The sequence below is a fragment of the Anabrus simplex genome, chromosome 1 (assembly GCF_040414725.1).
Source record: "Anabrus simplex isolate iqAnaSimp1 chromosome 1, ASM4041472v1, whole genome shotgun sequence".
In the NCBI taxonomy this organism is placed as follows: domain Eukaryota; kingdom Metazoa; phylum Arthropoda; class Insecta; order Orthoptera; family Tettigoniidae; genus Anabrus; species Anabrus simplex.
In genome coordinates, this window is record NC_090265.1 from 324088216 (window position 1) to 324359643 (window position 271428).

A 271428-nucleotide genomic window follows, 5' to 3' on the forward strand; every position below is an offset into this window, starting at 1 on the left:
TATGTATGTATGTATGTATGTACACGCATCACGAGAAAACGGCTGAAGAGAATTTAATAAAAATTGGTATGTAAAGTCCGAGAATAGGCTGCTACAATCTAGGTCATAAATAATCTTATTCACGCTGAGAGAAATGGTAGTTTAGTTGAAGGCCTAAAATGTAATTATCACATATTTATGTTATTAGTGATTCTATATTAATGAAAATTAGTATGTAAAGTCCGGGAATAAGTCGCTACAATCTACGCCATAAATAATCTTATTCACGCTGAGAAAAAGGGTAGTTTAGGGGAAGGCCTAAAATGTAATTCTAAAATATCTATGTTATTAGTGATCCTATCTTAATTAAAATTGGTATGTAAAGTCCGGGAATAAGTCGCTACAATTTAAGCTATAAACAATCGTATTCACGCTGAGAGAAATGGTAGTTGAGGGAAGGCCTAAAATTTAATTCTCAAATATTTTTATGAGAGGTCCTATTTTAATGAAAATCGGTATGAAAAGTCGGAGAATAAGTCGCTACAATCTAGGTTATAACTAATTTTATTAACGCTGAGTGAAATGGTAGTTTAGAGGAAGGCCTAAAATGTAAGTCTCAAATATTTGTGTTATTAGTGGTTCTATCAACAAATACTACATAACTAAAGTTATATAGCATTAAATTTCCGATCATTTATGTCTTATGCACTTTTTTTTTGCTAGGGGCTTTACGTCGCACCGACACAGATAGGTCTTATGGCGACGATGGGATAGGAAAGGCTTAGGAGTTGGAAGGAAGCGGCCGTGGCCTTAATTAAGGCACAGCCCCAGCATTTGCCTGGTGTGAAAATGGGAAACCACGGAAAACCATCTTCAGGGCTGCCGATAGTGGGATTCGAACCTACTATCTCCCGGATGCAAGCTCACAGACGCGCGCCTCTACGCGCACGGCCAACTCGCCCGGTTTATGCACTTTTACTGTACCGGCTATGATAACAGAGATATTCATGAATACGGATTTTTGTTGTTAAGTCCATACCAGCGCCGAGTCACGAGAAAATGGGTAAACAGAATTTAATGAAAATCGGTATATAATACAAGACAACAACTTTCAGAAGATTAATACACAGTTTCAATGGTTTCCAGGAGAAGGAAAGGAGGAAAGGTAATAATAACATCTGGACACAAGAGAGGAGGGAACAGCAAAGTGAAAGGATGAAGAACTATTGGAAGTCAAGAAAAGAAGGATTAAGATGAATGCACAGGGTTACTTTTCGTGGTCCTCAGATGGCCAAAATCGAAGAAAGAAGAAGAAAATCGGTATGTAAAGTCGGGGAATAAGGAAATACAATCTACGCTATAAATCATTTTGTAAGACGTCCTAATATCACAGAGTCGAAAGAAAACTAAATGTGAAGGCATACAATACAGTAAGCTTACGACATTGATCAACAATAACGTTACATTGACCATTGTTTGTTGTGATGTGCTTTATGTCTCTGTTGCCACTCATCTCCGATAGATACGTCCGACTCATTGGCTGAACGGTCAGCGTATGACCTTCGGTTCAGAGGGTCCCGGGTTCGATTCCCGACCGGGTCGGGGATTTTAACCTTAATTGGTTAATTCCAATGGCACGGGGGCTGGCTGTATGTGTTTTCTTCATCATCATTTCATCCTCATCATGACGCGCAGGTTGCCTACGGGAGTCAAATAGAAAGACCTGCACCTGGCGAGCCGAACCCGTCCTGGGATATCCCGGCACTAAAAGCCATACAACATTTATTTCCGATAGATACGATTACTGCTGTATACAGAGTACTTTTTTCTTAATTTGCTTTACGTCGCATTTACACAGATAGGCCTTATGGCGACGATGGGATAGGAAAGAGCTAGGAGTGGGAAGGAAGCGGCCCTGGCCTTAATTACGGTACAACCCCATCATTTGCCTGCTGTGAAAGTGGGAGATTACGGAAAACAATCTTCAGGGCTGTCGACAATGGTGTTCTAACCCACTACCTCCCGGATGCAAGCTCACAGGTGCGCGCCCCTATTGGCACGGCCAACTCGATCAGTCGACCGAGTATAACAGCCTGTCTCAATATTGGCGGGAAATAGCTGGGGAGTTAGTTAACTTTCTTCTTAAGCATGCCATTCCTTGGTTCATAAAGTTTCTGATACTACTGGTACGTAACAAACTGGTTCATCATAGCATGCGAACTATTCAATCCCTACTCTGAGGCATTGATTGGAATGAGCAGTGTGCATATTTAACGGAATAATGGTAGAGGAGTGTTCACGGCTGTTTGCGGCCTGGTCGTTCCAGCACTGGAACTTTGGACTGTTAGATCGGCATCGTTAAAAGTGAGAAAATGTGCGTTTTTCATTTGATCGAGTATTTTATATTATAACATTGCTTTTAATCGCTACATTCCTACTGACGTTGTTGTAATGGCCTAAGTTGACTTCAGTTAGGAAAACCACAAAGACATTCTTTCTGAGAATCCCGTAGCGAAGCACGGGTACATCAGGTATTTATTAATAAAAAACATCAGGTTGATGACCAGTGAAGACTTTTACCAACTTCAGTAATTTACAAGGAAAGTGAATCCATTATTGACACGATGAGAAAGAGGATCGCATTTTTTGGACAGACATACCGTTTGCCAAATTTTAGACTCCTAAAACAGCTTTTTGATTTATTTTGGAACAGTAAAACAAAAAACACTGGGTTTAAAGAAATACGAAATGAATTTGGATGAATTGAAAATTACTACAGAACAAATTGAAAATAGAGAAGGGAAGAAGATTCTAAACAACAAATATACAAAACTATCACTTAAAACATCAAAACGTAAGCAATATGTTATATCAGCAGAAGAACGGGCTGCAAGATTGTCTAGAATGAAGTAGTTTTGGTAAAAGAAGAAATTATCAAGTTTTTAAAAACGAACTTATTTTTTATGTACTTATTTTTTGAAGATTTGATTATTTATGTGGTTGATTTTGGGGCTCTAACGTGGGCGTAAACAGTGTATATAAATAATAATTATTATTATTAACCCCATGGCACTACAGCCCTGAAGGGCCTTGGCCTACCAAGCGACCGCTGCTCATCCCGAAGGCCTGCAGATTACGAGGTGTCGTGTGGTCAGCATGACGAATCCTCTCGGCCGTTATTTTTGGCTTTCTAGACCGGATTATTATTATTATTATTATTATTATTATTATTATTATTATTATTATTATTATTATTATTATTATTATTATTATTATTATTATTCGTTGTGCCCAACTGTGGAGCGCGTTTGAACTTATCTTGCACAATGTTTCTTCCTGTTTTCTTCCCAATATCTCTTTATTTTTTCACTGTGTTCCTTTCTGCGTGTTTCTGTCCAGCCTGTATTTTTTCTTGTTGGTTTCTCTGCAAATTTATGTTTGTTTACTAAACTTCTAAATTTCATTCTATCTTGAATGGTTTCGTCCTCAATACCCACTTCTTGTAGATCTTCATGACTTTCTGCTAACCAATTGTTGCGGATTTTCAGGGTTAGAGCTAGATTTAGAATTTTCTTTGTCAGCCTGTTGTTATCCATTCTGTGTAGGTGTCCGTAAAATTTTTGTCGTCTCTTTCTGATGGTATCTGTGATTTTTTCTGTGAATTGAAAAATTTAGTGTGGTTTCTTTTTCATCCAAATTCCATTTTCGAACTTTGGTCCTAGGATTTTTCTATATTATTATTATTATTATTATTATTATTATTATTATTATTATTATTATTATTATTATTATTATTATCTCAACTTGGAAGAGGCGAATAATTTCAAGAACTCAGGTCGTGCATCCTTTCGGAATTATGGCCCGTAAAGTGAAATAGAATTACGCTGGAGCAAAGCTACTGGAATGAGTTCGCAGTTGCACTCAGTAGTAGGTACAAATAATGCAAGAAGGAAGCGAGTTCCTTTTTTTCTTGTTAGTAGTTTAACGTCGCACTAAAAACACGTCGTTTGTTTTAGGCGACGCAGGGATGGGAAAGGACTGGGATCGGGAGGATAAGGGCTGTGGCCTTAATTATAGCTCTACCAGAATTTGCCTGGTATGAAAATGGGAAGCCACGGAAAACCATATTCAGGGCTGCCAACGGTGGGATTCGAACCGACCATTTCCCGAATCTAAGCTCACAGCTTTGCACGCGAACCGCGTAGCCAACTCCCTCGGTGGAAGAGAGTTCGCAGACAGAAATGTCGTAGGGAGTGATAGACAAGTGGCATCATCTTTGGCTTCTCATCAAGGTGGTCGCCGGTCGAATCATGGCCAAAGTAGGTGTGATATTTTGAAATGAGTAGTCACTTCACTACGATTCGAATTCTACGAGAAACTGGAGGACCTGTTGCTATGATCACGAAATCGACAGTCATGTAAAACTACAAGCATGCTTTTAGACAAACTTATATCATTCTGTATTCAGGTTGGCTTAATGTACGATAGCAGGAGGGATGTCGGCATGAATAGGATCCTAGGCTATAGGGACTAAGGAATCGACCATTTAGCGTTTAAACAAATTCTTATATCAAAATACTGTATTGAGTGTGTAAGTGTCCAACCCTTGTCCTATTTCTCTAAGCGGACGGGTATGAAGTGAGATGAATCTTTGTAGCGAGTTTTTACGCCCGGATGTCCTTCCTGACGTCAACCTCATCAGAGGAGTTAATGGGATGAAATGAATGGCGTGATATATGATAATAGGGAGAGGATGAAACCAGTGCCGACATATACCCTCCCCTCCAGTCTGCTCAAGGCTTAATGGCGCCATCCGACGGACGAATCACCACCAACAGCGTCATATGCCCTCACTTCATATGAATAGACTACAGTAGTGAGGTTTGGAATTTAATTCAGGCTTTTGACACACAATCTAGAAAATATTGTTTCAAATGCCCCATGCTATTGAATCCTTGAACTTACCATTCCAGCGTTGGTCGTCTGCCTCGGCTGCTTCGGATGAGCAATATCGTACTCTTGGATCGTAGTATCGTTACGGGTTCTTTTTCTGTCACTTCATCGACCAAACGATTGGGTTCAGAGGAGAGCATAACCACTTCAAATGAGGAGCAAAAATGTGCTTACTAAAATATTTATTCAATGTAAATCACGATAATTTATTTATTAAATAGGCAAGAAAAGTCACTTACATTTTCCACATATTTTAAAGCAGTCACAATGCATAACGTGAATGGTAAATGTTATATTTTGATATTGTTTTAATTGTCTTCCAAAGAATGAAAAGGCAGTGTAACATTTGTGAACAGCAAAAACCAGAAAAAAATAATTTTTAAAACCTGAAAATCGGGCAACATTGATCCAAAGGATAACTGAGAGTTAATCCACACGATCCGTGGAAAGTCTGACCTTCAACAAGTAGAATTTCAGATTTACGTTTAATTAAGTTTATCCACCAGTCGACTATCCTATCGGATATTGGAACATCCCCCGAATTGGACAGTTCTGCGGCCTCCTCCCGCGGGAAATTTGAATTCTGGCGGGAAATTTGAATTTTGGCGGGAGATTTGAATTTTGGCGCGAGATTTGAATTTGTAAACAAAGCCACGTACTTTTTGACAGCTGTCATCGACAACAACGCATCGCTAACCTCACTGCTGCCATCTTGACGGACCTAAACCTCAGTGGTACCAACTTAGCCTAACTAGCGCGAGGTAAACAAAGCCACGTGTTTTTTGACAGCCACGTGCTTTTTGACAGACAACAACGCATCGCTAACCTCACTGCTGCCATCTTGACGGGTCTAAACCTCAGTGGTACCAACTTAACCTAACTAGCGCGAGATTTGAATTGGTAAACAAAGCCACGTGTTTTTTGACAGCTACGTGCTTTTTGACAGACAACAACGCATCGCTAACCTCAGTACTGCCATCTTGACGGGCCTAAACCTCAGTGGTACCAACTTAACCTAACTAGCGCGAGATTTGAATAGGTAAACAAAGCCACGTGTTTTTTGACAGCCACGTGCTTTTTGACAGACAACAACGTATCGCAAACCTCAGTGCAGCCATCTTGACGGGCCTAAACCTCAGTGCTACCAACTTAACCTCACTAGCGCGATTACGTGACCGTGACGTCACTGCCACGTGCTCTTGTTTAGTAAACCAGGCCACGTGCTTTTTAGACAGCTGTCTTCTTGACGGACCCTAACCTCACACTGAAGGACAATAGAGCGTCGCTAACCTCACTGCTGCCATCTTTACGGCGGTAAACCTCTAGGGTGCCACCTTATGCATGTTATAGCGCGGAATTTAAAATCCAACAACAGAACGTCGCTAACCTCACTCTTGCCATCTTGATGTATGCCTCGACTATCGTACTAAACTTCTTCCACGCTATCGAAACAAGTTAAGTTTGTACCTAGAAACGCTACTGCTGAAGCACGTATTACATAAAAACAAGTCCCTACACATCAACTGTCTGATATAGACTCAAAGTTCACAACGAGCCTCTGTTACCCTATGTAGATATAAGCTACTGTAAAGACCCCAACGTACTGGTAAAACATTTACAACTGCTAAGAGCCTATCATGATGCTGGTTACACACAGTACAAAGAAGATATTTTTGAAATAGAGCATGAATTACGTCGTGTAGGTATTATTAAGTAAGCGCTTACCCTCACCTAAGTCATCCATCTGTAGTATATGGTCGATCGAGTAGCTATATTCGTATAGATTATTTCCCAACATTCTCCCTTCCTTAGGGTGTTAACTCCGCCTTTAGTTGTAGAGCCGGTCTCAAGCCCGGATAAAGAAAGGAGAGGCACCCTAGCCATTTAGCCCTTTAGACCATTAGCCCTTTAGCCGATTAGCCCTACAAGGAATCTGCGGTAATCTAATCTTCTTAGAACAAAGGTATCCCCTGACATGTTCTAAACACATGTTGTATCGAGTACAGTGTTCTGTTTTAGTCTTGATCACTTATTTAGTGTTCTAAACACTTCAATCAATGTTCCGATCACATGATAAAGTTAACGGCATAGAGTTCAGTGTTCGATTCTAGTCTTGTTATGTTTCTTTAGTGATTTGCAAGTCTAAACATGCATAATGACGTCATCACTGCAGCACGTGCTTACTCTAGCTATCCCGATGCAGGTTTAAACTTGTTCGATAGAGCTATGCCTTGACATAAGAGGAGGCCTTAACAGCTTATGTATAGCCGCTATTGTTTAAAGATAGCTGCTGTTAAGAAAAAGCACGTAGAATTTTCCAAATTTCCCGCCACCACATTTCAAAGGTATGAGGTTTAGTGCTGTAAAGATACCTGCACGATGCAAAGCTAGCTTTCTTCATCAGAGCAGCCACCATCTTGTGTGAACACCTCTAGGCCGTATCATAAGGAGCTGTGTATAGTCGCCGTCTTGTCGCTGCTAACTTGCGCAAGCACCCCTAGGGCGTCTCATAAGAGCAGCAGCCATATTGTGCAAGCGCTCTTAAGCTGCCTCATAAGAAGCTATGTATAGCCGCCATCTTGTAGAATTAGATAGCTGCCAATGCCAAAGGGCCTAAGTAGGGATCGAACCGTCGATCTCATCATAAGACTATGTTTTTCTTATGCTATCATGTTCCTGATACTGCAAACCTAGGTATCAGGTGGAAACATTTTATCCGTTTTGCTCTACGATGCACCGTTTTCGAGATATTTAACATTTTGCATTTAAGCCCCAAATTTAATGAATCGAACCTGCACGGCACGTTATACTCTCTACCATAGCTAGACCTGATCATGCTACGAAGACTTGCTTCAATACAAACTAAAACAGAGCGAATGCCAAAGGGCCTAAGTAGGAACCGAACCGTTGATCTCATCATTAGACTATGTTTTTCTTATGTTATCATGTTCCTCGTACTGCGAACCGAGGTACTGGGAAGAAAAATTTTTGTCCGTTTTGCTCTACGATGCACCGTTCTCGAGATATTTAACATTTTGCATTTAAGCCCCAAATTTAATGAATCGAACTAGCATGACACGTTAGCCTCTAAGCTAGCTTTCTTCATAAGAGCAGCAGCCATCTTGCGCAAGCACCCTTAAGGCGTCTCATAAGGAGTCGTGTATAGCCGCCATCTTGCGCAAGGGCGTCTCTAGTCATCTTGTGCAAGGACCCTTAAGCCACCTCATAAGAGCAACCGCCATCTTGCGCAAGCATCCCTAGGGAGTCTCATAAGGAGCCTTGTATAACCGCCATCTTGCGCAAGCATCCCAAGGGAGTCCCATAAGAACCTATATATAGCGGCCATCTTGCATAAGCACCTTTAAGGGGTCATGTATAGCCACCATCTTGTGCAATTAGCGTCGAGAGATGGCTGCTGCAGAATTTTTCTTTTTAAATTATCCGCCACCATATTTCAAAGGTATGTACCTAAAGAGTGTAGCACTGAGGTTTGCGATGTAAGATGGCGGATGACAGCTGACAAAAAGCGCGTGAGTTTGTTTACTAAGCAAGAGCACGTGGAACTTTTCAATTTGCCGCCACCACATTTCAAAGGTATCTAGCTAAAGATGGCAGCACGGTGCTCTCTTGATTAAAGATGGCGGATGACAGCTAACAGAACTTTTCAAATTGCCCGCTACTACAGAGGGCAGCACGGTGCTCTGTGGATTAAAGATGGCGGATGACAGCTGACGAAATTGCCCGCATGATAGCAGCACAGTGCTCTATTGATTAAAGATGGCGGATGACAGCTGTCAAAAAAGCACGTGGCTTTGTTTCCAAACAAGAGCACATAGAATTTTTCAAATTGCCGCCACCACATTTCAAAGGTATCTAGCTAAAGAGTGCAGCACTGAGGTTTGTGATACAAGATGGAGGATGACAACTGTCAGAAAAAAGCACGTGAGTTTGTTTCCAAACAAGAGTACGTGGAATTTGCCACCGCCACAAAGAGGGCAGCACGGTGCTCTCTTGACTAAAGATGGCTGGTGTCACGTGGAAAGGTATGTAGCTAAAGAGGGCAGCACGGTGCTCAAAGATGGCTGCTGTCAATAAGCATTTTTCAAATTATCCGCCACCACATTTCAAAGGTAAGTAGCCAAAGAGGGCACCACTGTGCTCTATGGATTAAAGATGGTGGATGACAGCTGTTAAAAAAGCACGTGGATTTGTTTACCGATTCAAATCTCGCACTAGTAAGGTTAAGTTGGTAGCACTAAGGTTTAGGCCCGTTAAGATGGCAGCACTGCGGATGACAGGTGACGAATTTGCAGCTACTGCGATAAAGATAGCAGCACGGTGCTCTGTGGTTTAAAGATGGCGGATGACAGCTGTCAAAAAGCACGTGGATTTGTTTACCGATTCAAATCTCGCGCTAGTGAGGTTAAGTTGGTACCACTAAGGTTTAGCCCCGTCAAGATGGTAGTACTGAGGTTAGCGATACGTTGTTGTCTGTCAAAAAACACGTGGCTGTCAAAAAGCACGTGGATTTGTTTACAAATTCATATCTCGCGCTAGTGAGGTTAAGTTGGTAGCACTGAGGTTTAGGCCCGTCAAGATGGCTGCACTGAGGTTTGCGATACGTTGTTGTCTGTCAAAAAGCACTTGGCTGGCAAAAAACACGTGGCTTTGTTTACCTATTCAAATCTCGCGCTAGTTAGGTTAAGTTAGTACCACTGAGGTTTAGGCCCGTCAAGATGGCAGTACTGAGGTTAGCGATGCGTTGTTGTCTGTCAAAAAGCACGTAGCTGTCAAAAACACGTGGCTTTGTTTACCAATTCAAATCTCACGCTAGTTAGGTTATGTTGGTACCACTGAGGTTTAGACCCGTCAAGATGGCAGCAGTGAGGTTAGCGATACGTTGTTGTCTGTCAAAAAGCACGTGGCTGTCAAAAAACACGTGGCTTTGTTTACCTATTCAAATCTCGCGCTAGTTAGGTTAAGTTGGTACCACTGAGGTTTAGGCCCGTCAAGATGGCAGCAGTGAGGTTAGCGATGCGTTGTTGTCGATGACAGCTGTCAAATAGCACGTGGCTTTGTTTACAAATTCAAATCTCGCGCCAAAATTCAAATCTCCCGCCAAAATTCAATTTTCCGCCAGAATTCAAATTTCCCGCGGGAGGAGGCCGTAGAATTGTCCACTTATACTACTCTTAATCAAACCAAATCGTCCAAGCTCGATAGCTGCAGTCGCTCAAGTGCGGCCAGTATACATTATTCGGGAGATAGTGGGTTCAAACCCCACTGTCGGCAGCCCTGAAGGTGGTTTTCGTGGTTTTCCATTTTCACACCATGCAAGTGTTGGGGGCTGCACCTTATCTAAGGCCACGGTCGCTTCCTTCCAACTCCTAACCGCTTCCTGTCCCATCGTCGCCATAAGACATATCTGTGTCGGTGCGACGTTAAGCAACTTGTAAGAACCAAATCGACTATCAGTTGCTTTGGATAGGTTGCGAAATATTACTTGAAAGCATGGTGTTCATTACAAGTTAACAGCAATTGTCACAATCAAAAGTACAGTAAAATTCCACCATGTATTGTGATCTCGTGACCCTTAAGTTGCAGAGGAATCCCGATGCTGAAACATGTATCATCCAGAACAGATGTTTTGAAAGAACCAACAACACTTGATCCAATGGGATCTTACGTTACATAGTTCTCAAGGAACAAAACTGCGAAACGCAGGAAAACGTTAGTTCGTTATGCATTTAGAAGAAATGTCAAACACTGAAGTTAAAGAGAAATGATAAATCACTTGAAAATGTTCTTATTAAACCGACTTCCAGGTTATGAAACAGTTCCGTCATTAAATTCGTTAAAATACAAGTTCACAATATAAAACAAACAAAAAGAAACCTTTCCAATTTTCTGTAATTACGACTACAATTACAAATCTGTCTACCTACACTTGTCCCATTAAACCAAACTACAAGTGACCGATAGATCAACGTCTCACATAAATAATCTGAATAACGAAAATGAAAATAAAATATATTAACAGCTAACGAATCGAAACCGCATTCGTAGTGTAAATCCTACATAAATGAACTATATATCAACACACGGCACTATCATAATATACCGGACACCCGAACAATAAATCTTAAAGTAAAGGCAAGAGAATAGAAAACGGAAGTTCATCGAACTTGAACACGCGCGGCTAAGTAGTAGTGATCAATCACCATTAGGCAGCTTTCCACGCCACGTGGGACAACCCTTACATTCACGCCCCTGATGCAATGCTATTACGGAAGCACCTTACGGCTAGTAAAAATTATGCCGAAACATGGCCTAAATATCACCTGCTAATATATTTCACACTCGTATCCACTACTGCAAACAGCCAAACACTAACATTTTTTCAAGTCGATTCGCAAAAATACCTAACTTATGACATGACTATGTACAGACGACGCCGTAATCCTGTCGTTGAGCCAATCTCACAGTGTCTACTCATCCTTAAGTTATGTAATACACGCGGCATCCTAAATCTATCATTGAGCCAACGTTATGGTATCTATACATCATTCATACTGCCTGGCGAAATCGAGACTTGAACACAATGTCCGGATATTTAAATCTGATCCTCGTTGAAATTCTAACACATGAAGTGCCATTCGCTACAAAAATGAACTCGAATCTGGAAATATGATTGTATCTATTTCCTACACTTAGGCGTGAAATCGAAATTAAACAACGTGTCCGAATTGCTCAATCTATTCCTCAATACAATCTCAACACATTCAGCGAAGTTCGCTAAATAAACTCAGCTCTCGTTTGAAATTACGTAATATCACTGAAAACAATAATCACTACCATCACGATATTCACGGCATAACTCAAGTGTGAAGCTTCAACTGACCTTCCATGTCAACACTCCAAACAGGTATCACCGTGAACTGTCCAGTGAAGTAACTTCCCATCGATCTACGCAAGCTAAACTCTCATTCTAATACATTCATTTTTCACACCCGCAATGTTTCCAGTCAGCGAGATTTTCGTCTCGTACAGAAACAGAATACAATACAATGCAACTCTTTATTGCCCACCCTAGTTTACACCTTCGGCTACAGGCAATAAAGACCGTGAAATACACCTAAACCCCAAAACAAAACAAAACAAAATAGACTAACATACTATTATATATCTTGTAAAACTACTTACTATCTACACTAAAACTATTTACTATCTACTCTACTCATTTAGTGGTGACAGCACCGGCGGAATCCGTACCTTGTACTGCACCACCTTGCCTAAAACTATTGAGATGTCTCTGGCATGCGAGGAACACCTACCGCATGTTAGGACATCCCCTACTTCAATTCTAATGTACTAACACATATTCTACTATCTACAGCTAACTAAACCAAGAGAAAAAGAAACACTGGTTGCACGCGGAATTCCCTGGTAAGGAGAGAACCATCCCACCCGGCACCGCTATCAGCCACTCCTCTCGGGTCAGATGTTACCCCTACCTATAGCTCGTGCTTCCCTCCTCTTTTGCGTGACGAATCGTATTGGCGGTTGACCAGTCCATCATACGATCCGTCACATTTTTATCTACTGCTCCGCCTATAATCGAGTCGTCTTACTTCATACCTTCCCCCATCTTGATTCACTTGATCTTCTATGAGCGGACATGCTTCATCTTTCACCATGGGATGGGACTGTACCATCCCACCCGTCTACATCTTATACCCCTCCCCCCTTCCATCCCAATCTTCCACTCTCACTTCTTCCTTGCCTCTGTTCATCTCTCTTATAATACTTATACGTTGACTTTTACACTGCTTGGTTATGTTCAACCACTACACCCTATAGTTAATATTTAAACACTATTTACAAACGTATTTGTTGACAATTCTCCATATCCTTATTCCTTACATTTCTTTCATCTTTCTTACGTCTCTTATACTAAACTAGAAACTACTCTTTTTTTCCCTATAGTTGAACTTACATATTAAACCACCGAATTGCCAACAATCAAATCTGCCTTTTCCTTATTCCTCACCTTTCTTACCACTTATTTACATTTCTAAACAGTCCAACATTTCCAAACAGTCCAACAGTTCCTCTTCCTCACAGCCACTCATTACTTATTAGAATCTTAAAATTTAAACACTATTTACAAACGTACTTGTTTACAATTCTCTAGTTCCTTCTTCCTCACATTTCTTTCATCTTTCTTACGTCTCTTGGACTAAAACTAGAAACTACTCTCTAATTCCTTTTTTTATAGTTGAACTTACATATTAAACCACCGACTTGCCAATAAATCAAACCTGTCTTTTCCTTATTCCTCCTATTTCTTACCACTTATTTATGTTTCTAAACAGTCCAACAGTTCCTCCTCCTCCTCACAGCCACTCATTGAAACAGAATAGAATTCAATTTACAATAATTAAGCATTTCTTTGCCCGTGTGTCAGAATGCAGTTTGTTCGTGAGGACGGCTATTACAAAAATGCACTTCGCTGGTATCAAACTGAACCGTCACATAGACTTAACTGCCGTCACCTACGGTCTTACATAAAAAAGTAATCATGGGAGAACGTGGACTTGTACTTAAAATAGGCGTTACAACGCGCTCACTTGGATTTGACAATCCTTCCATTCATCAATCGTTCTGAATTGCTACAGTACATCGTTCCTTTCATACAGCCTGTGTCAGAAATACTACACCTCAACCTATACACCATGTCACAAAAATGTCTCTCCGTCGAAATACAGGGCCTCTTACTCTCGGCCTCCCGTTTATTCTACATAAATCATAAAATACAGGCTTACTCTGCCTTTAACATCTTCCTAATTATTCTCATTATATTTCATTTCCATTACAATCCATTTTCTTCTTGCTTGAAACTTTTTAAATATACAAGCCATCCCGCGACCAAACAACTTTATAATGATCTCACAATTTACTTCTCCAAATTTTTCCGGACCTCAGGAGCAAAATAGCATACTGTGTTTTTCTGTATCACAAATACACGGTGTCACAAAATTTAAATGTCCCAAAAATGCCAACTTTATCATACTTCACTGGATTTCGATATAAACCACAAAATAATCTCGTTTGGCATTACTGCTGAACGCATAATTATCATCATCTCAAATTTGATCCTTACCTGAATGTTATTGGATACGTTGATATTTGACTTTATTACACTCATAACGGTTATTGTATCGTTAACATTATTGTAACTTTTACCGGCCCGAACATTATTTCATTGATTTTCATATCAATATTTAACTTCACTTTTAGTTTTTAAATAAATTTAAACACATTTTAAAGTCTCGCGCGCTGACATAAATAACAGACAATTCGCCTCCACACTAGAATAACGACAACACATATCCTCATCGTCGCAACACTTACATTTTACACACGCCACATATACAACAGGATGTTATGATTCATTAGTTAAGTGACTTAAAGGGACAAACATTTACATGTTTAACTACAAAACATTATATTTAAATTGGACAGAACTGTAATTGCGCCGTTGGCGTGGCGTTATCTCAGCTTCATTTTACGCCAGCCACCACGGGACTTAGCCTCTCATAATTGCAGGACACATTCTTCGCTTAAATATTACCTTATAAATACACTGATTCTGCACTCGTTTTGAATCAACACACATTAATTTGTTTATATAACACTTTACAATAAATGTTATTCTATACACGTCTGCAACAATTAAACCACCGCGCTTCGTGTTGAGAACTCAACTAATGTAGTTTTTGGAAATCTCCAATTTCTTCCTCCCCAGGTGTTTTATATGTGTGACTGACCGTGAGACACAAGCTTATCTCCGCCAGACTACAACATTCCTCCCTTACCAAATAGCAAAATAACATCGTCCGCAATAATTCACAAGACATATCTATGAGTCTGCTGTCTCCCTACGCAGAAGTTCAGGAATCCTACAATTGTTTAACTTATGGTTTTCTTCCCCGACCAGGATGAATATCGTGGATAGAATGTTTCAGTATCTAATTTGTCTCTGTTCACCTTTTACCACTTGGTAAAACAATCATCCCTCAAGCCAACTGGCTTTAAAGATTCTACAAGTATACTTCGCACTCTTTAAGCCTTCTTCTTAATGTCGCCTGACGAAGACTCAGCCCCTCGGACAATTGAATGATGACTGACGGTCTTGGTTGAGGAGGGGGTATTTATGCATTCTCTAGGGACCCTCTGTTTGGCGTTATGCACTGTTGTGCAGTCATTCCATTTGATGACCGCTGGACCGATTTCTTCGAGACTCGCCCCAGAGATTCCACCTGTTTTTCCAGTTATGATGGTGGTTGCTGATTTTTCCTGTTTCGTTAACGGGGGTAATTAATTAATTTCGTGCACGAGGGTTCCCGCGCATTTTGACTGTGTGTCCTTGACATGTGTTTGTACTCTGCCAGTATGGATGCCAACTTCTCTCCCAGCCTAATTAAATACATTTCCAACCTGTGGACTTCAGCTTCATCAAATATTTTCCCAAAATTCTTAATTACTTATTTCTTTGTTAATGACAGTGCCGAAATCTCTCGCAATGAGGGTTATGATCCAAAATTTCATTATTAACTACCTGACGTCATCCGAAATGTTCCGACCTCGTTCGATGTTTGGTGGGCCGCCCCCGTTGTGAGTTGTCATGCCACGGAACGCGAGATGAGCTTGCAATAATAATATGGATGCACTCCATCTTGTAGTTGAAATTTCAGCAAGGTAGAATTATGGCCTCACTATATTTCAACGGGATTATACTGTATGTCTGTACGACAGACTGCGAAGGACGCACATATTCCAAATTGCAATTAAGTTCGAAGGGCTCATAGATAGAAAACTAGTCAATGATACGGTACCTTTCCTGTTGTCCGCAGTTTTAAAAGAAGGTACCAGCTTAAAAGGGTCTTGTTACTGTAGGTGGCCGATCGTCTGATATTCTGCAAGCGCCTTCAAGCTCACAGTATTACCTTCAGGTGGAAGCAGTTATTTAAAATATGATAATGTTCATTACTAAAGTCTCCGTGGCTCAGGTGGCAGCGCGCCAGGTTATCACCGCTGGGTTCCGTGGTTCAAATCCCACTCACGCCATCTGAGATTTGTGCTGGACAAAGCGGAGGTGGGACGAGTTTTATTCGGGACTCCGGTTTTCCCTGTCATCAATCATTCCAGGAACACACTCCAATACAATTTCATTTCATCTGTCGGTCATTAATCACTGTCCCAGAGGAGTGCGATAGGCTTCGACAGCCGGCAAAATTCCTATCCTCGCCGTTACTTGGGGGCTTCATCCGTTACATTCTACAGTGACTCTATATGTACAGTGCGGCCAAGTGCAGTCCAGCCGCCATGTATTAGCCAAGTGCTCAATCAGTTGATAGATAAAGGAGAGTGATATTATAGGGTCGATGCATAAGTTCGTGCGGTTCTTATATTTTATATTTTATTTTATTTTACTGTCACTGTCACGCACTGTAACTCACAATTACAAACACTCAGTGATGTATTCATCTACACTCTCTACGACCTTCTGCCAACGTTCAGGTAGCAGTAGAATGCCTCGCCTGTAGAACTGTTTTGGTTTTGGCTGGAAGAAAACTCTTAGCCATTGGTTAAGAGAAGCTTCGTCAGGAAACACTTGGTCCTGAATGTGGTTAGAAAGAGAGCGGAAAAGATGGAAAACTGAGGGGGCAAGATTACGCTATTACGGGGAATGAGGAAAAGGTTCCCAGCCAAGTTGAGCAATCACACCTTTGGTCAATGCAACTATTAAGAATCGAGCGACAAATTCAGTGATGTGCTTATTTTGCAAATCGATGAGTACTCTTGGAGATATTAAAGGGTTTCAAATGTGTGGGTATTAGAAAGTGATGTGCCACTCGCCTTGACGTCGGGCGTGTAGTTCTCGTGCTTGACTCACGTCGTGTTGATACACACACATACTTCGCCATTATCTCGAGGATGCCGGAGAAAAAACGTACAGTATGATGTAGGCTTACAGCATTTGGGAGTTACAAAGCTTTTATTTCAATGCCGTAGAATCAGAGAAAAAGACCAGATAACACAGTGAAACTGTAATTATTTACGTGCTTTGTTGTCCTTCTCATGAGTACATACCGGTAGTACATGAGATGGAATCAACAGCTTCAAAATCCAATGAATGACATGGCCATTGGAAAGAATGGATGCAAACTTAACCGACAACATTAATGTTGGGCTCTTTGGTCCTCTTTAAAGCCAATATGTAAGATCGATGTACGTTAGCAGCAAGCAGTGGTCGAGTTGAAATAACAAATACTGTACTCTTTCAGTACTGGCGAACCTAAGAATATTAAATTAATAAACACATTAAAATTTAAAATGAAACAAAACTCGTCCATTTAGTTTCTTTTGAATGTCTCCTCTAATCTTATGTGTGGCTGACCATCATTTTGACTGCACAATACTATCGCCATATGCCATGTATGGAATGCGTTCGGTGTGTGCGTTTATCAACAAAGCGTGAGTCACGCAGGAGGACAATGCACTAGACATCACAGCGAGTGGAGCATCGCTTTCTAATACCCAAACATTTGAAACCCTTCAATATCAACGAAAGTACTCGTCTGATTTGCAAAATAAGTACATAACTGAATTCGTCGCTCTATTCTTAATTGTTCTATTGAGTGAAATTAGTATAGTCCTATTTAAAAAAACAAATTTGCTACCTGTTTCTCGGTAATTGTGTTTGTGATCGAGAGGAACAGGACGGTATTTTATGAGCCCCTTAATACAATTTAAGAAGTTGAAAACAAAATGCCTATATCTTTAACGGATCAGAAGATATTTGAGGTAGACAACTTAGCTGAATCACCATGTATATCATTTTAGTGGAATGTAAATGTAAGTATTGTATAGTAATAGCGTAATTTTTAACTCAATCCTTTTTACTTACTTAACTACAATATGTCGCAACCAGTTCAAAGCGCCACTAAACGATGTGAGCGACCAGGAATTCACTCACCTCGAACACACGCAAGCGTAAAGGGGAGATAGAGTTTCATTATTCGTGGTTAAGCTTGCTATATTATACTGTGTGCCTTACGGGAACATTTTGAAGCTGAAAGGAAAAATGGACGCCCACTGGTAGATGTTAATAAAGTTTTAGCAAGAACAGCAGCAGTTTTAAAGGTATCTCATGCTACATTAATTAATTCGAATTGATTTATTTGGTGAACATTACAGGCTTCCACCCAAATACATGTTCCCATACAAACCAAATAATAAAATAAAATGAAAGTAAAAATCTAAATCTACTATGTGGGTACTCACATGGGCGGGAGACAGAGCCACATGTAAGCACCACCCCTACATTATGTGGAAACTCACATGGGCGGATAACTGGACTTCAAGTGATAGAAATCATTATTGTCCGCATTGAAGATGCTGAATGTAGGATGCTAAATGGTTTATTTTGTCACCTATTCAATACATATAAATTTTACATTTAGGAATTTATTCTTAATTCCGCTTGAGACATGTTTCGCCCTTCATTGAGGGCATCATCAGTCAAAAATTATCACCTCAAGGTAAAAATCAGGTACCTGATTAGTATTTAACATGCACAAATTAGTATACATTACAAGGGCAAAATTAAGTACGAGAAACTCTTGTACACGGTGATGGCTAAACAATATAAGTTCAAAGAATAGGAAGCCGGCACCAATGCTTAAAATTACTGGGTAATTATAGCAGAGCTCCGCAGTGGTGCTCTGAAGAATAATGGATGCACTCTTAGGAAATTATAAATTTTAAAATTATTTACTGTATAACCGTCGGGGGGAAGGGTATAGTGCTCGGCGTCAATGTTTTAACAAAACTTACTGCCAATGGTTGGTAACTATGCAGTAAATATACATTATCTAAATGAGCAGTTGAGAAATTTACAGTTTATATACATGTTTACAATAGAGCAGCTTGGTGAGCTAGGATATAAAAAGTAAATTACTTGCTTTAATCGTTGGAAGATGATTGTAGCATTGTCATATCAGAATATGCAGAGTGGTTTAATCTTAGTTAATAATCACAGGGGGCAGGGAAAATATTCCATAGTCAAATGAGGTTCTATATGCATCAAACGGAAGGTTGTCTGGTTGAAGCACTGGGTTCGGTACGGTGAAGTTGTCAGCGTGGACGGAGACTCAATGGGAGTCATTGAGTAAACAGAGCATTTGAATGGCAACAATGACGGCAGTTATTTGTAGGTAAACGTATTGCTGGGAATGTGTTGCAGGTTGAATCCTTTGCTTTTTCTTCGTAGATTTCTTGTAGCTTGGAATGATCTGTGGAAACATCGGTGTGAGATGCCGGTGAGACGTAAATTGATATTGTTTCGTGAATGAATGTATGAAGGACCTCGGGACGAAGTTACAGTTTTTTGTTGCTGGTCTAGTGAAAAAGAATGGAGTTGTTTATGCTGTGAACTGCAGTGGAGAGTAGAAAATATACGGTAACTATAGTCAGAGCGATGTAGCTGGGACGAGGCATCATTTCATTTGGTGTGCGAAGAGGAGCCAACATTAGTAAACAGATCATCACAGGAAAACAAAATGACGTCAAACACGAAATAAAAAAAGAAACTGCCCTCCCTAGTTAATGAGTTAAAAACCAGCAAAAACACTACCCTTTCAAAACAAATCCATGCTTTAAAGACCAAACGAAACAACAATAACATCATAGTAACAAAAGCCGACAAAGGTAACACAACTTTACTTATGAACAAACAGGACTACGTCAATAAAACTGAAGAATTCTTTTCCGACACCACCTACACCATCATCAACAAGGATCCTATACCAAAAGTACAACGCAATTTGAAAACCCTTCTCAAAAATTCAACTTTCCTCCTAAATGACCAAGAAGTCTTTAAACTAGTCAATATGAATCCAACCTTACACACAGCCAAGTCCTTACCCAAAACCCACAAAAAAGACATCACCATCCGACCAATTATCAACAGTAGAGGCAGTCCAACATACAAAACTTCAAGATTTCTACACTACTTTCTCAAAAAACATTACAAATTCAACAACAAAACCCCCAATAAGAACTCAATTGACCTATGTCAAACCTTAAATAAATTTACACTGCTACCAAGCCACATTCTATGTTCCTTTGACATCACTAACATGTATCCGAACATCCCAGTTCTCGAAACCATCAGCACTATAAGAAACAACCTCTCCAAACACAGTGGACTAAGCAAAATAGAGATTGAAGAGTTTATTAAAGTACTAACCTTTGTATTAAATAATAATTACTTCACATTCAACAACAAGATATACCACCAAAAGGGCTTAGCTATGGGAGACCCTATTTCTGGAATTCTAGCGAACATCTACATGGACAACTTAGAACACAGTAAAATAATAAATTCCATCAATGGTATTCATCTTTGGCTCCGCTATGTCGACGACACATTAGTCATCATCGATAAACAGTGCAATAGCAGCGACAACATCCTCACATTCCTAAACACTTTAGACAACAATATAAAGTTCACAAAGGAGGATGAGACCAACGGCTCTCTCAATTTCTTAGACATCAACATCACACGAATGGACAATGCTTTTGAATTTCGGATACATAGAAAACCCTCCTTCACCCCGCTAAGAATAAACAATATTTCTTTACACCCCAACTCTCATAAACAAGCCTCGTACTACAGTTTAATATATAGAGCTTTAAAAATTCCCCTTACACCTACCAATCTAAAAAAGAACTTGATTACATAAAAGAAATTGCCAAGTTCAACGGCTTCAACACCAACATGATCAACAAGATCATCAACAAAGTAAAACTAAAATTAACAACACAACTTTCCCCAACAAAACCCAATAAACCCAAATACGCAACTTTCACATACACTAATCCAGTCATCCACCAGATAGCCAACCCCCTAAAAATGCACGAAGTCAACATTGCTTTCATAACGCAGAACACGAACCAGAACATATTTTGCAACCAGAACTCTGTCAACCCAAGGAAAAACCACTACACGGGCTCAGGTATTTACACACTCACCTGTTCACAATGCAATGCCTCATACATCGGACAAACTGGCCGAAGCTTCCCAACCCGTTATTTAGAACACTACAATGCCCAAAAACATAATAAATTTTCTGCAATGAGCACCTACATGAGGGACAATGGCCACCACTTCTCCACAATAGAACAAGACCTAAAAATCCTAAAAAGAGTAGAGAAAGGTAAACTAATGACTGAATTTGAGAACCTATACATCTTTCTAGATCAACACTTCAATAAAGACAAAACCTCAATGAGATAATAGATATTAAAAACCCCCTTATGAACAAATTCCCATCTTACTACAAAAAATGAATTTTCAAGGCAACAACTTGTCTAAAATCTTTAATACCACATTAACTAACCCAGCACGTCGATAGTTACACCCCTCCACCCTACCTCCCCCATTCCCACCAATCCCCCACACGCAATGACAGCAATCCCATACCTCCTCCCACCCAAGCAATTCCCCCTCCACTACGACCCCATCGATACAACACGAGAAATAAAAGCCACTCGACCAACAGAAACACTACAACACCCAACACAAACGAATAACATTCAGCCGCATTAATAAAAAGCCATCAATAATATCCATGTAATTTTTCGAGTCCGTACATTCCCCCCCCCCATTTTTCCAATCCAACACTTTATCAACCAGCACTCCCAACACACAACAAGCTCACTCCTCCACTCTACCTTCCTCCATTCCCACAGCTCACCACTGCGCATGATCTCCGCCCATGCTCCTCCCTCCCAAAGCTCCCCACCTCCTCCCGCCGCCATTGCCAACCACATGTGCGTATTACCGACTGTGCCTCCTTCATAGTCAACCAACATCCGTCAGCAAATTGCCTCTCAACGACACATTAGGTATGTAACATAACACTTACTCTTCATTACTTACCATGATATTTTCTTACACACCACTAATACTATTAACATCTCGTTTACAGATAACTTCCACTTCATACAAAACAACTGCCAACAACACGCTAGAATTCCAGCGCACATCGACACAAAATGGCGTGCCACTACGGCTTCTCTTCGCACACCAAATGAAGTGATGCCTCGTCCCAGCTACATCGCTCTGACTCTATAGTTACCGTATATTTTCTACTCTCCACTGCAGTTCACAGCATAAACAACTCCATTCTTTTTCACTAGACCAGCAACAAAAAACTGTAACTTCGTCCCGAGGTCCTTCATACATTCATTCACGAAACAATATCAATTTACGTCTCACCGGCATCTCACACCGATGTTTCCACAGATCATTCCAAGCTACAAGAAATCTACGAAGAAAAAGCGAAGGATTCAACCTGCAACACATTCCCAGCAATACGTTTACCTACAAATAACTGCCGTCATTGTTGCCATTCAAATGCACTGTTTACTCAATGACTCCCATTGAGTCTCCGTCCACGCTGACAACTTCACCGTACCGAACCCAGTGCTTCAACCAGACAACCTTCCGTTTGATGCATATAGAACCTCATTTGACTATGGAATATTTTCCCTGCCCCCTGTGATTATTAACTAAGATTAAACCACTCTGCATATTCTGATATGACAATGCTACAATCATCTTCCAACGATTAAAGCAAGTAATTTACTTTTTTATATCCTAGCTCACCAAGCTGCTCTATTGTAAACATGTATATAAACTGTAAATTTCTCAACTGCTCATTTAGATAATGTATATTTACTGCATAGTTACCAACCATTGGCAGTAAGTTTTGTTAAAACATTGACGCCGAGCACTATACCCTTCCCCCCGACGGTTATACAGTAAATAATTTTAAAATTTATAATTTCCTAAGAGTGCATCCATTATTCTTCAGAGCACCACTGCGGAGCTCTGCTATAATTACCCAGTAATTTTAAGCATTGATGCCGGCTTCCTATTCTTTGAACTTATATTGTTTAGCCATCACCGTGTACAAGAGTTTCTCGTACTTAATTTTGCCCTTGTAATGTATACTAATTTGTGCATGTTAAATACTAATCAGGTACCTGATTTTTACCTTGAGGTGATAATTTTTGACTGATGATGCCCTCAATGAAGGGCGAAACATGTCTCAAGCGGAATTAAGAATAAATTCCTAAATGTAAAATTTATATGTATTGAATAAGTGACAAAATAAACCATTTAGCATCCTAACTGGGCTTCATGTAAGCTCCACCCCTATAACTCTAAATATCTTAACTTAATCTTGTGACCCCTCACACAGGCGGTAACCAATCCACATGTGAGACGCCACACCTATAACTACTGACCGGACGTGCTGTCCCACCCTGGTGAGGAAAAAAGGAACCACCCTCCCTGGAACAACACGTCCGGCCCTCTATACAGTTGACAAAGAATGATCCTCACCATTCCATTATGGCGGCAGGCCACACGAGTGTTGAAGCCCCGCTCCCCATGTAGCCTGCCTCTATGTCCTTTCTCGACCTCTATTAGCATTTGTCAACCTCATCAGGGATAGGACCGCCCTATCCCTCCCTCTTATGACGTTCCTTCGCCCCTCACCTTCTTACAAAATAATGATAAAAATCAATAAAATGAAATATAATAAATAAAAAGAGAAATAATATATACTGCGTCTACTGTGTTGTCACTCCCATGGGCGGAAAAACCAAGACTCATGTGAGCGTTACTCCTATAACTAACTTACTCTAAACTCCTAGCGTATTTAGTGACACCTCACACCGGCGGAGACCAGACCACATGTGAGGTGCGAACCCTAAAACTACTGGCCGTCCGTGCCGTCCACTCTTGGTGAGGCACAACACGTCCGTCCCTTCATTATCTCTCATATCCATCTACCTTAACTCTTACACACACTTATTTCAACAGAGCACTGCTTTCCATATCCTCTGACTTGACATTTCGTCATCCTCAGCGCATGTGCCTACCTGATCACCTACTGATTTAGCAGTTCCTAATGTTGTGTATTCACTGACCTACTTCCAGATAAATTCAAATTCTCTTGTGCGTCAACAGTTACATCAAGAATTCCATTATCTAACTTTCTTACCACTACTAATTCAATTTTATGTCCATGTTTTGCCATATCAATAGTAACATGCCCCATCACTATCACTTAATCCTTCCAAAAATTACAATATTTTACCATTTCCGCATCTTAATTACACTTCACACACCTTCCACATTTTCCATGTATCTCCAGATTTAACACTCAGATAAAACAAACCTGCACTTATATTTCACACATTTTTAACCATACTTATCTTACTTAACCGCCCTTAACAAACCTACCACCTACACAAAATTGCATCTAATTTTTACTCATCACTCTTACACACGCCTCTAATTCATTCACATTTTACACTCTTAACTCTTTACACTTCCTTACACATCCACTTTCAAGCCTTATACCTCCATGACTCGCCAACAACACCTCATTCCATTCACTTATTTCAGACCCAAATAACATTATGAATTTTATTCTTAGAACTTTATTTCACAAACTCTCCTTACCGCACATAAATACTTATTTAATTCGCCCCCGTTCTCCCATTCTTTTATAATCCACCCTACGATTTTTGCCCATCCCCTTTTTCTAATAATTCCCGTTTATTGGCACTCAAAAGTTTATTTCTTACATTTTCCGTATCTGTACAATTCCCTGTTAAGTGTAGATCATTTCCTGATGCCCCACATAATACGCATAGTGACGTTTCTTTCCCCTTTGATATCCCTTTTTCTTGTATAACCCCATCAGCCACCATAGTAGGTAAGGGGTGTTCTGCCCGAAGGCAGGTCCGAACCTCCGCAGAGTGTTCCTGAGCCGGAGTTTACGTGCGGTAGGGTGGCCAGTTCCTTTCCGCTCCTCCATTCCCTTACCCCCACCAACAGCGCATGGCAACCCATCCAACTCCTGACCACGCCCAATGTTGCTTAACTTCAGAGATCTCACGGGATCCGGTGTTTCAACACGGCTACGGCCGTAGCCACCATAGTAATCCTCCTCTATTCAACCTATCTACATTCCTAATATTTAACACTGACACTTCCATTACTTTCTTAAAAACACTAAGCGATTCTCTGTTCCTACTCTCTTCTATCAGTTTATGTCTTTGAATAGCTCTGGTCCTCCTTAAAAGCACCCTCTGTCCCCTAACTTCCTTCTTCTTCCAAACTTCTTCCCACATGTACCCCATTCCCACCCTCTCCAGGTATAGTTTAATTTTTTCTAGCCAGCACCCTTTATACATGCTTTCCTTTTGTTGCTCGTACGCAGCCTGAAGCACCCTCCCTCCTTCCCCTATTTCCAACTTCATCCAATATTTGACTATTCTTTTCACATACTCCACCTGTATTACTTCCCCCCCATATTAATTCAACCCCAGCATTTGCTGTGCACTGAGGGAGCCCCATAACTGCCTTACCAAATCTACTCATAATTTGTCTTAAGTTAACCCACTTTTCCTCCAGTCCCCATACTTTTGCCCCATACATTACCCTGCCAAATACTACTGATCTTAAGACTAACCTCACTGTTTTGTAGCTTATACCCAGAAATTTAACCACTAACATTTTGACTAAGGCTAAGGCTGCCATCCCCTTCCCTTTTGCTCTCTTAATTTGATTCTCCCGTGTCCCACCTTTATTTAAAATCACTCCTAAATATTCTAACTTGTTTACTTCCTCTATCCTCTCTCTCTGGACCCTCCACGTCATTTCCTTTTTCCTCCCTTTATGTTACTGCATTATTAACACTTTAGATTTATTCCCGTTAATTTTCATGTCCCATTTCTTTGCATATTCAAATACTGCATTTAAACTTTGCTGTATCCCACCAGCAGTTAAAGTCATCAATACCACATCGTCCGCAAAAATCAGTCCCGGTATCTCCATCCCCTAAAGAACCGGTGCCGCCCATTTATTGCCACCATGTCCATCCAAAATTTCGTTAATAAATAATATAAATAATATTGGGGATAATTTGCGGCCTTGTTTTAAACCCACCTTATACTCTATTGGCCTCCTTAACCTGTTTTCCTCCAACTTAACACAGCACCTGACCTCCTTATATATCGCCTCCAATGCACGTATCATCTTCCCAGAAATTCCAAACCGAGCTCGATAGCTGCAGTCGCTTAAGTGCGGCCAGTATCCAGTAATCGGGAGATCGTGGATTCTGTAACGGGGCCCATGGGAGTAATATACATATATTATGTATAATAGTGCTAAGGGAAAATCTAAGAATAGTTTCCCTGAAGTAGTAAGATTTATGCAATGAAGTAACTATCAAATTAAGAATGGAGGCCGTGGTCTTAGAAATCTCCAACAAGCATTGCTGAGTAACAAGATATTGGGCAAAGGAACGGATGCTACATAACCTGGAAAGTTAAAGAAAAATGTAAGGAGGAATAAGGGACATGATAAGTGAAAATAGATCAGAAACCAATATAAAATTTATATATATATATTGAAATAATAAATCAAACCTCTGACAATTTACATGAAAGGAGGACTATACAAATATAAAATTTTCCCAACCACTTACACGGATTACAAATTCATTATATAAAAAAAGAGATAAGATATCCAAGAGAAAGAAAGGAAAAAGAGAAAATGCCGCAGGAAAGGAAAGGGACAAACAAGGAAAGGATGAATACTGCAATAAAAAGAGAAACCCAGAACGACAAGAAAGGGAAGATGTTCAGTTAGCAAATCCGAGTATACCAGCAGAAAAATTATCTGAGCAAAATGCAAATACTATATGCAGGTCACCACCACTTCCGTTATCACACAGATTAACACTAGGTAACGTAGTTCTACAGCCGAATAATCACAATGTAGTTCCATTAAACCAGTTTCAAAATATCCCGAAGCACTGAACGAATAGAAGTGTGTGTACAGTAGAAGTCGCACAGTTGCCAATACACCACACGCACACTTCAAAAGAAAGTTGTTACGAAGGTCGTCAATGAAAAGTTTTAAATACAAAAGGGGCAAGTGAAATTTCGGCCTGGAAATGCCATGCTCCCAGTTTAATTTTGCAGGGAAAGTCTGTCCCAATGCAATTAAAAATATTTACAGTAAAGAAATCAGTTTGTCATACCTCATCTTGAAGCAAATTGAACTGCCCGCAAATGAAGACTTCTGGGCACATGTAATTAAGGACGAAGTTGACGTAGGATGTTGCTCCCTCCACACAGGCCTAAGTCCATCTCAATATTTCCAGAGGAGGCCAGATATTTATAGTGTGGAGTAGAATGAGAAATATATCTGGAAGATTCCAGAGATTAGTGAAGCATGCGCGAATAAACCAGGCGGTCAAGTGACGTCAGCCGGCAAAAAGGAAGTTAGTTTATCGAAGATGGTGAAGATGAATAGAGTAGAGTTCATGCAAAGTATGAAGTAAGCAAGTTCACAGAAGTATGCAAGTTCCAGTTGGAGAAAAAATGCAGTTTATATCATGATGAGGGTAAGTCCATACTAATCGTAGAAAAGCGGTTATGTGCGTGGCGAATTTCATAACAGTAGTTGCCGATGAAGTGAAGAGTCCGTTACAATTCGAGCCCCACTCTCGGCAGCCCTGAAGATGGTTTTCCGTGGTTTCCCATTTTCACACCAGGCAAATGTCGGGGCTGTACCTTAATTAAGGCCACGGCCGCTTCCTTCCAATCCCTAGACCTTTCCTATCCCATCGTCGCCGTAAGACATATCTGTGTCGGTGCGACATAAAGCAAATAGCAAAAAAAGAAAGAAATCCCAAACCTACCCAATTTTTCCACTAACGCACTTCTGTTTACCGTATCAAACGCTTTTTCAAAATCAATTGCCGCTACATACACTTTACCTCTTTCCACACACTTGTATTTGTCTGATATCATCTTCACTATCATTATATCGTCTACCGTTCTTTCTCCTCTTCTAAATCCCCCTTGGAACTCTGACAAAACCGAATTCTCTTCGGACCAGTTTCTTAATCTGTTTGCCAAAACTCCTGTATAAATTTTACTTACAGAATTTAACAGCGTTATACCCCTATAATTGTTCGTGTTCTTTTTATTACCTTTTTTCTTTTATATTGACATACAATTCCTGTTTCCCATTCTTTTGGATACTTTCCCCCTCAAAAATTTTATTAAATAACAACACTATGCCCTCTATCATCAGCCTTATTTTGCTTAATTCTTTCCAAAACCTATTGGTAATACCATTGCATCCTCCCGCCAACCTATCCTTGATTTTACCTATCACTTCCATAACTTCTTCTTTTGAGATTTATTTGTCCAGTTCATATATCGTTCCCCCCTATCTCTCCAAACAACTTCTTCTCCCTTGTCTCTATACCATTCCTTTCCCCTTCCGCCAAGTAGTTCGCTTGCTTGTGCAAGCGGCGGGAGAAGACGTGTTGGTTAGTGCGTGCGTGCCGTGAAGTAGGGTGGGAGTGGAACAGTACCGGGCCGCCATCGGGAGGTGACAGTGGAAGCAGGGGAATAATTCTAAGAATGGTGTAGAGAGAAAAGAAATGTTGGGAAAGATGGGTGGAGCGGTACTGGTGGCAGCAGTGATAGCTGTGCTTCTGGTCATTGGGGGGTGGTTGGAAATAAACCCCGGCCAGAATACCAGCGGTAATTTCATCTGGCAAGACTTGGCAGCAATCAAGGAGATAGTGAGGGAAGTTATGCAAGAAACCTGCCCCTGGGAACAGATGAAGGAAATGATGAAAGAGCAGTCAAAGGAGATAGGCAATATGAAGAAATGGCTGGAAGCAAAGACAGAAAAGACGATGAACAAAACGTGTAGCAATGAGAAAGAAGTATAGAGCTGTTAAGGGGGAAGTAAAAAGTCTAGAAGAGGAGGTGCTGAAGTTGAAGAAAGAAGCAGGAGTATGCAAGCAGGAGAGGATGAAGAAATCCATACTTGTCTATGGTGTCCAGGAAGATGATAAGGAAGGCAAGGTGGAAGTAATTTGTAAAGTGGCGAAGGTTATTCAGAATAAGATGAAAACAAATTTTAGTGAAGTGGATATAGACGATGTGGAAAGAGTGGGCAAAGCTAAAGGTCACAGACCAATTAGAGTAAAGCTACTATCTTCTTTAATGGCAGAGTTAGTGTTAAGGAATGCCAGAAATTTACAAGGACACAAAATCTGGGTATAGAGAGATATGGGTAAAGAAGGAAGTGAAAATATGATAACTCTGAAGCGACATTTATGGAGAGCGAGACAGCAAGGGCTGAAGGCACACATAAGGGGGCAGCGGCTGGTGGTGTAAAATGGAAAATGGTTCCGAGAGTGGCCAGTGTCAAAACTGAAAACGATGGACAATTATGACAGAACGGAAGAGGAACTGATGGCAAGGCAAGATGGAAGGAAGGACGCAGAGCGAGTTATGGAACGTGTGGAGGCAAGTGAATAGAGTAACCCAGGAGGAAGTGGGCAGTGCAGGGCGGATATGGAAAAGGGAGTCGGGAAGTGGTGAGCGAGGGAGAGTCTCAAGAATCGGTAGGAGCAGAGTGCAGTGGACAAGTGAACAATAAAGGTGGTGACAGGCGTGACGAACAGAAAGGAAAAGGAGCTATGAGCAAAGGAAGAAGTATGAGTCTAAAAGACTTGTGGGGTAAAAGGTATAAAAGTTTGGAGGATAAAGACGGAAGAGAGCGACAAAATGTTAAGGAAGGGAGAAATGGAGCAAGAAAGTGAGAGGGCTATAGTAACAAAAAGCAATATTAGGGTAGGAAACTTGCTTGGAGGGGAGGGTAAGTTATAACAAAATTGGAAAATAGGATTTGTGAATATTGAGGGACTGTTAGGCAAATTAGGTAAAAAAGGTTAACGAAGTAGTGGAAATTGATATTGTGGCACTCTTGGAGACATGGCTTAAAATAGGAAAAGAGATAACATGGGAAGTGTTTGTGGTTAAGTGTAAATACAAAAGAAAGGAGCGGAATAAGGGAAGAGCTCCAGGATGAATAGTGGTTCTAGTAAAGGAAGAAATGAGTGGATTTGTTGAGGATATTGAGACAGAGATGCAAGAAGTGATCTGGATCAGATTTAATATGGGGAGGGAAGAAGGGAGGGCTAAAGTAAACTCGTGTCCTCATCCTGAGGTGGTGCAGCTCTTTCCACGCACACCCCTATTGGAGGTGAGCTGCATGTGCCATTTTAACCATATACCAGCCCTCCTGCCATTCATAAATTTCTAGCAGTACCGGGAATCGAACCCGAACACTAACCGTTACGCTACGGAGGCGGATGAAAGGAGGACTAAGAAGGTAAGTTTAGCATTTGCATTTTATCACCCTAGTAGTTCGTTATACACAAATAAAAACTTTTTTGAAGAGTTATTGCTGGAACTTATTATGATAAGAGGAAAGTTTGAAGAAGAAGATGGTATGTTGTTATTTGGGGACTGGAATGCGAGAATATGGGAATAGAGTCCAGTGTATAGTAAAGAAGACGGAAGGAAAATGAGGGAAAGTAGAAGAAGTGAAGATACAGTCATAAACAGTTATGGAGAAAAACTTTTAGTAATGCGTGCAGCGGGAAATTTATATATTCTAAATGGTTGGAAAGAGGGTGACAAGAAGGGGAAACTGACGTATTTTTACAGAATAGGGAGGAAGCGTGATTGACATAGTAATAAACTCAGAAGATATGTTAGAAAAAATCATAATGATGGAGGTAGGAAATTGGGTTGAAGCACATCACTTTCCAGTGTGGGTGTTGATATAAAAGAGGGTAGGGAGGGACAAGAAGAGAGAGTTAAAGAAGAGGGATGTACTGGGGAGAGGGTATGGACAGAGAAAGTAAAATGGTATTTGAATACGATAATAAAAGAGGAGTTACAATTAGTAAGGTATGGGTGGGAGGTTGCGTTGGAGGAAAACAGATAGAGCTTTGGAACTAATGTTATACCCAATCAGAAGGGTGGCGCTGAGAGACTGAGGCAGGAGGAGTAAGAGGAGAGAGGGGGAAGCCTTGTACAGTAAGGAGTGTGAGGATTTGCTGAATAGGGTTATGGATGCGTTAAGAGAGTATAGAAAAAAGGTGGGAGTACAGAAAGAGAAGTTTTCTGTAATTTAAGGAAAGACTACAAAAGATAAATCAGTGAGAGAAAAACGTTATGGATGAAAGAACAAATGGAAGCGATAAATAAAGAGTGTAGGACAAATAAAGTGGAAAAAAATTGGGAGAGAATAAACAGAATTAACAAGGTTGGAAGGAGATTTGAGAAACCAAGTATTGAGGATGAACAGTGGGTGAATTATTTTAGTGCTACAGTAATTAGAACGGGGAAAGAATAATTAAAGAAATAAAAGGACCCTTGAGAAGAAGGAGTATAGAGAGAGGGGGGATAAGTTACCTGGTTTATCACATGACTGGTTATTAACACCAGGGTATACTCGGCACTATGCTTCGGAATTCAGTAAAAAGAGGTCCCGCGATTTAGTCTATGATCGGAAGATGCCATGCAATACGACAGGTGAAGGACGGACTTTTACCGATCACAACTCTAATTCCAATTATAGCTGGCATCTTAAATTGTGCTGATACCTATGGCAGGGTCCGACTGATTTCACTTCTTTAACCAATGAAAAACATGCTCTTATGTGTAGAAATTTCTCCCATCCTCAACCAGATTTAAAAGCGGAATATTGTGTAGGCCAGTCTAATTATTATTGGCGATGGTGTCAACGGACATTTCCACGATAATATAAATTAAATTTAAAGACAGGTCGTGCTTTTTTTGCTAGTGGGTTAACGCCGCAATAACACACCGACGGTTTTCGGCGACGCAAGGATGGGAAAGGACCGTGCCCTTAATTAAGGTACAGCCCCAAAATTTGCCTGGTGTGAAAATGGGAAAACACGGAAAACCATCTTCAGGACTGCCGACGGAGGGATTCGAACTCACCACCTCCCGAAAACAACCTTAACGGCACGGCCAACTCACCCGGTGGTCATGTTTTTAAATGTGCCATTCTTCTGCTGAAATCTACCTAAAAGAAACCAGTCGTCCGGAGATAAACTTATAAAAGCCTCGGAAGTGGGGGGGGGGGGATGAGGCGTATGTCTTACGATATCTGAGCCGATAAAATTAGTGTTGAGCCACCTTGGAATAATATTTAATATAATGCCAACGCGGATATTATTTTCCACAGCGCTTAGCACAGAGCATGAGGGGTTGAAGTGTGACGGTAGTAACACCAGCCGGAACATGTGGCAACACAGCGCTCCCGCACTTTAGCTCGGCGCCACGTGCTGACAACTGTGAGAACACGCAGGTTGCTTTATAGAACTGTAGTAGAGCAGTGTTGCGACAATGAATCAATGAATTATAATTATTCAGGATTACAAGCTAGAATTTAGTCTCACAGACATTGTTCGTGCTATGTTCAGCACACTTCAGGCAACAAAATTTTTAATGCTTCTTCAACAAGTGTACTGTATGTAGTCTATTTCTTAGTGGGTCTCCGTCTAGCAGTGGCGGCTCGTGGCTGTAAAGTATGGTGAAGAGCTATTACCCGTTCGGTTTCGAGCGACAGATTTAGGAACTTCTTTCTTTCTTTCTTGGTTTTCCCCTCGAATTCAGCGAGGGATTCCACCTCTACCGCCTCAAGGACAGTGTCCTGGAGCTTCAGACTCTGGGTCTGGGGATACAACTGCTATGCTGAACAGGGGCCTTGGTGGGGGATGAGAAGATTGGAAGGGATAGACAAGGAAGAGGGAAGGAAGCGCCCGTGGCCTTAAGTTACTGTAGGTACCATCCCGGCATTTGCCTGGAGGAGAAGTGGGAAACCACTTCCAGGATGGCTGAGGTGGGAATCGAGCCCACCTCTACTCAGTTGATTTCCCGAGGCTGAGTGGACCCCGTTCCAGCCCTCGTGCCACTTTTCAAATTTCGTGGCAGAGCCGGGAATCGAACCCGGGCCTCCGGGGTGGCAGCTAATCACACTAACCACTACACCACAGAGCAGGACAAGATTTAGGAACTACATGTTGTTTTTGGTTGTTTTGTACTCGTACCTGTAACTGGTCTAGCACGCGACCACGATTTATTGAATTTAATGTTTCGTCATGACTACGAAAAGCTAGTTCTTGCTTAAATAGAGCACTGCATCAATTACCAACTGAAGGAAAAGCCTATTTAAATGTACATTTTCACTGAACTGTACAATTACAATATACAGTCTGGCAATTTCCTTCAGGACATCAGAGATCGTATTTCGGTTTGTTTCTAATGTCTTGAAATCTAGCTGCCGTATTTTATGTTCTGCAGAGGCTGAGTGCTTATGTAAAGAACGTGTTATGTTCAAAAAGGCTCAAAATCCTTCTTTATTCCAAACGTTATTTTTATTGATAAAAGGCAAGCAGGCCCAACAAAACAACTTCTGTAGAGCTGGAGAGGAGCACAACCATGGAAATTCCTTAAACCACGATCGTTTGAAATTAAGATTGTAAGATTTACCGGAATGTTTCACTTCTTTTGTAGCACAAATTTGCTGTGATTCAGTAGGGCGATCAAAACGTAGAACTTAATTCTGATCTTCGTTTCTCCAACGTGAACATGGTGTTTATAATAAAATGCACACTATGTCATAAATAGGATACATATTTAAATAAAACAGCACAACACTACGAATGAACCACGAAGCGGAAGTACTCGTACTTCACACAGGATGACGCAGGGAAGACGAAACATTCCGCTCTTCTGACAACTTCACTAGCACATTCCGCTATGTGGAAAGTACGCGGGTGACGTCACGGTTGTCATGGCAACCGCCAAGGCCAAGCGCTAGGAGGGAGCACTTGGGAGGTAGAGGCAGCTGCGGAATCTCTCGTCTTCACTCAGTCTCACGTCCGACTCGTTGGCTGAATGATCAGCGTACTGGCCTTCGGTTCAGAGGATTCCGGGTTCTATTCCCGGCCGGGTCGGGGATTTTAACATTCATTGGTTAATTCTAATGGCCCGGGGGCTGGGTGTTTGTGCTGTCCCCAACATCCCTGCAACTCACACACAAAGCTATCCTACACCACAATAACACGCAATTACCTATACATGGCAGATGCCGCCCACCCTCATCGAAGGGTCTGCCTTACAAGGGCTGCACTCGGCTAGAAATAGCCACACGAAATTAATTAATTACTCAGTCTCACGCGCCGTACTGTGGCCGACAGCCGGCGCTTTCGTGAGTTCCCCTGGTTCTCATCAGGTGATGAAGTGCTCCAAACGCCGTACAATAAAACATTTTCTTTCCGTAAAACCAACAAATGTCATAAGAAAAATAAATTTAATTCATTATGGTAAAAATAAGTGGTGAAGTGGCACTTCACCTGAAAAGCCGCCCCTGCCGTCTAGTTGGCTAAAATTTCAAAATAACATACAGTAGAGTGACAGTGATGTAAAGTGGGATACTAGCAAGGTATTGTTCAATAATTATTGGCCATACCTATCATAAATCTTTAGAAGAAATTTACCGGGGAGTTGGCCGTGCGGTCCTATCCTCGCCGCTAGATGGGGGCTTCATTCATTCTATTCCTGACCCGGCCGAATGACTGGAATCGGAATGTGGATTTTTCATGCAGTAATAGGACATTTATTCAGAAAATGCGTCTGTGAAGCAAGTTCTACATGTGTTTACTTGTGATCATTTTGATAGCTCCGTACATAAGACATTCGTTTAAAATATTTATTCATGAATCAAGTTCTAATTTTCTGTTTGCTTGTGAATATTATTGAAAACTCCGTACACAGGACTAGTTCAAAAATGTACTTGAGAAACAAGCTGTATTATTGTTTTGTTTTTTCTGTTTGTGAATATTGTTAATATATATAGGAATGTTTGGAGTAATCGTTGATGATCATTTCACATGCATGTGTTCATGAAATCATGCCCTCCCATCCACTAATAATTATCCGAGGTCAGCGCGTCTGGTCTTCAATGTTCAGAAAATCCTTAATATGATGGATGGTCTTGATGGAGTGATACCAGTTTTTTCTATGTCTGGTTTAATATAACGACAATCGTCACGAAACTTTCTGGGCTGAAAAAGTAAGAGACCAAAGTAACTGGTATGAAGTGGGGCATTTCGCAATCACCTGTAACATCTAAAGCAAGGCATATGAAAGTAGGGCACGACTGTAATGTTTGTAGTCATAACATCTCAAACACGCAGTTTCTGAGGGCCATTTGATACTGCGCATGCCTGGCAGGTGTCCGGCCTTGTGTACATCCGTGACCGTTGCTTCAGCAGTCTGATTCAGTGTATGGGCCTGTTCTTATGTTAGGAATGCATGTATATACTATTGTGTGAGTGTGTATCAAAATGATTTTTAACCCTCATTCTTTGGTAGAGTTACTGGTAAATGAGTTGATGCAGAATTACCAAGTGAACAATACACCATCAACCTACATCGACAGACGCGGGAGCTGCATAATCTACAGTACAGAAGCAACATGTCTGTAGCGCTCAGTCATGTGGGAAGGACATATATTATGGTGTGTTAGGGATGGATCTTCGAACACTTCATTTGAAGATAGTGATACGCCGGTAGGGAATTCGATCCCGGCCCGGGATTTCGGGATTACACTTGGTCATTCCGGGATCCCGGGATTGAAGGTTACAAATAAAAAATACGAAAATCTTACAGAAATCACCTGTTTAATCAGCAAAACGAAATTTAGACAAAATCAACATCTTTTACGGTATGCACCTAGCTAATCTAATCACTCTAACTAATCAGACTTAGAGTCAGACTAACGAGATTTAAAATCACCAGTCTCTATGTTAAAATTATTCTTTTCCAAGAATCAGCGAGATCTATTTAAACTTACATAGATTAAAAGAAGTATGTAACAAACTATGCAAATAAACTTTGGAAATTAACAACAATCTCTCTGAACATGGACTAAATAGTCGACTTTCATGTAACAACATAATAAGTAGGTAGAAAGTTTCTTAGCAAAAAAGTACTTAAAATTAACATTAAGCAGTCACATTTCACATTTCTCTTAAATATAAAGAAAACTAATTTAATAGGAACATTCTAATTTGAATTGTGAAAATATGATCTGAGAAATAACGCGTCCAGTGTCTCATCACCAAGCCTGCTTCTCAATTTGTTGCACATATATGCAGCTGCTGAGGAAGAGCGCCCAGGTTCGATGGAAGTGGGAGGAATCGTTAGTAAATACTTATAAGACTGCTCTAGGTTATATAGCTCTGAGTAGAATTTGAAGACTCGTATAGGTTCATTTCCTTCTTAACAATTCTGGAAAATTCATTTAATGTAATGCTTCAGGAGACATAATTTTCATGCTGTTTTCTATTTCCAGCTGAAGTTTTTCTTTGAGCGTCAAATCACTTTTTTTTGCATTTGTAGCTCAACTTGCATATTTTGTTTTTCCTCTTCGTCACTTTTTTACCATTTAATCTCTCAATTAAAGAAACAACTTGTTTTTTATCAGGACTTTGCTCGGACTTGAAAATGTACGCTTTATGTCATATTCGAACGCCAACGTCACATTGTCACTATGAAGTTTTTGTAGGTAGCATAATACGCCACTCAACTAATTTCTTCGGCCATCTTTCACGCGCTTTAGTAGACGTATCTTGAATTTAGAAGCAAACTCGGAGCTATTGTCATTTAACAGCTTAAAAAGAAAGTTAAGGGCAGCATCAGCTGTGCATAAATTCGCATCAGTGCGACAGAGTGCTTCTACAGTTAATTTGACTGGAGCCATGACTTCGATGATTTCATCGATGAACTCGAAATCGGACTCTTTCAATTGCACTGGATTATTCAAATATATAAGGGCCTTTTTGACGCTAAATTTCAAGAAGGCATTCACTCATCTCACTCACACGTGAGAGGAACTATACTAATGCACGCATTGTGGTCAGACTTTCACGCACTTAGGGGATGAACAATACAGTTATGCGCTAAACGAAAACAGGCATTTGCACACCGAAAAGACGCATAAATAACGCATTGAAAGGTTCGCTTCACGCAGTCTATTTTGCAAATGTTTAGAAATTATGTCAATCCCGAAAACTTAATCCCGAAAACGACGGGATTGAAAAGCGGTCGGGATCCCGGGATCGAATCCTCTGTACGCCGGGGACTGCAACACCCAACGTAGCAACCAGTTCAAGTTCCTATGAAGCATCATCCCACGGAGTGAACCGGAAAAGTATTCACGACCAGTTTTCTGAAAGAACAATGCAAAGTATTCATGGCAGTGTCAATGCAAAATTTATGACAGTAACAATGACAGTGGCAAGATTGCAAAGAAAACCGTTGCAGCAGCTGGCCGAAAATTCAAGGCATCACAAGAAAATTGAGGCAAATAGTAAAGGCGTCTGAGAGAGGTGAAACGCTAGAACACAGAAATGCTCAAATTCGCGAAGATATGTACACAAAATTCCGGACTGTGCATGCCAGGACACCCAATTCCGCTACTGAAATTTAAAGAAGTGGGAGAAAGAAGCAGCTATCTTGCTTGACATCCCAATCTTTTTTTGCTATTTGCTTTACGTCGTACCGACACAGATATGTCGTATGGCGACGTTGGGATAGAAAAGGCCTAGGAATTGTCAGAAAGCGGCCGTGGCCTTAATTAAGGTACAGCCCCGGCATTTGCCTGGTGTGAAAATGGGAAACCACGGAAAACCATTTTCAGGGCTGCCGACAGTGGGGCTCGAACCCACTATCTCCCGATTACTGGATACTGGCCGCACTTAAGCGACTGCAGCTATCGAGCTCGGTGCATCCCAATCTTAAAGCCAGCAAATATTTTCTGCAGCAGTTCAAACGCCGCTATAAAATAACACCTCGCATGATCACATTGTTCATTACTAGGTGGGATGTTACACATGACACGGTCGTGAGGACCAGAGAACTGGAAGGACAAAGCTGCCAACCAGCATGGCAGGGTTTTCATTTTCAAGTAGCATCTTCTACATATATAAAAGCCAAATACCACTCACTGATCAGTATATCTCCAAATCCAAAAGACGTAGAAAGCTGAAATTAAGATCTTAGGTTCAGCATTTACCCTAGAGGTGAAAAGACTTTTCAAAATTCAGCTTCTGTCCTAGACTTAGGCCCTTTGACATAATAGCATAGGATAACATAGCCGAAAATCGAATTTGTCGTACAAGGACGAGAAAACGCTAATTTTACATCTTAGGACGCGAGGAACAAACCTCGGAATGTCCCTATGGGACCTAAAAACAACCGTTTTCGATATCGGCACTACACTGCATTGCTCTACATTCAAAAGTGCTGGAAAGCACATGCTGGCAGACTCACGAACGAGGCGATCAGCGTTACAACTTCCGCTTGGGCAGATTGCGTAAGACGTGCAGAAAGATTGCAGGAAGAAGATATTCTGTAAGAGAAGTTCACGGTGCTCACTGTCAGTTGTCTCATTATGGTCACAACGCTATTTTTGAAATTATTTTTCCTATAATTTTCTTTACATCTCACCGACACAGATAGGTCTTATATCGACGATGGGATAGGAAAGGGCAGTAGTAGGAAGGAAACGACCGGCGTGGCGTGTCCGAGAACCTTAAAAGTAGTTTATGGGAGGGAAAATCTATTTATTGCTATTATTATTATTATTATTATTATTATTATTATGATGATGATTATTATTATTATTATTATTATTATTATTATTATTATTATTATTATTATTATTATTATTATTATTATTATTATTGTACCGGGCGGTACACCCCTACGCCGCACCTTTAAATCTTGAGCCCATAAATCCTCCTCTACAGGAGAAACTCTGAACTTAAAACTGGACCTACTTAAACCTTTCCTCTGAAGATGTCACTGTGTGAATTTCGACGTGTTTTTGTTTACTATTTATCAAGAAGTTTGGACATTCTCTCATAGATGCCTCTGCAAAGAACTATGATCATGCACCCTGGTGCGAAGTGAAGGAACTTTATTTGAAGAAATTTTGTATTCGCAAGTTTGTTATTTACTAAATTTAGTGCATTTATTTTTGGGTTGGCAATATTTATCCTGTCTTTCCGCCTGTTTTGATTTTAACCAATCAAGAATTTCTGTAATTAATTTTCTACCAATCACAGGTTTCTTCTTCGATTTTGGTGTGTAACTCTAAGCGACCCAATAAAATTAAGTGGGTGTGGCTGTTTTATTCATGAAAGGTCTCGAACTTTCCCCGAGGGTATAAAAACTGCTGATTTTCACGTCTCCTGGCCACTTCATCAACATCTAACCTAGTGTATGGACGTGTAGCAGGAGGCGGGAAGCGCCTCTTTCATCAGGCAGCAGCTCTTCAGTAAGGTAATGGCCGTTTAACATCTTTGTTTTCTTGCTAGCTCAGCAGTTAAACCCGCGCGAAAGGTCCGAAACTTTTACGATGTAACATACTTTTCTGAAATGTAATTTTTGCCGGCTTATGGAAATATCTTTAACTATAAATCGGGGATAGGGAGTGCCTTACCCTCTCGAGCTCCCCTTCATTTTGATTTGAGGTGACTACGTTTTGGTAACTGGTTTTCTGCTCTTCCTTGTTTAAATTTCTTTCTTATACGGGTCACCTCCATAGTTTGGGAATAGCCCCTGTTTCATCGGCCTAGTGCCTTTTAGGTTTTAAGAAGTTTCATGTAGGAGTGCAAGTACACGCCTCCATTCAACTTGGTGTTGCGGGCCAATTACTTAACCTGTTATTTTCTGCTATGGCCCAGTAGGTTGGGTACGAGATACCCCTGTTTCAATTGTTGTAAGTTGTGCCTTGATGGCAATTTATTGTAAAGTCTGACATTGCCTTAAATAGGCTAGAAAAACTGAGAGCGCGTCTGCTCTTTTCTGGTGTTGTAAGAAGTCCTCTGGGAGGCTTGAGGTTAAAAGTTGGGAGCAAGTGTTCCATGTGGTAGGGGTTTTCTGCCCCTTTGAACAAATTGTGCTTTTGTAAAACTAGGGGCGTGTAGCCCGAGAGAGTTAAAGTTCTGGAATCTTGGATCTTTCTAGTCTTGTTTACAAATTGTTATTCCCAAAGTAAATGTTGTTAAGATTTTGTCGTTGATTGAATGTTAAAATTCAAAAATATAACCTTTATTTGAAATTTTAAAATTAACTTTGATTCTGTAGTTAGACCCATTCATTCCGGCACCTTCTTGCACCTCTGCTAATCCACCAAACCATGGTAACAATTATTTATTATTATTATTATTATTATTATTATTATTATTATTATTATTATTATTATTATTATTATTATTATTATTATTATTGTTATTATTATTATTGTGTGAACGTCTCACGGAAGTGTGTAACGCCTCCTTGTCGAATCGATATCACATATCATGATTCAACACATATTAAAAACATACCTACTTAAATAACCCTAACATGACATAAATTAACACTTAAATTACCAAAAAATTAAATATTATTTACAAGTTGCTTTACGTTGCACCGACACATAGGTTTTATGGCGGCGATGGGATAGGAAAAGGCTAGGAGTGGGAAGGAAGCGGCCGTGGCGTTAGTTAAGGTACAGCCCCAACATTTAGGTACCTGGTGTGAAAATAGGAAACGACCGATAACCATCTTCAGAGCTACCGACAGTTTCGGTCGAATAAACTATCTCCCGAATGCAACTATTAAATAAAATTTAGGTACATTGAGTCCACATCATTTCATTCCAACAGTAAAATTCAATTCGTCCAAAATAATAAATATACGAATGCTCCCTTGATTGCTTCTTCCTCACAAGAACAAAATCCTGTTTACATCTTAATAAAAGTACAAGCTCACAACTGATAGCGTGAAAATGCTAAAGGTATTTCTAAATATATATTCCTTTTATTCCTCGTATTGACCATATTTCTTTTGAACCATTGTGTAGAAGTTTTACCGTATTCGATGTTCCTTATTGCTACAGGCTATGAAATGTTTTGCTTCATCATCAAGATAATCAATTCTTATGAGTGCACATCTTTCGTCGCCTACCAATGTACAACGTATATTAAGTGTAGCTCCAAGCGAGGAAGCATAAACACCAAGCAGGATTGATTAATGTGAAAAGCAATAAGGACACGACTGTAAGGGAAAAGAAACTCATAAATATCCCATCAAAGACTCTGACTCAGCAATCAGCTATGGGAATGAGCAATGCGCATCCGTCAGTGATAGTGTTAAAGTGAAGCTAAATCACTATCACGCCATGAAACATGATTATAAATCATCCACCACTTAACGCCATTCTCTTCAGGTCAAAATTAATTTACTGTCACCCTTTGTAGAGGAGAGGCTCTTAGCAACAGGTCGGTGAGTTAAAAGGAAATATAATTGTTAAAGGAATAATAATAATAATAATAATAATAATAATAATAATAATAATAATAATAATAATAATAATAATAATAATAATAATAATAATAATTTCGTGTGGCTATTTCTAGCCGGGTGCAGCCCTTGTAAGGCAGACCCTCCGATGAGGGTGGGCGGCATCTGCCATGTGCAGGTAACTGCGTGTTATTGTGGTGGAGGATAGTGTAATGTGTGGTGTGTGAGTTGCAGGAATGTTGGGGACAGCACAAACGCCCAGCCCCCGAGCCATTGGAATTAACCAATGAAGGTTAAAATCCCCGACCCGACCGGGAATCGAACCCCGGACCCTCTGAACCGAAGGCCAGTACGCTGACCATTCAGTCAATGAGTCGCACATAATAATAATAATTAATAATAAAGATAATTTGCCATATGGTTAGTGGCGCGCAGCTGTGAGCTTGCATCCGGGAGATAGTGGGTTCTAACCCCACAGTCGGCAGCCCTGAAAATAGTTTTCGTGGTTTCCCATTTTCACACCATACTGGGGCTGTACCTTAATTAAGACCACGGCCGATTCCTTCCCACTCCTAGGCTTTTCCTACATCATTGTCGCCATAAGACCTACCAGTGTCGGTACGCCGTAAAGCAGTTGTAAAATAATAATAATAATAATAATAATAATAATAATAATAATAATAATAATAATAATAATAATAATTTGTTTTGGTCATCAGTCCACAGACTGGTTTGATGCAGCCCTCCTCCACCCCATCCTAACGTGTGCTAACCTTGTTCATTTCTCCGTACTAATACCTCCTGCATCTACTCTGATCTACCTTGGTCTATCCCTGCTGTTTCTACCGCCTGCACTTCCCGAAAAAACTTACTGTGCAAGATGTTAGTGCCTTAAGACGTGCCCTATTATTCTGTCTCTTCTTCTGGTAAATTTTCACCAAATCGTTCGTCTCTCACCAATTCGATTCAGTATCTCTTTATATGTGATTCGATCTACCCATCTCACCTTCAGCATTCTTCTGTAACACCACATTTCAAAAGCTTCTATTCACTTTCTTTCTGAGCTTGTTATCGTCCATGTTCACTTCCATACAATGCCACGTTTCAGACGAAAGTCTTCAAACACGTCTTTTTAATTCCTACATCAATGTTCGAAGTGAGCAAATTTATTTTCTAAAGAAAGGCCTTACTCGCTTGCGCTAGTCTGCATTTTATGTCCTCCTTACTTCTGCCACCATTAGTTATTTTACTACCCAAGTAACAATATTCATCTACTACTTCTTTTAAGACTTCATTGCCTAATCTATTTTGCTAGTTGCTTTACGTCGCACCGACACAGATAGGTCTTATGGCGACGATGGCACAGGAAAGGGCTAGGAATAGGAAGGAAGCGGACGTGGCCTTAATTAAGGTACAGCTCCATCATTTGCCTGGTGGGAAAATGGGAAACAACGGAAAACCATCTTCAGGGCTGCCGACAGTGGGGTTCGAACCCACTATCTCCCGGATGCGAGCTCACAGCTGCACGCTCCTAACCGCACGGCCAACTCTCCTGGTAATCTAATATTTACTGCATCACCTGACTTCATTCGACTGCACTACATTACCTTTGTTTTGGATTTATTTATTTTCATCTTGTATTCCTTCATCAAAACTATGTCCATACCCCACAATAATAATAATAATAATAATAATAATAATAATAATAATAATAATAATAACAATAATAATAATAATAATTGTACCGGGAGTACACCTTCTGCGTCCAGTTAAACTGCGCACCTTCTAGAAGGCCATCTATGTAATTGAACTTGAACGAATGTTATGCAAGATAATTGGATTTTTCCACCACTAGATGTCTCTATCAACGGTTTTGTTGCTCCCCCTAGCGGGTCGAACTCTAACTAATTTATTAAGAAATTTGTATTGTGACAGGTGCAAACCTTCAGTTTGTGAAGATTGTTTTGTTCTTATGTCAAGGTTGTCAACACTTCTGCCCCCTCCAACTCCTGGACCTGTCAACCAATCAGGAATTTTAGGAATATTTTCTCAAGCCAATTAAAATTGGTGGTGTGTACAGGCATCCAGCCTATCTGTAAATCTGTAAATCTGTAAATTTCTCCCCGAAATGCTATAAGAACCGGACACCTTAGGGCTGTGTCGTCATCTTTATAGCTCCAATTGATTGTGTGTGGCTTGTACTAAGGAGTCAGGGGACGCAGGTTTGGAAGGCCCAGCAACTCAAGGTAATGGCTGAATTTTCTTAACATGTGATAACTTCGGCAGCTAGCTTGAGGGAAAGGTTTTAAACTTCTTTTATTCATGTAAAGTTCTAATCTCATGGTTTAAATGTATATTTTCGGCAAGTCTGAGGATTCTGTTCAAATCCCTGCTGCAAAACATATAATGTAAGGGAACAAAGAGTGATTTCCCTCTGTTGATTCCCATTCAGCTTTGTACGGGGTGACTAAAGTTTCTAGTCCTCTAAAATTCTTAAACTCTTCTGGTATTTAATGTTTCTTTCATTTAGTCACCCCAGCGTAGAATAGGCTTAGCCTCTGTACCTTTGGGCCATAAGCCTACTTAGGGTTTTAAGTGTTTTCTAGAAGGTGTAGGTTTTTCGCCTCCTTGCATTTTGTTTTTGGCCGATCATTATCAACGATTTTCTTTTTTCATTATGGCCATTTAATATGGGCACTTATTGCCCCTGTTTATGTTTCTGGAACAGAAAATGAAAAAAAAAACCTGTTGAGCATAAGTGACTGTAAATACATTATTTGAAGTCTGTCAGGCACAATGTGCGTTGTAAGAAATTTGTGCCTCTGAGAGGCTGGACTATATTAACTTTTGGAGTACAGACTCCTAGGTAGTGTGGTATATGGACGATTTGCAGGGATATTGGAGACATCACAAACACCCAGCCCCCAAGCCAATGGAATTAACAGCTTAAGATTAAAATTCATGGATTCGGCCGGGAATCGAATCCGGTCAGGGGTGGATGAAGGGGGAATTTCAGACCCCTTCCCCAATCGTCAGATGAAAATAGAAAAATTTAAGTTTACATAAATGTTAAAAAATAAAAGATATGATTATATACAAGTAAGCACTGCGAACTGTAATGAATGGACAATTTACTTACTGCAAGACACAGAATACGAAATTACAAAATGAAATAACAATAGGTAGGCCTGTCGCCGGTTGAGGATAACTGGTAAGAGGTGCCCGTACCTCTTATGTTAACGGCATCGTCAAACAAATTTACGTTGATGGAGACGGAAAAGAGATAGAGAGAGAACGTAAATATTCAAAGGCCCAGCCCCTGGTGTCAATTTAACTTTATGAACACGAATACACTTGAGTTTTCTAAAATACCTGTTGTGAGACCCTCTTAATCCCTAAACAGATTTCCAAAATGCCGACCCTCTCATAACATAATAGGCCCTAGCTCGTAGCATCTCCCTGCTCGTCCTTTCCTTCCGACAATCCTATGGTATTTCTTGTTTCTAGGGAGGGGCTAGTGTAACTTCTTACCAAAGTGACAACGGATTGCAGTGCATGCGAGATTATTTTGGCTACGTGTTTAAAACGTCGCGCTAACAACTGCAGTTTTCATCGACGATGGTACGGGAGAGGGCCAGTACTGGGGAGGTAGTGACAGTGGCCTTAAGATACACGGTGAGAATAAGGAAAACAATGGAAAAGTGCCATAGGAGTGCCGACGGTGAGCCTCGAACCCACCTTCTCCCGAAAGCAGGATTATGCGAGTTTTTCGAAACGGCCAATCGCGTCTCTTTGATTCGGATTTCACATAATACTATCGATCCGATGACTTATGATTACAAGATTTAGAATAATGTAAAATTGCAAACTCGCCTGTTTTCATTATTTCTTTCCATAATGATGTATTATTTCTTATATTCTTATGCTTGAGACGCTAAATGGCTAATACGCCTCAAGATTTAGTAGACTATAGAACTAGCAAACGTACCCGTGTTTCGCTACAGTATTCTTCTATACTGTATACGGATTTCTACGTAAATTACTGTACACGCAGTGAGTAAGATTTTATTAAATTGCATGTCTCTTAGCGTTATGCGAGAAACACCACGGGGAGGTCCCCATACGTTGTTTCCGATGTAAAGTGCGCGTTATGGAATTTTGATGATAATGGCTCCGGAGTTTCTACTATAACTGCAGGCTCACTTGCCTGCTGCCATTCACAATCGAGCTGGGAAGTTTTCATTATAATGACAGGCTCCTTTTCCTATTGCCAGTCACAATAGAGCTGGGGAATTTTAAATGTAATAGCAGCCACACTTGCCTGCCACCAGTCACAATCGATATTGGAGATTTTTATTGCACTGGCAATGAACTCTCCAAACTGAGCCGCGATTGTGTATCTGTTTTGTGATACAACATACCATTTAGCCACTATTTACTCCGAAACGAAGATCTGCACCGTCATTAAAATTGCCTCCATATTTAGATTTCTTTCTTTCTTTCTTTCTTTCTTTCTTAATCTGCTTACCCTCCAGGGTTGGTTTTTCTCTCGGACTCAGCGAGCTATCCCACCTCTACCGCCTCAAGGGCACTGTCCTGTAGCGTGAGACATTGGGTCGGGGGATACAATTGGGGAGGATGACCAATACCTCGCCCAGGCGGCCTCACCTGCTGTACTGAACAGGGGCCTTGCGGGGGATGGGAAGATTGGAAGGGATAGACAAGGAAGAGGGAAGGAAGCGGCCGTGGCCTTAAGTTAGGTAACATCCCGGCATTTGCCTGGAGGAGAAGTGGAAAACCACTTCCAGGATGGCTAAGGTGGGAATCGAACCCACCTCTACTCAGTTGACCTCCCGAGACTGAGTGGACCCCGTTCCATCCCTCGTACCACTTTTCAAATTTCGTGGCAGAGCCGGGAATCGAACCCGGGCCTCCGGGGGTGGCAGCTAATCACACTAACCACTACACCACAGAGGCGCACTCGATTTTTTTCGTGGCCAAAATGCCATACGGACATCTTGGAATTTTTCCGTCGATTACAGGCTAAAATCCATAATTTTGAAAAATTTCAGTTTTCTAGCTCGTTTGGCAAATTGTGTCCACTATCTTGATTTCGGCAAACTGTTAAGCCCATGAAAACTATAGGTCATCACTTTGGAAAAAAAATATCCCACTGGGTGAAAGAAATGTTACACTTGTGTTCTTATGCTGAGCCCCAAATTTCAAAACCACAAGTATGATTGATCCAGTCTCAGTTCAATGGTACGTGAAGAGGTGTCGCTCGTGAGAAGCTGGAAATCTGCAAAGCTCGCGTCGGTCGATCTACCTGTATATTAATGAACTCTTGCGGCACAAAATGTCCGGCTGCTCGGTGTCTTCGGAAACCTTGGGACGTAAAGTAACACTATTAAAAGCAGCCTCAGTCACCGTAGATTTTCAAAAACGTTCTCTCTGCGAGAACCTGTCCTGCTATCAGCATCGTTCCGCAAATGTCTTCGAAATCTGAGCACATTCAAACCGGCCTCATGTTCAGAAGCATTCTCAGATGCCCTAGACGTGGACTGGTGATATATACTATATATATTTAGGCTCCGAACGAGAATTTTCCACTGGCAGCTCGGTTTTTATTTGGCATATAAAGAAGTACCAACTCTCAAAAATGTCACAACCTACCTACTGTGACCGTTCACAACATCATCAAGAGCATGTCATGAGACTCTGAAGATGAAATATGCAGTTTTCCGCGCGATTCTAAGACAAATAGTGTCCAAACTAGCACTTTTCACCCGTTCCGGGACCCGAGTGGCTCTCTGTTGGCTCGCGGGACTGAAGTCTCATTGCGCGTAATTCGAGGGAGAGGTGAGTTCACGCGCCTGTACTTGAAAACGCACTCTCTTCTGTGCGAGAGAGTTCAGACGAGGCATGCCTCACGTGACTACGAATTTAGGTCACCAAGCAGGACTTAAGAAGGCGTCTCAACATCAGAAACAGTATAATCCCGTGAATTCCCCTGCATATTCGCTAGTACCAACTCACAGTCTTCAGCTGTTTTAATAATAAAAATAATTGCAGTTGCGAAGCATATGATGGATATTTACAATTTAACATTCCTCTGAATCAGGGAATTTTTGCCAAATTATAACGCTAAGAAGTGCTTTACATAATTGAATTAACAATAAATACGCAGTAAACAAGGGTGCGACCTAATGAGAAACAGGTGTCAAGCTCTGACAACTCGAGCAAGCTGTAGGATTCCCACTGGCTTAGCGCCGCCCCCTGGAAAATATCAGATGACGCTTTCAAGATTACAGACAAACCCACGATGCGATCGTAAGGAAATTCGATCAGCGAGATGAGGAGCACATAAGTTTTAATTTGATACCTCAGTCAATGTCGAGGGTCACGTATTAGCGGACCAAAGTTTGGCAAAGAGGCGTGGTTTGCCCTCTCTCTAAACAACAGGGCGGTTGACCTGTAAAAGAAAGAGCCACAAGGCAGATCTCATTCTCTATTCTCTGTTTACTACATCCACTTGCTACTTGTTGCGTGCTTTGTTACAGTTGACCATGTTCTTTGTCAAGTTGTGATTCTGATTGTATACAGTGTAGAATGGTGATATAATAATGATTTGTGATTTATTGTGAGATTAATCACTGTATAATGAAGTGATTCGAATGTACAGTGCATATAAAGTTTGCCACTAGAGAATTTGTAAAAACGGCACTAAGTTGTGCGTATAGCTGTTCGTGTGATGTGGAGGTTGCCAGTTAAACCACGTAAATGACCGGAGCAATTGCGACTTGATGATCATAAATTACACACACCGTATAACCAAGTAGACAAATACGGCGAGGGAGTGATATGGGAAGTTATTAACTGTGTGTCAGTATTAGTCAGGAGTAGACCTAGAGAAAGAATGGACGGCTTATTGTCGGTATCATAAAATGGGCAGCGTCTGCCAGGTAGTCTCTATGCAGTGAACAGCTTGTCTTACCTCTAGCTATTGCTGTGAATTAGGCCAAGTTATAATTACTAACACACGAAGTGCTGAAAAAGTCGACATTGTGTATCCAGTGACGTTAACCAGACGAACGAGTGTAGCTTCAAGGCCTAAATTTGATGTGAATGAAGGAGATCAGCAAATGAGTAAAATTGGTAACGGGCTACGGGACAATACCGTTGCTAGATTAGGATGCTCGAGTCAATGAGTGTTTCTAATCGTAGTGATTTGTAATGTGTATCATAAACTAACACATTTCTAATAAGTCAGTTCTTCTCATGTGCATAATTGCACCGGTGAGAATGTCGTGTACTGTGCGAGACATCGAGCAGTTTGCCTGGTATTCATCCTACGCAGCGGAGAACCTTCAAATCGTGCAACGCCGAACGAGGATCCAGCCACCATGCAAGCGACTCATCAGCAGGTGAACCTAGGACTCCATGCCGCTGAAGCCAACATGATGTCTGTGTAAATCCATGGTTGTACCTACCTGAGGAGCTGTTCGTAATGCAGAAGTGATGGGTACACTTTTCAAACCTCTCTTGGCATGAAGTCGTTATCACAACTGTAAATATTACATCAGTAACTTTGCATGTAAATGTTTCAGAAAGTAGATTGTTGATACGCTGTTTCAGAGGGATGATAGTATTTTAAATGGGTTTTTCATAGGATATTTTCCTCATGGTTTGGGATAACCATTTTATTTCCATTTAAATACGGGAATTGTAGTGCATGACGTATTTTAAGTCCTTAGAGTTAACTAAGTGTGAAGAGCTGTAATGTAAAAGGGTTTAATTCTTCATTAAAATGACTCCAATTATCACAGTTGCATAAACTCATATGAGTCATCAAAAGATTCCCAAATTGTATATTTTGGCACTTCACACATGTGATAGGAAAGTCCTCTCACTTGTAATTTAAGACTGCTGGACCAATGGATGAAGATATGACATTGGGGTATATTTGTGTGTTACTCAGTTCGTAGGTGTATGGTATAATTTTGTCCCGAACGGCAGCGTTTCATCTTTAAGAAAACATGTGTTCGTGGTACCGAGGGGGAAGGCTAAGTTTATTGTGCGGGCTGTGGTCCTGATTTTATAATGAGAGATGACAATGTTAATTTTCCCCATGTGTAATTGATAAGCGCGAGGGGAAATACCACGCCATAAATGTGATGATTTAGGCTAGATTAGAGCCGACATACGATATTGATGCTGATAGCATTCGGGAACTTAAGAAATGAAATAATTTACCACGAGAGTGTGAGTAATAAGAGGGGCCTAGATGTTCCGTTATGCTCAGAGAGCGAAAGTAGAGGACGGCTATCAGCTGGTCCGTGTAATTTACAGCCCCCCGGCAAGGACAGGGCCTGGAAGAAGTTTTCTTTACCGTACTGGGAACAGAATGCATACAGCTCGCTTTTCTCTTCTCGATATAACGATTGCATGCAACAATTTAGATATAAACGCCATCGTCTAGATTCCAGAGTTCATTAGATGAAGAATCCTACCATTTTTCTCTTCATAATTATTTAAATCGTGTAGGGAATTTCAGGTAAAATATACCCCATGTGCCGGAAGATCTTGGGTTCATTCTCAGGCGACCGTGAAAGTTAATTCTCACTGTTGCCAACTGCAGGTGGATTGTGCCATCTGTGATTCATCTTGTGAATGTGAAGTGTATCTTTCCCTGTCTTTTTATTTCAGGGATTGCTAAAATGTGTGATTACGTGATATATTGGATGTTGTGTCGCTATATGTGTTGTTCACAGGAAACAATGTTGTTCATGTCTTGTTATTTGTGTTCAGTAATTTCCCAATGAAACAAGCGTCTTGTATAATACAGTAAATTCATAGGTAATTCAATTTGTTAATTAAATGACGTGATACGACTTCATGTGTTTGAAAGTGCGCTCATGATAATTTTATTATTCACCTCAGTTCACACGATGTTAAGGCATCGTAACTTGTTGTTTGGAATGTGTTAATTAACGTCATAATAGAATGAACCTGTGCAGGATATGCTCATATTTAATTATATTTGTGTGTAGTGCTATAGTGCGTAGCGTGACAAGTTTTTTATTTAATAGTTAAATAATCAGAGAGGGGACGCTCTCTCGAGATTTGAAAGTTACCGAGTGTAAAATGAAATTTAGGGATGGACTAACGGACATTGAACCAATCAATCAATCAATCAATCAATCAATCAATCAATCAATCAATCAATCAATCAATCAATCAATCAATCAATCAATCAATCAATCAATCAATCAATCAATCAATCAATCAATCAATCAATCAATCAATCAATATTCTAAAGGCTAATGCCTTGTCGATGCAACCACTCTTTTTTTTCATTGGCTGTTCGTTTCAGTTCCATGTGATTGCCACAACCTAACCTCTTCTTGATGTCGTCCAAATATTTCATCCTAGGTCTTCCTCTCCCTTTCTTTCCCAGCACTTTTCCTTCAAGTATGTTAGTGGTGAAAGTATTGTATCTGATGACATGTCCAATAAATTGTAATCTCCCGTTTTCCATTTCGTTTAAAAATCATCTCTCTTCTTTAACTTCCTTTAAGATTCAAGATAAATTTGAATGTATATATTTTTATGTTAAAGTGAAGTGGCATATCCGTGCAGATATTAATATGTGTTTTCTTAGTTTATTAAACTTGTGTTTAGAAAGATAAAATCATACTTCTTATTTATTAGTGTAGTCGTATTCCTCCCACAATTAAGGTTCCCCTACTATAGAGATGATTAGTGTATTGTCCATTACCGAACGCACCATTGACTCGCAATGCTCTCCGATTCAGCTAGGACGTTACACTAGTAGGGGAGTTGAAACTTCGACGCTAGGCTTAGTTCGAAGGTCTCATCAAAGGTGCTCCATTCTGATATTGTATTTAAGAGCCACGATAATTAATTTATGCTCTGAAGCCTTGGACAGGTACACTACTGACTCTAAATCAGTTCCAGTTGACGGTACGTTATGCTGTTGCTGTACCTTAACCAAGGCCACGGCCGCTTCCTTCCCACTCCTAGGCCTTTCCCACCCCATCGTCGCCATAAGACCTATCTGTGTCGGTGCGACGTAAAAGCAAATTGTAAAAGAAAAAAACCGGTACGTTATGCCACTTAATCGATAAAATCATAGAACTGCGAAGGAAAAAATGCACGAAAGAAATAGCGCATAGCATCACTCAAAGGAAAGAGAGTCCAGGTTTCGGGATTAGCACTCGCATACTTGCATACCTACGGAGAAATTAAGGAAGAAAGTAAGACAGTTATGGAAGTTAAGAAGGTTGATATTAATTGAAGACAGGATAATAACTGAGGAGAGCCGGATAGGACAAATATGTAAATACCATGTGGATGTATTGGAAAAATGAAATGTCCCTCACTACATTGTGATGATATGAGTTATGGATTTAAGAAAGCGGTAACAGAGGAGAAATTAAGCGCAGGGATTCTTAGGTAATCAGACAAGAAGATGACTTATGGTGTTATTACTTAAGCCTAAAGAGGCAAGGCAGAGCCAAGAAATCGAAGCAGAAAACGGAAGTAGAAAAGAAATACAGTAAAAAATATAGCAAATGCCAGAAAACACTTTGCCGTGTGAAATAATGGGCCACACTCCGCGGTACTGTTGAAATATTAACAGCCACCCTTAGTACTATTCGAGGACGATTGTAACCTCCTACGGTATTCCGCCAATATGCCTCAGAATAGCAGCTTGATGTCTCTCTCGCCTTCTGCCCAACGAACAACCACGAGTTCACCGGAATGATGAGGAAAATGACATTACGGTATTTCCTTACTGGGCAGCCACAGACGTTGCCATGCTAACCGGTAGGTTTGTTGTCAGTCTGTGGGTGTTGGCTACTGAGAGTATGATTCGAAGCAGTGTATCGATTCATTCAGGTGTCCGAGTGAATCGATTCACAGGAAAGGCGAGCTCACGGCACACGGTTCAGCTGACTCGCAGCAGACAGTGCGCACTCACGGATCAGTGAGACACAGCACACACACGGCTCACTAGCGGGACACTGGACATCTGCGGGGAAGCGAACTTCTGCTGCAGCGAGACATACAGAGCCATGGCACACTGAAAGAATCGTACGCAGTCACAGATCAGTGAGACACAACACACACGGTTCATTTTCGGTACACTGGACATTGGCGGGGAGCCGAACATCCGCTGCAGCGATACATACAGAGACATGGCACATTGAAAGAATCGTTCGCTATAACGGACTCTCGCGCTCAACTCATTTCAAAGTAATACCCACTAAATAATAGACGGATTTATTTGCAGTGTTAAACAGGTAGTTAAAACATAATTCCAAAGTACCTAGCTTGTAAGTAGGTTGTCTATTAGGTTATTCTATTTACCGTATTAGTTTAATCAATCGGTATTTTTATAACTAGTTGTCATTCGACAATTAATTAAACTCAACTCTTTAGCCTACCCACCAGGCTGAGTGGCCCAGACCGGTTGAGGCCTGGCATTCTGACCCCAACTTGGCAGGTTGGATCCTAGCTCAGTCCGGTGGTATTTGATGATGCTCAAATACCTCAGTCTCGTGTCGGTAGATTTACTGGCACGTAAAAGAACTCCCGCGGGACTAAATTCCAGTACTTCGGCGTTTCTGAAAACCGTAAAAGTAATTAGTGGGATGTAAAGCCTAGCCAATCTAGCCTACCCAATGACTATGAGTCATGTTCACGACCACTCAAAATTGTCCGTTTTATATTAGGAAGAAACGCTCGGTATTCTCTCAGTTCGTACGTCGCATCATTGTACATTACTTCAATAATCGAATCACGAGATCACCGGTGTACGTGGACAGTGAGTAAGTGAACCGACTGATTCAATAGCTTAAATAAAAAAGATGTTTAATCAGAAAACCAGTGGGCTGCTGTACACCTCTGGTAGCCTACACAAAATATGACGGTTTAAAAAATCATCTGCTGATTAAAATACATTTTCAAAGACGACCGAGCTAGATGGCCGTGCGTTTAGGGTCGCGTAGCTATGAGCTCGCATTCGGGGGATGGTGGGTTTGAATCCTACCGCCGTCAGCCGTTAAGATGGTTTTTCGTAGTTTGCCATTTTCACACCAGGCAAATGCTGGTGTTGTACCTTAATTAAGACCACGGCCACCTCCTTTCCACTTCTAGCCCTTTCCTATCTCATCGTCGCCATACGACCTATCTGTGTCGGTGCGACGTAAAGCAACTTATTTCATTTATATTTAATATGTAAGCTACTTATTATGGACACAGGTATTTTTACATCTAATTATATATATATATATAATAAAGTTGTGACTTTCAGAGAACTGTGGAAAATCATAAGGTAGTGTATAAAATTTGAGTTATATAAATTATTATTATTAATTACGTAAGGTTTGTGTAGTAATGAGCGTAAGCGCAAGTATCTATTTTTTCCTGAATCTCAATTTTAACTTATTTATTTTGTATTATGTACTTAACCGAGAATATAAAGAAATGTCCAAGTTCTTTGATATCGTTTAAGAATAGAGTAGGCAAACAATTGATAGGGAATCTCCCACCTGCGCGACAGCTCTAAATGCAGGTCATTGATGATTGAGTGTACAGATAGTTTTCATCTAACTCTATATACTTATTCAATGGACTTTTCACTGTCGAGGGAAGGCTTTGTAACATTAAAACTTGATGCGAAGAAGTGACTGCACGAGGATCGAGAATCTGAAAGCTAGATGACGCATAGGAAAGCAGTTGAGAGAATGAAGTCCAGATGTCAGCAGCAAACATTGAATGTTGTTGCTGCTATCTTATCAGTACACACTACACAGATGCAATAGGATCGATGACTCTAATGAGCCGTGAATCGGCTCACTGTACCGATTCAGCAACGTGAATGGCATCAAATGAATCGATTCAGTAAAATGAATAGAATATTCCATCACTAGTTTCCGTATCTGTTATTATTATTAATGGTATTGCTTTACGTCCCACTGACTACTTTGTTACGGTTTTTTGAGACGCCGAGATGCCGGAATTTAGACCGCAGGAGTTATTTTACTAGCCAGTAAATCTACCTGACACGAGGCTGACGTATTTGAGCACCTTCAAATAACACTGGACTAAGTCAGGTTCGAAGTTGCCGAGTTGAGGTCAGAAGGCCAGCGCCTCAGCCGTCTGAGCCACTCAGCTCAGCTATTATTATTATTATTATTATTATTATTATTATTATTATTGTACCGGGCGGTACACCTCCACGCCGCGAATTCAAATATTGCGCCAGTTGAAATCCCTCTACAGGAGGAAGCCTGAACTTTAACAATCTGTATTAAATCAAAAGTTTCTCGGAAGATGTCTCTACTGTGAATTTTGAAGTGTTCTGAACTATGTCTGTTTCGATTTGTATTTGTTTGCTCTGTAGTAAGAAGTGTGAACATTCTCTTCTAGATGGCACTACTTAAGAACTATAATTGTGCACCCTAGTGCGAAGTGAAGGAACTGTTTTTTTGAAGAAATTAGGTATTCATAAGTTTGTTCTTTGTTAAATTTCTTTCATTCATTTTTTGGGTTGGCAGTATAACCCTTCTCTTTCCGCCAGTTTTGAATTTGACCAATGAGTAATTTCTGTAATTAATTTTCCACCAATCCTAGATGTCTTCTTCAGTTTTGACTTGTAATCTTTAGCCGACCAATAAAAATTTACGGGCGGGTTGTTATCATTCATGAAAGGTCTCGAATGTTCCACGAGGGTATATAAACTGCTGATTTTCTTGTCTCGGGGCCACTTCAGTAACATCTTTCGCAGTGTGTGAACATATATAGCAGGGGGCGGGAAGCGCCTCTTTCTCCAAGCAGCGGTTCATCTACAAGGTAATGGCCTGTTAACATCTTTATGTCTTGCTAGCTCAGCAGTTTTAACCCGCGGGGGAAGGTTCGAATCCTTTTTAATGTAAACCTTACTGTATTCATGTAAGTTAGCCGCAAGTTGGGATAGAGAGTGCTTAACCCTCTCGAACTCCTCTTCATTTTGAATTTGATGTGACTATGTTTTCGTAACCATTTTTCTCTTCCTTCTTAAAGTCTTAAACTTATTTGCCAACTAGTCACCTCCCTAGTATGGGATTAGCCCCTGTATAACTGGCCGAGTGCCACCTAGGTTTTAAGAAGTTTCATGTAGGAGTGCAAGCTACGCCTCCAGTCAATTTGTTTTTTGGGGCCATTTAATTAACCCAGTGTTTGTTTTCTTCATGTGAAGGCCCTGTAGGTTGGGTACAAGATACCCCTGTTTCACGGTATGTGTGCCTTAAGGGCAGTTAGGAATAAAGGTTGTTTTAGCCTTTGACAGGCTGGTAAAATTGAGAGCGGGTCTGCTCTTTTCATCTTAACATTGTAATTAGGAGCAAGTGCTCCTTGTACTTAGGGGTTTTCTGCTCTGTAACTATTGTGGTGGTGAGCTGAGAGCTCATAAATTAATCTTGGGGCTCTGTAAATTCTTAAATTGTTAACTTGCTACTTGGTACCTGTTACATCTTTGTTATTTGTTGTCAGTTGTTGATTTTGAAAAGAAAATATAACCTTTGTTAATGTTTTAAATTAACTTTAATTTCGTAAGTTGAGACCTATTACCGCCCGCACCTTCTTTCACCTCTAACTACCACGGATAACTCCGTAACAATTATTATTATTATTATTATTATTATTATTATTATTATTATTATTATTATTATTATTATTATTATTATTATTATTATTATTATGTGCGTATGGACCCAAATGGATCACGCAAAGCTCTAACGATTCTGTTTTCTGAGTTGCCAAACAGCTCTCATCCTTTCTCCGTGGATCCTTTTTCGTTCTTCTGTCCACTTTGCTCCAGTCTTCTTTTTCACTTCGTTCTCTGGTTGCACTTTCCATCCGTTAATTTTTTCCTATAGATATTTCTGTCCACGGTGTTAGTTGAGCTCATCTGGGTTTTTTCCAGATCCTTCTTCACTTCCAGTACCCACTGAATATTTTTTAGATGTTCTATATAGGTGAGAATCTTGTGTGTCAGTCTACTAGCCGGCAGTCTGCGAACGTGCCCATAAAATTTCAGACGTCTTTTTCGGATGTCTGCTGCAATGCTGGAAAGCTCTTCTGTCACTTTGCGTGATCTCAGTCTATAACCATCTTTTGTTTTTGGGGGGGCCGATAATTTTCCTCAGGATTCTTCTTTCTTCTTTTCTAGGTCACTTTTCCCGATTAGTGTAAGGGTCTCACTGGCATATAAGACTTCGGGCTTGATTACTGTATTATAGTGTCTGATCTTTGCATGGCGGGACAAGCACTTTTTATTGTATATGTTGTGAACCCTACCGTAGGCTTTCCGAAATTTTTGTAGGCGAATTTTCTGGGCAGCCTTCTCGCCTCCCGTTGGTTCAAATATTTCTCCCAAGTACTTGAAGTGTGGTACTCGGTTGATTTGCTCATATGTCGTGTTCTAATTTTGGATGTCATGTTTTGAGCAGAAGAACTTGGTCTTTTCAAAGGAAATGTGTAGGCTAACCTTTCCAGCACATTCGCTAAGGGTTTCAGTTTGTTTGACGGCTGTGACTACATCATCTGTCAGTATGGCCAGGTCATCTGCAAAAGCGAGGCAGGATATCTCAATACCGTCTTTGGGTCGGGTCGTCCTAGTCGCATGGGGCACCAGTATCCCATGTCTTTCAATACCTTCTCCCACTCGCGGATGACTTTGTCTAGGACGAGGTTGAAAAGGAGCGGAGATAAGCCGTCACTTTGTCGGACGCCAGTTTTAATCGGGAATGGTTCAGAGATCTCCCCCATGAATTTAACCTTGGAGATAGGTCAGTGAGTGTTGCCTTGATGAAGTTGAGGGTCTTGGAGTCAAGCCGCAGTTTCTCAAGAATAACGAAGAGAGACTGTCGATCAGCCGAGTCGTACGCTTTCCTGAAGTCAACAAAATTGCAGATGACCGGTTTGTTCCTCAATACTTTGTATTTAAGTGTTGCCTTCAAGTTGAATATTTGTTCTGCATACGAGCGACCAGTCCGGAAGCCTGCTTGATATTCGCCAATACTTTGTTCAAGTTGTTCTTGCGTTCTCTTCAAAAGGCAAGCTGAAAGAATTTTGTATGCCACTTAGAGAAGAGAAATGCCCCTGTAATTGTTCACGTCAGTCTTATCTCCCTTTTTGTGTAATGGGTGGATGGGGGCGCACTTTCAGTCCTGAGATAATTCTTCCGATTGCCAGATATCTGTATGATTTGAGCGAGTTCCTTGACGGAGTTAGGTCCAAGATTTTTCAAAAGTACCGCAATGATGCCATCTTCTCCAGAGGTCCTATTGTTTTTAAGTTTTAGGATGTGGCCGCGGATTTCTTCCTCTGTCGGTGGTGGAGAGTCTGGAAAAGTATGCCTTGGGGGTTCGTGACGGAATCTTGTGAGGGGCCCTGGACAGTTGAGGAGATAAGCGAAATACATTGCTAGTTCCTGACAATTTTCCTGATTACTGAGTGCAAGTTTTCCACCTGATCTTTTGAAAGCCGGTTTAGAGGAGCATACCCACGGACTTGTCCTCCGAATTCCCTGTAGAAATCTCATGTTGTGGTTACGAAAGTTATCTTCAATCGAGTCGAGTTGTTGCTTCAAGTGTTTTCTCTTGATCTGCCTGATGATTTTGGCTACTCGTTTTCTAGTTTCATTGAAATATGTTTGGTTTTCTGGTTAGTTATTGCTGTTGTATTTCTGGAATGCTTCTTTTCGTTCCTTCAAGGCACGTTCACAATCAGAATTCCACCAAGGGTGTTTTGTATTCTTTTACAGGGGAATTTGCTTTCCAGCTTTCTGAATGATTTTGTTGCGGAATTTCTCCCAGGTGTCTACATGTTCCCTTTCCCACACTTCTTGCAGATTAGTGTTTCCAATCTGTGTCGTGTCAAACTTCGGTATGTGTGGCCTCTTATGGTGAATTTTCTTCGGGGTGAATTTTACCTTGATTCTCACTAGGTAGTGATCGGAATCTACGTTTGCTCCTCGACGTACCTGTACATTGTGTACCTCTCTCTGCATGGGATGAGAGATGGCAATGTGATCGATTTGAAATTCACCGATCCCTGGAGCGAGAAACCTCCAGGTCTTCTGTTTCAGTGGTGATTTTCTCAGAGAAGTTGACATGATTTTAAGATTGCTTTGTTGACACAGTTCAGTGAGTCTCAACCCGATTTTGTTAGTGAATTTGTGAGCAGGGAATTTGCCAACAGTTTTCTGGTGTTCTTTTTCTTTGCCAATTTGTACGTTAAAGTCGCCCAACAAAATGTTTTTATCCTCTTTTGGAATCCTCGCCATGATTTCCTCAAGTTTAGCCCAGAATGCATCAGTTCTTTGCGGTCCTTTTTTATTGTCCGCGTTAGTGGATGCATGCACATTCACCATTGTATATTTCTTGTTGCCACATTGGATTCGCATTGTCATGAGCCAGTTGCTTTATGGGTGTGACTTCTTTTATTGAGTCTACTATACTTTTATGTACCATGAAGCCCATTCCTAGTAAGGGAGTTCCCTTTCCAACTCTCCGGTCCGTTTTACTCTTGGAGATCCGGTAGTTTCCATAATCAGTTGTGTCCTCGTCAGTGAATCTCGTTTCCTGCAGGGCAAGTATCTGGATTTTCTGTTGATCTAGTTCTGTTACAAGATTGTGCGATTTACCAGGTTGGATTAAGGTATTTACATTGAATATGCCAATGTATGTGAAGGTTTTGGATGTTAGTTTGCCAGAGAACTCTGACTTTCTCTGTGTTCGTGATTGCCAGGGTTCCCCAGAATCCGAATACCCAGTAGCCGTCTCATGACGGGTGGACTGGTTACCACCTGGGGTAATGCTGATTTTACTCTCACGAATCATCATAGTTTGTAATAAAAGATTGGTCCAGTGTTTCCACTGGAAAATTAGGACCAGGGATTGCTAGTTCCTGGAACGTAAGTATACAGCCGTATCTACTAGGTAAATAGACGCTGACCACTTTGCCGCTCGATCCGAGTTAGACGCAAGGTGGATTTTATTTTTGGTTCTTCCGCCCTCTCAGCCATTCAGACATATGTCTTCTTCTGCCATCGAAGCCGTTGACCACAGTTCTAGTTTCCTCAGTTGATCCGCGAGTGCTTATTTGACTACGTCTTATTCACATTTGTCCTGTATATCTACAAAACTTCCCTATTAGCCACTGGGACGCGCCGTGTCGAGATTGAGAGCCCCATCCCAGTGTCTCACGCACGATTATGCTTAGTTCGTACTCAGTTCGGAACTAAACCCCCACGTGAGCTGACCAGGTAATAATGTATTATGGCTGTCTAATACATATGCGTCACATTGCCAGTCTTAAAGATGGCTGACAATAGTGGCCGGCAGTGTGATCTAGGCAACGCTGATAGTAAAAAGAACATTGCATATCTTATTCGTGGTTTATATGGAATTGATGACAAAAGAAACAAAATGAGTGCAGTTACGTCAAAAATATTATTATTATTATTATTATTATTATTATTATTATTATTATCACCAACACTAATTTATTTATTCGCTCCATTACGAGTTAAAGGCAATGTGGACAACGCAAATAATATTTTGGGGAAATATATATTTTCCTTCATATTTTCGGGTCATTTTCTCGCACATTTTAGGTAATTTTTGGGGATTTTATGACATTTTATAGGTCATTTTCCGGCATTTATTAGGTCATCCACATTCAGTCCCTGTAAATAATATTTCCTTCATCTCTATTATATGATTTAGCAAAGGAGCAGATGAGTATTGAATTCATGAGTAAATCTCAGGAAGGGTACGCCGACCCCGGGGTGTAGAGGTAGCGTGCCTGCCTTTTATCCGGAGGTCCCGGGCTCGATTCCCTGCCAGGTCAGGTATTTTTACCTGGATCTGAGGGCTGGTTCGAGGTCAACTCAGCCTACGTGATTACAATTGAGGAGCTATCTGAAGGTGAAATAGCGGTCCCGGTCTAGAAAGCCAAGAATAACGGCCGAGAGGATTCGCCGTGCTGACCATACGACACCTCATAATCTGCAGGCTTTCGGGATAAGCAGCGGTCGCTTGGTAGGCAATGGCCCTTCGGGGCTGTTGAGCCGTGGGGTTTGGTTTTTATCTGAGAAAGGATCAGCAGCAGAAACGGTGTGGAGTATAACTTTATTCTGGCAATAGCCTCTTAGCCGTTCCTACATAATACTGTCTATATCGCGAAAATAATGTAAATTTACATTCTCACCGTGCTCGTGTATCTTCTTTCTGTTTCTATTGTCGTTAATCTGTTATTTTTTCGAAATTTGCAAATCTCGGATTTGGCCCACCCGCTGAAACTACCACTGTTTTAACTGCTTCAGACTATTTCCTCTAGCTCGGGGGTTTGGTGTTCGTGTTCGTCTTATCGCACATCTTGAAATATGTGCAACATAATTACACTACAAACCACTATAGACGCATGCAACAGTGAGTACAGCACTCCACATAGAGTCGGCGTCAGGGATGGCATCACCGAGCGAGTTGGGCGTGCGGTTAGGGGAGCGCAGCTGTGAGCTTGAATTTGGGGATATTGGGTTCGAACCCTGCTGTCGGCAGCCCTGAAGATCGTTTTCGGTGGTTTCCCATTTTCACACCAGACAAATGTTGGGGCTGTGCCTCAATTAAGGCCACGGTCGCTTCCTTCCCACTCCTAGCCTTTTCGGCAGCCCTGAAGATCGTTTTCGGTGGTTTCCCATTTTCACACCAGACAAATGTTGGGGCTGTACCTCAATTAAGGCCACGGTCGCTTCCTTCCCACTCCTAGCCTTTTTCTATCCCATCGTTACCATAAGACCTATCTGTGTCGGTGAGACGTAAAGCCACTTATATTAAAAATCGAAAGGCATCCGGCCGTAAAACTAGGTTAAATCCACACAAAGTGCCGACCTTAGGTAACTCTTACCCGGGGGTCCCAGGTTCTATTGTCGGCCAGATCAGGGATTTTTACCTGGACCCGAGGGCTTGTTCAATGTCCACTCAACCTACGTGCGAACAATCGAGGAGCTATGCGGCGGTGAGATAGTAGCTCTGGTCTTAGAAAGCCAAGAAAATGGCCGGGAGGATTCGTCACGCTGATACAGTTGGAATTCAAGAGGACAAACTGGGGCAAATATTCATTTATAGGAAAGGGAGTTAGGGATTGGAATAACTTACCAAGGGAGATGTTCAATAAATGTCCAATTTCTTTGAAATCATTTAGGAAAAGGCTAGGAAAGCAACGGATAGGAAATCTGCCACCTGGGCGACTGCCCTAAATGCAGATCAATATTGATTGATTGATTGATTGATTGATTGATCTCGTAATCTGCAGGCCTTCGGGATGAACAGTGAACGCTTGGTAGGCCAAGGTCTATCGGGTCTGTAGCGCCATTGGGGAGGGGTATTAACAGAGGCTTGTAAAGGGAAAAAACATATTTGTATGTAGGCCTTTATAATCGTAGTAAAAAAAAAAGATTCCACCGAAACTGTCTCGGATACCTCACGAGGAATATGGGCGGCTAGCTTTCTGCCGAAATGATGCAGCCTGAAGTACGCCGTTCCTTAATACACTGCTGCTTGGTCGTACATCAGACGCGTTACCGTGTGTACGGACGTTAAGTGCCGGTAACTCGTCCTCATCTGAGGTTGGGTTAACTCGAGCTGTTGACAAGTTTAGTTACATGTGAGCATCATCCCGTTGTAAACGTCTTCATAATTCACACCTTACACAATGTATCACGAGTAATTATTTAATACCACAAGATATTTACGTGTAGCTGTTGCCAGTATTGTGCAGTCCTTGTAAACCAGACCCTCCGATGAGGGTGGGTATAAGAAACTGTGGGTTATTATGGTGTATGAGTTGCTGGAATTTTGAGGGGAGCATGAACACCCAGCCTATGGAATTAACCGTTTAAGATTAAAATCACTTGATTCGGCCAGGAATGGAAGCCAGGACTCCGCGGACGGAAGATCAAGACACTGGCCACTGAGCCATGAAGCCGGACAATACCACACGCCGAGAGGAAAATTAACTAGATACTTCAGAGAAATAACTTTTCAAATGGCACTCTTCTCGCACAATTGTGGATTTGCTTTAAATAAAATTAGTCGGTGCCAGACAAGACCACACGGGTTGCACCATCGACTTTCATTGGTACTTCGTATCGCGATTCGCGAGGCGGTCACACTTACCTTACCAAAGATAGGAAATGCTACTGACTGTGCCAACTATAGAACACTAACACTGCTATCGCACGCATTCAAAATACTGCTTAATGTAAATTAAGAATAGGATTAAATAGAAGATTGAACAATATACATCGCAAGATCAGTTTGATGTTACAACAGGGAAGGGAACAAGAGAAGCTCTTCTAGCATTAAGAACTATTCTACATTCATGCTCATAAATTAAAGATAATTGCATATTGTGGTGCCACACAACGTGGCACTACACAAAACTGGCGCTAATAGCATAGGCGCATAGTGAACACAAACGAAACATATCTGTATGTCCACGATATTGGCGATAAGTTGAGAAAACCGTCCCAAAACACATGTGCTACAAAACGCCACTGTTTCCTGCGCATGTACCCCGACATCAATATTGGATATGATCACCATGCACACGTACACAGGCCGCACAACGGGTTGGCATACTCTGGATCGGGTGGTCGAGCAGCTGCTGGGGTATAGTCTCCCATTTTTGTACCAGTGCCTGTCGGAGCTCCTGAAGTGTCCTAGGGGTTTGAAGACGTGCAGCGATACGTCGACCGAGAGCATCCCAGACGTGCTCGATGGGGTTTAGGTCTGGAGAACAGGAAGGCCACTCCATTCGCCGGATATCTTCTGTTTCACGGTACTCCTCCACGATGGCAGCTCGGTGGGGCCGTGCGTTATCATCCATCAGGAGGAAGGTGGGACCCACTGCACTCCTGAAAAGGCGAACATACTGGTGCAAAATGACGTCCCGATACATCTGACCTGTTACAGTTCCTCTGTCAAAGACATGCAGGGGTGTACGTGCACCAATCATAATCCCACCCCACACCATCAAATCACTACCTCCATACAGGTCCCTTTCAAGGACATTACGGGGTTGGTATCTGGTTCCTGGTTCACGCCAGATGAGAACCCGGCGAGAATCACTGTTCAGACTATACCTGGACTCGTCCGTGAACATAACCTGGGACCACTGTTCCAATGACCATGTACTGTGTTCTTGACACCAGGCTTTACGGGCTCTCCTGTGAACAGGGGTCAGTGGAATGCACCTTGCAGGTCTCCGGTCGAATAAACCATGTCTGTTCAGTTGTCTGTAGACTGTGTGTCTGGAGACAAATGTTCCAGTGGCTGTGGCAAGGTCCCGAGCAAGACTACCTGCAGTACTCCGTGGCCGTCTGCGGGCACTTATGGTGAGATGTCGGTCTTCTTGTGGTGTTTTACACTGCGGACGTACCGTACTGTAGCGCCTGGACACGTTTCCTGTCTGCTGGAATCGTTGCCATAATCTTGAGATCACACTTTGCGGAACACGGAGGGCCCGTACTACGACCTGCTCTGTTTGACCAGCCTCCAGTCGCCCTATTATTCTACCCCTCATAACGTCATCAATATGTGTTCGTTGAGCCATTTTCACCACACAGTCACCATTAGCACGTCTGAAAACATCTGCACACTTACTGGCTGCACCGTACTCTGACATGCACCAACACATCTCTGCGTATTTGGACTGCTGCCAGCGCCACCGTGCGACGACCGCAGATCAATTGCACCACATGGTCATACCCCGAGGTGATTTAAAACCGCAAGCCGCCCACCATAGCGTTGTTTCACCATGTATCAGCATTATCCTTAATTTCTGAGCATGAGTGTAGAAAGAAGACTGGATGTTAACAGGAAAACATATACTGCATTTGTGGATATAGAGAAAGCCTTTGACAAAGTAAACTGGAAACAACTCTTTAGGAACCTGAAGAATATAGGACTGGACTGGAGGGACAGAAGACTCATTTTACTCCTGTACAAAAATCAAAGCACAACAATAGAAATCAATGGTAATTTTAAGACAGCATCCATTAGAAGGGGAGTGAGACAAGGTTGTGCGCTATTTCCATTTTTATTCAACATGTTCATTGAGGAGGCCATATCAAAACTTAAGCAAAAAACCAAAGGAATCAAAATTAACGGACAACAAATCCACTGTATAAGGTTTGCCGATGACATTGCATTAATTGCAGATTCAGAGAGGGAAATAAGTAAAATGCTACAAGTTTTAACATCAACACTACAAGAATCAAAATTGAAACTGAACATCTCGAAAACAAAAGTATTAGTTGTCAAGAAATCAACTGAGGAAATACCAATAAACATTAAGGTAGGCGATGAAAATGTACAACAAGTAAGTCAATTTTGTTACTTGGGAAGCATTATTACTCAGGACAACACGTGCACCACAGAAATCAGGAGGAGGATTGCTCTAGCTAAACAAGCCTTCAGTAACAAGAAAACAGCAAAACAGAATATAAAACGCCTGGAAACAATGGAAATGTGGATATGGAGGAGGATGCTGAAAATTAGTTGGACAAAGAAAAAGTCAAGCAATAGGGTCCTTAAGGAAATCAACGAAACAAGGGAATTGATCAACACTGTAGAAAAGAGGAAAACCAAATTCCTTGGCCACACACTTCGACATAACACATTCCTCACGACTATGCTGGAGGGAAAAGTTCTGGGTAAGAAGGGAAGAGGAAGGCCGAGGAAGAAGTATCTGGATTCCGTGATGGACAGGCTGAATTTGAAAAATATGTTGACCTGAAACGCTCAGCAGAGGAGAGACAAGTGTGGTTGCAGCGACAAGGCCTTGCCTTTAGGATATGAATGAATGAATCAACTCTTCCTATGCGTTCTTCTTTTCCCTGTTTGAATAATCGCTGGAACAATATCCCATTCTGTGGGACACCGTTTAATTACAAACAATGAAGACTTCAGTGTCAATCTCTGTTATCAAGTTACTGTATCTCTTCCCACCGTGCCGTGAGACAGACTGAATGAAAGAAAGCAGGTTGGCGAAGAGGTGTCACCTGAACGTAGCGCAGAGTCGCTGGCGGTCGACTGTCATTTTGGAATCGAACACGCTCCATATGCTTTAGCAATGCTTACGCAACGAGCTGCGAGCTTTTACCAAAAAGTTTGAATAATGCAGATCTTTCTGACTGAAAAATACGAAACCAATTAGATAAAAACATGATAATATGAAAGCAAGTACAGTGATATAAAAGCTATTTTTTTTAATTTCGTGTGGCTATTTCGAGCCGAGTGCAGCCCTTGTAAGGCAGACCTTCCGATGAGGATGGGCGGCATCTGCCATGTGTAGGTTACTGCGTGTTATTGTGGTGGAGGATAGTGTTATGTGTGGTGTGTGAGTTGCAGGGGTGTTGGGGACAGCACAAACACCCAGCCCCCGGGCCATTGGAATTAACCAATGAAGGTTAAAATTCCCGACCCGGCCGGGAATCGAACCCGGGACCCTCTAAACCGAAGGCCAGTACGCTGACCATTCAGCCAACGAGTCGGACATATAAAAGCTAAATAATAATAAAGCCAGACCACACCAGATTTCTGAGAGCTGTAATTAGAGAAAGGTGGGAGAGAACTTGAAAGTCTAGCCTCAGCGTTCCCGACCATCTTGTTAGCTTCTATCCCCTACTCAACAAATTGAGTGCTCAGGCTGTCAGTTTGCTCTGCAGTTTACATAATTACGAAATTGACGACTGATCTATTCTTATTCCGGAACCTACAAACCCATCAAAATTCAATAATACCATTCTACGTTGCAGCTTGAGCACGTGGAATAGGCTTATGTACGAGAAAAATCGATTCTTCATGAAATAAGAAAATCTGTTTTCTTCATTCTCATCACCATTCCACAACTTTCAGGCCACGAATGCTCACGATATGGAATTAAAATCACTATCAAGACGACGGAAACACAAATAAAAGACTAATAATAATAATAATAATAAGAAGAAGAAGAAGAAGAATATAATACGTCTTGCGCTATGAGTTGGACACCCATAATGCTGATATTACATGTTCCTCCTCGTCTGCAGCGGAATGTTCTGTAACATCGATGTAATAATAATAATAATAATAATAATAATAATAATAATAATAATAATAATAATAATAATAATAACAAGCTGCCCTAAATTAGTTTTCACCAGTTCCGAAGAATTACAGCAGTAAAAGAAAGTATCGTTGTTCCTTAACTTAGGTACCATTAACAATCCTTCTCTTTCTTCTTAAATGCTTTCTCGTGCAAAACTAAATGCACAGATCCTAACAACCTGCCTGCTTCTGCCTGCATAAGGCCCGGTCAATATCTGATGAACCTCTATCGAGAGCAGATGTGTATCGTGAATTAGGGTATGTACCATAGCACAAAACTTATTCCACTGCGGGAAGAAAATGTTTTCAGATATCTTACAGATTGCATTTTAACTTTTTACTTTGGAACAGTACGGGCCTGCTTCTTATGTTTATTAATAAGTTATTATGTAGCACGATCCATTCCATTGGTAATATGCGTTTGTCTGTCTTAACCCGATATGTCATATGGTGAGGAGAAGACCGCAAATGTGTTAAAATTGGTATCACTCAAAATACGGGCGACAGCTTCCGTCATATCGTCCTGGACACGTTTTTCGTATGGGTGAAAGGCCGACAGTGTTATCATGTGAGTAATAATAGTAATTTTGTTAAGAAGGCTTTTGATAAATCATGGGATACTACTGACAAAACTGACGAGACAAAATTATGATTAAATGGATGGCTAAATTTCTAGAAAATAGAACTCAGAGAATCAGAGTAGGTGGTCCTGTAATCATTAAGTAGGGAGTGCTGCAAGGCAGTATTATTGGGAATGAGATAGAATATATTTATTTCGTCTGGCAAGATTAAGGCCGTTAGGCCCTTTCCTCCATCTAACCAGAAAATACAATATTTACATTACAGAAATTTAAAAAATGACTAAAAATTAGACATAACAGTTACAAAAGAGTACAGTATTATGATATAAAAATTAGAATAAAAATACTAAATAAATCATGATGATGTACATAATTATTACATGACTATAGTATTCACAATATAGGAGATCATCTAACGAATAGTTTGACATAGAGAACCTAGGGTCAGAAAAGCCAGCTCAAGGAGATATTGGCTTATACATGTCTATTGCTATTACCGTTCCCGGATTATTTACATCTATTTTTTACATTTATCAATCAGTCATCACTGATCTGCATTTAGGGCAGTCGCCCAGGTGGCAGATTCCCTACCTGTTGTTTTCCTAGCCTTTTCTTAAATGATGTCAATGAATATTTGCCCCAATTCGTCCTCTTGAATTCCACCTTTATCTTTCCTACTTTTAAAGACACCACTCAAACTTATTCGTCTACTAATGCCATCCCACGCCATCTCTCCGCTGACAGCTCAGAACATACCAATTAGTCGAGCAGCTCGTCTTCTTTCTCCCAGTTCTTCCCACCCCAAACTTTGCAACATTTTTGTAACGCTACTCTGTTGTCGGAAATCGCCCAGAACAAATCGAGCTGCTTTTCTTTGGATTGTTTCCAGTTCTTCAATCAAGTAATCCTGGTGAGGGTCCCATACACTGAAACCATACTCTAGTTGGGGTCATACCGGTGACTCATGTGCCCTCTCCTTTACATCCTTACTACAAACCCTAAACACCCTCATAACCATGTACAGAGATCTGTACCCTTTATTTTCAATCCCATTTATGTGATTACCCCAGTGGAGATCTTTCCTTATGTTAACACCTAGATACATATAATTATCCCCAAAAGGAACTTTCACCCCATCAGCGCAGTAATTAAAACTGAGAGTGGCATCTTTTCCAGTTACTACTGTGCAACAGCATATCAGTGACAAACCTGACATAACGTACAATTTTGTACTCAACAGCAGTTACTCAAAATGACGGTTACTAACCTGAATGCAAACAGGATATTGGCGCACGAGATTCTGGCGCACCTTTTCAAATATCCCTTACGCGTTTCGAATCACTTTTTTTTTCCCTTAAGTTGGCTGTTCAAACCCTACGTTATCTGAAAATGTTCAGTAGAGCATGTCAAATTTCATGTTTAATTTTTGCACACTTTAACTGAAATACACTGTATGTTTTTATGATTTTAGGTATTGTCTGTTCGGTTCCTTACTTGAAAATTATAGCATGGTTAAATTTTGGCACAGGCTACCACTGATTGCATATCAACATACTTTTACATGCTATATCAGATGAGAACTGGATTCTTTATTACGGACGGATCCTTTGTGAGTTTGTTGATATCTGTAGAGGATGACTAGGTTGTGTGGGAAGGTTTAGGGGGTGGAGATAAGAAATTGCTGTAGCTAGTGCTGGGCTGGGTAGTTTACACAGTTCTCCGTAATAAACTCAGTGGCGACTTGTTCGACCTTGGTGCAACAGGAAAAGAAACAGCAAAATGTATGCACTGAAAATAAACGACTGAGAGTATTAGGGACCATTGATGGCAATAATAATAATAATAATAATAATAATAATAATAATAATAATAATAATAATAATAATAACAATAATAATAATAATACATTTGTCATAACTTTTACTTGGAGTGAATCTTTACACTCACTAGTATTATTGACTGAACAAAATAACACATACTTCACTGTCAGAAACTCAGGTTGGAATATTAAGGGTTCAATCAATATAAGTTGCGTGCTTTCTCAAACTTCTCGCCACCAACCGATCATAGCCACACAAAGAACAGAGTGATCACGGAGGCGATGATGAACCCAGTCGATGTTCCTGCAAGCGGCGCGAACATGAGGGACAAAAGCAGCAACAAGCATACGTGAGCAATCACATGTATCCACCACCACCTGAAACAAACAGCAATATGGAGTGGCACTTCTAAAATCAGTTTGGTTTTTCAATGTATCAAGCTTTAAAAGAACAAGAACTGATCTAGACCAATTTTAATATAAGGGAGTGAAAGCTAGTTGGACTCAGAATAACGTATCCATAAGCCAAACATTCTGATACCACTGATATGCATTTAGCGCTGTCACCCAGGTGGCATATTTCCTATAAATTCTTTACCTAGAGTTTTTCTTAAATTATTTCAAAGAAGTTGGAATCTTATCGGATTTCTCCCTTAGTCATTTATTTCAAACTCTAATTTCCCTTCCTCTAAACGTATGTTTCCCCAATTTTTTAAAAATCTCCATTCAAGTTAATTCGTTTACTAATATCACTCCACGCCATCTCTCTACTCACACTCACAACACGGCTCCTTCCTCCCAAGTCTTCCCAGCCCAAAGACTGCAACGCTTTTACTCTTTTGTCGGAAATCACCTAGAACAAATCGTGTTGTTCTCATTTGAATATTTTCCAGTTTTCGAATCAAGTAATCCTGGTGAGGGTCCTATTAATTGAAACCATACTCGAAAAGGGGTCGCATCAATGACTTATACGCTCTCTCCTTTATCCTTACCTAAATACCTTCATAACCATATGAAGAGACATGAAATCTGTATTTACAACCTCTTTAATGTGATTACCCCGACGATCCTTCCTTATATTAAAACCTAGGTACTTAAAGTGTCCCGCCGGGCTGAATGGCTCAGACAGTTAAGGCGCTGGCCTTCTAACACCAACTTGGCAGGTTCGATCCTGGCTCAGTCCGGTGGTATTTGAAAGTGCTCAAATACGACAACCTCGTGTCGGTAGATTTACTGGCACGTAAAAGAACTCCTGCGGGACTAAATTCCGGCACCTCGGCGTCTCCGAAGACCGTAAAAGTAGTTAGTGGGACGTACAGAAAATAACATTATTATTATTATTATTATTATTATTATTATTATTATTATTATTATTATTATTGTTACGGAGATATCCGTGGTAGGTAGAGGTGAAAGAAGGTGCGGGTGTGAATGGGTTTCAAGCTACGAATTTAACGTGCAATGTAAAATTAATTTAAAATTTAACTAGGTTATATTTTCTTTTCAAAAACAAGAGATAACAATCATAACAGGTACAGAGTAGCAAAAATGTAGGTACAATATTACTGGATTCGGGCTCAGTGCCCTTACTTCATAACTCTTGGGCCATCAGCCCCGCCTTACTCCAAAAAAATTTTAGCCAAGGGGCAGAAAGCCCCATTCATGCCCAGGAGCACTGGCTCCAAACATTACACATAAAGCCTGCACGAGGCATACAGAAACAAATTTCAAAGAGCGATCCGCTCTCAAAATTGTAAGCCTATCACAAGGCCACACCAAACTCTACCTTCAAGCTGTCCTCTAAGGACGTATTCACAGGGGTAAAATACCCAACCTACTGAGGTCTATTACATGAAAAGAAGGTTGATTACATGACCTCTAAAATAACAATTTGAGAGGAGGCGAACTTGCACTCCTAATACACTTTGTCTTTAAAACCTAATCTGGCTCTGGGCCGCTAACGCAAGGGCTAATCCCATACTACAGAGGTGACTTAGAGAAGAACACTTTACATTACATAAACGAAGAATAGTTTAAAAAAAATAAGTTCACCTCAAAACAAATGTGAGTGGGAGCTCGAGAGGGTTAGCACTCTCTATCCCAATATGTAGCTTTACAAGAAAAAGATGAAAAGAGTAATTACATATTAGGAAAAGGTTACATGATGGAAATGCTTCGAACCCGCCGCGAGTGTTAAACTGCCAACCTAGCAAGAAAAGAAGTTATTAATAGGCCATTACCTGGTGTTGAACGGCTGAAGAAGAAAGAGGCGCTCCCCGCCTCCTGCTATGTACTTAATACACTGAAAGATGGAACAGAAGTGGCCCGGAGACCCCAAAATCAGCAGTTTATATACTCTCGCGGAAGTTTCTAGGCGTTAGGGGAATGAAAACACCCGCCCACAATGTTTTTATTGGATAGGACCCCGCAATCGATTCAAGTTGGGGGAAGATACATCTGATTGGATAGAAATAAATTTAAGAAATTCGGGATTGGCTACATGCAAAACAAGGGGAAAGAGAGGGGTATACAGCCAACTTAAACAATAACAGAAAGAAATTTAGCAAAGAACAAACATTTGAAATAAAAATTTCTTCAACAAAATAGTTCTTTGACTCCGCACTAGGTTGCACTATTGTTGATCTTCAGTAGTGTCCTCTAGAAGAGAAAGTTCACACTTCTTACTTCAAGCTAAACAAAAACACATCAAAAGTGACACAGTTCAAAAACTCAAAATTTTCCACGTGGTGACATCTTCTGAGAAAGTAGAGAATTAATAGAATAGATAAAGTTCAACCTTCCTCCAGAAGAGGAGTTTCAACTGGCGCAACTTTTAAATAAACGGTGTAGAGGTGTACCGCCCGGTACAGACCTCCCCCCCCCCCCAAAAGTTCCTCCAGGGGTGACACATGAAATCAGTTTGAAACAAAGTCCAAGTAATGATGTTGATACGAAGATAGATAGCAGAAGCATTTACAAGATTTCTTAATTCAGTTTCAAAATGTTGTTGTTGCAGGTGAATGAAAGTCTTTATGTTTGTAGAATTTGAATTTCTGAAGATAAACTTTTAATACTTAAAGGTGAAGAAAAATTTTGCAATGTCCACCAAATATTGTTGTTGAATTCCCAAGTGTAGTTATTGCTTATGGTGACTGTCCATGTAGTTGATGTAGATTGAGTCGGATGGCCAGACCGGCCGTTGCAGCTTGCGTCCAACGGAGGCCGCTCGGACCCCTCAAGTACCCTGAGATACCGCTCGCCCGCACTATGAGGGGAGCAGAGGTGTTGAAGTACGCCGCGCCCGCGGTGAACAGATACAGGCTGCGGGCATGTAGCAGGTCGTGCGCCGCACATCAGCCTTGGCCGGGAGGAGAGCTCCGGCTCGCCGTTCACATGTCGTCCTCGCTGGAGAGGAGGGGGCCCATCCCCCTCCCCAGTCGCTGCACGGCGCTGCGCGGCTGCGGGGGCGCTGAAACATTAAAGCTAGGCGGCAGAATTGTGTTGGACTATCATCTTCTTTGAGGGTACAGGCTTGTGGAGAGGTTGAGGGGCCAGCGGCGTGTAGATATCCATGGCATTTACTATTATGAAGCCACAGTGTAAGGTGGAGCAGGAGACGGGAGCGTGGTAATGGCCGTGGCAAGAACAGGATGGCAGTTTAACGGGTCGGGGCAGGTTTTACACAAGGCTTACATCTAAAACCAAAATATTACAGAAGGGGCAGAATGCCTTAAAAGTGAAACTCAAAAAAATATAACCTTCATATCCTTTCAAAATAATATGAAGCAAGTTAACACAGAAATTACACCGGTTTCACCTGGGACAGGTGAACTCTAAATATCCTCTCGGTGGCTGGATTACTTAGCAATAAGGTAACCGGCGTAAGAAAATCGAGAATGATACAAGGCCCATGAAATCTGGGGGCAAGCTTGCCCGCGGGAACAAAATTTTTGACCATAACCTGGTCACCTACCTTCAAAGTGGTGGGTCTCCGTCCACGATCATACCTTTCCCTAACCTTTTCATGAGACACTTTAAGATTGGCTTTAGCCTTCTTCCAAAGATCTTTAATGTTATCCGGATCTATTGTCTCGGGTAGAATGTCATTCAAAGACCAGAGGTTAGAGAGCGGCGAGTTGGGAACAAACTTGAACATCAAAGAAGCTGGAGTAAATTTGTGTGATTCATGGACCGCCGAATTCAAAGCAAAAGCTAACCAATGCAGGGACGTGTCCCACCTAGAATGATCTTCATGATGATAGGCAATAAGTGCGGACCTGAGATTACGGTTAACCCGTTCAGCCAGAGATGGTTGAGGGTAATAAGCGGAAGTAGTTACATGAGAGATGGACAAGTCAAAACAGAATTTACGAAATAAATTAGATGTAAAAGCCTTAGCATTATCAGATACAATGTATTGGCACGGACCAAAAGAAGCGAAAATAGAATTTAAGCAAGTAATGGTTGACTGAGCGGTAGCCAGCTTAGTCGGAAATAACCAGGAAAATCTTGTAAAACCATCTACACACACAAAGATGAACTTGTTGGCATTACCCTTTGACTGGGGGAAGGGTCCCACATAATCAATATACAGGCGTTCCATGGGGCGCGACGCTTGATGAGAAGACAAAAGGCCTACTTTAGTGGACATGGTGGGTTTACTGATCAAACAAGATTTACAAGCTTTTACAAGTTCCCGAATTTCACCGTCCATACCTTTCCATATGAACATTTCACGAATCTTTTCACGAGTTTTAAAGATTCCAAGATGCCCCCCCAATGGGGTCTCATGATAGTATTTGAAGATCATAGGTACAAGAACCGCTGGAACAACAACTTTCATCAACTTATCATGCCTCGAAGGGCAACATAAAACACCATTCCTCAGAACATAAGGGACGACATGTTCCCCAGAAGAAAGGGTTTCCATTATCGGAGCCAGCGTAGGATCTTCACGTTGGTATTTCTCAATATCCCTAAAAAGCATTGGAGCATCTGTTAAGATGGCATTAACACCAGATAGTATGGACTCAGAAGGTGATGAACTGTCGACCGGTTCGTGGGTCTCTACGTCGTTATGAAACATACGGCTGAGTCCATCAGCAACAACATTTTCGGTACCTCTGATATGTCTAACATCAAACTGGAAGGCGGAAATACGAATAGCCCAGCGGGCTATACGACCAGTACGACGCGGCCTACCTAAGACCCAGCTTAAGGCTTGATTATCTGTCTCCAGGTCGAATTTAACGTGTTCCAGATAGAGACGGAACTTTTCTAAGGCAAATAAGACTGCCAAACCTTCGAGCTCATAGATGGAATACTTGGCTTCTTGAGCCGACAATGTCCTAGACGCATAGGCGATGGGTCGCCTCCCTAGTTCAGTCTCTTGAAGAAGGACTGCAGCTACAGCTGACGACGACGCATCCGTTTGGACGATGAATTTCTTCGAGAAATCAGGCATAGCAAGTACAGGGGCATTACAGAGAGCTAATTTAAGATCTTCGAAAGCGGCTTGTTGAGAAGGTCCCCACTCGAATTTGATGCCTTTCCTACGAAGAAGGTTTAAGGGCGCCGCTCTATTAGCGAAGTTAGGAATAAACTTCCTGAAGAAATTCACCATACCAATGAATCTAGCGATACCTTTGATGTCCTTAGGAGGTTTAAAATCACGGATGGCCTGTGTTCTAGAATGATCGACAGCTACCCCATCGGGTGACACAATATGCCCTAGGAATGACATAGAGGGCTTAGCAAAGGCAACCCTGGACAACTTGACAGTTAACCCAGCCTTACGAAGGCGATTCAGAACTTCTCGCAGATGATCTAGATGTTCTTCAAAAGTCTCGGAAAATACGACGACATCATCCAAGTAGTGATATAAGTACTCAAATTTGATGTCGGAAAAGACCCTATCTAGTAGCCTAGTGAGCACAGCTGCCCCCGTGGGGAGCCCGAAAGGCACGCGGTTGTATTCGTATAAGTTCCAGTCCGTGGCAAACGCTGTAAGATGTTTAGACTCTTCGGCAAGGGGAATTTGATTATAGGCCTGATTCAAGTCCAAGATGGTGAAGAACTTGGCCTTACGAAACCATGAAAAGCAAGAATGAAGGTCGGGAAGGGGCACAGATTGCAACACCACCTTCCGATTGAGAGCCCTGTAATCAATGACAGGCCTGAAGCCTCCTTGGGGTTTCGGGACTAGAAAAATAGGCGAAGAATACGCTGACTTAGAGGGCCTAATAATACCATCCTTCAACATCTGATCGATGATTTCTTTCAGAGCCTTCATTTTAGGTGGAGATAGCCTATACGGTGGAAAACGGACAGGAATCGAATCCGTGACCTCAATTTTGTATTCAATAAGGTCAGTAACACCAAGAGTATCAGAGAACACCTCGGGAAACGACTGACACAGTTTCCGAATACTATCAGCCTGCTCCTCAGGTAGATGTCTAAGGTCTAACAACATCTCATCCTGGGTAGGCGAAATAGATGAACATGATACAGAATTACACTTTAACAAGGGAATTCTACAATTGGACGCAAATTTGAATGTGCACGACCTACTCTGGAGATCGAGCACAAGACCAGTGTGAGAAATGAAGTCCGCTCCCAATATGATGGGGCAAGACAAACGCTTGGCCACAAACAATTTGATCTTCCATGTAAATTTAAAAACCCGAATTTTGACATGTAAGGAACCTAAAATTTCTAATGGAGATGAATTAGCCGAAACATATTTAACAGGAGATGAGTCATAGTCAGTGAGTTTACAAACAGATTTCAATTTAGAATACCAATCAGCCGAAATAATGGAACAAACACTGCCTGAATCTAAGAGAGCTGTTATAGGCTCGTTATTTAACTCAATCTTAAGAAAAGGAACAGGTGCGGGGGTATCCGCCGCAATCCTAAGACACTCTTTAGGGCATTCAAAAGATGAATTTGAAGGCTGGTCGTTCTCTGCATTTACAACCTGTTTACTAGGGGCTAAGTCTCGGGAAGATGGATTAGTCGGCTCAGCCGACGCCACTAGTCACTTTTTATTATTGGCATAGCTGGAATTTGCACCAGAAGTTGAGCAGGAGGGGGTGCTATTTGAGTTTGGGCAATTCTTGGCGATATGTGAGAAGGCCCCACACTTAAAACAGCCTTGTGATGACCCTGCTCCATTCCTTGTCCCACTTGACTTGATCAGAGGACACTTATTCCGCAGATGGTCAGGCGACCCGCACGCATAACATTTACGGGGATTGACTGGTCGGCGAGGTGGAGGCCGAGTGTTACTAAAGGAAGGCGGGGGTTCTTTCGCGACACGCAAAGAATCGGCGTATCTAACTCCTTCCGCTGAGACGGCCAATGCTTCAAGTTCAGAGAAGGTTTGCGGACACGCCGCGAAACACAAATATGACCTGTAGGATGGCGAAATACCTTCTACAATAGCCTGCACAATCTGATCTTCAGGAAAGTGCAGAGCAAACACCCTAGTGTAGAATTTGATATCTTGAATGAAATCAGCCAAGTTTTCATCCAAGCGCTGTACACGGTAATAGTACTTCTGAATCAGGGAGGACCTGGCCCTAGCCGGGATGAAGTTAGCTAGCAAATGGGCATGGAAATCCTCAATAGATGATTGCTCGGCAATGGCTCTTACGATTTTATCAGAGAGAATACCAATAGCATACGGATAGATAATTTGCAAAATTTGACATGGCGAAAGAGAAAAAACAAGAGCATGATCCTGAAATTCCACTAGAAATCTTAAAAATGAAATTACATCACTGGTGGTGTTGACGGAAAACTTAGAGATACCTCTAAGCAACATTGCCAATGGATGAGGCAAGCTACTGAACCCAGGTGACATAGTCGTTAAAGGTTTCAATGGCAAAGAAGTTAATTCAGAGCGGATGTTACCCAATGACGCACGGCGTTCAGATTCGTTGTTCGATGGGGCAGAGATAGTTTGAGCAGCAACGGTTATCCTATTGACTTCTCCCTGAGGAGGCTCTTCCTCGTTACCTACATTCACCGTGGCGGGTTGATCAGTTTTGGGAGGAACTTCGCCGGTTAGCAATTGAGTGACCTTATTAGACAATTCAGAAATAGTTTCAAGGAGCGTATTAGCGTCCTTCCTCTGAACGTCATTCACCTTTAGAGACAACAGATCATTAACTCTATTTGCAAAGTGATACAGCCTGCCTTGCACACGCTTAATTTGATTAGGAGACGGATCGTTTTCATCAAAAAAGCTGACTACCGATGCTAGCCCAGTAATATTCTCGACGATCGTGGAAAGAGAGTCATCAATTTCTTTCTCTCCCAAATTGGGGATGGAAATGGGCAAATCAAGGGACTCTCTAAGCTTGTTGGTGTCGATTGCAACCGTGCCTCCAGATTGCACATTTCTGATAGTTAACTCGTATATCAACTCCTCTTTGCGCAAGTAGTTAAGGAGGAGAACATCGCGAGGGCCGGGCATAATGACAGAACAATTTTGAAAAACTCAAAAAATTCCAGCAACTGAGAAAATTGTTAGAGTTCGAATCAAAGCAATGTTTAGCCGTCAAAAGGGGCTAAATTGAGACCCATTCAACCACGCTCTGCTACCACTTGTTACGGAGATATCCGTGGTAGGTAGAGGTGAAAGAAGGTGCGGGTGTGAATGGGTTTCAAGCTACGAATTTAACGTGCAATGTAAAATTAGTTTAAAATTTAACTAGGTTATATTTTCTTTTCAAAAACAAGAGATAACAATCATAACAGGTACAGAGTAGCAAAAATGTAGGTACAATATTACTGGATTCGGGCTCAGTGCCCTTACTTCATAACTCTTGGGCCATCAGCCCCGCCTTACTCCAAAAAAATTTTAGCCAAGGGGCAGAAAGCCCCATTCATGCCCAGGAGCACTGGCTCCAAACATTACACATAAAGCCTGCACGAGGCATACAGAAACAAATTTCAAAGAGCGATCCGCTCTCAAAATTGTAAGCCTATCACAAGGCCACACCAAACTCTACCTTCAAGCTGTCCTCTAAGGACGTATTCACAGGGGTAAAATACCCAACCTACTGAGGTCTATTACATGAAAAGAAGGTTGATTACATGACCTCTAAAATAACAATTTGAGAGGAGGCGAACTTGCACTCCTAATACACTTTGTCTTTAAAACCTAATCTGGCTCTGGGCCGCTAACGCAAGGGCTAATCCCATACTACAGAGGTGACTTAGAGAAGAACACTTTACATTACATAAACGAAGAATAGTTTAAAAAAAATAAGTTCACCTCAAAACAATTGTGAGTGGGAGCTCGAGAGGGTTAGCACTCTCTATCCCAATATGTAGCTTTACAAGAAAAAGATGAAAAGAGTAATTACATATTAGGAAAAGGTTACATGATGGAAATGCTTCGAACCCGCCGCGAGTGTTAAACTGCCAACCTAGCAAGAAAAGAAGTTATTAATAGGCCATTACCTGGTGTTGAACGGCTGAAGAAGAAAGAGGCGCTCCCCGCCTCCTGCTATGTACTTAATACACTGAAAGATGGAACAGAAGTGGCCCGGAGACCCCAAAATCAGCAGTTTATATACTCTCGCGGAAGTTTCTAGGCGTTAGGGGAATGAAAACACCCGCCCACAATGTTTTTATTGGATAGGACCCCGCAATCGATTCAAGTTGGAGGAAGATACATCTGATTGGATAGAAATAAATTTAAGAAATTCGGGATTGGCTACATGCAAAACAAGGGGAAAGAGAGGGGTATACAGCCAACTTAAACAATAACAGAAAGAAATTTAGCAAAGAACAAACATTTGAAATAAAAATTTCTTCAACAAAATAGTTCTTTGACTCCGCACTAGGTTGCACTATTGTTGATCTTCAGTAGTGTCCTCTAGAAGAGAAAGTTCACACTTCTTACTTCAAGCTAAACAAAAACACATCAAAAGTGACACAGTTCAAAAACTCAAAATTTTCCACGTGGTGACATCTTCTGAGAAAGTAGAGAATTAATAGAATAGATAAAGTTCAACCTTCCTCCAGAAGAGGAGTTTCAACTGGCGCAACTTTTAAATAAACGGTGTAGAGGTGTACCGCCCGGTACAATTATTATTATTATTATTATTATTATTATTATTATTATTCAAGTGTCCCCATGAGATACTTTCATTCCATCAACACTGTAATTAAAGCTAAGGGGAGTTTCCCTCTTGGTGAAACTTATAACCTGAGTTTTCATATCTTTTACCCTCATACCACTGTCTTGTAAGAATATCGTCGAGGTCTTATTTCAGTCGCTTATAGTTTTGTAACTTAAGTATTACTCTATATAATAATAATAATAATAATAATAATAATAATAATAATAATAATAATAATAATAATAATTGAACCGGGCGGTACACCTCTACTCTGTTTATTTAAAAGTTGCGCCAGTTGAAACTCCTCTTCTGGAGGAAGTCTGAACTTTATCTACACTATTAATCTACTAATTTCTCAGAAGATGTCACTACCTGGAAATTTTTGAGTTTGTGAACTGTGTCATTTTTGATGTGTTTTTGTTTCGCTTGAAGTAAGAAGTGTGAACTTTCTCTTCTAGAGGACACTACTGAAGATCAACAATAGTGCGACCTAGTGCAGAGTCAAAGAACTATTTTGTTGGAGAAATTTTTATTTCAAGAGTTTGTTCTTGGTTAAATTTCTTTCTGTCATTGTTTAAGTTGGCTGTATACCCCTCTTTTTCCCCTTATTTTGGATCTAGCCAATCCCGAATTTCTTTAATTAATTTTCCACCAATAATGTGTTTCTTCTTCCTCTATGTAGGGGTTTCTTTTCCCTAGCCAATAAAATTTTTGTGGGAGGGTGTTTTCTTTCCCCTAACGCCTAGAATCTTCCGTGAGAGGATATAAACTGCTGATTTTGGGGTCTCCGGGCCACTTCTGTTCCATCTTTCAGTGTATTAAGTACATAGCAGGAGGCGGGGAGCGCCTCTTTCCTCGGCGGCGGTCAACAATAAGGTAATGGCCGATTAATAAATTCTTTCTTTTCTTGCTCAGCAGTTTAACTTTCGGGACGGGTTCTAAGCGTTCAACCATGTAACCTTTTCCTAAAATGTAAAAACAACTGGTATCTATTCTATTTTAAAACGACATATCGGGATAGAGAGTGCTTAACCCTCTCGAGCTCCCACTCACATCGTCTTAAGGTGAACTTATTTTCTCAACCAATTCTTCCGTAATGTAATGTAAATTGCTATTAAGTCACCTCTGTAGTATGGGATTAGCCCTTGTAATAACGGCCTAGTGCCAAAGTAGGTTTTAAAAAATCAAAGTGTATCAGGAGTGCGGTTAGCCTCCTCTCAAATTGTTATTTTAGAGGTCATGTAATCAACCTCCTTTTCATGTAATAGACCTCAGTAGGTTGGGTATTTTACCCCTGTGAATACGTCCTTAGAGGACAGCTTGAAGGTAGAGTTTGGTGTGGCCTTTGAGAGGCTTAAATTTTAAGAGCGGATCGCTCTTTTGAAAATGGAGTGTCATATGCCTCGTGGAGGCTTTTCTGTGTAATTCGGAGCCAGGGGCTCCTAGGGATGAATGGGGTTTTCTGCCCCTCTGTTAAAAATTGTGTTTGTGGTAAAACTGAGCTGATCGCTGAAGTCAGGGCGTGAAGCCCAAAACCTGTAAATATTGTAACTCCCCTTGTTTTGCTACATTGTACCTGCCATGTCTGTTATTGCTTTGTTTTTGAAAAGAAAATATAACCTTGTTAAATTTTAAATTAATTTTACATGCACTATAATTTCGTAGCTTGAAACCCATTCACACCCGCACCTTCTTTTACGCATAACTACCGCTAAAACACGGTAACAAGTGGTAGCAGAGCGTGGTTGAATGGGTCTCAATTTAGCCCCTTTTGACGGCTAAACATTGCTTTGATTCGAACTCTAACAATTGTCTCAGTTGCTGGAATTTTTTGAGTTTTTCAAAATTGTTCTGTCATCATGCCCGGCCCTCGCGATGTTCTCCTCCTTAACTATTTGCGCAAAGAGGAGTTGATATACGAGTTAACTATCAGAAATGTACAATCTGGAGGCACGGTTGCAATCGACACCAACAAGCTTAGAGAGTCCCTTGATTTGCCCATTTCCATCCCCAATTTGGGAGAGAAAGAAATTGATGATTCTCTTTCCACGATCGTCGAGAATATTACTGGGCTAGCATCTGTAGTCAGCTTTTTTGATGAAAACGATCCGTCTCCTAATCAAATTAAGCGTGTGCAAGGCAGGCTGTATCACTTTGCAAATAGAGTTAATGATCTGTTGTCTCTAAAGGTGAATGACGTTCAGAGGAAGGACGCTAATACGCTCCTTGAAACTATTTCTGAATTGTCTAATAAGGTTACTCAATTGCTAACCGGCGAAGTTCCTCCCAAAACTGATCAACCCGCCACAGTGAACGTAGGTAGTGATGAAGAGCCTCCTCAGGGAGAAGTCAATAGGATAACCGTTGCTGCTCAAACTATCTCTGCCCCATCGAACAATGAATCTGAACGCCGTGCGTCATTGGGTAACATCCGCTCTGAATTAACTTCTTTGCCATTGAAACCTTTAACGACTATGTCACCTGGGTTCAGTAGCTTGCCTCATCCATTGGCAATGTTGCTTAGAGGTATCTCTAAGTTTTCCGTCAACACCACCAGTGATGTAATTTCATTTTTAAGATTTCTAGTGGAATTTCAGGATCATGCTCTTGTTTTTTCTCTTTCGCCATGTCAAATTTTGCAAATTATCTATCCGTATGCTATTGGTATTCTCTCTGATAAAATCGTAAGAGCCATTGCCGAGCAATCATCTATTGAGGATTTCCATGCCCATTTGCTAGCTAACTTCATCCCGGCTAGGGCCAGGTCCTCCCTGATTCAGAAGTACTATTACCGTGTACAGCGCTTGGATGAAAACTTGGCTGATTTCATACAAGATATCAAATTCTACACTAGGGTGTTTGCTCTGCACTTTCCTGAAGATCAGATTGTGCAGGCTATTGTAGAAGGTATTTCACCATCCTACAGGTCATATTTGTGTTTCGCGGCGTGTCCGCAAACCTTCTCTGAACTTGAAGCATTGGCCGTCTCAGCGGAAGGAGTTAGATACGCCGATTCTTTGCGTGTCGCGAAAGAACCCCCGCCTTCCTTTAGTAACACTCGGCCTCCACCTCGCCGACCAGTCAATCTCCGTAAATGTTATGCTTGCGGGTCGCCTGACCATCTGCGCAACAAGTGTCCACTGATCAAGCCAAGTGGGACTAGGAATGGAGCTGGTTCATCACAAGGCTGCTTTAAATGTGGGGCTTTCTCACATATCGCCAAGAATTGCCCAAACTCAAATAGCACCCCCTCCTGCTCTGGTGCAAATTCCACCCATGCCAATAATAAAAAGTGACTAGCGGCTTCGGCTGAGTCGACTAATTCTGCTTTCCAAGGCTCAGCCCCGGGCAAAAGGGTCGAGAATTCAGGGAATGAGCAATCTTCAAATTCTTTTTTTGAATGCCCCAGAGAGTGTCTTAGGATTGCGGCGGATACCCCCGCACCTGTTCCTTTTCTTAGGATTGAGTTGAATAACGAGCCTATAACAGCTCTCTTAGATTCAGGCAGCGTTTGTTCCATTATTTCGGCTGATTGGTATTCTAAATTGAAATCTGTTTGTAAACTCCCTGACTATGACTCATCTCCTGTTAAATATGTTTCGGCTAATTCATCTCCATTAGAAATTCTAGGTTCCTTACATGTCAAAATTCGTGTTTTTAAATTTACATGGAAAATCAAATTGTTTGTGGCCAAGCATTTGTCTTGCCCCATCATACTGGGAGCGGACTTCATGTCTCACACTGGTCTGGTGCTCGATCTTCAGAGTAAGTCGTGCACATTCAAATTTGCCTCTAATTGTAAAATCCCTCTATTAAAGTGTAATTCTGCATCATGTTCATCTATTTCGCCTACCCAGGATGAGATGTTGTTAGACCTTAGACATCTACCTGAGGAGCAGGCTGATAGTATTCGCAAATTGTGTCAGTCGTTTCCCGAGGTGTTCTCTGATACTCTTGGTGTTACTGACCTTATTGAATACAAAATTGAGGTCACGGATTCGATTCCTGTTCGCTTTCCACCGTATAGGCTATCTCCACCTAAAATGAAGGCTCTGAAAGAAATCATCGATCAGATGTTGAAGGACGGTATTATTAGGCCCTCTAAGTCAGCGTATTCTTCGCCTATTTTTCTAGTACCGAAACCTCAAGGAGGTTTCAGGCCTGTCATTGATTACAGGGCTCTCAATCGGAAGGTGGTGTTACAATCTGTGCCCCTTCCCGACCTTCATTCTTGTTTTTCATGGTTTCGTAAGGCCAAGTTCTTCACCATCTAGGACTTAAATCAGGCCTATAATCAAATTCCCCTTGCCGAAGAGTCTAAACACCTTACAGCGTTTGCCACGGACTGGAATTTATACGAATACAACCGCGTGCCTTTCGGGCTCCCCACGGGGGCAGCTGTGCTCACTAGGCTACTAGATAGGGTCTTTTCCGACATCAAATTTGAGTACTTATATCACTACTTAGATGATGTCGTCGTATTTTCAGAGACCTTTGAAGAACATCTAGATCATCTGCGAGAAGTTCTCGATCGCCTTCGTAAAGCTGGGTTAACTGTTAAGTTGTCCAAGGTTGCCTTTGCTAAGCCCTCTATGTCATTCCTAGGGCATATTGTGTCACCCGATGGAGTAGCAGTCGAACATTCTAGAACACAGGCCATCCGTGATTTTAAACCTCCCAAGGACATCAAAGGTATCGCCAGGTTCATTGGTATGGTGAATTTCTTCAGGAAGTTCATTCCTAACTTTGCTAATAGAGCGGCGCCCTTAAACCTTCTTCGTAGGAAAGGCATCAAATTCGAGTGGGGACCTTCTCAACAAGCCGCTTTTGAAGATCTGAAATTAGCTCTCTGTAATGCCCCTGTACTTGCTATGCCTGATTTCTCGAAGAAATTCATCGTCCAAACCGACGCATCGTCGTCAGCAGTAGCTGCAGTTCTTCTTCAAGAGACTGAACTAGGGAGGCGACCCATCGCCTATGCGTCTAGGACATTGTCAGCTCAAGAAGCAAAGTACTCCATATATGAGCTTGAAGGTTTGGCAGTCTTATTCGCCTTAGAAAAGTTCCGTCTCTATCTGGAACACGTCAAATTCGATCTGGAGACAGATAATCAAGCCTTAAGCTGGGTCTTAGGTAGGCCGCGTCGTACAGGTCGTATAGCCCGTTGGGCCATCCGTATTTCTGCCTTCCAATTCGATGTACGGCATATCAGAGGTACTGAAAATGTTGTTGCCGATGGACTCAGCCGTATGTTTCATAACGACGTAGAGACCCACGAACCGGTCGACAGTTCATCACCTTCCGAGTCCATACTATCTGGTGTTAATGCCATCTTAACAGATGCTCCCATGCTTTTTAGGGATATTGAGAAATACCAACGTGAAGATCCGACGCTGGCTCCGATAATGGAAACCCTTTCTTCTGGGGAACATGCTGTCCCTTATGTTCTGAGGAATGGTGTTCTATGTTGCCCTTCGAGGCATGATAAGTTGATGAAAGTTGTTGTTCCAGCGGTTCTTGTAGCTATGATCTTCAAATACTATCATGAGACCCCATTGGGGGGGCACCTGGGTATCTTTAAAACTCGTGAAAAGATTCGTGAAATGTTCATATGGAAAGGTATGGACGGTGAAATTCGGGAACTTGTAAAAGCTTGTAAATCTTGTTTGATCAGTAAACCCACCATGTCCACTAAAGTAGGCCTTTTGTCTTCTCATCAAGCGTCGCGCCCCATGGAACGCCTGTATATTGATTATGTAGGACCCTTCCCCCAGTCGAAGGGAAATGCCAACAAATTCATCTTTGTATGTGTAGATGGTTTTACCAGATTTTCTTGGTTATTTCCGACTAAGCTGGCTACCGCTCAGTCCACCATTACTTGCCTAAATTCTATTTTCGCTTCTTTTGGTCCGTGCCAATACATTGTATCTGATAATGCTAAGGCTTTTACATCTAATTTATTTCGTAAATTCTGTTTTGACTTGTCCATCTCTCATGTAACTACTTCCGCTTATTACCCTCAACCATCTCTGGCTGAACGGGTTAACCGTAATCTCAGGTCCGCACTTATTGCCTATCATCATGAAGATCATTCTAGGTGGACACGTCCCTGCATTGGTTAGCTTTTGCTTTGAATTCGGCGGTCCATGAATCACACAAATTTACTCCAGCTTCTTTAATGTTCAAGTTTGTTCCCAACTCGCCGCTCTCTAACCTCTGGTCTCTGAATGACATTCTACCCGAGATAATAGATCCGGACAACATTAAAGATCTTTGGAAGAAGGCTAAAGCCAATCTTAAAGTGTCTCATGAAAAGGTTAGGGAAAGGTATGATCGTGGACGGAGACCCACCCCTTTGAAGGTAGGCGACCAGGTTATGGTCAAAAATTTTGTTCCCGCGGGCAAGCTTGCCCCCAGATTTCATGGGCCTTGTATCATTCTCGATTTTCTTACGCCGGTTACCTTATTGCTAAGTAATCCAGCCACCGAGAGGATATTTAGAGTTCACCTGTCCCAGGTGAAACCGGTGTAATTTCTGTGTTAACTTGCTTCATAGTATTTTGAAAGGATATGAAGGTTATATTTTTTTTTTGAGTTTCACTTTTAAGGCATTCTGCCCCTTCTGTAATATTTTGGTTTTAGATGTAAGCCTTGTGTAAAACCTGCCCCGACCCGTTAAACTGCCATCCTGTTCTTGCCACGGCCATTACCACGCTCCCGTCTCCTGCTCCACCTTACACTGTGGCTTCATAATAGTAAATGCCATGGATATCTACACGCAGCTGGCCCCTCAACCTCTCCACAAGCCTGTACCCTCAAAGAAGATGATAGTCCAACACAATTCTGCCGCCTAGCTTTAATGTTCCAGCGCCCCCGCAGCCGCGCAGCGCTGTGCAGCGACTGGGGAGGGGGATGGGCCCCCTCCTCTCCAGCGAGGACGACATGTGCACGGCGAGCCGGAGCTCTCCTCCCGGCCAAGGCTGATGTGCGGCGCACGACCTGCTACATGCCCGCAGCCTGTATCTGTTCACCGCGGGCGCGGCGTACTTCAACACCTCTGCTCCCCTCATAGTGCGGGCGAGCGGTATCTCAGGGTACTTGAGGGGTCCGAGCGGCCTCCGTTGGACGCAAGCTGCAACGGCCGGTCTGGCCATCCGACTCAATCTACATCAACTACATGGACAGTCACCATAAGTAATGATTACACTTGGGAATTCAACACCATATTTGGTGGACATTGCCAAATTTTTCATCACCTTCAAGTATTAAAAGTTTATCTTCAGAAATTCAACTTCTAAAAACAGAAAGACTTTACTTCACCTGCAACAACAAATTGTGAAACTGAATCACACAACATTCTGAAAATCTTGTAATCTATTTTCATATTCACCTTATAACTTGGAACTTGTTTCAAACTGATTTCATGTGTCACCCCTGGAGGAACTTTTGGGGGGGGAGGTCTGTACCGGGCGGTACACCTCTACTCTGTTTATTTAAAAGTTGCGCCAGTTGAAACTCCTCTTCTGGAGGAAGTCTGAACTTTATCTACACTATTAATCTACTAATTTCTCAGAAGATGTCACTACCTGGAAATTTTTGAGTTTGTGAACTGTGTCATTTTTGATGTGTTTTTGTTTCGCTTGAAGTAAGAAGTGTGAACTTTCTCTTCTAGAGGACACTACTGAAGATCAACAATAGTGCGACCTAGTGCAGAGTCAAAGAACTATTTTGTTGGAGAAATTTTTATTTCAAGAGTTTGTTCTTGGTTAAATTTCTTTCTGTCATTGTTTAAGTTGGCTGTATACCCCTCTTTTTCCCCTTATTTTGGATCTAGCCAATCCCGAATTTCTTTAATTAATTTTCCACCAATAATGTGTTTCTTCTTCCTCTATGTAGGGGTTTCTTTTCCCTAGCCAATAAAATTTTTGTGGGAGGGTGTTTTCTTTCCCCTAACGCCTAGAATCTTCCGTGAGAGGATATAAACTGCTGATTTTGGGGTCTCCGGGCCACTTCTGTTCCATCTTTCAGTGTATTAAGTACATAGCAGGAGGCGGGGAGCGCCTCTTTCCTCGGCGGCGGTCAACAATAAGGTAATGGCCGATTAATAAATTCTTTCTTTTCTTGCTCAGCAGTTTAACTTTCGGGACGGGTTCTAAGCGTTCAACCATGTAACCTTTTCCTAAAATGTAAAAACAACTGGTATCTATTCTATTTTAAAACGACATATCGGGATAGAGAGTGCTTAACCCTCTCGAGCTCCCACTCACATCGTCTTAAGGTGAACTTATTTTCTCAACCAATTCTTCCGTAATGTAATGTAAATTGCTATTAAGTCACCTCTGTAGTATGGGATTAGCCCTTGTAATAACGGCCTAGTGCCAAAGTAGGTTTTAAAAAATCAAAGTGTATCAGGAGTGCGGTTAGCCTCCTCTCAAATTGTTATTTTAGAGGTCATGTAATCAACCTCCTTTTCATGTAATAGACCTCAGTAGGTTGGGTATTTTACCCCTGTGAATACGTCCTTAGAGGACAGCTTGAAGGTAGAGTTTGGTGTGGCCTTTGAGAGGCTTAAATTTTAAGAGCGGATCGCTCTTTTGAAAATGGAGTGTCATATGCCTCGTGGAGGCTTTTCTGTGTAATTCGGAGCCAGGGGCTCCTAGGGATGAATGGGGTTTTCTGCCCCTCTGTTAAAACTTGTGTTTGTGGTAAAACTGAGCTGATCGCTGAAGTCAGGGCGTGAAGCCCAAAACCTGTAAATATTGTAACTCCCCTTGTTTTGCTACATTGTACCTGCCATGTCTGTTATTGCTTTGTTTTTGAAAAGAAAATATAACCTTGTTAAATTTTAAATTAATTTTACATGCACTATAATTTCGTAGCTTGAAACCCATTCACACCCGCACCTTCTTTTACGCATAACTACCGCTAAAACACGGTAACAATAATAATAATAATAATAATAATAATAATAATAATAATAATAATCATAATACGTAATAACGGCGTGTGGCCTTCGGAGAGTTCTGGTGTAGGTCTTTCGAATTGAAGCCGTATAGCCGACCTGCTTGTTTGTGAGGATGGGGCCATGCCTGAGATGAATTCTAATGCTGAAGACTGCACAAATATCCAGAGCCAGAGGAATTAATGAATTAAAGTTAAAATCCCCGACCCGACCAGGAATCGAACCCGGGGCTTCTTGAACCAAAGGCCAGCATACTAACCATTTAGCCATGGAGCCGGACATTCTATACGGTATGACATCACCTGCGAAAGGCCTTATCTGTGACTACAGTTCTTTACTCATACTATTAATATAATTATATACATAAAAACCGTAAATGTGCAATAATACAGTCTTGTGGTACCCCCCCCCCCTATAATCGTTAAAGGATTGCATTATGTTTCACGTACTCGAATTCATTGAGTTCTATTTTCTAAAAATTTAGCCACGCATTCAACCACTCCTATATCTAGTCCAGTAACCCTCACCGTCTCCCGTGATACATCCTATCAAAAGCCTCAGTCAAGCCAACAGCAATATACTCCGTTTGACCTCCTGAATTTATGTTATTTATTTATTTATTTACTGTATTTATTTACTAGCTGAAGACAACCAGCTTCACTGGGTTATTTGTACATCCGGCGGTTTTCTCTATACAACGTGAACCGGACATATGAGCATTATAGAGTTGGTCATACTGATAAAGAAATGCGGAAGAAATAATTTGATATCTCGCGCCATTGCCATTTTATCAGCTGATGCAATTAGCCAATCAGATTGCTTCACGGGCGGATTCAAATGAGCTTCGTGAGGCGGTGTTGTTAAATTTGCACGTGGCTTAGACCGTTGTTTCCGACCACGTTTTATAATACAAAAAACGTGCATAAAACACCACGCTTTTTCTGTTTCTTCTTTTATTTTTATTATTTTTGCGGGGTACATAGATATCTTGTCCGCCTCTGTGGTGTAGTGGTTAGCGTGATTAGCTGCCACCCCCGGAGGTCCGGGTTCGATTCCCGGCTCTGCCACGAAATTTGAAAAGTGGTACGAGGGCTGGAACGGGGTCCACTCAGCCTCGGGAGGTCAACTGAGTAGAGGTGGGTTCGATTCCCACCTCACCGGGCGAGTTGGCCGTGCGCGTAGAGGCACGCGGCTGTGAGCTTGCATCCGGGAGATAGTAGGTTCGAATCCCACTATCGGCAGCCCTGAAGATGGTTTTCCGTGGTTTCCCATTTTCACACCAGGCAAATGCTGGGGCTGTACCTTAATTAAGGCCACGGCCGCTTCCTTCCAACTCCTAGGCCATTCCTATCCCATCGTCGCCATAAGACCTATCTGTGTCGGTGCGACGTTAAACCCCTAGCTGACTGACGATTCCCACCTCAGCCATCTTGGAAGTGGTTTTCCGTGGTTTCCAACTTCTCCTCCAGGCGAATGCCGGGATGGTACCTAACTTAAGGCCACGGCCGCTTCCTTCCCTCTTCCTTGCCTATCCCTTCCAATCTTCCCATCCCTCCACAAGGCCCCTATTCAGCATAGCAGGTGAGGCCGCCTGGGCGAGGTACTGGTCATTCTCCCCAGTTATATCCCCCGACCAAGAGTCTGAAGCTCCAGGACACTGCCCTTGAGGCGGTAGAGGTCGGATCCCTCGCTCAGTCCGAGGGAAAAACCGAACCTGGAGGGTAAACAGATGACGATGATGATGACATAGATATCTTACATACTAATTTCATAAAAAATACATTCTGATACACTGAATTTGATGTCTTGCTGTCCTGCGCATGCACAAACAGAGTTTCTGCTTATCCAACACGTGAGAAAGCCACGTCAGAAACAGGAATCTTTCAAATTGTTGCCGTAATAGTGGAACGTTTGACCCTGAGCCTTATTGATAATCGTACTATAAGCTAATCTCAGTGAAATATTGTAACCGTTTGAATCAAAATGACAAATCATTTGAGGTCAATGGAAGGTATCAAAACCGATTTTACTTTTTCTTTTCCGGTTAGGGTTACTGTCTCAAGGAGATGTTAGGGTAAGTTCCTGCTTTATGTTCAAGAATTACATAAAATACTTACAGATGTACTCAAGCAGCGAACTGTTATGGATCTGAGATCACTATTCTCCTGCCATATGAATCATAGATGGTATATAAAGCCAAGAAGTACACATCATAGCTTTTCTAGAGTACATTCTACCGGGTGAGTTGGCCGTGCGGTTAGGAGCGCGCGGCTTTGAGCTTGCACCCGGGAGGTAGTGGGTTCGAATCCCACTGTCGGCAGCCCTGAAAATGGTTTTCTGTGGTTTTCCATTTTCACACCAGGCAAATGCTGGGGCTGTACCTTAATTAAGGCCACGGCCGCTTCCTTCCAACTCCTCGGCCTAGGTGTCGGTGCGACGTAAAGCTACTAGCAAACAGATTGCATTCACACTCCGATCCTCCCATTACACTCTCTTTCATTTTAATACATTCAGTGACGAAGTCGGCTACTTTCAACCCCCACATCTCCCACACCACCAGAGCTACTGACACGCAACCACTATACAGTAGTGCACGATGGGAAACTCGAGGCTACTACCACATACGAACACCAGTGGTCTGCGGTGAGTAGTTGTGGCTGCACGGTGAAATATACGAACACACACGTCTATTTTTATATGTAGTCGGCCAATTTCAACCCCCATATCTACCATACCACCACAGCTACCGACACGCAACCACTATAGTGAACGATGGGAGACTCGAAGCTACTACCACACGCAATCAACAATGGTCTGAGATGGCTGCAAGGAAAAATATACGAACACAAACTTCTATATTTAAATACAGTCGGCCAGTTTCAACCCTCATATCTACCACACCATCACAGTTACATACCACTCTAGTGCAAGAGTGGTCTGTGGTGGGTATTTGTGGCTCCAAGGTGAAATATACGGGCACACGCGTGTATTTTTATATAAAGTCGGCCAATTTCAACCCCCCACATCTATCACAACATCAGAGCTACTGACACGCAACAACTATAGCGCACGATGGGAGACTCGCGGCGACTACCGCACATAAACATCAGTGGTCTGCGGTGGATAGTTGTGGCTGCAAGGACACATACGTCTAATATATATATATATATATGTCTTAATCCGTTTAGCGATTAATCCCACATCTGCCTCCTCAAGGGCAGAGTCCTGGAGCGTGAGACTTTGGTGCGGGAAGATACAACTGGGAAGAAGAACCAGCACCTCGCCCAGGCGGCCTCACCTGCTATGCTGAACAGGGGCCTTGTTCGGGAATGGGAAGGTTGGAAGGGATAGACTAGGAAGAGGAAAGGAAGCGGCCGTGGCCTAAGTTAGGTACCATCCCAGTATTTGCCTGGAGGAGAAGTGGGAAATCACGAAAAACCTCTTCGATGATGGGTGAGGAGAGAATCGAACACCCCTTTACTCAGTTGACCTCCCGAAGTCGAGTAAACCCCGTTCCAGCCCTCGTAGCACATTTCAAATTTCGTGGCAGAGCAGGGAATCGAACCCGGGCCTCCGGGGGTGGCAGCTATATCACACTAACCACTACACCACAGAGGCGGAGTTTATTTATTTATTCACAAAGCACAAGTTACAGCCACACTGAGCGCATTTCACGTGCAAATGTAAAGTTTCATAATAAAATATAATAAACATAACAAATGATTAAGAGATCAGGTACACAGCCTACTAATAAGAACTTCCCAAATCGAAAACCATTAGAATGTTCATGTTCATAGCCAAGTCGTCGTGGGTCAAGATGGCGGTTTAACCGCTACACATCAACTTATTTTTAAGATATTGTTTTCACCCTTCTGGAATATACTTTTACTTGACGCTATATCACGCTATTTTCTCATGTTAATAGTGTTAAAGAGCCTTGGATGGCGGATTAGAAAATATCGTTGAAGTATTGAGTGCTAAGTGTGGGGAATGTGGAGAAAGTCTGTGATTCTGGCGGAGCAGGAAGAAATGCGGTGAAGGAGAATAGTGAGACAAGGTGTTCCGAGCGGTAATGCCCATTTAAGATTCCATGAAGGAAATTCAGGTCAGCCGCCTGTCACCTGAAGTGCAGCGGTGGCATATTTATTGCCCTTAATACCCGCTGCGTACACAGATTTCTGAGCCTGGGGTGTCTGTTCCTTACAATTACATGAAAGAAGGACACTGCTCTGTCTAACTGGTTTATATTGGAGGGGAAGGCTGTTGTCCAAATCGAAGAGCAGCAGTTCGGGAGAAGTTGAATTATCATGAGGAAGAAGTGGCGAAGAGCAGTAGGATCAGACTTTTCTGTGAAACGGTAGAGAATGCTGAGTAATTTCATAGCCTTGGTTGTATATATTTGTATGTGGTTCTTGAATTGTGATTTCGTATCGAATATTACACCTAAATCACGCTGTTGCGTAACTGCGGCAATTGGCTTGTCGAGTAAATAATATGATGTCGGTAGAGGAGATTTACGAAGGGTTATGCATGTGGCTGCATTTTTATTTTTTATTTTTATTGGGGATAAGTTTCCAAGTACGGCACCAGTTCGAGAGGACCCTAAGTGAGAACCGTAGAACAGCTGTATCTGCTGGATTCCTGATCTCCCTAAATATCTTGCAGTCGTCAGCGAAGAGTAAGGTATTTTCTGTTCGTTGAATTTGGACGGCCGATCGGCCATAAACAAGGAAAACAGCAAAGGGCCAAGAGCATTGCCTTGTGGGACAACAGATGTGACTAGTAACCAGGAGGATGATATGCCTGATATTTACCTCTCTCTCTGCCAACGGTTATGTACGAAGCCAGCAAGAAGGGTCAGAAGACTGCCATGTATTTTAAATCGTTCGGAGAGTTTATGGAGCAGTAGAGTGTGGTCTACAGAATCGAAAGCTTTCGAAATATCTCCGTAGCAGATATCCAGCTGTGATTTAGCTGCAATGGCATGTAATGCAAAACTACGCAGAGTGGCCAGGTTTATTAGACAAGAGCCACCTGGCAGAAAACCACGCTGATTAGTTGAGATGCAGAGCGAGCTGAATGCGAGGAGACGCTGGTGTATATTTTTTTTTTCAAAGATAAAGGATAGTGTGGTGAGAATAATATCTGCTATATCTTGCTAGAATTCTACAAGTTGAGCCTCACTAAAACAGCCTTGCCGAAACACGAACTGCCTTCTATCAAATCAGTTAGTAATTTCACAAACGCGTCTAACATAATCAGAAAGAAGGATTTCCAAGCAATACATGGGAGGGTGACTGGCTTGTAATTATCCGCTCTAAGTGTATCCTAGTACACTGCGGCTAATATAACAAATCTCCATTCATTTGGTATATCTTCCTCATACAAATAGTAGCCAAAAAAGTATTTCAGATACGGCACTATACCCCAACCCAGTGCCTTTAGTATACCCCCAGAAATCATATCAAACCGAGTTGCTTTTCTAGCTTTCAACTTGTTTATCTTTTTGTAAATGTCTTCATTATCATATGTAAATTTCAGTACTTTTCCAGTATCAGTAACCTCCTCCACCTGGAAATCATCTTGATATCCAACTATCTTTATATTCTACTGGCTGAATACTTCTGCATTCTGTAAATACTCGCATATTCATCCCCCCCCCCTCCCCCCTTGTCCATTAATGATCACTGGAATGTCCTCTTAGGAACTTGTTCCTATCTTAAAGTACCTATCCATACTCTTCCATTTTCCCCTAAAAATGATATGACTGCTAATTATATTTGCTATCGTGTTATTCTTAGCTGATATTTTTGATGAATTCAATTTCCTAGTAAGTTCCTTCAATCTATCCTTACTTCCATAAGCATTCCTAACTCTATTTTTTCTAAACTACATTTTCTTAAGCTCTTTATTTCTCTGTTGTAATATAGTGAGACTTTCCTATTTCTTACCGTCTTAAAAAGTACATACCTGTTTTCACACTCAACAATTGCTTTAAACCCATCGTTTAATCGTTTAGGCTGTTTATGTTTTTATTTTCCATTTTCTACCAATCAAAATTACTTTCCTCCTGGTGGGAAAATTATTGTTCTTGGGGGAGATTTCATGAAGGTTTGCCCGTTTTGATACGTGCTTATCGCCAAACAATTATTTCTTTATAATTGTATGAAATACTCTCCTCTTTGAACCTTATTCAAAATACGCCGCTTATAAAAACCGCAACAAATGGAATTAGCTTTTTTTTTTCTTTTGCAAGAAATCGGTAATGGCGACTACCGTTCTGTAGATGGTGACAGATCAAATGTTACTGAACTACCAGCTAGAATGTCAGCATTTTCTCGAAAGTTGCCATTCTTAACTAATTTGAAAGTCATTGGGTTTTTACCCGGTAGTTCAAATCTATACACTAGCGTCAACAGATTAATAATGGAGGTGAGGAGCTAGCTACTTCGATTACCTATATAATTCTTGAATTCCTTGATTTTAATGGTTTGCCTCCATCCGATATAACACTTCCATTTTCTTTCAAGAGGCATCAATTTCCGATTCGCTTGGCTTTTTGTATCACGATCAATAAACCTCAAGAGATGTGAAGATTTCAGCCAGTTTTCAGCCATGGCCAGTTAAATGTTGCAATGTCAAGAGAGCGATATTTTAAAGTTTCAATAGTGTCGAAAGATAACTGTACAAGAAATGCACTGAGCAAATGCCTGAGCGGTTTGGGTCACGTAGCTATCAGCTTGAATTCGGGAGATAGTGGGTTCGAACCCCACTGTCGGCAGCCCTAAAGATGGGTTTCTGTGGTTTCCCATTTTCACACCAGGCAAATCCTGATACTGTGCCTGGAGTAGCTTCCTTCCCACTTCTAGCCATTTCTTATCCCATAGTCGCCGTAAGACCTACCTGTGTCGGTGCGACGTAAGGAACATTTTACAGATAAAGTACAAGGAATGCAGTATACAAGGAAATCCTTCAATAAATATTTATCCCATATATCGTCACGTCTTGAAGTGTTTCAGCTAGTTGTTAATATTACTATTTCCCACTACATGCTAACAGAAATGAAAACTGCCGTTAAATGCTGAACTATCGAAAGAATTATACAACAATAAATCAATTAAGAAAGATACTATGAAATATAATAACTACACTATAATTCTTAACTGCACTTAGGACCATTCTTATTACAACAGCTTAACAGAAACAGTAATAATAATTTCATATGGCTATTTCTAGCCTGGTGCAGCCCTTGCAAGGCAGACCCTCCGATGAGGGTGGGCGGCATCTGCCATGTGTAGGTAACTGCGTGTTATTGAGGTGGAGGATAGCGTTATGTGTGGTATGTGAGTTGCACGGATGTTGGGGGCAGCACAAACACCCATCCCCCGAGTCATTGGAATTAACCAATTAAGGTTAAAATCCCCGACTCGGCCGGGAATCGAACCCGGGACTCTCTGAACCGAAGGCCAGTACGCTGAACATTCAGCCAACGAGTACAGAAACAGTAGAAATATTGTTAAAATTAAATAGACCCAATCATTTTAACAGATTATTGAATAGGTTGGAACCTTCCTCGTACTTATCGAGAAATGATCAGAAGCATAACATTAGAGCCAGAAACCAGCATACGGACATGGGCAAGTTTTCCTTCGTAAACAGGACCATAAGGGATTGGAATAAATTACCTGCAGCAGTCTTTGACACATTCCTTTCCGGTATCAAGTCATTTAAGAAGATCATTAGTGCTAGTGTAAAGTGAAAAGTGAAAGTTGTAAATTACGGACAGAGAATTTGTGATTTTCTACTTGATTTAGAATGTTAAACTAGTAGTATTTCTTGTAGTATTCTCTTTCCAGGGAATTGTTTGTTGTACTCATGTTGCTGTAGTAGTAGTAGTAGTAGTAGTAGTAGTAGTAGTTGTTGTTGTTGTTGTTGTTGTTGTTGGGTGATTATGTTTTAACTTTATTATCACACTACTGTAAGTGACCACTGACACCGGGATATTTCCCAATTGCGATGTATTTGTTAATAATAATAATAATAATAATAATAATAATAATAATAATAATAATAGGACCGAGCTCGATAGCTGCAGTCGCTTAAATGCGGCCAGTATCCAGTATTCGGGAGATAGTAGGTTCGAACCCCACTGTCGGCAGCCCTGAAAATGGTTTTCCGTGGTTTCCCATTTTCACACCAGGAAAATGCTGGGGCTGTACCTTAATTAAGGCCACGACCACTTCCTTCCCATTCCTAGCCCTTTCCTTTCCCATCGTCGCCATAAGACCTATCTGTGTCGTTGCGACGTAAAGCAACTAGCAATAATAATAATAATAATAATAATAATAATAATAATAATAATAGGTGAATAAAAGTAGTAAAACTATCTTCCTTCTACGCCTTAACAGAAATTAAAACTCTCCTTAAATGTTGAAAGATCGAAGTATAAAGTAAGATATCTAAAATACACTCAATATTTATTTCTCTCGAAACCACACCGGAGATGAGGACTACAAATAACTGAATACAGGAACGGGCTGATTAAATTTTATTCGACCGTATGCCAACAGTAGAATTATTTGAATTAGGAGAGAAGCAATAACCAGTATCAATGAAAAGACCGTTAACTATCTTACCAGTGAAATACCGGTTATTCTCTTGAACTCTTCCTTCCTTGAACAACACTTACAAGGCTATCACAATGAAATGAATACGTTCGCGATAGGTGCAACGGATCTTGAAGCGTTATACAAAATACCGTGTACCAAGCGTGTTGGCCGTGTGGTTAGGGTCTCGCAGTTGTGAGCTTGCATTCGGGAGGTGGTGGGTGCGAATCCCTCCGTCGACAGCCCTAAATAGGTTTTCCGTGATTTCCCATGTTCACACCAAGCAAATCTTAGGCCTGTACCTTAATTAAGGGCATGACCGCCCTTTCCCATCCTTCCTTCCGTCGTCGAAAACCTTCGATGTGTTAGTGCAACGTTAAACCAGTAACAAAGAAAAGGTATACAATTTAGGTCTCTACAAAAACTGCGGAAAGTATAAAGAAGAAAGTAGCCAGAATTATTGCAGCTACAAGCAGGTGGGAACAATGACAGGAGGACATTCGCAATTTAAAAACTAGTTCGTCTGTAGATTTATCGGCATGAAAAGGAACTCCAGAGGGACAACATTTCCAGTACATTGGCGTCTCCGAAAAATACAGAATTACCGCATCTAGTGGGATACACCAATAACATTCTTACTATTGATTTATTTACACAGTGCATTTAAATTTGCATTGAATGAAATGTCGTATGGCTTTTAGTGCCGGGATATCCCAGGACGGGTTCGGCTCGCCAGGTGCAGGTCTTTCTATTTGACGGCCGTAGGCGACCTGCGTGTCGTGATGAGGATGAAATGAAGATGAAGACAACACATACACCCAGCCCCCGTGCCATTGGAATTAACCAATTAAGGTTAAAATCCCCGACCCAGCCGGGAATCGAACCCTGGACCCTCTGAGCCGAAGGCCAGTATGCTGACCGTTCAGCCAACGAGTCGGACTAAATTTGCATTTAAAGAATATAATACAGCTCTCCTGGAAGGGAAAGATCACCTGCCTTGTTATCATTGTCCACGGAATGTCCATTTTAGTGTCGCTTTATGTCAATGTGTCTCGTGCATTGAAAGTAACTCGAAATGCAATTTCTGTTACTGCAAGATTTTTCTTCATATTCTGAAGATGATACCAACTTAAAATCATCAAGTCTGATTAGTATGTTGTAATCATTCAATTACTGCTTCCCCAGACAGAATCATGTCTGAGCATTTGCTTCGACCGTGAGCGTTCCCACGAACAGTGTGTTCTTGTTTGTATTATTACACATAATGAAACGGAACTCATCATTATGTTTCACCTTGTACTTTTTCAAAAGAATGGGCAGTCCTTCGTTCTCTGCGACACTAAAATGGACATTCCGTGGACAATGATAACAAGGCAGGTGATCTTTCCCTTCCAGGAGAGCTGTATTATATTCTTTAAATGCAAATTTAGTCCGACTCGTTGGCTGAACGGTCAGCATACTGGCCTTCGGCTCAGAGGGTCCAGGGTTCGATTCCCGGCTGGGTCGGGGATTTTAACCTTAATTGGTTAATTCCAATGGCACGGGGGCTGGGTGTATGTGTTGTCTTCATCTTCATTTCATCCTCATCACGACACGCAGGTCGCCTACGGCCGTCAAATAGAAAGACCTGCACCTGGCGAGCCATCTTTAGGGCTGCCGACAGTGGGGCTCGAACCCACTATCTCCCGATTACTGGATACTGGCCGCACTTAAGCGACTGCAGCTATCGAGCTCGGTGCTCTGCCTTTGGGGAAAATGCTACGTTTGATTTCATTAAGAGTGAAACTATTGCTTGACAGTCAGACCTGTACCCTAACCGTAGGGCTCATTCAAGTTCCCCGTCTCCCAGCATGTAGTGCTCATAAGCCAGAGCAATAGGGAAAGGCAAGCAGGGATGCGATGTTATCAATGAGCTGTTTGTGTAATCTTCTGTATATATAAAAGTGAAACTATGTTCATTCGTTCGTTTGTTTGGTTGGTTGTTTGGTTGTTTGTTTGTTTGTTTTTGTTCGTTTAATTTCATCATCATCATCATCATCATCATCATCATCATCATCATCTGTTTACCCTCCAGGTTCGGCTTTTCCCTCGGACTCAGCGAGGAATCCCACCTCTACCGCCTCAAGGGCAGTGTACTGGAGCTTCAGACGCTTGGTGGGGGATACAACTGGGGAGAATGACCAGTACCTCGCCCAGGCGGCCTCACCTGCTATGCTGAACAGGGGCCTTGTGGAGGGATGGGAAGATTGGAAGGGATAGACAAGGAAGAGGGAAGGAAGCGGCCGTGGCCTTAAGTTAGGTACCATCCCGGCATTCGCCTGGAGGAGAAGTGGGAAACCACGGAAAACCACTTCGAGGATGGCTGAGGTGGGAATCGAACCCACCTCTACTCAGTTGACCTCCCGAGGCTGAGTGGACCCCGTTCCAGCCCTCGTACCAATTTTCAAATTTTCGTGGCAGAGCCGGGAATCGAACCCGGACCTCCGGGGGTGGCAGCTAATCACGCTAACCACTACACCACAGAGGTGGACGTTCGTTTAATTTACTGTCCCGAATTGACGCAAAGCTACTGGACCAATTTAGCTGAGAATTTCACAATCTGTTCTTATTACTCCTGGGAGTGTTTAGGAAGTGGTTTGAACGAAATCCGATAGGTAGGTTTTTATGATGGGTAATTCTATGTCATTAATTTAATTACAAAGCCACACCAAGATTGGATCGACCTTGATGGACAGATTGCGACTTACTCTGTATCACGCCACGAACCTACTACGCTGGCGTAGCAGGGGGAGAGGTGATACTCCCACGTGGCGCGTCCCAGGTGGCGGATAGGGGGGTCCTAACCGGCTTGCCGGCGGACTTGAGGGAAATAAAATACCTCTCGCGGACCAAACACACAACCTCCTGTGGGTGGGGGACGCAGACGAAGAATACACCCACGGTATCCCCTGCCTGTCGTAAGAGGCGACTAAAAGGGGCGACCAACGGATGATTGTCTTGCAACCATGAAACTACTTGTGATTAGTACCACCACGCGGAAAACATCATGGGTCGCTTTTACTTGCGCGTAGTACCACTATATTAGGTACCAAATAGGTTTGTGATTAGTAGGCCTAGCACACACGAGCACCGTGCGGTCGGCTTTTGCAGTACCTGTGATTAGTACCACCATGAGCGGGACCATGGGATGATAGCTACCATGGTTCTGCCTGGCCTATGATTAGTACCCACTATATGAAGAACACCGCGGGATAGAGGAAGGTCCCTGTGGTTAGTACTCTTATGTGCTGAACACCATAGGGTTGCGTTGCCTGTAAATGGCGCCGCAATGTGAGAAAAACCATAGGTCTGTAGTATATGTCGAATTTCATAACCTGTGAGTAGTACCATAATGTGTGGAATACCGCGAGTCTCTGCTACTTTTGATTGGTACCGCAGCATGACAAATACCATGGTTCTACATTCCTAGCAATAAGTACCGTTATGAGGGGCCGATAACTTGGATTCTGGACCCCCTTTAGACTGCAAGCATCATCGATTCAGTGTTATGCTCTAGCAGCAGTCCCTTGGTCAGTAATCATATTGTTTTACGTCAGAATCTGTGAATGTAAGGCATTGTGGGTGGCATCCACTGATTGTTTTAAATTCATATCCATTCATTCATTCTTCATCCTCACGTTTTGAATTCTGGTCAGTGGAGAATTTTGGACTTTTAATTTGTCATTCCATTTCGTCTCATTTCGTACCTTTAAACAGCAAGCATCATCATCATCATCATCAACTCTGTATCACAATAGCCCGGTAAGAAATGCTGTATATAGACTGGAAACACGCTGCCACGTTCTTGCTAAGAGATTCATGTAACTAGACAACTCATTTCCTGTTATTGTTATGGGGTGCATGAGCTTTTCAAGTAAGTATTAGGGGTATCTGTTTACGTGAAATATACGTATAGCTGTACTATGAGGGTAAGAATTGTTCGACATAAAAAGTTCTATAAAAATGTCCGAGACAGCATATATCTACATGTAACGTATAGCCCACTATAAGAATTTTTATGTTACTGTTTCTAGTAAAAAAACGAACGTCAAATTTAGGAGCAACTGTTTAAAATTAATTACTCTATCTGCTTTACCTCGCACCGACACAGATAGGTCTTATGGCAGTCAGTTAATCCTTATCAAAATAAACTGTTTATTCACCTCAAATAACTGATGTAGATTAAAATGTAATTTACAGAATGCAATTTTCATCTATTCTTTAGGAGATATCGTCGCTTTCATTTTCCCGCACAATCTCCATTTTGAAATATGGAAATGCAACGATTTCAGTGAAGCAAGTCGAAGGAAAAACGGTCGTCCATGCGTCTTTTTAGCTTACGCTGGCTAAACCGTTATATATACATCTGTCCGGCATTTTCGGATGACCACAAGGGTTCAGAAGAAACTGGCACAAATATATGCAAATACCTAAAATTACATTTCTCATTTATAATTTAATGACAACATATTTTAAAACATGCCATTCAAATGGTAGTGCAAAATATTTAGTAAATGCTTAAAAATATTGGCACATCGATCTCATTTTCAGTGAAGCCGCGTTCTTTCAGGACGGCTATCACGCGCTTGAAAGCTGTTCCTCGAGCTCCGAAGAGAAGACTCTTTACTGCCCATGCCTTTGTAGTTAGGTTATATCTCTCACTGAAGTGAGGTGTTCATGGTTGGTAGATAGCCTTCTCCTCCTTGGCAACGCGAACTGCTTGCTGGTTGTCCCATTCCATTCGCACCGCTGCGTTTAAAATCAGTCCTCGTTTTTCTTTCCTGTTAATACAGATTATATCTGCTGGGCGATTACTGCTATTCTCTGAAGCACAGTGTACCTTCTCATAAACTTCCCAGTGCAATTTACAGTACATAGTGAGATAGCTACTGAAGAGCATTCTATGATGAGAATTTCTCAGGAATACACCTTTTGAACATTTTCCCAGCACTTGACCCAACGTCTCCGGTTCTCCATGTCCTGGGTGTGTGCACAATGTTTCTTCCAGGTACCGCTCCCACCGCTGAAGCTACTATGGGGTAAGAATTGTTCAGCATAATTTCTACAAAAAAAGTTCGTGAAAGCATATATCTTTAATACATAGCCCACAGTAACGGATTTTATGTTACAGTTTGCAGTAAAACACGTCAAATTAAAAAAATTAAAATTAATCCGTTACTCCTTATCAAAATAAGCTGTTTAGTTACCTCAAAAGACTTTTTTTGCTAGTTGCTTTACGTTGCACCGACTCAGATAGGTCTTATGGCGACGATGGGACGGGAAAGGGCTAGAAGTGGGAAGGAAGCGGCCGTGGCCTTAATTAAGGTACAGCCCCAGCATTTGCCTGGTGTGAAAATGGGAAACCACGGAAAACCATTTTCAGGGCTGCCGACAGTGGGGTTCGAACCTACTATCTCCCGAATACTGGATACTGCCTCAAAAGACTAATGTAGATTAAAATGTAATTTCGTTCGTTCGTTCGTTCGTTCTTTCTTTCTTTCTTTCTTAATCCGTTTACCTTCCAGGGTTGGCTTTTCCCTCGGACTCAACGAGGGATCCCACCTCTACCGCCTTAAGAGCAGCGTCCTGGAGCGTGAGACTTTGGGTCGGGGATAAACTGGTAATGAGGACCAGTACCTCGTCCAGGTGGCCTCACCTGTTATGATGAACAGGGGCCTTGTAGGGGGATGGGAAATTTGGAAGGGATAGACAAGGAAGTGGCTGTGGCCTTAAGTTAGGTACCATCACAACATTTGCCTGGAGGAGAAGTGGGAAACTACGAAAAAAAAAAAAAAAAAAGCACTTCGAGTGTTGCTGGAATTAAAGCTGACAGGTAAAACCGGAGTGCCCGGAGAAAAACATGTCCCGCCTCCGTTTTATCGAGCACAAATCTCGCATGGAATGACCGGGTTTTGAACCACGGAACCCAGCGGTGAGAGGCCGCCTGAGCCACGGAAGCTCTTGCAGTCGAAAAACGTGCGTATATCACGTAATAATGAAACTGATCAACAAAGAGGTTCTCGATTGTCACAGGACAGAGGAAGAGGGACTTACGAAGACTGCCCAAGTTCAGATACATTACTCAGCTGACACAATAGTCTATAAGATGTTCATTTCCTTACAGAATTTCTGAGTTATTTACATCCTTCCGAATTGCCACCACACAAGCTGATTTTGAAAGTGAGGACGCTTTACGTAATCTAAATCCGCCGAAGTTATGTAATGGAACGCGAAATTGGTAGTGAAAACCTTGAAAAAACTCTTCGATTGAAACTAACATTTTTAACTGGCTGTGGCACAGGAGAAACCGTCCTGGTACCGAGAATCCCAACGATTCCTTCAAATTTTCCAATTCCCGGTAAGAGTTTGCTTTGGCATGACAATAAACAAAGTTCGGGGTCAGACACTTAGCGTAGCTGGATTGATCTCAGTGGAGAATGTTTTTCCCCTAGACAGCTTTGCGTGTCCCTCTCACATCAAAACGAAATATTTTTGTGTTCATTAACGGAGGAAAAACGACTAATGTCGCATAGAAGGAAATGTTGTAAGTCCTCTGTTGAAAGTAGTCTATCGCCTTAAATTCACAACTGCTCCCGCGTGAAGCTGGGCCGGGTAGCTAGTGTCACTATACAAAGAGCGCTAGTTTTAGTGGATAGTAGATCAGTTTATTCTTTCAGTTTGTAACGTGAAGTAGAGGAAATCTCGTAAGGTTTGGTCCCCTTCCTTATAAATATGTATTTCCACATCATTTTAGACGCTCAAATATTCTAATATTCATGCGATATCAGTTACCTAACGTACTAGTAATAAAAACAAATTATATTTGTTCGCTCTTCGAATTACGGTACTACAATTTAGTTACTTATCGTTTGGCAAAGCACACATTATGAGCGTCACAGAAAAGAACATTCAAACCACTGTATATTATTTACAATCTCAGATCTAATGAGTTTATCTGTTGGACTCTGTCAGGTGTCACCAGCAGGAAGTGGATTCATTCTCCTAGATACGCCCTCAAACAACACTCAGTTACAATGAGCTGATCGGTTTGTTCAGCAGCACCAAAGTCGCACTGGGGAGACGAACTTCTCCTCGTTTGAATAAAGTCGCAGCGCAGACTCCGTGGTTAGTCCAGATCGTGTTCAGGATGGTCCAGGCTTTCCTTGGTAAGTTAAAACCAGGTGCAGATGTTCTTGCTGAATTCAGAAATGATCACAACTCAGAACTAGTTTTTGAGGTCCATTGACCTATCCACTGCGAATTAGAATAAAAAGGGTTGCTTGTAAAACTTTTGGCATGACAGATCGGTGTATGCGTGGATTTAAGCCCCGAGGTTCCCTCAGCCTACATCTAAAATGAGTGCCAGGTTAATTCCTGGAGGCAAAGGCGGCCGGTCATAGAGCTTACCACTCTATCCCGTTTAGCGCCGAGTTTACGGACAATGGAAGCATTTACCTTCCACTCTTCCAAGGGCTTTCATGTCCTATGGGGATATGAATTTGATTTTCTTTTAATTCCTTAACATGCTGGAAACCAATGATAGACCCTCAAATGTCACCGATCACACCCCGGATTGAACCCACTATCTTCGGTATAGAAGGAACTTACCGACTGTACCACTGAAGTCGTCTCGTATTTACAATATTATTATTCGTAGACAAGACGAAGCCACTTAATTTGTTCGATACTGATCTCGGCTTTCAAATTTCCTGTCTATACCGTACGAAATTTTCCGCCAGTGTACCTATCCTATGTTTTTCGTTTCCAAAACCCTTTGTAGGTGGAGGCGTAGAATTAATCCCCTACCTGTCGTAGGAGATGACTAAAAGGGGGTCCGTTGGGCTCTCAAGAGAGTGGGGGTTGGTAACGGCGAGGACCCTAGCTGAGTATGACATTGCTTCCACGTTCTTGTGCCATGCCTTTAATATCCGACCTCTCCTGGTCAACTCCTGTTCTCTTCTGACGCCGGCGGTATGAGGTGCGCGAGGTATAGGGAATCTTTCATTTTTATATGGCCCTTCTCTTCCTTTTACCGATAGGCTACCTTAATTCTTCGAAGGACTGGAACACTAATATATTTATTCTTCTTCTTAATCTGTTTATCGTCCAGGGTTGGCTTTTCCCTCGGACTTAGCGAGGGATCCCGCCTCTACCGCCTCAAGGGCAGTGTCCTGGAGCTTCAGACATTGGGTCGGGGGATACAGCTGGAGAGAATGACCAGTACCTCGCCCAGGCGGCCTCACCTGCTATACGGAACACGGGCCTTGGTGGGGGATGGGAAGATTGGAAGGGAGAGACAAGGAAGAGGGAAAGAAGCGGCCGTGGCCTTAAGTTAGGTACCATCCCGGCATTTGCCTGGAGGAGAAGTGGGAAACCACGGAAAACCACTTCCAGGATGGCTGAGGTGGGAATCGAACCCACCTCTACTCAGTTGACCTCCCGAGGCTGAGTGGACCCCGTTCCAGCCCTCGTGCCACTTTTCAAATTTCGTGGCAGAGCCGGGAATCGAACCCGGACCACCGGGGGTGGCAGCTAACCACGCTAACCACTACACCACAGAGGCGGACTAATATATTTATTACAAAATAGTAACACTTCCTCAATTTAGAGGTTGCCTAAAAGACAAAGTATACTCAATACCAACTGATAATGTGTACACATAGAAGTCTATTGAGTGTTAAAGCAAATCACCAAAGGTGGTTTCTTAAAATATTGAGTAATATTTATTGGCACGTAAAAGAACTCCTGCAGGAAAAAATTCCGATACCTTGGTGACGTATAAAACCAGTAAAATATGAAATGGCGTATGGCATTTAGTGCCGGGAGCGTCCGAGAACAAGATCGGCTCGCCAGGTGCAGGTGTTTTGATTTGACTCTCGTAGGCGACCTGCACGTCGTGATGAGGATGAAATGATGATGAAGACGACACATACACCCAGCCCCCATGCCAGCGAAATTAACCAATGATGGTTAAAATTCCCGATCCTGCCGGTGTAAAACACGTAAGTCAGAAGATCGACGTATACATGTGACAGGCGACTGTTGAAAGGGACGGGCTGCTTCGCTTCCTTCCACTCCGGCATTGCCCAGATATTACAGCACAAGTTCATCTTGGTAACCTTCATCCCATGTCATAGTGACGCAAGTCTTCTTGTTGACCTTATCTCTTTAGCACGTATGACTTCACTGAAGGTAAGAATATTCTAAAACATGACTAGCTCTCTTCTATACCAAACATAATATTTCCTTGTTTCCTCAACCTGTACAAATCATTGAAGTAAACAACAATTACGTAATGTTCTGAATGAAGTACCGTAATGAAAATGTTTCATCACTGAACCCTCAAATATCTTTCACATACCACTGATGGATAAACAATGACGTACATGTATTTCATCACCTGTCAAGTAATTGATTTTATTATTGCTATGTCCGGAGCCTGCCAGGTGGCCATGATCGTAAAGGAGTGAGGTCTATAAGGTCTGGTTTACCGGTTCGAGTCTCAGTGGTGAAAAAAAATGTTCACCATCAGATTGTTGGTCGGCAGGGTAGGAGAGGTGGTGGTATTCAATTTATAACCATCAGATTGCGTTACAAGGCTGTAATCTTTCACGTTTGCTGTTCGTAGTTTACATGGATCATCTGCTGAAAGGTATAAAATGGCAGGGAGGGATTCAGTTAGGTGGAAATGTAGTAAGCAGTTTGGCCTATGCTGATGACTTGGTCTTCTTGGCAGATTGTGCCGAAAGCCTGCAGTCTAATATCTTGAAACTTGAAAATAGGTGCAATGATTATGGTATGAAAATTAGCCTTTTGAAGACTAAATTGATGTCAGTAGGTAAGAAATTCAACAGAATTGAATGTCAGATTGGTGATACAAAGCTAGAACAGGTCGATAATTTCAAGTATTTAGGTTATGTGTTCTCCCAGGATGGTAATATAGTAAATGAGATTGACTCAAGGTGTAGTAAAGCTAATGCAGTGAGCTCGCAGTTGCGATCAACAGTATTCTGTAAGAAGGAAGTCAGCTCCCAGACGAAACTATCTTTACATCGGACTGCTTTCAGACCAACTTTGCTTTACGCGAGCGAAAGCTGGGTGGACTCAGGATATCTTATTCATAAGTTAGAATAACAGACATGAAAGTAGCGAGAATGATTGTTGGTACAAACAGGTGGGAACAATGGCAGGAGGGTACTCGGAATGAGGAGATAAAGGCTAATTTAGGAATGAACTCGATGGATGAAGCTGTACGCGTGAACCGGCTTCGGTGGTGGGGTCATATGAGGCGAATGGAGGAGGATAGGTTACCTAGGAGAGTAATGGACTCTGCTATGGAGGGTAAGAGAAGTACAGGGAGACCAAGACGACGATGGTTAGACTCGGTTTCTAACGATTTAAAGATAAGAGGTATAGAACTAAATGAGGCCACAGCACTAGTTACAAATAGAGGATTGTGGCGATGTTTAGTAAATTCACAGAGGCTTGCAGACTGAACGCTGAAAGGCATAACGGTCTATAATGATATTGTATGTAGATTGCGTGCCAAAGTCCGGATTAAATTCCAAACCTCTCCGCAGTGTTCATATGGAGTGAGGGCATATGACGCTGTTGATGGTGATTCGTCCGTCGGATGGAGACGTTAAGCCTTGAGCAGACCCCTTGGTATTATTCTACAGAAGTAGACTATGAGCCGACACAGAGTTTCTGCCTCTCCCCACCTCATTATCATCATCATCATTCCGCATAGAGACGCGCAGGTCACCCATGGGAGTCAAATAGAAAGACATGCATCAGGCGAGCCGAACATGTCCTCGGACACTCCCGGCACTAAAGACCATGAGATAAATAGCTTCATTCTGACTGGCTCAAACGGTAGACGGCTGACCTTCACAACCCAGGTTGGCGGGTTCGATGTCCTATTATTGAAAGTGCTCCAATAGCCAAGCGTCGTGCCGGTAGATATACTGGCACATAAAACAACGCCAACGGGACAAAATTCCGGCACCTCTGTGTCTCTGAAAACCAAATTAACTGTATTCGTCAATAGTGCACTGCTGCTGCAACACCTTATATTTGTCTAGTTCACCAAGAAACATGTCCAGCTTTCGAACACAGATGGAAACAAGTTTCAAGTACATTTGAAAACAACCTGTCTAACAATTCCAATGTGATATGCAAAAATGTCGTATGGCTTTTAGTGCCGGGATATCCCAGGACGGGTTCGGCTCGCCAGATGCAGGTCTTTTGATTTGGCTCCCGTAGGCGACCTGCGCGTCATGATGATGATGATGAAGTGATGATGAAGACGGCACATACACCCAGCCCCCGTGCCAGCGAAATTAACCAATTAAGGTTAAAATTCCCGACCCTGCCGGGAATCGAACCCGGGACCCCTGTGACCAAAGGCCAGCACGATAACCATTTAGCCATGGAGCAGGACCCTATGTTAGGGTTGCCATAATTGTCTGCCACAAAACCGGGACAAATACATATTAGCAAATAAGTTCAAATGTAGGCTAGTATTTGGCATACTTTTAATGTGAAACTCGTTACAATATATTACAAGTTATGTTTTATTATGGCAGTTGTACTTTTGTGATGACTGTACAGAGTCAAGGTATTTCAACATTTTGACACTGGTGATTAATGTATAGAATTCAGAACACATTTGTCATATTATGTTGTATGTCCAGTGAGCATTCATTAGTGAGAACACTCTCTCTACATTAGCATTGTGTGCAGGAAGAGAGAAGTAAAACTGGACTATTTTCAGCAATTCGGAGCATTGCTCTTCTGACATACAGCTTTTAAAGAACAGTACCCACTTCTTGCTAGCTAAGAAACCACTGAATTCTTCATTTGATTTATTTTATTTCATAAAAGACTTTAATTTCATGACCTGATCAAACAAAATGCTCTCATTCAATTTACAGTTACTATGCTCATGTAGCCATTTGAAAGAATCTTCTACCCGATCCCATGTAATTGTCATCTGTAGAAGCAACCAATCAAAGTGTTGCAATTGTGACAGAGACTCACTCCATTTCAACAGTTATTCAACAGTTATTCAATAGTTGTTTCATAAGATGACATACATTCATCTTGTGCTTTTGGTAGGTAAGGTAGAAAATCCTTCACTTTTGAACTTACAAAACCTGCATTCTGTTTTTCTGTTAAAGTGTCAATTACTTCCTGTAGTACCATCCTAACCTCATTTATTGAAATCTCTTTCGTTTCAATCCTGGCAATAGACTTCTGAAACAGATTCATCTGTGCCATGAGAAACCAGAAATAAGCCTCACCAACTTCATTTGAGGAAAAAGACTTCAGGAGAACTGGACATCTGTCTTGTGACATGAAATAAGATTTCAATGGCTGAAACATACGTAAAAATCTTTCAATTGCCGGAAATAAACTTAACCATCTTGTTTATACATGTCTTTGGAGGTCTTGATATGTAACATTAAGAAATTCACAAAACTTCATGAGTGATGCAACTCTAACAGTATATATAGAAAAGTAATTGTACACTTTCACTATTAAAGCCTGAACATCTACAGACAGACAGTCAGCACCAACTTGTAGGGCATTATGTAATTAGTCTACTTAATTTAGACTTCAATTTTGTGAAAACATTGTTTTCACCTTTCCTAGCCAGACCCCCAAAATTTGTATTATCGCCCCCATATCCACTAATTTTCTCACTGATGTTATTGTGTCCTATAACATTATGAATTAGTTAATTCAGAAATTGTGTCAGAATTTTCATTGCTACACTAAACAAGATCTAATAGTTTCGACTGGATACCTTCCTCTTTGTCAAAATATTGCACAATTACAGGGAAAATCTTATGATGCTTATGATTGCTAGCATCTGTACTAATGCTAACAAAATCACACTTGGAAATATTTTCTTTCATTTCCGCTTGTATTAAAGGCGAAATTACATTATTTACTACTGCTTCAGTTTTTGTCTTTGCACTGGAAAATGTTTTTGCAATTTTCGAATCGTTGAACATAGTTGGGAATAACTTGCTCGTACATGTGGTGGAGTTGTATGAGTGATGGTGCCGTACTGAATGAAAAGCAAACGTTGCCCCTGCAGCAGCTACTTTTCTTTCTTCTGACTTATTGTTACTGAAATAATTCGTCAGTTGCTTACTGGAGGACGCAGAACTTACGAAATTCCTGTGCTTCACTGTACCTACGTGATCTTTGATGTCACTTCCCCCTCCCCCCCACGTGCAATCGAAAAATAGCAACTGTAAATAAAAATATTATTTTTAAATTACTAAGTCTGACTTCAGGTAAACGAAATTCTTTCATCAATCATTTGTTCTATTTCTTATATTAAAAAAATTAAAGAAACTTACTTGCATAGTTTATATTCCGCCTCATATTCACTTCTACCTCGTTTTATTGAAGGAAAATGTTTGGCGTATTCATCTTTAAATTTCGTTTTCCGTTTCGATGCCATGCTTAAAAATGTTAAATATTCACTCAGAATATCATAATGAATTTAATCGATTCCTACAGATTCTTCTTCTTCGAACATAGAATAGAACAAGATTCTATCCAGTATTCTAATTGAAAACAATCTGTAACACCGGAAGTACGTAGAAAGAAGCGATAATTCGATAATTTACTTTGACTACTTCATGGATAAGATCGATAAGGTAAAATTTAATGGATACTTCTTGAGTCTCGACCATTCAATTTGCTCGAAGTTTTAAGAGATTGGGCGGGCGTTTAAATTGTATTTCCTTTAGGAGTAAAGGGATTACTTTTTAAAAATCCGGGACATTTAGTCAGCCGGACGGGACATTATTTATACCACTCTAATCCGGGACAATCCCGGTTTTCCGGGACGTATGGCAACCCTACTCTATCTATACTAATATTATAAAGAGGAAAAATTTGTTTGTTTGTAACGAATAGACTCAAAAACTACTGAACCGATTTTTAAAAAGTGTAGAAAGCTACATTGCCAGTGAGTAACATGGGCTGTATTTTATTTTCGAAACAATTCAAGGTGGGTGACACGAGGGGGAGATATAATAATAGGCTAATATAGGCTATAGGCAAAATATCGAATTTGTCGTATAAGGACGAGACAAAGCTCAACTTAATCCTCTTGACGCAAAGAACAAAACTCGGTAAGCCCTACGGGCCCGAAAACCATGTTTTAAGGCCCTAAAACCAACCGTCACGGAGATATTGGCACCACACTACCCCTGCTCTAGGAATCGGATAAAAGAAATGAACTGCCGTAACCCCAGGATTCTAGAGCAGCGAGATTATGCATGTACGTTTGGGCATAGCTGCCAAACAAAATTGGTGCACATAAGACTTACTATCTGGGAAAAAAATATACTGTTGTGTAAGGCACTCATAGGACTCCTTTGGGAGGGAATGGAAACGGGGTGAAGTATAAAAATCTTATCTTCTTACTATATATAAAAATGGATGTATATGTGTGTGTGTGTAAATGACACATCTCCTAAACCACTGGAGCAATTTCAACCAAACTTGGTACACGTATTACTTACTATCGGGAGACGAGCACTGTAGGAGTAAGCCATCCATAGCGCCCTTAAGGGAGGGGGTCAAGGGGGTTAGTTATATAAATAATCGAGAATAGTGTCGAACTCATAGTTTTCGGGGTCGCTGAGTTGAAAAGTAATACTCCAGAATTTTTTGAAGTCCAAGTTCAGCCCCCTTTTAGGTGGGGAGCGAATGGGGGTGAGATATAGAAATAATTAAAAACAGTTTCGAATCCATAGATTTCAGGGTTTCTCAGATGAATAGTAATACTCCGGATTTTTTACAGGTCCAAGGGAGTGAGATATAAAGTAATCGAAAAACTATATATAAAACTTATCTTATTATTATTATTACTATATAAAAATGGATGTGTGTGTGTGTGTGTGTGTGTGTGTGTGTGTGTGTGTGTGTGTGTGTGTGTGTGTGTGTGTGTGTGTGTGTGTGTGTGTGTGTGTGTGTGTGTGTGTAAATGACACATCTCCTCCTAAACCACTGGAGCAATTTCACCAAACTTGGTACACTTATCAATTAGTATCAGGAGACAAACAGCGTGGCGGTAAGACACCCCTCGCACCCTTATGGGCAGGGGGTGGTATAAAAATAATCTAGAATAGTATCGAATCCATAGTTTTCGTGGTCGCTGAAATGAATAGTGACACTCCGAATTTTTTAATGTTCAGCCCCCTTTGGGGCGAGAGTGAGGGGGGAGTGAGATATAAAAATCGAAAACAGTGTCGAATCTACAGTTTTCGGGGTCACTGAGATGAATGGTGACAATCCAAATTTTTTATCTCTTAGCGGTGGGGGGCGAGAGGGGGACAGTCTCATTGACAGTTGAAATCCTGTACATCGTATCTATAGTGCGAAGGCTAAATACATATCGTTATCACTTATTAATTTTTGACAGGATCAAATACTTCCCAGTCGATTCGAGCTTCCATAAGGACGAAGTTACTCGAAAATTAAATAATCCAAAACCTGAAATCAAACACATCTAAATAATTCTAAAACTACATTATAGATCGTAACATATCAATCTGCAAGTCAGAAAGGAATTCTATAGAAATTTACTTCACACATAACTAACTGGTAATGCAAAGCTTAAAGGGAAATATTCAGAAACTACCCGGGCAACGCCGGGTACTACAGCTAGTGTGATATAATTATATTCATTCTTGCTTCGGAACTCTGCTTTACACTTCGACAGTGCGCTTCATATGAAAAAAATACGGGAGGCGACAGCTCCGCTGGATTTTCGTGACAACGTCGCTCGGCTCGACACAGGTCTGACGAGATGAAATGAAAGACACGTTAGATGGTCCATTCAATACAATGCTATTACTCTGAGCAAAACGAGCAGAAGGGAATAGTCACCATTCCCTCCCTTGTCCGTGGTGGTTAGTGGGTCATCTGCGAGGGATATTGGCGATAGTCAGTGCTTGTTTTAATGTTCAAAACATTTCTTAGCAAAATGGGGGTCCCCATACTAAGAAAAACGTAAAAGTGAGCAATTTCCTCAATTGTGCCGAAAGTTGAAGGGCTAAACGGCCCGGAAAGATTTCAAATTGCGAGTCTTGGATACCCCGAAAAAACAAATTTCTAAAATCAACTTCCGGTCTAAATGCAGTTTCGGAAAAACAGCCTTAAATCGCTTGTTTCTTTACTTGTTTTCTTTTTTATTCAAATCCTAGCCAAATTAGCTTATTTACCGTGGGTTTCAGCCAGTGCCACCGTAGTGTGCTTGCTGTGGGCCAAGCCTCTAACACACCGTGGGTTTCAGCCAGTGCCACCGTAGTGTGCTTGCTGTGGGCCAAGCCTCTAACACACCGTGGGTTTCAGCCAGTGCCACCGTAGCGTGCTTGCTGTGAGCCAAGCCTCTAACACACCGTGGGTTTCAGCCAGTGCCACCGTAGTGTGCTTGCTGTGCGCCAAGCCTCTAACACACCGTGGGTTTCAGCCAGTGCCACCGTAGTGTGCTTGCTGTGGGCCAAGCCTCTAACACACCGTTGGTTTCAGCCAGTGCCACCGTAGCGTGCTTGCTGTGGGCCAAGCCTCTAACACACCGTTGGTTTCAGCCAGTGCCACCGTAGCGTGCTTGCTGTGGGCCAAGCCTCTAACACACCGTGGGTTTCAGCCAGTGCCACCGTAGTGTGCTTGCTGTGGGCCAAGCCTCTAACACACCGTGGGTTTCAGCCAGTGCCACCGTAGTGTGCTTGCTGTGGGCCAAGCCTCTAACACACCGTGGGTTTCAGCCAGTGCCACCGTAGCGTGCTTGCTGTGAGCCAAGCCTCTAACACACCGTGGGTTTCAGCCAGTGCCACCGTAGTGTGCTTGCTGTGCGCCAAGCCTCTAACACACCGTGGGTTTCAGCCAGTGCCACCGTAGTGTGCTTGCTGTGGGCCAAGCCTCTAACACACCGTTGGTTTCAGCCAGTGCCACCGTAGCGTGCTTGCTGTGGGCCAAGCCTCTAAGACACCGTGGGTTTCAGCCAGTGCCACCGTAGTGTGCTTGCTGTGGGCCAAGCCTCTAACACACCGTGGGTTTCAGCCAGTGCCACCGTAGTGTGCTTGCTGTGGGCCAAGCCTCTAACACACCGTGGGTTTCAGCCAGTGCCACCGTAGCGTGCTTGCTGTGGGCCAAGCCTCTAACACACCGTGGGTTTCAGCCAGTGCCACCGTAGTGTGCTTGCTGTGGGCCAAGCCTCTAACACACCGTGGGTTTCAGCCAGTGCCACCGTAGTGTGCTTGCTGTGGGCCAAGCCTCTAACACACCGTGGGTTTCAGCCAGTGCCACCGTAGTGTGCTTGCTGTGGGCCAAGCCTCTAACACACCGTGGGTTTCAGCCAGTGCCACCGTAGCGTGCTTGCTGTGAGCCAAGCCTCTAACACACCGTTGGTTTCAGCCAGTGCCACCGTAGCGTGCTTGCTGTGGGCCAAGCCTCTAACACACCGTGGGTTTCAGCCAGTGCCACCGTAGTGTGCTTGCTGTGGGCCAAGCCTCTAACACACCGTGGGTTTCAGCCAGCACCACCGTAGTGTGCTTGCTGTGGGCCAAGCCTCTAACACACCGTGGGTTTCAGCCAGTGCCACCGTAGCGTGCTTGCTGTGGGCCAAGCCTCCAACACACCGTGGGTTTCAGCCAGTGCCACCGTAGCGTGCTTGCTGTGGGCCAAGCCTCTTAGCAAGGAGGTCGTTGTTCAAGTCCCTCCCCTCCCGTCAAGGTCTCATTATAGACGGGTGCCTTATCCCTAACGTCACAGCGCTCAAGGTTGGTCTGTGGTTTCTTATCTTTGCTGTGTGTGCAGCCATTGCGGCCAGCTTCGCCAGGCGCTTTATTGCTATCAGAGTATTTCAGGGGCCCTTAAAAGGGCCATTGGACCTCCCAGGCAAGCCTGGTCAGACAGGAAAGGGTAGGAAAAAGGATAATGCTTATACTTTAAAGTATAGCGTTGGATTACCAAACAAATTTAATTTCATTGAACTCTTTTCTGATTTTATATTTATTACAACACCCAGTACAGTAAGTGTCCCCTCCATAATTTAGCCTTCCTTTTCGAACACCAACATAATATATTAGCAGCAGTCATTGCGTCCTGTGTTGCATAAGCAGTAAGCAAACTGGAACCAATAATTATTTCTTCTATTGGCGCTCTCAAACCGGTCATAAGCCACGTACAGATTTAGCAACACCGCCTCGGAAAGGCCACCTGAAGTCGCCCGCGAGGCAATCTAATTGGCTAACTTCAGCAGCTGATAAAATGACAACGGTGCGAGATATCTAATTATTTTTTCCAATTATTTATCAGCTTGACCAACTCTCTGACGTTCATATACCCGCTTCACGTTGTTTCCGACCATTGATAGATCAGCATCTGAAGATGGAGCAATAGAAAGAGGTAAGGTAAGGGTGTATTCTGCCCGAAGGCAGGTCCGAACCTCCGCAGAGGTGTGCCTGAACCGGAGTTTCAGTTCCGTTCCGCTCCTCCATTCCCTTACCCCCCACCAACAGCTCGTGGCAACCCATCCAAATCTTGACCACGCCCAATGTTGTTTAACTTCGGAGATCTCACGGGATCCGGTATTTCAACACGGCTACGGCCGTTGGCAATAGGAAGAGGAGACAAGGACAAATATGAAAAAGGTCGATTAGTTTGTTCTACATTCAGTACTTACGAAACCTGGTCCGAATGATCAGAAATAATTTTCCTTATAGTTTCATCCTTGAATAACTAACCTCATTAAGGATTGCGGTATTCATGAACTTTCCTCGGAACTTCGAGCACTTACGAGAGTAACGGTACCCACTACCTTGTTTTTATTACAGGAAAACTCACGTAGCCTGTTGTATGTGTGAAGAATAGCATCGTGTTAGTTCATACTATTCGTGCTATGCTTCCGGATGTAACATTCTACCTATCTTTTTTAACTGCTTATAATGACTTCTGGTTCAAAAAGATAACAAGAAATAATACGGTACAATGCCTTATCCAAACTTACACGTTGGTGACATAATCATTGCTTCCAGTAATGCATTCGGGAGAGGTAGATTTGAAGGCCACCTTTGGCAGCCCAGAATATGAGTTTTCATGGTTTCTGACTTTCACACCAGGCATATGCTGAGACTGTGCTTTAGTTTTGGCCACGACCATTACTTTTCCATTCCTAGCCCTCTCCCACCCAACTGTCGTCCGAAACCTATGTTAATGCGACGTTACACCACTTATTAAAAAAGAAGATATTCAGTGGTAATGTCCGTCTATTGATGTAGGGCTGGAGTCTCCACTCTCCCCCTAAGACTACTTGTTCGACTCCCGCCACGTCTGAATGTAGGGACAAGTTTCGTTCAGCTTCGCGAGGTCAACCGAGAGACTTTAATATTAAACGATTGTCCTGGGAGTCTGTCCGCATCTTTGAAGAGAAGAATTTGAATACATAACAAACTCACTACTCATATGGCCATCTGGGATTCGACCCTGCCCCTTTGAATAGACACACTACTATTCCGGGATTCGATCTTGGACCTTTGAGGACCAGAGTTTGAGCACATAACAAACTCACTACTCATCCGGGATTCGACCCTACATCCTTGAGCACAATGAAAAAAATGAAATGGCGTATGGCTTTTAGTGCCGGGAGTGTCCGAGGACATGTTCGGCTCGCCAGGTGCAGGTCTTTTGATTTGACTCCTTAGGCGACCTGCGCGTCGTGATGAGGATGAAATGATGATGGAGACGACACACACACCCAGCCCCCGTGCCAGCGGAATTAATCAATGATGGTTAAAATTCCCGACCCTGTCAGGAATCGAACCCGGGACCCCTGTGACCAAAGGCCAGCATGCTAACCATTTAGCGATGGAGCCGGACCTTGAGCACAATAATTTTAACAGATAAACTCACTTACGTTCTCCTTTGGTTCTTTTACGTTGAGGAAATTCTTTGTGGTATGTTTCAAAATTATGTTCTCCTGATTTATTTTAGCTGACCTATAATCTTGAAGTGTGAGATTTGAGCAGTAGAGATCTTTTCGGTCCTTTTATTGGCAGTCTGGTAATTTTGCGAAGCACTTGCGATATAAAGAGCATTTTTATGCATATGTTTCTTTCATAACAATGGATTTCGTTCTTTTCTTTTCTATTCTTTCCTTTAGGAAACGTTGTCACTCTTCCTTCTCATCTAACATCATTTTCACTGAGTGCAGATTCTTCATCATGTCTACAACTGACAGTGACTTACATTGTAAAACCAGAAAAATCGTCATGAAACGCACAAATTACACTAAATAATTATTTACGTAGAGAACACATGAAAACATAGCACTTACTCGCTTAATTCGAACCAATAGTTCACATAAATGTTACTGCCGGAAAATGATGACGAAGTTGACGTTGAGGTCTCCACTGAACAAGCTCCTAAAATTTCGCACAGTGAAGGACTAACGGCTGTCGAAACCGTCCTTCAGTATTTTGAACAACAAAGTGCGTTGGTAATGGACTTAATGTTCCTTCGTCGTCTTCGTGATGAAGCAGCAAAACGCAGAGTGCAGTGCGGAAGACAACAGGACCCTGCGCATTTCTTAAAAAGAAGGCTAGTTAATGTTCATTATAGACAGCTTCATAAAGTATTTTTCTGAGGTCTGTCTTATCAGGTGAAGTACTGTGCACTGTGTATTCATTAATTTTCATTTTCATGTAGTAAAGTCTATATACCTTCATGAAGCACGTAATTTTCCTTTGTTTAAGGGTATTTGGGCAGTTTATTCTCTGCTGTATTCTCAAGCAAACAATACATACAAGTACAGCACTGTATTTTCTGAGGAAACACTCGTACTTATTCTTTTTTAACCCCATTCCCGATAATCCGGCATTTTCACAAACTCGGCCACCCTTCGATCCACATTAGGCCGAGTTTTCGGGACTCTACTGAATGATATTATTATTCTCAAATAAATCAAAGCGTAAATAATTCAATTTTTCATAATTTATGGTGACAATATATCTAACATATGAACAAGGGTCACTTTTGGAACTCGGTATTGTAGCGTGCTTATCTTCACAATGGAACAAGCAACTGTTACTGTATATTGACGTATTGAATTCGTGACATTGGACAAGGGCTATCCTGGAAGTGCAAAATTTTAATGCATCAACCTGCTAATAATAATTCGTATATATAACCGTATTCGGCAACTTATTACAAGGTAGGGAATCTTACAAAAACCTGTTCATAACATTGCATTTTTCACTTTGCAATATGTTCCGCTAACCTTCTTTGTTTACGTTTCGTAACATAATAAACACAAAACCTGCCTTTATTGCTGTTCAACTATAAGCTAAGTTACGAACTACCAGGTGAGGAATAGAAATTGTCATGTTTATGGTTGAAATTTCAACCAATACTAAACATGACAGCTGATGTATTTTCAGCTCTAGATTCCCCTAAATGGCAAGTGCAATAAAACTATAATATAATTTATTGTCAAATATGTACAGTACTCACTTTCATTCGCTGAATCCCATTTATCTTGATCCTTCAACTCCAAAGATGAAGCCGTTGTCATTTCGTATAATAATAATATTCGTTGTTTTGGCAGGCTGAAAAACGCCTAACGCCGGGTATGTTATTGTATCCCGATCTCCAACCCGGAACGAAATAGAACGGCATTATTATTTAACAGACACTTACAACACGCGCAAGGAATATGACTGAACGCATTTCACTACCTAGGCTATATCTCGTGTACTAACTTATCTACTGGGGGATGTAAACATTTTTACCATGTGAACTTCCACACTCCTAACATAAACTTCGACATTCACTTTCTTTCTTAGTAGCTATTTTGTTGTTGTTGTTGTTGCGAAAGTGCTCAACGTTCTGGTCAGTCATTATCAGAATCTGCTTCCTTCTTCGGTCTTGGTTTCGTGATTGATGGGGGAAGGTAAAATTGAGCAATAACAGAAATAATACCTATTAAAGTTATCCTGGGTTTGATTCCTGGCCGGACCAGAACTTTTAACCGTGTCTGGACAATTTATCTCACTCGGGGACTGGGAATTTGTGTTAGTTTTCATACACACATTTTACCTTTTACATATCACACTACAAACCACCACAAAACCACTCTACATACCTCTGCATAGAGTTGGCGTCAGGAAAAGAATCCGTCGGTAAAACTGGGCCCACATGCATTTTCGGTGCTAGTTTTGCATTTTACAGGATCCCAAATAGATGATTGACAATTTCTAATTCTTCAGCCTTCTTTTCCTTTACTCTTTGACATAAAGTACCTACTTAATTTACTTAATTTGAACAATAATTGCACTTATTTAATTTCCGCCTGCGTTACCAACCTATGAACCCTATGAAATATTTAAGCATGGTACCAACTAACAAGAATCAAAACTGAAAATTCAATTCGTGAATACAGTACCACCTACTGGGAGGAATATTTATAGTCAATTTTTCCGTCAATAAATCGCAGTTCATTTTTTATAACTTGAGGAAAGAAGGTGCCAGTACTGCGTACCGGCAGAAAAATCCACAGTTCTAGCCCTTCTAGCAAGCAAATCAATGTTTAAAATATCCTAGGGATATGAATAAAATATGATTCTTTATTTATTCCTAAAAATTACAATCCTATTCTTAACCATCGTTATTCGGTCGATTAGATTAGCAGTTTGCCTCTTTGTACCACTACGAGCGCTAATATGAATCAGTGCATTATTTGAGTTAAGCCCTTATAACTACATTCGGTGTGGACATTTTTCAAAAAATAAAAAATCGCCTGAGGGTATTGAACCAAGGAACACGGTGTGTTGGAGGCTTGGCCCACAGCAAGCACGCTACAGTGACACTGGCTGAAACCCACGGTGTGTTAGAGGCTTGGCGCACAGCAAGCACGCTACGGTGACACTGGCTGAAACCCACGGTGTGTTAGAGGCTTGGCCCACAGCAGACACGCTACGGTGGCACTGGCTGAAACCCACGGTGTGTTAGAGGCTTGGCGCACAGCAAGCACGCTACGGTGGCACTGGCTGAAACCCACGGTGTGTTAGAGGCTTGACGCACAGCAAGCACGCTACGGTGGCACTGGCTGAAACCCACGGTGTGTTAGAGGCTTGGCGCACAGCAAGCACGCTACGGTGGCACTGGCTGAAACCCACGGTGTGTTAGAGGCTTGGCCCACAGCAAGCACGCTACGGTGGCACTGGCTGAAACCCACGGTGTGTTAGAGGCTTGGCCCACAGCAAGCACGCTACGGTGGCACTGGCTGAAACCCACGGTGTGTTAGAGGCTTGGCCCACAGCAAGCACACTACGGTGGCACTGGCTGAAACCCACGGTGTGTTAGAGGCTTGGCCCACAGCAAGCACGCTACGGTGGCACTGGCTGAAACCCACGGTGTGTTAGAGGCTTGGCCCACAGCAAGCACGCTACGGTGGCACTGGCTGAAACCCACGGTGTGTTAGAGGCTTGGCGCACAGCAAGCACGCTACGGTGGCACTGGCTGAAACCCACGGTGTGTTAGAGGCTTGGCGCACAGCAAGCACGCTACGGTGGCACTGGCTGAAACCCACGGTGTGTTAGAGGCTTGGCCCACAGCAAGCACGCTACGGTGGCACTGGCTGAAACCCACGGTGTGTTAGAGGCTTGGCCCACAGCAGGCACACTACAGTGGCACTGGCTGAAACCCACGGTGTGTTAGTATTTGATGCTCATTTCTCGGCATAGCTCTAAAGCCCGACCAAGCCACGTGCAGATTTAGCAACACCGACTCGTAAAGCCCATTTGAATTCGCCCGGGAAGCGATCTGATTGGTTAACTTCAGCTGCTTGTAAAAAGACAACGGCGAGAGGTATCAACGTATTTTTCTCAAATTACTCATCAGTATGTCCAACGTTCTAACGATCAAATACTCGATTCACGTTGTTTCCGACCACTTTATTTGTATACAACTTGATTCGACTGTCTAGGAGGCCCGCCGTCCCGTTCAGGGACTGAATGAAAACTGTAGTAGTAGTAGTAGTAGTAGTAGTAGTAGTAGTAGTAGCAGTAGTAATTTGTTTGTTCCCTTCCATTACATAGACTGTGGCCCGTAGGATTCCTTTCCTTCTTTTGTGTTGGCCCTATGTTCCTAGTCTATTGCTTCCTACATTCATCTGTATCCTGTTGCCTATTCCCTTTTCCTCTATCTACTGAGATGTTTTGTTTCCTCACACTTCTCACATTAAGACTGAAGATCTGTCAATATCAGTGAGTGTGATAAAGCTAGGAGGCAGAAACGAGCTTGTCGGGGGCTGAGAAGAGATGAATGTAGAATAACTGCGATTGATGAGGAGAGAGCTCATGTATTTGAAGATTGCATTGTTCTTGTCTTTTCGTGTTTTCATATTTGTCGTTGTCTCCATTTCTATTGCTCCGTCTTCCGATGCTGGCCTGTCATAGTGCTTATGTTATTATTCATGTTCCTACCTTTGTATATATAAGAGGCGATCAAAAAGTTCGCGTTCGACGGCCGTACAGTCCTCAATCGGGATGCCAATCAGGCAAAATCGCCGTGAGCACTGAGGTACTCATCCCACCGACGCAACAGATTGAAGATCCCCGAGTGCTAAAACACCGCGTCCTGCTGCGTCAAGAAGTCCGTAACCACCCGCTGCACATCCTCGACCGACAGGAAGCGTCGACCCTTCAAGGCCTTTTTGAAGGGACCGAAGGCGTGATAATCGCATGCGGAGAGGCCAAGTTAAGCGCCGGTCCGCCCTAATCGCCTCATCCACCGCTCGCTTCTTGTTGTCCGTAATGGATGAGGCTGGCCTCCCAGATCGACCAGCGTCTTATGTCGAAACTTGGTGCACCCTTACACAACGGTGATTTTCGACAGACATTTTGCCCAATGCACAGTCTTCAATCTCCGATGAATGTCCACCGGTGTTTTTCTTTCGGCAGCCAAAAACAGAATAACAGTACGTTGGTCCTGTTTGGACGTATTTGGTAATAACGTCGCCACAGTTCACGCTGGCGCATTTAGCGCACACACGTCGGCACGACACGACTGTCACACATGTCCGTGCTTATACAGGGTGAAGCGTAATTCGCGCACTCGGGCGTCGCAGCGCGACTCCTCACATGCCAGCAATAAAAAAATGTCGCTCACAAAAGTTCGTCCTGCGAGTATATCCTGCAGAAAAACGACGTTGAAGAGTAGCAATCTGGCAACACTGTAATCACATGTAGGGTAACTACCTCTGTCAGCAGAACGTAGTCGTACTGTACATTTGGTGCAGTGGATAGAGTTTTGGGTTAGCATGCAGGAGGTCGAGGGGGTCGATACTGGTTTGAGGCGTATGTTTTTTATTTCGTAAATGTAGTCCAGTCCGCCTCTGTGGTGTAGTGGTTAGCGTGATTAGCTGCCACCCCCGGAGGTCCGGGTTCGATTCCCGGCTCTGCCACGAAATTTGAAAAGTGGTACGAGGGCTGGAACGGGGTCCACTCAGCCTCGGGAGGTCAACTGAGTAGCGGTGGGTTCGATTCCCACCTCAGCCATCCTGGAAGTGGTTTTCCGTGGTTTCCCACTTCTCCTACAGGCAAATGCCGGGATGGTACCTAACTTAAGGCCACGGCCGCTTCCTTCCCTCTTCCTTGCCTATCCCTTCCAATCTTCCCATCCATCCACAAGGCCCCTGTTCAGCATAGCAGGTGAGGCCGCCTGGGCGAGGTACTGGTCATACTCCCCAGTTGTATCCACCGACCAAGAGTCAAACTCCAGGACACTGCCCTTGAGGCGGTAGAGGTGGGATCCCTCGCTAAGTCCGAGGGAAAAACCGAACCTGGAGGGTAAACAGATGATGATGATGAAATGTAGTCCAGGTAGTATGGTATTTGGCATCTTAATCGTCAACAGCGATTGCAGAGGGTCCTCTAGAAACCATTTGCACTTACATACTACGATCCTAGAAATGGACGAACAATCGTTTTCATTGGTCATCTTTGAAAGGCGCCCTTTCCAAGTCGTGGGACGTGAAACAAATAATATTATTATAGATGTAGTATGTAAATGACAAGTAGATGTTGTATTATTGTACTGTGCTATCATCTTCAGCGTATCGAAAGTGATATTGTTTGTGTAGTTATTCTGCCCTATGACTGGTCATTTGTTTCAGCTGTCTATTTTTTATTAGTCTAACCAGGTATTTGTTGTTTCAGCGTTACAAAATGTTGTAAATGTAGGATATGTGACCTCAGAAACGGTGTCTTACTGTATTACAGTAGGTAATGCCAGATGGAAATTAGCAAATAAAAAAATGCTCCTTTAACCCAGGATTGAACCATCGACCTTCTGCATGCCAACAAAATACTCTACCCCCTGCACCAACGACGAGAACGTGCTGACAGCGATAGTTATCCTACATATGGTTACAGTGTTGCCAGATTGTTACTCTTCAACGTCCGTTTTCTACCGGATATACTCGCAAGACGAAAATTTGTAAGAGACATTTTTTTATTGCTGGCATGTGAGGAGTCGCGCTGCGACGCCCGAGTGCGCGAATTACGCTTCACCCTGTATATCAGCATCGGAGTCGCGCTACGTTGAATGTCCGCTGCAGCAACGCCCTCAAACGGAAACTTTCTGATCAAGTTAGTTTGCGATTTTATACCATGGAAGTGAAGTTCGTCAACTTCAGAAGAAATTCTTTGCTTCACGTCAACATGAAAGAGAACTTTTATGCGTCTGTTTCGTACCAACATGGCAAGATTCTCAGTGCTGTAATGTTTCGGTACGAAGCTTTCCGATTAGTTACTACCTGCATACGAGGTGCAGTGTGATACGTTTTGTGAATTACAACGGAACGTCGAAATTGATTTGCAAGGTGACCAGGTGGCGTTCTATATACACTTTAGCACTCGAAAGTGAATGCCAGACGACTACTTAGTAATAATAGTAGTAGTAGTAGTAGTAGTAGTACTGAACAAAAGTTCAGACGTTAAAATGCGGTGACCATGGAACCTACACCCGCAGCACTCTGGAGACACGAGATATTTTATAATATTTTGTTTTACGTCGCTTCGACACAGACGAATTTCATGGAGACGATGGAATACGCCAGGGGTAGGACTGGGAAATAAGAGATTTTGGCCTTAATAAAAATAATAGTCCGCCTCTGTGGTGTAGTGATTAGTGTGATTAGCTGCCACCCCCGTAGGCCCGGGTTCGATTCCCGGCTCTGCCACGAAATTTGAAAAATGGTACGAGGGCTGGAACGGGGTCCACTCAGCCTCAGGAGGTCAACTCAGTAGAGGTGGGTTCGATTCCCACCTCAGCCATCCTGGAAGCGGTTTTCCGTGGTTTCCCACTTCTCCTCCAGGCAAATGCCGGGATGGTACCTAACTTAGGGCCACGGCCGCTTCCTTCCCTCTTCCTTATCTATCCCTTCCAATCTTCCCATCCCCCGCAAGGCCCCAGTTCAGCATATCAGGTTGAGGCCGCCTGGGCGAGGTACTGGTCATTCTCCCCAGTTGTATCCTCCGACCCAATGCCTCACGCTCCAGGACACTGCCCTTGAGACGGTAGAGGTGAGATCCCTCGCTGAGTCCGAGGGAAAAACCAACCCTGGAGGGTAAACAGATTAAGAAAGAATGAAATTAATAAAACAGAAAAATTAAAAAAAATGGCCTTGCCTGGTGAAAAATGTGAAACACGGAAAACCATCTCCAGGGCTACCAACAGTAGGGCTCGAACCCTCTATCCCCCGAACGCAAGCTCACAGCTACGTGACTAGAACCGCGTAGCCAGCTCGCTCGGTACACGAGGTTTTGAATGCTATTTGTTCGGGGCGTCGACCTACAGTATATAGAGATCTTTTGCCCCTACTTGCACCATGTGATATGAACCTGCGTGTAATTTGAATTGTGTAATGTGGGCAAAGGAACGCATAAAGGACGACATAAACACCCAGTCCCCAGGCCAGGGATATTAATCATTTACAATTAAAAACCCCGGACCCAGCCTGGAATCGAACCTGGGGCCGCCGGATGACAGGCGGACGCGTTGCCCCCTACACCGCGGGGCCGGACAAAAACCACGGCTACTTTTTCACTAATCTCTGGCCACATACCACCTCATTCCTATCCCACTTAAAGGTCTAATTCTCAGTCGCCAGGGTGATAGGCCGCCCGTTTGCTCAATTTGTATCTGGAATCCAAATTGTCTGTCCATTTATACAGTTATGGTAAGGTCAATTGCTGGCAGAACGCATAGAATTCAAGAGTGGAAGTTCAGAGCAGAAGACGCAACAGCGAGACAAGGCAAAGCAGGGCGACCTGTGGCGGTGTCCGAGTGAGATGAAAGAAGTGTGGCGCCTTAGGAAATCTTACATCAAGTAGACGCTTTACGTGGTTCATTAGTGGCCTATACGAATAAATGAATGAATGAATAATTAAAAAATGTAAACCACATCCTCTGTTGTGCGTGAGATTGAAACACAACATTAGATGTTATTTACCTCTGCGTTGTTATTATTATTAAAATAATAAAAAAAGCAAATCATCCTCTTTAGTGCGTTTACACCATTATTCAAGCAGTGTCAAGAGGACGAGAGGACTGATCTTCAAGCTCGATTCAGAAAGAGCTATGGATGAGCATACGCTCGCGGCAAGTTGCCATTTTCGACAAAGCCTTGAGAGATGAAGGAGAATTGAATATTTAATTTTCACCAATGCATTGTTCTTGAAACAGACTTTTGGCACGTTAGGTTAAGTTAAGTAGGCCTACATAGTGCATACAAAAGAGATGTTAAATACAAAATAAGAATAACCACTCAACTGAAGGCGCACTGGACGCGAAATCTCAAAGTTGTGCGTTCGGTTCCCACCGGTTTCCAGTTGGCCATTTTTGTTCAATGCCATATTACAGCCGGATTACAGTCTGCGTTATTATGAGATGATAGGTAGTACTTTTGTCTTTTTAGTTACCGAGCCTTTGGCTGGGCGGTTCGGGTCACGGGGAGATGTTGAGTTTTCCATCGTTTCCCACTTTCAACCAGGCAACTGCTAGGGCTGTACGTCCGACTCTCTGGCTGAATGGTCAGCGTTGAGGCGTTCGGTTCAGAGGGTCCCGGGTTCGATTCCCGACCGGGTCGGGGATTTTCATCGCGTCTGTGTTTGTCCCAACGCTCTCCTCTTCATATTCAGACAACACAACACACTACCAACTACCAAAGAAACACGCAATAGTAATTATATCCCTCCATATAGGGTTGGCGTCAGGAAAGGCATCCGGCCGTAAAACGGGGTCAAATCCACATGTGCGACACAATTCACAGTCACAACCCCACAGGCATTGGAAAAGCGGTAGAAGAATAAGAACGACTAGGGCTGTACCTTAATTAAGACCACAGTTGCTTCCTTCCCAGTCCTAACCATATTCTAGTCCACCTGCCTGAGTCGGTGCGACGTAAAACGAACTGGAAAACAGGAGTTGTAATTATTTAGGACTAGAATGAATTTAGATGTTAATACGGCATGAAGTATTTAAATCCTACCCAGGCAACGCATCGAAAATTGCACCTCACTGTTTCTGGTAGTTATTTTCCAGGATTCTTCCTTTGCAATTTATGCAAATAGCGAGAATGGAATCCAAGAGGACAAATTGGGGCAAATATTTGTTTATACGAAGGCGGAGTTAGGGATTGGAATAACCTACCAAGGGGGATGGTCAATAAATTTCCAGTTTCTTTGAAATCATTTAAGAAAAGGCTAGGAAAACAACAGACAGTGAAGCTGCCACCTGGGCGACTGCCATAAATGCAGATCAGTAGAGAGTGATTGATATTGTATCTAACGCGCAAGTCAGAGCCGTTACCTTTCCAATACTAACATAAAACAAACACATAACAGACACCACAGTCACTCAGGTCTGTATTGGGACAGGGGCTGCCGAGCCGAGGTGGTAAAATCGTGCTCGATTCACCCGAAAGGAAGTCGAAAAATTTAAGAAACGATCTGCACATGGGCCGCCAAAAAGAGATCCAGGTTAATTCCTGGATCCAAAAGCGGCCAGGCCTAGAGCTAACAACTCTACCCCACAAAGTGCCGAAATTACAGATAGTGGAAGCCTTTACCTTCCACCCCTTCCAGGCCTTTATGATCTGTACGGAGATGACTTGGCATTTTTTATTTTCTGTATTGGGATGTTATTTAATATTAGTGGAAAAAAACAATCATCCATACTGAATATTAGAAATTTTCCGATAATGATTATGAGTTTCGGATTCATCTTTTTCTTCTTTCAATGCAACCTGTTGAAGGACGTCGGGGGAAGCCCATTAGCCCAACACCCAGTACACAGCTGTCTGAGTGCCGCTGGACTCCGGACTGTGCGCAAAACATACTTCCATTCCTTAAGCGTAGCCTTTCACGAATGGCCGTTTCCTACAGAAATTACCAGTATCTGATTAAAGTACTGCATCTGCAATACCTCAACCTTGTTGAGGTCAGTCTTGAGCAGAGTCTACATTTCAGACCCATATTCGGAGGATAAAGTGTCCGAAGGAGGCGGATTTTAGTCTTGAGTGCACTGTTCTTCACCTTACAGAGGCACCATTTAAGTGAGGCAAATGCTACAACTAACTGTCCAATTCTACTGCAGATATCCACAGAGGACGCCACTTTTGTTTCTTGGACCAGCGATCCAACGGACGACCCAGTGCACTTGAATTCTGTCACCAGTTCTATTTGGACTCCCACAGGATTGTCCTGTGGTCCATTAGTTGCCATGGCTTTGGTTTACTCAGAGCTGATATTGAGGTTTCGTAGCGCAACAGCCCCGAAGAGGCCATGGCCTACCGAGTGACCGCTGCTCAGCCCGAAGGCCTGCAGATTACGAGGTGTCGTGTAGTAAGCACGACGAATCCTCTCGGCCGTTACTCTTGGCTTTCTAGACCGGGCCCGCTATTTCACCGTCAGATAACTCCTCAATTGTAATCACGTAGGCTGAGTTGACCTCGAACCAGCCCTCATATCCAGGTAGAAATCCCTGACCTGGCCAGGAATCGAACTCGGGGTCTCCGGGTAAGAGGCAGGCACGCTACACCTACACCACGGGCTCGGCTTCGTAGTAGACGATGTAACTGTAATTATTTGCATTCTAATATCTTGAACTTGGCTGAATGGTCAGCGAAGTAGCCTTCGATGCACCCCGAGTTCGAATCCCGACCAAGAGTCTTCTTCTTTTCCTACCGAGCTCGATAGCTGCAGTCGTTTAAGTGTGGCCAGTATCCAGTATTCGGGAGATAGTGGGTTCGAGCCCCACTGTCAGCAGCCCTGAAGATGGTTTTCCGTGGTTTCCAATTTTCACACCAGGCAAATGCTGGGGTTGTACCTTAAGGCCATGGCCGCTTCCTTCCCATTCCTAGGCCCTTCCTGTCCCATCGTCGCCATAAGACCTATCTGTGTCGAAGCGACGTAAAGAAAATAGCTTCTTTTCCTACCGCTTTTTCCCACACCTGTGGGGTCGCGAGTGCGAACTGCGTAGCACATGCGGATTTGGTCCTGTTTACGACCGGATGCCCTTCCTGACGTCAACCCTATATAGAGGGATGTAATCACTACTGCGTGTTTTTGTGGTGCTTGGTAGTGTGGTATGTTGTCTGAATATGATGAGGAGAGTGTTGGGATGGACACTTACACCCAGTCCCCGAGCCAGATGAATTAATCAGAAGCGATTAAAATCCCCGACCCGGCCGGGAATAGAACCCTGGACCCTCCGAACCGAAGGCCAGTACGCTGACCATTCAGCCAACGTGATATTGAAAGACTATGATAATAAAATAAGCATTTTCACCACAAAAGTGAAATCAGTAGAGAAGAAATCTAAGGGGATTGAATGCCGGGTGAGGAATACAAAACTGAATCAGATGAATCATGTCAAGCATTCAGGACGTGTATTCTCCCAGGACAGCTGTGTAGTACGCAAAATCGAATCAAATTCAGTAAAGTTCAGTAAAGTGAGCTCAGAGTTGTGATCAACTGCATTCTGTAAGAAAGAAGTCAACTCTCGAACAAAATTACCCTTACACCGCCCTATTTTCAGACTGACTTTGCCGTACCGGTATGGGAATTAAGCCTGGGTGGACTCATACGATATTGTATTAAGAAACTAGAGGTAATGGACATAAAAGCAGCAAGAGTAATTGCTAGCAGCGATGTGACGATTACCTGGGATCGGTACATTGTATGAATTTCAGTCCAGTTTTATCGCCAGATGCCCTTCTCGTTCCCGACCCTCTATGGAGGTATGTATTCACAATTGCGATTTTCTGTGGGAGTTTGTAGTGTCATGTGTTGTATGAAGATGTGTATTAAGACGAACACGAACAACCAGCCCCAGATATAAAGGAATTAACTACACGCAGTTAAAGTCCCCGCGATACGTCACAACATTTTGAACATCAGCAACGAAGGCACGTGTCTGATATCCTAGAAAAGAAAGAGAAAAATCATAGACCTTGACCACCAAGTTATATAACAAGCATGTGGTATTGCAGCAGAGCTTGCGGTTCTATAATTGGTCTATTTAGCTACCTAACAACCCACTATTCTCCTATGTAAACTATCATCCTCCATTTGCTTCACATGACCTCACCACCAAAGGCAGTAGGCCTACCGGTATACGCACATCTTTAACCAAACAGTTCATTCCTATTATTGTTCATTCCTGTTATCTCCTCATTAATTTTCCCATCATGCTCGAAGAACTGATAATCGCCAATACCCTGTGAGGACAATCATTATATTCCCCACCAAGTGAATGCCAATGCATAATAATAATAATAATAATAATAATAATAATAATAATAATAATAATAATAATAATAATAATAATAATAATAATAATAATAATGATAATAATAATAATAATAATAATAATAATAATAATAATAATAATAATAATAATAATAATTTTATTTATTCGTATCACAAGTACAAAATATGAGACATGAAAACATAAGAAAGAAGCATGAAATGGACACAAGTACACAAATATGTGTTCATCAAGTGACTTCAAACAGTTTCCGCCCAAAACTTAGCCACTTCTAGGAGTACTTGAATTAGCTTCAGTCAAATCACTCATTGTACATCTACATCTGGATGGGCACAACGGACAACATAAGAAATGTGTTGTTTGAAATTTGCCACAATCACATAGAACTGTCTTGGTCGGAAAATGCTACTTATACAGGATATATCCGTGGTGTTGTTACAAACTTTCAGGGAGGATGGAGGATGGCAAATGGATCAGTTTGAGATAAGGAACCGTATTTCGGATATGTTTAAGTCAAAATGTATTAATAAGCCAAGTTGTTTAACGTCCGTCCGTTCATAACAGACGCCGGGGTGTCGGAATTTCGTCCCGCAGTAGTTCTTTAACACCGGCCCCGTGGTGTAGGGGCCACTTACCCGGAGGCCCCGGGTTCGATTCCCAGCCAGGCCAGGGGATTTTTACCTGGATCTGAGAGCTGGTTCGACGTCCACTCAGCCTAGTGATTACAATTGAGGAGCCATTTGACGGTGAGATAGCAGGCCCGGTCTAGAAAGCCAAGAATAACGGCCGAGAGGATTCGTCTTACTGACCACATGACACCTCGTAATCTGCAGGCCTTCGGGCTGAGCAGCGGTCGCTTGATAGGCCAAGGACGTTCAAGAGTTGTAGTGCCATGAGGTTAGGTTGGTAGTTCTTTAACGCCCCGGAAGCCAACGACATGGGTTGTCACATTTAAACACCCTTAAAAGACACCGACCCCAGTTGGGTTTGAACCCGTTAATTTGAGATTAGTAGACTAATGCCGTGTCCACTACACCACTGCGGCCAGCAGAGAAAAGTTAAAGCAAAACTCGGCCTGATACCTCCGACTGTACCGTACACTACATGTGCTAGCCTCTCCGACGAGTAGAAGAGGCTAGGATAATAACTCAATGGCGTACTGTGTACTGACGTGATCGGTGTGCGATGTCTGTACTGTAGGCTTCAGACTGTGTTTACGAGTTGAAGTGGTACGTTGATCAGACCTATTGGAGTTCGTACCCGCTTACGGAACTTGCAGATATAGTGTTCGTGAATGGGCAAGCAAATGGAAGCAGCAGAGAAGCCGAACGGTTGTACAGGACCAAATATCCACGTAAAAGACATCCGGCTCAACCCTGTTTCCACGACTGTTCCAACGATTAAGTGAAACAGGGCAATTGGTACAAGAGTACAATGACCGAGGATGACGACAAATTACACGGACTTCCGATTTACAAGAGGAGGCTGCGGAATAGTTAGTGCGACTTTTAACATTGAATATGTCACTACATCTTTAACTATCTCTTCCCCTCAACTGCAGTTTCCAGAGCAGCTATAACAAATTATATTCATCATCATTATCATCAGCAGTCACGACTGATGTGCATTTAAGACTGTCGCCCAAATGGCAGATTCCACATTAATATATTTTCTTAAATAATTTGAAAGAAGTTGAAAAATTATCAACATCTCCCCTGATGAATTATTCGAATTCTTAAGTCCTGTTCCTACAAAGGAATATTTGCTCTAATTTTTCCTCTTGAATTCGAAATTTATCTTCATTTTAAGAAGTTGGTACTTCTAACAAGCTTATTCGTCGACTAATGTCATCTCTCCTTTGACAGCTCGGAACAGCTGAGCAGTTCGGCTCGTTACTCCGTAGCCTTCCTAGCCCGAAGTTTGCAACATTTTCCTAACTCTACTCTTTTATCGGAATTAATCCAGAACAAATTATACTGCTTTCTTTTGGATTTCCTCCAGTTCTCTTGGATTTTCTCAGAATCAAGTAATCATAGTGAGAGTCCCATACACTGAAAATTTGAGTCTTACCGATGACGTTAACACAACCCCTAAATATCCTCATAAACGCATGAAGAGATCTGTAACCTTCACTTATAATCTCGTAAATGCGATTATCGCAGTAAAGAATCTTTCCTTATATTAACACTAGCAGTTACCCACGGCTTCGCTCGCGTAGATTTCGTAATTTGATAAAAAAATCGTTCCTCGGCATTGTACTAAGACATTATCTGAAAATCCTTAAAGTATTAAACTCAACAAAAAATTGAGTTTAATTTACCCTAGAAGCACTTTGTAAACCACGTTCGTGGTATTGCCATTTGGGGCTAAGACGACCCTGCGACATAGAACTGTACATGTGAGAAACAGTCTTCTCTCAAGTCGAAAAAACAATTTAAAAAATAAAAATACATGTTTCTTCATTTTTAAAGGAGATACCAAATACCTATTTACAGGTCTGTAACATCTTCAGTTTTTGAGATATAAACCCGAAGGCCCGAAGGCCCACAGATTACGAGGTATCGTGTGATCAGCACGACGGATCCTCTCGGCCGTTATTCTTGGCTTTCTAGACCGGGGCTGCCATCTCACCGTCAGATAGCTCTTCAATCGTAATCACGTAGGCTGAGTGGACCTCGAACCAGCCCTCAGATGCAGGTAAAAGTCCCTGACCTGGCCGGGAATCGAACCCGGGGCCTCCGAGTAAGAGGGAGGCACGCTATCCCTACACCGCGGAGCCGGATTTTGAGATATAAGTATCTCTATAAAAATAATTTAACCCCTTTATCAGACCTTCCCCCACCCTCATGCCCATCTAAGTGGATTTTCTGCAAACAAAAAATACATGTTTCTTTATTTTTAAGTGAGATTCCAAACCAATTTTCACGTCTGTATTATCTTCAGTTTTTCAGATATAAGTATCCTCATAAAAATAATTCAACCTTTTCACTTATTTTCACCCTCGTTAAGCGCCTTTTCCGGAAACAAAAATTTTTTTTTGCTAGGGGCTTTACGTCGCACCGACACAGATAGGTCTTATGGCGACGATGGGATAGGAAAGGCTAGGAGTTGGAAGGAAGCGGCCGTGGCCTTAATTAAGGTACAGCCCCAGCATTTGCCTGGTGTGAAAATGGGAAACCACGGAAAACCATTTTAAGGGCTGCCGATAGTGGGATTCGAACCTACTATCTCCCGGATGCAAGCTCACAGCCGCGCGCCTCTACGCGCACGACCAACTCGCCCGGTCGAAAACAAAAAGAGTGCATGTTCCTGTATTTTTAAAGGACTTTGCAAATACCAAGTATTTTGTCTGTAACACGTTAAGTTTTTGACATATATATATATATACACACTCATTTTTTACAGTTCACCCAACTTGTCAATTCTTTTCAGCCCCTTACGTGGATTTTCTGAAAACAAAAAGATACGTGTTTATTTTTAAAGGAGTCCATATATTAAAACATCAAGGTGCTTACTGTGGTTCCCATGAGGTACTTTCAGTCCATCAACACAGTAATTAATGAGAGGACTTTTCTGTTTGGTGAAACTTACAACCTGACTTTTAATCCCCCATTTACTATTATATATTGTCTGCTTTCCATCTTACAATTTTGTCGAAGTATTTTTGCAGCCGCTCAAAAGTGAAAGTCTTTAGTGGAGACAAAACAGTAGAGTAAATTAAATCAACTACTTGTAGTGATTAAAATCCGTTATATGATTAGATAAGTTTTCACAAGATTATAGAGCAATTAGTTTTCAGTAGGGTTAATGGATTTCTCTCTCATTCACCAATTCATCAACGTTAGAATTCACAGATGAAGCAACAAGAAACAGTGAACATGTTGATCACTGGGTGCTGATTGGTGTTTCATTTTTACAAAGTTCGTAGACAGGAAACATTTCTTTACACTTGTGTGTCGATCGGAATCTAAAACAATTTTGCAGTGTCATTAACTCGTAATGCAGTGAACTGATTTGGAGGAAGATATTTTCCAGAAGGTAGTTAATCTCTGGATGGCTGGGTATTCCAGTAGCTCTTAAGTTTGCTGTGAATTGTGGTGCTGGTTTGATTAAAAGCGTCTCCCGATCTGACCAGCTCACAAGCTGATCTTCTGTGCCTAAATTGGCAGTTTTGTTTACGGCTCAGTGTGGTGACATCTGAAGGTGCTCAAATACGCCAGATTTAGTGGCATGTAAAAGAACTCCTGCAGAAGGAAATTCTAGCACCGTAAATATAGTTAGTTTGACGTAAAACTAATAATATTTTTATTTTTATTATCTGTCTTCACAAAAGTAAGGAAGGTTATTGTATTCAGTGTTTGAGAGCTGGTTTATTAAACTAGGCAAAGTTATACTGGGAATGATGTGCTCAAAGAAGAACAAGCTTTGCTTTTAAAACCTGGGAGATGAATAAAATTGGAAGAAGATTACTTTTACTCTGTAGAAGCAGATATAATTAAGGAAGCCTATGATGATAACAAATGGTAAGTTATTGCCAATGTCTATAATTTAGAAGCATACTCTTATAAGTCTTAACTTTGCCAGTAATTCCAGGAGAGCCTATCTAGTTCTTTTGTCAATATAAGTTATTTTCTACAACTATTTCAATTTCTTGAAAACGTTATTTCATAAGTCAAAAATAATGTAGTCCGCCTCTGTGGTTTAGTGGTTAGCGTGATTAGCTGCCACCCCCAGAGGCCCGGGTTCGATTCCCGGCTCTGCCACAAAAATTTGAGAAGTGGTATGAGGGCTGGAACGGGGTCCACTCAGCCTCGGGAGGACAAGTGAGTAGAGGTGAGTTCGATTCCCACCTCAGCCATCCTCGAAGTGGTTTTCCGTGGTTTCCCACTTCTCCTCCAAGCAAATGCCGGGATGGTACCTAACTTAAGGCCACGGCCGCTTCCTTCCCTCTTCCTTGTCTATCCCTTCCGATCCTCCCATCCCGCCACAAGGCCCCTGTTTAGCATAGCAGGTGAGGCAGCCTGGATGAGGTACTGGTCTTCCTCTCCAGTTGTATCCCTGACCCAAAAGTCTCACGCTCCAGGACAGTACCCTTGAGGCGGTAGAGGTGGGATCGCTCGCTGAGTCCGAGGAAAAAACCAACCCTGGAGGGTAAGCAGTTTAAGAAGGAAACAAAAAATAATGTATACAAGTAACAAGCTCTTAGGACAAGAAAGTTTTCCACATGACAATTTGACAGGTTCCCGGATCACTATATGAAACATGTAGATGATTATACAACTATCCCCAGCAATCATGAACCTTAATTTTTCAGGAAATGAAGAATTCAGCAATGTATTAAAGCCGTGAGTGTCACATCGTCTATTGATTTTTGTCCGAATATGAGTACAGAAGGACTGATAAATGCTATCATCACATTATTCAACCTCCATCCTACATCCCTTTATGGCGTTGCAACTTTGATTTTGAGTAACGTATCTGAACTGTAACAAGACTCGCGTAAAAAAAAACTTATCGAAAAAACATCGGGAGCACAACAAAGCTGTACTCAAAACTCAGTTTGGCTGCAGCCGAGTTCGCTAATCCTGCATGCAAAGCAGATCGGCATATCCCTCAACCAAACGGTTCGCCTCATTACAGGCTGCCTTAAATCTACTCCAATCCTCAATTGTACCCCCTTACTGACATTGCGTCACCCGAGATGAGAAGTTGCAGCACAGAGGCTAGTGGCTTTACGTCGCACCGACACAGACAGGTCTTATGGCGACGATGGGATAGGAAAAACCTAGGAGTTGGATGGAAGAGGCCGTGGCCTTAATTGAGGTACAGCCCCAGCATTTGCCTGGTGTGAAAATGGGAAACCATGGAAAACCATCTTCATGGCTGCCTACAGTCGGATTAAAACCCACTATCTCCCGGATGCAAGTTCACAGCCGCGCGCCCCTAACCGCACGGCCAACTCACCCGGTACAGCACAGAGGCAGAAAGGAAGAAACAAGAGGCGGTTTCTAGATACCCACTGTATAACCATCAGTCAGCCAGACCTAGACTTCACTTCCGGTATAGCACACTGGCAAGAACAGTACCCACAGAAGAAAGCGGCGAAGCTAGAAGGGTTCAACGATGGAGAGCGAGGAACATTTTTCCATCATTCCGCAAAGGGAAAAGCTATCACTGGGACACAATTTGCCTTTCCCTATGTACAAGACTTTGAACCACTCCGCACGGTGGTTTCAAAATGCACAACAAATTTAAAGCGATGGAGGATGCTCCAGGAAGGAGAAAACGACCTGCATTCCTGAGGTAGTGCAAGACTCCCAGAATTTTCTGACTTGTCTAAATCTAGGTCAACCCTGCAGAAAGGAAGATCTTTAACTTGCAAACGAGAACGCAATCGAAGTAGCCTTGTTTTGGATGAACATCGTATAAAGCAGACACGAAACGTGAAGTAAGCACATTAACAAGGTTAAATACCGAGCTCGATAGCTGCAGTCGCTTAAGTGCGGCCAGTATCCAGTATTCGAGAGATAGTGGGTTCGAACCCCACTGTCGGCAGCCCTGAAGATGGTTTTCCGTGGTTTCCCATTTTCACACCAGGCAAATTAAGACCACGGCCGCTTCCTTCCCAGTCCTAGCCCTTTCCTGTCCCATCGTCGCCGTAAGACCTATCTGTGTCGGTGCGACGTAAAGCCAATAGCAAAAAAAATATTAATAATAATAATAATAATAATAATAAAACAAGGTTAACACTGAAACCGGCTCGTCTGTGCATACTCACACTGCCATATTGAAGCGGGCAGCAGGAAGAGTGTCAGGAGATTCGTTGTGGAAGTGGACCCGCATACTGAGCGCCCCGCGCTCCAGGCAGGTGGGCCAGTGGACCTCAGCTGCATCGAAGGGGAAGGTGGCGCGGTCCTCTGGCGAGAGCCGCTCGGCCAAACGGTTCGTACACGTCAGGTCGAAATGCCACCGTCGTGTTGTGAAGTAGCGCACGTGTTGTATTCCTCGCCAGTACCGTCTCTGGAGCGGCAACAACATCCTGGAAAAGTGTACCGTTTGAGAACACCTGGAAACATTCTTATAAAAATTAAGATTTAAAATGTCCTTGCTATGTTGCAAATCATACAGAACTACTTAAATTTACAAACTAAGGAATAGAAGGATAGCACAATGAATCCGCGCACAGAGTTGAGGTTCACTGTCGAAAGGCACACCCAGGGTAGTTCATTGGATTAAAGCAGCCAGCACAAATGTAGCAAGCCCGATTTCGATTTTGGTGTGACTCATTTTATATTTGCTTATTACATCATGGGCTAACAATCTGATACAATCTCACAGTTCGAAAATAATGTTCATGTTATTGACTTTACATCCCTCTAACTAACTTTACGGTTTTCAAAGACGCCAAGGTGTCAGTATTTTTTCCCACAGGAGTTCTTTTACGTGCCTGTAAATCTAGCTACACGAGGCTGCTGTACTTGAGTACCTTCAAATACCACCGGACTAAGCCGGGGCCGAACCCACCAACTAGGGCTCAGAAGGCCAGAGGATGCAACTTGCCATCGTAAAATTCGTACATGTATTGAGCGGGATTTGAACCACGGCCGCCTTCGCGAGAACCCAGCGACTGTGTCACTCGACTATCACACCATCGTAAAAACAATTTTAACCTTGATGGAATCATAGGAATAAGAACCTTTCGGGTTATTAGCCCGTGTGTGTGTGTGTGTATGTGTGTGTGTTTGTGTGTGTGTGCGTGTGCGTGTGTGTGTGTGCGTGTGCGTGTGCGTGTGCGTGTGTGTGTGTGTGTGTGCAGTGTTTCGCCACGGCGTGCCATTAAGCTCATCAGCTGGACTGGCACACCTTTCTAAGACACTGGAATTTACCTTCATATTCACTAGCGGGATAGAATCTCTCTGGAAAGGCACACTGAATGGGATTGGAACACTTGCACGGAGCCCTTCACTCTGCCTAACAGTACTTGGCGAGTCAGAAGTAGGACAGCGTCAATTGCACGGACTGACACTAGAACGGAGTCTCGATTTTCATATACTCCGGTGAAAATAAACACGTACAGTACTTCTCATTGCCTCGATTAAAGATCTCACGAACCTCTTCGGTGTAAAAATGAAATGGCGTATGGCTTTTAGTGCCGGGAGTGTCCGAGGACAAGTTCGGCTCGCCAGATGCAGGTCTTTCGATTTGACACCCGTAGGTGACCTGCGCGTCGTGATGAGGATGAAATGATGATGAAGACGACACATACACCCAGTCCCCGTGCCAGCGAAATTAACCAATTAAGGTGAAAATTCCCGACCCTGCCGGGAATCGAACCCGGGACCCCTGTGACCAAAAGCCAGCACGCTAACCGTTTATCCATGGAGCCAGACACCTCTTCGGTGTAATGAAATGAAATGGCGTATGGATTTCAGTGCCGGGAGTGTCCGAGGACATGTCCAGCTTGCCAGGTGCAGGTCTTTTGATTTGGCTCCCGCAGGCAACCTGCGCATCGTGATGAGGATGAAATGATGACGAAGACACATACACTTAGCCTCCCGTGCCAGCGGAATTAACCAATGATGGTTAAAATTCCAGACCTTGCCGGGAATCGAACCCGGGACCCCTGTGACCAAAGGCCAGCACGCTAACCATTTAGCCATGGAGCCGGACTCTTCGGTATAAATTGTTTAAATCATACCCTCTATTTCCCTCACACGTTTTTTTTTTTTTTATTTACTACACTTTTTCTCACTTCATTCGCCGCTTCGTCCAGAATGCAAACACGATTTGCCTCGCCTAAAACTATGCTAATTTTTCTTGTTATTCTTCCTTTATATTTACTTTCCTTGAAATCTACACATCGCTAATAAGTCAGTTGAACCTCATTTGTATAGTCCACTATGTACTGGTGCCCGTTGTAAAACAACGAAGGCTTCCCTTTGATGGTCTTGGTGAACTCCATAGCTGCTGAACAGTCATCACCAGTTCAACAAGGAACATTAGTTTTCCACCGGGTATCAATTGTAGCAGTGAAATCTAAAGGCTTCGATCGATCTATCTATCTATCTATCTATCTATCTATCTATCTATCTATCTATCTATACCTTAATTAAGGCCACGGCCGCTTCCTTCCCATTCCTAGGCCTTTCCCATCCCATCGTCGCCACAAGACCTATCTGTGTCGGTGCGACGTAAAACAAAATGTAAAAACTGATCTATGTATCTGTCTTCTTTACTGGGTGGGTCTTCTCCTCCCCTGCTACTACATTCCAACCCTCCTTGGTCCTCCGCGCAAGTGTCACTGTTTGACATACCCATGCTTAGTAATTTGCTGGAATGTTTGGCGTTTCCGTGCAAATGTCAACACATTCCATCTCCGTGCAAGTGCCATAACTTCCACTGAGCAATCTTGCTTGTTTTCTTTTAAATTTGCATTCTTCAAAATTCATTGGATGAACTATTTTCGTGGAAATAATGATGTTCCCCTTATTATCAGAGCTATAAATCAGTTATTAATTAGCTAGATCAGGTGAGTGTGAGTGAAACTGAAGAATGTTTGTGTATTAGGGAAGACTGTCGAGGTACTTACCCACTCTTGCGGCTCAGTCCCTTGAGTACGAAGGCTGGGAAGATCTGCAGCAGCATCATGGCTATGAACACTCTCCAAGGATGTACGCGACACTTGGCGCCAGGGTACCACAGCACAGTCTGGCATGGGTGAGCTCTCACCGCATGGATCGCCGCCCGGATGTACTCGCCCCAAGATATAGGGTTGCGCTGTCCAGAGGTGGCGTGAAACACTTGTAGGCCAGGTTCTCTGTGGGTAGTCAACATAACGTTTCATTTACTATTAATTAATTGCTTCCTACAGGATTTTCATCCCAATTACAGCAGCATTCTTTGTGATACAAAGTGAAATTAAAATAATTATTACTCTACTTAATATCACCTAGCCTAACTTAATTGAATATAATCTAAACTATTCTAATACAATTAATCAAGCTAATCCTATCTGTTATTGTAGGCTTTGGCTTACAAGTCTTTGTTCCAATATGGTTTAATGCACTGTGAATGTAGTTTTTTTTAATCAAAACTGCTGTCTTTTAAGGCAAGCCGTGAATTCCATTAAATATATTGTCAGGTTTGTACTGAAATCAAGAGCATTATTTTTTCGAGATGCACTATTATAGATACTGCATAGTCTGTAATGTGATGAATTTTGATGGGCAGATGTTCTTGTTTTTTTATTAGAAAAAGTGTCCGGATCCATGGCTAAATGGTTAGCGTGTGCTGGTCTTTGGTCACAAGGATCCCGGGTTCGATTCCCGGCAGGGTCGGGAATTTTAACCACAATTGATTAATTTCGCTGGCACGGAGGCTGGCTGTACGTGTCGTCTTCATCATCATTTCGTCCTCAACATGACGCGCAGGTCACCTATGGCAGTCAAATCAAAAGACCTGCATCTGGCGAGTCGAACTTGTCCTTGGATACTCCCGGCACTAAAAGCTATACGCCATTTCATTTCATTAGAAAAAGTTAAATGAAATCTTGAATTTGGGCGCGGCACATGGAAATTCAGGAGGGAAAGGAACTCAGGATTATAAATTTGCGAATTTATTATTTTACATATGAACTTTACCGCATCTTTCTGCTTTCGAACTTCTAAACTCTCCATTTCTAAATTTAGCAAAAGCTCGTTGTACGAAACCATTTGTGGACATTGAAATGTTCTTTTAAAATATACATATTTCGAGTATTTGTTTTGCACCCTTTCAAGTCGATACACATGCATTTTGTACCTAGGGATCCACACCACGCTCGCGTATTCCAATTTTGGCCTGTCCAAGGTGTTGTACAACTTAATATACCTACGTTTTCATGTTTTTAAATGGCTTCATATTTCTTATCACAAATCCTAAAGTTCTACATGCTTCAGCGACCACCTTCTGTACCTGAGGAGTGAAGGTCAGCTCCCGGTTTAATAACAGTCTGAGGTCTTTCCATTCTTTTACGGTTCTCAGGTCATCGCACCCTAGCTTGCAAGTTGAACAATCTATAAACTTATTGCCCTTCTTCTGTGAACGTGTCCAAAAAAACATCATTCTAAACGATGGACATAAATCATTTGATCTTACAATCACTATATTTAGGGCTCGGATGATATGTGCTTAACTTTTCAGAAATGTGTATTTATTTATGTACGGTACTTAAAAATGGGTCCGCCTCTGTGGTGTAGTGGTTAGTATGATTAGCTGCCACCCCCGGAGGCTCGGGTTCGATTCCCGGCTCTGCCACGAAATTTGAAAAGTGGTACGAGGGCTGGAACGGGGTCCACTCAGCCTCCGGAGATCAACTGAGTAGGGGTGGGTTCGATTCCCACCTCAGCCATCTTGGAAGTGGTTTTCCGTGGTTTCCCACTTCTCCTCCAGGGAAATGCCGGGATGGTACCTATCTTAAAGCCACGGGCACTTCCTTCCCTCTTCCTTGCCTATCCCTTCCAATCTTCCCTTCTCCCCGCAAGACCCCTGTTTAGCATAGCAGGTGAGGCCGCCTGGGCGAGGTACTGGTCATCCTCCCCAGTCATATCCCTCGACCCAGAGTTGGAAGCTCCAGGACACTGCACTTGAGGCGGTAGAGGTGGGATCCCTCGCTGAGTCCGAGGGAAAAACAGACCCTGGAGGGTAAACAGATAAAGAAGAAGCAGAAGAAGAAGAAGAAGAAGATGAAAATGGAAAAATATGTGATAACGTTTCCAAAATTTGTTCTCAATATTTTACTATAATTATACCACAACCCCCCTCCCACAAAATATAGTTGAAACATCCAGCTGCTTGAATAAATCAGCCCACAGTACAAATGTTCCATCAGGCGTACTACTTGATTAACAAGCCGGCGCTTGCCAGTTTCCGAATCTTATAATACTTTACTGCCGATGCGCGATACGAAAGCATATCCAGGCTGTTCTCGAATTTTATTCTAAAGGGCGTAAACAAATTTGATTTCAAAATCTTTCATGACACTGATTATTTTGTCTTATACTGCTAATAGTATGCCTAAATCTATTGTCGTTAAAAATAAATTACACTTCTCCCTTAGCACGCCTACACAAACTCGCACAGTTTAGACACCGCAACACCTTTATCAGTGAACATTCCCCAAATGCACTAAAATTAGCTATTTCATCTGCAACTTACATTTATACATAAAAATACAACAGTATTGTCACGTGCAAGACCCACTGAGCATATGCATACAAAAGTGCACAGAATATAACAATTTCCAAGTGGTAACGTATACACAAAGGACGTGCCAGTAATTCCACCAGCTGACTGTCAATGCCTATAGCAAAATATTGCAAAAGAAAAACTCCTTTCTTATGTCATCCGGTGCCATACATGAAAATGCCTATACCGAAACATTTTGCTGGTGTTTAACATACGCACAGAAAGAATAAACTGCCTGATTTCACAAATGAAGGTACGAATTCTGTGTACTGCCTCAGAGTAAAGTTTTGGTAAGTAGTACTTACGCAGTGTTGAGTCGTTAGGAAGAAGAATGTTGACGTACTTCTCTAACGTTTCACGTAGCGCTGAATGTTGCAGTTTGTTAAGTGGTATATCAGCCGCAAATATCTTGCGCGTACAGGCAGTTTGCTGGACCAGGTCTCACATCTTGAATTTCGGTAAGCAAACGTTATGTCGGTTTCTTTAACTCTTTCTACTGTCGCGATATGCTGCGTAACTTGCGAACGCATGTCTGCATCTACAGTTTTCTCACAAATCTTGGAAAATAATACAGTTCCATAACTTTTAAAAACATCTCCAAACTCCCACTCAGAACTATTCAAAGTCTTCACAATTTTGGGACATATCTTATTCTTTGAAACGAATACTCCACACCAAACTGTCAATTCATGTCTTAAAAATTTGGTAGACCACGGTAATTTCAGGTAAAATTTCCTCTTAAGGTACGGAATAGTGTAGGGACAAAGGTGGTTTAATGAGACCGACGACTTCGGCGCCCTGTTGTCCTCAATGACTGAGGAATTCAGTCTTCAGAGACAAGGGTGCCCTGACGAAATAGAAAATCCAACTGCTATAGAATTGCCCCCAGTGATCTCGAAAATGTGGGCAGGAGACATCTAAGAAGTAGAACATGTCACCGAATGTAGGAAATACTGTATATACTTATGAATAAATACTCCAGAATATATATTTAATTATAAAGAAGGGGAAAATATGTAAACAAATAAAACATATCCCGTTGAATAAAAAGACTTTAAGCACATAATTATCCGAGCCTTATATGATATTCATTGTGACACCATTTTATGACAAATAATTATAATTTGAATCATTACATCTCATATTTCTTCAATTTATTTTGAGGTTATACTGTAGAAATATTGTTATCCTATTTTCAAGCAAAGCAGTGGACCTCGAAACCAGCGCTCAGATTCAGGTAAAAGTCCCTGACGTATCCGGGAATCAAATCTGGGGCCTCCGGATAAGAGACAGGCACACTACCGCAGAAGTAAACAATTTTTCAAGGGACTATGTGTGCAAACTGGTATAAGTTATCTGTTTATTTCAAGGCATTAAGATGAATGTCAAACAGGCGTTAAAAGTGCATGTTATTGAAAGTTTAACAAGAAATATGTTTTAAACAAGGAGTGTTCAGCAGAAAAGTGATATTGAAAAAAAAATGTCAGGCTCTCCCTGTCACTTTCAGATTTAGAAACTCATCACAAGGAAAAAACGGAATATGTTTGCTCAGTGAATGTCAGTACAGAATACCCACTGGTTAGCAGGGTCACTTTGAACACTCATTTTCAACGCTAAGGAACACAAATATGTTTTTCAGGACATCTCAAGAGGAAGAGAAACTATCATAGCTCTTTTTCCTATGGATTAAATGTTGCTCAAAACAATTAAGTTACAGAAATATGTATTTAAAAAGTGGAAAATATGTGATTACGTTTCCAAAATGTGTTCTTAAATTTGTACTATAATTATACCCCTCCCCCCACCGAAAATATAGTTGAAACATCCAGATGCCTGAATAAATCAGCCCGCTGTACAAATGTTCCGTCAGACGTACTTCTCGATTAACAGGCCGGCGCTTAAAAGTAATAGTAACGTAGAATTCATACACTAGTCAAGTAGGCCAAAGAAGAATATCAGTTGACAATTAGATGTTGTATTTATACGAGATACATGTGCATGAAGTTCTAAATATAGAGTTTTAAATGGTTTTAATGATTATAATACAGTTCAGAATATTAAACACACCTCACCGAAGCATGCGTGACTTTCAAGACCAGCATTCACTTCGGCCGATTGAAAATGAAAATTCACAGCCTGTTTCCAGTCATTCCACCGGGTCAGAAATGGAATTAAGTCTCCATTTAGCGGCGAGGACAGGAATTGTGCCGGCTACCGAGGCCTGTCACACTCCTCTGGGGCAATGTAATGAATGACCGATAGATGAAATGAAAGGATATTGGAGAGTGTTGATGGAATGAAAGACGGCAGGGTAAACCGGAGTACCCGGAGAGAAGCCTGTCCTGCCTCCAGGGGCTCTGAACTTTGGAGCGTGGGTTGGCTAGGGAGTCTTTCATTTTCACGCCCTTCGTGGCCCTTGTCTTTCTCTGGCTGATATCTTCATTTTTCGAAGTGTAGGATCCCTTCCATTTTTCTCTTTAATCAATGTTATATATAGGATGGTTGCCTACTTGTACTTAAAACAGTAATCACCACCACCACCTCCACTTTGTCCAGCACAAATCTCATATCGAGTGACCGGGATTTGAACCACGGAACCCAGTGGTGAGAGGCCGGTGCACTGGTACCTGACCCACGGAGGCTTCCTCCCGGCAGATTAATGAAAATTTCAAGGAATATTTTCATCCTTCGCCTTTTTTTTTTCTTTACCGTGTATTAACTATTTAGATACATTTATAGTTGCAAAGTTATAAAGCCGGACTTTCTATGCATTCCCGTGTGATGCTCAAAATCCTTCGCGGGCCCAATACACAAACGAAGCGTCAAAAAGTAACCCACCAATAATACTGTATGACAAATTTCGAAGTCATATTCGTTAGGCGATTACATAGGCAACTATTCGCTCGCGAAACTGTGGCACGTTGCATCTCAACCGATACAGAAGTAGAAATACTGCAGGCAACCTACTTGTCCTTCGCGACGCTCCACGCCGATACGATCAGCAAGTTAGCGACGAGATCACAGGGTATGACATCTGCTGGCATCGAAGGGTCCGCCATGGCCACTCTGAAGACTCCTTTGCTCGCGCCTGCCAAGAAGCCGTACGCTCCGTTAGGCACGTTGTCCACCCAGCCCGGCGCAGGCTCCTCCCATGCTCCCAGCACTGGAATAAAGGATTGAGACTGAGTTTATATTATGAATCAGGTATTTGCAATCTAATGATGAAGACAAAGGAATGAAGACTTCAGGTGTACAATATGAGTGTTTATAATCTTGACCATTTTTATAGGCTGCATGATCCGTATTGACAAAACACAATAATATATGTTATACGGGTCCGCTTGGTCAACACTTATTTGTGTCAATAAATTGTTATTTACATTTTATTTAGTTCAGTACATGTTTCGAGATTCTATTCTAATCCCTTCATCAGCCTTCTTACAAAATACTCTTAGCTTATTAAAAGGTTTCATTTTATTGCTATTAGGCCTACACGTTTCCTAAAATGACTGAAATGCAGTACATGACCTTTAAAATATTGGTTACCGCTACGTTGTTAAAGTAGTATTGTATTGCATGTTCTTGTTATAAGACACAACTGTCGTGATATAAAAGTTCGCTACCGAAACCTTACTTATTCACTGTTTTAAAATTGTTAAATAATCTATCACTTCTCCATTATACAAATAAGTATTGACTAAGCGGACCCATGTAACATAGATTATAATATGCGTGTGTTAATACGTTTAAGTAGAGTAAGTAGAGTAAGGACAACGGATGGGAGTAGTTAAGTAATTTAATAATAATAATAATAATAATAATAATAATAATAATAATAATAGGGTCTATTATTATTATTATTATTATTATTATTATTATTATTATTATTATTATTATTATTATTATTATTATTATTATTATTATTATTATTGTACCGGGCGGTACACCTCCACGTCGCTAATTCAAAATTTGCGCCAGTTGAAACTCCTCTGGTGGAGGAAGTCTGAACTTTATGTAATGTATTAATTTTCAAGTTTCTCAGAAGATGTCACTACTTGGAAATTGTGAAGTTTCTGAACTGGGTCATTTTCGATGTATTTTTGTTTTACCTGTAGTAAGAAGTGTGAACCTTCTCTTCTAGAGGACACTACTGAAGAACTACAATGGTGCACCCTAGTGCGAAGTGAAAGAACTGTTTTTTGGAGAAATTTTTATTTCAAAAGTTTGTTCCTTGTTAAATTTCTTTCTGTTATTGTTTAAGTTGGCTGTATAACCCTTTCCTTCCCCTTGTTTTGAATTTAGCCAATCCCGAATTTCTTTAATTAATTTCTGTCCAATCAGGTGTATCTTCTCCAACTTGAATATCTTGCTTAACCCTAGCCAATAAAGTTTTTGTGGGCGGGTGTTCTCATTCCAAAAACGCCTCGAACTTTCCGCGAGAGTATATAAACTGCTGATTTTCGGGTCTCCGGGCCACTCCAGTAACAGCTTTTGGTGTGTAAAGTACATAGCAGGGGGCGGGAAGCGCCTCTTCCTTCGAGCAGCAGTTCATCAACAAGGTAATGGCCGGTTAATACTTCTTTTCTTGCTAGCTCAGCAGTTTAACTCTCGGGGCGGGTCCGAAGATTTCCAACATGTAACTTTTCCCTAAATGTAAAGGATCTTAGTATCTATTCTCTTTTAAGCTACATATTGGGATAGAGAGTGCTTAACCCTCTCGAGCTCCCACTCATATTGTTTTGAGGTGAACTTATTTTTCTCAACCGATTCTTCCTTAACGTAATGTAAATTGTCTTCTTATATAAGTCACCTCTTTAGTATGGGATTAGCCCGTGCATTAGCGGCCTAGTGCCAAGTAGGTTTTAAACAAAATGTATTAGGAGTGCAGTTCGCCTCGTCTCAAATTGGTATTTTAGAGGCCATGTAATTAACCTTTTCTCACTTAATAGGCCTCAGTAGGTTGGGTATCTTACCCCTGTGTTTATGTCCTTAGAGGACAGCTTGAAAGTAGAGTTTGGTGTGGTCTTTTATAGGCCGGAACTTTGAGAGCTAGTTGCTCTTTCCAAAATAAAATTGTGTTTTCTGCGCGCCTCGAGGAGGCTTTACTGTGTAATTTTGGAGCAAGTGATCCTGGGCACGAATGGGGTTTTCTGCCCCTCTGTTAAAACTTGTTTTGGAGTAAAGTTGGGCTAATTGCCCAAGAATTGTGAGTTCGGGGCTCGAAGCCCAAATCCTGTAAATACCGTAAGTGTAATTTGTTATCTTGCTACTCTGTACCTGCCATTATTGTTATTTCTTGATTTTGCAAAGAAAATATAACCTTGTTAAATTTTAAATTAACTTTAATTTCGTAGCCTGAGACCTGTTCACCCCCGCACCTTCTTTCACCTCTGCTGTTCCACAGATACCTCGGAACAATTATTATTATTATTATTATTATTATTATTATTATTATTATTATTATTATTATTATTATTATTATTGTTACCGTGTTTTAGCGGTAGGTAGAGGTGTAAGAAGGTGCGGGCGTGAATGGGTTTTCAAACTACGGAATCAAAGTTAATGTAAAATTTAACGAGGTTATATTTTCTTTTCAATATTAAGTAATAACAAAGAACAGGTACTTAGTAGCCAAAACACAATTTGAAATGTACAATTACAGGGGTTACAGAGTTTGGGCTTCGAGCCCTGAGTTCACAATTCTTGAGCAACTAGCCCAACTTTCCGATATACAAATTTTAACAAAGGGGCAGAAGACCCCAATCAAACCCTGGAGCACTTGCTCCAAATTACACAGTTAAGCCTCCTCGAGGCACACAACACTCCGTTTCCAAAAGAGCCACACGCTCTTTAATTTAAGCCTCTCCCAGGCCACACCAAACTCCACCTTCAAGTTGTCCACAACGGACACAAACCCAGGGGTAAAATACCCAATCTACTGAGGTCTATTAAATGAAAAGCAGGTTAATTAAATGACCTCTAAAACAATTTGAGAGGAGGCGAACTTGCACTCCTAATACACTTTGATTTTAAAACCTACCTTGGCACTAGGCCGTTATTACAAGGGCTAATCCCATACTACAGAGGTGACTTAATAGCAATTTACATTACATTACGGAAGAATAGGTTGAGAAACAATAAGTTCACCTCAAAACATTATGAGTGGGAGCTCGAGAGGGTTAGCACTCTCTATCCCAGTATGTAGCTTTTCAAGAGAATAGAAGAAAAGACTAGTTACATTTTAGGAAAAGGTTACATGGTGGAACGCTTCGCACCCGCCCCGAGAGTTAAACTGCTGAGCAAGAAAAGAAAGAATTTATTAATCGGCCATTACCTTATTGTTGACCGCTGCCGAAGAAAGAGGCGCCTCCCGCCTCCTGCTAGGTACTTAACACACTGAAAGATGGAACAGAAGTGGCCCAGAGACCCAAAAATCAGCAGTTTAAATACTCTCGCGGAAGTTTCTAGGCGTTAGGGGAAAGAAAACACCCGCCCACAATGTTTTTATTGGATAGGACCCCGCAACAGATACAAGTTGGGGGAAAATACACCAGATTGGTCAGAAATACTAAAAGAAATTCGGGATTGGATAAATCTAAAACAAGGGGAAAAAGAGGGGTAAACAGCCAACTTAAACCATAACAGAAAGAAATTTAACAAGAAACAAACTTTTGAAATAAAAATTTCTCCAACAAAATAGTTCTTTGACTCCGCACTAGGGTGCACTATTGTTGATCTTCAGTAGTGTCCTCTAGAAGAGAAAGTTCACACTTCTTACTTCAAGCGAAACAAAAACACATCAAAAGTGACACAGTTCAAAAACTCAAAATTTTCCACGTGGTGACATCTTCTGAGAAAGTAGAGAATTAATAGAGTAGATAAAGTTCAACCTTCCTCCAGAAGAGGAGTTTCAACTGGCGCAACTTTTAAATAAACGGTGTAGAGGTGTACCGCCCGGTACAGACCTCCCCCCCCCAAAAGTTCCTCCAAGGGGTAACACAGAAGAACATAAACTTTTGTTTGAAAATAAGTTCCAAGTTTTGATGTTGAGATTAAGATAACTTGCAGAAGTATTTGAGAAATTTCTTAAGTCGGTTCCAAAATTTTGTTGTTGCAGGTGAAGTAAAGTCTTTATGTTTATAGAAGTTGAATTTCTGAAGATAAGCTTTTAATACTTAAAAGTGAAGGAAAAATTTGCAATGTCCACCAAATATTGCTGTTGAATTCCCAAGTGTAGTTATCTCTTATAGTAACTGTCCATGTAGTTGAAGTTGATGAAGTTGGATGGCCGGACCGGCCGTTGCAGCTTGCGTCCAAAAGGAGGCCGCTCGGACCCCTTAAGTACCCTGAGATACCGCTCGCCCGCACTATGAGGGGAGCAGAGGTGTTGAAGCACGCCGCGCCCGCGGTGAACATGTACAGGCTGCGGGCAAGTAGCAGGTCGTGCGCCGCACATCAGCCTTGGCCGGGAGGAGAGCTCCGGCTCGCCGTGCACATGTCGTCCTCGCTGGAGAGGAGGGGGCCCATCCCCCTCCCCAGTTACTGCACGGCGCCGCGCGGCTGCGGGGGCACTGAAACATTAAAGCTAGGCGGCAGAATTGTGTTGGACCATCATGTTTCTTTTAAGGGCACAGGCATGTAAAGAGATTGAGGGGCCAGCGGCGTGCAGATATCCATGGCATTTCATCTAAGCCAGCCACTGAGTGTAGTGGAGCAGGAGACGGGAGCGTGGTAATGGCCGTGGAAAGGACAGAATGGCAGTTTAACGGGTCGGGACAGGTTTTACAAAAATGCTTACATCTGAAACAAAATATTATAGGTAGTGCAGAATGCCTTAAAAATGAAACTCAAAAAAAAAATATAACCTTCATATCCTTTCAAAATAATATAAAGCAAGTTAACACAGAAATTACACCGGCTTCACCTGGGACAGGTGAACTCTAAATATCCTCTCGGTGGCTGGATTACTTAACAATAAGGTAACCGGCGTAAGAAAATCGAGAATGATACAAGGCCCCTGAAATCTGGGGGCAAGCTTGCCCGCGGGAACAAAATTTTTGACCATTACTTGGTCACCTACCTTTAAAGGGGTGGGTCTCCGTCCACGATCATACCTTTCCCTAACCTTTTCATGAGATACCTTAAGATTGGCTTTAGCCTTCTTCCAAAGATCTTTAATATTATCCGGATCTATTGTCTCGGGCAGAATGTCACTCAGAGACCAGAGGTTAGAGAGCGGCGTGTTGGGAACAAACTTAAACATCAAGGAAGCTGGAGTAAACTTGTGTGATTCATGAACCGCCGAATTCAAAGCAAAAGCTAACCAATGCAGGGACGTGTCCCACCTAGAATGATCTTCATGATGATAGGCAATAAGTGCGGACCTGAGATTACGGTTAACCCGTTCAGCCAGAGATGGTTGAGGGTAATAAGCAGAAGTGGTTACATGAGAGATGGACAAGTCAAAACAGAATTTACGAAAAAGATTTGATGTGAACGCCTTAGCATTATCAGATACAATATATTGGCACGGACCAAAAGAAGCAAAAATAGAATTTAGACAGGTAATGGTGGACTGAGCGGTAGCCAGCTTAGTCGGAAATAACCAAGAAAATCTGGTAAAACCATCTACACATACAAAGATGAATTTGTTGGCATTTCCCTTCGACTGGGGGAAGGGTCCTACATAATCAATATACAGGCGTTCCATGGGGCGCGACGCTTGATGAGAAGACAAAAGGCCTACTTTAGTGGACATGGTGGGTTTACTCAGCAAACATGATTTACAAGCTTTTACAAGTTCACGGATTTCACCGTCCATACCTTTCCAGATGAACATTTCACGAATATTTTCACGGGTTTTAAAGATACCCAGATGCCCTCCTAATGGGGTCTCATGATAATACTTGAAGATCATTGGTACAAGAACTGCTGGAACAACAACTTTCATCATCTTATCATGCCTCGAAGGGCAACATAAAACACCATTCCTCAGAACATAAGGGACAACATGTTCCCCAGAAGAAAGGGTTTCCATTATCGGAGCCAGCGTCGGATCTTCACGTTGGTATTTCTCGATATCCCTAAAAAGCATGGGAGCATCTGTTAGGATGGCATTAACCTCAGATAGCATGGACTCGGAAGGTGATGAACTGTCGACCGGTTCGTGGGTCTCGACGTCGTTATGAAACATACGGCTGAGTCCATCAGCAACAACATTTTCGGTACCTCTGATATGTCTAACATCAAACTGGAAGGCGGAAATACGAATAGCCCAGCGGGCTATACGACCAGTACGACGCGGCCTACCTAAGACCCAGCTTAAGGCTTGATTATCTGTCTCCAGGTCGAATTTGACATGTTCCAGATAGAGACGGAACTTTTCTAAGGCAAATAAGACTGCCAAACCTTCGAGCTCATAGATGGAATACTTGGCTTCTTGAGCCGACAATGTCCTAGACGCATAGGCGATGGGTCGCCTCCCTAGTTCAGTCTCTTGAAGAAGGACTGCCGCTACTGCTGACGACGATGCGTCGGTTTGGACAATGAATTTCTTCGAGAAATCAGGCATAGCAAGGACAGGGGCATTACAGAGAGCTAATTTCAGATCTTCAAAAGCGGCTTGTTGAGAAGGTCCCCACTCGAATTTGATGCCTTTCCTACGAAGAAGGTTTAAGGGCGCCGCTCTATTAGCAAAGTTAGGAATGAACTTTCTGAAGAAATTCACCATACCAATGAACCTGGCGATACCTTTAATGTCCTTGGGAGGTTTAAAATCACGGATGGCCTGTGTTCTAGAATGATCGACTGCTACACCATCGGGTGACACAATATGCCCTAGGAATGACATAGAGGGCTTAGCAAAGGCAACCTTGGACAACTTAACAGTTAACCCAGCCTTACGAAGGCGATCAAGAACTTCTCGCAGATGATCTAGATGTTCTTCAAAAGTCTCTGAAAATACTACGACATCATCTAAGTAGTGATATAAGTACTCGAATTTGATGTCGGAGAAGACCCTATCTAGCAGCCTAGTGAGCACAGCTGCTCCCGTGGGGAGCCCGAAAGGCACGCGGTTGTATTCGTATAAATTCCAGTCCGTGGCAAACGCTGTAAGGTGTTTAGACTCTTCGGCCAGGGGAATTTGATTATAGGCCTGATTTAAGTCCAAGATGGTGAAGAACTTGGCCTTACGAAACCATGAAAAACAAGAATGAAGGTCGGGAAGGGGCACAGATTGTAACACCACCTTCCGATTGAGAGCCCTGTAATCAATGACAGGCCTGAAGCCTCCTTGGGGTTTCGGTACTAGAAAAATAGGCGAAGAATACGCTGACTTAGAGGGCCTAATAATACCGTCCTTCAACATCTGACCGATGATTTCCTTCAGAGCCTTCATTTTAGGTGGAGATAGCCTATACGGTGGAAAACGGACAGGAATCGAATCCGTAACCTCAATTTTGTATTCAATAAGGTCAGTAACACCAAGAGTATCAGAGAACACCTCGGGAAACGACTGACACAGTTTGCGAATACTATCAGCCTGCTCCTCAGGTAGATGTCTAAGGTCTAACAACATCTCATCCTGGGTAGGCGAAATAGAAGAACATGCCACAGAATTACACTTTAATAGTGGTATTTTACAACTAGAAGCAAATTTGAATGTGCACGACCTAGACTTGAGATCGAGCACAAGACCAGTGTGAGAGATAAAGTCAGCTCCCAATATAATGGGGCAAGACAATTGCTTGGCCACAAACAATTTAATTTTCCATGTAAACTTAAAAACACGAATTTTGACCAGTAAGGAACCTAGAATTTCTAATGGAGATGAATTAGCCGAAACGTATTGAACAGGAGAAGAGACATAGTCAGGAAGTTTACAAACCGATTTCAATTTAGAATACCATTCAGCCGCAATAATCGAACAAACACTACCTGAATCTAAGAGAGCTGTTATAGGCTCGTTATTTAACTCAATCTTAAGAAAAGGAACAGGTGCGGGGGTATCCGCCGCAATCCTAAGACATTCTTTAGGGCATTCAAAAGATGAATTTGAAGGCTGATCGTTCTCTGCATTTACAATCTGTTTACTAGGGGCTGAGTCTCGGGAAGATGGATTAGTCGACTCAACCGAAGCCACTAGTCACTTTTTATTATTGGCATAGGTGGAATTTGCACCAGAAGTTGAGCAGGAGGGGGTGCTATTTGAGTTCGGACAATTCTTGGCGATATGTGAGAAGGCCCCACATTTAAAACAGCCTTGTGCTGAACCAGCTCCATTATTTGCCCTACTACTTTTGACCAATGGACATTTATTGCGAAGATGGTCAGGCGACCCGCAAGCATAACATTTACGGGGTGTGACTGGTCGGCGAGGTGGAGGCCGAGTGTTACTAAGGGAAGGCGGGGGTTCTTTCGCTACACGCAAAGAATCGGCGTATCTAACTCCTTCCGCTGAGACGGCCAACGCTTCAAATTCAGAAAAAGTTTGCGGGCACGCCGCAAAACACAAGTATGACCTATAAGATGGTGAAATGCCTTCCACAATAGCTTGTACAATTTGGTCCTCAGGGAAGTGAAGAGCAAACACCCTGGTATAAAACTTAATGTCTTGTATGAAATCAGCCAAGTTTTCATCCAACCTCTGTACTCGATAATAGTATTTCTGAATCAGAGATGACCTTGCGCGGGCAGGAATAAAATTAGCAAGTAGATGTGCATGAAAATCTTCGATGGATGACTGTTCAGCTATGGCTCTTACTATTTTGTCGGAGAGAATACCAATAGCATACGGATAGATAATTTGCAAGATTTGACATGGAGACAGAGAAAAAACAAGGGCATGATCCTGAAATTCCACTAGAAATCTTAAAAATGAAATTACGTCACTGGTGGTATTAACAGAAAACTTGGATATACCTCTGAGCAACATTGCCAATGGATGAGGCAAGCTACTAAATCCGGGTGACATAGTAGGTAAAGGTTTCAATGGCAAGGAAGTCAATTCAGAACGGATGTTACTCAATGATGCACGACGTTCAGATTCGTTGTCCAATGGGGCAGGGATAGTTTGAGCAGCAACGGTTATCCTATTAACTTCTCCCTTGGGAGGCGCTTCCTCACTACCTGCATTCACTATGGTGGGTTGATCAGATTTGGGAGGAACTTCCCCAGTTAACAATTGAGTGACCTTACTAGATAATTCAGAAATATTTTCCAGGAGCGTACTAGCTTCCTTCCTCTGAACGTCATTCAGTTTTAGAGACAACAGATCGTTAACCCTATTCGAAAAATGATATAGCCTGCCTTGCACACGCTTAATTTGATTAGGAGACGGATCATTTTCATCAAAAAAACTAACTACAGAAGCTAGCCCAGTAATATTCTCCGTGATCGTGGAAAGAGAGTCGTCAATTTCTTTCTCTCCCAAATTGGGGATGGAAATGGGCAAACCAAGAGACTCTCTAAGCTTGTTAGTGTCTATTGCAACCGTGCCTCCAGATTGCACATTTCTGATAGTTAATTCATAGATAAACTCCTCCTTGCGCAAATAGTTGAGAAGGAGAACATCGCGAGGGCCGGGCATGGTGACAGAACAATTTTGAAAAACTCAAAAATTCCAGCAACTGGGAAAATAGTTAGAGTTCGGAACAAACAATGTTTAGCCGTCAAAAGGGGCTAAATTGAGACCCATTCAACCACGCTCTGCTACCACTTGTTACCGTGTTTTAGCGGTAGGTAGAGGTGTAAGAAGGTGCGGGCGTGAATGGGTTTTCAAACTACGGAATCAAAGTTAATGTAAAATTTAACGAGGTTATATTTTCTTTTCAATATTAAGTAATAACAAAGAACAGGTACTTAGTAGCCAAAACACAATTTGAAATGTACAATTACAGGGGTTACAGAGTTTGGGCTTCGAGCCCTGAGTTCACAATTCTTGAGCAACTAGCCCAACTTTCCGATATACAAATTTTAACAAAGGGGCAGAAGACCCCAATCAAACCCTGGAGCACTTGCTCCAAATTACACAGTTAAGCCTCCTCGAGGCACACAACACTCCGTTTCCAAAAGAGCCACACGCTCTTTAATTTAAGCCTCTCCCAGGCCACACCAAACTCCACCTTCAAGTTGTCCACAACGGACACAAACCCAGGGGTAAAATACCCAATCTACTGAGGTCTATTAAATGAAAAGCAGGTTAATTAAATGACCTCTAAAACAATTTGAGAGGAGGCGAACTTGCACTCCTAATACACTTTGATTTTAAAACCTACCTTGGCACTAGGCCGTTATTACAAGGGCTAATCCCATACTACAGAGGTGACTTAATAGCAATTTACATTACATTACGGAAGAATAGGTTGAGAAACAATAAGTTCACCTCAAAACATTATGAGTGGGAGCTCGAGAGGGTTAGCACTCTCTATCCCAGTATGTAGCTTTTCAAGAGAATAGAAGAAAAGACTAGTTACATTTTAGGAAAAGGTTACATGGTGGAACGCTTCGCACCCGCCCCGAGAGTTAAACTGCTGAGCAAGAAAAGAAAGAATTTATTAATCGGCCATTACCTTATTGTTGACCGCTGCCGAAGAAAGAGGCGCCTCCCGCCTCCTGCTAGGTACTTAACACACTGAAAGATGGAACAGAAGTGGCCCAGAGACCCAAAAATCAGCAGTTTAAATACTCTCGCGGAAGTTTCTAGGCGTTAGGGGAAAGAAAACACCCGCCCACAATGTTTTTATTGGATAGGACCCCGCAACAGATACAAGTTGGGGGAAAATACACCAGATTGGTCAGAAATACTAAAAGAAATTCGGGATTGGATAAATCTAAAACAAGGGGAAAAAGAGGGGTAAACAGCCAACTTAAACCATAACAGAAAGAAATTTAACAAGAAACAAACTTTTGAAATAAAAATTTCTCCAACAAAATAGTTCTTTGACTCCGCACTAGGGTGCACTATTGTTGATCTTCAGTAGTGTCCTCTAGAAGAGAAAGTTCACACTTCTTACTTCAAGCGAAACAAAAACACATCAAAAGTGACACAGTTCAAAAACTCAAAATTTTCCACGTGGTGACATCTTCTGAGAAAGTAGAGAATTAATAGAGTAGATAAAGTTCAACCTTCCTCCAGAAGAGGAGTTTCAACTGGCGCAACTTTTAAATAAACGGTGTAGAGGTGTACCGCCCGGTACAATTATTATTATTATTATTATTATTATTATTATTATTATTATTATTATTATTATTATTATTATTATTATTATTATTATTATTATTATTATTATTATTATTATTATTATTATTATTATTATTATTATTATTATTATTATTATTATTATTATTATTATTATTATTATTATTATTATTATTATTATTATTATTATTATTATTATTATTATTATTATTATTATTATTATTATTATTATTATTATTATTATTATTATTATTATTATTATTATTATTATTATTATTATTATTATTATTATTATTATTATTATTATTATTATTATTATTATTATTATTATTATTATTATTATTATTATTATTATTATTATTATTATTATTATTATTATTATTATTATTATTATTATTATTATTATTATTATTATTATTATTATTATTATTATTATTATTATTATTATTATTATTATTATTATTATTATTATTATTATTATTATTATTATTATTATTATTATTATTATTATTATTATTATTATTATTATAGCAAGGGCAACAAATATAGAAACAGCATATTAGCTATGCCGCAATTTATATAACAAAAAATCAATCTCACCCAGGCATTACAACACTGTGATAAAGCCAGAAAATTTGTACGCTGTTGAATGCATTTCATTGAATAGGAAGAGCTTACTAGAACTTAGTACTAGAGATAAATATATTGAGGAAAATACTAGGGCCTGGGAAAGTGGGACAAAAATTTTGACCGCGACCAGATGCGTAATTATACAAAAAGACAGAAGAAATGAAATAATTTAAAAAGAGAAGACTTGTTTCAACGGACACATCAAAGAATGCCACCAGAGAGAACATCTAAGAGAAGTCGGACCGGACGAGTTGGCCGTGCGGTTAGGGACGCGCAGCTGTGAGCTTGCATCTGGGAGATAGTGGGTTCGAACCCCACTGTCGGCAGCCCTGAAGATGGTTTTCCGTGGTTTCCCATTTTCACACACAAATGCCTTTCCTCTCGCAACGTCGCCATAAGACCTATCTGTGTCGGTGCAACGTAAAGCAAATAGCAAAAAAAAAAAAAAAAAAAAAAAAGAATTCGGGAATACACAGAGAGCAGGAATACACTAATTAATTGGCTTAAAGGAGTCAAGGGGGACATGGAGGAAAAGAACATACGAAAGGATGTATATAACTGACATTATTACAGGATAATCATCAATAAAATTACGGGGTTCCGAGATAAAATGATCAACTATCACTCGAATAGGAAACGGACCGGCAGCAGCTGGTCGCAAGAACGTGAAGAAGCCCATTCCATAAGGAAGAAGAAATACTGGGCTGATCGAAAGAAGAACCAGAAATTAATGATGCTTAACGTGGTCCATAGTAAACACTAACCGCAAAATAATCCACCCTACCCGGCCGGGAATCGAACTCGGGACCCATTGAATCAAAGGCTAGCATGCTAAACATTTAGGTATTTTGAGTAGACGCCCTACAGATGATCTGCGCGTCTGTGAGAATGGGGCTCTATCTGAGTAATGAAAACTGCACAAACACCCACCCTCCGAGCCAGAGGAATTAACCAATGAAAGTTAATATCCCCGACCCGCCCGGGAATCGAATCCGGAACCTCTTGAACCAAAGGTCAAGATGTTAACCATTTAGCCATGGAGCCGGACTCTTTCAATTAAAGATTTCACTGTACAGATGATTGTTCACAGAGAGGAAAACAGCAAGACTTACACCTTCAAAAGCATCTGAACGTGTAGATTTGTTTGGAATGTCTGAACAATTGTTATATTTATTCAAACAAACGTAAGCATAGTTGATCGTGTCTTCATCTTAATGGCGTGTGGCCTCCGGAGAAGGCTGGTGTAGAGTCTTTAGAGTTGACGCCTTAAAGGCCCTTCTGTGAGAACACACCCAGCCCACGAGGCGCCAGAATTAATCACTGAAAGTTGAAGTCCCCAACCCGGCCGGGAATCGAACCCGGGGCCCTTGCACCAAAGGCCAGCACGCTAACCATTTAGCCATGAGCTGGACTTCATCAAGCTACTTGCCCACTAAAGAGAACTCACCGATAGAGGGCCGCACGATGGCTATTGGCAGCTGACCTCGCTCTATTTGAAGTACGTTCTCTGCCAGTTGTTTGGTGAACGAGTACGTGTTAGGATGGCCACCAACTAGCCTGGAACAGAAGAAGATAAATTAAAACATGTTTTTGTAAACTTTAAAACGGATATATTTTATATTCGTTCTGAAAGAATTGGGACTCAAAAGACCTATTACAGCGTACTATATGAAGGAACATATTGTTTCTGTATGTCTAAATTTCCAAAATTCAGTCAAAATTTTACAAAATATAATGCAGCGAGTATTTGCTGCGTGAACAGTTGGGATCGATTTATTATAACTTTTTCCATACTACGAAGAATCTGACTGCTTTCTACACTTAAAAGAGTACTGAAAATGACACTCTACTTTCCGTAAAGTTTCATTTTAAAAGGCATCTGATTCGTTGAACTCCAGTTCGCTTACCAACAGATTCTCTGATTGGTTCAAATGTCCTCTCCAATTATTAATTTTCAGAACTTCCCTTCATGTCTGTAATTTGTTCACATTAGTATCGTTTGTATGCGAACAAATTACGGGCATGATACTGTACCTAGAAACCACCGTAGCTCAGGCAACAGCACTCCGGCCTCTCACCGCTGGATACCGTGGTTCAAATCCCGGTCATTCCAAGTGAGATTTGTGCTGGACAAAGCGGAGGCGGGACGGTTTTTCTCCGGTTTTCCCTGACATCTTTCATTCCAGCAACACTCTCCATTAATATTTCATCTGTCAGTCATTTATCATTGCCCCACAAGAGTGCGACAGGCTTCGGCAGCCGGCACATTTTCCATCCTCGCCGCTAGATGGGAGTTTCATTCATTCCATTCCTGACCCGGTCGGATGACTGAAAACAGGTTGTAGGTTTTCATTTTTTCATACTGTACCTAAGTAGTACCGATTGTGACCCGTTAAGGCGTTGAAGTCTAAAACGACCTGATACCGTCGTTAGCCGATTCAAGTTCCGTTACTTGAAACAATTCTCACCATCAGAATGTTTGGCCGTCAGGGTAGGAAAGGTGGTTGTATACAATTTCTTATCACTAGATTGCGTGCCAAAATTCTAGATTAAATTCCAATCCTCTCCGCAGTGCTCATATGGAGTGAGGGAATATGACGTCACTGATGGTGATTCGTCCGTCGGATGGCGACGTTAAGCCTTGAGCAGACCCCTTGATGCTATTCGACAGGAGTAAGCTATGTGCCGGCACCGGCTTTCACCCTCTCCCTTCCTACTGTCCTTTATCATATCATTCATTTCATCTCATTAACTCCTCTGATGAGGTTGACGTCAGTAAGGACATCCGGTCATAAAAACCCACCGCAACAGGTTCATCTCACCTCATACCCGACCCCGCAGAGAAATGCGACAAGGGTTGGACAAACACGGTAGTATCGATTGTGTTGGTCACGGCCGCCTCGATCATACATGATTTGGGCGACGACGTGTCAAAATTATTTATAATAAAATATTCAGTTATAAGTACAACCGAGCGAGTTAGCCGTGCGGTTAGGGCCGCGCAGCTGTGAGCTTGCATTCGGGAGATAGTGGTTTCGAACCCCACTGTCGGCAGCCCTTACGATGGTTTTCCGTGATTTCCCATGTCCACTTCAGGAAAATGCTAGGGGTGTACTTTAATTAAGGCCACGGCCGCTTCCTTCCAACTCCTAGCCCTTTCCAATCGCATCGTCGCCATAAGACCTATCTGTGTCGGTGTGACGTAAAGCAAGTTGTAATAATAATAAAATAAGTACATTTGCCGTAGTATGGAATGAAATATTGTACAAAACAGCCACTAAAGTGATAAGTACAGCTCGGATTTCCATGCAAATGCATGTTCCTAAAGAAGATGGTTACACTTCTGAAACTTTGCAAATATTCGTTTTTTTGACTAATCAATTCCAAATAACCGTACTTTTTCCGTGCATGTTTGCATGTTTTGGCCTTTTTGGGAAAAATCATGCATATTGCATATTTTGAAAATTTTGGAATTAATAGCGAATAACTGGACATTTATATTGGATTATATGACTTTTCTTCTAACTTTGACGCATATATTACGTTAACTTGCATGATAGTGCCTTTTTTGAACATGGGATTGCAGAATTTGGGACCATACGTCCACGTTATTTGTCTATTATTGAGAGAGAAAGAAAATGTATTCCTAGTATACTACTTGACAACCAAAGTTAGATGCACAGAGGTCCTATAATCCAGTTAGCCAAGCACTTTGTTATCTGTTGCTTGAGTAAATATTGATATAAGCGGGAAGACCCCATGTGGACCACCCTAACCTTCAGAAATAATGTGTCCCAGTAAAAACTAAACCCAAAATTTTGCACTACTAAATACTATTTCTTTTTTCGTCTATGTTAGACGAAGAAACCAAACCTTGAATCACACTAGTGTGACGCCGCGTTACTGAAGTAGCAGCTTACAAACCTTGGTTTTGCACTGAATCCTGTTTTGCTTTCCTGGAATTTCTTACCCCGAACTCTGAACTCCCACTGGTCACAAGTCTGAGGTCAAAATAATTGAGAAAAGAAGGGAGTTGGAAAGCAACACTCTAACACGCTTCAAATTGTAATTTAGTGTTGGACTGTGCTGGGAAGTGTTGGCGTTATGCCACCTGTTAATAGTCTACGAAGAGACCTCGTGTCTAAACGGATTGAGGAAAGGAATTTCTAAGTTTTGAAAAGAGATAACTTCAGATATACTTCGTCCTAAATGTCTTCAATTAATTATGAACCTGTCACCTCTTGTGATGTAGAAAGGTCGTTTTCTGTGTTCAGGAATGTTCTGTCAGATAAACAAATGAATGTAAATGAAGACAATGTGGAGAAATTAGTTGTACAATGTTTCAAAAGGAAGTGAAAATATAACACTGTTGAACTGAATTTTGATAGTGCATATTTTCCACTTTATTGTGTACCGGGCGAGTTGGCCGTACGGTTAGGGTCGCACAGCTGTGAGCTTGCATCCGGGAGACAGCGGGTTCGAACCCCACTGTCGGCAGCCCTGAAGATGGTTTTCTGTGGTTTCCCATTTTCACACCAGGCAAATGCTGGGGCTGTACCTTAATTAAGGCCACGGACGCTTCCTTCCAACTCCTAGCCCTTTCCTATCCCATCGTCGCCATAAGACCTATCTGTGACGGTGCGACGTAAAGCCACTAGCAAAAAAAAAAAAAAATCTGTAAAACGTGGCGAGGTGAGAGATCAGACCAGATCTTGCAGGCTACTGTGAGACTTTAACTCCTCCCACTAGGCATTACCTTGCAGGAAAATATTTCACCGTACTTTCATTTCTGCTCTTACTTCTACACGCTGGTCGTAAACATCGTATTTAAGTGTTGGAGGGTTGGACAAGCTGATAAATAATTTGAAAGAAATATTTCGATATCTCGCATCGTTGTCTTTTTATCAGCTGCTGAAGTTAGCCAATCAGATTTACTTCGTGGCTGAATTTAAATGGACTTTGCGAGGCTGCGTTCTTTACTAACATGCCATCAACTCTTGCTTCTTTACGCTTATTTTTCCGCTTCTTTTCTTCAGATATTATTCTCCTCCTTTTTCACACCATCAATAGAAGATGACAACTTCAATTCCAAGAATAAAAGTTTGTTTGGAAACCTAACATTTTGAAAACTCCATCTAAATAACATGCGAGACAAAAGAGAAGCTATTACAATTACGCTGCCTGACTTGGTGTAGCACATCCCTATTACATCCATTTTGATGAAAACAGCTCGACTCCAGCGCTTCGCGACAGAAATGTTCACAAGACGATGTGGTTTGCAGAGATCACAGCATTGACTCGAGAAGTTTTATGAGGTTCTGGCTGGCGGCCTCGAGACTCATGAACGAGAATAATTCCCATCCCTAAGGACAAGATCCTGATTGGCTGTTTCGTCACAGGTTGGTGGTTGTTTTTGTTTTTCCAGAATGAAGAACTAAACCCATTAGGGAAAAACTGCCCATCAAGAGCCCTGAATTTCGGAAGACGACACCGCCAGTCCCAATGGTCAACAGATAATGGAGTGCAATAGCCTGTGGCCACAGCGATGAATGCTGAGCTTGGCATCTACGATTGGTGAATTTATGAAAGAGTACAGAAAAAATGTATCTCTTTTCCCGCCCTTGCACATAATTTTATTTTCTCATTCCCTGAACACAGAACTGAATTTCCAGCGTCTCCGCAAACGAACAGTAGTTGTATGGACAATATACAGATTGCAATATTATCATAAAAATATGCCTCGTCAGCCAGCGTAGTGGCCTTCGATTCAGAGAGCATTCGGGTTCGATTCCCGGCGAGGCCGGAGAGTTTAATGGTGTTTGATTAATTCCTCCGGCTCAAGGACAAGGTGTTTGCGTTCATCTTATTGCACATATTAATTTGTATACAATGGGTGTTTCTATGGTGGTTGGCAATGTGGTGTGTTGCTAACAGAAACAGTAAGTCTCTACATCAATCAATATTCTAAAGGCTAATGCCTTGTCGATGCAACCACTCTCTTCTTTCATTGGTTGTTCGTTTCAGTCCCATGTAATTGTCACAACCTAACCTCTTCTTGCTATCTGGACGACATCAAGTCTCTAAGTCAGAGAAATGACGTAAACGCGGTAAAATCCTCCACCCGCCCAGAAATGGAACCCAGGTCCATCTGACCAGAACATTCAGTCAAGGAGCATGGACATGTATTCGAGAGCAGAGGTCACATATTGTAGGCTATATCATCATAAGTAACCCACCTGATAGCCATCTCTCCTTCGTTCTGTACAGCTTGCACGACGTGGTCTGGAGGCCAGGCGGATGGGTACACCTGTTCTGATATAACATCACGCACAGTGCAGTTGCAAAAAGCCGTAGACACGTACACCAAAGCCTGAAAAAATGAAAATAAATAAATATATACATGTATGAGGAGCTTGGTATCAAAGTTTTGAGATTTGGGTTGACTCTTATGTAACATTTTATGCTTAATTCGTTTCTACAACTGTTCTGCTTCAAAAATAAAAACGACAGAATTTAGGTAGAATAGTATGTATTTGCTCACTTCAGAATCAAAATATGGCCAATCCCACTATAGTTTCGTTTCAAAAAATGACAACTCCTTCAGTGGCCGATGAGAAGCTTGCAATCATGCAATCCGATTCCAACATGCACTGCAAATCCATCATGGCTGAATGTTTATAGTAATCTGTATCGTATCGTCGCCATAAGACCTATCTGTGTCGGTGCGACGTAAAGCAACTTGCAAAAAAAAAAGTAATCTGTAATGAGTGCAATTCGTGATGACTCTTATTAATAATGAACTTTATATTGGTCAATAAGAGTGAAAAATGGAAGGCCAGGTTAAAGAAGTTCTTCTGAAAAAAGCAAGGAAGCGAGCAGTTGACAAAACAAATTGGAAACGCACAAAAGAAAAGATTGCCAGGTGAGTAATTCCAATATGATTTCAGTGCAGCAGCATTGAATAGTTTCAATATTGTATTATACAATTTTTAAGTTTAAATACGGGAATATTTATGTTGATTTAGGTCTGTAAGTGACAACTGGCATTTTTATCAAATAGACCTACTTTTATTTTCACAACTAAGCCTACACTAAAGCTAGGCCCAAGGAACATAGAACTATCTCTTAGAGGTTTTATTCTAGATCTATTGTTTTAATTTTAAGATTTTATGTAAATGTAATCATAATGTTGGGCATTCTTTCTGTTTCAGACACCCTCCCAAAGCATTGACAATATATCCAACGTGTGTTCGCAGAAGCATCCGCAAAGGTTGTAGAATGCTAATAATGAATTACGTTAATAAATTTCATGCTTCCTACTACTTATCAGAAGAGAGGCAGAAGCAATACTGTTTCCTTTTGAAATACTGTAAGGAAGTTCAACCGGCAAGGGGACGTTGTGAAGAAAATGGAGCTCCGAGATCGGTAATGTATCAGTAGCCTACTATGTTCTTAATGAGGCAAACAGTAAAGTACAGGTGTGTCGAAATGCCTTTCTAGGTATTATCAACCTAAAGAAGCAAAGAATATTAGGGTTGTTCCAATTTTAAAAGAATTAGAGACAAAAAAGGTGATTCATATCTTACAAGCTAATTCATTCTTCAGCTATTTGCGAGAAGGAAGAGAAGGACTGTGAACCATTTCTTTCTTTCGACATGCAAAAGAATCTGCCACTTCCTAAAGTGCCAGATCAAATGGCATACTAAAGCCGTCAGCTCTATTGCTATAACTTAGCCATCGTTACTGGATCTTCTACAGAACCATTGAATACAAGAACAGTTTAATTTACACTTGGTGTGAGAATTAAATGCAGAAATCTTCCAATCAAGTCGCCTCTGCTGTTTTACATGAGTTGTGTGAGCAATCTGCAAAAGGATATCTTGCTGAAGTTAAGGTAATCCGACTAGTCGCAGATGGATGTGCAGGCCAGAACAAAAAATTAAATATGCTTACCATGTGCTCGTTTTGGTTATTCAAGCATGCTCCAGAGAATATAGAATCATTGGGAATAATATTCCCTGTAACTGGACACTCTTTTCTGCCACCTGACAGAGTTTTCGAGTTACTTGGAAAAGACCTAAGAAAGAAAACCACCATAATTGACGTGGGAGCACAAAATGAAGTCTTTAAAAAACATGGACGAGAGAAAATCGTGGAAATAGATTGGATAGCAGCCGGCCCCGTGGTGTAAGGGTAGCGTACCTGCCTCTTAACCAGAGATCCCGGGTTCGATTCTCGGCCAAGTCAGGGAATTTTACCTGGGCCTGAGGGCTGGTTCGAGGTCCATTCACCTACGTGATTAGAATTTTTTTTTTTTTTTTTTTTTTTTTGCTAGGGGCTTTACGTCGCACCGACACAGATAGGTCTTATGGCGACGATGGGATAGGAAAGGTCTGGGAGTTGGAAGGAAGCGGCCGTGGCCTTAATTAAGGTACAGCCCCAGCATTTGCCTGGTGTGAAAATGGGAAACCACGGAAAACCATTTTCAGGGCTGCCGATAGTGGGATTCGAACCTACTATCTCCCGGATGCAAGCTCACAGCCGCGCACTTCTACGCGCACGGCCAACTCGCCCGGTTGATTAGAATTTGAGGAAATATCTGACGGTGAGATAGCGGCCCCGGTCTAGAAAGCCAAGAATAACGGCTGAGAGGATTCGTCGTGCTGACCACACGACGCCTCGTAATCTGCAGGCTTTCGGGCTGAGCAGCGGTCGCTTGGTAGGCCAAGGTTCTTCAAGGGCTGCAGTGCCATTGGGGGGCGGGGGGGGGGGGGTTGACTGGATAGCACATGACTGGAGACAAGACGGTAAGGTGGTGGTAAAGCCAACCCAAAGTCATCACTTTCAGCTTTCCAGATGTAAGCACTTCATACTTAGACGCTCCAAGACACACAATGATGTACCAGTATCTGGTGAGATGTCATACAACACCAATATCGGTAAGTTTATGTCCATAACAAAAAAGGCCGAGTCACTTCTAGAACTCAATCCTGCAACAATTCCTGTCGGCTGTAGCGTCAACCCCAAGAAAATTGCAGATGTTAAAAATCTCTTGTCCAAGTACTTCGGAGAAAATTGGCAAGAAATAACCCGTTTACAGTGGTACTGCAACCTCACAGTACAGAGTGAAACTGGTAATATTCTCAACAGTGGACACTGTGAGTGTGATGAGTTAGAGAGTGCAGATTTTGATGAACTACTTCTTTCTAAAGTGTAAGAATAATTCAGATTTCGGTTTTGTCAAAAGGCATCTAAATACAATTTGTTCACGTCATTTTTAACTATATGAGTGATTTTATATGATTTTGTTTTAATACATTAGACATAAGTACATTATTTTAATACATCCTCAGGCATTAGAAGTGTAGATGAAGAAAATAAAATTAATTCATTGATATGATGATGCTTGTTGTTTTAAGGGACCTAACATCGAAGGTCATCGGCCCCAATTCATTGATATCGAGTTCATAATTATTTGGTTTCAAAAGAGGACAGATTCAATTGTAAAATGGCTCCCTTTGGCTTCAAAAGCACAGAACTCCATGACTTGGTTTCATACATGGCCAACTCCACTATTTCAATTATAATCACAGTTTTAATATTCATTTAATTTTTAATGAGTATAAAAAAATGTTTATGTGGCCTTATAAGAATGAAATAAAAATTCACCATGATACTGACGACCATATTGTGGATTAAGTTTTTTACTTCTCCTGTAAAGAAGCCAAAAGAGGAGTTACCCAACTCTAATACCAAGGTCCTCATATATATTACGAACTTTCTTCGCGTGAAATCAGTTATTTCTGAGGTGACTGGAACCACCCTGATACGTTTTGCTTTTTGGCCGGGTTTTAAGGACGGATACTCTTCCTGACGCCACATGAATGTCCATGCAAAGAACATTCCCCTCAAGAATCAACTGGAATTCATACTTCGGCCGCGTGGGCAAAAAAGTCAGCACTAAACCTCTACACTGGTCACACCCTATGATAATACTAGGCCCAATAATAATAATAATAATGGAGTAAACGTAAATAAATCCCTAGCCCTAGAGTATGTACATAGAAATATGTTGTACCTGTATAATTAATATTTCTAAATTATCAGAAAACTGACATGTTTAATTCTTCAAAATAAATAAATAAATAAATAAATAAATAAATAAATAAATAAATAAATAAATAAATAAATAAATAAATAAATAAATAAATGGACTCACCACCAGACGTTCCATCTCCCGACACAAGTTGAGCACACTCTTGGTCCCCAAAAGGTTGGTGCGCACCGCCGCTTCCAACGTGGAGTTGAAGTTGGTGGTTGCAGCAGCGTGGAAGACCACGGACACCGTACTGGAGAGGAGTCTTCTGTCTGCCTCATTCAGGCCGAGATCTGGTGAGGAGACGTCACCAGTCACACCCACAACCTTGCGAAGAGCATCAGGACCTTGTTCAGACTTGAGGCGATCGAACAACTGTAACAGTAAAGGTTGAGGTTGTACCATTACGGTCTCTACTATTTTAGAGAAGACATTAGACCTGCGAGAGTTGTAGAGCAGTGCTGATGGATGCCTATCGCAATATTCCATCTCTCGTAAAGCAACTCTGCCCTGTGGAGTAAGGCTGATGACTCAACACTCCATAAACTGCCCTGTAAAGTTGCTCTCAGTGAAGACTCACGCTCCGTGCTCTACCCTGCAGGGTTGAGCTGATGACTCACGCTCCGCGAACTTTCCTGTAAAGTTGCGCTCAGTGAGGACTCACGCTCCGTACGGTAGAGTTGGGCTGGTGACTCACACTCCGTTCACTGGCCTGCAGGATTGAGCTGATGACTCACGCTCCGTAAACTTCCCCGCAAAGTTGCGTTCAGTGAGGACTCGCGCTCCGAGTACAACCCTGTAGAGATGACCTGATGACACACTCCGTTCACTGGCCTGTAAGGCTGAGCTGATGACTCACGCTCCGAGCACTGCCCTGTAGAATTGCGCTGATAAGACTCACGCTATCCAGAATGCTTTGCTTCCAACAGGATGTTTTTAACGTTCAGTGAAAAAGGTCAACAGTTACAAATGGACAGGTTGTGAGTTATAGATTAAAGTTGGTTTTTTACGTCTGAGAACGTCCTGGCCTGTAACAAAACCCATGGTCTAACAAGTCAGGGGTGTAGAGCAGAGAGCCTCTCGAAGGGATTATGCCCCCATGGAGCAGGGGTGCTCTTTCGATTTCATGTCAGACCATGTAGCAGTACTAATACTAGGTTATTGTTTTGTTTTTTGCTACTTGTTTAACGTTGCATTAACACATCGAATGTTTTCGGTGACGGGATAATGAGAAAGGGCTAGGATTGGGAAGATAACGACCGTGGCCTCAATTAAGGTACATCCCGGTGAGAAAGTGGGAAACAACAAAAAACATCTTCAGGGCTGCAGACGGTGGGATTCGAACCCATTATCTCCCAAAATGCAAGCTCACAGCTGCGCGACCCTAATCGCACATTCTCTGGCTTATTATATTATATATAGATTAGACATATATTTCCTGCAACTTTTAAACCACCAACAAATGTTGATTGCATAGCTACCAGTCCCAAGCCTGGGTAAGAGTGTGGGGGATTGTCGTCATCGAACTACCATCCGTCTTGATGAGAAGCAACGATCTAAACTAGTCGCCAACCAGGATCTTTCTATCTGTGTTCCTCAAATTGCAAATAGCTTTTTAACGGACACATTTACAAGAATGAAGTCGTTTAAAATATTCTCTTGCTAAGTCTTTCAAGCAAGTCAATATTTCTCCACATCTCAGCGTTACGTACTGTATATAGAAATATCATGCTATCTTCTCACAGTGTCTTCTCTCGGCCAGCATGCTGTGTGTCATCCGTGCTCAAGGATTTTCCCCGGCCTTACTGTATCAACTAATGCATATGAGCGAAGACCAACTACAATATCTCAGATCTTAATGCTATTATCGATTGGCGGGAAAATGATAGAATTCTTGGTAGTGGACGTGTGGTTCGCACAAGGTTATGTTTACATTGTGTATAGTGATTAAGAAGCGCTATTTCAACCGCGTTACTGAAGTAGGTACGCAAGTCGTTAACGAGCAGTGGCGGTTCGTGCTGAATAATGTTGGTGGCTCTGCTCTGTGATGCCCAGTCCATTGCAGTAAGTGCAATAGACAAATCTAAATTCGTATTGCATACGGTAAGTGTTAGCTGCACTAGTGTGAATCCGTCCTCCAAGCCCGCGCAAACGCTTTACTCAATGTCCTATCAGTGTGAAGTTCTCGAAAATGTACCGAAATAATAAAGGTAGACGTTCATCTCAATTTGAAAGACGCCGATTTCGAGGGACATCGACAAGATAAATAACTGGCTTGTACAAAAAACAACAATTAAAAAGTTATAAAAAATAAAGCCCCTCTTCCGCTTATCGAAAAAAATTTCACCTATCGGCACATTCATATTTACAAAGGTTCCGAGACCTGCATACATCTTTGGCAGCCGGCTTTTTTAATGGAAGGGAAACATCATCTGATGGTACTAGCGTTTCTGTTTTCATTTTCATGACTATAGTACGCGAACCTTTTCTTGAGCCCTGAGCTCCATAGTGCTGAATAAAAACTACAGTAGGGCCCACGAGAGTTGAAGTCTGGCGTTTAGCGCCACCGGCGAGAAAAAGTTGGCTAAGGCTGTTCGAAAATGGCCTGTTGCTATGGCAACGATAACAGAGTTGCAACATTTTAGGACGCTATCACCACGTGGTTTGGCTTGCTCTCAGTCACTTTTGTCATTCAATTTCTGACTGATTTCTTTTCTCGGTGAAGTATCGTCTTCCTATTTTGTTTATTATACCGTAGTTTATTCCTGAATTGTACAGGTACCGTTAACAATCCGAGTTAAATAATAAAAAACTATCAATGTGGGTAGTGTTGTTCTATTCTGTGATTAACATGTGCATTTGTTGAGGTTATTGTCAGAAACTGATGATTTTGTTAGTGATTATGAAATCTTTTATATACTGTATATCGATAATGTCGTGTTCTGTCTTAAATGTTGGAATTATTAACACGAGCTTAGGAACCGGTCAAGGGTAAATGAATTGTATTAGGCCTAGGCCTACATGTTTTATTAAACACTCAGCCTGTCTGAAAGGGTGGTAGGCCGCAAATGGAGGTAACTCTGACAACGCAGCGTACTTCGTAGTTACAGCTTTCGCCGCTCACCTGTCAGACTTCAACTCTCGTGGGCCCTACTAGGGCTCAAGAAAAGGTTCGCGTACCTAACTCGGAAGAATTCACTGCCATTACGGAGAAAATGATTACTTGCAGGCCTAAGAACTCGCTCATTCGCTTCGTCCGAGGGAGAATGTTTTCGATCGTTGGATAGAATTTTGCTGCAGTCCTGGTCATTTACACCAAAGATAGAAAAATATACACTTAACGTGGACAGTAAATTGATTTTGTGTTACTTAATCACAATCATACTCTTTTATCACGCATTTATCCTGTTTTTAAGCTATTTGGGCTTTCTTTCTACTGAACAGAAGCATCACAACTACACTGTAGTATCTGAGAATGTTGACATGTAAGAATTTTAAACCATATCAATATCCACACAGATTTATAAGTTCTCTATTTCACTGATGTGTACAAAGGAGGGAGCTTTTCCCAAACAGCTGAGATTTCAACATGCTCGCTCGCTGCAGCGATTCTCTTACGGACGGCGGCGCTGTCTAGTGTATTATTTACTAACTGTATGGTCACGGGAGTAGGTCAGACGTACTGCAAGGCGTGCAGTTCATACAGAACCTTATGGGCGACCCTTAGCCACCTATCGGAAGAAAGCTGTAATTCAGTGTACTCTCCTAACGTTCTGTCGTTCACAGATCTAAACAGGGTTGCCAGTTCACCAGCGGCTGTATGGGTATCAATCTTTGGCTCGATATAAACACTCAATTTGAAGGATGGGATCGCTAATCGCTATATATTACTGTATATCTTTCATTGTGGTGGTTCTGCAGCTCTGCAGATCGTATTATGGAGCCGCGCCTGTTAACGAGTTATTAATACTGTACAGTGTTAGACATGTATATAAAAGTAGATGTAGTGCATATAATGTTGTGCGTAATAAGCCAATCCTGCTACTGTGCGGGTAAAACGTTAGGATGATGATGATGATGATGATATTACGCATTATAAGACCAAATTGTTGTGAGCGTTAAACATTTCGAACCAAAATTTGTGGTTAGGGAAGATCTCTTTCCAAACGAAAATGGTGAGTCTATGCGTTTCCCCCGAAAAATTCCTAGACTAACAACTGGTGCAATTCCTACAGTTTTCTCAAATCAATCTTCCTACCATACGGTTCATGTTCCCAGAGATAGGAAAAATCCTGCAGAACGCAAGTATTCGGTGAGGAGAACTTTGCCAAATGGTGTGAACAAGATTTAATATCTTCGTTTGATGACTTCAGGAAGATGCTTGGAAGCAAACAGATAACTCAATTTACTGTTGTAATGAAGGATGATGGTGCTCCTTTTATTAAAATAGAAGCCAGTGGTAGATTTGATCATGTGCCTTAAATGAATGTGTGTTTTAAGGTGTCGAGTCCCTTGGGTGTGAAATTGTTGTATAATATCTGTCTTTCTATGGAGAAGTTTAAGTGGATATTGCAGTACGAAGAGAAAGGGAATCTTAAGTGTAATAGATAAGTAAGCTGGAAGATTGGCATCATCTTTCCCCGCTCACCTCAACAGGATTGGAGTCCTCCAATCAGCACAATGTCCGTGTAGCGCAAGAAACACGGGAGATGTGAACCAAATTATCTTCGACTGCAGTAGAACTGTATCCTTTCGCAGAGAATTGTTCGCTACCCTTGCGCACCTTCGGGTTCCCTTACCCACACATATTCAACTATTACAGACAACTGGAGACTTACGTGTGAACAGTGCAATTGTAATATAAAAACAAACAAAAAAAAACCACGGCACTTAACGCCCTTTAAAGGGCTTTGACCTGCCCAGCGACCGCTGCTCAGCCCGAAGGCCTGCAGATTACGAGGGGCCGTGTGGTCAGCACGACGCATCCTCTCGGTCGTTATTCTGGGCTTTCGAGACCGGGGCCGCCATCTCACCGTCAGATAGCTCCTCAAATCTAATCATGTAGGCTGAGTGGACCTCGAACCAGCCCACAGGTCGAGAGAAAATTCCCTGACCTAGCCGGGAATCGAACCCGGGGCCTCTGGGAGAGAGGCAAGCACGGTACCCCTACACCACGGGGCCGGCGCAATTGCAATATACTTGACAAAAACTGGTGCTAATATCTAAAGAACAAGTGTCTTTATTTCAAGTGTGTATTGTTTCCTTTTTTTGCTCTGTTCTAAGTAATTTCTGTTATTTTATACGTCTTTTAACTTGTTGCCCCTTTTTCTTTCTATTTTCTGTAACAATTTTTATCATTGTACATTACTGATGGCCAAATGTCCTGTGGACGAAGGTCATAATAAAGAAAAAAATCATCTTTCAAATTTCTTTGATGATGATAACGTGGAGGTTGGAAAAGAAAATTTGCCTCAGACCAATATGATGGAATCGTCGGTTTCAATTCATGTACAGTAGAGCTTCTGATACGGGCTACTACAATTACTGTACTTACATATATAACCAGGAGCCCGGCAGTCAATACGAAAAACTAATATCATGACTATCTCATTACGTATGTCTTTCACAGAATAAGTTCGTAAGAATATTATTAATACTTGCTCTAAATTTGACCAGACAAGCTTTGTATGCCACAGCTATCGAGAGGCAGAAAGTTGCTCTAGCTTTGCGCATTTATCATAAAATTATTAAATAAGTTACATAATGAGGGTATTGTTATTTCTGAGGGCACTATCCAATTTCTGAATTTAATATCTGAAAAGTGGATTAATAGAGATGTGCCTATATGCTCACATTACTTTAAATTTTCTAGCAGTTCTCTCTTAATATAAGTTATTTTTAACTTCCCGTTTAGGCAAAGCTGTTTGTTAGACATTTATCTATTGCGTGTAGTATTTATTTATTTATTTATTTATTTATTTATTTATTTATTTATTTATTTATTTATTTATTTATTTATTTATTTATTTATTTATTTATTTATTTATTTATTTATTTATTTATGTACATGTTTCATTATGTCAATGTTGTGTTTTATATATTCATATCGACTTTACATTTTAAACTTAACCTGACTAATGCATTCTTTACCAACATCCTTCTATTTTAATGTGCATAATTTTAATTACTATCTGCAAAGTACATATTCAGATGACGCCCTAATCTTGAACAGTCGGTAGATGATCCTCCTAAGGCGTCCATCATGCATTTTTGATGTTACGGTTTGAGATACTGTAGTCGGTCTTGTATGAGCTCATCAGCGCAACTGACACCCACCCTTCGTCTGCGATCCCGAGGATGAAGTGCCAGCCATTCTATGGATTAAGAGGATAGTTACTTCTCCTAATGAATCGCATTTCCCACACTTACAATAGCAGAACTCCTGGTAACTTCTTATGAATGTAACACACTAATTGCGAGGAGAAAGCATATTTCTCTTATGCTATCCAGTAACTCATGCAGTAATTACAACGAGATTGCCTTTCACGTTCTTCTTCTGCTTCCTACAAGCTTCACGAGAGAGTTGAACGCCTCTGCCAATGAAGAAACTTGTACAAGCTGGCTATTCGATACGGTTCTTGTAAGCTGTATGCTTTCATTTGTCAGATGGTGAGTTTGAAACCACCGTCGGTAACCTTGAAAATGGTTTTCCGTGTTTTCCCGTTTTCATGCTATGAAAATGCCGAGACTGGACCTTAATGAAGGCCACGGTCACTTCCTTATTTTTTCATTCCCCACTCTGAAGAGGAGGGGCGGGCCACCTAGAGATTTACGCCCTCTCTCTGGACAAGAGATGCGGGCGGGTTGGGGAGATTTGATGGAAGAAGGAAGTGGATAAAGGATGTGAAGAAGGAGGAGATGGGAGGGAATTTGGCCTCTTGGTTAAGGGGGTTCAACTTTATTTTATTTCGTTATCATTTACAATAATGTCCGACTCGTTGGCTGAACGGTCAGCGCACTGACCTTCGGTTCAGAGGACCCTGGGTTCGATTCCCGGCCGGGTCGGGGATTTTAACCTTAATTGGTTAATTCCAATGGCATGGGGGCTGGGTGTATGTGTTGTCTTTATCATAATTTCATCCTCATCACGACGCGTATGGCTTTTAGTGCCGAGGACTTCAGCTCGCCAGGTGTAGATATTTTGATTTGACTCCCGTAAGCAACCTGCGCGTCGTGATGAGGATGAAATGATGATGCAGACGACATATACACCTAGTCCCCGTGCCTGGGAATTAACCAATTATGCTTAAAATTCCCGACCCTGTTGGGAATCGAACCCGGGACCCCTGTGACCAAAGGCCAGCACGCTAACCATTTAGCCATGGAGCCGGACTATGACACTGGTGATTTATTTCAATAATGCCCGATCACTTAGAGTAGGGGAAGCTTGCTCTAATAGCAAATCGAATATAGGCCAAGAACCTCGTGTTGTTGAGTCATCAGTCCATAGGCTGGTTTGATGCAGCTCTCCACGCCACCCTATCCTGTGCTAAACTTTTCATTTCTACGTAACTACTGCATCCTACATCTGCTCTACCCGTACCGTTCTTACCACCTACACTTCCCTCAAAAACCAACTGAACAAGTCCTGGATGTCTTAAGATGTGCCCTATCATTCTACCACTTCTCGTCAAAATTAGCCAAACAGATCTCCTCTCACTAATTTAATTAATTTTCTCTTCACTCGTGATTTGATCTACCCATCTAATCTTCAGCATTCTTTTGTAACACAACACTTCAAAAGCTTCAATTCACTTCCTTGTTATCGTCCATGTTTCATTTTCATACAAAGCCACGTTCCAGACGAAAGTCTTCAAAAACATCCTTATGATTCTTATATCAATGTTAAAAGTGAGCACATATATTTTCTTAAGAAAGGCTTTCCTTGCTTAAACTAGTCTGCATTGTACTGTATGGCCCCCTCATTTTGCCATCGTCAGTTATTTTACTACCCAAGTAACAATATTAATCTACTTCCTTCACGACTGACTTCATTTCCTATTCTAATATTATCTGCATTACCTGACATCGTTCGACTGCACTCCATTACTTTTGTTTTTGACTTATTTATTTTCATCTCGTACTCCTTACCCAAGACTTCATCCATACCGCTCAGCAACTTCTCGATATCTTCTGCAGTCTCAGATAAAATAACAATATCAACGGCAAATCTTAGGGTTTTGATTTCTGCTCCTTGGATTGTGATTCCCTTTCCAAATTCCTCTTTCATTTCCTTTTTCCTCCTGTTCTATATAAACAATGAAGAAAAGGGGGGACAAACTGCAGCCTTGCCTCACTCCTTTGTGGATTGCTGCTTCTTTTTCAAAGTCCTCGATTCTTATCACTGCAGACTGATTTTTTAATACAGATTGTAGATCATTTTTCGTTCTCGGTATGTGATCCCGATCACCTTCAGAATCTCAAATAGCTTGGTCCAATCAACATTATCGAATATCTTTTCTAGATCGACGAACGCCATATACATGGGCTTGTCCTTAATTCGATCCTCTCAGATCAGATATAAAGTCAGGAATGCTTCACGTGCTCCTACATTTCTTCTGAAACCAAACTGATCTTCTCCCAACTCAACTTCAAGTTGTCTTTTCATTCATCAGTAAATAATACGTGTTAAAATTTTGCAGGCATGAGATGCTAAACTAATGGTGCGGTAGTTTTCACACCTGTCAGCACCGCCTTTCTTGGGAATAGGTGTAACAACATTCTGCCGAAAATCGGATGGCACTTCTCCTGTCTCACGTATCTTGCACATTAAATGGAATAACCTTGTCATACTGGTTTGTCCTAAGGCAGTCAGTAATTCAGATGGAATGTCATCAATTCTAGGTTCCTTGTTTCTATTTAGGTCTCTCACAGCTATTTCAAATTCTGACCTCAAAACTGGGTGTCCCACTTCAACAGCACAACAGCCTCTTCTTGTTCCAGAACCATATCATCTACGTCTTTACCTTGATACAACTGTTGGATATGCTCCTGCCATCTTTCTGCTTTGTCTTCTTTCCCTATAAGTGGCTTTCCATCTGTGCTCTTAATATTCATACACCTAGATCTCCTTTCTACAAAGGTTTCCTTGATTTTCCTGTATGCAGCATCTACCTTTCCCAGGACCATACAGTCCTCGACATCCTTGCACTTCTCCTTCAACCATTCATCCTTAGCTGTCTTGCACGTTCTATCAACTTCATTCTTTGATCGCCTGTATTCTTTTCTGCCCTTTTCATTCCTTGCATTCTTGTATTTTCGTCGTTCATCAATCAGGTCTAGTATCTCCTGAGATATCCATTCATTTTTAGTTCATCTTTCCCTCCTTCCTAACATGTCTTCAGCAACCCTACTGACTTCATTTTTCACGACTGTCCATCCCTTCTCCATTGTATTTCCTTCAGCCTTTTCACTTAGTCCTTGTGCAACATGTTTCTTGAAACAATCCCTCACATTTTCTTTTAACTCGTCTAGATCCCATCTCTTTCCATTCCTTCCTTTCTTCAATTTCTTCAACTTCAGATGGCATTTCATGACCAACCTTCTCTTCCTTGGCCTTCCACTGCATTTCAGTCTCCCATCACATTTAAATTCTCGTCACCGTTTACATATTATTGTATTAAATCTTCTCCTCATATATTCTTTCGATTTCTTAATCATATGATGAACTAGTAGGCATATTGCCCTGCACTATTGTGGTGGGCATTGGTTTGGTGTCTATCTTTACAACAATAATCTTTTCACTATTCTGGTCGTAGTAGCTTACTCGCTGCCCTATTTTCTTACTCATTATTAAACCAACTCCTGAATTTCCCCTGTTTGATTTTGTGTTGATAATTCGGTAGTCGCCTGACCAAAAATCCTGTTCTTCCTGCCGACGTTCTTCACTTATGCCAACTACATCTAACTTTGGTCTATCCATCTCCCTTTTCAGATTCTCTAACCTACCACAACGATTCAAACTTCTAACATTCCACGCTCCGACTCGCAGAATGTCAGTATCCATCTTCCTGATGATCGCCCCCTCTCGTGTAGTCCCCACCCGGAGATCCGAATGGGGGACTATTTTACCTCCAGAATATTTTACCCGGGAGGAAGCCATCATCAGGGCATCATTCATACAGAGAGAGCTGCATGTCGTCAGGAGGTAGTTGCGGCTGTAGTTTCCCGTTACTTTCAGCCGTACAGCAGTATCAACACATCTAAACAATGTTGACTACTATTACAAGGCTATGTCAGTCAATCATCTAGACCAGCGATTTTCAATTTGTAAGGGATCGAAGGCCACAATAGAAACATTAGGCATGACCGCGGGTCGCACTTTAATAATAGGCTAATTTTCATAAAATTCTTCAATTAGAACAGAGGTACCAGTATGAAATAATACGCATAGTTCAACTGGAATGAAGGCTTGATAATTCGAACTGCTTACAACTGCATAAAAGAGTGAAATTAAACAAACACTTATAACAGGACAATTGAATTTTGAAGAAGAGCACCCAACAATGTCAGTTCATTTGAATTAATATGTGTCAAATTACAAAAAGAAAAAATGCATAAAACTACATTGAAATTAATAATATAGTCAAAATAAAACTGAAAAAGGACAATTTAGTAGGAGTAGTGTGGTCGATCAGCTGAATCTACCAATGAACGAACGTCTACCTTCAGCTCTGCTGTTGCTAATCTCAAAAAGATGCAGCAAAAAAGAATCTGAAAGTCGACTTCTGTACTCATTTTTAATGAATTTCACAGAAGAAAAAATTCCATGTATATACGAGTTCCCAAACATTGAAGTATTTTTAGTCAAAATTATCGTAACTTTGGGTATTTTTCGCTGCATAGCAGTTTAAAAACATGTGACCCCTTTTCTTGTCTGGTCTGTGGGAGCGCGTCGGCTTGTAGATAGCGCATATCAAGTTGCAGATGTGGTTCTTGCTCCTCGATCCTAGTACTGTAACGGTTCAAATCCCATTACAAGATTATATCTGTATTTTTATTATTTTAGGATTTTATTTATATCATTATTATTATTATTATTATTATTATTATTATTATTATTATTATTATTATTATTATTATTATTATTATGTCCGTATTATTATTATTTTATCTGTGAGATTACTATTATTTTGTTATAATTATTATTCAATTCCATTATGAAAAGCTTGTCGCTTGCATATTTGTAATTGAGTGTATGCATATATACGTATATGTAGATTAACATTAAATACCTGTACAGTAAGAATTGTTATATATCAGATGTTGGATATGACGTTATATTTTGCACTACTGGCGATTCTGCCAAGTCATTGCTACGTCATGGCTACGTCATCGTGAGCTTTTAGAAATTCGCTCAGAGAGTCGGCCGCCCCAGGGGATTTCACCATTACATGCAACGGTTTGAGGCGTTGTGGGAGTATGTCATTGTTATTTCTGGAGATTACGTAGCTGTGTCAACCAACGTCTATAAAAGGTGGGTGCATATTGTAGCGTCAGTCATTATTTAAACGGAAGCTGAACAGTGAAGAAGTCTACGAGATGAAGAGACCTCAGTCGGTCAGTCAACGAGTGTGAACGAGAGATGGAGAAGACTCAGTGAGCCATTAATTATTGGTCATTGAGAGAGTGAGGCTAAAGGTTGGTTGGTCACTTAGTTGAAGACACGGACGCAAGGGCTTACCATGGAGTCAGAGAGGGATACCACCTACTATGAGGTAATACCATATTGACTTACAAAGAAGTCAGATGATATGGAGAAGAAGCAGTCACAAGGATGTATCACCAAGTTAGGCGTGACACATCTACAGTAAACACCAGATCAAAGGAATACGTCGTAATTGCACTCAAAGTGTTGAAGGTACAGTCAAGTGAATCAGTGAGGGAAATATTTCGTATAAATTGTTAAATGTCCGGTCAAGAAGAATTCAAATTCATGCCTAGTTTCTTTCAGTTGCAATGTCATAATTTCATATTCTCATCTGTTTTTATCGCAACAAGACTCACTATTTTTTATATATTATTTAAAGAATATATTTTGTTCTATCAAACGAATTCATAGTTTTATTTCATTGACAGTAAAATATCTTAACCTCAAAATTAATGGGGAAACCGAACGCCAATCTCATTTTCCCAGAACTTATATGGTATGTTGTCAAAAGTAAGCTTATTACCCCACACCCTAGAGATAGTCAATAGTCTCATTCCATTATTGCTGCACTGAGTGGCAGCTGGCGCCCTTCAAATAATGTATGTGTAAGTAAGCAGGTAACAAGTAAGTGTGAGTACAAGGTCCGACGAGTGTGTAGTTTATTTAATGAATATTAATTTTCAGATTTTCCATTTTATATGCAGATATTTCATATTTTTCAAGTTAAATGCAGTTTTATAATAATATTTGTAAAATTAGTCAGCGACTTAAAAAACTATTACAGTACCAAAAATATTCAAGTAAAGATTACACTGCTTTCAAGAATTTCAATTTCCTGAATCGTGTGCTGAATTCTTCAATGATCTCTTGAATATGTGAACTGAAATAAGAAAATCTATAGTTTTATGGTCTTTCTCCGCCACTAACTGTAGACAGCAAGGGCAAAGTGTCAATTCATTGGCACTGGCATTTGAGATATTTTAAAGTCAATAATCTATTCAGATCAAGTGAATATTTAAAAACAGGAAATAATATTAAAGAATAAATTACTTCTGACGAACTCCTGTTCACTTATGCCAACTACATCTAAATTTAATCTATCCATCTCCCTATTCAGATCCTCTAACCTACCACAACGATTCAAACTTCTAACATTCCACGGTTCGACTCGCAGAATGCCAGTATCCACCATCCTCATGATCGCCGCCTCTCATGTAGTCCCCACCCGGAGATCCGAATGGATTAATACATTTTTGAACGAGCTATGATTTATTTGTGCATTTTCTTCACATGTCTTAAAATATAAATGTTTAAACCTCTCGCGGGCCTCCATTTGAACACCCCTGATCTAGATTGCCGCCCTTACAACTTCCGGAAGGCTGCTACTCCACTTTCGACGAACCATTCGTTAGGCTGGTCTCTCAACAGATACACATCCGATATGGTTGCACCGGCGGTTCGGCTATATGCTTCATTGGGACGCGCAAGCTTCTCCACTGCGGCAAGGTCACATGGTTCGCAGGGAAGGATTTAATCGTAAGATTAAAGATCGTAAGATTTTATGTACTCACGAGCGGCAAGATCTGCATGAATTTAAGCATGTTGTACACTGACTTAGCAAATGTCATAGGACAGTCACCTAATAGCGTGTGGGGCCTCCTCTGGCCCTGCGAACTGCAGTGAGACGCTGTGGCAGTGAGTCGACCAGTCCCTGGTAGTCCTCTGGACGCGGGTGACACAAAATCGTTTGCAGAGCGGCCGCCAATGCTGCTCTGTTCGTGGGTGCAGGATCCGTGGCACGGAGTCTGCGTTACAGGACATCCCAGATATGCTCGATAGGGTTCATATCGGGCTTCCTGGGTGACCAAGGCAGTCGTTGGACCTCCGCTGCATGTTCCTGGAACCATTCCCGGACGACGTGGGAGCGATGTGGCGGCGCGTTATCATCTTGAAACACCGCAGAACCGTCTGGGCGGTGGAAGGCCAAAAATGGGTGGAGATGGTCTCCGAGCAGCTCAATATACCGCGTACCATTCAAAGTCTCTTCCAGAACAACTAGGGGGCCCATTCCATACCAGGGAAATGCACCCCCAGACCATAACAGAGACACCAGCGCCCTGGACCACACCTTCGAGGCAGGCGGGATCCATCGCTTCATGTGGTCTGCGCCATACACGATGCCTCCCATAGGCAAGGTGCAGTTGAAATCATGATTCGTCCGACCATATCACGTTACGCCATTGTTCCAGTGTCCATCCCTGGTGACTGGCGGCAAATGCGCGTCGTTGTGCCCGATGACGTTGGGTTAACAGTGACACCCGTGTGCGGCGCCGGCTCCCATACCCCATAGAAACCATGTTCCTACGGATTGTCCACTGAGAGACGTGTCTAGCAAGGCCTGTGTTGAATTGAGCCGTGATTTATTGCACGGTTGCCCGCCTGTCACTATTGACAATCCGTCTCAGATGTCGCCGGTTACGGTCATCGAGGGTGGCTGGACGACCGGTCGTTCATCTGTTGTGGACGGTGACACCCGCATTAAACCATTCACGATACACCCTGGACACGGTTGATCGTGTGAAGCCGAATTCCCGCACCACTTACGAAATCGCACTTCCCATCCATCGGGCACCGACTACCACACCCCGTTCGAACGGTGTCAGCTCACGACGACGTTCCATGTTACACCTGTCACATGCACAGCCACTGCTCACAAGGTCTCCTATACAACTGCCGCTGGCACAGGGAGCGTGTGGTGCGCAGACAACACACCTGCGTATCAGTGCTCCGCTATCCCATGACATTTGCTCAGTCAGTGTACTATTACAGGAATTAGATGGCTGTTTCATATATTTTTGAAGAATGTTTTAAGTGATGTCAGACCTATCTCAGTCCTGTAAAACGTCTAGGACACTTGCCTAAAATCACTTCACTTTTAGTTTATGGTGTTGACAGTTTCTTGTGTCGCGGCTATTTTTGTACAATTATTATGAAGTATGCGGCACAAAACGAGCAAAAATAGGTTAGCTTATACCTGAAAAGGCAGAGGAAGCAATATTACCGAATAAAATAATATAACAAATAAATTAACAACTCACTGTAAATGACGATTATCTATCACACAAACGGTTTATATTTTCATCGTGAGCACTTCCAAGATGAGCCGGACTGAGTGGCTCAGACGGTTAAGGCGCTGCCCTTCTGACCCCAACTTGGCAGGTTCGATCCTGGCTCAGTCCGGTGGCATTTGAAGGTGCTCAAATACGTCAGCCTCGTGTCGGTAGATTTACTTGCACGTAAAAGAACTCCTGCGGGACTAAATTCCGGCACCTCGGCGTCTCCGAAAACCGTTAAAGTAGTTGGTGGGACGTAAAGAAAATAACATTATTATTACTTCCCAAATGAAACTCTGCCAGATGTTTGTAATAAGCTAGTAAACACTGGAGCACATCAAGTAACAAAAACATTCTTTAAAAAGAACTTACTACATTTCAATCAATAATTTAAAAGACCTTGTGTCATATGACAGCTATGTGTTTACATTCAGCTATCGCCTACTCACGAAGCAAGCGCTCTGTGGTGGCGGAACATGAGAACTATCCCGAGCCAGCTCACTACATTAGTCTATAGTTATGTTATGATACGTTTTTGATGGTCGAGAGTCAGTTACCGCGCGTGTAAAGATCGCGCAGAGATGAGTGAGGTGTAATTTGATTCGTCAGGGCGAGAACTATCAGAAAACGCACAAAAAATTAAAATATGACTGCAAATTAAAAAGTATCGAGGAGTTTGTGACTGAAAATTAATAATAATAATAATGTTATTTGTTTTACGTCCCACTAACTACTTTTAAGGTCTTCGGAGACGCCGAGGTGCCGGAATTTAGTCCCGCAGGAGTTCTTTTACGTGCCAGTAAATCTACCGACACGGGGCTGTCGTATTTGATCACCTTCAAATTCCACCGGACTGAGCCAGGATCGAACCTGCCAAGTTGGGGTTAGAAGGCCAGCGCCTTAACCGTCTGAGCCACTCAGTCCGGCGACTGAAAATTTATGGGTTTTGGAATACTTCACAAAAATGTCCAAATATGTGTCTTGTAAAAACAAAGAAGAGACATTGTAAATTAGACATTTCTTACATCTCACATCGTTCACTATCGTTCAATAAACATTTGACAGTACTGCTAACAGTTGTACAGACGAAAATTTACATGAATAAATCAGACGAGGGTGAACATTTCATATGACAAATAACGGTACAACATGTCTTAGCACTGGGTGAGATGTATTGAGAAGTAATAGAGATCACGGATGCAGCTACACATGTGCAGTGATTATAAAAATGGATCAAACTCTTAGTATTAGACACTTACCGGTGATTGGAGTAAGTTCATCAAGCGGGAGGCTGCATCTTTCCCTTTACGACCACGTACAAGTACGTAGACAGTATTCACCTTCGGGCAGGATCTAAGAAGCTTCTCTAACAGGACGCTGCCCAAAAATCCTGTGGCGCCAGTTATGAAAACATGACGACCGGTGAAGAACTCCGTCACACTTTGTCCATCGAATTCTGCCATCTTCTGAAATAATAGTAATAATAATAATAATAATAATAATAATAATAATAATAATAATAATAATAATAATAATAATAATAATATAAAGAGGAAAATTTTGTATATATGTTTGTAACGGATAGACTCAAAAACTACTGAACCGATTTTAAAAATTATTTCACCTATAGAAATTTACATTGCTAGTGAGTAACATGGGCTTTATTTTATTTTCAAAAACGTTCGTGATGGGGGGGCATGGGGGGATATAAAAATAATAGGCTAATATAGGCAAAATATCGAATTTGTCGTACAAGGACGAGACAACGCTCAATTTAATACCCTCGACGCAAAGGACAAAACTCGGTAAGCCCTACAGGCCCGAAAACCATGTTTTAAGGCCTTAAAATCAACCGTTACAGAGATATTGGCACCACACTACCCCCGCTCTAGGAATCGGATAAAGTAATGAACTGCTGTAACCATGGCAACGTCATCTCCAGGATTCTACAGCAGCGAATATACAGTATATCACAAAAACCTAACATGTTACAAACGCGATTAAAAACCCCGACCTAGCCAGGAATCGAAGCCGGAACCCTGTGAACCGAAGACCTCAACGCTGGCTACTCAGCCCAGGAGTGAGGCAGTTTTTATAATGAGTATATCTACATTATATCTCATAAACGTAACGTGTTACAGATGTGAAAATTGGTATTTATAGTCTCCTTTAAAAATAAATCCGGTCTAGAAAGCCAAGAATAACGGCCGAGAGGATTCGTCGTGCTGACCACACGACACCTCGTAATCTGCAAGCCTCCGGGCTGAGCAGCGGTCGCTTGGTAGGCCAAGGCCCTTCAACGGCTGTAGTGCGATGGGGTTTGGTTTAAAAAAATAAAGATCGCTTAAGTGCGGCCAGTATCCAGTAATCGGGAGATAGTGGGTTCGAGCCCCACTGTTGGCAGCCTTGAAGATGGTTTTGCGTGGTTTCCCATTTTCACACCAGGCAAATGCCGGGGCTGTGCCTTAATTAAGGCCACGGCCGCTTCCTTCCAATTCCTAGACCTTTCCTATCCCATCGTCGCCATAAGACCTATCTGTGTCGGTGCGACGTAAAGCAAAAAAAAAAAAAAAAGAAAGAAACACGTATGTTTGTTTTCGGAAAATCAACTTAAGCTGGAGATCGAAAATAAGTGAAGAAGGAGTTGATTCTCTTTATGAGGATACTTATATCTCAAAAACTAAGATGTTACAGGCGTGAAATTTGGTAGTTGGAATCTCCTTTAGAAATAAAGAATTCTTTTCGACATAAAAGAGGACTGTTTCTCACACATAGAGTTCTACGTCCCGTGGTCCAGATTTAGGTCTGCCAGTAGCCTGATCATTTTAGCCCCAAAAGGAAATGCCACAAATGTGGTTTACAAAGAGGTTCTGGGGTAAATGAAAAGCAGTTTTTCGGTGAGTTTTTATACTTTAGGGATTTACATATAATGTCTTAGTGCAGTGCCGAGGAACAAGTAATTTTTATCAAATTACGAAATCCTCACGGGCGAAGCCACGGGTAACAGCTAGTAATAATAAATAATAAAGACGAGGCAGAGAAAGCTGGCCTCCAAATTTCTTTCGAGAAAACAAAGTAGGTAACATGACCAACCGAATATCTAAACAGCACCTCAACACCTAACAACAGAGTACGGTAAAATAGAAAAGTGGACAGTTTCAGATATCTTGGTGAGACAGTGCAGGTGGAAACAAGTGGTAAAGAAGCTAACAACAGAGGGCAAGAGAAGATTGCCGCAGCTTTTCGTAGGACGCATTTCACATACAAGAAAAAGGCAATCTCAAGAGAAGCTAAACTCAGGCACTATAACACTGAAATGGCGTATGGCTTTTAGTGCCGGGAGTGTCCGAGGACAAGTTCGGCTCGCCAGGTGCAGGTCTTTCGATTTGACTCCTGTAGGCGACCTGCGCGTCGTGATGAGGATGAAAATGATGATGAAGACGACATATACACCCAGCCCCAGTGCCAGCGAAATTAACCAATTAAGGTTAAAATTCCCGACCCTGCCGGGAATCGAACCCGGGATCCCTGTGACCAAAGGCCAGCACGCGTGTGTCTGTACGCAAGCAAATGCCTCTGAATGAAGGAAAGGCTGGACTGAGGAAAGCAGAAAAGTATGAGCGCAAGATCCTTCGCAAAATAATGAATATAGACTCCGAGGAAGAGAACAGCTACACAGGGATAATGCACAGCTGATGGAGTCAATAAGAAAACGTCGACATCTGTTCAGGATGGATGCAGCTCAACTAACGAAGCAGATTTTTAATATATTGGACAACAGACCTAACTCTTCGGATAAATGGTTCAGGGAAGTAAGGAAGGACCTCAAGAACATGGGACTGAATCAGGAGGACATTTCTAATCGTTCTAAATATAGATCAGTGATCAACAACTTCAAGGGCTTCCCCGGTGAGCGAAAACAGAACAGTGGATGGACAGAAAAGAGAAGACAGGCGACCAGAAAATGAATGCAACGTTTTCGGGATGCAAAGAAGGCTTCCAGAAATGCCTTACAGTTACTTGACGTGGTCTATAAAGGCCCTAAACGAAAAGAACATAATAGTACACCTCTGTAGTGTAGTGGTTAGCGTGATGAGCTGTCACCCCCGGAGGCCAGGGTTCGATTCCCGGCTCTGTCACGGAAACTTGAAAAGTGGTACGAGGGCTGGAACGGAGTCCACCCAGCCTCGGGAGGTCAGCTGAGTAGAGGTGGGTTCGCTTCCCACCTCAATCATCCTCGAAATGTTTTCCGTGGTTTCCCACTTCTTCTCCAGGCAAATGCCGGGGTGATAAATAGGATAAACGGTAAACCAAAAATGTGTGAGCCACTTACCAGCTACAGAAGACTTGTTTCTGTAGACCCTTGCTAAGCCTTGATTGTATTTTACGCTACAGATTAAATAGACAATCTAATAGTTGAGTTGTCTCTCATGGTCTACTTGGGTAGCCTAATACCAATGTTACAACAAAAATTCCTATCTATGAATGCAGAATGACGCTGGCACAAACACATTGCACCCGGCCATGCAGCCAAATTCTCCTAACGGAAGTCAGAGAAGAACAATGAAAGAGAGGAGCATGGTAATGTCCAAGTAAGTGGAAATATCGGTGGACACTCAAATCGGACGCCAAGCACGGCTCACTGATTGTCAGTTCCTCGGAAGCACAAGTAAAATGAATAACGTCAGACCCGGTTTCATTTCCAAGCTCGTCCACTAGTTCATACGACTTTGAATAGTCTCTGGGGGGGGGGGGGGGGAGAAAGAGTGGATGCCATGTCAACTGTCCAATGAATCATAATTTCCTAAATAAAGGTTGATTATATAGAATATAGCACCTTGATCGTCCTCACGAGTCTGAACGTACCCCTTCTTCTGAATCTCAAGTCATGACTAGTTTCAAAGCATAAATCATTATTTACTGAGCGAGTTGGCCGGGCGGTTAGGAGCGCGTAGCTGTGAGCTTGCATTCGGGAGATAGTGGGTTCGAACCCCACCGTTGGGAGCCCTGAAGATGGTTTTCCGTTGCAAATGCTGGGACTGTACCTTAATTAAGGCCGCGGCCGGTTCCTTCCGACTCCTAACCCTTTCCTATTCCATCACCAGCATAAGACCTATCAGTATCGGTGCAACGTAAAGAAAATTGCAAATAAAGCATCACTTCCACTAAGTTCTCACTATGGGAAATTGGCAATTTGTTCGTCTCCCAGAACTCAGCGAGCATTTCAGTTAAGGGTTCCCTGTGTTAGTGGAATGATTTAGATAAACCCTTCATCTGGTAGAATAAACGGGTCATGTAGCTGTAAGCCCTGAAGAGGGTTTCTCAGTTCCAATGCAGGCAAATGTTGATGTTGTACCTCAACTAAGGCCACGATTGCTACCTTCGAGTCCTAGAATTTTTCCATCCTCGTCTCCGAAAGCTATGGATGTGTTAGTACGACGTTACACCACTAGTACGGGAATAAAAGAATATGCCAAAACATCATTGCACTGTGCATAACGATCGTACGGTTTCTTTCTTTCTTAATTTGTTTACCCTCCAGGGTTGGTTTTCCCCTCGGACTCAGCGAAGGATCCCAACTCTACCGCCTCAAGGGCAGTGTTCATGAGCGTGAGACATTGCGGGGGATACAACTGTGGTGGATGATCAATACCTCGCCCAGGCGTCCTCACTTGCTATACTGGACAGGGGCCTTGTGGGGGGTGGGGAGATTGGAAGAGATAGAGAAGGAAGAGGGAAGGAAGCGGGCGTAGCCTAATGTTAGGTACCATCCCGGCATTTCGTGGGGAACCACAAAAAACTACTTCGAGGATGACTGAGGTGCGAATCGAACCCACCTCTACTCAGTTGACTTCGAGACTGAGTGGACCCCGTTCCAGCCCTCGTATCACTTTTCAAATTTCGTGGCAGAGCCGGGGATCGAATCCGAGCCTTTGGGAGTGGCAGTTAATCACACTAACCACGATACCACAGAGGTGGCATCGTACGGTTTTCTATTTTCAAATATTGTAAGAGTCCGCCTCCGTGACGTAGTGGTTAGTGTGATCAGCTGCCACGTCCGGGGGCCCGGGTTCGATTTCCGTCTCTGGCACGACATTTCAAAAGTGGTACGAGGCTGGAACAGGAGGTCAACTGAGTAGAGGGGGTTCGATTCCCAGCTCAGCAAACCTCGAAGTGGTTTTCCGTGGTTTCCCACTTCTCCTCGAGGCAAATGCCTGGATACTACCCAACTTCAGGCCGCGGCCGCTTCCTTCTCTCTTCCTTGTCTATCTCTTCTAATCATCCCATCCCCCACAAGGCCCCTGTTCAGCAAAGCAGTTGAAGTCGCCTAGACGAGGTACTGGTCCTCGACCCGAGTTGTATCCCCCGACCCAAGAGTCTCACGCTCCACGACATTGCCCTTGAGGTGGTAGAGGTGGGATCCGTCGCTGGGTCCGAGGGAAAAGCCAACCCTGGAGGGTAAGTAGATTATGAAAGATATACTGTAAGCTTAATTTCAGATAAAAACGAAATAGGGAACAAAAACTCAAATTTTATACAATAAGGCGTGTTTTCCAGCTGCTGCGACCAAATAGCGCTCCGAGAGGGACGCAAATCGATGAGCTGTTCACATTTCCGACAGAGCTGTGGTGTCCGAGTGGTTAAGGAGTTAGACTTGAAATCCAATGGGTTCTACCCGCGTAGGTTCGAATCCTGCCCGCAGCGATGATTTTTAAAATGCTTCTTTCATTGATTAAATACAAAAGGAATTATACCCTAGAAATGCTACCATTATCAGACTGGTTTTGTCAATTGTTTTTAATTGTGGAGCAATCATCAGCCTGGAGGAATGTAGCGTTCTCCTTTCAAATTAGTCATTTCATTAAATACTTTTTCCTCTTTCGAAAATATAGGACAATATTTAAATAGTTATTATTTTGAAATGTTTCATGATTCTATTTTTATAAAAAAGAGTCCTTGTTATTATGTGCCATATTGAGAAAAAAATACCCTGTTCCCTAATGCAATTACTTTCTTTCTTAATCTGTTTACCCTCCAGGGTCGGCTTTTGCCCCGGACTCAGCGAGGGATCCTACCTCTACCGCCTCAAGGGCAGTGTCCTGGAGCGTGAGACATTGGGTGGGGGATACAACTGGGGAGGATGACCAGTACCTCGCCCAGGCGGCTTCACCTGCTATGCTGAACAGGGGCCTGGGTGGGGGATGGGAAGTTTGGAAGGGATAGAGAAGGAAGCGACCGTGGCCTTAAGTTAGATACCATCCCGGCATTTGCCTGGAGGAGAAGTGGGAAACCACGGAAAACCACTTCCAGGATGGCTGAGGTGGGAATCGAACCCATCTCTACTCAGTTGACCTCCCCAGGGCTGAGTGGACCCAGTTCCAGCCCTCGTACCACTTTTCAAATTTCGTGGCAGAGCCGGTAATCGAACCTGGGCCTCCGAGGGTGGCAGCTAATCACAGTAACCACTACACCACACAGGCGGACCTAATACTTTTTTTTTTTGTTAGTTGCTTTACGTCGCACCGACACAGATAGGTCTTACGGCGACGATGGGATAGGAAAGGCCTAGGAGTTGGAAGGAAGCGGCCGTGGCCTTAATTAAGGTACAGCCCCAGTATTTGCCTGGTGTGAAAATGGGAAACCACGGAAAACCATCTTCAGGGCTGCCGACACTGGGGCTCGAACCCACGATCTCCCGGATGCAAGCTCACAGCCGCACGCCTCTACGCGCACGACCAACTCGCCCGGTCTAATGCAATTTATTGGCTCAAACAATGCTTGCGTGAATTTTAAATAAACTTCAAGCTTATTAGATCGTAATTCGGATCCCACTGCTCTTCAGTTCGCAATTTTTGTTCTGTACTTAATATCTCTCTGTCCGCCTCTGTGATGTAGTGGTTAGTGTAATTAGCTGCCACCCTCGGAGGCCCGGGTTCGAATCCAGGCTCTGCCACGAAATTTGAAAAGTGGTACGAGGGCTGGAACTGGGTCCGCTCAGCCTACGGATGTCAACCTCTTGAAGTGATTTTCCGTGGTTTCCCACTTTTCCTCCGGGCAAATGCCGGGATAGTACGTAAATTAAGGACGCGGCCGCTTCCTTCCCTTTTCCTTGTCTATCCCTTCCGATCTTTCCATCACTCCACAAGGCTCCTGTTCAATATAGCAGGTGAGGCTACCGGAGCGAAATACTGGTCCTCCTCCCCAGTTGTATCCCCGAACCAAAGTCTCAAACTTGAGGCAATAGAAATGGGATCCATCACTGAGTCCGAGGGAAAACTAACCTTGGGCAGTAAAGGGATTAATAAAGATAGACTTAATATCTCTTCGGCTTGTACTAAATGGATTCGACACGACCTAATAAGGTGAAAGTTTATTTCAAGTACAATGCGGTCGTGAAGACTAAATATTGACTTGAATTTGACTACAGCGGGCGACTAGCGCTCACTCTGCAGTTGTGCTGCCAGTAGAGTCAGACGTGAAGCTCGGATCGCTTCCAACAGAACAAATATGACCAAAGCCACCTTAGTTCAATCACTAGAGCAGGGTCTCTCAGGGTGCATGCACTGTGCACGGTGCAAAAGACGACTTCGCTTGATTGACCAGAGTGCAGACCCCCACTCCTCGATTTGGAGCAATAGCGCTATCTCTCTCTTTCCCCACGCCTGTCTCGCTCGCTCCCCCTGTCTCCCTCTTCCTGACTTGCTCCTTTTCGCTCCAAATCCGAGCCGAGTTGAGCCGAGCTTAGCCGAGTAGCGCAGAGACGAAGCGTTGGTCCGAGCCGAGCCGAGCGGGACCGATGCACAGTGCACGGAGCTCTTGCACCTCGATTTGCACGCGTGAGATTTTGGGCGTTGGAGAGGCCCTGCACTAGAGCATCCAACGCGAAATCGGAAGTTTGTTGCTTCCGATCCCACTGATGTCCGGGTAGTCATTTTTGTTCTGTACTTAACATATCTTGGGGATATTCCATATGTACTCAATAAGTTGGAAAAATATTTCATGTACAGTGTTAACATGAATGTTTCATTCTATTATCTCTGATTTTAACGACCAATATTTTTCTTCGTTTATTCAGAAGATTCCGTCCTTTCCTGTTCGGGGCTGATGACCTTTAAAGAACAACATTCATCATCTTTTCCTGCCAATTATTATTATTATTATTATTATTATTATTATTATTATTATTATTATTATTATTATTATTATTATTAAGTAGGCCCTATACTAGTCTGTGGCCCCAAACTGCCCTTTTCATAAATAATGGCCCTCATACAAGAAAGTTTGGTGGTCCTGCTTTAAAGTAATGCAATGTACACATAGTCACACAATAATATTAATCATTTTAATTATAATTAACAGTCTAATAAATACAGGGTGTTTCCGTAAGAGCATGCAAAAATTTAACAGGACACAGAGGATGTTCCACTGAATAAATTGAGGTAGGGAACCTGGGGTCGTGGAAGTTAGATTAAGGAGATAATAGGAATATAATCACATTACCTACTGTGTACTTTTTTATTTACATTAGTTACAGTTAACAGCAAATACCATCACTGACACAATGAACGTGCCATTTGCACTGTATCTTTCAAAATGTGCTGAAACTGACGGCCATCAACGTCAATGCAAGCATGAGATCGGCGAACAAGATTCTGACGCACCCTGACAAATATCCCTGGTGTGTTCACAATCACATCACAAGCAGCTACAATTCTGGCAACTAATTACGTCTCCGTATCCACTGGGGTCTCCTACACAAGTGAATTTAGATATCCCCATAGGAAATAATCAAGGGGATTCAGGTCGGGTGACATCGCAGGCCTTGTAAGAGGACCCCCTCTTCAAATCCAGCTACCAGGAACTGCAGCATTGAGATGGTTGCGGACATCCACACCGAAGTGAGGCAGTACACCGTCATGTTGTATCCACATCCTCGCACGAAGAGCCAAGGGTACGTCCTCCAACAACTCAGATAGAACTCTTTGCAAGAAACTCAGGTACAGGTGGCCATTCAGACGACCAGGTAGAAGATATGGCCCCATGAGATTGTCGCCTACAATGCCGGCCTAGATATTCACAGCAAAACGTATTTGATGGTGTGACTCTACCACAGTGTGAAGATTTTCCACAGCTCACACATGGCTTTTCCTGCTGTTCGAATCACCATCACGATAAAATGAATACCTCGTCAGTAAACTGCACGATTTGGAGGAAATCTGTTTGCTCAATCCATTGCTGAAGCAACCACTGACACAATGCGACCCCTCGTGCAAAGTCAATCACAAGCACTGTATGGACGCGTTGTGGGTGATATGGGTGTAATTGTTGTTCGTGAAGTACTAGTACGTGCAGCGCCCATTTCACGTGCAATACGACGAGTACTTGTAGTGGGATCCGCTGCAGCACGTTCCAGCACCTCCTCTTTAAAATCGGGTGTGCGAGTGGTCCTTATGTTGCAAGGTCCCTCGTTTCTTCTTTCCAATGAACCAGCCTCCCGCATTCGTCGATCGAGAGAAATAAACACTCGTTTTGACGGATGATGTCTGTTAGGAAACCGTTTCCTGTACAGCCTTTCAGCAGCGAGAGCATTGCAACGTACTTCCCCACACACAAGGTGCATGTCAGTGAGTTCTGCGAAACTGTACCGGTACCGCTCTATCGAACTGTAATGAACTTCTCGGAGTAGCACTGAGTAATGAATGGCTCTATCGTATTGTATTGTACTTCTCGGAGTAGCACTGAGTATGAATGGGTCTGTCGGTGATTCGTAGCACGTTCTGTCATGGAGCACTGTAAATACAATAAGATATAACACAGCCACCTTATGGACAGGTAAAGTAAACAAAAGCCTTTGGCTGTGGTACCATACGCAACCATTAACCCGACTCAAGGGAGATAGGGCCACCTTCCCTATTCTCCACTTGAGTAACTCCTGCCTGGCGCATCCACGTTGCGGGTGTGGGCATCCTCTACTCCAGTAGGCCGGTGTAAAAGGATGGCTAAGTTCAGGTGGGGACCCAGTCCCACGAGGTATAACGTGGAACCCATGCCCAGGGTTACTGGTGAAGACCTTAACGGCGGATCCAGCACAGAAGGAGCCCTTCGGAATGGTGGAAAAGGCGGATGAGGCAACCCATCCTTACTGGGGTTAATTAGATGATTGCATTGTTGGATGCGCTTGAGAACGGTTGGCTGTTGAGAGAGCTCTTGCATTATTGTAGTGATAAAGTAGTGAAAACCTATTGAAATAGCTTAATTTTGTGTATATCTGATTCATTTAGTGCTGTTTATATAGTGGTGTTTAGTGCTTGTTGGTAGAAATTGGGAGTAGTAATAATTATTTAAATTTTGTAACAAGTAACTCAGTTGGTCTTCAGTAAATTACGTTTTCTAGGTTAAGTAGGCTAGCTAGGTGCACCTTGTTTCGAATTTAGGTTTAGGTAATACTTTAGGTAACAATATTAACTTTAAAAATATTTGTAAATATCTGTAGATTCGTTGGTTGTACTTACAAAGGCAGATTATCATAAGGAATAGTACCGTAACTTCTGCAGCAACTTCTCCGGTATTTCGTATAGATATACGTTCAAACTATCGCGAAGGTAATAATTTACTACATTAAAAAACACGATACGCCTGTAAACTTCCATTTAAAAAGAAGTTAAAGAGATTACACGGTAATAGTTAACAGTCGTATTGTTATTGATTATTGTCGCTCCTCATATTCAAATATTGCATTGTTGGCTACAGTCGTGAACAAAGGGTGTAGTGTAGTCAAGTAAATATAAATAAAAATCAGCTGACCTTGTATTCCATTCATTTGTACTTCTGAGTAGGTAGTTAGTATCCGTAATTTATATTTCGCTCCCTCGATCTTTCAGTATTTATGAGCGGTTAGCTAATAATAATAAAGTTCATATATCCCAGTAATTGCAGTTCAAGTCCCTGGAGTAGTAGTAGTAGTAGTTTTGATAGAAATATTTGAGAAATTATTGTAGACAACCTCGTATTTTTCAGTAGGCCTAATTAAGGACACTTTTTTTTTCTCCGTCCCGTGGAGTAGGGAAAATAATAGTAATCCACCAGCTGTAATAATCACATAACCACATTTCAGTAGAATTGTAGTGAAGATAAGGTATAATATATTAGATAGTATCTTGCCAGTTATATTCGTGTTTTTCTTCGTGTACGGCAATCCTTTTGATACTTAAGCATTTAACCAAACGCAGTGTAGTGTAGTGTAGATACATTGTAGTATAGATACAGTACATTTAGATAGTGCCGTATCTTGCGTGCTATATTCGTGTGTTATCTTTCGTGTATATCTATTAGACCGTAATACTATTAATAATTTGTCTAAGCATTTAGCTTCGTTGGTAAACTTTGAGTACAGTAGTTCTTGCAAATTTAATTTCTGTTGTGCTTAGTAGTGACATACGGTACGGTACCGGTATCGTAATTAGGATACGTCTGAAAGTAGTTTAAAAATTACTGTAGTGTACTGTACAGTAGTATACGAGTAATATCCTATTAGAATTTAGTGTGCTTATTTTATTATTGTAAAATATTTGTGTAGTACTGGTGTGGTAGAGGTATCCGTAGAAACTCTTACTAAAATATTGTTGAAATTAGGATAGGCTTAATTGCAGTTTGGAATTGTGTAGTTCTTGTGTATTACTTTCGATATTCAGTAATTAACAGCAGCTTTTATCCTGTTAGGGGTTGTAGGATAAAAAAATTTAAAAAAATAATAATAGAGCACGACTAAGTAGTATTGTAGTGTAGTCGTATATTAATTACCTTATTGTTGTGTACTATCCCAGACAATATATCCCTCCGTTCATTTATTTTTTTGCAAATAAGTTATTTTTTTTTAATTTAAAATTTTCCCCCCGTAAAGAATGGCTAAGGAGCGCGAGTGTACTTATTGTGGGTGTGGTGAGGCATTGAGGGGTATGAGGGAGGAGTTGGAAAGTTTGAGGGAGATAATTAGGATTCTCACAGAAGACGGGAAGGAAGATAGGACTCCCTCAAACAATGTACAGGTTACAGTAGGTGTACAAGAGGGAGGGGAAGGAAAGGGAGGAGTTGTAGAAGACAGGTGGTCTAATGTTCTAAGGGGAAGGAGATTGCAGGCCAAGGGCTCTATTCAGGATCAGAATTCAGGACAGGTGTCTGTGCGAAATCGGTACGAGTCACTCCAGGTAGAACAACAGAGGGAAGATGAGGGACAGGGAACTGTTGCTGAGATGCGTGGAAGTAGGAGGAAGGGAAAAGGTAGGAAAGGGAAATGTAGAGTAGAGGATAGGAAAAGACAGGTGGAACGGGGTCATGGGAAGGAGAAAAGGGAGGAGGAAGTAGCTTCTGCAGCTATCAGGAAAGATAGGGCTGACCAGGAGGGGAGGGGATCAAATGAGGTGGGTAGGGTTGAGGCTCTGGTCATGGGGGATTCCATCGTTAGACACGTGGGGAAAGTGTGTGGAGGAAAGGGAACCAGGGTAGAATGTTATCCAGGAATTAGGTTGAGGCAGATGTTGAGGAAAGTAGAAGAGAGGGAGGAGGGGAAGGAGAAGGTGGTAGTGTTTCACGTTGGTACCAACAACGTAAGGCAAGCTGATATAAGTACCAACATAGCTGGAGATGTGTGGGATCTGGTAAATGCAGCACGGGTGAAGTTTAAGAAAGCGGAGATTGTTATTAGTGGAATACTGTGTAGGAGGGATACTGACTGGAGGGTGATTGGGGATTTAAATGAGACTATGGAGTGGGTATGTGGGAAACTGGGAGTGAAATTTCTAGATCCTAATGGGTGGGTAGGAGAAAGGGATCTGCGCTCGGATGGCATTCATTTAAACCGCAGTGGTACGTATAAGTTAGAAAATTTGTTTGGAAGGGTAATAGGGAGGTACATTCAGGGAAACGGGATGGCCTAGGGAGCGGTGATAAGGGAACAGGGAACTGGAAATCAAGTAGGGATGACATAAAATTGTTAGTGTTGAACTGTAGAAGTATTGTAAAGAAAGGAATAGAATTAAGTAATTAAATAGATATATATTTACCAGATATTGTAATAGGAGTTGAATCATGGCTGAGAAATGATATAATGGATGCAGAAATTTTCTCACGGCACTGGAGTGTGTATCGTAGAGATAGGATAGGAAAGGTGGGAGGGGGAGTTTTCATTCTGGTGAAAGAAGAATTTGTAAGCTACGAAAAAGTTAAAGATGAGACACATGAAATTCTAGGTGTAAGGCTCGTTTCTAAAGATAATAGGCAACTTGATATATTTGGAGTGTACAGATCGGGAAAGGGTAGCACTGATGCGGATTCGGAATTATTTGATAGGATAGTCAGCTATGTGGGAAACGACATGGAAAGAAATGTGATTGTAGCGGGAGATCTGAATTTGCCAGATGTCAATTGGGAAGGAAATGCGAACGACAGGAAGCATGACCAACAAATGGCAAATAAGTTAATATGGGAAGGACAGCTGATTCAGAAAGTGATGGAACCAACCAGAGGGAAAAATATTTTGGATGTGGTGCTGATAAAACCAGATGAGCTCTATAGGGAAACTGAAGTAATAGATGGTATTAGTGATCATGAAGCTGTTTATGTGGTAGTTAAAAATAAATGTGATAGAAAGGAAGGTCTTAAAAGTAGGACTGTTAGGCAGTACCATATGGCTGATAAAGCAGGTATGAGGCAGTTTCTAAAAAGTAACTATGATCGGTGGAAAACGGTAAATAAAAATGTAAACAGACTCTGGGATGGGTTTAAAGAAATTGTTGAGGAATGCGAAAACAGGTTTGTACCTTTAAGGGTGGTAAGGAATGGTAAAGACCCACCTTATTATAATAGAGAAATAAAGAGACTAAGAAGGAGGTGCAGACTGGAAAGAAATAGAGTGAGAAATGGCTGTGGAAGTAAGGAGAAATTGAAGGAACTTACTAGAAAATTGAATCTAGCAAAGAAGGCAGCTAAGGATAACATGATGGCAAGCATAATTGGCAGTCATACAAATTTTAGTGAAAAATGGAAGGGTATGTACAGGTATTTTAAGGCAGAAACAGATTCCAAGAAGGACATTCCAGGAATAATTAATGAACAAGGGGAGTGTGTATGTGAGGATCTTCAAAAGGCAGAAGTATTCAGTCAGCAGTATGTAAAGATTGTTGGTTACAAGGATAATGTCGAGATAGAGGAAGAGACTAAGGCCAAAGAAGTAATAAAATTTACGTATGATAACAATGACATTTACAATAAGATACAAAAGTTGAAAACTAGAAAAGCGGCTGGAATTGATCAGATTTCTGGGGATAAACTAAAGACAATGGGTTGGGATATAGTACCATATCTGAAGTACTTATTTGATTATTGTTTGGCCGAAGGAGCTATACCAGATGAATGGAGAGTTGCTATAGTAGCCCCTGTGTATAAAGGAAAGGGTGATAGACATAAAGCTGAAAATTACAGGCCAGTAAGTTTGACATGCATTGTATGTAAGCTTTGGGAAGGCATTATTTCTGATTATATTAGACATGTTTGTGAAATTAATAACTGGTTCGATAGAAGGCAATTCGGTTTTAGGAAAGGTTATTCCACTGAAGCTCAACTTGTAGGATTCCAGCAAGATATAGCAGATATCTTGGATTCTGGAGGTCAAATGGACTGTATCGCGATTGACATGTCTAAAGCGTTTGATAGGGTGGATTATGGGAGACTACTGGCAAAAATGAGTGCAATTGGACTAGACAAAAGAGTGACTGAATGGGTTGCTATATTTCTAGAAAATAGATTTCAGAGAGTTAGAGTAGGTGAAGCTTTGTCTGACCCTGTAATAGTTGAGAGGGGAGTTCCTCAGGGCAGTGTTATCGGACCTTTATGTTTTCTTATATATATAAATGATATGAGTAAAGGAGTGGAATCGGAGGTAAGGCTTTTTGCGGATGATGTTATTCTCTATAGAGTGATAAATAAGTTACAAGATTGTGAGCAACTGCAACGTGGCCTCGAAAATATTGTGAGATGGACAGCAGGCAATGGTATGTTGATAAGCGGGGCTAAAAGTCAGGTTGTGAGTTTTACAAATAGGAAAAGTCCTCTCAGTTTTAATTACTGCGTTGATGGGGTGAAAGTTCCTTTTGGGGATCATTGTAAGTGTCTAGGTGTTAATATAAGGAAAGATCTTCACTGGGGTAATCACATAAATGGGATTGTAAATAAAGGGTACCGATCTCTGCACATGGTTATGAGGGTGTTTAGGGGTTGTAGTAAGGATGTAAAGGAGAGTGCATATAAGTCTCTGGTAAGACCCCAACTAGAGTATGGTTCCAGTGTATGGGACCCTCACCAGGATTACCTGATTCAAGAACTGGAAAAAAATCCAAAGAAAAGCAGCTCGATTTGTTCTGGGTGATTTCCGACAAAAGAGTAGCGTTACAAAAATGTTGCAATGTTTGGGTTGGGAAGAATTGAGAGAAAGAAGAAGAGCTGCTCGACTAAGTGGTATGTTCCGAGCTGTCAACGGAGAGATGGCGTGGAATGACATTAGTAGACGAATAGGTTTGAATGGAGTCTATAAAAGTAGAAAAGATCACAATATGAAGATAAAGTTGGAATTCAAGAGGACAAACTGGGGCAAATATTCATTTATAGGAAGGGGAGTTAGGGATTGGAATAACTTACCAAGGGAGATGTTCAATAAATTTCCAATTTCTTTGAAATCATTTCGGAAAAGGCTAGGAAAACAACAGATAGGGAATCTGCCACCTGGGCGACTGCCCTAAATGCAGATCAGTATTGATTGATTGATTGATTGATTGATTGATTGATTGATTGATTGATTGATTGATTGATTGATTGATTGATTGATTGATTGATTGATTGATTGACACAAGACGGGGTAGACGGGACTCCTTAGTCGTGGTGAAGACAACCTGTCTAGGAGTAGGATGCTCCAAAATCAATGTCCCCAGCCAGTGGATAGGGTTGAGCGTGGGGTTAACGGCCTCACTTTGTAAAAAAAGCATTGTTCAGAAGACTTCTACGAGAAAACCGGACGGAAATCGAAGACGACAAAAGCATAGGAAAAGGACACTAGTAAGGAAAGTGGATATAAACATGGCGACGTGGAATGTTTGAACAATGTTGAAACCGGGAAAAATGCAAGAAATAGTAAATGAAACAAAAAGATTTGGGTACGAGTTAGTAGCGATTCAGGAAATAAGATGGAAAGGGCAAGGATGTAAGGTAAATCCGGGACAGATGCCGCTCCGGTAGAGATGCCGCATACACTGTAGATAAAGGTTCCCATCGTTACAGCTAGATGGCAATATGTGTGGTTTTTCAGTTTCTAAGGAAGAACTGTTGTCTGCGTGTGTGACGAAATTTGCTCGCATATTACGCCAATTATAGCCGATATCTTGACGCAAGTACATGTTTCCTCCTGACAAAGTTTTTTCGTGTGTTAATTTATTGTATATTAAGTTGGTTTCAAATGCTTAAATCAGACGTTTTTAGTACAATAGACGTCAGAAGCATAACTGTAGTTGAGAGTAAGCTAAGTTTGGGCCATGATAGCCTTGAGGTATGAAAACAGGAGGCTGCGGCGTCTCTACCTGATAGTTGGGAGAGTTGCCGCACAACAATCCGGCTGAGATGCCTTGTGACGTACCCACTTGGCCCACAGATGAATGACAAAATTATAACGTGGCGGGTCACTTTAATATTAAAATAAATAAATGATATGTCATTGTTTCTCCATAAACAGTATCCCAAGGGCGCCAGTCTTCAAGCTTATGGCTTGAAAACAAAAGTAGATAATTAATAATAATAATAATAATAATAATAATAATAATAATAATAATGCGTAATGAGACTCAAAAAAACTCCCAGGGGTGAGGTGAACGGAACACAAATCATTAAGTACACTAACTTGGAATTTAAGGATCATTAATAATCATTTCATAAAATACAAATTAGAACAGCTATTTATTAAGATGAAAAACGTGACGTAACGGCGTTTTAACGACATCTGAACTTACGGAAGCAAAAGAAAAATTGAATGAAATTAATTTTAAAAATGAACTGTTGCGCGAAGACTTGCAGTAACTTATGCCATAAGCTCACCATATGTAGACTCTGTTGTCTTGAAGCTGATGATATGTGGATCTCGTACCGGCTGCCTTCTCTGTTGTTGGATTCCAGTCGTACTTCTACATTTCCTGTCCTTAACACTTCCTACTGTACTCCTTACATAAAGTCGTGATGAGTCCTAATTTTAAATGCAAAACCACCATGGGTTATGTTCATGGAGAGAATACATTCGTATTCTTCCGTATTACGGAACAGTAGCGTAGCTAAATTCATAATAAGAGCTCTCCTGTCCTATACTAGTCAAAGCCGGTCTCCCGTTGACTACCTCTCGTCATTGAGATAACAAGTCCCAATGAGAGTAACTTTTGAGTATAATATACTCAGATGCGAAGTGAACTAAGTTAAAATCTTCTCCGATGTGTAGACGTAGAATCGTAGTAAGAGTATCAATAAGAATATAAATGAGAAAGTCCGAATGTCCTCTCCAGCCCTTGTCGGTGGTATTTATCGGTTCAAAAGTCTCCTTCCATCAGCCATATCACATGGTCCAGTAAGATTCGAGGTCTCATCCCTTCTCCCTTGTATTGCTGTGAATCCATCACGTTGCTTCATTACGTTCATTCACATAGGCTGAACTTTCCCGCTGAAATAAAGCGTCTCGAAGCGGAGTTTGAAAAGTGGGTGTTCATAATGTATCAACTGTCTCTTCATGAGGTGGAGAGGGTAATATCTCTCGTAACCTCGATGACGTACTTTTCCTGGAACTGGGCTGAAATTAGCCTGCTGACTCTGGTCACCTCACAACGGCTATTGGAAAATTTACTGCAAGTTATAAATATGCGTGATGTTGAAATACTTTACCCAATAATTTGTTCGTTCAGAATACGTTATAGCCGCGATACAAAGAAATGAAATGATGATTGAAATGGATGATAAAAACCCTATATAAATATACATATTAATTTAAAAATGACCTATCAGTGATTAAATATATACATCTTTCAATTAAATATATAGTTCAATAATTAAAAATATACAGTGATGTCCCAAACATCACAGCCTCATTGCTATCAGATTCTACAAGCTATCTGGAAACATTCAATACTATTCAGAGTGTACGGGTATTTTATACGAATATTTTATCGTCCCACGATTCTTAATATACATAGTCTATTTTTATTGCTTTCATTGGTAACATTATTTTATTAAATACAATTATATTATTTGCAGAAATTAAAATTTGCCACATGTCTGCTCAGTATAAAAGTAAGGTCAGTGTTAAAAGACCTCAGTGGACAGAGGAAGATTTATGAGAGGCTGTTAAAAGACGGAAAGCCGAGTAAATACTGATCAGGGAGACAGAATGATACTACCGAATTCCGGAACGAACACTGAAACTTAGAATGCAGTCAGAAAATCTGGAAAAAGACTCTCTGGGTCCAGCAGGTATAGCTACTTCAATAATCACCGAAGTCAAAATGACATTTAAAAAAAAAGGATGACTATATCCGGTGTTTGAGTTACAACCAGTTGCTGCATGAACCTTTCTCTACATATAACGACTGTTGCAGCAAAATTGCTAGAGAACAAAGTTTTAAGAAACAATCTGTAAAAACTTTCAAGAATCCTGCCTTAGACATATTTTCAAATTACTGTGTTAGGACAGAATTATATTCATTATGATTTTGATGTTTCCCTTATATAACACAATGGCCCCGTGGTTTAGGGTTAGCGTGTCTGCCTCTCGCCCGGATGCCCCGGGTTCGATTCCCGGCCAGATCATGAATTTTTCTCTCGACCAGAGGGCTGGTTCGAGGTACACTCAGCCTACGTGATTAGAATTGAGGAGCTATCTGACGGTGAGATGGCGGCCCCTGTCCCGAAAGGCCAGAATAACGACCGAAATGTTGCGTCGTGCTGATCACACGGGCCCTCGTAATCTGCCGCTCTTCGGGCTGAGCAGCGGTCGCTGGGCAGGCCAGAGCCTTTTCAAGGGTGTTAAGTGCCGTGGGGTTTTATATAACACAGTGAAGAATCCATTGCACATGCACATTCATAGTAAATCGAAATTAAAATATGATTAATTTAATGTTGTAAATTATCAGATAGATTATTTTACCATTGAATGATTATATTATATGGATATAATTGCCTTGTAGTACGTTCTAATGTTCGGTTATATTAAAGTTGAAGAAATTGGCTTGAATTTGGTTTTGTCATTAATTATTTTACTTGCGGCATCTCTCCCGAGCAAAGTCGGCATCTATACCGGGTTCCACGGAGAGACGCCGCAGATGCAACAGTTCCTTTGTTCCCTCCTTTCAACCTTTTACTTTCAATTAACAATGTTTTATTCATCTCTGATCAAATGTATATGTTTTCAAATTATGCGCGATGAATTTGCAACATTTTTAAAAGTAAATATACCGAAATATAACAAAAGACATAAAAAGTGCGGCAACTCTACCGGAATTACCTTATTACAGTGGGCCGGAAGGAAGAACAGGACAGTTCTGCACGGGATTTATAGTACATGGGAAATTGAAGAAGAGTGTAATAGGATTTGAACCTATCTCAGATAAAATATGTAAGCTTCGGATTAAGGGGAAGTTTAGGAACATAACCGTTATATCAACACATGCATCAATTGAAGATGCGGGTGAGGAAAGGAAGGAACAATTTTATGATGAGTTAGTACAAACCATTGAAGAGGGACCAACATATGACATGATTTTTATTTTAGGAGATTTTAATGCCAAAGTGGGAAAGGGTGTATGAGACCAATAGCAGGGAAATATACACTATATGAAGAATCAAATGAGAATGGTTTTCATTTGGGACAGTTTGCAACTACGAGTGGTCTTATCATTAAAAGCACCTACATAAAGGAACGTGGAAGATGCCAGGAAGCACAGTGGTTAATCAAATAGATCATGTACTAGTGACTGCGAGGCATGCGGCGTTCATTATTGACGTAAGGACATGTAGAGGTCCAAACTGTGATTCTGATCATTATTTAGTAAAAGCAATAGTGAGACAAAAATTGGCAACAGGACAGAGGAGACAACCTAAGGAAAGAAGGAAATTCTTCTTCTTCTTCTTCATAGTACCGTATCAGGTCCCCCTGACGTTGGCGATCACTGTGGCGAATGCAGTACGATCTCTTGCTAGGTGGAAAAGTCTTTCAACACTGTGAATTCCAGTCCATTCTTTGATGTTTCCAAGCTATGATGTTCGCCTCCTCCCGACACCTCTTCGACATTGTATTTTGCCTTGTACAATCCGCTGTAAGATGAGGTAACGGTCATTTCTAAGGATGTGGCCAAGGTAAGAGATCTTCCGGAGTTTTATTGTTTGAACAATGAAGTAAAATTTGGAAAAACTACAACAACCAGAAGGAAAACAAGAATTCCAGTAAAAAATGAACAATACTTTACAGACGATCGGACAACTATCTGGAATAGAGGAAAGGTGGGCAAAAGTTCAAAGGTGCATACAAAATGCGGGACAAGAAACACTGGCTATAGTTAAAAAGAAAATAAATGTTTAGTTTGATACGGAGTGTGATGAAGCGATTGGAAGGAAGAATGCAGCAAGAGCAAAAATGTTACAGAGAGACACAAGGTCAAATAGGGAAAAGTATGAGAAGTGTCGACGTGAAGCTAATAACAACTGTAAGAAGAAGAAAAGAGAGATCCTTAAGAAGAATGTAGAGAGTATAGAGACACAAAGGTTACAGAAGAGAACAAAGGAATTCTATAATGAAATTAATTATTTCAGGAAAAAGTACTGTATAAGCCGGCGAATGGCTGCAAGAATAAGGAAGGTAAGCTACTACAGAATGAAGACGAAATAAGTGAAAGATGGGCCGCATACTTCCGAGAGCTCCTTAACAAGGAAAGGGAAGAGGTGAAAGAAAGTGAAAGGCATTTGGAGCAGAGTGAGCCAGAACAATAGATAAATGCCCCTACATTGAAAGATGTAGAAAATGCTGTTGCAAAATTAAATAACCATAAAGCAGCAGGAGAAGACGGAATAACAAGTGAACTGATTAAAAATTGTAGCAAAGAAATGCTACAGAAGATACATGAACCGATTAATAAGTTTTGGGAGGAAGAATGGATACCTGATGAGTGGTATACAGGAATAATTTTTCCAAAATATAAGAAGGGAAATAAATACGAATGCACTAATTATAGGGGAATTAAATTACTGAATATCATCTATAAAGTATTTTCAAATATCCTGTTACAATAGCTGACTATATGCTGAAGAGAGACTGGATGAAGCACAATGTGGCTTCAGGTGAAATAGGAGCACAGTAGGTCAAATATTCGTTGTACGTCAAACGATGGAAAAATGTTATGAGCATAATATAGATCTACATATGTTGTTTGTAGATTTTAGACAAGCATTTGACAGTATATACAAGGATAAGCTGTATGAGTATATGGAGACAATAGGAATACCACAGAAACTGATTAGGATGTTCAGAATCACTTTGGGAGAAGTAAGGACAAAGGTGGTGATGGATGGAAGAATTGGAAATGAGTTTGCTCGTAATACATGAGTCAGACAAGGTGATGCACTCTCAGCTACTTTGTTTAATCTGGCAATTAATCAAGTGCTTGAAAAAATTATGGATACCGGAAATATTGTATATAAATCTAAACAAATTTGTGCGTATGCGGATGATGTAGTGTTAATGGCCAGGAATGATAGATATTTGAAGGAAATATTTTTTTTTGAAATGGAGGAAGCAGGAAAATGGATGGGACTGGAGGTGAATGAGAGTAAATCCAAGTATATGCATGTGACTGTTACAGAGGGCAGAAGAAGTCAAGATAATCTGACAATAAATGTGCATAGTTTTGAGAATGTACGAAGTTTTGAGTATTTGGGAACCATGTTGACGAACAATAATAGAATAAGTGAGGAGATACATCGTAGAATAATAGTTGGAAACAGGGCCTATTATGCAAATCTTACATTATTTAAATCTCGTCTATTGTCTAAACCTACAAAATTCAAAATATGTAAGACCCTTATTAGACCTGTAGTGACATATGGCTCAGAAGCCTGGAACCTTTCAGTTGACGGTGCAAATAAATTAAGAATATTTGAAAGAAAGATTATTAGACGAATATACGGCCCAATTCAAGACCAGAATGGTTGGAGGATAAGGACGACTGCTGAAATACAGAGTGTAATAGACCAGGAGGATATAGTTAGATTTATTAAGGCACAGAGACTGCGATGGCCTGGCCATGTGGAAAGAATGGCGGAAGATCGAATGCCAAGAAAAATAGTTAAATCCCGAATAGATAAAAGACGGTGACAAGGAAAGCCCCGTAATAGATGAAGCGATGAAGTTGAAGCCGATCTGAGGGCAATGAACATCCATCCATGGAGACCAGCCGTTCAGGATCGAAGTAGATGGCGGACTATCGCAGAAGAGGCCAAGGCTCATACAGGGCTGTAGCGCCGGATAAGTAAATGAGTGAGTGAGTGAGTGAGTGAGTGAGCGGGCGGGCGGGCGAGCGGGCGGGCGGGCGAGCGAGCGAGTGAGTGAGTATGACTTCCTAGTAATCATGCTCGTCCTCCTTGTGTCCTTGCAGGAAATAAAGAATGTACATGCAAATAAACAGCACAGTACGTGTAAACTTGTACGCATGTTAGTTGTAAATAAGCTAGAAAACAGTAATGCGAGACAAAGCGGTAGACAAGTTTACTTCCATATCTCCTTAAGTCGGCTTCTCCAGGTTCCCTACCTCAAATTGTTCAGTAGAGCATTCTCTATGACCTGTTAAATTTTTGCACACTCTTACGGAAACACCCTGTATATTAGTAATTGTTGGAAATTATCTGCTGTCAGGTTACTAAGATGTAACATGCTACGTATTGCACTCTGGTGGGGGTGTGATAAGCGTCATGCAATTGTAATTATGATGAATTATTGAGGAATATATGTTTCATTTCAGAATAAATAGTATCTTACTGTACATACAGTAAGAACAGGCCAGGCCGAGATGGCAGGTTTCACCATACCACAGACTGTTGTCTCCATTGAGATTAACAAACACAATGAGTGACAGAATTAGGTTTCTCAGAAATTGTGACAACGAGGAAAGAGAGAGGATAACTTGTTGCCAAAGTTTTCATAGCCCCGGGCAATCTTGGTAGTAGCAACAGCGCAGAGAGCCGAGTGCAAATTTCTGAGAAATGATGGCGAGGTATCTCCATGTAACTAGCGGGAGTTGGACGCGGGGTTGGCACTGGAAGAAAAAAATATGAGCCTTCCCGGTCACGTGGTTAAGGTGGACCAATGGAAAAATTCACTTGACCAAAGCAAGGCGACAACTTCGTATTGTAAGAAGCACTAGCGAGGCTAACTCCGTTGATTAAACTGATAGAAAGAAGTGAAGTATCGATTCAGAATAAAGTGGAATTTAGGAGCCTTACTATACCATAAAACTTATAAAAAGTTAATAATTGCAGGAGATTGCATGGTGTAATTCTGAGAATTCATGGACGCTATTCGTTGATTGGCTGAAGGCAAAGGAAGCCACAAAAGAGCGCGAAACCCCAAGCCGGGATACGGCAGCTAAATTCGCGAATATATCCATTACCAGCGAACGATAATAGTTGAGAATTGGTATAGAGCATTTGAGAACATAATTACATCATTGGATCATATATTAAAGCCACGGGCCAAACCGCAAAGTGTCGTATGAAGATATCGGGACTGTGCGTCCCAAGATGAACTCTGTTGAACTCGGAAGAGAGGGGATACAAGTATAAATATGAGGTCGTAGACAAGGACTGGCAAGTACTTCTGACAAAGTGTTCGGGCGGTCACCACGCCAGTGGTGCGTAACTACTTTTGACAAAGCGTTCGAGCCGTGATTACGCCAGAGGTGCGAGTGTGTACTTACTCGTGGAGTAGAGTTCGAAGTATTATATTGTTACATAGTACAGTGATTCATGACGTGATGTAGCTCATATTACAGTTTTGAGCAGTATACTAGTATGAAGTGTTTCAAATAGACAGGACTCAGTAAAGCATAACTTACGGAGTGTGAGATTCTACCAACAGATTAGGAAGTGCGCTACATGAGAACGGTCACGAGTGTTTATGTCACCTAGTAAACAGTCGATTCTAAACTGATACCTGGTCAGCTACACGAACGTGAGACGGGAAATTCAAGTGCGCGCACGGGCCGTTGTAAAGGGAATCCCGAGGTATCCCATGTTCCTAGTGTCCGGGAAAGGAATGAAGAATGTATATCTACATTAAGTGGGCTAGATACAAGGCCGAGAGTGTAAAATTTGTGAATAGAATTTAGGGTGGAAATTATTCCAAAGTGCAACAGTTAATTTATTTGTTTTTATTCAAAATGTGTAAAGTTGAAAAGGGTCAAGGATTAATTCTTCAGGCTGGCATGAATACCAGTGGAATGCATTGCTAAAAACCGGAGGGGCTATGGCTTCTCGTCCGGTTTTAGCAAACTACAATGGCAGAGTTGAGTAAACTTTTAACATATTTGTAGATTGCTATCGTTAGGGGGAGGAAATCATATTAATTTATCATGGTAACTTGATTGTGAAACGAGCCGTTACGGCTCGTATAAATTCAAAGATAAATAGACAAAGGGACAAATTAATATGTAGATTAGATCGAGCACTCATCATAATTTTGATTATTAAATAGAGTATAGTACATCTATCTTGGACACAAGATAAAACTTGGAAAAGACAACCAACGTGCAGAAATTCCTCGCAGAATAGGTATGAGTTGGACTGCATTCCGAAAACTAAGATTCATCCTCACTAACAAGGATGTTCCAATTAACCTGAAGACCAAGGTTTATAATACGTGCGTGCTGCCAGTTACAACTTACGGTCTGGAAACGATGACTCTGACGAAGGAAAGTGCTCGCAAGCTTCAGCGAACACAACGAGCCATGGAGCGACAGATGCTAGGGATCAGCCTTAGGGATAAGATCCGTTCAGAGGACATCAGGAGAAGAACTAATGTAACAGACATCCTAGAGATAGTAGCAAAACTAAAATGGCAATGGGTAGGACACGTAGCTCGACAAGACTACAACAGGTGGACCTCTAGGATTGTTCACTGGAGACCATGGGGACACAAGAGAGGCATTGGAAGACCCCTGAAGAGATGGCTCGACGACATAAAGCTGTTGGCTGGAACACGCTGGTTCCAAGTGGCGCAAGACCGAAGACGATGGAAGCACATGGAAGAGGCCTATATCCAGCAGTGGATTGAAATAGGCTAGAAAAGAAGAGAAGAAGAAGAAAATAGAGTATAGTAGGGTTGAGTTGTTCATTCAAGTGCTTGAGTTGTTTGATATGATATGGAGCACGTTTCACGTAAAGATAATGTTAATATTCATTTAGAAGTGCTTCCAAAGTGGTTTTCCGTTATCGGAACTTTTATAGATATTAAGGCATGTTGTTAAGATAATCCAGAGGTAAGATCGCCAAGTAATTTAAATTGTTGTAGGACGGAATGAAGTCCATTGATTTGTTTGTAAATATCGCGAAGTTCGCCAGTGGACAAAATAATAATAATCTGTACAAGTGTCGAAGTAGTACATTAAAATTTGGTAATGTGTAAAGGCGTGTTTAATAATAATCTTTGAGAATAAAGGCACGGGCCTAGTTGGATAGAATGATTGCAAATTAAAGTAATTTAAATGTGGAGATCACATGTGCCGTAAATAATTATAATTTGTGCAGTGAATCCGGTTTTAACACCAATTTTTGATTTAACGTTTTTGGACTCCATAATAATCATAAAATAATTTGGTAGAAACGAGATAGGTACTTTTATAATATGGTCACGCTATGTTTGAGATCCAGAGGGATTTGAGCCAAAAATTGAGATTTGGAGTTTGTGGGACAGAAATCCGGCCCGAAATGAAAGTGAATTGTACTGATGTTGATGAAGAAATAGATGGATCTTAAGGCCCACATAGAGGTTGTATTTATATACCGGTGTATTGAGTGGCAGAATAGAGTCCACACACCGAGGGTTAATTTGTGAAAATGTTTTGAAGAGTTCCAATGGATAAATGGACTTCAAAAATGGAAAAGGAAGGAATAATTTAACACTTGCAGAGATTGGAGGTATTTGCCCAACTGCGAGGTGTTAGGGGATTTGAGAATTGTCTTAGGAGCATATGGTCTCCATGAATTAACGACAGTACGAAAATAAGGTTGCGGGTTCGAACACTTATGTCCCGACCGATGTGAATTCGGATTTTGGTGATTTCTGTTTGGGAGAGAACGTATGTGACTAAATTATAAAGATGGGGAATAAAAATAAAGATTCTCGAAAGAATAATAATAATAATATTCCAAGTAAATCATCTCTGGATTGATTAGTGCCAATATAAATCGAAATTGTGAAAGGGGTTATGCGTTAAACATATTAAGAGTGGACTACCGTGTAACAGGCGAAATTAAAATTTTTTAAAACATAATAATAATATTCCAAGTAAATCATATCTGGATTGATTAGTGCCAATATAAATCGAAATTGTGAAAGGGATTATGCGTTAAACATATTAAGAGTGGACTACCGTGTAACAGGCGAAATTAGTTTTTTTAAATTAATAATAATAATAAATATATAAAAACTACTTTTTTGAAGAAGAATTTACTTTTTTTTATAATTTGGACATAATAATGATGTCGAGAGTTGAAATGAAAAATTTGAGATTTTTAACTAATAATAATAATAATAATAATAATAATAATAATAATAATAATAATAATGAGAATATTTGAAGAAGGAGAAGAAGAATAATCAAAGAAGCTACTTTTATTTATTTCAGATGAAAATAAAATCGCGAAAAGTTGAAATATTATTCCGAGGATGATTACGGGTTACGATAATCATGATCTCCACAAAACATAATAATAATAATAATAATAATAATAATAATAATAATAATAATAATAATAATAATAATAATAATAATAATAATAATAATAATATTTAATAAAATATTTTTTTTATTTTTTTTCTTATTATTTCGGATGATGATGATGGATGATACTGGCGAATTAACGTAATAATGTCAATTGGTTGTAAATAATAAGTTAAGTTAATATGTGTAAATGAAGGCAAATCCCTACATCTGGACCATTAGGTTAGAGTCCCTTTGTCGAATTCCTTCAACTAACGATTAGCATATCTTGGTTAGGAACCCGGGGAGAGTTTGTAGTTTCCCGGGTTGGTCTCATCTCAATCAAAGTGGAGGCGATAACATGGTCCATGTGATCGCGCCTACTTAGCCAACAGGTAATTGGTCCATGATCAAATATGGTCATGGTGTTAACGAAGGTAAATCTGATACCTTCAGATATCAACGGTTCCACCACCCAAATGGAAGGGTGGTCAAAAGTGACAAATATTATGTAATCATTTTTCAGGAATAATTTGCCAAATTACCGGCAAATCAAGGGTCAACAGATTTTGATTGTGTATAAAATTTCATTTGTTTACTTAAATAAAATGCTCCTTTAGCATTTGCAAGGAAACAGTTCCAGGTTCTTGTTCTTGTAGAATAGTAAACCCTTGGTGACCGTTTAAATATCCGTCCCCATTCCTAGGACGGAGCCTTCATAATTTCCCTTTGATCTGAATATATATAATTTGTGTGTTTTATGATGAGCCTTAAAGTTAAAGATTAGAGTGTCCCGTTCAACCCTGTAGTACTGATTGGATGGCGCCCTTACATTTAGTTTGAGATCTTATATCTCAAAATATTTTTTTATAGTTTATTAGTTGCGATGGATGTCCGCCTCTGTGGTGTAGTGGTTAGCGTGATTAGCTGCCACCCCTGGAGGCCCGGGTTCGATTCCCGGCTCTGCCACGAAATTTGAAAAGTGGTACGAGGGCTGGAACGGGGTCCACTCAGCCTCGGGAGGTCAACTGAGTAGAGGTGGGTTCGATTCCCACCTCAGCCATCCTGGAAGTGGTTTTCCGTGGTTTCCCACTTCTCCTCCAGGCGAATGCCGGGATGGTACCTAACTTAAGGCCACGGCCGCTTCCTTCCCTCTTCCTTGCCTATCCCTTCCAATCTTCCCATCCCTCCACAAGGCCCCTGTTCAGCATAGCAGGTGAGGCCGCCTGGGCGAGGTACTGGTCATACTCCCCAGTTGTATCCCCCGACCAAGAGTCTGAAGCTCCAGGACACTGCCCTTGAGGCGGTAGAGGTGGGATCCCTCGCTAAGTCCGAGGGAAAAACCGAACCTGGAGGGTAAACAGATAATGATGATGATGATGAGTTGCGATGGATTCGGACCGTAACACTCCCTGAGATAAATGCTGGTTGGGACTCAGGCTTTGGGCGGGTACAGTATGAAGGGTAAATTCAGAAGACTCGATATTTAGTTAGGTGGGACGCAACTTACCCACTCCCCACGGATTAATGAAGGATACGCATGTTTATCTTTCTCACTAGGACAGTGAAACTGAATACAGATATACCACGGGTTTGTAACAAAAAAAAAAAAGTTCATTTTTAAAATGGCATTGTGTACTTTCTTATGTAAAATTACTGTATTTTTAAAGAACTATGAAAATGCATATCAATGTACACCTAGGGAAAGGGAACCGCGTGTCTCAAACAATCAAACAACTGCGCTTCTCATCCGGCAACAAAACTCCAGCATACCGGTATTTTAGGTCTGATGGTCATGATGTCCTATGGCACTAAAGTCTGTCGACTATAGCAATAAAATTGCTCGAACTACTGAAGACCTCGCTTGTCCGGCTCCTTGGTTGAATGGTCAGTGTAGTGACCTTCGGTTCAGAGGACCCCGGGTTCAATTCCCGGCCAGAATGTGGATTACAACCATGTTTGGTTAATTCTTCTAACTCTGGGTCTAAATACACATCTTCATTTACAATACCACAAAAATACGCAGTAATGAATGTTAATAATATTATTTTGCTTTACGTCCCACTAACTACTTTTAAGGTCTTTGGAGACGCCGAGGTGCTGGAATTTAGTCCCGCAGGAGTTCTTTTACGTGCCAGTGAATCTACCGACACGAGGCTGTCGTATTTGAGCACCTTCAAATACCACCGGACTGAGCCAGGATCGAACCTGCCAAGTTGGGGTTAGAAGGCCAGCGCCTTAACCGTCTGAGCCACTCAGCCCGGCACGCAGTAATGAATACATTCCTCCACATAGGGTCGGTGTCAAGAAGGGCATCACCCGTAAAACTAAGCTTAATTAAGATGACTAGAAGGAGGTCAGGAAAGAAGAAGCTGAGGATCTCGCTTGATGGTAGTGTAAGGAATGAAAGCGGAGAAGAACAATCACGTTGACGATTGTAAGTTCTGTTATCTCCAGTAAAGTGTACGGGGTCCGCCTCTGTGGTGTAGTGGTTAGCGTGATTAGCTGCCACCCCCGGAGGCCCGGGTTCGATTCCCGGCTCTGCCACGAAATTTGAAAAGTGGTACGAGGGCTGGAACGGGGTCCACTCAGCCTCGGGAGGTCAACTGAGTAGAGGTGGGTTCGATTCCCACCTCAGCCATCCTGGAAGTGGTTTTCCGTGGTTTCCCACTTCTCCTCCAGGCGAATGCCGGGATGGTACCTAACTTAAGGCCACGGCCGCTTCCTTCCCTCTTCCTTGCCTATCCCTTCCAATCTTCCCATCCCTCCACAAGGCCCCTGTTCAGCATAGCAGGTGAGGCCGCCTGGGCGAGGTACTAGTCATACTCCCCAGTTGTATCCCCGACCAAGAGTCTGAAGCTCCAGGACACTGCCCTTGAGGCGGTAGAGGTGGGATCCCTCGCTTAGTCCGAGGGAAAAACCGAACCTGGAGGGTAAACAGATGATGATGCTGATGAAAGTGTACGGGGCAGTAGTGATTTTGCTACAAAATCTGATGAGGATTATCTTATTGTCAAAGGCCAAATTCGGAAATATATAAATCATTCACCTCATAGAATGTATGATTTTCATTGTAGAAGGCATAAGCACTTTTAGAGCAGAGAGATCGTGAGTACTACTACTGTTCTTTGGAATATCAACTGCAGCAATGGCTCTTCTTCAGCACGTAATGCTAGCTGCCTCTGTGGATCCGTGGTAGAGTGTCGGCTTCCTGATCCCAAGATAGCGGGTTCAAACCCGGCAGAGATAGCCGGATTTTTGAAGGGCGGAAAAAAGTCCATTCGACACTCCATGTCGTACGATGTCGGCATGTAAAAGAACTCTGGTGATACATTTGGTATTTACCCGACAAAATTAATTAATTAAATCTCAGCCATAGACGCCCAAGAGAGATCCGGTTTACTCTAGGTCCGCTAGATGGCAGACAGAGTAAACCGGAACGTCGAAATTGACGAGCAGACAGCCAGATGGCGTCAAATCGAAATGTCTGCAAACGGTAGCTGAGGCCATACGATTATTATTATTATTATTATTAGCACGTAATGCTAAGAAAATTTCGCCTCTTTCGCCCTCCAAAACTTCGAAAGTGTACGAGTGAAACTAGATCTTCAATGTGATGTCCTTAAATCGTTGTAATGCTAGTGCAAGAAATCAATTCAAACTGCAGAATTTGCTGTATGGGAGCTTGTGTGATAATTACAAGGTGAAATGAAGAGATGTAGAAGAAGGAGGTTCAAAATGATCAATTCCATTTTAACAGTTCACACCAATCTTTGTAAGAAAAATTGTTGTCCCCTCTATGGCCTATCTTTTTCGCTACTTGAAGAAAAGCAACAACCATGTCATCTCAAGACCATCAACGGCAGCTGTGCCTTGATTTTAGTGGGATTCTGATGGAATCCGAGCACTGATTTAGTGGAAATTATTTCTTCTTGTTGGCAATACTAGTGAGAGGACACGGTTAATGGATTCGATCGCTGTTTGTAACGTACCGCGACGAGATTCAGTAACCGAGACAAATATGAAATAAATGTTTAATGTAGGGAAAAGTGGCGTGAAATTAGATACAGTACGTAATAGGAAGATGTCGTCATTCCTAACGCGAACTGTGTCTTACTCTCGGTGGAGGCATGTTCATAGTTTATACATTAAGGGCTTCCACGTTTGTCTCAATTAGGCACCCTCTTTTTATATCGCAAGACTGTTCAGCAGCGGCATACGGTACATGTGATTTGTTCAAAGAGTCGGGTATTAGAAGGAATTGCACAATCTTTCTTACTCGTAAATTTATCCAGTCATTACAGCGTCCGGTACCTTAACGCGAAGTAATAATCAATTCTCAAGGACAATTCTACTAAATATTCTTCCCTTGCCTTTTTTCCAATTATGTAGGGTCATCAATAAAATTGATTAAGCCAAATTTTACGGCCGGATGCCCTTCCTGACACCAAACCTATCTAGAGGGATGTATTTACTTAAGCCTTGTCTCTGTGGCGGTTGGCAGTGTGGTGTGTTGTGTATACTCGTACATAAGGAGGTGTGTGTGGTACAATCACCAGATACTTACTGTCGGATTTTTTTATTATGGACACTCCAGTTTAGGCTTTAATTACAAACGAATCAATAGGCCTATGGAAATTCGAGTTATACCAATATTTGCCTTGTTTAATTCTACATTAGCGTATATAAGACGCATTGTTTTCGACGTTCATTAAATATTTTTTATTTGTGGTTGTAATAAATATTGCCCGGGTTTTTGGCTTCTTCTCTAGGAACCGCTCACTTAGGCATATGTACAAGGAAAACGACTTGTCTGATTCTAATTAAATTTTTATATGTTATAACCACGTGTATTTTTAGTGTAATGCTCAAGTTACAACTTTTTTCAACCACTCCGAAAAAAGTTCTTATCATTTTTCTAAAGCAAGTTTCCGAGCCAGAAGAATTAACAAGACGTGGTTAAAATCCCCAACTCGATAGAGAAATGAACACGGGACCCACTGACCCACAACGCTGATAATTCAGCCAATAAACCGGACGTTGGAGTATTTTCTTAATGGAACAAAAATCGGACGAACGTATGTAATGTAAAGGAGGTACGAGAATTGGCAATTAATATACTTTGTGCGTGAATTTAGTGTTATAGAGTATCCCGCTGCTACGTATGTCTATTACGATTTACGTATAATGGATAGCGACGGGGACTGGAAAGGAAGTGCTAGAACAGTACAATTTCCTTCTTTCAAAATGTATTTTTCCATTTTATACTACCATACACTCAGTCCCTATTTGTATGTTGTTGAAATTTGCTTGCAATGATATTATTTATTGGGATATGCAGCGTTCATCTGAGACAGAAAAAGAAATGGCGTATGGCTTTTAGTGCCGGGAGTGTACGGGGACAAGTTCGGCATGCCAGGTGCAGGTCTTTTGACTTGACGTCAGTAGGCGAACTGCGCGTCGTGATGAGGATGAAATGATGAAATCGACACATACACTCAGCACCCGTGCGAGCGGAATTAACGAATTATGGTTAAAATTCACGACCCTGCCGGGAATCGAACCCGGGATTTCTGTGACTAAAGGCTAGCACGCTAACAATTTAGCTATTTTGCTTTACGTCGCACCGACTCGACTTATGGAAGGAAGCGGCCGCGGCCTTAATTAAGGTGCAACCCCAGCATTTTCCTGGTGTGAAAGTGGGAAACCACGGAAAACCATCTTCAGGGCTGCCGACAGTGGGATTCGAACCCACTATCTCCCGGATGCAAACTCGCAATTGCGCGCTCCTAACCGCACGGCCAACTCGCCCGGTAACAATTTAGCCATAGAGCCGGACACCTGAGACAGTGACTTAATAGAATATAATGAAATGAGCTTACAAAGGGCGGCTGAGTGGCTCAGACGGTAGAATAGAATGTGGGCCTTCTGATCTTAAGTTGGCGGGTTTGATCCCGGTACTGTCCGAAGGTAGGCTTATTTGAAGGTGTTCAAATACGTCAGCCTCGTGTCGGCAGATTTACTAGCAAGTAAAAGAACTCCTGCGAGACTAAATTCCGGCACCTCAGCTTCTTTGAAAACTCTAAAAATAGTTAATGGGACATAAAAGTTTATTTTCGGCTACTGGTTTAACTTCGCACTAATACATGGACGGTTTGCGAGGACGCAAGGATGGGAAAGTAGCGGCCGTAGCCTTAATTAATATACAATCCCAGAATTTGCCTCATGTGTAAGTGAGAAACCACAGAAAACCATTTTTACGGCTGCCGACAGTGGAATTCGAACCCATCATCTCCCGAATGCAAGCCACAGCAGCGCGATCCTAATCACACGGCCAACTCGCTCGGTTTTATTATTATTATTATTATAATTATTATTATTATTATTATTATTATTATTATTATTATTATTATCAATAGAGGCAACACATACACTTACACTTTGGTTCAGAACTAGGCCTTTCGACTGCAAGTGCTATCTCGTCATCTCGTCAGCGCTAGAACCCACCATCTTCCAAAGCCATGAGTGCACACTATTCGGTAAACAGTTAGTGAAGCCATTCATAAATTGACGCTAAGTTATGGAAATAGAGAAACTCTAGGCTGTTTCGTCACAAGCTTTCTCCCTTTATCAAGTGGCACGCACGTCCAATACACGTGTAGTACACTAGATGTTTAGACCGGCATTAAACGAAACTCCTCTGTGGTGTAATGCTTAGCGTGATTAGCTGCCAATCTCCGGAGGCTCGGGTTCGATTCCCGGCTCTGGCACGAAATTTGAAAAGTGGTACGAGGGCTTGAACGAGGACCACTCAGCCTCGGGAGGTCAACTGAGTAGAGGAGGATTTGATTCCCATCTCAGCCATCCTCGAAGTGGTTTTCTGTGGTTTCCCACTTCTCCTCCAAGCAAATGCCGGGATGGTACCAAATTTAAGACCACTACCGCTTCCTTCCTTCTTCCTTGTCTTCCAGTGTTCCTATCCCCCGCAAAGCCCCCGTTCAGCATAACAGGTGAGGCCGCCTGGGCGATGTACTGGTCCTCCTCCCCAGCTGTATCCTCTGACCGAAAGTCTCACGCAGCACACTGCCTTTGAGGCGGTAGAGGTAGGATCCCTAGCTGAGTCAGAGGGAAAAACCAACCCTGGAGGGTAAACAGATTAAGAAAGAAAGATTAAACGAAAGTGTGGGAAGCGTTTTCATTTTACGCCAGGGAGGTGTAATTTGTTATTCCTGTAGTCGTTTCTCCTTCATTTAAATCAGGAGTGTCGAACATTTTTAGTGACGTATGGAATAATACGAAGTTTCTGTTAAGGTGGTCATGTATACAATTTTTCTGAAATTTCACATTTTAAAATTTTTATTCCATTTTGTAGGAAATTTCTTCTAGTTTTAGAAAATGTCTTATTCATAAATATACCATTAATATTTCATGCGAAAATAAATTATTTACTGTGAGAGGGAGAGACTGTCATGTCTGACAGCTGTCATTTCTTGCGTATTAGCAGATCTATGAAATTCCTTCCGAGCCTACATTGAATTTCTCTTTAAATTCCCACTGGTTTCCATCAAGTAGCATATCGTTCTTCACTTGTTTCATATTAGTGCATGTGCATCCCACCAAAAATCAAGACTTGTCTGCTCCTGATATGCTTGCTAAATGTCTGCATGGCAAGATACAAAATAATAACGAGTCGTTCAATGGCACCATTTGGCTGGGGTGTCCAAAACTCTCCTATGTTGGTCCCATCACATTAAAACTAGCTGTAATTGATGATGTATGTCACTTTAATTGTGGAAGACCAATAGAGCTTCACGTTATGAAAAAAATGAACATAATTCCTCGAAAGTACATGGTAAACTAAGTGAAACGTTCAGACCAACTTCGTATTTCAACATGTGCCAGAAAGTCTACTCCAGAAGGGAAGACAAGAAGGAGGTACCTTTAGAGTCCGGAAAAGATAAAGGAAGACCAGACAACTTCCAAGGAAGGACCTTTGTATGTCCCAGGAGGTTTCTGATGTGATATAAACAGCATGTGAGTGAAAACATAATAAGTAAACTTTAAATGCGATTTACTCATTAATTCATTTTCTGACGTTTGAAGTCATTCAAAGTGCTTTAACTTTTGTCACAGAAATGGTATTGGCATGATTTTTATTTTAAACTAAAGCTAATACATGTATCTATGTTCCTTAGCACTGAGGAAATGATATCCATAAAAATGTAATTTTAACAACTTTTTGAACAATTCTGTTAAACAAAATTTGATGAAACTTAAATTGTAATATAACTTTAAAAGTGACTGATTCAAACAAAAGTGGTAGAGAACATTCCCCATGTAACGTAGATTGCTCTTGTTCAAAATTCATGGATTTTGGTTTTAAAATGTGAGAGACAGACGACATTAAGTACCCCAGTGTCAATAGCAACAAATAAATGTTTTATAAACAATTAACATAAAAATAGTGTAGAATGAACTTCAAAATCTCTTAGTTTGATCATGATAAAACAACAGAAGAATTTAACATCGCTAGAGATTATTCTTTAAAAAAATTATTTCTACTGTATATGACTACCTTAAATGTGACCCTTATCAGTTAAACCAAACCAAAGCCAAACCAAACCCCATAACGCATCAGCCCCGAAAGGCCATGGCCAACCAACCGCCTGCTGCTCAACCCGAAGGCCTGCAGATTATGAGGTGTCGTATGGTCAGTACAACGAATCCTCTCATCCGTTATTCTTGGCTTTCTGGCTTTCTAGACCGGGGCAACCATCTTACCAATAGATAGCTCCATAATAATTGTAATCACGTAGGCTGAGTGGACCTCGTACCGGCTCTGCCACGAAATTTGAAAAGTGGTACAGTAGAGAGTTTGCTTTTAAAAATTATTGACGAATACAGCAAAACGGAACTGCCATTATATATAACTACAAGAGAACCTCAAACTCTGATCATCGAGACACAGCCCCAGTCCGTGGCGGTCGACGTTCACTCGTCAGCATTTTTTCGGAACTTATTAGGGACATTTTAATTAGAATGAAGAAGGAAGGTAACATTGAATAATACTACAAATTATTTGTATCAACATTATATAGGTAGCCTATACAACAGCTAAATTAAACAGAGTAACTAAAAATGTACTTGTAAAATATGTATTGCTAAATCTGTAATATTACGAAAATTTAGTTTCCTTCAAAATACTGGGGAGACCCGAATTACGCTTATGCTGACACCAACTCTACGTGGACGGGTGTAATCACTCCTCCGCTGTTCTGCTGTGGTTTATAGTGCGATATGTTGCATGTTAATGAAGACGTTTATTAAAACAAACACACATACAAACACTCAGCCTCCTATCTAGAGAATCAAGCGAAGTTAAAATGTCTGACCCAGCCCGGAATCGAACCCAGGGCTCTCTGAATGGAAGGCCACGACGCTGACCATTCAGCCAAGGAGCCGGACATTTAACATTATTATATATTAAGATACTTAAGGTTGAGAACTGAAATTGGTAGAGGTACGTGCAATTTTGTGAGTGCTCGTGAGAGTTCAAGCTAATATCAGGCGATTCAATAATATTAACTGTAAGTAAATGACTTGGATGTCCGAGCGATGGAAGTGATGTGTCTTTGGTTAAGAGATAAAGACCGAAACCATTGTTTACGTGGAATGATAGGTTGAATGCTTGCGTAGTGTTTACAATTCGTACGATGGGAGATAGTCCACTCGTTTGTCCATTCCTTGTATGCTTCATTTGCCATGGTTCGATGGAGTCTGTATATACGGCAATTGTATTCCTTGAAACAGGCTTTGCAATATTCCTTCCTTTGCTAACTCATCCAACATTTCATTATTTAAAATGTCAACATGACTTTTTTTAACCCATAATAAATAGACTGCTATTCCTCCCTGTGTAGCTTCGAAATTTTCTTTTAGTACGTCTATGTCTATTAGGGCTCTGTGCGACTCTTTCAGCGGTTTTTTTTTTTAGTTTCTGAAACGCATTTTTAGAATCGGTGAGAATCAAAATTATTTTAGTGACTACTACTACTACTTCTTCTTCTTCTTCTTCTTCTTCTTCTTCTTCTTCTTCTTCTGTTTACCCTCCAGGGTCGCTTTTTCCCTCGGACTCAGCGAGGGATCCCAGCTCTACCGCCTCAAGGGCAGTGTCCTGAAGCTTCAGACTCTAGGTCGGGGATACAACCGGGGAGGATGACCAGTACCTCGCCCAGGCGGCCTCACCTGCTATGATGAACAGGGGCCTTGCGGGGGGATGGGAAGATTGGAAGGGATAGACAAGGAAGAAGGAAGTTAGGTACCATCCCGACATTTGCCTGGAGGAGAAGTGGGAAACCACGGAAAACCACTTCCAGGATGGCTGAGGTGGGAATCGAACCCATCTCTACTCAGTTGACCTCCCGAGGCTGAGTGGACCCCGTTCCAGCCCTCGTACCACTTTTCAAATTTCGTGGCAGAGCCCGGGACTCCGGGGGTGGCATGTAATTAGACTAACCACTACACCACAGAGCACCGGGCGAGTTGGCCGTGCGCGTAGAGGCGCGCGGCTGTGAGCTTGCATCCGGGAGATAGTAGGTTCGAATCCCACTATCGGCAGCCCTGAAAATGGTTTTCCGTGGTTTCCCATTTTCACACCAGGCAAATGCTGGGGCTGTACCTTAATTAAGGCCACGGCCGCTTCCTTCCAACTCCTAAGCCTTTCCTATCCCATCGTCGCCATAAGACCTATCTGTGTCGGTGCGACGTAAAGCCCCTAACAAAAGAAAAACACCACAGAGCGGACGACTCGTTCTTCACTCGCTGTAATGTAGGCCTATTCTCGGTTCGACTTAAGGTACAACTAATTCACTTTCTGATACTACTACCTATATTTGACTATTGTGACACTGTGTTGATTGAAATAACCTGCGACAATAACAAGAAACTGGACCGGAGCCTGAACAGCTGTGTAAGATATACTGTATCTTTTTTAATCTGCGATATGATACTCATATATCACCTTATTGTAAAAAGCTGTCGTGGCTTCGAGTGCACCAGCGCCGTGAACTTCATGTGTTATCACTTCTGCACAAAATAGTTTCCACTAATATTCCCAAATATCTTTCTTCGCCTTTTTTCTTACCTCTCGTCCTATCATGACCACTATACGAGATCTGGGCAGCCCTGAAGATGGTTTTCCGTGGTTCCCCATTTTCACACCAGGCAAATGCTGGAGTTGTACCTTAATTAAGGCCACGGCCACTTCCTTCCCATTCCTAGGCCTTTCCCATCCCATCGTCGCCATAAGACCTATCTGTGTCGGTGCGACGTAAAACAAATAGCGAGATCTGCGTCCACTCTTGCCATACCTATAAATCGCACTGCCGTTTACAACCGCGCCTTCAAAACCTCTGATGTAATTCGCTACCTGCAAACATCAGAGACAACCACTCTCATCGCAAGTTTAAAGTGGCTTGCTGCGAGTTTTTGCTGAGTAGGCTTAGATCCCGCTGACATCTCCATTATTGTAGCTACGTCATTTAAAATTAAGGATTCTGTTATTGTTGCTATTAATATTATTTGCGTTATTTGTACTTTAATTACAAGTTATGTATACTCTTCTAGCGGTTAAGTGTAAGAGAGGGCCTTGAGCCCTAACTTTGCCACCAATAATGGCATTATCCATCCATCCATCCATCCATCCATCCATCCATCCATCCATTCTTCTACAGATGTCCCCAATATGTGGGGTCGTGGGTGCGAACTGTGTCGTACATGTGGATATGGATTTGTTTTACGACCGGATGCCCTTCCTGACGCCAACCCCATGTGGAGGGATGTAATCACTATCATGTGTTTCTATGGTGATTGCGTGGTGTGTTGTGTGAATATGAAGAAGAGAGGGTTGGGACAAATACAAACACCCAGTTCCCGAGCCAGAAGAATTAATCAGACGCGATTAAAATCTCCAACCCGGCCGCGAATCGAACCCGGGACCCTCTGAACTGAAGGCCTCAATGCTGACCATTCAGCCAAGGAGTCGGACGAAAATCAGCTAATATTTGGTATGCGAACTAGAGATTGTGCGGCACTCTAAATGATGCGGTTCGCGTCACGTAGCTGTTGGCTTGCATTTGGAAGTTTGTGTGTTCGAATCCCGCCGTCTGCAACCACGTAGATAGTTTCCCGTGGTTTTCCAATTTTAACGCCAGGCAAATGAGGAACGGTACCTCAATTACGGCCAAGGCCACCCTACCTTCCCAGTCCTAGCCCTTCTTTACCATCTTGCGACGTCAAAAACCTTCGATGAGCCAGTGCGACGTTAAACAACTAATAAGATAAATTACAACAAAAAATCCTTTAATGATTTCGAAGTGAAATAGGTTTCTTGTAAAAGTCACGATGACCGGGCGAGTTGGCCGTGCGCGTAGAGGCGTGCGGCTGTGAGCTTGCATCCGGGAGATAGTAGGTTCGAATCCCACTATCGGCAGCCCTGAAGATGGTTTTCCGTGGTTTCCCATTTTCACACCAGGCAAATGCTGGGGCTGTACCTTAATTAAGGCCACGGCCGCTTCCTTCCAACTCCTAGGCCTTTCCTATCCCATCGTCGCCAAAAGACCTATCTGTGTCGGTGCGACGTAAAGCCCCTAGCAAAAAAAAAAAAAAAGTCACGATGGTCTCGGTGTGGTGCTGGTAGAAGCTTGGAGATCAATTTCACTCGCCTCATGCTTCATTCGAACGTAAGAAGATTAGGCTGGATGTAGGTTACTGTTGATTGAAACAGACAGTTTATGATGTCCCACTTCGAAAACCTCCTGACGGAGAAAATGTTTGGAAAGAAAACGACGGTGAGAAAGCAACCCAGTAAATGCGCATCCTCCTATGAAGTATAATTAAACATCGAAAGCGACTTTCAACCTATTAGGTCGTGTTACGTACATTTAGTACGTGTTGAAGAGATGTTAAGTACAGAACAAAAATGGCCAACCAGATACCAGTGGGATCCGAACCCACAACCGACGCGAAATCGGGAGGTATGACTGTTCGCCATTTTCTCGTGAATTTGTTGCCTGTACATATTCAGTCGGGTATCAATGATGAAGATAAATAGCACAAATTCCATCTTGGGAATTATTTGCGACAAAACAAACATGGAGTGTACATGCAGTCGTTTTCAATACGATTTCAGTACGATCCACGTTTACATGGAACTCAATTCGAACTGAGTATGACACGATCCCAGCAGCGCCTCCTAGGAGGCGCTGATCCCAGGCTACTTTTTGTAGGCCTTGAGACTCAATCCGGACTAAGACCCAGTTTTCAGTACGGAATGTTCTACTCAAATCGATTTGAATCCTGCATGTAAACGCACGCTGGTGACTACGCGAGATTAAATGTCTGAAAGAGATTTTAGAACAAACCGGAGCTCGAGACAGCATTCATAAGTAGAGACGGGAATTTGCCTATTTTATTCCTGTGTTCAGAAACGTAGGCTTTTGAGATATAAATCCGTTTCAGGGTCCTTTAAGCTAGATTTCGTTGGTTTTATCGTGCCTATAATGCCTATTTCAGGAGTTTGTGCCTATTTGGAGTATAATTGCCTATTTGATGCCTTTTGAATCTATTTTAAAGAAGCCGATTTTCTTCCAGTGCAAGTTGTAACTCATGTGCTCGACAATATTTATTATCTTCTCCTTTCTCAAGACCTGTTCACCCCACGAACAAAAATGGGAATTCTTGGAAGTCACCAGAAATAGTTCTTGGGAAATTTCCAACAGGAGAAACAAGGAACAATTTGACCTCGAAGCCTTCAACCCCTCCAACCTTCTAAGACATATGCGAGAACCAATCAACGTAGAACCCTTATACATCCTTCTCGATGTGAACTGTTGTACGCGTAACCTACACTTTGGGTCTTACTAATAAAAAGTCCTTATACCGTTGTTTAACTCTTGTTTAGTTATACAGTGAATAAACCCTGTATAAGCGTTTTACATTTTTCTTACTAATAAACGAGGTATACGCATTGTATTACTACACAGCACGTATACACTCGTTCCAAGGAGTAGGAATCTCTTCCTGCAGTTCACTGACTTATTTCGCACGTTCACCGCCTTTATGATCGCTGCTGCTGGTTATCTACGAGCAAAACTTTCCGGAAAGTCGCACAGTAGCACGGCATATCGAAAAGGCAGTGGCAACACTAAGTGAGACAGCTGGAAATTGGCTTATACTGATATCAACATTTCTTCAGCTTGCTTGTGTAATGAACGCCAAAAAAAGAAATGGAATGGCTTAAGAAAAGATCAATAGCTCCTAACTGGGATAGTACGGAAAACGTAAACAATTGTAATTGAATCGGCGGGTTGAAAAGGGTACACATTCCAAAATCCTTACTTTTCAGGAGAAAGGAAAACCTGTTTTGTAGCTAAACAAAGGGTTGGTTCAAAAAAGTTTCTATTAGGCATTTATACATCACATTTCTACGTATTCCACTACAAAGTATGGAAATCATATTACGTACGGTTTTCAAGTTATACCATTTTTTATGTCAAGGAATATGTCCCTTTTTATACTCAAATTTGAGAAAGATCTAAGATCTTTGTAGAGGCAGATAATGTATAATAAACTCGCAATTTAAAGTCTATTAAGCAGTAACACCTTAATACACAATCATATGCCCAACCACAATTTCTTTTATAGTTATTCATTGTCATTCCGTGAGACAGCTGGAAATTGACTTATATTGATATCAACATTTCTTCAGCTTGCTTGTGTAATGGACGCTAAAAGAGAAATGGAAAAGCTTAAGAAAATATCAAAAGCTCCTAACTGGGGTAGTTCGGAAAACGTGAGTAATTGTAATTGAATCGGCGAGATGAAAAGGGTACACATTCCAAAATCCTTACTTTTCAGGAGAAAGGAAAACCTGTTTTGTAGCTAAACGAAAGGCTAGATCAAAAACGTTTCTATTAGGCATTTATACATCACATTTCTACGTATTCAACTACAAAGTATGGAAATCATATTACGTATGGTTTTCAAGTTATGCCACTTTTTATCTCGAATATGTCCCATTGTATACGGTAGGTACCTACTCAATTAAGAAAGATCTTTGTAGGGGCAGATAGTGTATAATAAACTCGCAATATCAAAGGTCTATTAAGCTGTAACACATTTTTACACAAAAATACGCCCAACCATCATTTCTTTTATAGTTATTCATTGTCATTCCGTCTCTTTAAAGTGTTTTACTTGACGAAGATGTCTAGCTTCCATAACCTCTGAATGGTGTACGGTACCGTATGTCTTCTATGTTTAAAATATCGTGAAGATCATCAACGTTATCGTCATTCTTTCAACGTGTGTTCAATGTTAAATGGATAAGTCGAATATTTTACAACGATTATATTACTGTGGACAATAAATACCACGAAAATAAACTGCTCACTCGTTTCTTTTTTTCCGCTACACGCTGCTATACAACGCTTATACAAGGGTCCTGGACTGTATAAGCAATTCAGTGAATAACTATAACAGATGTATACATAGGAGGCTTATACACGGTTTATTAGTAACGAATTTCGCGTAAACGGTGTATAAACCTTGTATAAAAGTTATACACCGTTTATTAGTAAGACGGTTTATCTTCAGAACGTGTTGATTTATTGTGAAGAAGTCTGTCTGTGGCAATGCCTAAAGAAAAATCACCGGGCAAGTTGGCTGTTCACCTAGGGGCGCGCAGCTGTAAGCTTGCATCCGTGAGATAGTGGGTTCGAGACGCACTGTGCCCTGAAAACGGTTTTCCGTGGTTTCCCATTTTTGCACCACGAAAATGCTGGGGCTGTACATTAATTAAGGCCACGGTCGCTTCTTTCTCACTCCTAGGCCTTTCCCATCCCGTCGTCCCCATAAGACCTATCTGTGTCGGCGTGACGTAAAAAAATTGTAATTGCAAAGAAAAATCATTTAAGTCCTACTGGCTGAAGCGGTGGATCACAGGGGATCCCAATTTCACTACAGATGGAAAGGTAGTCTTCTGCCAAGCTTGCTATAAGGAGGTAAAGTTCGTTTGCTCCTTTTATCTTTTTTTGTGACTGAACTACGATCATATTTTATTGTGGCATTTATAGACCTGTTAATTTACGTACTGTGGAAAGCTGTTTTGTCGCAATGCTGTATTAGTCGTAAACTTTGAATAATTTATAATGCTAAAATGTAAATAATCATTTAATTACTGAACGAGGTATTAGAACGCCGGTGGTCTCTTGTCACAGAGTGGATGAAAATTAAAAATCGGTATTTTGAACTCTGATTCAATTCCCGTGAAAATAGAGATTTACAACTGAAATTCTTTTTCTTTCTTTCTTAATCTCTTTACCCTCCAGGGTAGGTTTATCCCTCGGACTCAGCGAAGGATCCCACCTCTACTATCTCAAGGGCAGTGTCCTGGAGCGTGAGACTTTGGGTCGGGGATACAACTTGGGAGGAGGACTAGTACCATGTCTAGACAGCCTCACCTATGCTGAACAGGGGCCTTATGAAGACATGGGAAGATTGGAAGGGACAGGCAAAGAAGAGGGAAGGAAGTGGCCGCGTCTTTAAGTTAGGTACCATCTCGGCATTTTCCTGGAGGAGATGTGGGAAACCACAGAAAACCACTTCGAGTATGGCTGAGGTGGGAATCGAACCCACCTCTACTCAGCTGACCTTCCAAGGCTGAGTGGAGCCCGTCCCAGCCCTCGTGCCACTTTTCAAATTTCGTAGAGCCGTGAATCGAACTCGGGCCTCCGTGGGTGGCAGCTATTCACGCTAACTACTACACCACAGAAGCGGACTACAACTGAAATTTAATTTTTAAAAATCTTAACTTTCACCAGAGCTATGTGTAGGCTCTAATGAACTCTATTACGCTTCCGCTATGCCTTCGCGAAAGATAGGTTGAAGATCGAATGTGGTGCAGCTTGGACGATGTCACAGCGGGTTTAACAAGGCTGCAAAGACTATCTTTACAAGACCAGGGCAGTGGAAAGACCTTTGGTCTGGATTGGTGAGTCCGGTTAGTAACCGTTGTTGGAAGGGGAAGGGGAGTGCAAGCAAAGAGAGTCTGGAGTGCGTAAGCTCTAGCATCCCATCTAGAGTTTTGCTAAATTGTGACAAAAAAATGTTATGGGCGCATGCCACGACAATTTCAGATCATGCTGTTTTCTTATTTTCAACGAGGGTGGCAACCTTGTGGGCACACATGATGCAGGATCTATTGTAGGCAACAGAAAATAGTCTTCATGACAGCTGACACGGCTGACCAAAACCGGAGAATAGCAACATTTGAAATGTTCACAAATCTGAGATTTGTAGTGCCTCCATTTTAATTCTTCTACATAAGTAAGAATACTGCTAGAGGCAGCTTGGTGAGTCTCTGGCAAGCATATAGGAAGGATCTCTCCTCTACGCTACTCAGGTATCGTTCCACGTCATTTTTATGATTTTTCACCCGGTGAACTCGATAGGAAACTGCCAGATTATAATTGAACTTTTTGAGGACATATTTCCATGTAAATTACGAATTTTCTTGTCCCTACTTTAAAGTTTTGTACTTCTAGAAACATCACCATCTAATAGTCTTTCTCTTTTCTTTTATGAAACAAATTCACGTTTATACTGTCCGACTCGTTGGCTGAATGGTCAGCGTACTGGCCTTCGGTTCACAGGGCCCCGGGTTCGATTCCCGGTCGGGTCGGGGATTTTAACCTTAATTCCTTTATTGCAGTGGCTCGGGGGCTGGGTGTGTGTGGTGTTTTCAGCATTAGAAATCATCCTAGATAGAGCCCTCATCTTCAGACTTGCAGGTCGCCTAACAGGCCGTCTACGAGAAAAATACCTGCACCAGGCCTCTTCGGAGGCCATACGCCATTATTATGTTTATACTAAGCAGTATTCCCAATTAGCCCAGCTGTAGAAATATAAGAACATGTAATTTAAGTCAATTTTATTATTTTTCAGATCAAATGTGAAAAGATACCATACAGACCAACATAGAAATACTGCGATGCATTTGACATGAGTACAAAAAGTGTTGTCATCGCAGCTTTTCTACCAGTCCACTGTGAACAGTGACCAACAACAATTTTCTATAGATCTGTGCACTGGAGACGAGTGGCTTTCCCCCGGTGGAGTCATTTACGGTTGTGGAAGAAGTCAGGAGAAATTTTGACCGAACCTCTGGGAAGCTAGCCGCTGTCAGCAGAAAAAAAGTTCCATAAGAGTCTTGCAGCAGAATCCATGATGGAAAACGACGGTAAAATTAGCCAGGGTGCTACGAGGTGAGGTAGATGAAGCAGTTGAGCTAAAACCAGATGAAGTGGCTTCATTGAAGTTTTGTCTAATCACTTCCTGTGATGTTGAGAGATTTCTCTCAGTACAAAATATCTGCCTGACAGGAGAACAAGATTGTGAACCGGAAAACATTGAAACGTTGCTTGTTGTAAATTCCTTTGACAGTAATTGAGCGTGTTATTAAATTTTAAGTATTTTTTCTTGCCTATTTTACACGTTAGTGCCTATTTACGTGCCTATTTTGGATAATTTAAGAGCCTATATGCCTGCCTATTTTAACTGTTTTTAGTACCTATAATTCTCGTCTTTATTCATAAGTTATCGCATTTCCGCCCAGCGCTGCATGTCGATGCATCGTCAACTGGTTCCGATTTGGTTAAACCTGGACCATCCAGGGACACGGAGGAATTTATGGAAGCATTAACACCAATATATGTGAGTGGACAAGCCTAAAGGTGTGCAATTGTAACTATTACTTTCCTAATATAATTATATTAATGAAAATTTATTATTATTATTATTATTATTATTATTATTATTATTATTATTATTATTATTATTATTATTATTATTATTTTGTGTATGTTCAATCTTCAGCCCCAAGGCTGGTTGGATCCTCCACAGCTCTGCCATCAACTGTCGTAAATGGCCAAGTCATCACTGAAGAGGCGTACTAGGGAAATGAGGAGTGAGGTAATTTCCCGTTGCTTTCCTCACCGAGCCAGAAGTTATTACATATCAGTCTGCCAAGCCCACTGAAATGTATCCACCAACCGACCCTATGAGCAATATTTTCACACCATTCATAGCAGGAACTGACGACATAAGGAATGGCACTACTAGCATCGCTCATACCTCAGTCACTTTCATATTGTCAAAGCCAAGGAAAAGACAGAGACAGATCAATGAAAGTAACAACATTGCTCTAGCCTATACCAGAAGACATAGTGCACTGTAAATACTACATCCCACCAGCAAAGGCATTTATTATTATTATTATTATTATTATTATTATTATTATTATTATTATTATTATTATTATTATTATTATTATTATTATTATTATTATATAATTCACAATTTTACAATTAGGTTTATGTACTTCTTCGGTGTAATGTATATGGAAAAGGTACTATTCGACCGGGCGAGTTGGCCGTGTGGTTAGGTTCACGCAGCTGTGAGTTTGGATCCGGGAGATAGTGGGTTCGAACCCCATGGTGGGAACCCTGAAGATGGTTTTCTGTCGTTTCCCATTTTCACACCAGATAAATGCTGGGGTTGCGCCTTAATTAAGGCCACGGCCGCTTCCTTCCCACTCCTAGGCCTTTCCTATGCCATCGTCACCATAAGACCTATCTGTGTCGATGCGACGTAATGCATGTTGAAGAAAGTACTATTCAGTACATATGCGCATAAATGCTTCATACATCTATACCTACATAAAATATTAAAAAATAAATTTTACAACCTATACCTACATACAATATTGAAAAATACATTTTACAGCCTATTTATTGGGTATTTCTTCTTCTTCTTAATCTGTTTACACTCCACGGTTGGTTTTTCCCTCGGACTCAGCGAGGGATCCCACCTCTACCGCCTCAAGGGCAGTGTCCTGGAGCGTGAGACATTGGGTCGGGGGATATCTTTTTTTTTTTTTTTTGCTATTTGTTTTACGTCGCGCCGACACAGATAGGTCTTCGGCGAGCGGGAGAATTATCAGTACCTCGCCCAGGCGGCCTCAACTGCTATCCTGAACAGGGGCCTTGTGTGGGGAAGGGAAGATTGAAAGGGATAGACAAGGAAGAGGGAAGGAAGCGGTCGTGGCCTTAAGTTAGGTACCATCCCAGCATTTGCCTGGAGGAGAAGTGGGAAATCACGCAAAACCACTTCCAGGATGGCTGAGGTGGGAATCGAACCCACCTCTACTCATTTGACCTCCCGAGGCTAAGTGAACCCCGTTCCAGTCCTCGTACCACTTTTCAAATTTCGTGGCAGAGCCGGGAATCGAACCCGGGCCTCCGGGGGTGGCAGCTAATCACACTAACCACTACACCACAGAGGCGGACTAATTGGGTATTTACAAGACCAGTTTTCATTAGTGGATGGTTCATACCAGTAAAATTCCTTACTACGCAAGGATTGTTACGTTTTGTAATTCTCTGTAAGTGAGTGGGTGGAGATTAAGTGCTTCAATGCCCCTGTCTAGTGTCTTTGGTATAATACTATTACATCCAATCACTACTCGAGTGATGATAATATTGTTGAATTTTCGCACGGCTTTTATTTCTGTGGCCAGATCCGTGTACGTGGATATCTTCTCTGTATTGATTGAAGGTTGTGAGGATTAGGGCAGACTATGCCAATTATGAAGTAGATTTTCTTGTTTTTATCTACCAAAGTTATAGGCTTATCTGGTCTATTACAGGTACTATTTTTATCAGTGATGATACTACTATCCCAGTAAACTTTGTAATTTTCACTTTCCAAGACTGATTGGGGTTGGTACTTCCAATATGCCGTAGTACAATGGATTAGGTTACTTTGTCGGGCTAATTTCTGATGAATAATTTTTGCAATTTGGTCATGTCTGTACTTGCAGTCTGTATTTGCCATTAATCGACAACCTGATGTTATGTGCTGGATGATATTTGGAGATGTATTATTTCGTCGGCACTGATATGAATAGACAGATGGATCATGCAGTAGCTATATGCTTTCTGTAGTTCCTTGTGGCAATGACTTGTTCTTGTATAGCGAACATGAAGCCCTCTGTTTCTGGGTATATATCTGAGTGTGTCAGCCACTCATGCGACGCTTGTCTGTCGATGTATGGCTGATCTAACTCATTTGGATACCGTCCATGAAGACGTTTATTTTTCCATAGAACGATCTTTTCCTCAGTTTGGAGACTGAAATTGTAAGTGAAGCCGGTGTGTTTAGATTGAGGGGTGTAAAACCGTTATCTGCTACACACATTGCATTATTATTATTATTATTATTATTATTATTAGTAGTATTATTATTATTATTATTATTATTATTATTATTATTATTATTATTATTATTATTATTATTATTATTATATTTAAAATCGAAATGTATTATGTGTTCATTTAAATCGCGGTCTGAACTTTGCCGTATCGTACCTAAATAACTGCACCGTTGTTCGAGGGTATGCAAAGCAAAAAAGCAAAAAGCAAAGTCATCTCCATATAGGCCATGAAGGCCCTTGGAGGAGTGGAAGGTAAAGGCTTCCACTATCCGTAACCTCGGCACTTGGTGGGGTAGAGTGGTTAGTTCTATGCCCGGCCGCCTTTGCCCCCGGGAATTAAACTGGTACTCATTTTTGATGTAGGCTGAGTGAACCTCAGGGTCATACGCACCTCCGGAAGCGGAAATCTCATTTCTTAAATTTTACGACTTCCTGTCCGGCTCCATGGCTAAATGGTTAGCGTGCTGTCCTTTGGTACCAGGGATCCCGGTTCGATTCCCTGCAGGGTCGGGAATTTTAACCATGATTGGTTAATTCGCTGGCACTGGGGCTGGGTGTGTGTCGTCTTCACCATCATTTCATTCTCATCACGACGCGCAGGTCCTTGGGCACTCCCGGCACTAAAAGCCATATGCCATTTCATTTTCATTACGACTTCCTGACGGAGACTCGAACCCACGTCCTTCCGGGCGAACTGAGCACGCCTTTACCGCCTCGGCCAGGCAGCCCCTCCTTAGGACATGAGGTACAATTATATGCAACAAACAAACAGATCGGAAATGTCGAGGTCTTTCAGTAAAAACACTCATCTGTAAGGCTTTTTTTTTTGTCACAGCACGTGCCTGACCTTGCACAACTTTGTGTGTGTGTGCAGTAGATTTGGCATCAGTGCGTATTGTCGTTTAAGGTAGAGATCCACTTAAAGCTACTAAGTTGGCCGTTCTTCACACACAGTCTACGCAGTTCTGAGTAACGGCCACATGGAGTCGAGAAAATGCCTGATTCTAGCAAATACAGTAGAGACAATACGCGACACTGAGCGATATATCGAGGGACAGCTACTGGAGCTCACTCTAGCGGATAGACCTGAACGGTACTGATTCTGTCATAAGAGCACGTGTATTTTTGTGTGAAGTTTTTGGTGTTATTTATGCGTTTTCAGTGAGTTGACATAATTAAATAGTGGCGTGTGTCATTCCTTGATATCTCCTCTCAACATGAGGGGAAAGGTATGTGCTGTGTTTGGCTGCAGTAATTACGAAGTAGAGAAAAATGCGCGGTCGTTCTTCAGGTTCCCTCGTGACAGGGAACATGTAAGTAATATTGTGTTTGCATATATATTCTTCCAGTGACAGAGATTTTTATAGTACTTCATAATCTTCTGACCTGCTCGACCCATGTTTTAACGGGCTTAAAATATAATACGCATATTTTATTGTATAGTGCAGCAGTTAACCTTCAATACCGATGTGTTGTTGTAGGTGTGATCTGTGGGTTTTGAAATGTCACAGAAGCGATTTGGATAAAGTGTACAAGAAAGAAGGGACGTTACGCTTGTATAAGAATTATAAGATCTGTTCAGATCATTTCCAGGCCAGCGACTTTAAAAATCCTCGAGTATACAGCCAAGGGTATGTTACATTTTTACTCTAATTGTACGTAAATATTCCTCAAAGCATCACTATCGACAACATTTTCAAACTTTTCTTTCTTTTATCCCTCTTCTCAGATTAAAGCCGGGATTTTATAGATTTTCTTTCTGTTAGTAGGCTTCATGTTAAGAGGAAAATTGTCCAGCTATTAAATGTTAATTCATTGCATCATGTGTGTAAGGAATGTCCCGATATTTTTATTGACAAATGTCTTAATGTGATGAAACAATGTTTTTAAATGAGGAAAAAAGACAAATCCAACCGTAAGATTTCAGGCAGGTATGCTAAAGCTAAAAAAGTAATGCATAAATGAAAGATCAAGCCATTTCACAGCAGTCCATTTCACACCTTGTTTATATGTCTAATTTCAGTCTTTGAATAATAACCTTTTAAATAATTCTTCATTCATTTATCCAGAATTGCTTTAGCAACTTCGAAGTTAATATCTCAATACCACTTTATTTCTAGACGTAATTTATTTATCCATTTCCGTATATACATTTCCATTGATATTTGAATTTAGCGCGATTTGTTCAGGTCAAGTCACTAGGAGCGCCACCATCGGATTGTCTCCCATTTTAGCAAGGCGAAATCCGTAAGTGTCGTGTATTGTCTCTACTGTATTTGATTCTAGTAGGCAGAAGAAGAAAAATATATCCTCAACTATTATTATTATAATCTCTGCACAACAAGAAAAACAACGAACTGCACATTATTCGTCACTGAAGTAGGGACTCCAAATTCCGTGTATTCTACAGAATGAGGAAGGAGACAGACATACTTTCAACTACCGCTCAATATAGGTTACAGAGACGACAGCATGGGCGAATGTGTCAATCTTGAAGATAGACTACTGAATAACACTAATTAATATTATAATCTATGGCATCAGTTACTGTGTGCAGGCATTTGAATTCGAAGCCTTCTAGGCTGCCTGCGTGTCAATTTGTACGTTCCGTTTTATTCGACAAAATGGCAGAGAAACGGATCTCTTTTGAACGATCAATGTCTGAGTTTTAATTAATTTTGTCAGGAAAACACGAAATGTGTTCTCAGATATTTTACGTGCCTTCATCGTACGACGTGGAGAGCTGAACGAACTTCTCTCCGCCATTGGTAAACTCTCTGCCAGATCTGAACCTGTGATCTTGGGATCCAGAGGCCGGCACAGGTGCTTTTCCAACTCCTCTCGTTAAGATACGGTTCACCCAATTTGTTTCAGTCGCACCGTTCAAGAGACTGGAGTAGGCGAGGAGGCCAGCGTGCCGGGTCGGTCCATTGGTCTTTCCACTCAAGTTGTGCCATGATCAGCAGATCATTGAAATGTTTTATTTTCCTTTAATATTTTTTCCCCGCGAAAAATTGTTTTTTGTCGTCAACTATATTTTCCTGAGGATTCGTCGTTCTGACCGCACGACACCTTGTATCTGCAGGCCTTCGGGATGAGCAGCGGTCGCTTGGTAGGCCATGGCCCATCGGGGCTGTTGCACCATAGTTTATTTTTGGTTTCCTTTATTTTCCTACCTTTGAGATAACTTGATATAAAACTGTGACACATTTCAAACTTATTTTATAACCCGTCAGGAGGTGCGTAGGTACTCATTTTACTCACGGCAAAATGTATTAATCATTTTTGGTCGAACGGGTATTTTACCTTCTACTCCTTCCCACTATCCTAATGGACTCTCGCAAACAGTCGTTATTGCTTGATATTTTACTAGCATCCGTATTATTCGAGCTGGTGACATGTTTGTGTGTTGATGCCAGCCTTGGGTAAATTTTATCCAGCGCGTGTGCTAACGTAAAATAACTAGAGTGAGTTTTAATTTTCTCGTCGATTTACGTTCGCAGTTCACAGTGGACATACTAGCTTAGCTGTGGAGTGGTATTCTCGCACAGCTATGGTGTAGTGTAGTGTAATGTAATAGGATCGCTCATGCCGATCCCATGTGTTGATGTTCGTGGTGGGCCGATGACGTTAGATGTCAGGCCCCTTTAAACAACAAGCTTCATCATCAAGCATCATGTTTATGGTGAACCATTCAGCTCACGTGAAATGTAGCGGTCATCAATCCATGCGAATTTTGGGTCAATGTTGTTTAACTATGAACATCTTCGATTACGATATACTGCATGAAATTATTATAAACTGAGTGAATAGCGCCGACCTTAGATTCGTTAAGCTCAGTGTATCAGGTTGTGGAGCAGAGGATGTAATAAACAAGCGTAGTTTAGACTATAGTCAGATAGTATATTGTAGTTCAGTTACGGTGGAGAGAAAGAGGGACTCCTCAGAAACCAGTAAATAGGAAATTAAAGCTTTCTTTGACCTTTTAATAATAATAATAATAATAATAATAATAATAATAATAATAATAATAATAATAATAATAATGTTATTTTACGTCCCATTAACTACTTTTGACGGTTTTCGGAGACACTGAGGTGCCGGAACTTCGTCCCGCGGTTCTTTTACGTGCCAGTAAATCTACCGACACGAGGCTGACGTATTTGAGCACCTTCAAATACCACCGGACTGAGCCAGGATTGAACCTGCCAAATCGGGGTCAGATGGCCAGCGCCTCAACCGTCTGAGCCACTCAGTCAGGCTGCGATCAGCTCATATAACTACTACAGTGTCGAGCGAGCGTCCTGTCTGATTAAGTAGGTCCAGTTATACGCCTGTTACCAATGGAAAATTAAAACAGGACACTACCGCTTTTAACAAGGAACTCCTGATGAATTCCAAGTATTATGATTGCTAACATATTTGACTATGTATATTTGTTCTTATTTATTCCATTTCAATTCAATAGTTGCCTGAGATCCAGAGGTCTACTTTATTTCTAAATGACAGTACGCAACTCTACTTAGGGCAGTGGGAGCCCCTCTTTAGCCTTAATTCTTCCCCTCAGTGGACACCTTCCAACGTTGAGGCCGCTATAGCTCCGTGTGAAGAAGGCCAACTGTATATACCTAGTAGTGTTACATTTTTCGAACAATCCGAACATTCCCGAACCCGAACAGACCAGAGCCTCAGTTAGTTTGGATTACTGGGATTCTACCGTATTTACGGTGTGTTTATAATTATTATCACTAGTAGCGTCCGGCTGCATGGCTGAATGGTCACAGGGGTCTCGGGTTCGATTCCCGGCAGGGTCGGGAATTTTAACCATAATTGATTAATTCCCCTGGCACGGGGACTGGGTGTACGTGTCGCCTTCATCATCATTCCATCCTCATCACGACGCGCAGGTCGCCTACGGGTGTTAAATCAAAAGACCTGCACCTGGCGAGCCGAACATGTCGTCAGACATATCCCGGCACTAAAAGCCACACGCCATTTCACTTCATTATGAGTAGCCTCCGTGGCTCAGACGGCGGCGCGTCGGCCTCTTACCGCTGGGTTCCGTGGTTCAAATCCCGGTCACTCCATGTGATATTTGTGCTGGACAAAGTGGAAGCGGGACAGGTTTCTCTCCGGGTACTGCGGTTTTCCCTGTCATCTTTCATTCCAGCAGCACTCTTCACTATCATTTCCTTTCAACTGTCAGTCATTAATCATTGCCCCAGACGAGTGCGATAGGTTTCGGCAGCCGGCACAATTCCTATCCTCGCTCCATCCCTGACCCGGTTATTGACTGGAAAACAGGTTGTAGGTTTTCATTATAATTATTATTACTACTCATTCCCACTATTACTATTTTATTCGAATAGTAATAGACCATTGGTATTTTCCTTAACAGTGTTCATAATGCACAAAAATATAAAAGAAACATGGCAGACCTTTTCACACTCTGAAGTTATACTTATCAAGGGTTTATGTAAACTATGAAGAGGACCTGCTTAGCGTAGTGGCTTAGCTGCTGGCCTTGTGCCCGGATGGCCGGGGTTCCATTCCCTGTCGACCACGGGGTGAAATTCTCCCCTGAAATATCACGTAGTGTCAGGAAGGGCATCCGGCCGTAAACCCAAATGCGCGAGGTGGCTCCAGCAAGCCCAGAAATAGATGGGATAAGCTGAATAAAGTTGATGGTAAGTATGACCCCGCATGCGCTATACGGCTGTCAATAACACTGTCCGTGTGTCGTGTCTAACCAAGTAGATCCTCCGGAAAAAACGTATTCTGCTTTACAGGAAATAATGAGAAAATTGTCAACGTAGAGTAGTCGGTCAAACGCTCTTTCTAGGTCGAAGGTTGATATACCGACATCCAGCGCTCTCGATTGGTATTTTAGAGTAGACCGGTATCGATAAATATACTGGCACGTTAATGAGTAATTTTCCGGGCAAACTTCCGACACTCCGGCGTCTTGTACAACTGATAAAATAGTTGAAGCGCGATGCTAAAATATACTATTACTGTGAAGTTACTGGGATATACTGGCAATATTTAATCATTGAGAACTTTCTTTTGACAAATCGAAGTGAGAAGATGGACTTCTCATGGATCATTGTGCGGGGAGAACGGCAGATACGTTCACTCGAACAAGCATGGTTCATGACTTAGGCATTTTAACATGCAATATTAAAAACATGATTATGACTGTAAATTTAAAGGGCCTAATTTATATCTCAAGATTTGTTTATATTGTATTTATTTTTTGAGTTATGGTTATATTTTGTCAACACATCTGCTTCGCTTGTGTGTTGAATCTATTAGTACGTGTAACTGGGCCAGGATTTATGATTCTATCATACTACTTCTATGTAGTGAACCCAAAGGTAACAACCGTGAAAAGACATAGAGTAGGTACGAACAAAGGATGAAGTCAGACCGTGGATCTAGCTTCGACAATTTCGCTTTACCACCTTATTCCTCGTACACAAAAGGCAACAAATGTTAACTTTTAACTAACTTAAGTAACTTTTAACTAACACGAACACTCATTCTGTGCCGGGAACTGAACTGGCAGCAAGATGCCTTGCACCATGGCTCTGATCTACGCCTATTGACAAAACCATATAATAGCTCCTAAAAACAATAAACGATGCCTTATAAACAAGGAACTGCCACTCAAACTTCCACATAAAGCAATAGCTCCAAGATAACTCGAATTCATTTTTTTTTGCTTTACGTCGCACCGACACAGATAGGTTTTGTAGCGACGATGGGATATGAAAGGCCTAGGAATGGGAAGGAAGCGGCCGTGGCCTTAATTAAGGTACAGACCCAGCATTTACCTGGTGTGAAAATGGGAAACCACGGAAAACCATCTTCAGAGCTGCCGACAGTAGGGTTCGAACCCACTATCTCTCGATTACTGGAAACTGGCCGCACTTAAGCGACTGCAGTTATCGAGCTCGGTTAACTCTAATTCGTCAAATACAAACAATCACGATTCACATGTAATGTATAAATATATCACACTCTGAAGTTAAACTTAACAATAGTTTATGGTACTGTATGGGCTTTTGAGCTTATGCAGTGTCAAGAAAATTAGGTGAAATTCTTTTAGTCGTTGTTTAAGGAGCCTTTCTCGTGGACAGTCGAGATTTTCTTGTGATGACGCAGAGCACAGTTCTCTGCGAAACGTAAAGAATTTCACCTTGTTTTCTTGACATGGCATAAGCCCAAAAGCCTTATCATGTCTATAAGTAGGGGCCTTGAAAGCATCAATGGCAATAGTTTATGGTAACTGTGAGGAAGGCGTGATTGACTTAAGAGGTTTAACTGCTGTCCTTGTACCCAGATGACCGAGGTTGCGCAGATGTATGTATTTACTTAAGATAGTTTTGTCACAGTCCCCTCTCTTGTTAATTGCGAAACGTCATAAGCATGGCAAGGTGTTATCCAGGATAGCGCAATGCGTGTAAGAACTGATCACGCTGGCCAACGACCTTGGATTTCAGAGGCAGGTGGGCTCAAATCTCATCGCCAGTCATCACAACCTTCAGACATGTTTACACACAGGAGAAATGCGTATTGCTGATGGCCATGTTTACGCATAGGAGGGATGTGTATAATGCTGATGGCCATGAAGTCCCTGATGCTTGAATGGAATAACAATTTAAATTCGAAGCATTTTCGCTGTTGTATTATTTATAAAAGTAAAGTTCCTGTCTGCAGACAGCGAGTTTCGAACGGTAGTCAGCAACCAAACTAAATCGTGAAACCTTTCCTTTCAACGATTTATATTTCATTAAACTATTTCTCACTTTGTATTTTCGTAGATGAGTTATCGAGTCACACTATCGAAACACAACAAGGATATATGGTAGTCAATGTGACACAGTATGATCCAACTACAAACTTTTTCGATACATTGGTCCGTTATAACATCACTTTCCTCCCTGTCAGTTACCATCTGTCCGAGAAATGAACGGAGAGCCTAAAATGCTGGAAGTAACTTTTTTATGACAGACAAAAGCGTGCAGCACGCTGAAGAATGCGTACCTGAATAGGTTGGAGAAACAGCTGAGCTAAGGCAGGGAGCGGCGAAGCAGAAGACGGACTCACGGGGCCATGCTTGCTGCGAGAAGACTGGCTTGAAGGGAAACAGGACAAGCACACCGGGGAGAAAGTGCTACTCCGGCCATCTCCCGAACAACAAACACACTAAGCTCAGACAAGCATTTGGTGAAAGACAAACAGCGATGATATCAGGACATTCAGCCGTTTGTTTATTCGAACTCGTACCTCGGTCTTGGTCAACTGAGTTCAAAACAAAGTAAGCTAAAATAAATATTCACCTCTGGGTCGTACTACGACGGAAACAGAAGAAATCAGTCAGAAATATTTCCACTTTGTCACCTAGGATAAATCAGCTTTACTAGTTCCCAGGGGCGTAGCCAAGGGGGGTATTTTTTACAAAAAGAAAATAAATAGAAGCTGATAATAAACAATCAACTAAATAAACATTCAGAGATATAATCGTTGAACTAACAGATCTGTTGAATTATTTTCTAAGAAGCCTCGAAAGTTGGATTTAAGATTGTAAACTGAACATACCATTCGCTGTAAAACTGTTGACCTTGATCGTATTGTTCCTGTTCTGTATTTGAATGTAAGATTTTGTAATGTACTGCAATCTGAATATGAATATAATTCACTTGTACCAGAGTCCTTATAATGAGAAGTCTAGCATGCGCGCACCACATAAGCACAAGCATCTTTATTGTGTTCTATCATACCCCCGCCCCCTCATAGGCCGATCCCGGCCACGCTACTAATTGTCCCCATCGGCATAGCTTCTCATCTCCTGCGGTATGTATTAGTCTCGCTATTTGCAGCCGTTCTAGAGACCAGGGTTCAGCTCCCCCGTCATTTCCTGTCATTATCCCGTATTTTTTTCGTTTCTAAAAGTACCTTGCTGCTCAACTGAAACTAGGAGAAACCGAGTGATTTGGCTCCGTGGTAAGAGGCGTTTACCTGCAAGCCTGCATTCGGGAGATGGCGGTTCAATCCTCATAGTCGACAGCAGTGCCGGATTAAGGTGTTTGTATTATCATCACTGTCAAATCGACATACAAAACAGAACTTACTACGATCTCATTCCCATTATCTTATTGGCACTGCATGAATTTAAAATCTTAAAATTAAAATTAAATCAGCATGTAAAAAGCTAGCACAAGTGGTATTATGAGACAACGAATACATTGCGTAAGTAGCGAGGATTCGATCTCCGGACGGTAATTGATTCTAGCAGTGATGAAATACTAACGCGGACAGCTGATAAGAAGGAAGGAAGGAAGGAAGGAAGGAAGGAAGGAAGAGTGCGTGTTCAATATTTTGCGAGAGTAAATATTCATATACATGCACGGAGGTGGAGCAGCAGGCCTTTTTATACAATTTTAGGTTTGGCCAAGGGCCGGGGCCCCTAATCCGGCCCTGGTCGACAGACCTCAATTTTTTTTTTTCTTTCCAGTTTCACAACAAGCAAATGCCGAGGGTGTACATTAATAAAGGCTATGGCTGTTACCTTCTCAATTCTGACGCGTATTGTTTCACTAATACGTCAGCTGTGTGTATATTTCTGCATCTTTTCAACGAGTCTTTGTACCACGAGAAGACAAGGTTAAATGTTTCGAACCCAGGTCATGATATATTCCAGTAATTTTGATGTTGCTTGTTGTCTACAGGGGCCCAACATCAAGGTCATCGGCTCCTAATGGTACGAAATGAGACGAAATGTAATTATAATTTAAAAGTCCAAAACTCATCCACTGACCAGAATTCAAAACGTAATGATGAACAATGAATACATGAAAATGAATTTAAGATAATCAGCGGATCCAACTCGCAATATTGAAAGTTAAAAATAATTCGAAAATTAATCCATTGACTGGAATTCAAAAAAAGATACGATGAACAATGATTATGAACTTAAACAATCAGTGGATTCCACCCGCAATGCCCCCACCTTCCCACAAACTATCTTAAAACAATAGTATATACTGACCAAGGGGCTGCTTAAAAACTACAATCCTGAATCGATGATGCTTGTTGTCTAAAGGGGTCCAAAATCCAGGTCAACGGCCCCTCATAATGGTACTTACCGCTAGGAAAGCAAGAACCATGGCATTTCTCATGTAGCGGTACTAATGATGAGTAACATAGACTTACGGTATTCCACACATTGTGGTACTACTCACAGGTAATGTAGTACGCACAGGTGACGCAGACCTATGGTGTTTCTCACATAGATGTACTAATCACAGGGACTCGTACTATACCGTGGTGTTCCTCATATAGGGGTACTAATCACGGGTACTGTTAAACCCATACTGATTCACCCTCTGTCGCTACTAATCACAAACCTATTGTGTACCTAACATAGTGGTACTACTCGCAAGTAAAGGCGACCCATGGTGTTCCTCTCGTAATGGTAGCCTACTAATTACAAATAATCTCATGGTTCTAAATAAGTCATCTCTTGTTCACCCCATTTAGTAGCCTGTACGAAGATGAGTTTGCCTTTTTTTTCTATTTTATAGAAATATATCCACCCAGTCAGTCACTCTTTCGTCTAGTCCAATTTCACTCATGTTTGCCAGTAGTCTCCCATGATCTACCCTATCAAATGCCTTAGAGAGGTCAATCGTGTTACAGTCCAATTGATCTCCTGAATCCAAGATATCTATATCTTGCTGGAATCCTACACATTGAGAAACCTTTCCTAAATCCGAACTGTCTTCTATCGAACCAGTTATTAATTTCGCAAGCATGTCTAATGTAATCAAAAAGAATGCTTTCCCAAAGCTTATATGCAATGCATGCCAAAACGACTGGCCTGTAATTTTTAGCTTTTTTATCACCCTTTCCTTTATACACAGGGGCTACTATAGCAACTCTCCATTCATTTGGTATAGCTCCTTCATGCAAACAATCATCAAATAAGTATATGCGGACACAACATTTAAAGACTTGGGTCCATTTTATACTGTCTAGGAAGTCTTCCTGCAACATATCGATACATGCAAGATTCTTCAGCTTGCAGATAATCACAATCATCCTCAGTACATCTAGGAATTTCCCTCAAGAAACTTCTGACAGATATTACACATTGTGAAAGAATTCTGGCGAAGCGTCGCGGTTGGCTTAACACAAGAAAAGTAAGATGAGAGCTAAAACTCAAGACGTTCGAGAACTGGAGTAATAAGCCTCATAAAGGAAAGGGGCCTCTGTGATGTAGTGGTTAGTGCGATTAGCTGCCAGTCCCCGAGAGCCCGGGTTCGATTCCCGGCTCTGCCACGAAATTTGAAAAGTGGTATGAGGTCTGAAACGGGGTTCACTCAGCCTCGGGAGGTCAACTAAGTAGAGGAGGGGGCTTCGATTCCCACCTCAGCAATCCTGGAAATGGTTTTCCGGCCGCTCCCTTCCCTCTTCCTTGTATATCCTTTCCAATCTTCGCATCCTCCCACAAGGCCCCTGTTCAGCATAGCAGGTGAGGCCGCCTAGGCGAGGTACTGATCCTCCTTCCCACTTTCATCTCAACTCAAAGTCTTATGCTCCAGGACACTGCCCTTGAGGCGGTAGAAGTGGGATCCCTCGCTGAGTCCGAGGGAAAGACCAACTCTGCAGGGTAAACTGATTAAGGAAGAAGAAAGAAAAAAGAAAGGAAAGGTAGTAATCGTTTTAAAGCAACATACATCAACTATCAAATTGTTTAGGTACCACAAGGACTTGAAATGCAGTGATTGGAGAGAAGCGATCAATATGACTGCAAATATGTCAGCCATACGCTCTGTACCGGGCAGATCTCTGTCGACGCTGTCACACAGAGATAGAAACACTTGCGCATGTCCTGGGATCCTGTCCATGTGGTGAACTGTTGCACAACACATGCCATACTGCCATCACATTGCTGATTGCCGACGGTCTAAGACTGAACAGCTACGCAACTACAGGGTATCTTGTATAAACTCAGACCGTCCAGCGGCGTTTTTACTCAAGGTGGTGGTGGTGATTATTGTTTTAAGAGGAAGTACAACTAGGCAACCATCCTCTATATAACACTAATCAGAGAGAAAAATGGAAGGGATCCGACAATTCCAAAAATGAAGATATCGGCCAAAGGAAGACAAGGGCCACGAAGGGCGTGAAAATGAAAGACTCCCTAGCCCTCGCAAACCTAATAGCGTCGGGGTCGGAAAAGAACAAGAGTTGACCAAGGGAGGTCGGAAAGGATCGATGAAAGTGAGGAGCCAGGCACAAGTAAGTGGAAGCAATGCCAGGACTCAGCTGAGAGCCCCATGGTCGCCAACCCACGCTCCGAAGTTCAGAGCCCCTGAGGCCCCTTTCAGTAGCCTCTTACGACAGGCAGGGGATACCGTGGGTGTTATTCTACCGCCCCCACCCACAGGGGGAATTTTACTCACGGAGACCTATACTGCTAATAATAAGAGTTGGTATGTGACATTTCTTAGAGGGAGGTCCGTTTACTGCCTGCCGAGGCGGGATAAAGGGAGTGGCTGTGTGGTTGCCATGGAAACGAGGGTGGGGCGACTGCGGTTGCCATGGAGATAAAACTTCAGGGCAGCTCAGTTGCCAAACCTATCACTGTCACTGATAATAACCTGATTGTTTGTATAAGAGTGATCGTAAATGGGACGACACCGCCTGGTCAGGTACTGTTGGGAGATCAGAAGAATGCACGTGCCAGTTGAGGCACGGGGCGAAGGGGTTTTCACCAGCAAAGCCAGTGACGCAATGGTTACCATAGCAACTCCGCTACTACCCAGGCGACTTTACATTATCTTCTACTAGCAGCTCTTCGCTCTTGTCAGTTGTAATCCAGCAAACTGCAAAGTGTGAGTCTATGTTTTCGTGTTGTAGATAAGAGCAGATAAGAGCCGATCTGTCTGGGCAGAACGGGAAGTTCGTGCTTGCAGGCCACATTCCTCATTCTTGCATTCTTCTCATCTCTACACAGTAGTCCACAACAGATCACAGCGGTCAGAATGAAGGAGAGAACAAGTGAGCCGGAAGCGAGGGGTAAGAGCATGTAGAAAGGAATGCTGGAATGTGGCAATATCATGAAATGGCACGTGCAGTGCTCCTCCCTCCAACCTTACCTGTCAGACGCCAACTTTAGTTAAGTCCAGTATAAGTAGTTGTACGGGAGGCGTGCGCATAGTTCTTGACCTTGCACGGAGCGTGCACGTGTTCGACCTGGCATGAATAGCCAATGTGAATCTCAGCTGTTAACATGGTGGGACAGTTTTCATTGCAACACCGTATTTTCGCATGTAAGTTATTTTAAGTACGAGTTGGGTCGAAGGGTACGCAATGCATTTGTTCAGCAATTTCTAATTACCTTCACGAGCACAGATTCACGTAATTGTAAATAAATTTGAAACTACCGGCTCAGTGCTCAATACAAAACATGCGCGCACACGAACAGTTTTGTTGTTGCTTGTTGTTTAAAGGGGCCTAATATCTAGGTCATCAGCCCACGAACAGTTTTAACAGAGAAAAGGGTAGACGACATTGTTGCGAATCTTGAATGCTCACCGAATAAATCACTCACAAAATTAGCACAAGTAGGGTTTTCGGTTTCTTATGCGCACGGAGCTACAAAGCTGTTACACATCAAACCGTACAGGTTTACACGGGCCCACTGTTTAAAAGCTGGTGATTCAGCCACAAGAGTGAGATATTATGAGTGGTATCTTGCATCATTGAATGATCGTTTATTCGACCCGCAGCTTGTGTTCTTTTCGGATGAGGCCTGGTTTCATCTGAATGGTCGTGTGAACAGTCGTAACTCCCACTATTGGTGTGCAGAAATCCTAATGGTGTTTCTGAAGTCCCTCATAATAAAGGATGACACTTCCAGTATCTTTTATAAGGTAAGATTTCATATAAGATTGTATATACGCAGCAGAGCGGCCCGCGCGACATAAGTTGGGCTGAGACAGCCTGCTGTAGCGCAGAGTACGAACACCGTGCGCTCGGTCTGGGTTTATAACAGAGACCCTGTCTGTAGAGGTGCATGGTCTCTCCACTGATGGCGGCGACAGACGAATAGACATCATCGCTATCGACCCCACACATCAGGAGGCTACTAACCGATCCGACCTGAAGAGGTTGATCTTGAGAAAATATGAATCTATGAAACCACAGTACCTTACTACAAAGACAAACGCAAGCTTGAGGCTAGTGTATAAGCATCATTGGCCTCACGATCGGTGCTCAAGGAAGCAATGCCCGGCTACTCGAGGAGTTCTTGAAAAGATTAAGACCACGCGGTTTCTGTCACGTAGCTATCAACTTGCATTCGGGAGATAGTGAGTTTTTCCGTGGTTTCCCATTTTCACGCCAGGAAAATGTTGCGGCTGTACCTTAACTAAGTCCAGTGGCGTTGCCAAGGAGGAGTACTGGTGGTTAGACCCCCCCCCCCCGCCAGTGGAAGTTTTACAAAAGAAAATAAACGGAAACTGACAATAAACATGTGGCAGTCAATTCAAAGTGTTGGCTCATTTGAATATTCACAGAGACATAACTGTAAAACCATCAGATCTCTTGAATCTATTTTCTAAGAAGCATCGAAAGTTGGATTGTATATTGTAATCTGAACATACCATTCGCCGTAAAACTGTAGACCTTGATCATATTGTTGTTCTGTATTTTAATGTAAGATTTTTAGTCTATTCCAATCCGAATCTAAACACAATTCACTTGTATCAGTGTCCTTATAAAGACATTCACGCATGCGCACACCACACACTCACAAGCACCTGCATTATGCTCTATCACAATTTTGTAACTATAACCCCCCACCCCCACCCAATCGGTCGATCCTGGCTACGCTACTGACTTCTATAGTGTCATGCTCATAATTATATACACTGCCGAGTAACTGGATAAAAATTAACGCTTGCAGTCAATAAGTAACCAGAACCAAATCGTGGGTTTCTGGTCTCTTACTCAATGTATGGCGAAAAGCGGGCTGGTGGGTGGGAACACGTCGAAGGCAGCGGTCGGCCGACCTCAGAGGGGAAACCGGAGCCATTACCCCAGCTGTCTAAAATACAAGGAGGACTCAATGTCAGTTTGTTTAAACGTAGGTCGTTGATCCCTGCTGTGTGGGTTCCCTACCTCACAGGCGCTATCACAATTTTCAATTCAACACTTGAACAACTTCCCTTACTCATATAGTATTTCTTCTGCACCATTTCCTTGACATTATCGTTTTTCAGATATTCTTAGTTCATATTTTCTCATCCACCATATTTCACATATTTCGTTCTAAGTTTCTAAAGCCATCCATTTCGCCGCCATGACACCTTCTACTCAGCTGTTCTTACTGGTGGCTCTGCACCTTTCACTTCCTTGGTATTCTGTCACAGAAAGTCTTCATTTACTATTCAGTAAAAATTATCTGCCCTACTGAGGCTCGAACTCCAGTGCTCAGCATCCATACTCCATACTCAATGACGATGTCATTGAGATACTGGGTAATGGAGAGAAGGAGCTAAACAAGTCCATTCCTCAAGTATAAGTACCACGAATTTGAATTTTAGGCACAATGCAGAAAAAATACCGTAATTAATGTATCGGCCCGCCTCTGTGGTGTAGTGGTTGGTGTGATTAGCTGCCACCCCCGGAGGCCCCGATTAGATTCCCAACTCTGCTAGGATATTTTCAAAAGTGGTACGAAGTCTCTGGAACGGGGTCCACTCACCTTCGGGAGGTGAACTGTGTAGAGGGGAGGAGGACGGGCTCGATTCCCTCCTCAGCCATCCCCGAAGTGGTTTTCCGTGATTTCCCACTTGCCCTATCTTAAGGCCTCGGCCGCTTCCTTCGCTCTTCCTTGTGCCACAAGGCCCCTGTTGAGCATAGCAAGTGAGACCGCCTGGCCAAGGTACTCGTCCTCCTTCCCCGTTGTATCTCCCCGACCCAGAGTCTGAAGCTCCAGGACACTGCCCTTGAGACGGTAGAGGTTGGATCCCTCGCTGAATCCGAGAGAAAAGCCGAGCCTCGACGGTGAACGGGTAAAGAAAGAATGAAATTAGGCCAACTACCGCTTTTATTACTATATTAAAACAATTATATCTTATTTAGGTCACGTACAGTATGTTTGTTATAGTAGGGTATATTCTTTCTTTCTTTCTTTCTTAACCTGCTTACCCTCCAGACTCGGCTTTTCCCTCGGACTCAGCGAGGGATCCCACCTCGACCGCATCAGGGGCAGTGTCCTGGAGCGAGAGACTTTGGGTCGGGGGTACAGCTGGGACCAGTATCTCGCCCAGGCGGCTTCACCTGCTATGCTGAACCGGAGCCTTGCGGAGGGATGGGAAGATTGGAAGGAACAGGCAAGAAAGAGGGAAGGAAGCAGAACAAAGTTTCGGCCGTAGCCTTAAGTTAGGTACCATCCTGGCATTTGCCTGGCGGAGAAGTGAGAAACCACGGGAAACCACTTCGAGGATGGCTGAGGTGGGAATCGAACCCCCTATACTCAGCTGACCTCCCAAGGCTGAATGGACCCCGTTCCAGCCCTCGTACCACTTTTCAAACTAAATGTTTATACATTTCTAAATATTTGAGTGTGATTTGATAGAATCTGATGATGTTCTTTCAATAATGAAATATGCCATTGTTTTTTAACTTGCACCCACGACAATTTTCGGTAGTGAGTTTGTGTGATGACCATGATTGATATCTTCCTCTATACTAAGTCTTCACGTGTCACACAGACAGGATTTCGTGAATATGTGTTTTTAGTGTGAACATAGCGCCTTGACTCCTAATTGCTAATATACTTCTCAGTGGGATTGAATGCATGTGTGTGCGTATCCATATATTCCTTAGGTTTTGAATAAATTTGCGTAGGTGTATAAATCTAAAACACAAACTGTGTAAGTTACTTCATGCTCAGTTTTCCTTCATCTTGTTCCGTTCCCATTACAGCTGTAGGTTCGTGGTTGGGAGAATTGCTTATGCAAGTTAAGTGTGACAGTCTTGGTAATTACAGGTAATTTATTCCTTATGAAATAATTACCAGTCACAGTTTTATTCTGTCGGCCTCTGTGGTGTAGTGGTTAGCGAGATTAGCTGCCACCCCCGGAGGCCCGGTTTCGATTCCCGGCTCTGCCACGAAATTTGAAAAGTGGTACGGGGGCTGGAACGGGGCCAACTCAGCCTCGAGAGGTCAACTGAGTAGAAGGGGGCTCGATTCCCACCTCAGCCATCCTGGAAGTGGTTTTCCGTGGTTTACCACTTCTCCTCCAGGCAAATGCCGGGATGGCACCTAACTTACGGCCGCGGCCGCTTCCTTCCCTCTTCCTTGTCTATCCCTTCCAATCGTCCCATCCCCAACACCAGGCTCCTGTTCAGCATAGCAGGTGAGGTCGCCTGGGCGAGGTACTGGTCCTCCTCCCCAGATGTATCCCCCGACACTGTCCTTGAGGTGGTAGAAGAGAGATCCCTCTCTGAGTCCGAGAGAAAAACCAACCCTGGAGGGTAAATAGATTAAGAAAGAAAGAAAGAAAGAAAGAAAGAAAGAAAGAAAGAAAGAAAGTTTTATTCCACAACGCCTTTCATTCAAAGCTTATACTCTCGCCAGGTAGTGAAATTGTAACGTTAAATTGTTGCTCTATTCAATACACAGTTGTTTTCTAAGAATATTATACTATTTTATTGAAGACTAGGAGGTACGTGCATTATAAATTTGCTACATCTGTCATCTCAGAAATATTCAGTTGCTGCTGAAGCTTAGTTTTTAAATATTCATTTTTAATTTTATCACTGAGTACCAGTGTATGCAACGTCTTTCCGGTTTCACTAAGAGATGGCGCCAGCGAACAGTAAGCAGCGTATGAAGTTGACACATACGTCAGTTTGTTCGTCTGACATTAACCTACCAGCACACACATGTTGAGACCGCCATACACCAGCGTCTCTGTTGTATCGTTCAGTGATGATGTCGACGTTTGTGCGTGAAAAAGAACATTTATGGCACGCATTGCTTTTCTTATTTAATCAAAAGTAAAGGGCTGGGGAAAGTCATCGTTTGCTGGTAGAAACTAATGGTGAACGCGCCCCATTAGAAGATGTGAGACATCGTTTCAACAACTTTAACGTGGTGATTTCAATGTGAAAGACAGTGCGCGCTCTGGTTGACCACAACAGTGCGAAGACGAGCAATTGCAGGCGTTACTGGATGATGCCCAACTTGAACTCAACAGCAATTAGCAGAAGCATTAAAAGTGTCACAGGGCCGATGACCTTAGATGTTAGGCCCCTTTAAACAACAAGCATCATCATCAAATGTGTCACAAGAAACAATCAGCAAACGTTTACGAGCAATGGGGAAGATCAGTAAACTCAGTAAATGGGTTCCACACGATTTGAATGAACGGCAAGTGGAAAATTGCAAAGGCACTTGTGAAACGCTGCTTCAACGCCACGAAAGAAAATAATTTCTGTAACTAATTGTGACGGGTGACGAAAAATGGATTTATTTTGAAAACTCTAAGCGGAGAAAATAATAATACTGCCTTGCGGGACCTCGACTCAAGTCATTACGCGAACAGATACTGCTTCACTTACTGTATTCTCCGAGTTCTATTTTCTAGAAATTTAGCCATCCATTTAACCACTTTTTTGTCTAGTCCAATAGCCCTCATTTAGGTCAGTAATCTCCCATGATTTACCCTATCAGAAACCATGGATAGGTGAATAGCGATACAGTCCATTTGACCTCCTGAATCTAAAATATCTGCTAACCTTGCTGAAAGTGGTGGTGGTGGTGATTATTGTTTTTTTTATTGCTTTAAGAGGAAGTGCAACTGGGCAACCATCCTCTATATAACTAATCGAAGAGAAGAAATGGAAGGGGTCCGACACTTCGAAAAATAAAGGTATCGGCCTAAGGAAGACAAGGGCCACGAAGGGCGTGAAAATGAAAGACTCCCTAGGCCTCCATACGTAATACCGTCGGGGTCTGAAAAGAACAAGAGTTGACCAAGGGAGGTCGATAGGATAGATGAAACTGAGGAGCCTGGCACAAATGGAAGCAATGCCAGGACTCAGCTGAGGGACCTGTGGTTGCCAACCCACAATCCACAGTTCAGAGCCCATGGAGCATAACCTTGCTGAAATCCTACAAGTTGGACCTCACTGGAATAACCTTTTCTAAAACTAAACTGCCTTATATCAAGCCAGTTAGTAATTACACCAACGATTCTGGTATCATCATAAATGTCTGTGTTGGTCTGGACTGTTTTCAAACACTCAGCAGCTTCCATACTGCCACAGCCATGGATGAGGCTAACTTGTGTAGAAGCTACATTTTGCTCTGGTCTATGACAAGGCAGACATACCGCGTCCGTCAAGAAAATATTAATAGGAATAAAAATGAGAACTATGAAATGAAAACCGAAAATGAGTTTAAAAAAATACAATTTGCTTTACGTAGCAGCGACACAGCGTCTTATGGCAATCAATCAATCAATCAATCAATCAATACTGATCTGCATTTAGGGCAGTCGCCCAAGTGGCAGATTCCCTATCTGTTGCTTTCCTAGCCTTTTCCGAAATGATTTCAAAGAAATTGGAAATTTATTGAACATCTCCCTTGGTAAGTTATTCCAATCCCTAACTCCCCTTCCCATAAATGAATATTTGCCCCAGTTTGTCCTCTTGAATTCCAACTTTATCTTCATATCGTGATCTTTCCTACTTTTATAAACGCCATTCAAACCTATTCGTCTACTAATGTCATTCCACGCCATCTCTCCGCTGACAGCTCGGAACATACCACTTAGTCGAGCAGCTCTTCTTCTTTCTCTCAATTCTTCCCAACCCAAACATTGCAACATTTTTGTAACGCGACGATGGAATAGGAAAGAGCTAGAAGTGAGAACGAAGCGACCGTGATATAGCCCTAGCATTTGTCTGGTGTGAAAATGGGAAACCACGAAAAACCATCTTCAGGTCTGCCGACGGTGGAGTTCGAAACCACTATCTCCCGAATGCAAGCTGGTAGCACCGCGGCCACTTGCTTGGTAAAGTGAAAAGGTCAAATGTTATTTTTTCTTCTTATGGTGTTTTATATCTCTTACCCAGAGGTCCCATAATCGATACCCGGCTCGTCCAAGGATCTTAATTCTTGATTGAGAGCTGTACGGGATTATCTCAAGCTCGTGAACTGAACTAAGGAGGTGCCTGACATTAGAGGCAATGGTCATGGAAAGTCAAGCAATACCGTTGAGGAACTCTTAACGCTCACCACCTACCCTCCAATATCTGTAAGGCATCTGGGTGGACAGCATTCGTCATACTAGACCAAGGTCTCAAATAGGCTGTACTTGCTATACTGTTTGATTTATTATTCAGCTTCCACACTGGCATTATAAGGGTGTAATTGCTCAAGGAGGATTCTAACTTTCCCCAGATCACTAATTTTATCTTACAACATGCTTCTAAATACAGTATTTCCGGCTAGTTTTCGCCAGACGTACACTTTCTCTGTGTACTGCGTAAACAATGGGGAGAGAGTGTGTTTATACACGTAGAATAGTTTATAGATCCGTACGATACACTTCACTGACTATCGATTCTAGGCACAGACCAGAAAAAAGTTTGTCATCGTCGTCATGGTAGCAAACGCGTTAAACTTCACTGCAAAGTGTCACAGGGAAGCTACATCCTTCTCCTTGGTACTTGTTTGGTGCTCGAGACATTTTGTAGCAGACGCTGCCGTAAACTCAGTACGTGTGAAGCCTGTCCGATGACTAGAGACAGGCAAAATAATACGAAATTTCATATTCTAAACCAGTGATTCACAACTTTTTCAGCTACCCCCCCCCCCCTCTCCCCACACCCTAGACCTTCCCATCTTCAGTGCTGCCGACAGTGGGGTTCGAACGCACTGTCTCCCAAATGCAATCTCACAGTTGCGCGACCCTAACCTCACGGCCAACTCACTCGGTTAATTATTTCTGATGATTCATATTATCCCAAGCTACTCCATTATTATGCACACCGTGAGAAGTTCACAATTACAATATACATAGGCCAACACTTTGTACTTGAAGCGGCAGCAGCTTGATGACACCTTGTTGACGTCTGATTATGTTTATATTTCAATTAACATTCTTCTTTCAGACACACATCCTAGTTTTTGTTTTTCGTACACAATTTATGACTTCAACGTTTTCATTTAAAGTTAATCGTTTGCAGCTCTGTCCCATTTTTACATAATTGGAAAGAAAAGGTACAACGAGCACTTTCTTAAACAATGACTGCAACACTTGGAATACCGTACTATAAACGTGTCCGACTGCCAGCACGTCATAACAAGGAACAAATTGTGCCCATTGTAGCATCACTTCTTCTTCCAGGCCTTTTCCCAATTACCTGGGGTCGGCACTTTGTATGGAATTCGCAAAGCTTTACGACCGGATGTCTTTTCTGACGCCAACCCTATATGGAGGAATGTATTGACTGTTGCGTGTTTCTGAGGTAGTTTATAGTGTGTGCTGTGTAGTACGTATATGAAGATGTGTATTGAGACGAACACAAACACCCAGCCCCCGAGCTAGAGAAATTAACCACACGCGACCTCCTTGTGGGTGGGGTTCTAGAATATAGCTATGGTATCCTCTGTTCGTTGTAAGAGGCGACTAAAATGGCCACCAAGGTCTCACAACTTGACAGCGTAGTTGGCGATCATGGGTCCCCTAGCTGAGTCCAGCATTGCTACTTCTTATTCATGTTAGGCTCGTCACTTTCATTTTTCCTACTCGACCTCTCTTGGTCAACTCTTGCTCTCTTCCGACCCGAGGTATTAGATTTACGAGGTGTAGGCAGTCTTTCATTTTCACGCCATTCGTGGCTTTTTCCTTCATTTATCCGATACCTCCATTCTTCGAAGTGTCGGATCTCTTTCTTTTTCCTTCTAATTAGTGTTCATAGAGGATGACTGCAGAGTTACACTTCCTCTTAAATCTATAATTAACATCACTACCTGAAAGTTAAACATGTCATTTATTTACCCCGCGTTAACTTGCGCGGCGGGGAAAAGACCACATTCTGGCTCTTGGTCGTGCGACTGGCAGACTGGTTCCTCCCTCCACGATATCCATGGTAGGGGGATTACCAAGCAAATCTGCTGTTATAGTCGCGCAGTCGCCAGGAGTCTTGTCTGGAGTGAAGACTGTTAGACTGTGGTACTTTAGACCACGCGCGCGCTCTTGCGTAACGAATGCTGTAGTCTTTTGGACCACGCGCGAGTGCTCGTGTGCTATAATTTGTTACCAAGATGAATTCAACTCAACAAGAAAATATTCTTAGGTCGCTTGAAAGAGTTGAAAAGAGGAGTTACCTAATGAACAATTAGAAAGAGAATTAGGTGCAGTGAAAAGAAATCTGTTCGGTGGTGAGGAAAATGGTGACGAAGATTTTTATTCGGAAAAAGAGGCAGACGATGTAGAAAATGTTGTCGAGAATAGTGACCACAACACCTACACCGACGAATCTGCTGACTGAAGATGATGGATTGAATATGAATCACTTTAGTATTCCTCGGTATACCGGAAAAGATAACTGCAGTATGGGACATGCACTGCAGGTCAAACAATGGCCATCGGCATACCAGACGGCGTAATATTGTTACCTACCTGCCTGGACCTACGAACTGGGCTAGAAATGTCACCACAACCTGTGGAGTCTTTGATGCTCTTTTTTCCGGATGGTGTACTGGACCAGATTGTTACATACACCATATTTCGATCGCACATGCAAGGAAAAATTATGAAAGGGACAGGGATGGTGTCGATACTAACAGAGCCGAGATCAAAGAGGTCATCGGACTGTTGTACTTAGCTGAGAAATCTGAGAGATTTATGGGCAACGAACGGAACCGGTGGAGAATTTCGTACTACTATGTGTCGGAAAGATTTCAATTCCTTCTGCAAGCTACTCGGTTTGACGACATCCATACCAAGAAGGAAAGGAGAAAAGAAGATAAACTTGCTCCGATACGAGAAATATTTGAAGGTTTTGTTAACAGCTGCGAAAGTAATGATTCGTCTTGAGAATACATCACCACAGATGAGATGCTTGAGGGGTTCCGGAGTAGGTGTCAGTTTCCACAGTATATTGCTAACAAGCCCGCGAAGTACGGCATCAATGTCTACGCCCTTGCAGATGCAAGAACATATTATACTGGCAACTTGGAAGTATACGCAGGCAATCAGCCTGATGGAGAGTTTTCATTGAATGCCAGTGCTCAAAGTGTCGGTTGAGAGGCTGGTGGTAACAATTTCACAAAGCGGGAGAAATGTAACCACGTCAACTGCTACACATCCATTCCTCTTGCTCGGAGCCTGCTGACCAATCACCGACTAACAATGGTCGGTACTGTCAGGAAAAATAAATGGGAAACTCCTCCTACCTTCGTCGAAACAAAGAACAGATCAGAAAAAAGCAGTATGTTTGGTTTTGGCCAAGAGGGAGTTTTATTATCATACGTTACCAAAAAGAACAAGGTTGTGTTATTGTACTCGTCCGTGCATGGAGATGACGCAGCCCTCTTCAGGCGATGCCAATAAACCTGACATGTTGACATTTTATAACCTTACGAAAGGTGGAGTAGACGTCGTTGATGAGTTAAAGGCCAATTAGTCTGTTACAAGAGTCAATAACCGTTGGCCATCAATTCCCTTCTACTCCCTTCTAAATATTGGTGGCATAAACAGCTACGTCATTCTCCGAAGTAAAGTCGACAGGATGAATCGAAGGCAGTTTCTGAAGACTCTTTTTTACAGGATTATGCAGACACTACATCGAGTATCGCGCATCACTGGCATGCATTCCCCGGGGCATCCAAATGAGGATCCAGGAATTTCTAGGGATCAGCAATGAACCGGGGGGCTAGACTTGGGGCTTCGTAGTATTTTTAATATTTTGGAAGATAAATGGCGACTTGTATTCTGCAGTAGAATAATCCATTGGTGGGAGACGGTAATACCACTTCTACGTAATACTGACTTTTAAATCATTTTCTTGAAAGGAAAATACCTGGCTACATTACATTGTTGCCTTTCTCTGAGAGCTAGAGGGGGGCCGCGGCCCCACCTTGCCCCCGTGTATGAGCGCCCTTGTTTTCTTGTCTGGGCTGTGCTAATGGAAAACCCGAAGAAAAAGACTAAGATGAGTTTTCGGTTATTTATTATATATAATAATTTATTGCCCGTGTGGGGATTTACCGGTTACCTCCATCGGGCGCGTCCCATTGGAATTGGGGAAGCTCGCTGGCTCTGCCGCCAGCAGAGTCAGAGGGTAGTAGGGAAATAAAATACCACCGTGAAAAAAAAACTGGTCCCTTGCCAGGGTTACGGCGAAGACTGGTAAATGATCAGAAGCCAGAAAACATCTTGAGGCAACCTCTAGGGCTAACAACCCTAGTTGTAAAAGGATGGGTACCCGTCCAAAGCAAAGTCAAGTCAAAAAGCATGATGGCACAACATTTCAAGAAGCATACCCCAGGGGGTAAATCTTCGGATAAATCCCTCATCGTGAACGCCACGGCGCACGAGTCTCGTTCGAATTCTGGGGGAGACTCGACATCATGCAAGAGACGAGTCGGAGCGTCTCGGTGTACCCCGAAGAGTCAAAAACTCAGGCCAAAATCTAAAACATTTCTAGCAACTTTCAACATAAATTCACTTACACAAACTGGCAAGCTGAAAACCCTCACCAAAGCTCTTCACGAAAATCAGATATCCATAATGGCCCTACAGGAAACAAGGTACCCAGATGAAGAGATTTTTGAATCCGAAGGCTACCGATTTTTCAAGAGCAAAGCGCAAAGAGCAATCCTCAACGGAGCTGTGATGCTTGGAACCGCGTTTGCTGTTAGAACCAAGATCCTTAAATCGGTTGCAAATTTCGAACCTGTGAATGACAGATTGTCTATACTCACAATTAAATGCGCGAACAAAACCTACGCCCTAGTTAACGCACATGCTCCTACAAACGATAAGAACAAGTCTTATCCAGACGAAGTTGATAATTTCTGGGACCTACTGGATGAAAAATTAAACAAAATCCCCAAACACCATGTCAAGCTTCTTTTGGGTGACTTCAATGCCCAACTAGGTCGTGAACAGAAGTACAAGAAAGTTATAGGAAATTACCCTGCTCACAAAAGAACCAATCCCAACGGCAAAAGACTGGTGTCCATTTGCAAATATCACAACCTGCAGGTCATGTCGACCCACTTTCGCCATCTACCCAGAAAGCAAATGACTTGGCGTTCTCCTGTCCAAGCTCTCGGAGAGTTCCAAATTGATCATGTTGCGATCTCCAGGAGAAACAGCCCTGAGATTATCAATGTGAAGGTAAAGAAAGGTATCAATGTGGCCTCAGATCATTATATGTCTCTTATCAAATTCAAGCCAATTCCCGCAAACACAAGGAAGACAACCAAACAGATCACACGCTTCGACAATGATGAACTTCGGCAAAGGGTCGAGGAGTTCCAGGAGAAGGCTAGACCAAATGACTGTGACTTTAACAACGCCAAAAGTCTCCTTGTTGAGGCCGCCAAAGACGTTGCAGAAATCAAGAGAAGCAAAAAGCATGCCTGGTGGAATGGTACCTGCGAATCAGTCCTCCAAGAAAGACTCAATGCGTGGAAACAGTACTACTCTACGAAATCAGAAAATGATTGGGAAACCTATAAAACCCAACGTGCCCAAGCAGCTAGGGTATTCAGAACTGAGAAATGTAAATACGAAAAATCTCTCACTGAAAAGATAGAACAAAACTTTAGGAAGAATGAAAGCAGAGAGTACTACAGAGCCTTCAAACGCAAACTCACTGGCTATAAACCACCATCTCTATGCTTTGAGCGAGCGGATGGCACACTGGCGACGTCAAATGAAGAAAATTGCAGCATTCTGGCAGATTACTTCAAGAATTTACTGAATTGCTCTAAACCGCAAAGCGCCATTGAGACCAAGGAACCCTTACTCAGGTACCCAGATTCCAGACCACCCGACAGAGATGAAATCAAGCGCCACATTGCCCGTCTCAAAAATAACAAAGCGCCGGGGGAAGACTCAGTAGTAGCAGAACTATGGAAATATGCCCCAGAGGAATCACTTGATATCTTGCAAAAGCAAATAGAAGAAATTTGGAACAAGGAGACCCTACCCGAAGATTGGAAAATAGCTTTGATCCATCCATTACACAAAAAAGGCAGCATGAAGAACATCAACAACTACAGAGGAATATCTTTGCTACCTGTGACTTACAAAATTCTATCACTTGCCATCCTGGAGCGTTTGGAAGCACAAGTCGAACATGAAATAGGTGAATACCAAGGAGGGTTCAGAAAAGGTCGCTCAACAGCTGAACAGATCCAAAATCTCAAAACGATCATCAGATATTGTACACTAAGGTCCAAGCAGTATGTGTCCGTCTTTGTGGACTTCAACTGTGTTCTTGAAAAGATCATCAGAACCTGGCGGGTGAGATTACAGGAAACCAACTACAGTCCATTGAGAATAGGAACCAAATCCAAGAGGATCGCAACAGACTGCTTAGCATTTGCCGATGATATTGCTGTTCTCTCAAACGACATAGAAACCGCTAGAGCTCAAGTTGAAATTTTAAAGGAAATTGCCGAACAAACTGGTTTGCAAATATCGTTTGAGAAAACAGAAGTAATGACTTACATCAAAGAGGCTCCACCAAAACTCCATACAAAATACGGGGACATCACCCGAGTAGAAAAATTCAAATACCTGGGTGAGATCATCATGAAAAATGGACTGGACAAAGAAGCACTTCCGGAGCGAGTACGCAAACTGGAAATAGCCTACCAAACATCCCGCACAATCTACAACAAAAAATGCCTTTCCCAAAACACCAAGATTCGTCACTATGAAACAGTTCTGAAGCCAGTAGTTCTATATGCAGCCGAAACCCTGTCTCTAAATGCCAAGAAAGGACTCCTTGAAGAACTGGAGAAAAGAGAACGCAAAATTGTGAGAGGAATCTTGGGATCAAAGTACAGAAATGGAATCCATCAAAAGAGATCCAACAAGGAAGTCTACAGCAAAATAGAGAAAATTACCGACACAATCAGAAAAAGACGGGCACGATTTTACGGTCATCTGAAAAGAATGGACGGAAGAAAGTTAACTAAAGAAATCTTTCACTTTTTTGATTCAAACCCCAAAACCACAATTCCCTGGTTTAGAAATACCAAAGAAGACCTGCAAATGCTACATATCTCAGCTGAAGACGCCTTTAACAGAGATCTCTTCCGCAAGAAAATATTGACAAACGGGCTAAACCGAGACGAGCAACCGAAGAGAAGACACGGTGCCCCTTGGACAGAGGAGCGTAAGCAGACCCACTCACAAAGAATGAGGGAAATTTGGGCTCTAAAGAAGGCCAAGTTCAGTGTCAAATGCAACAAGACTTAACGTGGTCCTTGATGGCCCCAGCGAATTATATACATATATAATTTATTGCAGCCAATGGCCATACACACAATAATACACAATGATTAGGTTACATAGGTAATAAAATTCCATAGGTAACAATGCACACAGTCAGATAGTCATTGTCAGGTACTCACTAGAGTCATAGTGGGGATCGACATCCGTTCCGTTTGTGGGACCTCTTATAAAACTCCTTTGGAGCTCCTTTAGGTTAAATCCTCTTTTAGGTCGCGTAGCGTTACACTTAGCGCGAGTAGGCGCATCGGTTGTTCTATTTGTGGGAGTGCGTTTAAGCAGTCGTTTTTCTTAGGGGCATATTGATATTCATAATGATAAAAGGCTGTTCCAATGTCTCACGCTTCTATGGAGCGAGAGAGATAGATGGCCTAAGTGCGTTTGCTGATCATACTGGGAGACGACTATTCTAGCTTCAGCACGTAAGCAGGTCCGTACAGTGGTGTTCGTTTGTTAATGAGTTCCATCTGTAAGAGGACATTTAGGCTGACCTCCGCCTCAGACACATACAGTAACGCACAGTGGAGAGAGGTCATATGCTTGTCTAATTTGCAACACTGTACTGAGATCGCATATTACAGGGCACAGTGATGTAGAGTCTTCTAGTGGGGTTCGAACCCACTATCTCCCGATTACTCGATACTGGCCGCACTTCAGCGACTGCAGCTATCGATCTCGGTGAGGCAGGGATAGTGGGCGATGGAAGGTCTATGTTAAATGGCCAGAAATTAATAAGCTGCAGTCAGCAGCGGAGCCATGATCGACCAATTGGGGGGGGTTATAGCAAATAGTTACAAAATGATGATAGAACATAATGAAGGTGCTTGTGTGGTGCGCAAGTCGTTCCCTGCTCCAGGGAAGACTGAATACGGAGGAAAGATAACATTCACGACGCACCAATAACACAGAACCCTAGCCCAACTTTCACCGGCTATATCCGGTTTGCTGAAGAATGCGGTCGAGTGGACGATATTAGTCGTAAGAATGCTAGACAGAGAGAAACATCTGGTTCATCACTTCCGTGCCTATTAGGTAACGGATAGTGCACTGCAGTAGTTCTCAACGGAGTGAACTCTCTTAGGTCCGCTATAATGGGAACATTTGTTTCGTGTTATTTATATGAGCGCCGACCCCGTGGTGTAGAGGTAATGTGACTGCCTCTTAACCGGAGGCTCCTGGTTCGATTCCCGGCCAGGACAGGGATCTTTACCTCAATCTGAGGGCTGATTCAAGGTCCACTCAGCGTACCTAGAGGGTGGATTTAGGCATATTTGCATGTTTTATTCGTTTCAAAATATAAAATGCTTATAAGAAATAAAGGTGATTCGTGACACTTAAAATCAAGTTTTATCGTGCATATAAATGTAATACGTGCATATTCTTGACATAGAGATGCACATAAATGCATAATTGCAGATTTTATTATTATTTTGTATAGGAACGGGACTAAGGGGTAGATGTACTTGCATTATTTTGGGGTCTTACCAGAGACTTATATGCCCTCTCCATTACATCCTTACTACAATCCCTAAACACCCTCATATCCATGTGCAGAGAATTGTACCCTTTATTCACAATCCCATTTATGTGATTACCCCAATGAAGATCTTTCCTTACATTAACTCCAAGGTACTTACACTGATCCCCACAAGGAACTTTCACCTCATCAATGCAGAAATTAAAACCGAGAGGACTTTTCCTATTTTTGAAACTAACTACACCTGACTTTTAACCCCGTTTATCATGTAATCTAATGCAAATAACTATTAAAATAAGAGTTATTAACCATAGCAATATGCCTAAAATAATTAAGTATGAATAAAATACTTAACCGCCTCACGCTTGGGCGTCTATTGAACTCTACGTGAATAAATAATAAAATAATTCATAACATAATTAAAATTGAATAAATTAATAAAAATGATATTTCGAAATGTCCGTAGTATGGGCGCCAGAATTCACCAGAATGGATTCCCCGAATTTTGATAGAGCATGATAAATCTTTCTCTCCCAGGGCGTGTACATAAAAGCTGCGTACTGGTACATCTGCTTCAGGCCTTACCTAACCTTCTGAAAACGACTAGGTTTATCAATAACTCCCTTGATTCTAAAATAACGGAATATATTCTGAATAACATCCATGCATGAGCACCTCATCAACACACCAAAATATACATATAATACACACACAAAATATTGCTGGAAGACTCCATATTTACAACAACAATGAAAACAGTGGGAAAACGAAAGCGAGGACCAAGCCACCATTTGCAGTTGGTCCGTTGAACAATGCACATACAGGTAAGTACCCCTTCACTGTCTTTGTGTATCAACACGACTTGGAGATTCTCATAATTGGCACTTATTATATCACACAGATACTGCACTTCATAATACTATGTTCACTGACTCTAACACTTGATTTAAAGATACATTCACTTGAGCAACACACACTTGTCGTTCCTGAACATAAATTATGGAATGTCTGAGATAGCTTTCACCAATATATAATACCAAGCCGCCACAAGTGATACAATATCCAGTGCCTAAGCACTCCACAGTTTGTAGGTCAGCCACGTTGCACAATAATAATACTACGTTCCACTAACGTTTGAAGTCCAGTCCAGTGTGTTTAGAAGTTCATTCCCGTATGTTTTTCTCGCCGTTTTATCAGTTGCATATGTAGACCTCAGCTCTCAGATGATACGTCAAGATTTATCCCGGCTAGCCAATCATAAGTAGGTCCTCTTGTTAAGACCACACCCTGAACCTCTCTCGGATCCCAAGACAATAACAGCATCAACAGACTCAGGGGTGTTTCACATGACTTATCGGAGATTTCCGACTACAACATCAACGGGCTCTGGTTAGTTCCAAATGACTCATGCAAAGTTTTCAAGTTGAAAATAGCCCTGTTTTCCCATCCGTTTGTACAAAACAAATTACTCATACCACCTATGGAGACCTTCCAGTTTACAATATTGCGAATAAATATACAAATGAAGTGATAATAATAAGAGGAATAATGACAATATTTCTCACTTCTAAATATAGTGCGAGGGTGTGATATATGTAGGCTACTATGACAATCATCATACCATTGCCTGCTGTACATCTCACAATATTATTGAGGTCATTTTGCAGTTGCTCACAGTCTTGTAACTTATTCAGAATAACTTCATCCGTAAAATGCCTTATCTCTGATTCCACTTCTTTACTGATTTTATTTATACCAGGCGTATCGCGAGCGACGTACTTTTCTACTTATAAATGGCCCACAGGCACTACTGATGAGTGGAATATCTACTAACTGATTTTCACAAAGGCACTACTGCCAACAGCCAGGTTACGTCAGAATATGAGAAGATAACAACCGGAACGTTGCTCGCAGCATGTTCCTCAGCGCTACCCGTTGGATGCGTCCCCTTGCATTAGTAAACCTCGTTTTCGACCGCACATTACTAGGCAGCACTACATTTGCTGTTTTCATACTGGCAATGGCTAGTGTGTTCAGTAATGACGAATACACAAGCAGCATTTTTTATGTATGCAAAATCTGATCGGAATGAAACCGAAGTTGGCATGGTATGCACAGGAGTTTCCAAACAGACAACTGCCTTCTATACACATATTTTGCCTAACAAGCTGCAATTAATTATAATTTGATTTACGTCGCTCCAAAAGATGTAATTAAGAGCTAATGGGTCTTTCAAGGCACATATGAGGAGGAACAGACCCGTCTGTGACAATGCTGACATTGTGCAGAATGTACTACAATATTTTGAACGAAGTATTTCACACGGTAAGTTGATCTTCACCTAAATGTGATGATAATAATAATAATAATAATAATAATAATAATAATAATAATAATAATAATAATAATAATAATAATAATAATAATAATAATAATATAAAAACCATCATTGTTGCAACATTCACATGCTTAATGCTACTTAGGGCAAAGACGACCTGCGGATGAGCTAGAAATATCCCAAACGTCAATACAAAGGTTCCTGAAGGAGAGAAAATGGCATCCATATAAGGAGCACGTACATCAGCAACTCTATGGATATGATTTCGATCGACCATATGGACGAGGAATGGCCGCGGCATTTCAGTAAGATCCACATTTTATCAGGAATATCCTGTGGGGCGATAAATGTTACTTTTTGAATGATTCAATCAATGACACTCACAATCTCCAGTACTGAGCTCCGGCAAACCCCCAATGGGTTCGAGCACAGCATATGCATCACCAGTGATGGATTAAGATTAATGTATTGTACGGTATTCAGTTCAGCTTAAGCCACGGTCGAGCGGGAGTGGGAGTAGGGAGAGAGAGTTTTGGGTGCTGGAAAGCAGTGTGGAGTTGTATCGGCAATGATTGGTGTGGAGCAATATAGAGCATCTATAGGAAGATGGCAGGGGGGAAAGAAGAAAGAAGAAGTGAAATCAGGTGGGCGCAAAATGGAAATGGAGATTAAAGAAGAATTACTGCTTTCAGCGGCGGTGGTTATAATATTGCTATGGATTGGGGGGGTCGAGCTGAACCCAGGTCCGACATATAGTAGAAATGAGGAATGGCCAGATTTTGAAGAATTCAGAAGACTAGTAAAAGAAGTGGTGGAAGAAGCCTGCCCCTTTGAGCAGCTTAAAAATATGCTGCAAGAACAGACCAGGGAGTTTGAGAAAATGAAGGGATGGTTACGGGAAAGGACTGACGATATGGAATCCCAAGTGAGGAGTAATGCCGAAGAAGTGGCTACACTAAGAAAAAGAATAGGACGATTAGAAGAGGAGACGCAGCAGCTGAAAGCAGAAGTAGAAGCTAACACTTTAAATTGTAGGAAGAAGTGCCTATTTATATATGGTGTGCCAGAGGAATGGAGAGAAGACAAAGTGCTCACAACCTATAAAGTAGTGGACTTAATACAGGAGAAGTTGAAAGTTAATTTTAGTGAAGTGGACATAGACGATGTGCAGAGAGTGGGAAGAAGGAGGGGCAACAGGCCTATCAAAGTTCAACTGTTCTCTATGCTGATGGCGGATGCTGTGATAGGCAATGCGGGTAATGTGCAGAGGGAGAAAATATGGATCAAGAGAGACATGGGAAGGGAGGCGATTAGGAATGAAAAAATACTGAGAAAGCACAGAATTCGAGCTATAAATCAGGGGCTAAGAACAACTATCAAAGGACAAGAACTAGTGGTGTCAAGCAGAAACTGGAAGAGAATCTGGTCTGTAAATAGATTGATGGATTTAGAAAGGAAGATAAAGCAAGATGAAGAAAAAGAGAGAAGTGCTGAGAGCAGTGGGGAAGGTAGGCAAATTACCAAAAGTAACAGTGTTCTGTGTGAACAGAGGCAGGTAGAGGGACCAAGTGAAAGTGTGACCAGAAACAGTGAAGAGGAAAGGCAGGAAAGTGAAGGCAAAGAAGTAACGGAAGTGCAGGGTAAGAAGGCAAGGTCAGAGGCAACCTGAGGGAGTCTCGACCTGAGTAGGAGCAGTGGGAGGAGTAGAAGCTTAAGGGACCTGAAAGGAGCTGCTGTTGGTGGCGAAGGAAGTCAACAGAGTGAAGATAGCGATGAAATGACGGCCAAGAGAGGTGATAGAGAAGCAGAAAGGAATAAAAAATTGACAGACATGTGGGGTACGGGTAGAAATGAAGGGGGTGTGATTACTCGAAATAAAAAAACATTAGAGTATTGAAGAGTGAGGACAGAAGTTGTAATTGGATGTATATGGAGAAGTGATGTTGTAATTGGATGTATAATGTGAGTCGGTGGATGGTTATTTATCGAAAGGGATAGGTATAAATGAAGCGGGTGTGGTTTGATGGAATGGGGTGTTAGAGAAGTATGGTGAAGTGGTGGTGTATATATTGTTGTAATATGTAAATATATTTGTGGTGGAATTGTGGAGTTGGAGAGGTGTATGGTGTATTTATTGCTATAATGTGGTGTTGAAGAAATGATGGTAGAGGTATGTCTTGTAACTATATTATTTACTGTAGTAGTATTATTTATAGTTGTATTATTTTAAAGGCTCGGAGAAGTGTGATACTGATTATTTATTGCTAAATCTTGGAGATTGAGAGGTGGTATATGAGGCGATGTGTTGGTATTGAATGGTAGTTGTAATAGCTTTTGTGTTTGGTATGATGTTTATTTAATGCTAAAATAAGTGAGTGTTGAGAGGGAGCAGAGTTATGATGGTGGAGGTTGAAATATGGTGTTGGTGAAGAGATGGTATATGAGTGTTTGGTATTTTAAGGTGAAGATGGCATGGTATCTAGATGGATTATTTATGTCGGAATGTAGTGTTGAGAAGTGGTGTCATTTGGTATATTTCGGTTTGGGATATGTTGAAATGTGGTGCTGGAGAAGTATAGAAAAGTGGTGGTATATTTATTGTTGTAATAAATGATTAAAGAGTGAAGTTAAAGTATCGGCTGAGAGGTGATGGTAGAGGTAAAAAATATGAAGTGTGTGTGGTATGATGAAATGGGGTGTTAAAGAAGTAGGGTGAAGTGATGGTGTATGTATTGTTGTAATATGTAAATCTATTTGTGGCAGAATTGTGGAGATGGAGGGGTGTGTGGTGTATTCATTGCTATAATGTGGAGTTGGAGAAATGATGGTAGAGGTATATCTTTTAACTATATTGTATTTTAGAGAAGTAGTACATAGGGGTCTATATGTATTTGTGAGAGTTGGCAAATTGTGGTTTTGTGGACGAGATGGCAAATTTAATGTAGAGTATAGCTTGGTATTGAATTAGATCAAGCATGGTTAAGCAAGGATGAAATTGCAACAGGAGAGGAATAATGTAAACACAGACACGGCTGGTGAGGTAAGGTTGTCTGGACTCAGCAATCCGGAGTAGGTCAAGCAGAAAAACAATGGCGGTGATGGAATGTGTTTTGTCGACAAGGACAGTTGGGTGCAAGGTGTAGTCTTGCTCCGGGATTGCATAGGTGGTATTCTATGTTTATTTTTAAGTATATATGTCGTTTATTATGTATGTTGAAAGGATTCATCATACAGGATTTTCTTCAGAAGAAACATCACTCAACAGCTTCGACTACAACTACATGGATTATTTTTAAGTACGCGTCCGCAAGGATTTCGGGGGCAACAAAGCGTGCTGCTATCCGGATGGTTGCCACGAGTGTTGGGCGGGGAGGAGCCCTCACTTTGAAGGAGATTCATCTTAAAGGATTTTCTCCAGAAGAAGCATCACTCAACAGCTTCGACTACAACTACATGGATTATTTTTAAGTACGCGTCCGCAAGGATTTCGGGGGCAACAAAGCGTGCTGCTATCCGGATGGTTGCCACGAGTGTTGGGCGGGGAGGAGCCCTCACTTTGAAGGAGATTCATCTTACACGATTTTCTCCAGAAGAAGCATCACTCAACAGCTTCGACTACAACTACATGGATTACTTTTAAGTACGCGTCCGCAAGGATTTCGGGGGCAACAAAGCGTGCTGCTATCCAGATGGTTGCCACGAGTGTTGGGCGGGGAGGAGCCCTCACTTTGAAGGAGATTCATCACGAAGGACTGCCTCCTACGGAAAGTTTAACTTGATGCATCACTCAACAACGTCGACTTAATATCCACCTTCCCCTGTCTACAAGTCTGCGTATACCCTCCACCTCGAATTCCCTAAAACCCTCCAACACAGCAAGTTTGCTTCCGTAGGGATGGTGGACCCTCATCATCACCACACCTCCTCTTCATCGTCGAATAGATCGTCAAGGTGTTAGAAAATATTATTGCTAATGTCATATTTTTTTCTCTTCCAGGTGGTGCTGTCCGGCGAGGCTGACTTCTGAATGGTTTGCCACGGGCATGTTATAAGGTTTTTAAATTTAAATTTTATTTTACAGGTACACGTCCACTTGGAGGAACGAGTCGTCGCTAGCACGGGATTCAACGACCGACTTCACATGGGGGAAGCTACTGGTAACATCCAGAAATATTTCACCAGCAATTATTCATGAGGGCACCAGCCGTCCCTTCGCCTACACTCATGAAGAATGGCCGTGAATTCCGAAAACAAATATTCAAGGTCTTCAAACAATGGCTCTCTGGCGTTTACGGCATTGGCCATAGCCAGAAGATTCAATTATGAGGTACTTAGAACCAACAATTCTTCGACGAACTGGAAATAAACTTAGTAATAAACCTTGCAGTGTGTGCCAAATATCTATTTGCTCTACGTTTACCATTTCTCCACAGTACCTCTGAGGACAGTTACCTCATGTTACGAGAGTGTTGTAAACAAACAATCTGGAATAAATGAAGAAATCATATCTTGCCTTTTCCTTTCGTATTGTAGAATAGTAAAGGAAAATTTTAAATGGAAGCAAGGAGAGGGCTGCACCGCAAATTTTATATTACCCCATGTATATGTAGGAGCTTGTTATCTTCTGATATAAAAGAGTTAAGATAAAGAAAACTACCAAATTTGATACAGAAAAGCTGAAAACCAGCGAAAAATTCACTCAGAAACTTCAGTCTTTGGACACAGAAAATTGGGAACAACTCAAAAATGCCATTGTTGAAACGGCTGAGGAGACAGTATTGCTAAAGAAACCAAAGAAGCATCCGTGGTGGACTCAAGAATGTGATGAAGCCATAACACAAAGACAAATCGCTTGGCAAAGATGGAATTCCCTGAAGAATCCAGAAAGATATGAAGACTTTCTGGAGGCTAGAAAACATGCAACGAAAGTGATCCGCCAAGTAAAGCGCACATTTGACAAAAACAAACTGACACAGATCAAGCAGGACTTCAATAAGAATAATACTAGGGATTTCTATAGAACCTTCAAACACAACCTCACCAAGTACACCCCACCAAGTCTACACTTCCGAGATCAAAATGGAGAAGTTGCCTACAACGACAAGGATAACTGCCAAATCTTGGCTAAATATTTTGAATCTCTTCTTAACTGCGAAGAACCAGAATCAGAATTCACCTTTGAAGAATCCAGACATCCCAACCCAGACTCTTCTCCCCCCACAAAAGAGGAAATCAAACAGATAATTACATCATTAAAGAACAACAAAGCACCTGGAGAAGATGCGATAATTGCTGAACTCTGGAAGGCTGCAGGTGAAAAGGCGATCGATAAACTAACTGAGATCATTCGCGAGATCTGGGAAACAGAGAAGATCCCAAATGATTGGACAGCAGCCCTGATTCATCCCCTACATAAGAAAGGTGACAAAACAGATGTAAACAACTATCGCGGCATCTCCCTTCTCGCAGTAACATACAAAATTCTCTCCAAAGCCCTTCAAACTCGGGCAGAAGAGCAACTTGATTCACAGTTGGGTGAATACCAAGGAGGCTTTAGAAAAGGACGATCTTGTGCAGAGCAGATCATGAACCTTAAGTCTGTCCTGTCGTACCTAAAATCCAGGAATAAGAATTTTGTAGTTACTTTTGTTGACTTCCAAAAGACCTACGACTCCATAGACCGACACACACTCCTCCGCATTCTGAAGGAAATGGGCTTAGACAACAAAACGAGAGCTATCATTCAACAGACCTTAACCAGCACTACGTCCAGGGTGAAATTCAGGGGAGAAATTTCGAACGTCTTTTAAATCAAGACTGGTGTTAGGCAAGGGGATGGACTATCACCGCTTCTCTTCAACTGCGCTCTGGAGAAAATCATTCGGGAATGGCGCAAGGAGATGTGCAAGGAAGAGGTTGAGAATGGCCTTAGAATAGGATATAAGAAAGATGATCTTATCATAGACTGCCTAGCTTTTGCAGATGACCTAGCGATCTTTTCTGATTCCCTAGATACTGCTGAAAAGCAAATTAACCAACTGAGAATCCAAGCAGCAAAAGCTGGCCTCCAAATCTCTTTCCAAAAAACAGAGTTTATAACCAACATCAAGCCAGCCCCCAGAGAGCTCATTGTGGAACAGGGAAAAATCAAGCAGGTGGAAAAGTTTAAGTACTTAGGCGAGTGGATAGTACCTAACAACTCTGAGAAAGAAGCAATCATGTGCAGAATCAACAAGATGGAGGTGGCATATCAGCTGTCTAGGAATGTCTACAACAAAAGATCAGTGTCCATCAACGCCAAGCTTAGGCATTATTGTTCGGTTGTACGCCTGGAAGCACTGTACGCAGCAGAATGCCTTGCAATGAACAGAAAAGGTCTGATGGAGAAGCTAGAAGCTAAAGAAAGAAAAATCCTGAGAAAGATTCTTGGACCAATCAAAGAAAATGGTGAGTACAGGAGACGACACAACAGCGATCTGTACCAACATATGGAGAAGATAACGGACACGATTCGGAAAAGGAGGATTAATTTTTATGGCCATATAGCACGCATGAGCACACAGAGACAAACCAATAGGATCTTTTCCTACTTTCTTAACAAGAAAACCAAGGGACCCTGGTTTATCGAAGTTGAAAAAGACCTTCAAGAAATAGGAATCACACTCGAAGACATCCAGAAACGTGCTCCTCTCCAGAAAAAGCTCCAGGGATACAAGAGGTTCCAAGAAAGGCCAAAGTTGAAAACAGGCAAGAAGTGGACTGATGAAAGGAAGGAGGCTCACAGAACGAGAATGCGTGAGTACTGGGGAAGAATTAAAGCTCAAGGATGCAAACGGTTGAAATAACGTGGTCCACAGCAGGCCGAAACGAAGAAAGAATAATAATAATAATAATAATAATAATAATAATAATAATAATAATAATAATAATAATAATATCTAGCATTTACAGGTGATTCGCCATACATTCAGAGCATTGGGGAGAGAAGAATGAAAGCAGTATTGTTTGCAGACGATCATCTAATATGGGGGAAACGTGAGAGCTAAATGTATGGTATGACATTGTCATCTTATGGAATGAAGTTCTCAGCACGAAAGAGTTAAGTGCTGGTGACGACACGAAACAAGAATGGCGCATATAATGGCATGACATTAGAGGGGGAGCAGTTGAAAAGAGCCGAAAGTTTTAAATACCTGGGAAGTGTACTTGAAGAAAATGGAGGAATCAGGATTGAAATCAATGAAAGAGGAAGGTGTGCAAATGGATTCTTTAAGAGCATGGGAGGATTGATATGGAAGAGGGATGTACCATAGAGATGTAAAGGAAGTATCTACAAGACTTATTTTGTGCCAATTTTGACATATGGATCAGAAACGTGGGTAATGAAGGAGAGGGATAATAGAATACAAGCAGTGGAAATGAAGTTCAAAGGTGTCGAGTAGGTTTAAGAAGAATGGACAGAGTAAGAAATGAGAGACAGTTCGGGAAATGGTAAATGAGGTTCCCCTACAGCAAAATATAGAAAAATCAAGGCTGCAGTGGTATGGACATGTTATGAGAATGAGAGAAGGGAGGTTACCAAGAAAGATGTTAGGAACAGAGTTTGAGGGAAGGAGACCTAGAGAAAGACCAAGGGACAAATGACTGAAAGGTGTAAAGAAGAGCATCGAGGCAAGAGGAGGGAACTGCACGACAGTGAGAGAAGAAAAGTGGTGGACGGACAGAAAACGATGGAGAGGCTTATGTTCCAAGCAGACCCAGCCTGTGGTTGGAAACTGCTCCAGATGATGATGATCTTGTGTCACATGTGCAGCATATGGTCTTCATCGAGCCGCTGAAGCAGTGAAGAGAGTATTCCTGAAGGTTTCAAGTCGCAAGTATTTCCTTTTGGATCCGGTCAGTAATGTGCCGCTGCCGCCTTCGCCAGATCATACAAAGTGGCTAAACATTGCTTCATATTATACCAGTAATTTTATTGAAGTTGTTGAAGACCAAGTTTCTGAAGAACCAGCTTGTGTTAAAGAAACACCAGAAGTGTTGAGCAAACATGGCGTCTGAGAGCAACTTAAATTCATTTGCTCCAATTTGACGAGCTTACGTTCGACGATCAAGAAAATGCAATAAAGAGGACTGCGTTTTCACGTTCGTACTGGAATTGTTGAAGAAGTCGAACGATCCCTAATGAACTTAGCGAATACATTTTTCTCGGAGAAAATGCAGAATGTAGTGTAAATACCTTCGGTCTCCACCTGTGGTGTTGTACACTGCAAAGAAATAATTGACGGTGCCTTGATTCTTGAAGTTTCTGATTTCATGTTAAGTTGGAGTATGCTCCATTTGTGGCATGTGATCTAGAGACAGCTTTCCGGAGTATTAAAAACTCTTTTAGTAAAAGTAGGCGCAGGTTTGTGCTTCAGTATTTGTTGCATCACGCTGTGAATAAAAACAATCAATACTTGTGAATTTCATTGGCAAAATGGAGCGTTTCATTGTAGGACGTTATGTAGGCTACATTTTGTTATTTTGGCAATATTTAAAGTATACAATTTTTTTAATGACAGGAACGGCTCACCGACATCAAATATGTTTCTAATGCATATTTCAAAACGCTTAGTGCACGTTTTGACCATTTTAGTGTATATTTTGGGATTTTCAAGTCCATAAATATCCGAAGCGCGGTATTGAAGTTCTTAAGGAGCAGGATGCGGTGGGTGGTAGGGTCAATGAACCTCCCAATTTCGCGGCGCATTGTCTTCTGGGATGACTCACCTTAGAGGATGTCCTGCCATCCAGTTCTCACAGAGGTGCCATGTAGGCGCTTTTTCGCATATTCGTAACATAAACGTGGCTCCTTCCCAGTCACGAGGGCAGTGGTGGTGATTATTGTTTCAAGAGGAAGTACAACTGTGAACCATCCTCTAACACTAATGGTGGCGACGATCATTGTTTTAAGAGGAAGCTCAACCGGGCAACCAACCTCCATCGATAATCAGAGGCAAAATGAAGGTCCGGCACCTCGAAAAATGAAGATTCCAGCGAAGAAAGGCAATGCCAGGAAAGGTGTAAAAATAAAACACACCCTAGGACTCGGGAACCTG

The 271428-nt window shown here is 41.9% G+C and overlaps 1 protein-coding gene and 1 non-coding gene across 2 annotated transcripts; one reads left to right on the forward strand and one right to left on the reverse strand.

Moving 5' to 3' along the window:
• Positions 1-68964: 68964 nt before the first annotated feature.
• Positions 68965-239049, reverse strand: LOC136865015 (putative fatty acyl-CoA reductase CG5065). The gene is made up of 9 exons (XM_068226290.1): positions 238990-239049; positions 182832-183038; positions 166873-167124; positions 162890-163023; positions 158101-158210; positions 144791-144986; positions 139188-139415; positions 136377-136637; positions 68965-69365 (listed from the first exon to the last, which is right to left on the reverse strand). Exons 2-9 carry the CDS (start codon positions 183033-183035, stop codon positions 69233-69235), a joined length of 1518 nt encoding a protein of 505 aa, XP_068082391.1. The 5' UTR covers positions 183036-183038; positions 238990-239049; the 3' UTR covers positions 68965-69232.
• Positions 188196-188277, forward strand: TRNAS-UGA (transfer RNA serine (anticodon UGA)). The gene has a single exon. It is a non-coding gene; the product is annotated as a tRNA-Ser (tRNA).
• Positions 239050-271428: the final 32379 nt, after the last annotated feature.

Coding starts and splice junctions, on each gene's coding strand:
- LOC136865015 (XM_068226290.1), bottom strand. CDS start 183,035: ATGGCAGAATTCGATGGACAAAGTGTGACGGAGTTCTTCACCGGTCGT. Junction 167,125..182,831: donor TGAACTTACTCCAATCACCG/GTAAGTGTCTAA, acceptor TTACTGTTACAG/TTGTTCGATCGCCTCAAGTC. Junction 158,211..162,889: donor GAAGGAGAGATGGCTATCAG/GTGGGTTACTTA, acceptor CTTCTGTTCCAG/GCTAGTTGGTGGCCATCCTA.